At 37.8% G+C, this 288,358-nt stretch overlaps 2 protein-coding genes, 1 non-coding gene and 4 pseudogenes across 5 annotated transcripts; 3 read left to right on the forward strand and 4 right to left on the reverse strand.

The window, feature by feature from the left end:
- Positions 1-22,203: 22,203 nt before the first annotated feature.
- On the reverse strand, positions 22,204-23,437 carry LOC114902556 (annotated as a pseudogene).
- A 19,929-nt stretch (positions 23,438-43,366) lies between these two features.
- Positions 43,367-171,853, forward strand: PDS5A (PDS5 cohesin associated factor A). Of its 3 annotated transcripts, none has more exons than XM_029234868.1 (33): positions 43,367-43,865; positions 44,720-44,900; positions 92,536-92,739; positions 93,850-93,936; positions 94,470-94,567; positions 99,040-99,166; positions 101,737-101,817; positions 103,737-103,877; positions 107,141-107,256; positions 109,422-109,516; positions 110,423-110,568; positions 113,508-113,659; positions 115,024-115,137; positions 117,121-117,202; positions 118,416-118,464; positions 118,696-118,835; positions 126,276-126,391; positions 132,451-132,556; positions 135,363-135,523; positions 138,645-138,768; positions 139,595-139,753; positions 142,210-142,278; positions 143,817-143,953; positions 147,269-147,392; positions 147,714-147,918; positions 148,422-148,536; positions 152,258-152,390; positions 152,950-153,069; positions 155,558-155,620; positions 156,340-156,485; positions 157,744-157,852; positions 161,976-162,252; positions 169,170-171,853. In XM_029234868.1, the coding sequence occupies exons 2-33, from the start codon at positions 44,760-44,762 to the stop codon at positions 169,310-169,312; spliced, it is 4,080 nt and encodes a 1,359-aa protein (XP_029090701.1). In that variant the 5' UTR covers positions 43,367-43,865; positions 44,720-44,759; the 3' UTR covers positions 169,313-171,853. The 3 variants fall into 3 exon arrangements, with proteins under 3 accessions (XP_029090701.1, XP_029090703.1, XP_029090702.1); XM_029234870.1 differs by lacking the exon at positions 43,367-43,865 and adding an exon at positions 45,031-45,065 and having other exon boundaries at positions 44,750-44,900; XM_029234869.1 differs by lacking the exon at positions 43,367-43,865 and having other exon boundaries at positions 44,760-44,900; positions 161,976-162,328.
- Positions 77,367-78,740, reverse strand: LOC114902554 (annotated as a pseudogene).
- Positions 106,222-106,509, reverse strand: LOC114903019 (annotated as a pseudogene).
- A 29,505-nt stretch (positions 171,854-201,358) lies between the features above and the next one.
- Positions 201,359-278,963, reverse strand: UBE2K (ubiquitin conjugating enzyme E2 K). The gene is made up of 7 exons (XM_029234871.1): positions 278,692-278,963; positions 237,730-237,823; positions 233,489-233,547; positions 223,309-223,391; positions 205,253-205,352; positions 201,957-202,085; positions 201,359-201,633 (listed from the first exon to the last, which is right to left on the reverse strand). Exons 1-7 carry the CDS (start codon positions 278,752-278,754, stop codon positions 201,559-201,561), a joined length of 603 nt encoding a protein of 200 aa, XP_029090704.1. The 5' UTR covers positions 278,755-278,963; the 3' UTR covers positions 201,359-201,558.
- Positions 229,940-230,065, forward strand: LOC114903292. Its single transcript, XR_003795683.1, has one exon. It is a non-coding gene; the product is annotated as a U6atac minor spliceosomal RNA (small nuclear RNA).
- LOC114902553 lies at positions 264,710-269,694 on the forward strand (annotated as a pseudogene).
- Positions 278,964-288,358: the final 9,395 nt, after the last annotated feature.

The raw sequence follows: 288,358 nt of genomic DNA on the forward strand, positions 1-288,358 counted from the left end.
TTTCTGATTTTTGGTTTTTTTATTTTCAACAAAGTCTGGATAGTCATGATCAAAGCAAATGCTTGGAAGTCAGCTCCACAATTCCCAGGATTAAGATGGCTGATCGCTGACCTTTCTAACCTCTTCTTTTGAAAATCTCCTCCAGGGAATTCTCTGGCGGTCCAGTGGTTAGGACTCTGCACTTTCACTGCCAAGGGCTCGGGGTTCAATCCCTGGTCGGGGAACTAAGATCCGCACGGTGCAGCACCCCCCAAAAATGTCAGAACGAGAAACAGAAACACAAACCCCATCTTCAATAAAACTAGGAAATATTTGTACCCCCAGACCCCAACATATGAAGACAAAAAGCAGGTGGAGGAATGGTTAGCAGAACTTTCTTGGAGAATACCCTCAAGAAGCAAGACTACCTAGGGAAGGATTGAAGCCTGCAGTACCCTGGAAGGCAGTGGTAGGAATAGGGCATTGAAAGCGATGAGTGGGGTCTGAAAAGACTAAAAAAGCAGTTAGCACTCCAAGCCCCACTCCCATCAGTCAGCCAACCACCCCTCCCCCACTCCCACAGTACTTTATCTGGGGGGAGGCTTCCTGGGGAGCAACAGGCAGGAAGAGGGCAGGAGTGAGGATTTAAGGAAAATGAAAGTCTGCCTACTGAACTGAGGTTCCTCAGTCCCCTTACCTCACCCTGTGCTACAGTGCCAATGGCCAGGCTTATCCTTCCCGGCAGATTACAGGCTCTTTCTCTTGATAAACTAAATTGCTACAGAGAAAATACCTACACATACTGACATTTGGGGGACCACATTCACACCCACACCCACAAGCTGGCTGACTACCTCTTTAATCTAAAAATAAGCCCACAAGCTGACAAGAACTGCCCACTCACACAGAGCTTCCAATCAGCTTTGCAGCGATTCATTTGAAAATCTGAACAAACATTCAAGGATCACCAGATCTTTGAGGAAAGTTTCCAACAGTAAAGACAGAGTTCAAAACAAATAAACTGGAAGGGGAAAAGAAGAACTCAGAGGAAACAGATAATGCAGACGGTAGATTAACATTAAATTAACATTCTCAGGGAGATAAGATTTTATATCCCTGAAATAAGACTGAAATTCTCTCAGGAAGGAAGGAAAGAAAGGGGGAGAGGGAGGGAAATGAAAGGGAGGAGGGAGAAACATTAGAGAACATTAGGTGCTTTTGGACATTAAAAATGAGGGTGGAGTAAAAAAGATAAGAAAATTAGGGCTTCCCTGGTGGAGAGTGGTTGAGAGTCCGCCTGCTGATGCAGGGGATACGGGTTCGTGCCCTGGTCCGGGAAGATCCCACATGCCGCGGAGCGGCTGGGCCCGTGAGCCATGGCCGCTGAGCCTGCGCGTCCGGAGCCTGTGCTCCGCAATGGGAGAGGCCACAACAGTGAGAGGCCCGCGTACCGCAAAAAAAAAAAAAAAAAAAAAAAAAACCACATACAAAAGGTTGGGAGTTAAAATAGTATTAAGTTTCTCAACAACATTGGATGCTAGAAGACAATGGATCATTGTCCTTAAAATTCAGAATTAGAAAACGATATTTAATTTAGATATATTTAGACATGCATAGTATCAAAACGTTTATCTTCTTTTTATCCTTCGTCAGGATGCTATTGGAGGATGCACTTCAGCAAAATAAGAGAGTAAACCAAGAAGGAGTAGGTCATCAGATCCAGGACCCTGGATAGTCCAAGGATGACTACTGTGTGATAGGTCTGGAAAGAAATCAGTACAGATCCAAGCCTGAGGACAGACATCTCTAGGAGGGAGGTCTACATGGGGAGGAAATGGCAATGAAAAAAAGTGTGAAAAATGGGATTCGCAGGCATTTTACAGAAGGAGAATGTGGGAGAAAGTTCTTTGAACCTAGTCAGAGGTTCAAAGAAAACTAAGCAGAGGAAAAAAAAAAAAAGGGTAGGGTGAGGGCGGTTAATGTCATTATTCTACACTTCTAGGCTAAGTAGTAAACAACATAAATACATGCTAGTGGCATTGAAAACTGAAAAATTAAGGAGGAATCCCATATTTTCCTAAATACAGAAAAACTTCTTGGCATAAAGTTATGCTTTATAGTAATCAGTTATAAAATCAAATATTGAAAGCAATCTAAATGTCCAACAAGTAAGGAATGGTTAAATAAATTGTGACATCACTTCATGGAATTTAAATCAATACCATTGCAGTCATTTCTGCACACCAAGGATTCATTTTAGAACCTGCCTTGAGAGCAGCTTGTTAAATTGACAGGAGGACTGAGAAGAGAATGAGAGTTGCTTGCGTGTTACTGTTGTGGGAAACTAAAACTAAATGCCTGCAGAAAGATCAATCAGTCAAGTAAATGCCCAAACAGGCAACCTCAGAGCTCCCACGTTGTTAGTATTCAGTATTGTAGACAGGAAGTAGGAAACGAAAGGTAGATGTTTTGGTAAACCTGTATCTGATGGCTTTGGGAAGGAGGACACAAGGGTTAGTAATAGCATGATCTCAAAGTGGTACCACCTGGAAAGAGACGAGACGGATGGTGGGGGCAATGTCGACCTACCTCAAGAGTGAACTGATTCACTGCGCAATAGAAAACCAGTGGGGAAAGATCTCGGATACAGTCAAGAACAGAGGACTCACATTCCCCTTTTCCTAGGACCAGATCCTCAGCAGATCAAAAAAGCCACCCTTCTACCCCAGCAGCACCAGGCATGAAGTCCTGGCTGTTCCTGAACAGGGCCAGTGAGGCAAGGAGGCAGGGACACTTGGGGAAACCTGCTGGTGACTCCAAGCCCCGGAGGGGCTGCCAGAACTCTGAGCCTTATGCAATAGGGCTGTTAGATGGCTTCAACAGAAGTGCCCTTTAGGGGTTGAAAAACTGATCAACTTTGGCTATACATTACCCACCCCCACCCCTAGCCCCGGAAACAAGACAAACAAAAACACGCTATGAGAGTACAAGAGTCTATATTACATTTTCTTGTCTTAGTTAAGACTATTTTGAAATAGAAACTTCAGCCAAAGAAGCAAATTCACTGTAAGGATACAGGGGAATCTCTTGAACCCATGGGTTTGAAACATAGCCAGGGAAGTAAGAATGGAAAACTATCACAAACAAAATCAAATGTCCTCTTAGTCTCTGGTCTGTCTGTCTGTCTCCTACTCTCTCTCCCTCTTCGTTCCTTTCTCCTTCCCTACCTTTCTCCATCTCTCCCTCTTCCTCCCTGTCTTTCTTCTCTATCCCTTTCCCCCTTCCCCTCAAGGACTCTCCCTCTGTTTTCTCCTTGGGTGGGTCTCATTCTTTTCCCTCTCCGCCTACTGGCAAACCTTGAGAGGTAGTTTTGTCTCCTGTTCAAACTGCTTTTACTTAAGAGAAACGTCTCCTTCCCCACTTCTTACCCCATTTTACTGAATAAAATTCTCTGTGGTTTATAATATCAACTACTTTTGACTACTATTTTGAACTCGCTGGCTCAATTGTCCTTCTCTGGCACCAGTCTGGCAAAAATCCCAGGCCTCGATCAATCCGATGGTTCATACTATCCATATGTGTACCTGTGCTGCTGTGAACACTTGGAGAAAACCATAATGTGCAAATTGGTATGATTGGCACCACAATGAATTCATGGTCTCCAATCTCCACTGGGCTCTTACAACACTGTCCAGGAATTCTTTGACTCCCATATCCTGTTCACACACCCATTCTTCATAGATCTTCCTTACTCTTGTCACATCTCCAATCCTACTGCCTCTCCCTCACTAGTACCAAGTTTCCTCATCTCTTACTGTAGAAAGAAAAGGCAACTGGTAATAATAGTAGAAGATTATTAGAAATAATAATAGAAGAGAACTCTGTTAACTCTTATCAGCGAATCATTCTTTGATCTTTTTTTCCTGTTAACAAGACAGGCATCTCTTCCCTTACCTGAGGCTAATCCCTTTACAGTGTTCCTTCAACATCCTCAGGGATTATCCCTCTCTTACATATTACTTGCAGAAGGCTCACCCTCACTAAGTTACAGTGCATCTATCCAGGGGTTTTTTGTAGTTAACAATGGTTTAATTTTATAAGATTACACACCTGTTCTTATAGATATTTCACATAGAATAAATTGTCCAACAATATGCCCCAATTTTTGTTCAAAAAAATAACTTCACCATACCAACCTTAAAATGAGTATTTACTTTCCGGGAAATAAAATCAGTGAGCATAAGTATCTTTTGCTATACTAGGAGACAGGTTATTTCCACAAATAGGGCTGCAGTGATCATCTTGGTTCATTTCATTTTTTAAAATTTTATTTATTTTAATTTATTTATTTGGCTGCACTGGGCCTTAGTTGCGGCACATGGGATCTTTAGTGGCAGCAATGTGGGATCTAGTTCCCTGACCAGGGATCAAACCTGGGCCCCCTGCACTGGGAGCACGTAGTCTTAGCCACTGTACCACCAGGGAAGTTCCCTGTTCATTTCATTTGATGAAATATCATCTGTGCATATCATTCAATTCTCAACTCATTCCATCAACTAAATTTAATCATTGTTTTTCATTTTCATCTTACTTGAACCCTCAAAAACTTTTGACTTTTTTGACAGCTTTCCAGTGAAACATTCTTTTCTCTTGAATTTCCATTACAACACACACTTCTGATTTTCCTCCTACTTAGATGGTCACTACTTTTCAGTTTTCTTTTGGACCTTCTTCTTCACTCAGCCTTTCAATGTCAGAGTCTTCCAGGCACAGTCATTAGCCTTCTCTTCTTGACACTCTATATATTCTTCAACTACATTATCCATTTCATTCATTTCCATGGTTTCAATATCAATTTTATTTCTTTACACAAGACTTCTGAGTTCCAGATCACTGTCTCTTACTCCCAACTCAACCTCTCCACTCAGACATCACATATTTGGTCATCTCAACACTTAATACTGCCAAAACCATATTCATGATTATCCCTTGCAAACCTAGTCTGCCTCCACTGTCCCTCTCTTGCCCAATAACATCATTCAGCCACTTGTTTATGCCAGAAACTGGGGACTCATTTTGACTTCTTTTCCTTTACCACTTTAATATAATTAATCAGCAAGTCCTATAGATCCTACTTTCTACATAAATCTATATTCACTTCTCATCATCTCTACTGGCACCACTTCGAGCCATCAATCATTTCTTCTTACTCCACCTCCTTCATGAACCACTGCAATACCTTCTTCTTTTTTTAAAAAAATAAATAATTTATTTATTGGCTGCGTTGGGTCTTCATTGCTACACACAGGCTTTCTCTATTTGTCACGAGTGGGGGCTACTCTTCGTTGCAGTGCACGGGCTTCTCACTGCAGTGGCTTCTCGCGTTGCAGAGCACGGGCTCTAGGCGCATGGGCTTCAGTAGTTGTGGCACGTGGGCTCAGTAGTTGTGGCACATGGGCTTAGTTGCTCCGTGGCATGTGGGATCTTCCCAGTCCAGGGCTCAAACCCATGTCCCCTGCATTGGCAGGCAGATTCTTACCCACTGCACCACCAGGGAAGTCCCTGCAATAGCTTCTTAATTTCTCCCTTTTCATTCACTCTTGCTTTACCTCAGTATATTTATACCATCTTCTTATGATATAAATCTAATTTTATATAACTTTTCAAGTTCTCCCATACCTTTGAGGCTTTGCATATGCCACTTTCTGTGTCTGGAATGCTCTCTCCTTTCTCTTTGCATGGCTAACTTCTACTCATTCATCAAGCCTCAATTTAAATATCATTTTCTCTGGAATATCTTCACTAATCATTCTCAAACAAGGCTTATAGTCCTCTTTATTCTTTCTTCATAGACCCTCTCACAGTTATAATCTAAATATTTTATTTGGATAATTATTTGTTTAATATCCATCTCCCCACTATGTGTCTTGCTCACTGTTACATTGCAAACCCTCAGCACAATGCTTGGAGCTTGGAGCATGGTAAATAAATATTTGTAGAAAAAAATATATTTTTAAGTGAATATTTAAGTACTTAAATGAATAAACATTTGAACGAAGCACATCAAGAATCAAAAATATTGGGCTTCCCTGGTGGCACAGTGGTTGAGAGTCCACCTGCCGATGCAGGGGACACGGCTTCATGCCCCGGTCCCGGAAGATCCCACGTGCCGTGGAGCGGCTGGGCCCGTGAGCCATGGCCGCTGAGCCTGCGCGTCCGGAGCCTGTGCTCCGCAACGGGAGAGGCCACAACAGTGAGAGGCCCGCGTACCGCAAAAAAAAAAAAAAAAAAAAAAAAAAGAATCAAAAATATTTATCTCATTAATTCACTCATCACTCTCTGGGACTCATTCTATGTGAACAAAACTAAATAAGGCAAAGCTTTATATATAACCATCTTTATTACAGTCTTATTTATAAAAATATACAGATGATCTGAATATCCAACAAAAGGAAACATAAGCATACTAAAATGAGGTAATTTCTTCTCGAATCTAGCTGATCATCAGACTCCCCTGGAGTCTCTATAAAAATAGAGATTTCTGGGTTTCACTGGACCTACAAAATTAAGCTCTCTTTGAGTGGACACAGGGAAAAAAAATTCCTTAATTTCCTCTGATGATTAGCCAGGTTTTGGAACCACTGGGTTTAATGGGAAGAATAGAAGTAGGGCTAACCTTGTTGCTTATCAGCTCTGAAACCAAAGGCAAGTAAATTTTCAGACTACCCTGAGGCTCAGTTTCCTCATCTGTAAAATACCAATCCCTGGGGTCGGTGAGGAGTAAATAAAATTGGTGTCTGTAAAGTACTTGACAGGTACATTAAGTAATTGCTATTATTGTTAAGGTACATTGGCACTATAGAATATTATACAGCTACTAAAATAAACTCTCTGAAAAAAATTCTTGTTCTCCTATGTATGTCAGTCAAAGTCCTGGAAGAAAGGACCTGGTACACTGAAACTGCGTATTTTGAGGGGATTTAACAAAGGGATTATTTACAAAAGGTTTAGGGAAACCAATAAGGATTATTGCAGAGTTTTGGGTCTGTCAACAGCTGTTACCAATCCTAGGCCAGAAGGGAAGATCTCAGAAAGGGTAGGTAGGAGAGAGACAGCCTCTGATAGGAGATGGAACCTTCCATAAAGGGACACAGCCAACCCACAGCAATCCCTCAAAGAGGAAGGGGAAAATAAATACTCTTATGTGGTATTGGGTTAATCCATACAGAAGAACGCAATAGAACTTATTGATGGAGTCCTTACTGGCCAGCTTCTGGGGACACAAAGCAGAATGGAGAAGGGAGAGAAGTTGATCTGGACTAAAGCAGGATACGAATCATATACACAAGTATTTCAACAGTATAAAAATATCCATAACAATTAGATTTAAGTAAATACATAAACATTTTATTATTGTTTTTTTGGGGGAAGTGGGACTATAGATTAATTTTCCTACTCTTTCTAATTGTTTGAATCTTCTAAACTTTCAACCATAAATAGTAATAGTTAAGATTTATCGAGCACTTATTGTTGTATATAGTATGTGTATTAATACATTTCATCTTTGCCGCAACCCTGTAAGGTAGGTACTATTACTATCTTCATTTTACAGATGAAGAAATTTCAGCTGGAGAGGATAAGTGACTTATCCAAAGTTACAGAGCCACAGGAAGTAAACTATGGAGCCATGATTTAAATATAGACATTCTCCTCTGGGGTCCATGCATTTAAAAGCTCTACTATGTTATTTACATTCATAGTAGATAACAAGAAAGACTTTTAGGACTTCCCTGGTGGCGCAGTGGTTCAGAATCTGCTTGCCAATGCAGGGGACAGGGGTTCAAGCCCTGGTCCTGGAAGATTCCACATGCTGCAGAACAACTAAGCCACAGCTACTGAGCTCGCGTGCCATACTATTGAAGCCTGCACGCCTAGAGCCTGTGCTCCGCAACAAGAGAAGCCACCGCAATGAGAAGCCCGCGCACTGCAAGGAAGAGTAGCCCCCGCTCACCGCAACTAAAGAAAGCCCGCGCGCAGCAGTGAAGACCCAATACAGCCAAAAATAAATAAACAAATAAATTCATTAAAAAAAAACTTTTACAAAGAAAAAAAATGAATAAGCTTGAATTTGTTTTAAAGAAAAACATTTTTACAGTACATTTTCCTGGTATTCAATTAATATTAAATATATATAATATACATAATATTTGTATAATAAACATAGTAATGTAGTAATGTATAAAAATATTTATACCCTTGTTTCCTCCTGGATGAGGCCACCTAGAATAAAGACTACATTTTCCAAATCCCCATGTAACTAGGTGTGGTCATGGCTAAACTCTGGGCAATGAGAAGTCCAGAAGTTAAGTGTGCAGCATCCAGAAAGTGTCTTTGAAGGGAGAGGGTAAGCACTTCTCTCCTTTATTCTTTCTGTTGGCTGGAATGAGGACATAATGACTGGAAGTTAAGCAGCCATCTTGGATGATGAGGCAAAAAACACATCTTAAGTCTGAGTAAGTAGCAAGATAAGAAGAATTTGTGAAGCCTTTACCAGCCTTGGAATACTCATCTCCAGACTTTTTTTACATAAGAGAAAAATGAACTTCTCTTTTCTGTAAGCCATTGTTTATTTGGATTTTCTGTCAGTCACAGCTGAACCTAATCCTAATTAATACTTTTACTTACCTTCCTTTAATCTTCTTTCTGCATATTTGTTTCCATTCTTCCCTGCCATGTGCCAGACACATCTACTTTTCTCTTCCTCTCTGTCACTTTTCCTGTCCTTATTCCAATAAATGTTTATTGAGCAATGCTATCTACTAGATTCAGAAGAACAAAAATGCAGATGATTCTGGCTCTACCACTTAGGCATTCATGGTCTAATTAGGGGCGACTTGTAAGCAGGTGCAATATGGTGCAAAAAATACCATAAGGAGGTATGTACAAAGGACATGGAGAGAACTTTGAGACTCAACTCTTGCGTAAGCTTTCCTGTTTATCCATAAATCTGTATATCTTAAACAAAAATCTTTTATCTTCTTTCTTTGTATCAGCTGTCTTTCTCCTTCTCTAGTATGTTAAATGTTATAGTGGTGACATAACAAGACTGGCATGAGATGGGTATAACTAGGTCCTTGGGCCTGTTCTTTTCCTTTTGGACCCAAAAACCTTAAAAAGGAGGTGGATGTGAAATTGATGTTTGTAGATGTCAAGAGGTCTTAAAATATTGCGGGATGATAGAAAACCTGCAAATGTGAAATGTTAAAATGTGGGTCAATTGGTAGCTTCAGAATCTTCTATTGTTTTTTGTCTGTGACTGCCATGCATACAACATTAGGTACTCAGAGGACTAAAAGATTAAATAGAACACTATCTGTGCTCTCATGGAGTACATGTGCTTAATGGATTACAGTAGAACATAGGGTAAGGACCAAAATAGAATTTAAAAATGCTCCTTGTTTCTCCAGGGCAAGATGAACTAGCTGACTCCTGAGCCATGAACTAACTGGTGAGAGAATTGTAAACTAGAGACATCTTGACTCCTGAGACTACAATTAAGAAATGTCACAGAGGGCTTCCCTGGTGGCGCAGTGATTGAGAGTCCGCCTGCCGATGCAGGGGACACGGGTTCGTGTCCCGGTCCGGGAAGAACCCACATGCCGCGGAGCGGCTGGGCCTGTGAGCCGTGGCCGCTGAGCCTGCGCGTCCGGAGCCTCTGCTCCGCAACGGGAGAGGTCACAACAGCGAGAGGCCCGCGTACCGCAAAAAAAAAAAAAGAAATGTCACAAGATGATGATTAACCCCAGCTTGTTTGTTCTTCCCCTTTAAGAAACCCCTAGGACTTCCCTGGTGGCGCAGTGGTTAAGAATCGGCCAGCCAATGCGGGGAACACAGGTTCGAGCCCTGGTCCAGGAAGATCCCACGTGCCGCAGAGCAACTAAGCCCTTGCGCCACAATGACTGAGTCTGCGCTCTAGAGCCCGCGAGCCACAATTACTGAAGCCCACGTGACACAACTACTGAAGCCCGCACGCCTAGAGCCTGTGCTCCGCAGCAAGAGAAGGCCACGCATTGCAATGAAGAGTAGCCCCCTCTCGATGCAACCATAGGAAACCTCCGCGCAGCAACAAAGACCCAACGCAGCCAAAAATAAATAAATAAATAAATAAATTTATATATATAAAAAAAGAAACCCCTAACTCAGAGACAAGCTGGAGTTTGATCTGAGGCTGTCTCCCACTCCGCTTGCTTGTCGCCCTGCAATAGAACCTTAGTTTGTTGCAAAAAAAGAAAAAAAAAAGTGCTCCTTGAACAGATGACGGCACAATTCATTTTGGTTTTTGAAATTTTTACTTATATATTTATAAAAAATTTGAGTATTTCTTGGTGTGTAGAGATTATAAGAGCATGTGCATCAAAATCCGCTGTGAAGTTTTATTTTATTATGAAATATTACGGACATAAAGTACAAATATACAGAACAACTGTGTACCTCTTACTCAGCTTAAGAAATAAAATATTAAAACCCTCTTGGGACTTCCCTGGTGGTCCAGTGGGTAAGACTCTGTGCTCCCAATGCAGGGGGCCCAGGTTCGATCCCGGGTCAGGGAATTAGATCCCACATGCTGCAACTAAGAGTCTGCATGTCACAACTAAAAGATCCCACATGCCGCAACTAAGACCCAGCACAGCCTAAATAAATAAATAAATATTTAAAAATAAAAAATAAAACCCCCTGAGTGCTCTTCCCTATTCTTAGTCCCTCTCACTCTACGAAAGGCAGCCTCTATTCTGAAATGATTATCATTGCCATGTACATCTTTATATTTTTATAACATGCGTATATGTCTCTAAAGAATAATTGTCATTGCTTTAAGTTGTAAATGATTTATATAAATAAAATCATTTTCTTGTATTTTTCTACAACTTGTTTCTTTGCTTTTTATTACGTTTTTGAGATTTATTCAAGTTGGTTCATGTAGCTATACTTCACCCCACTTACCTGTATTTTTTAAAATCCTAGCATCCCCAAACTAAGTTATAGTGATAGAAATCAGAAGAATGGTTGCCTCTGATAGGCTGGAGCAGATTGGACTGGACACAAGGGAATATGAGGATGATGGAAATGTCTTATATCTTGTTTTGTGTGGTAGTTACTGGGTTTATATAGTTGTCAAATTCACTGAACTGAACACTTTAAGATCTGTGCGTTTCATTGTAAGCAAATTTTATCTCCACAAAAACATTAAAAACAAGCGAGCAAAAACAATTTTAAAAAACCTTTAGTCTTGGGGATTATAATTCAGTAGGTCTGTGGTGGGGACCACCATGTGTATTTTCTTTATAAAGTTCTAGGTATAATTCTGAAGGGGCACCCCCAGTTGTGGACAACTGCCCTAGAATGCCACAAAATTGGGGTAGGAATTAGGAAGAAGAGTCATCTGTCAAAGACCTAGAAACCTCTCATGGTATTTTTCTGTCCTTCCTAAACCCATTATAGTAAAGATGGAGTTGCATATTTTATAAGAGTAGAGATAGCAGTGTTTGACCCTGAATCAAGCACTGATGGCAGCTAGGCCTGACTGCAATAAAGCTAATATGTTTACAACTTAGTAATGGACACCTTAATTGGATTTAATTCTTTCTCACATATTGGTGAAGGCACAACCAGGAGCATATCTCTGTCTTGCACATCTAGGAGGTATGCTTCCCCAAATGACCTAATCTCCCTCCCACCACCTTCTTTATCTTTTACCTTTGTTCTCCTATCTTAAGTTCTTTTCACAGTCAAGTCAAGGAAAGTTCACTTTCAGCGTATGATTTGATTTTTTATTTTTAAATTCTTTAAAAATTTTTTTTAAATTTTGTTTATTTATTTTTGTCTGTGTCGTGTCTTCGCTGCCGTGCGCGGGCTTTCTCTAGTTGCAGTGAGCAGGGGCTACTCTTCGTTGCGGTGTGCGGGCTTCTCATTGTGGTGGCTTCTCTTGTTGCGGATCACGGGCTCTAGGCGCGCAGGCTCAGTAGTTGTGGCTTGCGGGCTCTAGAGCGCTGGCTCAGTAGTTATGGTGCATGGGCTCAGTTGCTCCGCGGCATGTGGGATCCTCCTGGACCAGGGATAAAACCTGTGTCCCCTGCATTGGCAGGCGGATTCTTAACCACTGCGCCACCAGGGAAGCCCACGATTTGATTTTTTTTAAATCTGATTTGTCAATGACATTTTGAGAAGCTGTTTTGTGTAGAGCACCATTTTAAAGATGATGGGTCTGCCTCCAATAAGTTCAGGGAGAGGTACCTGCCTAATGATGCCTATTGGAGGATTTTTTTTTTGAGTATTTTTAACCATATTTCTGATGGATACACACATGCATATTTTTGATGGTTACAAAAGCATGCACATACGTATATGCCACTGTATTTTAAATTTTTTCTTCCAGTTTTATTGAGATATAATTGATGTACAGCATTGTATAAGTTTAAGGTGTACAGCACAATGATTTGACTTACATATTACCACAATTAATTTAGTAAATATCCATCATCTCATACTGATACAAAATTAAAGAAATAGAAGAAAAAAATTTTTTTCCTTCTGATGAGAACCCTTAGGATTTACTCTCTTAACAACTTTCATCTATAATATACAGCAGTGTTAATTATATTTAGCGTGATGTACATTATGTTGTAAGGATTTTTAAAAATTCAACCTAAGGGCTTCCCTGGTGGCACAGTGGTTGAGAGTCCGCCTGCCGATGCAGGGGACACGGGTTCATGCCCCGGTCCGGGAAGATCCCACATGCTGCGGAGCGGCTGGGCCCGTGAGCCATGGCCGCTGAGCCTGCGCGTCCGGAGCCTGTGCTCCGCAACGGGAGAGGCCACAACGGTGAGAGGCCCGCGTACCGCAAAAAAAAAAAAAATTCAACCTAAGTTGGGTGTACTCTCTTCCTGGAGAGGACCCTAGTGTGGCATTCCTTATGTGCATTTCAGCACAGTGTCCTGGCCAGTGGTCTTGTGCCTCCTATCTCCCATGACCTCACTTCATTATTGAAAACCCTTGTCAAATTTCAGCTCTCCCATACTAGGTGAATGTGAAGATTCTCACTTTCCTCAAAAACAGCTGCCAAAGAACAATTGATGAAATTGGAGTCTATTTATATTTCTATTGTAGAAAACAAACTTTTTTTCTCATTAAGAAAGCAATGCATACTTGCATCAATTAGGAGTGTATAACTGCAAACAGCATAACACAAATTTGGTAACTTAATAAAAAAAGAATTTATCAGAACTATATCAGAGTTGTTCATAGAATCAAAGGAAGAACTGAAGACATGGGTATCTGAAAAGATAGCAGCACGGGCAGCCCCCAGAACCTGGAACTAAATGACCAATCCTTTCAAGGGCTGCCTTTCAACAAATATTCACTGAACTCCAGCTACACACCTGGCACCACCCTGGGTCCAGTACAATCAAACACGATGCTTGTCCTTCAGGAGAGGAAAAGGAGGAGAGTCAAGCAAGGCTTTACCAAAGAAGAAACGCTTGAAGCAGGTCTTAAATTAGAGTCTGCTGGGTGGATCAGGGAGAAAATAGCATGGATAAATGTACAAAGATACCAAAAAATGATGAATGTCATATAGGGGAGGGACAGTAGTTAGGTAGACAGGGAAGGATACTGGAGGACTCTATGTCTAGTCCCCAAAACTGAAGGGGAATTCTGTGGGGTATGGAGGTTGGGGGTCAGGAGAAGGGGGAGGAACTCAGTCTTGATTGTACCTGGACAGTAATGACTGATGGAAATGCCTCTATCTGAAGCTTCAATTACACCCAAATCACATAAGAATGTAAATTTAAAGTCAGAGGAAGTTGGCCTGAGACTAGCTGGGTGGTGTAATGCCTCCAAACAGGTCAAAAGACCCAGAAGTCTGATATAAACTTGGTGAACAAGAATCAAAGAATAAAAAAACCTGGACAACAAGAACAAGAATGTTCTGAGTGAACACCAGAGACAGGAGCTTAATGCTCACAGATAGACCATGTGTGAGTGAACCAGCTCCGTTTTAGAGTTAGGGATGTTGCAGACATCATTATGTCATGAAACACTTAGATTTAATCATAGGTGATTAGGAAGAAGAGAGGGGAAATGGAGATGCTCACCATTATTTTGAGTATTTACTAATGCCAGGCATTGTGCTAGGAATTTTGCACACATTATATAATTTAATTTTCAAAATAATCTTATGAGATAGATACTATTATTTATCTCTCTTTTGTAAGGGAGGAAACTAAAAGACAGAATTGCTAAGTAGCTAGCAAGCTACGGAACCAGGGTTTGCTGGTTCTTTCTGACTTACCATGATATGACTTTATTTATTTATTTATTTTAAAAAAATTTTATTTGGTTGTGCTGGTGTTAGTTGCGGCAGGCGGGCCTCCTTAGTTGCAGCACACGAGCTCCTTAGTTGTGGCATGCAAACTCTTAGTTGTAGCATGCAAGTGGGATCTAGTTCCCTGACCAGGGAAGTCCCACCATGATGTGACTTTAATCAGGGAAAGAACATAATCAGTTTGGAAATTTAGAAAGATCTGTCTGGGGGACTTCCCTGGTGGTCCAGTGGGTAAGACTCCACACTTCCAATGCAGGGGACCCAGATTCCATCCCGCATGCATGCCACAACTAAGAAGTTCACATGCCGCAACTAAAAAAAGATCCCTCATGTCACACCTGAGACCCAGCATAGCCTAAATAAATAAATATATTTTTTAAAAAAAGAAAGATCTCTCTGGTGACAGCGCAAAAGGAATTCAAGAGAGTAAGTGTATGGCAGTGGCAAGGAGGTAAGCAGAGCCAGTATGAATGATGAGTGAAGGCAGGGAGACTAATTAGGAGACTGTTGTGATGTTCTGGAAAAGAGATGTTTAGGATCTAAGCCAGGGTGATTGCAGAAGGGATTGAAAAATAGAGTACAAATTAGAAGAAGGAAAAAAATGGGAATAGAGTTATCAGAACTTGGTGACCTCAATCTTAGCTCTGGGGACATGCCATGGAAGGGGGACTAGCTCTGTGCTCAGTTGTGTGTAAGGAACCAAGTGTTGGGAATCAGAGTCTGTGGCGATTTGGGCCAACTCTTATGAGTGAAAGAGACATCTCATTTTGTTGCCAACCCTCATACATACAGAGTCATACAGGAAGTGCACACGGAGGTTGTGGGGAACAGCTATTGAGGTTGTGGGAGGAGAACTAAGGGTGACACGTCCTTGGGCACAGGTCCAGATAAACACTATGCTGAGCCTCCAGTGTCTTCCTGCTTACCCATGGTAGAGGTTACAGAGGTAGTTATGGCAGTGGTAGCAGACCCTTAGCTTCAAGAGTGGGTATTTGAGCTTTAGCCCCGCAGGTTTCATTGGAAATTCAGTGGTCAGGATCCCTCCGTGGCTGACCAAGCAACCCATAAAGAGCAAATGGAACAGGCTCTCTGGTTTCTTTGAGGCCATTGTTCTTAGGCCTGAGTAAACCTCTGGGGATATTGGATGTATCATGAGTAAAGAAACTCTTGGAAGAAAATAAACTGTCTCTTAACCACTAAATGGAAGCTCCAGTATTCAATTAAAATACTGGAAAAAAAATGTGTCCAGTGTAGTGGAGCATCAATAAAAGGTTATATTTTAGGCAGAGACAACAGCATGCACAAAGTTCAGGGTTCAGGGTTCAGGGTTCAGGGTTCAGCACGTACTGATTTGAAACTAATTACACTAATGATATCCTGCTACTTACACAAGCAAGTTGCTCCTCCTCTTCTATTGTTTATCCTAGTCAATGAATGAAGTGTAAAATTGGAGGAGTGACAACAGAAAAAAAATTAAAAACTTAAGAGAGATTATCATTTGAGGTCTTGTAAGACATGTTAAAATGTCTTTGTTCACTGTCATCCATTGATTCTGGAAAATTCTGAGCTCTTTGAATACTCTATTTCATTCTATTCTCTGCTTCTGAACCAGATTTTTTAAAAAAGGATTTTTAAAAAAAATATATTCTAAATACAAGTTCTCTCTTGAATAAATGTTTTCCAAATATTTTCTCTCAGTGTGGCTCGTCTTTCATTTTCTTAACAGTGTTTTTCAAAGAGCAATCTTTTTAATTTTTATTAAGTTCAATTTTATAATTTTTTTTTCTTTTATAGGTTGTGCTTTTTATGTCCTATGTAAGAAATCTTTTCCCAAGCCAACTTTTCTTTTGGAAAAACTTAGGTTTAGGTCTACGCTCCATTTCAAGTTAATTTTTTTTTTTTTTTTATGGTATGAGGTAAGGATGAAGCTTTATTTTTTGCTTATGGATACCCAACAGTTCCAGCACCAGTTGTTGAAAAGACTGTCGTTTTCTATTGAATTACCGTGGAATATTGACCATACACATGTTGGTCTATTCCTGAACTGTTGAATCTGTTCTATTGATCTGTACATCTATCTTTATGGCAATATCACGCTCTCTTGATTACAGTAGCTTTATAGTAAATTTCAAAATCAGGTCTCATGAGTCCTTCCAACTTTGGTTTTCTCTTCCCAGATGGTTTTGGCTATTCTGGATCCTTTGCATTTCTATACAAATTTTAGAACTTGCTTGTCAGTTGCTACAAAAAGTCTGCTGAGATTTTGTTTGGTATAACACTGAATCTATAGATCAATTTAGAGAGAATTAAATCTAAACAATGTTGCTAATTCATAAACACAGTATATCTCTCTATTTACTTAGATAATCTTCAATTTCTTTTAGAACAATTTTATAACTTTCAGTGTACAGATCTTGCACATATTTTGTTAAATGTATCCCTAAGTATTTCATGATTTCTTTATTCTATTCTAAATGATATTAAATTTTTTAAAATTTATTTATTTTATTTTTATTTATTTTTGGCTGCGTTGGGTCTTTGTTGTTGCGCGTGGGCTTTCTCTAGTTGCGATGAGCGGGGGCTACTCTTCGCTGCAGTGCGTGGGCTTCTCATTGCAGTGGCTTCTCTTGTTTCAGAGTACGGGCTCTAGGCGCGGGCTTCAGTAGTTGTGGTGCACAGGCTTAGTTGCTCCGCGGCATGTGGGATCTTCCCAGACCAGGGCTCGAACTCGTGTTCCCTGCATTGGCAGGCGGTTTCTTAACTACTGCGCCACCAGGGAAGCCCGATATCTCAAATTTTAAATTTCCCATTGTTCATTGATAATTAGAAATACAACTGATTTTTGTGTATTGACCTTATATTCTGAGAGCTTATTGAAATCACGTATAGAACTAGTACGTTTTTGTAGATTCCTTAGGATTTTCTGTATAGATGATTATGTCACTCACAGATCACTTTTTATGTTAAATTCTAACTGGGAGTTCCCAGATGGATACTAATACAATAGTGGCATACACTCAAACTCCAAATCTAAGTGAGGTCAAGTCAAGCTAGTAGTTACAAATTCAGAAAGAATACTTCCTTTTTACTTTCCAGATTCCCAGGCCAAGATAGACAAGGTTTCTTGTCCTTTTACTATGCCAGAGGAGTTTTTCTTACTTTACCTGTCACTTAGAGTAGTCTTTGAAAGTCTCGACTTTGTTAATGGGATGAAATTCCAGCTCCTTACCTCATGACATGTCAAATCCTTGTTAAAAACCTAAGCTCTGGGACTCCCCTAGTGGTGCAGTGGTTAAGAATCTGCCTGCCAATGTTGGGGACACGGGTTTGAGCCCTTGTCCGGGAAGATCCCACGTGCCACGGAGCAACTAAGCCCGTGCACCACAACTACTGAACCTGTGCTCCAGAGCCCGTGAGCCACAACTACTGAGCCCACGTGCCACAACTACTGAAGTCCACGTGCCTAGAGCCCTTGCTCTGCAACAAGAGAAGATACCACAATGAGAAGCCCGGACACCACGACGAAGAGTAACCCCTGCTGGCTGCAACGAGAGAAAGCCCTTGCACGGCAAAGAAGACCCAACACAGCCAAAAATAAAAATAAATTACAGTCAAGATGGAGGTGTGGGAACACACGGAGTTAGAGTCTCCCCATAACTAGGGCACCTGCCAGCCGCTGGTGGGGAACTCTTACCCCCAAGGAGACGGGAGGAACCCCTGAGTGAACCGGTAAGATGTAGGGGGACCGAGGTGGGGAGAAGTGGAGGCTAGACAAGATTGGCGCCCCTGAGGCCGGGGAGATCAGAAGAGGCAGGTGGGAGGGACTCTCCAGGGACAGTGGGAGAGGAGTGGAGGGTGATCGCCTGGCCCACTCGGACTGGAGCGCTTGCTGAACTCCCAAGCTGGTTCCCCCCTCCAAAGCCCCATCCAGGCTGAGTGGGTCCTGGGGACATAGGAGGGAGGCCAGTGAGATCAGGAGTGGCAGGCGGGAGGAGCAGGAGAGGAGTGGAGGGCGATTCCCCCGCCCACTCGAGCACAGGGAACCTGCTGAGCTCCCAGGCCAGTCCCCTGCCCTCCAAGGCCCTCCCCCCCCCCCCCCCCGCACACACCCCCACCCCCTGCCTGCATTTTTCCTGGGGGCATAGGAGGAAGGCCTGGAAAATCAGGAGAGGCAGGTGGGAGTGGCTCCCCCAGACCCCAGATCGGAGGAGCGGGAGAGGAGAGGAGGGCGTTTGCCCTGCCCACTAGAACCCAGGAAGCATGCTGGGCTCCCAGATGAGGTCCCCTGCCCTCTGAGACTAGGGGTGGGGGCGTGCCTGGCCCCTTCTGTTCCTTGAGCCTAAGCCCCACCCCACACATCCCCCAGGGCCTTTTCCAGCCCTGTGGGTCCTGAGCATTGACCCCGCCCACCACCTAAAACTCGCCCTTGCTTAGGCCCTGCCCTCCACAGCCAAGGCCTTCCCCCCCTGCTTTTTTTTTTCTTTTCCCTCCTCCTCTTTTTTACTATTGTGGTACTGATGTACTTTCCAGTTGTTGAGTCATCTATATTTTTATTTTTACATTCTTTCTAACATATCTGTTAGTTTCCTAGTCTAATTTTATTTTTTAATTTAATTTAATTTTTTTTTTTGCTGCCCCTCGTGGCTTGTGGGATCTTGATTTGAGAGCCCAGGGTCAGGCAGAAGCTCCTCCAGTTGCAGCTCCGAGTATGAACCATTGGACTAACAGAGAACCTCAGACCCCAGGGAATATTCATCAGAGTGAGGTCTCATAGAGTTCCTCATCTCAACACCAAGACCCGGCTCTACCCAACAGCCTACAAACTCCAGTGTTGGAAGCCTCAGCCCAAACAACCAGTAAAACAGGAGCACAATCCCACTCATCAAAAAAAAATGAGACAGCAAAAAAATATGTCACAGATGAAGGAGCCAGGTAAAAACCTACAAGACCAAATAAATGAAGAGAAAATAGGCAATCTACCTGAAAAAGAATTCAGAGTAATGATAGTAAAGATGATCCAGAATCTCGGAAATAGAATGGAAGCACGGATTGAGAAAATACAAGAAATGTTTAACAAAGATCTAGAAGAACTAAAGAACACACAAACAGAGATGAACAACACAATAACTGAAATGGAAAATACACTAGAAGGAATCAATAACAGAATAACGGAGGCAGAAGAATGAGTAAGTGAGCTGGAAGACAAAATGGTGGAAATAACTGCTGAGGACCAGAACAAAGAAAAAAGAATGAAAAGAATTGAAGAGAATCTCAGAGACCTCTGGAACAACACTAAATACACAAACATTCGAATTATAGGGGTCCCAGAAGAAGAAGAGAGAAAGAAGGGGTTTGAGAAAATATTTGAAGAGATTATAGTGGAAAACTTCCCTAACATGGAAAAGGAAATAGTCACCCAAGTCCAGGAAGCACAGAGAGTCCCATACAAGATAAACCCTAGGAAAAACACACCATGACACATATTAATCAAACTAACAAAAATTAAATTCAAAGAAAAAATATTAAAAGCAACAAGGGAAAAACAAAAAATAACATACAAAGGAATCCCCGTAAGGTTATCAGTGGACTTTTGAGCGGAACCTCTGCAGGCCAGAAGGGAGTGGCAGGATATACTTAAAGTGATGAAAGAGAAAAACCTACAACCAAGATTACTCTACCCAGCAAGGATCTCATTCAGATTCGAAGGAGAAGTCAAAAGCTTTTCAGACAAACAAAAGCTAAGAGAATTCAGCACCACCAAACCAGCTTTATAACAAATGCTAAAGAAACTTCTCTAAGTGAGAAACACAAGAGGAGAAAAAGAGCCACAAAAACAAACCCAAAGCAATTAAGAAAATGGTAATACAAACATACATATCGATAATTACCTTGAATGTAAATGGCTTAAATGCCCTAACCAAAAGACACAGACTGGCTGAATGGATACAAAAACAAGACCCATATATATGCTGTCTACAAGAGACCCACTTCAGACTTAGGGACACATACAGACTGAAAGTGAAGGGATGGAAAAAGATATTCCATGCAAATGGAAATCAAAAGAAAGCTGGAGGGCTTCCCTGGTGGCACAGTGGTTGAGAGTCTGCCTGCCAATGCAGGGGACACGGGTTTGTGCTCCAGACCAGGAAGATCCCACATGCCGCGGAGTCGCTGGGCCCGTGAGCCATGGCCGCTGAGCCTGCGCGTCTGGAGGCTGTGCTCCACAATGGGAGAGGCCACGGCAGTGAGAGGCCCGTGTATCACAAAAAAAAAAAAAAAAAAGCTGGACTAGCAATGCTTGTATCAGATAAAATAGACTTGAAAATAAATACTTATCTCCTTGCAAGAGATAAGGAGGGACACTACATGATGATCAAAGGATCAATCCAAGAAGAAGATATAACAATTATAAATGTTTATGCACCCAACATAGGAGCACCTCAATACATAAGGCAAATGCTAACAACCATGAAATGAGAAATCAACAGTAACACAATAACAGTAGGGGAGAACTTTAACTCCCCACTTACAACAATGGACAGATCATCCAAACAGAAAATAAATAAGGAAACAAAAGCTTTCAATGACACAATAGACCAGATAGAGCTAATTGATATTTATAGAACATTCCACACAAAAGTGGCAGACTACACTTTCTTCTCAAGTGCACATAGAACATTCTCCAGGATAGATCACATTTTGGGTCACAAATCAAGCCTTGGAAAATTTAAGAAAATTGAAATTGTATCAAGCATCTTTTCTGACTTCAGCGCTATGAGATTGGAAATCAGTTCCAGGAAAAAACTGTAAAAAGCACAAATACATGGAGGCTAAACAGTGCGCTACTAAATAACCAAGAGATCACTGAAGAAATCAAAGAAGAAATTAAAAACTACATAGAAACAAATGACAATGAAAACATGACGACCCAAAACCCATGGGATGTAGCAAAAGCAATTCTAAGAGGGAAGTTTATAGCAATTCAATCTCACCTCAAGAAACAAGAAAAATCTCAAATAAACAATCTAACCCTACACTTAAAACAACTAGAGAAAGAAGAACAAAGAAAACACCAAGTCAACAGAAGGAAAGAAATCATAAAGATCAGAGCAGAAATAAATGAAATAGAAACAAAGAAAACAACAGCAAAGATCAATAAAACTAAAAGCTGGGTCTTCGAGAAGATAAACAAAATTGATAAACCCTTAGTCAGACTCATCAAGAAAAAAAGGGAGAGGATACAAATCAATAAAATTAGAAATGAAAAAGGAGAAATCACAACTGACACTGCAGAAATACAAAGGATTATAAGAGACTACTACAAACAACAATATAACAATAAAATGGACAATCACGAAGAAATGGACAAATTCTTGGAAAGGTACAATTTTCCAAGACTGAACAAGGAAGATTTAGAAAATATAAGCAGACCTATCACAAGTAACAAAATTGAAACCATAATTAAAAACCTTCCAACAAACAAGAGTCCAGGACCAGATGGCTTCACAGGTGAGTTCTATCAAACATTTAGAGAAGAGCTAACACCAATCCTCAAACTCTTCCAAAAACTTGCAGAGGGATAAACACTCCCAAATTCATTCTACAAAGCCACTATCACCCTGATGCCAAAACCAGAAAAAGATATCACAAAAAAAAGAAAATTATGGACCAATAACACTGATGAACATAGATGTATATGCAAACATTTACAAATACATTCCTCGTGAGCAGTTATGTTTTGGCGATTAATAGCAAGCAATATGCTTGGATTAGAGGTCCAATTTCCACTCAAATGCAAAGTTTCTTCTCTTCTGGCAACAAAGCCATTTGCAAAGACCTGGAAATCATGAGCTTCCTAGGCGGGAAGAGGTGCTATTCTGGTTCGCCTGAAGATAGCCTTTCAGATTGGCTGGTGTTTTATCATCCCCTTTCAAGACCCAGTGTGTGTTGTTGATGATGGAGTCAGGCCTGCCGTAGTTGGGCGGGTTTGCATAGGAGTCATAGACGAGCTGAGCCAGCATGGGGGCAATCTGAGCCATGTCCCTAAACACATCCCCAGCGATGTGGCCAGTCCACTTGGAGAGAGCTTCCAGGTTCATGGGCTTGATGACCTGGTGTGTGGATCCCTCGATCTTGAACAGGGAGACACCGCCAGGTTTACCGATGAGGTCCTCATGGTGCAGGATAGCGTCGCTCCAGGTGATGCCAAGGAAGTCAAGGATGAGTTTGAGGGAGTGCTGGGGGTGCAGCACCAGCTGCTCGTAGTACACGGGCAGGCACTTGTCCTTGCCCACCTCCATGCACTGGGCGTACATCACCTCAATGGCCTTGTTCCCCTTGTTGAGGCAGTCGCGGTAGCTGCTGAGGTCGAAGCCAGCGACGGTGACCTTGCGGGTGATCATGGAGTGCATGGAGGCCCGGCCGTCCCGCACCATCAGCAGGAACTTGGAGTTGGGGAACAGGCGCGACAGGTAGATGGAGGACTTGAGCGTGAAGGGGTCTTTGTTACAGAGGACGGGCCGGCTCTCCATGCTTGGCGATCACCTCCAAGATGAAGGCCGGCATCCAGCACTCGCCTGTCACACCCACCTCGTCCAGCAGCAGCTTCTCCCGGCCCGACTTGGACCAGGCCTGGGCATGGCCAGCACGCGGGGGATGATGCGGGTCTCCCCGGCAGCGCAGCTCGGGGTGGGCCTCCAGCATCGCACGCGTGAGCATGGTGCCACTTCGGGGCTCGCTCCCCGCGAAGATGAGCGGCATGGCCTTGCCGTAGAGGTACTCCACGTGGTCCGTGCCCACCATCACGAGGTCCTCCTGCTCTGGTCACATGGCCCTCCGGGGGCCCCCTAGCACCGCCCAGCACTCCGGCACCTGCTGCCCCAGCTGGACCACCAGCCCAGGGCCAGGGCAAAGCCAGGTGCCAGCAGTGCCCTCTGCACGGACAGGCGCATGCTGGGCCCAGGGCTGGGGGCGCTTCAGCGACAGGTGGGCGGGAGCCCCAGTGAGCTCACATCTCCCCTGGACATTCTCATCCCTGGGATCTAGCCCTTGTGGCTGCTTGCCAAGACTCTCCACCGGCTGAGCCTGCAAGCGACGTCCCGCGGCAGCTCCGCGCACCCAGCGACTCAGTACTCGCCAGCAGCCCCGGCCCACAAGATCTTTTTCGACCCACCTCTTAGAGTAATGAAAATAAAAACAAAAATAAACAAATGGGACTTAATTACACTTAAAAGCTTTTGTACAGCAAAGGAAACCATAAACAAGACAACCTTCAGAATGTGAGAAAATATTTGCAAATGAAACAACAAAGGATTAATCTCCAAAGTATACAAACAGCTCATGGGGCTGAATATCAAAAAAACAGACAATCCAGTTAAAAAATGGGTGGAAGAACTAAATAGACATTTCACCAAGAAAGACATACAGATGGCCAAGAGGCACATGAAAAGATGCTCAGCATCGCTAATTATTAGAGAAATGCAAATCAAAACCACAATGAGGTATCACCTCAAACCAGTCAGAATGGCCATTATCAGAAAAGCTAGAAACAATAAATGCTGGAAGGGGTGTGGTGAAAAGGAAACCCTCCTACAGTGCTGGTGGGAATGTAAATTGATACAACCACTATGGAGGTTCCTTAAAAACTAAAAATAGAACTACCATTTGACCCAGCAATCCCACAACTAGGCATGTACCCTGAGAAAACCATAATTCAAAAAGAGACATGCACCAAAATGTTCATTGTAGCACTATTTACAATAGCCAGGACATGGAACCAACCTAAATGTCCATCGACAGATGAATGGATAAAGAAGATGTGGCACATATACAATGGAATATTAGCCATAAAAAGAAACAAAATTGAGTTATTTGTAGTGAGGTGGATGGACCTAGAGTCTGTCATACAGAGTGAAGTAAGTCAGAAAGAGAAAAACAAATACCGTATGCTAACACATATATATGGAATCAAAAAAAAAAAAAAAATGGTACTGATGAACCTTGTTGCAGAGCAGGAATAAAGAAGTTGACATAAAGAATGGACTTGATGACATGGGGTGGGAGGGCGAAGCTGGGGCGAAGTGAGAGTAGCATCAACGTATATACACTACCTAATGTAAAATAGTTGGCTGGTGGGAAGCAGCAGCATTAGCACAGGGAGATCGGCTCGGTGCTTCGCGGTGACCTAGAGGGGTGGAATAACGAGGATGGGAGGGAGGCTTAAGAGGGAGGGGATATGGGGACATGGGTATGTATATGGCTGATTCGCTTTGTTGTACAACAGATACTAACACGGTATTTTGAAGCAATTATACTCCAATAAAGATGTATTAAACAAAAAAGTAATTAAAATAGCCTGACCACTGCAAAAAACATAGATTAATTAATTAATTAATTAATTAAAAAACCTAAGCGCCAGGACTTCCCTCGTGGTCCAGTGGCTAAGACTCGGCATTCCCAATGCAGGGGGCCGGGGTTCGATCCCTGTTCAGGGAACTAGATCCTACACGCCACAACTAGAAGATCCTGCGAGCCGCAACTAAGACGTGGTAAGGTCAAATAAATTAAATAAATATTAAAAAAAAAAACCAAAAACCTAAGCCCCATTGTTATCAAGATGGGAAAACCACCTCTAACCTTAGGATAGGGCTGAGAGCTTACTTGCTTTCAGCTCTGGTTTTACCTTTGTTTTTGGTTCCCAACTATCAGTTATCCATTGCTACATAACAAACAACACTAAAACTTAGTGGCTTCATACAGCAATGTTTTACTATATCTCACACTTCCCTGGGTTGAATGTGGGTTCCCCTCTGCTCATTCTGCCTGGGGTCATTGATGAAGCTGCACTCAGCTGGAGGGTCCAAAACGACCCCATTCACATGATTAACAGTCAGTGCCGGCTATTGGCTGATGCACCTCAGTTTTTCTCTACATGGCTAGACCAACTTTTTTACATGGCAGTCTTGGGGCAGCGTTACAAAAGTACAAAGTGGAAAACTGTAAGGTTTCTTAAGACCTAGCCTTGGAAGTCATATAACACATTTTCACTATATTCTATTGGTTAAACGGCATTATATAATACAGAATTTGACCAGTCTTTGTCTCTGGTTCCTGGGATTGAGGCTCTAAATCCTTGGCACTTCCTAAGTACTAAGGATGTCTTTGCTATTCATGACCCCCCTTGGATATCACCTTAGTTTATGCTATGAGATAAAAAGACTCATGTTGGGGCTGGTCACCAGAAAGATCAACTATATGATTAAAAGGTTGGGGCTTTGAGCCAGTGTAATCTCCAGAAAGGGGAGAGGGGCTGGATATTGAGTTTAATCACAAGGCCAGTGATTCAGTCAATCATGCCTATATAATGAAATCCCAGTGAAAACTCTAGACACCAAATCCCAGTTGAGCTTCCTGGTTGGTGAATACCAAGAGGGTGATACACCCTGATTCTACAGGGAGAGGGCGTGGAAGCTCTGTATTCAGAATCCTCCCAGACTTTGTCATATGTGTCTCTTCATTTGGTTGGTTCTGACATGTACCCTTCATAACAAAGTGTTATTGTAAGTATAGTGCTTTCCTGAATTTTATGAGCCATACTAATGAATTATCAAATCTGAGGGGGTTCATGGGAACCCTCCATATTTTTAACTAGTTGGTTGGAAGTGCAGGTGGCTGGAGGACCCCACTTGTGGCTGGCATCTGAAGCCAAGAGCAGTCTTGTTGGAGATCATGACATTTAAGCTGTGGATTCCTACAGTAATGCCAAATAATTAGCATTAGAATTGAATTGTATTGCAGCACACCAGTTGGTGTCAGAATACAAGAGCAATACAGGTGTAAAGGGTGAGGGAATAGACCATCTCTTGAACAAGAAGCAGCAAAGTTGCACTGCAAAGGGAAGTGCATATTGGGACGAGAGGAATTTATGGCCATTAAACATCAGTTCTTTACTTAAAAGAATATTTTATTTTATCCAGCATTTCTAGTTTTTTTTTTTTTGCGGTACGCGGGCCTCTCACTGTTGCGGCCTCTCACGTTGCGGAGCACAGGCTCCGGACGCGCAGGCTCAGCGACCATGGCTCACGGGCCTAGCCGCTCCGTGGCATGTGGGATCTTCCCGGACCGGGGCACGAACCCGTGTCCCCTGCATCGGCAGGCGGACTCTCAACCACTGCGCCACCAGGGAAGCCCTAGATGTTTTATAGGAAGATTTTTCCAGTTATCAGTTCACAATATTACCAAAGAAAGGGGAACTAAGATCCCACATGCCGCTGGGCAACTAAGCTTCACGCCACAACTACTGAGCTCCTGCGCCTCAACTACAGAGCCCACGTGCTCTGGAACCTGCATCACAACTAGAGAAGAGAAAACCGGCACGCCACAACTAAAGAGAAGCCCACACTCCACAACGAGCACTGCAGCAAAAGATCCCATATGCCACAACGAAGACCCGACACAGCCAAATAAATAAATTTTAAACATATATATATATTACCAAAGAAAGAATCTATCTTGGGACTTCCCTGGTGGTCCAGTGGGTAAGACACCATGCTCCCAATACAGGGGGCCCAGGTTCAATCCCTGGTCAGGGAACTAGATCCCACATGCATGCTGCAACTAAGAGTCAGCATGATGCAACTAAGGAGCCCAAGTGCCAAAACTAAGGAGCCAGTGAGCCACAACTAAGACCCAGCATAACCAAATAAATAAATAAAATAAATATTTTAAAAATTATTATATAAAAAAAGAAAGAATCTATCTTTATTAATTACTGTACATGCTTAAGTGTGGTAGTTAGAGGCTAAAAAGGAAAGGCCAAAAGGAAAAATCCTGCCACTAGCACAGAAAGATTCATTTAAGAGAAATCTAGAGAATAGAGAAGATGATGGGCTAGTAAGTACTAGTTAAAAGTATGTGATAAGAATGAATTATCTAGCAGGCTGGAATGGAGTATTGACTTTGAGCTAAAAAAAAGAAAAAATGTGTAAAATAAAGAAGAAATATAGCAGAAACAAAAAGAATGTAAAATATTAAAGGGCCATAGAAATACTCTCTGGAAAGAAAATTCCTGCAAGAAAGATAAGTCTCTACTCAGGGGAAAAAAATGGTTCAAAATACTGTCTTTTTTAACTACAGAAATAAAAATTCACCGAAGACTGATATTCTTCATACTGTCATGTTTGTACAGTGTTGTTCTTCGATTTAAAGTCACAGTCATGGGACTTCCCTGGTGGTCCAGTGGGTAAGACTAGGCACTCCCAATGCAGGGGGCCCGGGTTCAATCCCTGGTTGGGGAACTGGATCCCGCATGCATAGTGCAACTAAGAATCTGCAGGCCACAACTAAAACATCCTGCATGTCGCAACTAAAACATCGCGCATGTTGCAACTAAGACCCGGCACAGTCTAAATAAATAAATATTTTTAAAAATAAATAAAGTTACAGACACATGGTCAGTTAATCTACAACAAAGGAAGCAAGAGGAAAGACAATCTCTTCAATAAGTGGTGCTGGGAAAACTACATGTAAAAGAATGAGATTAGAACATTTCCTCACATCATATACAAAAATAAACCTAAAACGGATTAAAGACCTAAATGTAAAGCCTGAAACCATAAAACTCCTAGAGGAAAGCACAGGCAGAACTCTCTTTGGGAGAAAATATCTTCAAGTGATATAAGCATCAGGGGGTTAATATCCAAAATATATAAACAGCTTATACAACTGAATATCAAAAAAAAAAAATCAAAAAACGTGCAGAAGACCTGAGTAGACATTTTTCAAAGAAGACATACAGATGGCTAACAAGCATATGAGAAGGTGCCCAGCATTGCTAATTACTAGAGAAGTGCAAATCAAAACAACAAGATATCACCTCAAACCTGTCAGAGGGGCTATCATCAAAAAGTCTACAAATAATAAATTTTGGCAAGGATGTGGAGAAAAGGGAACTCTTATACACTGTTGGTGGGAATGTAAATTGATGCAGCCACTATGGAAAACAGTACGGAGGTTCCTCAAAAAACTAAAATAGAACCACCATATGATCCAGCAATTCCACTCCTAGGTATATATATATGGAAAAAAAATGAAAACACTAATTTGAAAAGATATATGTACCCCAATGTTCATAGCAGCACTATTTACAATAGCCAAGATATGGAAGCAACCAAGTGTCCATCAACAGACAAATGGATTAAAAAGATGTGGTTTATATATATAATGGAATATTAACCATAAAGAAGAATGAAATTCTGCCACTTGCAGTAATGTGGAATGACCTAGAGAATATTATTCTTAGTGAAATAAGTCACTCAAAGACAAATACTGTATGATGTCACTTATCTGTGGAATCTAAAAAAATAAAGCAAACAAATGTTCATAGCAAAACAGAAACACACTCAGAGATATAGAAAGCAAACTAGTGGTTGCCAGTGGGGAGAGGGAAGGGGGAAGGCACAAGATAGGGGTATGGGATTGAGAGAAACAAACTACTATGTATAAAATAGATAAGCAACAAGGATATATTGTATAGTACAGGGAATTATAGCCATTATCTTGTAATAACTTTAAATGGAGTATAATCTATAAAAATACTGACTCATTATGCTGTATACCTGAAACTAATATATTGAAAATCAACTATAATTCAATTTAAAAAATAAAGTCACAGATACAGTAACTAACATTGGAATAATCAGACAGTGATGCATATGGCGGTAGCAGCTGACTTTCCGTAGCACACCCAACCCCAGGAGTTGCTTTAAGACTGAGACTGCTTCTGCTGACTATGCAGATACACTAAAAGTACCATGGGGTTATACAGTAAAGCTAGAGTTACAGATCACTGCTATGGGGTCAGTTCTTTGGGGGAAGTAGGAAAGGGATAAGGGGAAATAGGATTAAGACCATTTGGCAGGGCATAAAGAGTCGTTTAGGTAGTTATGGATTCCTCTTTAGACTAGAGGGTGTAGACAAGATCAGCTCCCCACCTTCAAGCACCAGCAAGAACGCTTTCCTACCTGAACATCCTCTATCTCAAAGTATGGTTCACGTATCAGATGTTGGTGATGTGGAACTCAGGCCAGGCTGCTGCTGTGTCCGTGTTGAATTACCTGACCTAGTTCTTTTTATCTGTAGATGCTAGACTCCAAGTGCCTCATGAGGTCAACAAACAGATCAGGTAGGTATTGAACTGTTCTTTGCTTGTTTATTTAAACTTCTGTGCAACACAGAGCATACTCCTGCCTCTGCACTGCAGTGAGGTGGGAAAAACAGTGGACTAAAAATCTCACAACTCTTACACAAGAATGTTCGCAGCAGCTCTATTCATAATGACCAAAACTTGGAAACAACCCAAATGTCCATCAGCAACAAACACCTGCAAATACATGCAACAGCATGGATGAAATATAAGTTAAAGGAGCCTTATACAAATATATAGAGTATACATATATATTCTAAATTTCACTTATATGACATTTTAGAACTGGCAAACTGGTCTTTTGGATTCATTCACCACATTCCCACTGCTTATGATGAGCTAGCTACACTGTCATTCTATTGTTTTCTTCTATTTCAATCAACAAGTACCTTCCCACTTCAGAGCCCTTGTTTCTACTCTTCCCCCAGAGTAGGATATCCTTCACTCCCCCTTTAATCTAGATACTCCTCTGGTTTTCATATACTTTTTCTCCAAGGAAACTTTCCCTAAGATTCAGACTTAGGTTATCTCTAGAGCATTTTGCACTTCTCTTTTATCACAGTATCATAATTATAAATAAATAATTATTGATATGATTACTTGCTGGGGGTCTGCTCCTCCTTAGACTATGAATATCTCAATGTCAGGGACTATTTGTGTCTATTCACTATTCTATTCTCAGCCCCTAGCAACATTCTTGAAAATATAGTAGGCAAATAATAAATATCTGTGGATGAAATAGCTAAAGGAATGAATCTTTCCGTATTTCCATACTCTCATTTTCTAAAACTTTGGTTATCTTTGATCACCTTTTCATATGACAATAGTTTTTTGTTTTTTTTGTGGGTTTTTTTTGCGCTACACGGGCCTCTCACTGCTGTGGCCTCTCCTGCTGCGGAGCACAGGCTCCGGATGCACAGGCTCAGCGGCCATGGCTCACGGGCCCAGCTGCTCCGCGGCATGTGGGATCCTCCCGGACCAGGGCACGAACCCGTGTCCCCTGCATCGGCAGGCGGACTCCCAACCACCGCGCCACCAGGGAAGCCCATGACAATAGTTTTGTTATATTATTTTCTATATAGAGAATGAAACGTAGTTTTTCTTTTCTGTAATCTAGTTACTCAGGTTTTTTTTTTCCTATTGCTAGATTTAAAAAGTATATTTCAGCTCCACAACTTGTTTCAGTAATGTCATATAAATTTTTAGGATCATTGACAAATACGGGAAGCCCCCTACCAGTTTCTTTCATGTATGAGGTGCAAGATTACAAGGCATCTGAAGATCTCTTGTTCAGTGACAAACCTTAAAAACTCTGCATTGTCAACATTCATTGACAGTTTGCAGAGGCAGAGTTCCTGGAAGCCATTTCTACACTCAGACAACTGGCAATAACTTAACTATACATAAAAGTGATTGCAAACCACATAAATATATTTCACTAAATCCAAATTACTTTTTTTTTTGGCCCTGCCACACGACTTGTGGGATCTTAGTTCCCCAACCAGGGTTCGAACCTGGGCTCTCGGCAATGAAAGCTCGGAGATTTAACCACTGGACTGCCAGGGAATTACCCATTGCTAAATCCAAATTAAATGTACCAAATTCAACTCCCCCTCAGTCAGATCCCAAAAGATGCCTAAGGACACTCCAATGTCTCTCAAAATGAGGGAAGTGCTAAAGAAGTGTAGTCACAGGGGATAGAGACAGTAGTCTAAATCTACTGTGGTTAAAACTGCAAATTTTACAAACTCTTATGACTGTGTGGCTCTGCTAAGGTACTTCCCAGGGGGTGCTGAAACTTCAACTTCATTAGCTTCTTGGTAAATCCATCTCTGCCTACCTCTCTCAGTTGTTAATAGCATTAAACAAGATATTGGGTATGAAAGTACTTTTTAAACTATTAAGAACTACACACAGATAAAATGACGATGACAATGGGCTCCCAGCCTCGGTCCAAGCTTTGTCCACTATACTTAAGTCTGGGGATACCTAATAACCTGGTGGGAAGAGCTAAAATAATCCTATTTGCCAGAAAGCAGAAGCAGTTCCTGGTGAGAAAATTTATCCTAAGAGAAAAGCCAGGATTGACATATTTGACTCAGTAAACAAAGCCCATGATGCCTACAGTAAGAGGTGATTATTGTCTAGCCAAGCCCTCTTGTGCACTGTCTCATCCCTTTGTGGGAGTCAGTTGAGGGGTGCATCATGAATAAATACTAAAATACCTATTTCGGGACTTCCCTGGTGGCGCAGTGGTTGGGAATCCGCCTGCCAATGCAGGGGACGTGGGTTCGATCCCTGGTCCAGGAAGATCCCACATGCCGCGGAGCAACTAAGCCCGTGTGCCACAACTACTGAGCCTGCACTCTAGAGCCTGCAGGTCACAACTACTGAGGCCACACACCACAACTATTGAAGCCCCTGCGCCTAGAGCCCGAGCTCCACAACGAAGAGTAGGCTCCACTCGCCGCAACTAGAAAGAAAGCCCATGTGCAACAACGAAGACCCAACACAGCCAAAAATAAATAAATAAATAAATTTAAAAAATATATCTATTTCATTGAAATAACCTTGTAAGTCTTTGGGCCAAGGAAATTTTGTTAGAGAACTTTCCAAAACTCCACTCCAGAACTTCTTAAAACTTCAAAAATCAGAGCAATATCCTCAAATCTTTTTTTTTTTAATTAATTAATTGATTTATTTTTGGCTGTGTTGGGTCTTTGTTTCTGTGCGAGGGCTTTCTCTAGTTGCGGCAAGTGGGGGCCACTCTTCATCGCGGTGCGCGGGCCTCTCACTATCGCGTCCTCTCTTGTTGCAGAGCACAGGCTCCAGATGCGCAGGCTCAGTAATTGTGGCTCACGGGCCCAGTTGCTCCGCGGCATGTGGGCTCTTCCCAGACCAGGGCTCGAACCTGTGTCCCCTGCATTGGCAGGTAGATTCTCAACCACTGCGCCACCAGAGAAGCCCCAGGGAAGTCCCTCAAATCTTAAAACAGTTCAGTTGACTGGATAATAAAATATCCTGGATTCTGCCTATGCAGTTTCATGTTCAAATAGAATAATAAGCTATTTATCTGTATTTTTATATTGTTATGCATCATTAAAGCAATGATACTTTGATAAAAACTTTTTTTTAAAAACGTAGGTATGTAGCACTCTCCCATTTCTCCTAGGTCTTATGTCAAGCCAATCCATTTCAGAGTTGACATGATTGGATAAATCCTGGGAAAGGGAAGAAGAGAGCAGTAGATTCTATATTCTTAAAAGATTATAGTAATATTGGAAAAATCTAATTCTACTTCATTGTTGACCCCAGTTTCTCCTGTATCTGGAATGGTGTCAGAGATAATAGCAGTAAAAGTCTAATACTCTGTCGTGTCCTATAAATTATCTCCTTCTCCTCCTCTACTTATGTATACCACTTGAAAAAATGTACTGGTTCATTTCTAGTGAAACAGCAGAACCATGCCTGGGATAGGGAAGGCAGCAGTGGTACAGCCCAATATTAAACATCCATATTTTTAGCCAGTTAGGGATAGACACATAGTCCAGAATTTTCTGTTTCAGTTGACCAAATATTTATTGAGTGCCTGAGCGTGCCAGGCACTGTTCTAGGCATTTGAGATACACCCTGAATAATATAAGCAAAGATCCCTGCCCTCACATGGTTTGTAATCTAGCAGAATGTACACAATAGTACCTTGCTTCAAGTTAGTGTCAGATATACCCAGATTCACAACAGAGTAAATGTTTGGAAAGGGTTTCTCTACTCTTTACATATCAGCTTCCCCAGCCCTCAGTGGACAGGGGTTCTTCCATCTAAGTCCACAGAGCCACCCTACCTGGCTATCCCCCTCTTTGCCAACAAAGAAAAAACATCCTCCCCTTTGGCCCTACCCTTTCTTTTCTTCTCCTTCCATGACACCTGCACCTTTTCCCCATGATCTTATGTCTTCTTCTCTACCTCTGGCATAGGCTGTGGGCCATTCAGCTCTGTTCCACTTTAGATCAGACCTGGGGTATGTCAAATCCTATCAGTGGAATATATACAATCAGACTTTTCACATTGCAAAGACTGAACTCCCTCATGTGTTAATATTCTGAAGGGGTCTCTGTCTCTTCCACTGCATTCAGTAACATTGCCAAATGCTCCTTCTGTTCCCATGGTATATGCTCTGCCCCAGGAAGGGAAGAGCATACAGGGAGGAAAAGAATGTCTGTCCTGCCGTACTACCAGTGAGAGAATCAGGGATGCAGATCAGGGTACAGAAATGGAGTTTCTTGGAGATAATAGTTTTCTGTTTTATTATATGAAAAAAGATAGATATTGTGTTATAAATTTTGAACTTATTAATATATATTAAATATTATTTATTAAAATGTGAAAATGTATTTGATTTTTTAAGGTTAAAAAAGCCAAAACTCTGAAAATTCCATTTAAATAATTAACTCTGATGCTAATGGAGAGGGTTTTTTTTTTTTACGAATTGGTGGGTGCATTAGGAATTTTGTGTGTGCTTTGGTACTACTTTTAACAAGATAAACCTTTGGTGGCAATTTTTTGAAAGATGTGCTTGGTCTATGACCCCCAAATCTTTCCTTTCTCTGGAAATTGCTGTTGGTGTTCCAGTTCATTAGTGGTGGCTCGTCCAGAGGTATGTTTTAGCCATGACCCTGCCCACCTGGCCCCAATTGATTAGACCAGTTATGGGCACCTGGAGAGACAAACCATAAACAGTAAACATAATAAGTAATAAATTATTTAGTATGCTAGATGATAAATTCTATGGAGAAAAGAAAAACGAATTAAATTTATTGTCCTTAGCATTTGCAATTTGGACTAAGAAATTCCAGTTTAGTCTGGGCTGATCTAAGATGAAGGAGTTGTGAGCTTAGAAGATGGATGGTTCTCTTCTGCATGTCATGTGAACTGAAAAGCAAAGAAACGAGCCTCTTCAAAGAGCAAAGAATGAAGCAGGCGTTCAGAGGGAAGTAGACAGCATCCTGCATGCATGAATATATAGTAATAACATAATAATAACACAAGAAAACTTCAAATTGCCTGTTGAAGTCAGGGACAATATCTTTTCCACCTTGCATCTTCAACATCTAGTATAGAACTTGCAGACAGTATGTGCTAAGTGGATCAAGGTATCAAGACCCAATTTAACAGAGGTTCTTAACTGGCCTCCCCTGTTGTATTCAAAACAAAACAAGACGAAACAAAACAAAAACCTCAATACACACAGAGATGGAACTAACTTCCATGGAAAGTTCTAGCCTCAGTACATGTTTGGCTCAATCAGTCTTTGATTCTACACCTACAATTTTGCAAATTCAAGTGGCTTTCAGATTGACAAACCTGAGGCACTGGGGTATGTTCAAACACCAAAGATTCCCCACTATGTTCACTATCCGGTGCTTCCTAAAGAATGAAAAGAAAACTGATATATTCTAGTAATATTTTCGATTGAGTGGAAAGGAGTTTTCTGATTAAGTTTCAATTTGTCGAAAATTCAATTAACAAGAAACTTCCTATCTCCTGAAAATCATGATAAATCTGTCATGATTAGAAGGTGAAACAGCCCTTGTTAAATTTCCTGCAGGCTCACTGTTTAATTTTCTGTAGTCTCTGGACGAGTCTACGCATAACTGAACTCTGAAGAGTTTTTCCAAAACAGTATTTACTAGGTAGTCCGCATTCCAAATACTATTCAGTTTCTGGAACTACTTGGAAAAATTTGGAAGACAAAAGTTACGTAAATTCTTGGCACATTCCTTGGATAAGTCAGATGGTGCTGACTACCAGTTCTGATGTGGTTACATTTTCAATTAAACCAGAAATTTGAAGTTCAGCTACTTATTCTTACAGTCTGCCACAGTTATTATGGTAATGACATTTGATAGCTATAAATCATAGAAAATATTGCATTTATAAAAATTCTTAGTTAATAAAATGAACATAATGAAAAGAATAATTGATTATTAAACAAGCAAACGTTGACTTTAGTCCATTCACTTTTGTACAATCTCATTTAGTGCATTATATATTCTCATTTCTACACTGCTTTTAAAATTCCAATTTTGGACTTTTCCATATCAGCTGACAAAGGAATACTTTGAGCCAAAGCTTGGTGGAGCTGCCTGCCAAGCAACAGTCCCATTTCTGCAGTTTCTCTTAGTTGTACAATTATTTAAATATTTGCTTGCATATTGTTCTTGTTTCCTAAGAATGTGAGAAAATGGAAAAATGAAAATGTAGATTCTAGAGATAAATTAAGGTTCACAAACTTAATGCAATTGAGAAAAATGTAGAAATCAGGTAAGCTGTCACTCACTGCTTTATAAATGTTCTATAGCTCTTTTTAAAAACAAACAAAAAAAAAAAAAGAAAAAAAAAAAGAGGAAAAAAAAAAAAAAAAAACAAACGAAAAAAATTAGGTCCAAAAATGAGACTGATGAAATTTGTCTCTCAGAAGGTAAAATGCTTTTGCTACTTTACAGCTACTAACTAACCCACTTTAAGACAAATTTTACTTATGGCTGGTGGCAGGTGTGTTAGTTTCCTAGAGCTGTTGTAACAAAGTACCATGAACACAGTGGCTTATAACAACAAAAATTCATTTTCTTACTATTCTAGAAATCAAGGTGTCAGCAGGGTAATACTCTTTCTGAAGGCTCAAGGGAAGAATCCTCCCTTGCCTCTTTCCTTAGTTCTGGTGCTTGCTGGTGATCCTTGGCATTCCTTGGCTTGCAGCTGCCTCACTCCAATCTTTGTCTCTGCCATCCCCTGGCCTTCTTCCCTGCATGTCTTTTTTTCTTTTTTTGGAGTAAAATTGCTTTACAATGTTGTGTTAGTTTCTGCTGTAGAATGAATTGAATCAGCTATATGTATGCCTATATCCCCTCCCTCTTGGACCTCCCTCCCACCCCACCTTCCCATCCCACCTATCTAGGTTGTCACGGAGCACCGGGCCTAGGTCCCTGTGCTATACAACATGTTCCCATTAGCTATGTATTTTACACATGGTAGTGTATTTATGTCAAACCTAGTCTCCCAATTCGTCCCACCCTCCTCTTCCCTCCCATGTCCACGTGTCCGTTCTCTACGTCTACGTCTCTATTCCTATGTCTTTTTTTTTTTCGGCTGTACTGCAGGGCATGTGGGATTTTAGTTCCTGACCAAGGGTCGAACCCTCGGCCCCTGCAGTGGAAGCGTGGCATCTTAACCACTAGACCGCCAGGGGAGTCCCTCTGCATATCTTCTTATAAGAACACCAGCCATTGGACTTAGGATACACCCTAATCCAGTATAACTTCATTTTAACTCATTACATCTGCAAAATTCCTACTTCCAAATAAGGTCATGATTTGAGGTTCCAAGTAGACATTAATTTGGAGGGTACTATTTGATCCAGCCTAGCTAGGTTCATGGATCATGGTTAAGATTTCATGAAGTACAGTTGTTCATTCCAAATCAGGTCATATTTGGTGGTTAAAGTTCAGAAATTTACTCAAATTAGTTCAAGTGAAAGGGATTTTACCATAAGGAAACAATGCTTATGTGGAGCCTAAGAAAAATGGAACAATCAGGACACAAATTAGGGCAGCTCAGTTTTCCTTAGCATACTCACATGCAGAAAGCTGAAGACCTTTACTATTTTACATTGATATAATTCAGCTGAAAGTTCCATCTGTTGCTGAGTTTTAGTTCACAGCGTCTCTCATGATATTTTGTTTGGCTCAGCTCAGCCTGTGGACTGCATTTTCTTGGTTCAGGGGTGTGTGTGTGTGTCTGAGAGAGAGAGAGAGAGAGAGAGAGAGAGAGGAAATATATAGGACTGGGATAGGAACAACTGTCTGAAAAGAGTTTGCAGGAGGGGAGGCAATGATTATCCTAATACATTTCCATAAATGAATCTTTCTGTCTTTACTGTAATGAACAAAAGTATTCATCATAAGTTTACTTTCTTACTTTATTTAATTCATTAATTAATTAATTTATTTTGGCTGCACTTGGTCTTAGTTGTGGCACATGGGAACTTCACTGCATGGTGTGGGATCCTTTGTTGCAGCATGCAGATCTTTAGTTGCGGCATGCAGACTCATAGTTGTGGCATGCGGACTTCTTAGTTGCGGCATGCAGGATCTAGTTCCCCAACCAAGGATCGAACCCTGGGCCCCCTGCACTGGGATCGTGGAGTCTTACCTGCTGCACCACCAGGGAAGTCCACTTTCTTATTTATTTTAATCATATAAAATAGGAGGCTGACATCCCAAGCTTCATAATAAAAATACACTTTAATGTGATTGTTGAAAGTTTAATTACCCTGACAATTCTTTTAGTTTTATAATCATTTATCATCCAAATACTAGCAATTTAAGGAAGGGCTGCAAAGTGGCATTCATATAAAATGTAACTCCAAATAATTTCTCATTTTACTACCACCATTAGAAAAAAATTATCAAGGGGGCAGAATTTCTTTGACATTGGGAGATATAATTTTTAAAAATATTAAAGTATTGGGCTTCCCTGGTGGCGCAGTGGTTGAGAGTCCGCCTGCCGATGCAGGGGACACGGGTTCGTGCCCCGGTCCGGGAAGATCCCACATGCCGCGGAGCGGCTGGGCCCGTGAGCCATGGCCGCTGAGCCTGTGCGTCCGGAGCCTGTGCTCCGCAACGGGAGAGGCCACAACAGTGAGAGGCCCGCCTACCGAAAAAAAAAAAAAAATTAAATCATCATATAAAATTTTTGAGTCTGTCTCTTTTTCTCTTCTAGACCTCAGGTGACCTGAATCGGATTAATCATAATCCTTGGGTTACAACACATCCCTCCTTGTTCCATGGATTGCTCTCATTCATTCATCCATTCATTTGCTTAACATATAATGAACGTACATGAAGCCACCACTACACCCAAAAGTAAAGCTTTAACAAGAAAATATCTGCCTATGTATTCATTCTCCCATATTGTTCCCCTGTGCTCCCTGCTTTCCCTTGTACTCCAGGGGTAACCAACATCCTGATCTTTGCTTTTGAACTTTATAAATAGGTTATCATAGTATGTCACTAAGATATACTCATGTTGTTTACATCTGTAGTTTCTTTCATACTTGAAAATATTTAGCTTTAGTTTGCTGTCCCTGCTCATTAAATAATTCTTAATTTTGATAAAACAATTTTAAGAAAGCTAATATAATTAATGATGCAGGTCAGCCTTCACACTTTAAATTGAAGAGAGAGGGGCTTCCCTGGTGGCGCAGTGGTTGAGAGTCTGCCTGCCGATGCAGGGGACACGGGTTCGTGCCCCGGTCCGGGAAGATCCCACATGCCGCAGAGCGGCTGGGCCCGTGAGCCTGGCCGCTGAGCCTGCGCGTCCGGAGGCTGTGCTCCGCAGCGGGAGGGGCCACAATAGTGAGAGTCCAGTGTACCGCAAAAAAAAAAAAAAAAAAAAATTGAAGAGAGATGTGCATGGAGTCTAAGGTAGTAAACAAGATTCAAATAAAGTCTTTATATTACCATGACAAATAAGTTAATCATTAACATCTTGGTCACACTAGGCTAAAATGATTCAGACTTCATATTTTTAGCCATCAGTCATCAGTGAAACATGTTAAATTCATTTCATTCACTATAGATAGATATGTTATTATCCTATGCCTAAATATACTTAAATTTTAGCTAAGCTGTCAGTGATATCTGGAAAGACACTTAAATAAATTAAAGTACAATTTTTTTAGTTTCACACTAATTATGATGTATTGTTAAAATTTCTCTGTGACCAGAGGTATATAGAAGATTCAAATGTTTAATCTGTGAAATTACTCAGGATAAATTAGCTAGTTACATTTTAAATTGAAAAGCGAATAAAGAATTTCAGATAAATTAAAAACATATTTTTAAAAACTGCTTTAAATATTTTTTCATTTTTATCTGTTTGGTTGTATTTTTACCTTAATTCACTTTCACTATAAACGTCTTTAGTCTCCTATTACCCCAATTCATCCTTTGAAACTACCACTCTGTTCAACATCTGCAGCATTCAGGGTGAACACAGTTTATCCTCTACCCTCATCTTCTGTCAGTCACTCCTACAAACTTTTCACTCCAGAGCTGCACTGTCAAATATAGTAGCCACTAATGGCTGCTTAGATTTTTTTAAATTAAATTAAATTAAAAATTTAGTTCTTTCATTGTAGTAGCCACCTTTCAGGTGTTTTATACTGGTACCTACAGTATTGGACAATGCAAGTGTGGAACATTTCCACTGTTGCAGTGCCCTAGAGTTTGGATCTAGAATTTCTATGTAGGAAGAATTTGTGGTTGGTAGTATGATTGAAATAGGGGGTTAGGGATTTGTCCTGAAGCTGCATTGGATGCCATTTTGTACATAGATTGTATGCTTGTACATTTGTATATGGGAGAGGGGCTCATGGAAATTAAGTGGGGGTAGAATAAGTCTCACAAAGCCAAGCTACTCTTTTATGCAACTATTGTTCTAATCACATCAAAGTCTTTTCCTCAAAAAGAATTTGCACTTAATTACCTCAAGGCCTTTTTTCACCTTGTGGTTATCTCTGTTAACTATTGCTCGCCCCACAAAAACTACTCACCACAACAACTCACCCTCCAATGCCCAGCCTCAAATGCCCCTTCCTCTGGGAAGTTCCCATAGCACCCCTTTCCGAGGCTCCCAGACAATATAATGTAAATCCCTATTATAATATAAATCACACCCTTGCCTTGATTATGCTTCGTTGTATGTCTGTGATTCCTCCATTAGACTCTGATCCTGTCAAGATCAGGGACTTTGCCTTCTTGTTTTCTAAATATTTCCCTAGGGCCTAGTATAATGCCTTACCCACTGCAGGAGCTGAGTAACTGTTAAATTAACTTTTATTGATTTATTATTAATTAATTAATTTATTTTTTTCGCGGTACGCGGGCCTCTCACTGTTGTGGCCTCTCCCGTTGCGGAGCACAGGCTCCGGACGCGCAGGCCCAGCGGCCATGGCTCACGGGCCCACCCGCTCCGCGCATGCAGGATCTTCCCAGACCGGGGCACGAACCCCCGTCCCCTGCGTCGGCAGGCGGACTCCCAACCACTGCGCCACCAGGGAAGCCCTAAATTAACTTTTAAATAGCTTAGATTCTAAAAGACATTCTGACTCTCAATCTGTTCCAAGCACAGTCCTCCCCATCCCAGTTAGTGGTAAGATCATCCTTCTAGTTACACAGGTCAAAAACTTTGGAGCCATCCTTGCTTTCTTGACTCCTCTCTTTTTCTTGTACCATTTTTCATCACTTCCACTGTTATTACCCAGTTCTTATTACCATCTCTCCTTGGGATTTTTGCAGTTGTCTTATACTTGGTTACCCTACTTTTACTTTTGCATCTCTACATTATTTTCAACCCAGCAGCTAGAGTGATTCTTTCATTTTACATATACTAAAAAATTATGTGGGGGCTTCCCTGGTGGTGCAGTGGTTGAGAGTCCACCTTCCGATGCAGGGGACACGGGTTCGTGCCCCGGTCCGGGAAGATCCCACATACCGCAGAGCGGCTGGGCCCGTGAGCCATGGCTGCTGAGTCTGAGTGTCTGGAGCCTGTGCTCCACAACAGGAGAGGCCACAACAGTGAGAGGCCCGCATACCGCAAAAGGAAAAAAAAAAATTATGTGGAGCTTAGTATGTACCAGTTACTATTCTAGGCACTTTACAAATGTTAACTTATTTATCCCTCATAATGACCCTCTGAAATAGAAACTATTATCCTTGTTTTACAGATGAGGAAAATGAGGTACAGAAAGATTAATTTGTCAAAGGTTGCCTAGCGCATAGAACATAAATCATATAATATCACTTCTCTTTTTAAAACACTTCCATCTCAGAGTACATGCCAAAGTCTTTCCAAAGGCCAAAGGCCTAAAAGGTTATATGTGGTCTGCATCTCACCCCTGCTTCTCTACTTTATCTTCTTCCATAGCAATTTATTTATTTTTTTTGTCTATCTCTCCCCAAACAAATTAAGCTCTACCACAACAGGTAGGGATTTTTGTCCACTTCCCCACTACAGATTTTTTTCTCAGTGCCCAAAACAATGCCTTGCATAATAGGCCCTCTTTAAATAATTGTTGCTCAAATGAATGCACCTCTTATCATTTACACTAAGTGAAAACTTTTAAAAAAAGAAAGTAAAAACAAGAATTTCAGAATTCCTGAATTTTAGAATTATATAAATTCAACACTTTTATGTGTTATAATCCTTAGGGCTTACTATCCTATGAGTGTTTATAAAATCAAACAGTATCAAAAAAGTAATAAGTTGTATAAAATTAAAACTTATGGGTATATACAAAACTCCATTTAATTATGGGTAAATTACTTAGAGCAAGAATGAAAACAAAAAGCAGCACTCTTTAGCTATTTAAATGTGACAGATTTTTAAAAATCATATGTGAGAGAAGAGCCTAAAAAGAGTGTAGGTTTTGGTCAATTTCATAGTTTGGATGAAGACAATCTTAAATGGATTCTGCCTGCTACTCTAAATGCCCAAGAACAAAGCTCTGACTTTTGGGCAGAGTTGTAGCAAATCAGCAACTGTGGTGTGTTAGATTCCAAGATGATTGTTCCCTTGTGGAATACCTGAAAAACAATTCAGTGAGGGCAGCACCTATATATTTTTTTTTAGAAAGAATTTTTAATATTTATTTATTTATTTGGTTGTGCTGGGTCTTAGTTGCAGCAGGCAGACTCCTTAGTTGCAGCATGCGAACTCTTAGTTGTGGCATGCATGTGGGATCTAGTTCCCTGACCAAGGATCAAACCCGGGCGCCCTGCATTGGGAGCGTGGAGTCCTATCCATGGCACCACCAGGGAAGTCCCAGCACCTATAATATTTTTAAGATCAAGCAAAGAATGTGGAAAAGACCGATGGATATCCATCAAGAATAATTTAAATAAATAATCGAATATAATTTTAAACTATGGTAGTGGTCAGTTTCAAGAGCTGCCTGCTATTTCACATTATTGTGTTCTTTTTTCAACTTCATTTTCGGAAATTATGTACGTGCTTCTGAGGTTCATCTGCTTCAATTTTCTTTTACATTAAACTGCTCAAACACCACTGCATTGGGCTTTCCTTTGGATGAAAGAAAGTTATTCTTCGGTATACTTAACACTTAAAAAAATGAATTATTCCATATTCACAAGAGCCATCTATCTAATTTGTAAACACGCTTATTTCTGGATTCCAGTCTCATAGATCTTCATTCTCCAGGTTTGGGAGTGGAGCCCAGGATCCTACGTTTCAGACCTTTCTTTAAGAACTACTCGACTCAATGCTATTTTCATATTTTGCTGCTTTCAAAATACTAATTTTAGACATCTAAAGAGGGGAGGGCAAACTCTGGTGGCTGTCAGAAGGAACAAGAATGAGCGGCCCACGTTGTACCATGTTGCAAAACTTTTCCTCAGTTTGTAGATCCTCCGTCCCTGGGGAGGAAATCAGTTCATTTTCACCAAGTAATTCACCGTTTTTCAACCATTTCCGTCCACGTCCCTCAGGATGAACCCCAAAAGTCATGAACTCATCTCCGCGGCATAAGATAAAGCCCTGTTCGTCCCGCTTGCCCTCACAGGGCCGCGGGGACCGGTTCGCTTCCCGCCAGCCGGGCTCCCCCTCCGCTCGCCTTTTGGGTCTAGTCCTCCCGGAGGCGTTCGCCGCGGCAGGTCTTGGCGCCAACCGGGTGGCGGCGCTGTCTGCCCCGCGCGCCACCGCCTCAGGCCCGAGGGAGGCGGAGGCACGGCCTGCGGAGGAAGGGGCGGGAGCGAGGCGCGCGCCCTTCTCTCGCGTGCTCCCGCACCGCTCGCGTGACCGACCGGTGGGTGCGAGAGGCGCCGGCTGCCCGGAGCACGGACTGCCGGGGGCGCGCCGCTGCGAGGGGCGTCCGGGTCCGGGTTGGCGGACCCGGCCGGCGCGAGGTGCCGGCTGGCGGGCCCGGGGTTCCGGGGCGAACACACGAGCACACGCTCCCGGAGGAGCCTTTTCCGAGGCTGCTCTTCCTCGGCCAGACGGAGAGCGGCAGTGTCTCCCCGCCCAGCGCTCACTCGCCCCGCGTCTCCCCCCGCGGCGACTGCTCCTCCTCGGCACCGCCAGCCCCAGCGCCGCTCCGGGGCGGGCGGCGGCGGCGGCGGCGGCGGGACCGGCGGAGCCGCTTTGTGTGCAGCCCGGAGAGGGGCGGCGGCGCAACCACCTGACAGAGGCCCGGGCGCTCGATGCACCTTCCGCCCGCATGAGGAGGAGGTAAAGGCGGCGGCGGCTCGGCTCCCGCCCTCGGCTGGTGGAGGGAGGGGACGGAAGGGGAGACTGGAGCGGGTGGGGGGTGGGGGCGCGGGACCGAGGCCCGGCGGGGCTGCCCGGAGGTGCCGGTAAGGCCTCGGCGGCGCCGAGTGGCCGGGGGCGAGAGAAGCCGCCGGGGAGCCTCAGCCGAAGTTGAAGGAACAAAATGTGAAGTACGGAGCCGCGTCAGCCGCTTCCTGGCTTGGGGTTCGGGGTGGAGGGCGGCTTGTTTTCCCCTCCCGCGGGGGTGGGGAGCGGGACACGGGAGGGGCGGGAGTGTGGCGGGGACGCCTGGGGTTCAGCAGCTCTGCCCGGCAAGGGCGTTCGTCCCCGGGAGAAGCCGCTGCGTGTGGGTCCGGTTGGGTCCCTAGTTTTGCGGCCTAAGCCGAGCCCTATAGGCCTCTCGTCTCCTTTCCCGGAGGGGACCGGCCGGGCGGGGACTCGAGGCTTCTCTCTGACCGAGCGGGGGCTTTAGGGGCTTTGCCGGGCTCTCAAAGCCGCCAAACTTCGGACTTCGGTGTTTGGGGGTGGATTTCATTGTGAAAGGAGGACTGGGAAACTCCTGGCGCTGCCCGGGGCTTCCCGCGGCCGCCGGTGCCAGAGAGCCCAGTGGGCCCGGTGTTGGAGGGGCCCGCGTGGGTGGGCGCGGCGCGGCGGCCGCCAGGATCCAAGCCCCGGGAAGGAGCGGGTGGCGGGGCCGCCGCGAGTCCCCGGCCTCCCGGGAGAAAGGGCCCTTTGCAGATTAGAGATTTTTGAAATGAAAAAAGAGGTTACAAAGTCGTCCCTTTCCCGCTGAACTTTTGTTTTCTGACCGATAGAGGCCGGTAGAGGACTGTGAAAGAAAAGTTGTCCCCCAGGATGGACTTCTCGACCGCGCAGCCGAAGCCTGCCCCTGCCCTCTGTGGCGTTGTGAGTGCCGACGGGAAGATCGCTTACCCTCCGGGGGTAAAGGAGATCACCGACAAGATCACCACCGACGAAATGATCAAACGACTGAAGGTAAGCTCCTCTGGACCGAATGTTCACATTTCAGACGTTTGTGGTAGGAGGTGCTCTCTCCTGCGGTATTACAGCTCTGCTGGGCCTGGCCTTTAATAGTTTCACTGACCAAGGCTTTTTTTTTTTTTAGATATTTTACGTTTTCTCTTTTACCGCCTCTGAAAGGTATTGTTCTATCTTGGCTATATCTTTGAATGGTGATTTCTGTTAGGGGCATAATCATTATGGGAAATTAGAAGGGTGTGTGTGATCTTTTTTAATCTTACTTTTTTTTTTAAGTATAAGAATTCGAGTGTTTTTTTAAGTTTTTTTTTTTTTTCTAGAAATATTTACGAGAATACTATGCAGAGTAACTTGCAGCCTTAAAGGTAGGCAGTAATTTGCTTAGGAAGGTTTTCATCAACTTCTGAGGAGACTGATTTATCAAAGCACAAAAGGCATTTTAAAAATTATCACAATTTTCTAACATCCAGAAGCTTAAATATGTATATAGTATGGTTAAACTTTGACAGAAGATACTGACTTTTCATAATTCAGGCTTGAAGTAAGATGATGATTTATGTCCACATGTTCAGAGGGGTTTGTGTGTGTTTGTTTGTTTAAATATTTATTTATTTGGCTGTGCTGGGTCTTAAGTTGCGGCATGCGGGGATCTAGTTTCCTGACCAGGGGTCAAACCTGCGCCCCTTGAATTGGGAGCACAGAGTCTTAACCCCGACCACCAGGGAAGTCCCCAGAGGGGTTTTAAGAGAGAGTGATTATGGCTCTTTTTATGAGTCAGTGTATTTTTAAGCATGGTGGTCCTAATGTCAAGGTTGTAAGTTTCAGCCTTAGGTAAGTTAATTTTTTGCTTTTTGTTGCATGGACATAGATTGTGTATACAGCCTTACAAAGTAAGTGCTGTTCTTGTTAAGGGATCAGCTTGATGCAGTGTTTCTCAACCAGGACATGTTTGACCCCCAGGAGACATTTGGCAATGCTGAAGATGTTTTGGTTGTCACTATTGGGGCTGGATTGGAACAGGGTAAGACTGAAGACAGGGAGTCCAGCTAGGAAACTGTTAACAGTAGTCTAGGTCAGAGATGTTGAAATCATGAAGTAGGGCTATGATAGTGGGAATAGAGTGATAGGGAACGTTACAAGACATTTCAGTGTTAGAATCAATCAGTGTTGGTGGGAGGTGAGGGAAGAAACGATGTTGACACTTTGCCAGTCTTCACCTTGGGCACTTGGTGAAATGTATTTTAAGGAATAATCTTGCCCCTTTGCTTTTAGAACTTATAGTGCCTAGTAAATGTTTACCATGTTATGAGTGATTAATATTTAAAGTATTCCTGTAGTTTGTTGTTAAAAATCTAATTGGATTCTGTGGTTTGTTGCCCCTTTGGAAGGAATGGGACACAATGCCGTCCGTTAAAATAAACCTTGATATTAAAGACTGTACATAAAGTAGGGTGCTTAATTGATGCTTCTTAAGGTTATATTGTTATTGTTCTTAAGTGTTCTGAGATGCTGAAATATGAATTATGAAATATAAAGCTAAGTTAAAAAATTTATAGGTCCTTTAATTTTTATTTTCATATTAAGAATATCAAAACGTTGAATTCTAGTGATGGATAATCTTGTTAAAAAAAGAAAAGTTATGACCGTATATACATCTTCCATTTGGAAATAGATTAAATATCAGAAATATTGTTAACTAGAAAGTGACACCAAGTCTAGAATGAGCATACGGTTAGAATATTAATTTTTTATGAGTTCTTTTGGAAGTTAAATTTGATACACATATTACAATTTGAATGTCCTATTGCTAGAATTTTGCTTTTCTCAAGAATTATGATTCTGTCTTCCTCCTGCCTTTCTAAGTCGATTTTGACTTTGTACATTTTAGGGATCCATGTTTAAAGTATTACTGTCTTGTTGGAAGTATAGGTTTCAAACAATATATAACTGTATTTTTGATAACTTTGGTGTTATTTATGGGTAAATTTTATAAATTTGGTAGTTTGTTATAACACAGTAACAATGTTCAAATGTTGTATAAATACAAAAGCGCTTAAAGGCAAGTAAAATCTTGGTCAGTGGGGCTTCCCTGGTGGTGCAGTGGTTAAGAATCCGCCTGCCAGTGCAGGGGACATAGGTTCGAGCCCTGGTCCGGGAAGATCCCACATGCCACGGAGCAACTAAGCCTGTGTGCCACAGCTACTAAGCCTGTGTTCTAGAGCCCTTGAGCCACAACTACTGAGCCCACGTGCCACAACTACTGAAGCCCGCACGCCCAGAGCCTGTGCTCCGCAATGAGAAGCCCACACACCGCAATGAAGGGTAGCCCCCGCTCGTCGCAACTAGAGAAAGCCCGCGTGCAGCAACGAAGACCCAACGCAGCCAAAATTAAAAACAAAAACAAACAAACAAACAAAATCTTGGTTAGTGGAATTCAGAGATGTTTGGTCCATTTTCTTCAGTTTTCAAGACTGGAACAAGCATTTTTACAGTGGAACCATAATTTTAGAGTTAGAAGGATTCTAAAAGAAATTCTGGAACTCCCTTTATTTCACAGATAACAAACGTTAGACCCAAAGTGGCCAGGTAACATTTACCAAGGTCAGCCATAGGACAGGTTAGTGGCAGAGCCAGGGCAATAGCATCATGTATCTTCTTATTCTTATAGCTGCTTTCTTCTAAGGAATGTAAACGAAGTTGAACAAAGAAGTTGTGATTTTTATTATGCAGTTGAAAACAGTAAAGTGAAAAGAGAAGGGGATCAATGAGAGTTAACTTGGTCTTTTGCAGGGAGATATGGGACAGCGTTTTGTTTTTTTTTTTAACATTAGAAATTATTGTGATGCTTTGAAGCTTTCTTGAAAATAATTCTTAGAGTATATCTTTGGAAGAACTTAGACATACTTTTGTATTTTAGAAGTTTTAATTTCTGTTTCCAAGGAACTACTTTAAATATTTTTATGTCCAATCACACTGGCCTTCTGTCAGTTCCTTGAACATGCCATGCTCATTTCTGTCTAGACAGATTTAGAATTATGTAGCCCATATACGTACTCTTCCTCTCAGTTCATTAAGGTAAGTCTCTTAGATTCCCTGTTAATATATTCTTTTAATTCCTTCATATCACTTATTACAGATGTGATATTACATTTATGCATATGTTTATTTGGTTTGTCTCCCCAGCTTCTCTGTAAGCTTCATGAATATAGGTATCACATCTATTTGCTTAGTTTTGTATCCTCCCAGTGCTAAGTTTAATACTTGCCACATAGGTTCTCAACATATATTCCTTGAATGAATGAATGAATACTCTGGGTTTTTTTTTTTGGCTGTGTTGTGTCTTCTTTGCTGCTAGGGCTTTCGTGGAGCGGGGACTACTCTTCGAATACTTTGTATTAATACTGGTTTAGAGAAATATTTTTATTTTTGAAGATGAAGGATAATTTGAAAATATTTTGAATTGCAGCTAAGTACTTTATCTGAGATTGCATACTAGAGATGATAACACAGATATTTAGAATTTTAGAACCAGAAGGTAGCTTAGAGGTTATTTCATTTTGTTCTAATTTTCTGGATGAAGAAACTGAGTCTCAGAGGTTGTGACCAACCCTAGTCACATAAAGCTGAAAACCATCATTAACAGTTTTGTTTTTTAGATAAATTACAAATATATATTAATTGGCAGAAATATTAAAATTCATACAAAGGCTGTTTGCAAGGATAGCAGACATTTTAATACCAATGTTATATTAAGCATCAAGATTTCATTAAGGATTCTGAAACTAATGCAAATCATGTCTGATAAGTTTAATAAACAAGATACACCTATAAACAATGTTGTACAAAGTTCCATTAAGTGCTTCTGCCCACAGTTTGTTATACACAGTCTATCTCAGATCATGTATTACAAAGCTGTGTGCTACACACTTTTTTTTTCTTCCTTTTTTGCTATTTTGGAAGTGGGAAGCCCTTGAAAGCTTTCGTTTTTAAAGGGAGGGATTAGGATGAAGTTTGTTACTATATCCATTTCTTATTATCTGCTCTCAGAGTTCAGTGCCCCAGACAGTTCTCTAGCCACAGCTCCATACCCAAACCTGCCATATTCATTCTGTCACAGAATCAAATCAAAATACTTATTACCTTGGTACTAAGAATTAGGAAAAATTAAATAATAGGGTTTTATTGTTCTGAAAATGTCCCCCACTTTTCTCCCACTAGGTGTTACTTCTGTGTTTTCTTTGTATTTTTCTGTAATCTTTCTCTTTCTGTCAGCCATTCTCCCTCTTCCACATGCTCGTGCTTCTACTTTCTATAGTCTGGCCTGTTGGATAGTTCAGTAGGAATTGGGGTATGGTGAGCTTGATTTAGGTAGGACATCTCCCTTTTCCCATCAAACCTAGGTTAGAAGAGGGGAGGAATAGATTAGGGGCAGGAAGGCCATGAATTCTTTAATTTTTCTTCCCCTCAGGTGGACCTCAGAAATACTTGATTTGTTGTAATTATTTTCACTTGCATAAATAACTTTTATTTATCCCTAATTGCCACATAGTATGCTAATTTTGCTCATAATTCAGTATGTAATTCCTAGTCTGAATTTTGTTTATATCTTTAATATTTGTATTAATGCAGAAGATTCTGCTAAGTAATTAAGAAGTTAAATGGAGAGGCAAGATTTCTTAAAATGAAGTCCTAAAATATAGCCAATATACATTTGTGAAGTAATACTTCATGCAGCACAGCTTTTATTTTATTTACTTATCTATCTATTTATTTATTTATTTTTGGCTGTGTTGGGTCTTTGTTGGTGTGTGCAGGCTTTCTCTAGTTGCAGTGAGCGGCGGCTACTCTTCGTTGTGGTGTGCGGGCTTTTCGTTGCAGTGGCTTCTCTTGTTGCGGAGCACAGGCTCTAGGCGCGCAGACTTCAGTAGTTGTGGCACACCGGCTCAGTAGTTGTGGCTTGTGGGCTCTAGAGCGCAGGCTCAGTAGTTATGGGTGCGTGGGCTTAGTTGTTCCACGACATGTGGGATCTTCCCGGACCAGGGCTCGAACCGGTGTCCCCTGTGTTGGCAGGTGGATCCTTAACCACTACACCACCAGGGAAGCCCCTACCATTTTAATCATTTTTAGTTGTGCAGTTGAGTGCCGTAAGTACATTCACATTGTTGTGCAGCCTCATCATCCATCTCCACAACTTTTCATCATCCTTAACTGAACTCTGTACCCATTAAATTATAACTCTATTCTCCCCTTCCCCCAGCCCAGGCAACCACCTTTCTGCTTTCTGTCTCTATGAATTTGACTACTCTAGGAGCCTCATATAAGTGGGATCATACAATATTGCTGCTTTTGTGACTGGCTTATTTCACTTGGCATAATGTCTTCAAGGTTTATCTGTATCGTAGTATGTGTCAGAATTCACGTGTATAACATCTGTTTATCCTTTCATCCATTGATGGACACTAGGGTGACTTACACTTTTTGCCTACTGTTGGTAACTTTTCTTACTATCTCACAGTTTTGTGGATTAGAAATTTGGGCAGGGCTTGGCTTGATTATTCTGCTCCACATTGCATACTGGGCTCACTCACTGGTATTCAGCTGGTGATTAGACTGGTGAAGTATATACACACTGGCTTCTCTCAAACACTTGGTACCTCAGTAGGAACAGCGGAAAGACTGGACTCAGCTGGGCCCTTCTTCTTGTCTATGATGCAGTGTTAAGGCTTCTCCACATGGTCTCTCCAGCAGGGTAGTTGGGTTCAGGGTTCCAAGACACTATGGAGGAAGTTGCCAGTACTTTTAAAGACTTTATTCAGAATTGGCAGTGGCACTTCTACCTTATTCTACGGTTTAAAGTAGTCATACCACAGCTGACATTCAAGGAGAGAAAATTTGACCCTACTTCTCAATGGAAGAAGTAGGAAAGAATTTGTAGCCATCTTTAATCTACCACAGGAGCTCTCATGATAAGTCAAAGTGTACTATGTAGCTATAGTCATACATTTGTAAAACATTTAATCTCAAAAACAACAGTATATATTTGCAGCCAATTTGCTAGATTTGTAAAATTTATTTTAAATACTCTAAGAAAAAAATTGTAGGAACTTTTTTACGTGCTAGTTAGGGAAGAATTATGGGGGAGGTTCATGATTTGATCCTAGAACTTGTTTCTTACATTTTTTGAATTTTTACTAGAAAGTATCACTGGCCAATCATAATGATGATTCCCCCCTTCTCTCTTTTTTAAAAAAAATCCATTTTAACTTCTTATTTTGAGACATTTTATCCCTCTAGAAAAGTTGGAAAAGTTGTACCTTCAACAGTCATCCCTTCATTTAGATTCACCAGTTGTTAACATTTTGTTACTTTTGCTTGCTTTAATGTTTCTCCAAACACACACACACACAGAGGGAGACAGATGTAACATACATTTTTGTTTGAGAGTTACTTGCATCTGTCATGACATTCCACCTCTGAATGCTTCAGCAGTCTTCTTAGACTGGTGATTGTATGTTCTCCTACTTTATAACAATTATCATTATCACACTCAAGGAATTTAACATTGATACAGTGATATCTGTTATGCTATCCGTAATAAAATTCCCTCAGCTGCCCTAAAAATGACTTTTTAAAAGTTGAATTTTTCTTCCTCTATCCAAGTTGCAGTATAGGATCACATGCATTTATTACATCTCTTTTGTCTGTTTTAATCGAGAAAGTCCTCTCATTTTCTGGGGGGGTGTTGTTCATGACATTTTTTGAAGCATTTGTCTTATAAGAGTTCATAATCTGTTTTGTCTTATTTCCTCATACTTAGATTCAAATTGAACCTTTTTTGGCAAGTATACTACACAATTGGTGTTGTGTAGTTCCCTTAGCATCATATCAGGAGACATATAATGTCATTTTGTCCTATTGGCTTTGCTAAGTTTGATCACTTGTGTACAGCCCTCTGCATTGTAAAGGTATTTCCCTCCCTTTGCAATTAATAAGTAATATTTAAGGTAATAAATAGTTTTTAAGAATAATTTGTTTTCCAACAATTCTTACTCAACTGTTTTAGCACCCACTTTGGTGGTTATAAAATGTTGCCTTGATTGATTGATTGATTTGGTTTTTTTGTTTGTTTGTTTTTGGCTGTACGCGGGCCTCTCACTGTTGTGGCCTCTCCCGTTGCGGAGCACAGGCTCCGGATGCGCAGGCTCAGCGGCCATGGCTCATAGGCCCAGCCGCTCCACAACATGTGGGATCTTCCTGGACTGGGGCACGAACCCTTGTCCCCTGCATCGGCAGGCGGACTCTCAACCACTGCGCCACCAGGGAAGCCCTTGATTGATTGATTGATTGATTGATGGCTGTGTTAGGTCTTCGTTGCTGCTCATGGGCTTTCTCTGGTTGTGGCGAGTGGGGGCTAATCTTTGTTGTGGTGAACCGGCTTCTCTTGTTGCAGAGCATGGGCTTCAGTAGTTGCGGCGCACGGGCTTCAGTAGTTGCAGGGCGTGGGCTCAGTAGTTGTGGCTTGCAGGCTCTAGAGTGCAGGCTCAGTAGTTGTGGAGCACGGGTTTAGTTACTCTGCAGCACGTGGGATCTTCCTGGACCAGGGATGGAACCCGTGTCCCCTGCATTGGCAGGCAGATTCTTAACCACTGCGCCACTAGGGAAGTCCCAACAATTGGTTTATGTTTTCCTGTTTGTATTCAATTTTATATGTATATACACATACATACATAACATTCACTCTTGTGGACTGGACTCTTCATTTCTACTGACGAGTATTATCTTTGCTTGATTTTTTTTTTATTGTGGTAGAAAACATAACAAAAACCATCTTAACCATTTTTAAGTGTACACAGTACAATAGTGTTAACTATATGTACATTGTCAATACTACAGATCTCTAGAAAGTTTTCATCTTGTAAAACTGAAACTCTGTACCCACTGAACAACTCCCTTTCCCCCATCCCCCTCAGCCCTTAGTGACCACTTCCTGTTTCTAGGAGTTTAACTACTTTAGATACCTCACATAAATGTGGAATCATATGGTATTTGTCCTTTAGTGACTGGCTTATTTCACTTAGCATGAAGTCCTTAAGGTTTATCCATTTTGTAGCATATGACAGGATTTTCTTCTTTTTTAGGGCTGTGTAGTATTCTAGTGTGTATATCTACCACACTTTCTTTATCCATTAATGGAAGTTTAGGTTGCTTCCACCTTTCAGCTATCGTGAGTAATGCTGCAGTGAACATGGGTGTGCGTATATCTCTTTGAGATCCTGTTTTCAATTCTTTTGGATATAGCTGGGATTGCTGGGTCATATGATAATTCTATTTAAACATTTTTGAGGAACCCCTTCATACTGTTTTCCATAGTAGCTGCTTCATTTTACCTTTCCACCAGTAGTACACAAGGGTTTCAGTTTCTCCACATCAGTGCTTATTTTCTGTGTTTTTGATAGTGGCCGTCCTGACAGGTATGAGGTAATGTCTCGTTGTGGTTTTGATTTGTGTTTCCCTGAGGACTGGTGATGTTGAGCATCTTTTCATGCTTACTGGCCAGTTGTGTATCTTATTTAGAAAAATGTCTATTCAAGTCCTTTGCCCATTTTTTAATCAGGTTATTTGTTTTATTGTTGTTCAGTTGTAGGAGTGTGTGTATTCAGTTTTAGGAATTACATTGTTCGTTCTTTTTATTTAATTCTACATGGTTCAAGAGTCAAAACTATAGAAAAACTTACACTTCTAGAAGTCTTCTTCCCATCTTTATCCTTTCCACTTCATTTCCACCCACCTCCCCTCTGTAGATAATCATTTTCATTAGTTTCTGGTTTATCCTTTCTGTGTTACCGCCATTCTTCTTAAAAGATAAACTACTATATATACTCTATTGTGCTTTGCTTTCTTCACCCAATATGTCTTGGAAATCACACCGTATCTGGAAATGTCTTTAAATTCATTTTCATGGTGTTATAGTATTCTATGTGTAGATGTGCCATAGTTTACTCAACTAGGCTCTCATTGTTGATTTGAGATTGCTTGTAATATTTTCCTATTACAAGTAATGCTGAAGTGAATAACCTTGTTACACATTGCTTTGTATTTGTGGAAGTGTATCTTTAGGGTAAGTTCCTAGGATTGTTGGGCCAAAGGGTACATTTCTGAGTTTTTGTTAGAGGTGGTCATATTCTCCTTCATATGGGTTGTACCATTTTGTACTTCCACCAGCAAGTAAGTTTGAGTGTCCAGCCTCTCAGTAATGTATTGTCAAGTAATGCCTACTTTTAAAGTAGCAAATTGGCAAATTAACTCTTGCCCCAAAAAGCCATTTTATTGCCTCCTGGCAACAAGAGAAGTTCTTTATGAGAATGATTAAATATAAGTGCTCCATTGAGGTTCAAAAGGATAAGAACCCTATTTAGATTTCCTTAGAAACTCAAAAGGAATTGAGTGACTTTTTTAGTATGTTTAAGGAAATGAGGGTGGGTGGGGTAGAGAAGGAGACAGAATTTTAGGAACAAAGATGATGTTGAAATCATCAAGACTCACTTAGGTCTTTATTCAAGATCTTGAGTTAAATAGAAATGAGGTGAAGGCTTATTATTAAAAATCATAAATGAAATAAATAACGGCATTGGCATGTAAAATGCCAGTGCCGTGATTTATTTTCCAATTATCAGAAATCTGTAGATGTCCAAGGGAAAAAGTGCTTTGTGTTCACAGTAGGAGAATAGGCTTAAAGCATTAATGAATTTTGTTCCTATTAGCTTCTATTTTCAGAGTTAATTATTTAAATTAAATACTACTTTGGCTGAGGTTGTTGGCATATAGAATTATGTCCAGTTGAATTCACTGGTCAGAAAGATAAAATGAGTGGAGTTTATACATGATATAAAAGCATAACAAGTTTTTATTTGCTGAAGACAACAAATCGAGACGTTTCTAGGTAACGGTTGTAATAGAAATCTAAACACAAACATAACGAAGGAGTTTAACTAAATTTCTTTCCCTTGCTGTTGGCATTTGGTCTTTTACATTAGTACAGATCTTCCCAACTGATACTGTACACAGTTGTAAGTATGCCTAAATACAGAGTCCCTCAGCCTTTGGAGATTACAAATATTACATCGTTTTTTGTATATTATGTGATATTTTAAAAGTTGGGAACTGCCATAATATATGTGTTGTTTTTCATGTTATATTATAAAATTATTATTAAGATCAAACACTTAAAAATTCCTACCAAATAGGGGCCCTGTGATTAGTGCTGATAAAGCCAGCCCTTAAATAGCATTAGTCCATTAGGGGAACCTGGATTTATACGAGGAATAACACTGGAATGGATTTCCGTTTATATGAAGGATATTTGAGATTATTATATCATAAGTTAAATGTCAGTTATGTGCTAGGATTGTATCTGTTTCTTTGGATAAAGAGCTACTAAGAATTTTGGTGGTCAAGAGAAGTTTCAAGGAAAAGGTGACAGTTGTACTGGGATTTGAAGGCTTAGACTTTGGTAAGCAAATAGGTGGTAAAACATTTCAAACAGATGAATAGCAGGGACAAAGAGACAGAAGCATGCTTGGTGTGTTTGAAGAAAATGAGTAAAATAGTTTTGCTAGAACTAAAGCATCCTAAAAGAGTAGTTGAGAGGAAAAAAGAGGAAGTTACCAATGAAATTGTTAGAATCCTTAAATGACAGAGGAATTTGTATTTAAAAAAAAATAGCTAAAAAAAAAATAGAGCTAAAGAGTGATATGTCTACATTGTGGTTTTGCATGATTAGCAAAGCTAGGTGACCAAGGAGTTTTTGAAGCACATGAATACCACCCTTCTTTGAGGCCAATTTGTGGAGATTTTTTATCCTCACATCCAGACCAGATAGTATCTTTGGTTGAACAGTAATCCACTTCTAATTGATACTGTCTGAATGAATCTGTTGGTTGCTGAGAGTTTAGTCACGTGATACTAGGTGTGAAGGCTGTGGATGAGTAAAATTTTAAGAACAGTTAGTAGAATTTTATGTACTAGATTATAACAATATGAATTGGATTTAAAAAAAGTAAATTTATATATTTATTTATTATTTTTGGCTGCGTTGGGTCTTTGTTGCTGCACGCGGGCTTTTTCTAGTTGCAGTGAGTGGGGGCTACTACTCGTTGTGGTGCGCGGGCTTCTCATTGCGGTGGCTTCTCTTGTTGTGGAGCACAGGCTCTAGGCACATGGGCTTCAGTAGTTGTCGCACATGGGCTTAGTTGCTTTGCGGCATGTGGGATCTTCCCGGACGAGGGATGGAACCTGTGTCCCCTGCATTGGCAGGCGGATTCTTAACCACTTTGCCACCAGGGAAGTGCCAGATTTTTATTATATATATTCAGTGCATGTTTTTCCAAAATTTCCTGGAATTTCTGTGGTAGGAATTCAAGTAAACATTAATTGTAATTTGATGCCAAATTATTTTTTTTTCTAATTTTTATTTATTTTTGGCTGCATTGGGTCTTCATTGCTGCGTGCAGGCTTCAGTAGTTGCAGCATGCAGGTCAGGAGTTGTGGCATGCGGACTCAGGAGTTGTGGCTTGCGGGCTCTAGAGCACAGGTTCAGTAGTTGTGGCGCACAGCCTTAGTTGCTCTGCAGCACGTGGGATCTTCCCAGACCAGGGAAGGAACTGATGTCTGCTGCGTTGGCAGGCGGATTATTAACCACTGTACCACCAGGGAAGTCCCTCAAATTATTTCAATACTTGAAAATTAAGTTCAGTGGCCATGTATTATTTCCTATAATTTCAAATGTTTGTTGAATTGAATAGCCTTCATCTAGCCACTATAAAATTAGTAGAGGTGAATTTCTTATCTGCAAAAAGAAAATCATTGAATAAAAGTGTTTAAGATTTATAAGGACTGAGTCAGTGTATATCAGGAGACTGCTTTGTTTCTGGCAGAAGTTTCAAAATGATTTTCTTCTTGAAGCATATACCTAAATAGCTTTGAAGAACGTGATAAAAAGCATCAGGCAGTAATAAAATGAAAATATTTTTAGATCTCTTGGAAATCATGTTATATAATCTTGTCTACTATATTCAGTTTTCATCCTTTTTAAAAAATTTTTATTTTATTTATTTTTCTCTGCGTTGGGTCTTCATTGCTGTGTGCAGGCTTTCTCTAGTTGCAGTGAGCAGGGACTACTGTTAGTTGCAGTGTGTGGGCTTCTCATTGTGGTGTCTTCTCTTGTTGCGGAGCACAGGCTCTAGGAGTGCAGGCTTCAGTAATTGTGGCACGTGGGCTCAGTAGTTGTGGCACGTGGGCTCAGTAGTTGTGGCACATGGGCTTAGCTGCTCCACGGGATGTGGGATCTTCCCAGACCAGGGATCGAATCCATGTCCCCTGCATTGGCAGGTGGATTCTCAACCACTGTGCCACCATGGAAGTCCCCCAGAAAGCATACTTTTAAGATCTAGTCTTTTGAAACCTATTAAGCTTTGTTTTTTTGGCCCAGTACATGGCCTATCCTGGCAGACATACCATGTATACCTGAAAAGAATGTATGTTTTGCTGTTGTTGAATGTAGTGTTCTATAGGGTCAAGTAATGTTCTTTAAGCCAGGAGATTGAGCTCGTTATTCATCATCAAGTCTTTTCTAATTCTGAAAAGTTTTGGTCTAGTTCTGTTGCTGAGAAAGAGTGATAAAGCCTCAAATTGTGATTGTGGAATTGTCTATTTCTCCCTTTAAATCTGTCAGTTATTCTTTCATTTGTTTTGAAATTCTGTTGTTAGGCACATGTGCATTTAGGATTGTTAGACATTACCAAGAGTTGACCCTTTTAGCATTATGAAATGTTCCTGATTTCTAAATTGCACCTTTTACAGTTTCTGTATGCATTATATGTTTTTATACCCTTTTGTTTTCAACTTATGTGTCTTTATATTTTAAATGCATCTGGCATATGGTTGGGTCATGCTTTAAAAACATTTTTTTTAATATTTAAATATTTAATCTGTTTTGACAATCTTTGCCTTTAAATTGGAGTGTATAACTCACATTTAATATTATTGATGTGGTTGGATGATATATGTGGATGATATATGTCTACCATTTTGTACTTTTCCTTTTTTTTTTTGCAGTACGTGGGCCTCTCACTGTTGTGGCCTCTTCCGTTGCGGAGCACAGGCTCTGGACGTGCAGGCCCAGCGGCCGTGGCTCACGGGCCCAGCCGCTCCGCGGCATGTGGGATCTTCCCAGACCAGGGCATGAACCCGTGTCCCCTGCATCGGCAGGCGGACTCTCAACCACTGTGCCACCAGGGAAGCCCTGTACTTTTCCTTTTGTCTCATCTATTGTTGTTCCCTCTTTTCCTGCCTTTTATCTTTTAAAAAATATATATGTTGATTTATATTTTATTTGGCTGCATCTGGTCTTTTTTTTTTTAATTTTTATTTATTTTTGGCTGTGTTGGGTCTTTGTTGCTGTGTGCGGCTTTCTCTAGTTGCAGGGAGCAGGGGCTATACTCTTGGTTGTGGTGCGCAGGCTTCTCTTGTTGAGGAGCATGGGCTCTAGGCACGCGGGCTCAGTAGCTGTGGCTCTTGGGCTCTAGAGCACAGGCTCAGTAGTTGTGGCACACGGGCTTAGTTGCTCCGCGGCACATGGGATCTTCCCAGACCAGGGATGGAATCCATGTCCCCTGCATTGGCAGGCAGATTCTTAACCACTGTGCCACCAGGGAAGCCCTGTGTCCGGTCTTAATTGTGGCACATGGGATTCTTCTGGTTGTGGCATGCAGAATCTTTTGTTGCGGGATGCAAGATCTTTTAGTTGTGGCATGTGGGATCTAGTTGCCTGACCAGGGGTCAAACCCAGGGCCCCTGCATTGGGAGTGCAGAATCTTAGGCACTGGACCACCGGGGAAGGAGCCCTGCCTTTTATCTTAATTTGCTATTTTTTAGAATTCCATTTTAATTATTTTTGATTTTATAGGTATATCTTTTCACTCTGTGTGTGTGTATCTGTCTGGCTATGTCTGTCTGTCTGGTTGTGTTGTACAGGGATTGCAATACATATCCTTAACTGTTTATAGTCTTAGACTTTTATTTTTCTGCTACTTCATGTAAAATGTAAGAACTTTTCATTAGTATGGGTCCATTTATCACAGCCCCACCCTTTATGCTATACATGCATTATAAACCCCACATTAAACAGTTATATGTATTTTAAATAAATGCAAGGGAAGTAGTCTTTTATATTTATGCACTTATTACCATTTTTTGTGCTTTTTTTCATTTTTTCTCAAATGTTGGATTTTCCACCTGATGAAATATCCCTTCAGCCTGAGAAACTTCCCTTTAGTGTTTCTTTTAGTGAAGATTTGCTGAAATAATTTCACTCAGTTTTCATTTGTCTGAAAATGTTTATTTAACCTTCATTTTTGAAGGATATTACATTTTGGATATAAAATTCTGGGTTGACAGTTTCAGTGCTTTAAAAATGTAATTCCACTGTCTTGTGTTCTCCAGTGCTTCAGATGAGAAGTCAGTGGTAATATGTATTTTTGTTTCTTTGTATGTAATGTGAGATTTTTTTCTGGCTGCTTTTGAAAGGTGTCTCTTTTTCTTTGATGTACAGCAGTTTCATTGTGATGCCCTGAGGTTTGTGTTTCCCAAATACTTGTCCTGCTTTGGAATCACTGAGCTTCCTGGATCTATAAATTTATGTCTTTCACCAAATTTGGGGAATTTTGGGTCATGATATCGTCAAGCTGTTTTTTCTTTTTTTTATTTCCTTCTCCCCCCTTTGTTCCTCTTTCCAGGTTCCACTTACACATATGTTAGATTTTTTTTATATTGCCCTCAGATCACTGGGGCTCTTTTTTTTCTTTTTTTAAAATTAATTAATTAATTTATCTATCTATCTGTTTTATTTATGGCTCCATTGGGTCTTCGTTGCTGCGCGTGGGCTTTCTCTAGTTGCGGTGAGCGGGGGCCACTCTTCGTTGCGGTGCACAGGCTTCTCATTGCGTTGGCTTCTCTTGTTGCGGAGCACGGGCTCTAGGCGCGCGGGCTTCAGTAGTTGTGGCATGTGAACTTAGTAGTTGTGGCTTGCGAGCTCTAGAGCGCAGGCTCAGTAGTTGTGGCACACGGGCTTAGTTGCTCCGCGGCATGTGGGAACTTCCCGGACCAGGGATCGAACCCATGTCCCCTGCACTGGCAGGCGGATTCTTAACCACTGTGCCATCAGGGAAGCCCTCTTTTTCTTTTTTCAGTCATTTCTGTTTGTGTTCTTCAAATTTGGTCATTCCTATTGATTTGTTCTTAAGTTTATAACTCTTCTATTATTTTCAATCACAGATACGGCCTGAAAAATGTAAAATCACAGGGATTTGGGAGATGATCTATATAGCATTAACTGTGTGTGTATTTCCTCTTTTTAAAAATATATAAATTTTTACATATAGTAAAGTTCATAAACCTTAAGTATAACATTTTATTAATTTTTACATACATATATGCATATTGCCATTATCCAGATCAGGATGGCACTGAAGTAGGCTGCCTTATGTTCGCTTCCCCAGAGATAGAGACCCTTCTGATCTTTATCAACTTAGATTAGTCTTGCCATCAAAAAAATGAAATCATGCAGTATGTACTCTTTTATGTCTGACTCTTTTCCTAAACGTTGTGTCTGAGATTCATCCATGTTGTTATGGGTTGTAGTGATTTTCATTGTATGAGTACACCAAAATTTATTTATCCATACTGTTATTGATAGGTATTTGGGTTAGTAGTTTTTTGCTTTTATGAAAAAAACTTCTATGAATAATGTACATGGTTTTTGGTAGTGGTAAGGACTCATTTATCTTGGGTATATACCTGGGATTGGTGGATTTTTTCTGTGAAGGGTCAGTAAAAATTTATTTTGTGGGTCAAGAGAATACTGTATAAATACTTACATAGTAAGAACTTTTATTTTTTTTAACAAAATTCAAAACATAGTGATTCAGTACTTTTTTTTTTTTTTTGTAACACGGGTCTGCTAATGAGAAAAATGGAATTCTTTGGAGGGGAAGGTGTGGAACTAACATTTTACTTAATTGGGGCTCAAAGTTAGTGTTTTCTGTCACCAAAATTGATTTCAAATGTTTACCTATTGAGCTTCCCTGGTGGTGCAGTGGTTGAGAGTCCGCCTGCTGATGCTAGGCGACACGGGTTCTATGCCCCGGTCCAGGAAGATCCCACATGTCGCGGAGCATCATGGCTGCTGAGCCTGCACGTCCGGAGCCTGTGCTCCGCAATGGGAGAGGCCACAACAGTGAGAGGCCCGCGTACAGCAAAAAAAAAAAAAAAAAAATGTTTACCTGTTAATGCTGATCTGTAGTGAAATGTGGTGTATTTCATTTGAAAATGTTTTTTCACACAGAAACTTACAAATATTGATATCAGTTCATGAACATATGATTTTAATTGATTATATTCATTGCTTGGAAGGCATTTATAGAATTATTTTATATTTTTCTCTTGATAATTGCCTTTTAGCATGTCATTACATTGCATATTAATAGCTTCCAGTGGAAGGGTTAGGTGGTAGTTCCTCAACTGCAATTTGAAATGGACTTTGAAATGTGGAAGTTTCCTGTGCATGTGTGTTGAGGTCCTAAAAATCCTGCTAGAATTGCAGTTTGAGCATGGAAATGGAAATCTCAGTTTTTATTATAATTTTTGGCAGCACAGGAAGAAGGCGCTTGACATTTCTTGTGATTCAGTGGATGTTAGTTATTGAAATATGTTAAATTTTCACATGGATGTGCGTAACAGCCCTTTGGTTACAGCTTGAATTCATTGAGAAACAGCCCCACACCAGTAGCCAAACCTACTTTCTGAAGCCGTTCAGTGTTTAAAAATACTAACAACAAATACTATCAATTAAGGGGTGTTGAGTGTGGAAAGAAGCTGAAGACTACTGGAGTGATGTTTGCAGGAATCGCAAGAAAAACAAGAAGGAATTCTCTTTTTCCTACTCCTGCCTTCTAATCACCTTCCTGTCAAAGAAGTCTAGGCAATGCATTTTCCAGAATCCCAGTTTCAACATCAGAGAACAGAGTATAGAGGAGGTGGATTTGGAGTTGAGAGACACTGTGTAAATAATTAGCATACTATTCTGATATGTGAACTTCAGTAGAACAAGAAAACTTGTTTCATGTTTCCATCTAACAAGATACAGCTATCCTTCTTTTAAAAATGAGGATGTTCTCACCTCTTTCCAGATAGTCTCAGTAGTTATGCAATATCCAGTCCCTAGGTGACAAATACCCTATTCTGGGTGATGTTATTGGTTTTTTAGTTAAAACACTATTCCATCTGAATAGTCTAACTCAAGGGTTAACTTAAATTTCATATTTTACACATGTAAAGGAAAATAAAATTGAAATAATTTGGCTGTTAGTCCTAAAAATCTTCACATTCAGTTTGACCCTTCTAAATCTTATTTTTGACTAGATGTTGATGTTTGTGTTTTCCCACACAGTATAATTGTTGTCAGAAGTATTAATGATACCGAATATCTTGAAAAAGTGCCCCATAACTGACAGAGGATTAATCTCCAAAATATACAAGCAGCTCATGCAGCTCAATATCAAAAAAACAAATAACCCAATCCAAAAATGGGTGGAAGACCTAAACAGACATTTCTCCAAAGTAGACATACAGATTGCCAACAAACACATGAAAAGATGCTCAACATCACTAATCATTAGAGAAATGCAAATCAAAACCACAGTGAGATATCACCTCACACTAGTCAGAATGGCCATCGTCAAAAAAATCTAGAAACAGTAAATGCTGGAGAGGGTGTGGAGAAAAGGGAACCCTCCTGCACTGTTGGTGGGAATGTAAATTGGTACAGCCACTGTGGAGATCAGTATGGAGGTTCCTTAAAAAACTAAAAATAGAACTACCATATGACCCAGCAATCCCACTATTGGGCATATACCCTGAGAAAACCATAATTCAAAAAGAGTCATGTACCACAGTGTTCATTGTAGCACTATTTACAATAGCCAGGACTTGGAAGCAATCTAAATGTACATCGACAGATGAATGGATGAAGAAGATATGGCACATATATACAATGGAATATTACTCAGCCATAAAAAGGAATGAAATTGAGTTATTTGTAATGAGGTGGGTGGACCTAGAGTCTGTCATACAGAGTGAAGTAAGTCAGAAAGAGAAAAACAAATACTGTATGCTAATGCACATATACGGAATCTACAAAAACAGTACCGATGAACCCAGTGCCAGGGCAGGAATGAAGATGCAGACATAGAGAACGGACTTGAGGACACAGCGGGGGAAGAGGAAGCTGGGACGAAGTGAGAGAGTAACATTGATATATGTACACTACCAAATGTAAAATGGATGGCTAGTGGGAAGCTGCTGCATAGCACAGGGAGATCAGCTTGATGCTTTGTGATTACCTAGAGGGGTGGGATAAGGAGGGTGAGGGAGGCTCAAGAGGGAGGGGATGTGGGGATATATGTATACTTACAGCTGATTCACTTTGTTGTACAGCAGAAACTAACACACCATTGTAAAGCAGTTATACTCCAATAAAGATATTTTTTTAAAAAGTTCCCCAATGTTGTTTCTGAGATGTTCTTCCAAGTCATTAAACACTTAATGCTGCAGGATTTGGTGCTAGTGCTTTTCTAGATATTGTCAGGCATTGTCAGCCCAGGGTTTTCAAACTGAAGTTTATACAAGCGCCAGCAACAGCACTTCTTACACTTACTTCCAGCTGTGACTTTTTCTAAGATCACTGATTTTTAAGACACATCTGAGTATCAGACATCTTAAAATTTGGGTGTCAGAATTAATAAATATGGTAATTTTAATTTATCATGGACCCATGTATGCCAGACACTAGGCTGGGAACTTCATGTCTGTTATCTCAAAATATAATCTTTTAAGATTGTATTATTATCTTTGTTTTATAGACAAAGAAGGACTTATTTATTTATTCAAGTCACATATCCATTGAGAGGTAGAACAGAACTCACACACATGGTCTGAATAAATCCAGAATTTAATTTGTGTTCTTTTTGTGCTCTAAGGAGGAGATCAGTTTCAGAGATCAGGGTAGAATGAGTGTGTATGCTCATCAGTCCGTAGCATTGTTGTCTCAGTGGACTCAGCCAATAGGAACCACTCTGGATTGGAGATTGACAATCAAAAAATTACCAAAATCTGGGATGGCTGTAGGCGCAATACTATTAGAGTTTGACTGAAATGGCTACACTTGGGTGTAGGCAGACAGGGAGGTAAGTAAGGCAGGAGGGGCCTGTAGAATATGATTGAAGATTTAGAATTCATATTGAAGGCAATGAGTAGATTTAGTGAGAACAAAAAATGAAGGAGTTAGGGGTGGAATGTTCTAAAAGGATTTTTAACCACTGGACCACCAGGGAAGTCCCTAAAAAGGAAACTTTTTAAGAGGTAAAACACTTTGTAATGAGGTTCAAGATGTGACTGAAGTAGGATGAAGATGAAAAACATTGATGAGATAAATTAGTGAGAGATGCTTTCAGTAATTCTGAGACAACAGGTATGAAGTATTTGAGGCAAATTGGGGCATGTAGTCACTCTGTGAATAAGGAAGTATAATGCTGGGATATTAATTGGATCTTTGATCTAGAGTGAATTGTAAATTTAAATTCTTAGTCTGGGAATTCTGAATTGAGAATCTGAAGATTTACGTCTAAATCCTGGATCCTCTTCTTACCAACAATGTAACCTATATAAAATCTTTTCTTTGAAGTTTTTTCCTCTGTTGAGAATGGGTATGTTAAGACTCTCTCCCTCCGTCCCCCATAGTCATAGTTAAGGGTTATAGACTACACACACTACAAGCTAATGTGTTTTTCCCCCCAGGCCTAGGCTTTAGTTTTGTGGTCTTACAATTCCTTGGGACTTTTTCACTTTGTAAAAGGCATGCATTTTGCCTTGCAAAAGATTGTCCTGTCTTTGAACCTTTGCAGTCTCCCTTAGTTTCTCTGGGTGACTCTTTTTTGCCCCTCTATGTTTGCTTAGAACTTACAGGAGGAAGAGAAGTCTATATGCTATAGATGTCAATGCCCAGTGGTTATATAGAAAAAGCCATGGGTAGCTTACTTGGCTTACATTGTCTAGGGCGATTATGTGTCTTCCCTTTCAGTTATTCTCTTTCCTGATGTTGGAAAGTGGCTTGTAAATCACAGCTCTCTCAGTTGAACCTTTTTCATTGCCTTAAAGGGACCTTAACATTTAAAAAATATTTTTTTGGAAAGATGTGAGGCTTTTATCTCTCCAGTTCATTTTTTAAAATAAATTCATTTATTCATTTATTTTGGGCTGCGTTGGGTCTTCATTGCTGTGCGGGGCCTTTCTCTAGTTGCAGTGAGCGGGGACTACTCTTCGTTGAAGTGCACGGGCTTCTCGTTGCGGTGGCTTCTCTTGTTGCGGAGCTCGGGCTCTAGGCCTGCGGGCTTCAGTAGTTGTGGCATGTAGGCTCAGTAGTTGTGGCTCACGGGCTTAGTTGCTCTGCGGCATGTGGGATCTTCCTGGACCAGGGATCGAACCAGTGTCCCCTGCACTGGCAGGTGGATTCTTAACCACTGTGCCATTAGGGAAGTCCTCTCTAGTTCATTTTTATTCATCTGTATTGTCTTGTTTTAAAAACATCCTTATTGAGAGGTAATTCGTATACCATGCAATTCACCGATTTAAAGTGTACAATCCACCTATTTAAAGTGTACAATCATTGGTTTTAGTATATTCACAGATACGTGCAACCTGCAATGTGTGGCTTGCGGGACCTTAATTCCCCAACCAGGGATTGAACCCGCACCCTCAGCAGTGAGAGTGCGGAGTCCTAACCACTGGACCGCCAGGGAATTCCCTGGAGCAGCGGTCCCCAACCGTTTTGGCACCAGGGACCAGTTTTGTGGAAGACGGTTTTTTCCACGGACGGCGAGGGAATTGTTTCGGGATGATTCAAGTGCATTACTTTCATTGTGCACTTTATTTCTATTATTATTACATTTTAATATATAATGAAATAATTATACAACTCCCCATAATGCAGAATCAGTGGGAGGCCTGAGCTTGTTTTCCTGCAACTAGATGGTCACATCTGGGATGATGGGAGACAGTAACACCCGAAGTGTCTTGCTTATGTCCAGTCTACTCTGTAATCTCATTTTGGCTGCTGTCACTGCAGAAAACCCTGCTTCACAAAGATAGGATGTTGTAAATCGAAGCAGGCTTTTCAGTGCTTTTGTGGCAATCTCAGGATATTCCACGACTTTAATCCAGAAGGTATAGAGATTCGAAGTTGTCTCAAACATATTTTTAAGGGCACCGTCATTTGCCATCTCAAGCAGTTGTCCTCTTCTTGCACGGACAAGGTCGATTCACCTGGCTTATTCACAAATGGGTCGCAGATCCATTCCTTTCCAGTTCGGGGGTCTTTTGTGCTTGGGAAGTAATGCTCAAACCTTCTGAAAGCTGAGATAGGTGATGATGATGCACCAGCCGGGAGAAAGAAGGCCCTGGCTCAGTCTCTTTCAAAATCTCTGCTAATGTTTGAAACATGTCAAAAATCCCAATGTTCACTTGTCGCCCCCGTAATTCCAGTTTGGCTTTGAATGCAGCCACTTTATCTGCCTACTTGAACACAGTTGTCATTCTCCCCTGAAGTGACAGAGTTCATTGAGCAGGTTGAATATGTCACACAAGTAAGCAAGTTTTGCGACCCATTCTTTGTCACTGAAACGTGCTGCCACTGGTGACTGTTTTTCTAAAAGAAATCTCTGGAGTGGCTCTCTTAACTCAAAAACTCTGTCCAGTGATCTACCTTTAGAAAGCCATCTCACAGAGCAGCATGAACAGATGTGAGTTAAGGGCATATACTTTAATGTGGTTGATAATTTTAATCACATCCTGTAAAATGTTGTTAAGTTCAGGTGACATTTTTCGGCTAGCCAGCATTTCTCTATGGATGACACAGCATGTAGACTCACATTCAGAAGCGATCTCTATGACCCGAGTAGTAAAACCAGAAAGCCGTCCAGTCATGGCAGCCACTCTGTCCATGCATATACCGACACAAAATGACCAGTTCAGTTTTCCTGATATGTAATCATTCAAAGACTTGAATAGTTCTGCAGCTGTGGTGTTGGTTGGCAACAAAAGTGCACATAACATATCCTCATGCACATCCTCCTGAAAAATATATATCACAAAAACAAGCATTGTTGCCTTGTTGTCAACATCAGTAGACTCAGCTTGGATTGCGTACCATGGTGATTCATTAATCCTCTCTAACAGTGTGCCTCAGTATCCTCTGCTATTTCATCAATTTGTCTAGTTATGGTGCTAGCCGAAAGAGGAACATGTGCCACCTTTGAAACTGCAGCCTCTCCTAAAAGTTCTCGACAAATGTCCTTAGCAGCAGGCAGGATCAACGGTTCACCGATAGTAAAGGGCTTCTTAGCTTTAGCAATGTGGTTAGCCACTAAGAATGATGCTCTCAGTGCAGACACATTTGATGAAGTGTTGGCCTTCAATAATTGCTTCTGTTCTTTGTGTTCACATTTTTTTTTCTTTTGAACAATTCCAAAGGCTTGTCTTTTGATGCAGGGTGCTTGGTCTCCATGTGGCAAAGCAGTTTTGAAGGTTTCATGGCTTCGTTGGGTAGCCAGTCGCCCCATGTTACACAAAGTGGGCTTGGAGAATGTGAATCACCTGTTGCAGTGAACCCATAATTTAAGTAGGACTCTTGGTATTTTCTTTTAAATGCAGCTTTCTTTTTGTTGGCAGTCTTAAAGTCTTCTGTTGTCTCATTATTGGGTCTTTCCCCCTTTTCCAACAAGCTCTCCAGTGGTGTTTGTTTTTTACTCATTTTGGCTAGGGTTAGCTTGTGGGCTTACCAGACTGACTGAGACAAGTGCACAGTGTGGGAAAGAGGCGCGGACGGAAGTGGTAAATAAAATAATGGTGGGCCACGCGCAGACTAAAATAAGTGTCGGATTCTGACTTAAAGCCTGCCACCATATGCAGCTGTACAATTGAAGTACGTCCACTCACTTGCCACTGTAAAGCCTGCCACCAGATGCAGCTTAGCTGTCACTTGCCACTCACTGATAGGATTTTTTTTTAAAGATTTTTTTGATGTGGACCATTTTTGAAGTCTTTTTTATTGCATTTGTTACAGTATTGCTTCTGCTTTATGTTTTGATATTTTTGGCCGTGAGGCTTGTGGGGTCTTAGCTCCCCAACCAGGGATCAAACCCACACCCCCTGCATTGGAAGGTGAAGTCTCATGATGCTAATGATAATCTGTATTTGCAGCCACTCCCCAGCGCTAGCATCACTGCCTCAGCTCCACCTCAGATCATCAGGCATTAGATTCTCATAAGGAGCACACAACCTAGATCCCTCACGTGCGCAGTTCACAGTAGGGTTCGTGCTCCTATGACAATCTAATGCTGCTGCCGATCTGACAGGAGGCAGAGCTCAGGTGGCAATGCGAGCGATGGGGAGCAGCTATAAATACAGATGAAGTTTCAGTCTTTCTCCGCTGCTCACCTCCTGCTGTGTGGCCCAGTTCCTAATGGGGGTTGGGGATCCCTGCCCTAGAGCAATTTTATCTTCTCAAAAAGAAACCACCTGCCCTTTAGCTGTCATTCCCATATGCCCCTCCAGCCCTAAGCAATCACTAAATTGCTTTCTGTCTCTGTACATTTCCCTGATTTGCACATATCATATAATTGGAATTATATAACATGTTGGTCTTTCATGACTGGTTTCTTTAACTTAAGATAATGTTTTCAAGGTTCATCCATTTTGTAGCATCAGTACTTCATTCCTTTTTACAGCCAAATAATATTCCATTGTGTGGATGTATGAAATTTTGTTTATCCATTCATCAGTTGATGGACATTTGGGTTGATTCCACCTTTTGGCTATTAGGAATAATGCTGCTATAAATATTCATGTACAAGTTTTAGTGTAGACATTTTTACTTAATTGTTAGGTCATATGTAACTCATTTGAGGAACTGACAAACTTTTCCAAAGTGCACCATTTTATATTCTCATCAGCAGTGTATGAGGGTTCCAATTTCTTCACATCCTCATCAACACTTATAATTTTCTTATCTGTGTAATTGACTTTTTGATTCTAGCCAACCTAGTGGATGTGTAGTGGTGTTTTATTGTAGTTTTAATTTGCGTTTTCCTGATAACTAGTGATGTCAAGAATCTTTTCATGTGCTTATTAGCCATTTGTGTATCTTTTTTGGAGAAATATCTATTCAGATCTTTCTTCCATTTTAAATTGGGTTATTTGTCTTCTTATTGAATTGTAAGTGTTTCATATATATAAATATTCTGGATATGAGTTCCTTATCAGTTATATGATTTGCAAGAATTTTCTTCTGTTTTGTGGGTTGTCTTTTCACTTTCTTGGTGATGTCCTTTTTTTAAAAAATTAATTAATTAATTCATTTATTTATTTTTGGCTGTGTTCAGTCTTCATTGCTGCGCAGGCATTCTCTAGTTGCTGCGGGCGAGGCCTACTCTTCATTGTGGTGCATGGGCATCTCACTGCAGTGGCTTCACTTTTTGTTGCAGAGCAAGGGTTCTAGGTACACTGGCTTCAGTAGTGTGGCACGCAAGCTCAGTAGTTGTGGCTCACGGGCTCTAGGGTGCAGGCTCAGTAGTTGTGGCACACGGGCTTAGTTGCTCCGTGGCATGTGGGATCTTCCCGGACCAGGGCTCGAACCCCTGCATTGGCAGGCAGATTCCTAACCACTGCGCCACCAGGGAAGCCCGGTGATGTCCTTTGAAGTACAAACGTTTTTTATCTTGATGAAGTCCAATTTATCTATTTTGGTTTTTCTTTTTGTCACACTTTTGGTATCTAAGAAACCATTGCCTAAATTAAGGTCACAAAGATATATGACTTTTCTTCTAAGAGTTTTACAGTGTTCTCTCTTACATTTAGGTCCTTAATCTGTTTTGGTCAAATTGTTCAAAAATTTAAATTGGTCAAAATTTGTTTTGTATATGGTTTGAAGTAAGGGTCCAAGTTAATTCTTTTGCATGTGGATGTCTGGTTGTTCTAGCACCATTTATTGAAAAGGCTATTCTTTCCCCATTGGATGGCTTTGGCACGTTTGTTGAAAATTAGTTGACCATTGCTGTATGCATTTCTTTTTGGACTCTTAATTCTATTCCACTGGTTTGTAAGTCTGTCCTTGTGCCCAGTACCACACTTCCCCCCCCCAAGTTTTATTGAGATATAATTGACATACAGTGTTGTATAAGTTTGAGATGTACCACATGATTTACATATATTGTGAAATGATTACCACGGTAAGTTTAGTTAACATCCATCATCTTGTATAGATTTTTTAAATGTTTCTTTTCCTTGTGATGAGAACTTTGTTTTCCCCAGTCCTGTGGAAGTCCTGCAGTCAAATCCCACTTGCACATTCCCTGGGGATTCCTAGTCCTGTTGCCGGACCCCCAGGCTGGGAAGCCTGACGTGGGGCTCAGAACCTTCACTCTAGTGGGAAAACTTCTGTAGTATAATTATTCTCCAGTTTGTGGGTCGCCCACCCATGGCTTTGGGATTTGATTTATCGTGATTGTGCCCCTCCTACCATCTCATTGCAGTTTCTCCTTTATCTTTGGACGTGGGGTATCTTTTTTGGTGGGTTCCAGTGTCTTCTGTCAATGGTTGTTCAGCAGTTACTTGTGATTTCGGTGCTCTCGCAAGAGGAGGTGAGCACAAGTCCTTCTATTCGGCTGCCTTCCACAGGGGTCTGTGATGAGAACTTTATACACCATATTAATTGCTGTTGCTTTGCAGTAAGTTTTGAAATAAGGAAATGTGAATCCTCCTACTTTGTTCTTTCTCAGGATTAACTATTCTGCATGAACTTTAGAATCAGCATGTCACCTTCTACAAAGAAGTCAGCTTGGATTCTGATGAGGATTGCATTGAATCTATATATCAGTTTGGGGACTGTTGCCATCTTAACAATGCTAAGTCTTCCAGTCCATGAACGTGGGATGTTTCTTCATTTATTTAGATCTTTGACTTCTTTCAACAGTGTTTGTAGTTTTTCAGAGTATAAGTTTTACACTTCTTTTGTTAAATTTGTTCCTAATATAATTTATTCTTTTAATGCTATTGTAAATGGAATTGTTTTCTTAATTTCATTTTCAGATTTTTCACTCCAAGTATTTAGAAATCTAATTGATTTTTGTATATTGATCTTGTATTATGCAACTTTGCTAAACTTATTAGTTCTAATTGGTTTTAATGAATTCCTTAGGAGGAGTTTTTATGTGCAAAATCATGTAATCTGTGAATAGAGATAACTTTACTTCTTTTCTAATAGATGCCTTTTATGTCTTTATCTGTCCAGCTGTCCTGGCTAGAACCTTCAGTATAATGTCAAACAGGAGTGGTGAAATCAGACATCCTTGTCTTGTTCTTAATCTTAAGCATCCAGTTTTCCACCTTGAAGTATGATATTGACTGTGGATTTTTCATGAATGCCCTTTATCTTGCTGAGGAATTTCCCTTCTATTCCTAGTTTCTTGAGTATTTTTATCATCAAAGGGTGTCAGATTTTGTGAAATGCTTTTTTGCATCTATTAAGCATCATGTGATTGTTGTTTTTTATTCTACTGATATAATGTATTACATTAATTGATTTTCAAATGTTAAACCAACACTGCATTCTTGGCATAAATCTCACTTGGTCATAATAGAATTCTTTTTATCTGTTGAAGATTTGGTTTGCTAGTATGCTGTTGAAGATTTTTGCATCCATAGTCATAAGAGATACTGGTCTGTAGTTTTCTTGTGATTTTTTTGTCTAGTTTTGGCATCAGGATAATACTGACTTCATAAAATGAGTTGGAAGTGTTTTACCATCTTTCATTGTTGGGAAGACTTCTGGGAAAATTGGTATTCTTTACATGTTCAGTACAATTCAGCAATAAAGACATCTGGGCCTGGGCTTTTCTTTGTTTCTAGTTTTTGATAATTCAGTCTCTTCCTTTGTTATAGGTTTATTCATATTTTCTTTTTTTTTTTATGTGGTACGCGGGCCTCTCACTGCTGTGGCCTCTCCTGTGGCGGAGCACAGGCTCCGGACGCGCAGGCTCAGCGGCCATGGCTCATGGGCCCAGCCGCTCCATGGCATGCAGGATCCTCCCGGACGGGGGCATGAACCCGTGTCCCCTGCATCAGCAGGCGGACTCTCAACCACTGTGCCACCAGGGAAGCCCTCTATTCTTTTTTAATTGAAGTATAGTTGATTTACAATATTATGTAAGTTTCAGGCATACAACAGTGATTCACAAATTTTAAGGTTCTGTTTCTTAAGTCAGTTTCAGTAGTTTGTGTCTTTCTAGAAATTTATGCACTTCATCTAAGTTATCTAATTTATTGGCATATAATTGTTCATAGAATTTCTTTATAATCCTTTTTGTTTCAGTAAAATCAGTAGTAATAGCCCCTCTTTCATTTCTGAATCTAGTAATTTGAGTCTTCTCTCTTTTTTCTTGGTCAGTCGAGCTAAAAGTTTGTCCATTTTGTTTGTTTTCAAAGAACCAGCTTTTGGTTTTCCCTTTCTCTAGCAGTCATCAAGTTCTTCTGGGCAGAAGTATTTTGGGGCAACTGATAATAGGGAGACTTTGCCCAATTCTGCTTCTCTGCCACTATCTAGTCTTTCCCACTGTACCCCTTTTTATCTTGCCCCTAGGGAGGGAATTTCCCTGTACTTACTATTGCTTATTTTCTGGCTCTCACTGCTTGAACCATAATTAATTCCATCTGTTTTTTACCTATATATATATATATATATATATATATATATATATATATATATACTTTGCTTGAACCTCATTATTCCTTTCTTTCTTTTGTCCAAATCTTAATCCATTTAACCTTAAGGAAAGCCAGCTGCTTTTCGTTGTGGGTTTTTCATTTGTTGTAGATTATATTCCATTATAGCTTATTAAAAGATATTGTATAATTCCCTGTGCTATACAGTTGTTGTTGCTTATATATGTTACGTATAGTAGTTTGTATCTGTTGTTTGTATCTGTATCTGTTAATCCCATACTCCTGATTTCTCCCTCCCCCACCTCTCCTCTGGTAACCACAAGTTTGTTTTCTATGAGTCTGTTGCTGTTTTGTATATAGATTCTTTTTAGATTCCACATATAAGTGATATCATATAGTCTTTGTCTTTCTCTGATTTATTTCACTAAGCATAATATTCTCTAGGTCCATGCATGTTGCTATAAATGACAATATTTCATTCTCTTTTATGGCTGAATAATATTTGTGTGTGTGTGTGTGTGTGCATGTGCGTGACATCTTCTTAAGCCATTTGTCTGTTGATGGGGACTTGGGTTGTTTCTGTGTCCTGGCTATTGTAAAGGGTGCTGCTGTGAACATTGGGGTGCATGTATCTTTTCAATGTTCTGAGTAAAAAGACCTTAAATTATGATTGATCATTTTAAGAATAGGGCAAATGATCCACCTTTATCAAGGAAAGGAAAGTTAGAAAACGGAAAGTTAAATTAATATATTAAAGGCATCTATTAAGCAGCCATGTACCCCCATCTACATTCTCTACCATAGTCTTCACCTAACTACGTTGTGAGAAAAGTAGGCTTTATGAGCTGGCCTGGGAACATAACCACATATAGTAGTTCTAGCACTATAATATAGTGTAGTTTCTATAGTATACTCTTTCTATATGTATATATTTTATTTTTCTCTAGTCATTTTGGATAACCACTCATCATATTATACTATACTATATATAATGTATGGATTAAGAATGGTAAGAGGTAGGTAAGAGTGATTAGCCACACAGCCTGGATTTGAGTTTTTATGCCCTTGAGCAAATTACTTAGCTTAAGTTTCTCATCTGTTAAATGGGTATGTTAATAATGCCTCCCACAAAGAATCATTGTATTATATGGGTTAATAGTACATTTAAGTTACTTGAAATATGCCCAGCACATAGCAAAAATCAGTAAATGTTAGCCATTAGTACTATTACAAATAATTCACCTATTAAAATATGCATTTTGAATTGCAAATTTTCTCTATGAGGATCAAACTGTAGAATAACATTGATTTGTGCCATGTTACCATCACTTGTTTTGTCCTTCTGCCTCACAAGTACTTGGAATTAGAGAACATCTGTGGTTACATTAAACCAAAAGTCAAAACCTCTGAAGCCTCAGTGAAAGTGTCAGACCCTCAGTCTTTAAGGCTAATATTTTAGGACCTTAAGAATTTCCCTTAAAGCTAAAAATAGCTTCCATGATGACTGTCTCTTTTATAGTCAGTGTCCAGGTTATTTTTAGAACCCTAGTATTCAGGGTATTTTTAGAACTCTAGCAGTACCAGCTTATCTTGAAGGTGGAAATAAATGGAGTAAAACATTTCTTGTAATTCAGAAACTTTCAGGAATCTTTGTGAAGTGTAGTTTTGTAGTATATGCTTGTTAAATGGTTTGGGGCTGATAGAATGAGTCTTTAAAATATAATTTGGTTTAGCTCTCAGGAAGAGTACAGTGAAATGTGTAGCATCTAACTTTTCTATACCACACAATTTAGGTATGAAATAATAACCTTGTCTCATTAAAGAATAGTGACCTTGACTAAGTATATGAGTAACAAAACAAATTGTATCTTCAAGTAGGCTCTATTGGTTTATTAGAAAAATAGGTTATTGAGTTTTTTCCATAGAGTAACTCAATTTGTTAAAATTGAAGTAGCTGTATTGATGCTCTGTTGTTTGTTTGTTTTTTGGATTTGACACATAAGAGAGATCATATGGTATTTGTCTTTCTCTGACTTATTTCACTTAGTGTCCTCTAAGTCTATCAGTGTTGTTGCAAGTGGCAAGATTTCATTCTTTTCTAATGGCTGAATAATATTCCATACACACACACACACACACACACATACACACATATGTATGTATACAGAGTCTACAATTTCTTTATCCATTCATCCATCAGTGGACATTAGGTTGTTTCCACATCTTTGCTATTGTAAATAAAGTTGCAATGAACATGAGGTTGCATCTATCTTTTCGAGTTAGTGTTTTTGTTTTCTTTAGATAAATACCCAGAAATGAAATTGCTGGATCATATGATATTTTTAATTTTATCTTAATATTAGCACGTAGTCTTGAAATATATATTGATTGCATAGCTATTGACAAATCAGAATTTTAGGGAGATTTCTGTTCTCAGACTTGATCAACCACTGAAGTCTAGAGCGTGTCAAAAAGTACACTAATAGGTTTCATTCCTTTAGAAAGTATGCATTTATATCTTGCTTTATAAGACAAATGTAGAGCCCTTAGGAGATTACAATCTCCTTGAGGACACATAATTTTCATACTAATAACTGCAGCAAGGAGACACTGTAAGATAATTGCTTTGTAATTGGTACAGTGTTTTCAGTTCAAAGGAGTCAGTGATTGCTTCAGACTAGAGTGAGTCAAGCAGGGCTTCAAGAAGAGGAAGCAGAATTTGGGCCAAAATTTTAAGAGCAGGTAAGATTTTTTTTTTTTTTTTGTGGTACACGGGCCTCTCACTGTTGTGGCCTCTCCCGTTGCGGAGCGCAGGCTCAGCGGCCATGGCTTATGGGCCCAGCCGCTCCGCGGCATGTGGGATCTTCCCGGACCGGGGCACGAACCCACGTCCCCTGCATCGGCAGGTGGACTCTCAACCACTGCGCCACCAGGGAAGCCCTAGAGCAGGTAAGATTTTAATAAGAGTACTGAGGGGTAGAAGCAATTCTATGACATATTCACATATTTTTTCACCAAGTGTTGAACTCTTTCCTATGCAAAGCTGTAAAGATGCTCAGGATGCTTTTTGAAGATAATGAATAAACCTAGTTTGATTGGAGTGGAGAGTGGAAATCAAAATAACATTTTATATTTGCATACTATAAATATATACATTTATATATATAAATATATATACACATACCTACACATAAAGGTAAGATAAAATTATAAATTGATTATGATGTGTTTTTTTTGTTTGTTTGCTTTTGCGGTATGCGGGCCTCTCACAGTTGTGGCCTCTCCCGTTGCGGAGCACGGGCTCCGGACGCGCAGGCCCAGCGGCCATGGCTCACGGGCCTAGCCGCTTCGCGGCATGTGGGATCTTCCTGGACCGGTGCACGAACCTGTGTCCCCTGCATCAGCAGGCGGACTCTCAACCACTGCGCCACCAGGGAAGCCCTGATTATGATGTTTTAAATGCCATAAGGTATTATCAGTGGGAAACCATTGTTTTATTGGAGTAACATTAAAATAGATGTTTTAAGAGTAACTTAGAAGCTCTGGGTTTGATTTTGAGACTTAAAGAGACTAAAATCGGGTGTGATGTAATAAGGGCCTAGAGTATGGAGTATTAGAATATTAATACAGTTTTATCAACTGTATTAGTATGAAGGTAACTTACTTTTGAGAAGAGTAGTCTGGGCACTTAAGAATACTGAAGTTTTCTTAAAAGGAATTTACAATGTAGGTACAATGGAAAGACATTCTATTTTTTTTAATTAATTAATTTAATTTTTTGGTTATGCTGGGTCTTAGTTGCAGCAGGCAGGCTCCTTAGCTGTGGCTCCAGGGCTTCTTAGTTTTGGCTCGCCAGCTCCTTAGTTGCAGCATGTGGGCTCCTTAGTTGCGGTATGTGAACTCTTAGTTGCAGCATGCGTGCAGGATCTAGTTCCCTGACCAGGGATTGAACCCCGGGCCCCCTGCATTGGGAGCGCGGAGTCCCATCCACTGTACCACCAGGGAAGTCCCACGGTATTCTAATTTTTAAGGTCACATTGGAGTTTTTGCTTCAAGTTCTTTTGGAACAGTTAGGATTGAATGGGGGATGGTTTTACTTCTTAATTGCTTATAGGGAACAGAAATAAAATCTAGAGGGTCTGGTTTTTTTAATTAAGTTTGCAGCACTTAATGAGTGCATGAGCTTTACAGGCTGAAATACTTTGCTTTTCAATTACCTGAGAATACCCAAGATGAATGGGCACCAGGTTATTTTCTTAATGTCATAACTGCACCTGTAGAGTAAAAATTAGAGTTATCTAGTTAACTTGAATAACCTCCCCAACCTAAATTGGGTAGTTCCAGGATAAACATCACTTTCGGGATTGCATTTTCCCATCTGTTCTATTATTGATCATATAAACTAGAAAATATCCTAACACTCGCTTTCGCTACTGTATGGGCTCCATACATACTTTAATTCTTCGAATGAATTATATATTAACGTAATTACTTATACATACTACATTAAAAAAAAGATTGGGGTAATATTATCTGTATATTTTATGGATCATCATATGGAGTCAGGCAGAGGTGGCATCAATTTTGTTCATCAAAGCTGCTTGTAGAAAGTGGCAGAGTTTGAGTTGGGCTTCTAGGGTGAGCCAGCTGAAACTTTCTCTTCAAGGCCTGGGTCATTACTGGGGTCAGCCCAGTTCCTGTTTCCATATTTTCTTTATTGGTAAGTGGAGTTCCACCTGGGCTCCTCTCTACATCGACTTTTCTGAGTAGTTTCCGCAGATCTAACTGGCTTTTACCAGGAGTAATGAAGACATTGTAACTCGAGTTGATAACACTTTGAACTTTCGTTTCAGGGAAACGCACTGCAGGTCAGAGACAGTAACTAGTGGATTCTGTGCCTTTGGTGATGGTACAAGCTTCCTCCTTTCATCAAAACTCTGTGTCTTCTTTAATTTCACAGTCAGTAGATCTTTAACTGTTATCTGCATGGGTCCACTTTTTTTTAACGGTCCAGCCTCAAGTGCTTTAGTGAGATCAGATTTTCTGAGCAGCAAAGGTGCTGTCAGTGGTGGAGGCGGAGGCAGAGGCAGGGGTGGAGGAAAAGATGACTGGATGGCTGTGGCAGTGAGGCAGGAAGTACAGCCCCGGAGTCTCCAGGGGTGGTTAGAGCACATGCAGGCACATTTGTAAGTTTACCACGCATGTGACCCATCTGACCACAGCTTGGACAGGAAGAATTTTCTGAGACGGCCTTCAGTGCTTCCTGGAGCTTGCGTAATTCATTTCACAAAATGAGAAACCATTGTTTTAGACTATGAAGTTCTTGGTGGCAGAAACGGGATGGGAAGATGGTGTCTTTCAATACTTCCAAACTCCGGGCCATGCAGTTCTGAAACCAATTTTATGTAGACCATACTCTATTTGTCCAAAGCTTTACTGAATCTTTAAAATTGGGAAATTTGAAGTTCCAGGATGGTCTTAGCCAGCTTCTGCTAAGGGGTGTATCTGTTGAAGGAATAACCACTCTTTCTGGTGACGGTGGCGGAGGGGGAGGTGTAACTAGCTTAGACTGAAAGTGAGAGGCTTCTTTTCTTTTGAAAAATCTTTTCACTTTGGCTTTTAGCTTTATTCTTTGTTGCTTGAACTTGGGCATGGTTTTAGGCTAAGAGTCCGGGGATTCGATGGAGTCCCGGCAGTGGTATCTCCCTCGCCATAAAGAAAAATTCAAAAAATAAAATTAAATTAAAAAATCAAGACATACTATTAATGTGATAATTTTGTCACTTGAACTTTGAGCTTTAGGCCCCAAAGTTGCTCTGATGTGAACACACTTCTAAAATTATCATCGAATATGTATTAGGTAGACTTAAAATTTTTGTAATTGTGTTTTTTGGGTTTTTTTTGGACACACCGCACGGCTTACGGGATGTTAGTTCCCCAACCAGAGATCGAATCCATGCCCCCTCCAGTGAAAGCACGGAGTCCTAACCACTGGACTGCCCGGGAATTCCCTAATTTTTGTAGTTCTAATGGCTTATGCATTAACTATACCCCTGCCTCGCCTGCTTCTCTCAGGTTTCACCTCAAATGTATATTAGATAAAAGGATTTATGTTAAAAATAATTAGGTGAAACCGGAAAGGAGTGCATATTGGCAAATAGCTCAGTGCTCATTCTTTTTTTAATAAATTTATTTTATTTTATTTATTTTTGGCTGCGTTGGGTCTTCGTTGCTGCATGCGGGCTTTCTCTGTTGCAGCGAGTGGGGGCTCTTCTTCGTTGCAGTGTGTGGGCTTCTCTTGTTGCGGAGCACGGGCTCTAGGTGCATGGGCTTCAGTAGTTGTGGCACACGGGCTTAATTGCTCCGTGGCATGTGGGATCCTCCCAGACCAGGGCTCGAACCCGTGTCCCCTGCATTGACAGGTGGTTTCTTAACCACTGTGCTACCAGGGAAGTCCCTCAGTGCTCATTCTAATCTGGCAGTCCATGTATATATTTACAGAGTGAAGCACCATATTAATATAAAACTATAAGGCTTATTTAACTCCAAAACTTACGTGTTTTCATGTGGATTTTATTTTTGTTCTTGAAAGGTTAGTGTACATGTAGAGATTGTCTGAACTAGTCAGTTTATTCATAATTCATCAAATACTGAGCACTGTGTATAAGGCATAGTTTTATAGATTCTTGTACTACGTAAATGAATACATTTTATTGCCTTTGCAAAACTTAAGTCTAGTGCAGGAAAGACAGAGAATAAGCAAGTAAAATATGAGAAAAATGTTGTTAACGTAAAAGCATGTGAGAATTAAAATGGTGTCCTGGAAACTATTAGATTAGTAATCTTGAGACCTGGATTTAACTATCAGTCCTAGACCTGCCATTAACCCACTGTATTTCTTCAATTAACAATCCCCCTCCCTACACCTTCTCTTTTTTTTTTTTTTTAACTAAATCACAAGTCTGTTCAATTTAAATTATTTATTTCTTTATTTTTGGCTGTGTTGGGTGTTCGTTGCTGCGCACAGGCTTTCCCTAGTTGTGGCAAGCGGGGGCTACTCTTCGTTGCCATGCGTGGGCTTCTCATTGCAGTGGCTTCTCTTGTTGCGGAGCACAGGCTCTAGGTGTGCGGGCTTCAGTAGTTTTGGCACGTGGGCTTAGTAGTTGTGGCTCACAGGCTCTGGAGCGCAGGCTCAGTAGTTGTGGCGCACGGGCTTAGTTGCTTCACGGCATGTGGGATCTTCCCAGACTAGGGCTCGAACCCGTGTTCCCTGCATTGGCAGGCGGATTCTTAACCACTGCACCACCAGGGTAATCCCCTTCTCTTATTTTTAAATGGAAAATTTCTGAAGTCTTTACATTATCTAAAATATGATTAGGGAATTCCCTGGCGGTCCTGTGGTTAGGACTCCTCGCTTCCACTGCAGGGGGCATGGGTTTGATCCCTGGACTAGGAACTAAGATCCCACATTCTGCATGCCAGGTGGTGGCCCTGCCCCCCAAAGGTGATAAGATTAGCTCCTTTAAAAGGAATCTAAGATTCTTATGGTACATGTAATTTTTTTTTTAACTTTTCCATTTTTTATTATGGAAAAACTTCAACAAAAACAAAAGTGAAGAAAAGAGAATAATGAACTCCTGAAGCAAATCTCAGATAGCATTTCATTACTATTTCAGAATGTATTCCTAAAAAATAGGGCACTATATTAAAAAAAAAATCATACTATGATTATCATACCTAAAAATTTATTATTAGCTATTATTATAATTAAAGTAGCTATTAACTTTTATTAAATGCATATACATATATTATGGTGGGTCTTGTGTGTGTGTATATATTTATATGTGAACATATAAAAAGTACATAGAGTTTAACAAGTAACTATAAAATGAACATATGAACAAAGAAATAGACTATCAACACCTTCAGAATATCATCAGCACCCCCAAAAGTCTAGTGTGTACCTCCCAGTCATAAACTTTTTCTTTCATAACCACTATATAAATGCAGTCTCTTTGGTTTTCTTATAGTGTCACTGTCTATGTACAAATCTCTAAAAATATAGTTCAGTTTTCTCTAGTTTTAGCTTTGAATTTTATATGGATGGAATCATATAGTATGGTTCCTTGTGTATGCGTCTTTTTCAGTATTATGTTTGCGCTTCATCCATGTTATTGCTTATGTGTTTTTCAATTATTTTTATTGCCGTATACTAAGTACTCTATTGTACTACTTAACCAATCCTCTCTTGCCACTGACTTCTAGTTTTTTGGCTTTTACAAACAACATTGCTATGAATATACTTGTATGCATGTTCTATTGTACATGTACAGGCTGCTTTAGGGCGTAGACATAGACATTGGTGAAATTGTTGGGCCATTGGGTATGCATGTCTTTTACTTGCCGAAAACACCAAAGTGGTTGTAATTAACAATGAATGAGAGTTTTCATTTTCTATGTTGGACTTTTAAAAGTTAATTTTTACCAGTGAGGTTTTAAAGTTCTTTTACTTTACTGTTTTTCCCCCAAGACAGTGCCTTTTTAAAAAAACAGCTGTATTGAGTTATAATTGAAATACAATAGGTTGCACATGTTTGAAGTATATACTATAATATATATCTAGTCTAGTCTTTGTTACCAGTTCTTAGCAGGGAGCTTCAAAAACCCTTGCAACTTCCTGAGTGATAGGAGTATCTTTGTTATGTTAATGAGGTGACTCTTGACCCCCTTCCTGGATAGCTTCAGGAAGGGACTGGTCAGCAAAATGTTGGAGATTTGGAATTTTCAGCCAACTGGGAGGGGTGGGGGGAGGCTAGTGACCTAGCTCAATGAAATGATAATGAATGAATTAATTAATTATTCCCACATAAGGAAGCCCAGTAAACCTTTGGAAACCAGGAGGAGCTTCCTGGTTGATGAACACATTGATGTGCCAGGAGAGTATTGTGTCAGATCCACCAGGAAAGAACATGGAAGTTATTCATCCCTGCCTTCTCTCCCTAAGATCTTGACCTATTCGTCTCTTCTGTTTAGCTGTTCCTGAGTTATGTCCTTTATAATAAACCTGTAATCATAAGTATAATGCTTTCAGTGAGTTCTGTGAGTCATTCTAGCAAATTACTGAACCTGAGGGTATTGTAGGAAGCCCTAAAGTCATAACTGGCCTATCACAAATGCAGGCGGCCCCCAGGACTTGCATGTGTCATCTGAAGTGCGGGGAGTTTTGTGAAGGAATTTTTTGCTCTTTAACTTGCGGGGTCTGTGCTAACTCCAGGTAGTTAGTGTTAGAACTGAATTGAAATGTAGTACATCCAGTTGGTGTCAGAGAGTTGCTGTCAGGGCAAAACAATTTGACAAGTTTTGACGTACATATATAGCCTTGAAACCATCATCACAATCAAGAAAATGAATGGATCTATCTCCCCCATATGTTTCCTTGTGTCCTTTTTTTTTTTTTTTTTGCGGTATGCGGGCCTCTCACTGTTGTGGCCTCTCCCGTTGCAGAGCACAGGCTCCGGACACACAGGCTCAGCGGCTATGGCTCACGGGCCCAGCCGCTCCGCGGCATATGGGATCTTCCCCGACCAGGGCACGAACCCGTGTCCGCTGCATCGGCAGGTGGACTCTCAACCACTGGGCCACCAGGGAAGCCCTCCTTGTGTCCTTTATTAATCTACCCTGCTCCCCATTTGTGTCTGTCTTTTTTGGCTCTGAACACAATGGAATTCCCAATTAAATTGGGAATTATATTCCCAATGGAATACTTCTCAGCACTTAAAAGGAATGAATTACTGATACGTACAACATGAATGGATCTCAGGTGCATTATGTTAAGTGATAGAGCTAGATCCAAAGAGCAATGTACTGTGTAACTCCATTTATGTGATATTCTGGAATCACAGAATATCACAGATCAGGGGTTGCCAGACAGCACAGATCAGGGGTTGCCAAGGGCTAAGGAAGCAGCTGAGGGTTGACTTCACAGGGACACAAAGGAACTTTTTAGGGTGGTGAAGTAGTCTATGCCTTGATTGTAATGTTGGTTACACAACTGTGTATTTGTCAGAATTCGTAGAATGGGACACTAAAAAGTGAATTTTATGTAATTTAACCTCAATAAACCTGTCTTTAAAAAAAAGGTAAAAAGATTGGAAGAATTTGCTAATGCAGATCATAAGTTACAGTGGCAGTATTTCAAGCAAAGTGGACTTTAGAACAAGTGATAGTGCCAAAGATAAGAAAAGATACTTGATGATAATAAAGGGATCACTGCAGTAAGAAAATACAACAGTATATACCTAATAACAGCTTCCACATAGCTGAGAAATTAACAAGTACACATGGAAATTTCAACACTCCTCTTTCAGTAATTGATTAAACAAGTAGACAGAAATCAGTAGGGTTGTAGAAGAGTTAATGTACCAATGCACTTGACCTAATTGACATTCCATTCAATAACAGCAGAAATACACATTCTTTTCAAGTGCACATGAATCATTCACTAAGACAGATAGCCCATGTGGTGGGCCATTAAACAAATTTCAGTACATTTAATATGATTCATATTACATACAGGGGCAATATGATCACAGGGAGTTTAATGAGAAATTAATAAGAAAAGATGTCCAGAAAATACCCCAAATATTTGGAAATTAAACAGTATATTTCTGAGTAATACATGAATAAAAGAAGGAATCACAAGGAAAACTAGAAAATATTTTGAACTTCGTAGCAGTGCTTATTGAGAAATTTATTTTGATAAGCATTTAAATGTTCGTATTAGAAGAGAACAATCTAGAATCAGTGATAGGCTTCTACCCTGAGAACCTAGGAAAAGAACAGCAAATTAAACCTAAAGAAAGTATTGGGTTGGCCAAAAAGTTAGTTTGGTTTTTTCTGTTAAGATGGCTCCAGTAGCGCTTAGTTGTCTTTAACTTCCTTTGAAACAATTTTGTTAGATTGTATTGTGACAGCTGTCATATCAGAGTGCATTAAAAAAAAAAATCTTATCAAAATTGGTGAATTTTTGTGTAGCCATTTTAACATTGAAGATGGAAGAAAAACAACATTTTCAGCATATTATGCTTTATTATTTCAAGCAAGGTAAAAACGCAACTGAAATGCAAAAACAGCTTTGTGCAGTGTATGGAGAAGGTGCTGTGACTGATTGAATGTGTCAGAAGTGGTTTGCAAAGTTTCCTGCTGGAGATTTCTTGCAGGTAGACCAGTTGAAGTTGATAGCGATCAAATGTAGACATTAATTGAGAACAATTAACGTTATACCATGTGGGAGATAGCTGACATACTCAAAGTATCCATGTCAAGCGTTGAAAATCATTTGCATGAGCTTAGTTATGTTAATTGCTTTGGTGTTCAGGTTCCTTGTAAGTTAAGTGGCGGGGGGTGGGGGTGGGGGGGTGGGAACCTTTCGGCCTTATTTTTGCATGCCATTCTCTATTTAAACGTAACGAAAACGTTCTGTTTTTAAAACAAATTGTGACGGGCGATGAAAAGTGGATACTGTACAATAATGTGGAATGGAAGAGATTGTGGGGCAAGCGAAATGAACCACCACAAACCACGTTAAAAGCCGGTCTTCATCCAAAGAAGGTGATGTTGTGTATATGGTGGGATTGGAAGGGAGTCCTCTACTATGAGCTCCTTCCAGAAAACCAAACGATGAATTCCAACAAGTACTGCTCCAAATTAGACCAACTGAAAGCAGCACTTGACGAAAAGCATCTGGAATTAGTCAACAGAAAACGCATAATCTTCCATCAGGATAACACAAGACTGTGTTTCTTTGATGACCAGGCAAAAACTGTTACAGCTTGGCTGGGAAGTTCTGATTCATCTGCCGTATTCACCAGACATTGCACCTTTGGATTTCCATTTATTTTGGTCTTTACAAAATTCTCTTAATGGAAAAAATGTCAATTCCCTGGAAGACTGTAAAAGGCACCTGGAACAGTTCTGTGCTCAAAAAGACTAAAAGTTTTGGGAAGATGGAATTATGAAGTTGCCTGAAAAATGGCAGAAAGTAGTGGAACAAAAGGGCGAATACGTTGTTCAATAAACTTCTTGGTGAAAATGAAAAATGTGTCTTTTATTTTTACTTTTAAAACTGAAGGAACTTTTGGGCCAACCCATTAGAAAGCAGGACATAGTAAAGGTAAGAATGGGAATCAATCAAATAGAAAATGCGCAGACAGTAGACAAAACTAATAATGCCAAATTTGGTTCTTTGAAAAGATAATAAAATTGGCAAAACCGCTGTTAGATCAGGTTTCTCCACCTTGGCTCTGTTGACTTTTACAGCCTGATAATTGTGGGGAGCTGTCCTATCCCTGGTCTCTACCCCTAGATGCCAGTAGAGCCCCTTTTCCCAGTTGTGACAACTAAAAATGTCTCCAGACATTGGCAGATATCCCCTGGAGGTGGGTGGCAAATTCACTCCTCCTTGAGACCACTACATTAGAACAACCAAGATAAAAAAGGGGGGACAAGGGGGGAAAAATAAAAAGTAAAAAAAAAGAAAGAAGACAAAAATTAGCAATATCAGTGAAAAAAGAAACATCAGTTTAGGTTTTATAGTCATTGAAAGGGTAATAAAGGCATATTATAAGCAAGTTAATGCTAGTAAATTCACTATCCTAAATGAAATAGATATATTTCTGGAAAAATGCAAATTACCGAAACTGACTTAAGATGAAATAGAAAACCTGATAGCTTTATACTGATTTTAACTATTATACATTGCAGGTGATAACTGGTCACTTAGCTTTTGGCAGATGTTGTGATTGATTATCACTCCTGCTCAAGGTCAAGAAATATTCACTTAGGAGCTACTGTGTGCTAGGCAAAGGGCTAGGCACTCAGTGTACAGTTTTTGTTTTTGTTTTTTGCCGCTCCACACAGCATGAGGGATCTTAGTTCCCCAACTAGGGATGGAACCTGTGCCCCCTGCAGTGGAAGAGCAAAGTCTTAACCATTGGACCGCCAGGGAAGTCCCACCTTATACTGGTTTTATTTTATTTTTAAAATTTTATTTATTTATTTTTGGCTGCATTGGGTATTCGTTGCTGCACGTGGGCTTTCTCTAGTTGTGGCGAGCAGGGGCTATTCTTCATTGCAGTGTGCCGGCTTCTCATTGTGGTGGCTTCTCTTGTTGCGGAGCACAGGCTCTGGGCGCGCGGGCTTCAGTAGTTGTGGCTCAAGGGCTCTAGAACACAGGCTTAGTAGCTGTGGTGCACAGGCTTAGTTGCTCCAGGGCATGTGGGATCTTCTCGGACCAGGGCTCGAACCTATGTCCCCTGCATTGGCAGACAGATTCTTAACCACTGCACCACCAGGGAAGTCCCTTTATACTGATTTTAGAAACTAGATTTGCAACTAAAAACTTTCCCACAAATAAAGACCCTGATGACTTCATTGATGAATTCTATTAAACCCTTAAGGAAAAAAGCATACTAGTCCGACACAAACTAAGTGAACAGGAAGAGTGAACACTTCCAGCTCACTTCATATGGCCAATATTACCTTGATACCAAAGCAAAACATATTACAAGAAAAGAAATCTGCAGACCAAGAGCCTAAATGAACAACAAAATATTAGCAGGGGAGATCCAGCCAGCCAAACCAAACAAACCAAAAATAGGAAAAATGAAAAACAAAAAAAACCACCGCACACATGCAAAACATAGTGCACCCCCTATGACTACCATGTCAGGTTTATTCCAGGAGTGCAAATTTGGTTTAATATTTGAAAATCAATCAATTTATTTCCACATATTAACACTAGTGTAAATTGGGAAAAACATGTTATCATCCCTACAGATGTGGGAAAAGTATCTGAAAAAAAATCTTCATAAAAACTAACAGCACCTTAGGAATAGAAGGTAAAACTTTCTCAACCTGATAAAAAGGCATCTACAGAAACCCATTAACTTAATACATAATGGTCAAAGACTGAATGCTTTCTAAGATCTCAAAAGAGGCAAAAATGTCTGCTCTCACTTTTGTTCAGTATCGTGGTTTTGCTAGCACAATAAGGAAAAGAAAAGGCATACAAATTAGAGAAGATAAAATTAAACTGTCCTTTTTTGTTAATGATATTGCATTTATAGAAAATCCTGAGAAATGCATAAACAAGCTACTAGAACCAGTAAAGCTGTGTAGCAGTGTGAAAGGCTCAGTATGCAAAAATTGACTGCATATATGTAATAGGAACCAGCAATTGGAAAATGCAAAGTTTTTAAAATTCGCAGTAGCATCCATAAGGTAAATAGTTGGAAGTAACAAAATATACAAGACCAATATACTGAAAACTACATAATAAATGCTGGAAGACATTTTTTTCCACTCAACAAACTTTTATTGAGTATATGTCAAACCAAAGTCTTTGTGCCAAAGGTATAGAAATAAACAGGGTGCAGCCATAGCCCTAGGAGAGACAATAAATAGGAAAGCGGAAAGCACAGTGAGATAAGCATTGTGATGGAAGTGTACAGTGTGTGGCAACATAGAGAGTATCCTTCCAGAAGGATGCAGTGATTGTCCCAATAGTCAGTCTGGAAGAGAAAAACCTAAATCAGTGGAGACATATACCATATTTGTGGATCAGAGAACTCAGTATTATTAAAATGTCAGTTCTCTTACCATTGTTTTCCGTTGCATGTCCTTGGCCACCAATGGGATTTAGTCCCCCATTTTTTTGACTATTTGGGTTTCTTTCAAAAAGTGCTTAGTCTAGCAAGTCATTTGTCCATTTTACAATTGGGTTTTCTCTTCCTTACTGAATTGTAGGAGTTCTTTACATATATTTAGATAAGTTCTTTGTTGGTTATGCGTGTCACAAGTACCTACTTTCATTAAGTGGCATGTCTTTTTGAAAACTTTAGTGATATCTTTGATGAATGCACATTAACTTTAATTTATGGAAAGAATCAATCCATAGCTAGTGCTTTTTGTGTCTTGATTTAAGAAATCCTTCCTGCTCAAGATCATAAATATACTCAATTTTTTTTTTTTTTGCTGCATTGGGTCTTCATTGCTGCGTGCAGGCTTTCTCTAGTTGCGGCGAGCGGGAGCTCCTCTTCCTTGTGGTGCATGGGCTTCTCATTGTGGTGGCTTCTCTTGTTGCAGAGCACGGGCTCTAGGTGCGCGGGCTTCGGTAATTGTGGCACGCAGACTCAGTAGCTTTGGCACACGGGCTTAGCTGTTCTGCGGCATGTGGGATCTTCCTGGACCAGGGCTGGAACCTGTGTCCCCTGCATTGGCAGGCGGATTCTTAACCAATGTGCCACCAGGGAAGTCCCTCTTATTATGAATTTATTTTTGGCTGCGTTGGGTCTTTGCTGCTGTGCACAGGCTTTCTCAAGTTGCGGAGAGTGGGGGCTATTCTTCCTTGTGGTGCACGGGCTTCTCATTGCAGTGGCTTCTCTTGTTGTGGACCGTGGGCTCTAGGGGCGCGGGCTTCAGTAGGTGTGGCACACAGGCTCAGTAGTTGTGGCTCGTGGACTCTACAGCTCAGGCTTAGTAGTTGTAGTGCATGGGCTTAGTTGTTCCGCAGCATGTGGGATCTTCCCGGACCAGGGAATGAACCTGTGACCCCTGCATTGGCAGGTGGATTCTTAACCACTGCGCCACCAGGGAAGTCCCCCTCTTAATTTTTAAAAACTTTCTTAGATGTCCCTTTCAAATTTTGATTTTTATCCCACTGGGAATTAATTTTTTTGGGTAGGTTCTAAAGTGGTCTGTCTTTACCATTACTTTTGGGCGTGGAAAATGTTATTGATATTTTCTGTGGTATGGTTTAGGAGTATGTGCTATAAAAATCCTCATTAACATTTTGAAGGCTCTCTGGATTTTAATGATGTTCAGTTTACTGAATATTTTCTTCATAATCTTTTATAACTAATTAAAGAAAACTAAGTATAAAAGAAATGGCAAAACAGCTTTTCAGAATAATTTGTCTACCTGAAAAGTTGACTGTGCTGACATTTTTCCTTTGAAATATTTCTTACAATTTGTAAATTGTTGATTTGAGGACCACATAGACATGTTTTGCTTGTCCCTCACAATGGTATGAACTTTTTGGAGTTGCTGAAATTCTCAAGTCGGATGATTTCACTTAACGTTTTATTGTGTCCTGATCAACTGAATGATTTTGCAGTACTAGGTCTGCATTCTCACCTGGCAACAATTAGCTGAAACCAGCTCTTGTCTTTGGATGGGGCATGTGCTCTCCATTTCTCCCAAGTGGTTATTTCCATTTCCTTCCTCTTGAGTTGTGACCCCTGCTATAGACCTATGTTTAGACTATATTTACTTAAAAATTCTAAACAAATTTCGAGCAACAGACATAATATACTGATTGTCTAGAACTGATGAGAATGGTAGGGACATATGGATCATATTTTTAAAAATATACATGATATATATTATCAGAGTAGATGTGAAAAAGATATTTCATGAATTTAAAAAAATTTTATTGAAGTATAGTTGATTTACAATGTTGTGTTAATTTCTGCTGTACAGCAAAGTGATTCAGTTATACATATACTTTTTCATATTCTTTTCCATTATGGTTTATCACAGGATATTGAATATAGCTCCCTGTGCTATACAGTAGGACCTTGTTGTTGATCCATTCTATATAAACTAGTTTGCATCTGCTAATCCCAAACTCCCAATCCTCCCCCACGCAAAGCTTCCTAACTTTTATGAGGGGTAGCAGTGGTTTACAAACTTATTTTAGTCTTAGGATATTGTACTGCCCAAATACAGAAGGTCAATATATAAAGCTAATGAAAAGCCAGCTGCTCAGAGGCAAGCAACTGAGAGAACCTGGGCATGTGCCCGTCACACCACTCCTTTTGGCTGTCTTGTTGCCTCTACCAGGGCTACTAGGAACCTCAAAGTTGGAACATGGTTGAAACAGCTGTTCTGGAAAATCTCCCAGGTAGCTCAAGTCATATTGGAAACTTGCACCCCAAACCTTAAAAACAAAAGTTCGTTTTACCTAATCAAATTGCGTCCTTATAATTTTGTAATATTTCAAACATTCATAGGGAATAATAAGACAAACATTTATGTACCTACCACTCACCTTTATCAAATCTTAACATTTTACTTTGTTGCTTTGGTTTTTTTTTTAATTGGAGTAATAGTTGATTTACAATGTTGTGTTAGTTTCTGTTGTATAGCAAAGTGAATCAGTTACACATATTACATATATCCACTCTTTTTTTAGATTCTGTTCCCATATAGGTCATTACAGAGTATTCAGTAGAGTTCCTTGTGCTACACAGTAGGTCCTTACTAGTTATCTATTTTATATATAGTAGTGTGTATATGTCAATCCCAATCTCCCAATTTATCATTCTCCGCCTTTCCCCCCTGGTAACTATAAGATTGTTTTCTACATCTGTGACTCTATTTCTGTTTTGTAGATAAGTTCATTTGTACCATTTTTTTAGATTCCACATATAAGTGATAATCATATGATATTTGTCTTTCTCCATCTGACTTCACTCAGTATGACAGTCTCGGTCCATCTGTGTTGCTGCAGATGGTATTATTTTATTCTTTTTTTGTGACTGAGTATTATTCCATTCTATATATGTACCACATTTCTTTATCCATTCCTCTGTTAATGGCATTTAGGTTGCTTCCATGTCTATTGTAAACAGTGCTGCAGTAAACATTGGGGTGCATGTATCTTTTCAAATTGTGGTTTGCTCCGGGTCATGAATTTTAATGTTCTTTCAAAAAAAAGTTTGCAAGCTTACTATGTGCCAGTCGTGTTCTAGTCATTGAGGATACAACTGTTAACAAAACAGATAAAAATTCTTTTCCTGACAAGAGTTAGGTGAAAGAAACAAATGACTTCTAAAACTGGAAAACATTTTTCTCAGCTATATGTTAATGTTAAAATCAAGTGGAATAAACACAAATATTTCAAAACATGTTAAAAGAAATAAAGCTCTGGATGAAGTAATAGTAGTGTAATAAGAAATAATAATTTTAAAAAGAACATCTGGTCCTTGGGAATTCGCTAGGATTCAAAACCTTCAGAAGGGAATGCACCACACACATTGTCATAAAATATAGACAAGTATAATATGAATGGCTTAACCTGGGAAAAACAACACAGATGTGGATGACTGTAAATCACTATGCCATATGCATTTCTGATTTAAAAGGTTTTAAAGTAGAATTAGAATACTTTATAAATGTGATTTTATTTCCATATTATTAACATCTCTATATCAAACTAGTGATGCACAGGTAAAATCAGAAAATCAGAAAATTTTATATATTAAAATCAGAAAAAGAATAATACATCTTCCCCACCCCTGATTAATATTTAACTTTATTTGTTAAAAATTTTTTTAAAAGACAAGTCTTATTTGGTGAACTTTCATTTCAACTATTAATATATGTATGTTTGTCCCATATCATGTGGTAAATGTGTTCTTTTTTAATTTTGACTTTTTCTTTTGATATAATTTCTGACTTGGAAAAGTTGCAAGAATAGTAGAGAGCTCCTGTATTCTCCAGATGTTGACTGTTTCCACTTTTACTGTTCCCTTCCTCCTTCCCCACCCCCAAGCTCTGTATGAGCACAAAGCCATTTATAACAAAATCACCAAATTCAGTTCTTTAAGATGCCATTCCTAACGTTTGTATTTAGGCTCATAAGGAATAGTGATTTACAGTCATCCTCATCTGTGTTGTTTTTTCCAAGTTAGGTCATTCATACTATACCTGTCTATATTTTAGGACAGTGTATGTTATACATTAAAATTGGATTATAATTAGAAAAACAGTCAGTGGGATTTACTCTCGTAACAGAATTAGGTGGAAAACATCACTTCAGTAGACACAGAAAAAAGTATTTGAAAAAACCCAGCACTTACAATAAAAAGTCTTGTCAAAATAGAAATAGAAGTACACCTTCAATATTTGAGAATGGTGACTGGTTAGGTGAAGTCTGATTTATTTAAAGAAGAATTTTGGTAACATGAGGAAATAATCATGATTGGATAAATGAATAAGGAATGACTATATGGTTATTTGCATCTTTACAGAGAAAACAGACGAGCATAAAATACACAAAAACATAAATAGTGGTTATTTTCTGGGGTTGAGAAATTATGGATTTTTTTCATTATACTTTTTTTGCCTTTTAGAGTGATTCTAAAATGTGCATTTGTTAATTTTGTAACCATAAATAAGAACAGAGGTTATTTTATAATTAAGGCTTTTAATCAGAAGTACAACTACATAAAAATATTTAAACATGGCTTTCTATTGTGAATTGCAAAACCTATTAAAGTGTGAAATGAAATAGTTTTAAGGAGCCTAAATCAAGGCAGCTTTGATGATAAAATGTACAAGAAACATAATTGATGAGGTTGCAAAATAACAAATGATTTGCTTATCCATATGAAGCCATGGACTTTTTACCTGGGGCTAGATATAATAACGAGAGTCTTTAGTTCTTCATAAACCTGGTACAAACGCAGATAATGTATCTATCAGTAATCCAAAAGTTGGCATTTGTTCACGCTTGTAATCTTTACTCGAATTCTTAAATGAAGATGTACAAAAATTGATTGTGAATCCTCTGATGGTAACTGATTGCTAGTCTGTGTTGTAATGGAGATGATTAAATATATATACTCCACTGGTTTCTAAATATCAAGAGTTGATTATATTTTTCTTCTATATATTTTTGCAGATGGTAGTCAAAACTTTTATGGATATGGATCAGGATTCAGAAGATGAAAAACAGCAGTATCTCCCACTAGCCTTGCATCTAGCATCTGAATTTTTTCTCAGGAATCCCAATAAAGATGTGCGTCTCCTTGTAGCATGCTGTTTGGCTGACATCTTTAGAATCTATGCCCCAGAAGCTCCATATACTTCCCATGATAAACTTAAGGTAAATACAATCTTTACAAAATTGGTTTACTTTTATAGTTTAGCTTACTACCCTTAGGAACATAGGTTTCATTTTAATCATCCTGTGAGTGTAAGAAGATTATATCATAAGTTCTAAAACTAATTAATTATTCATTCAGTTAATATTGAGTATCCACAAAAATGATTGGTATTTTTATGTGGCATTAAAAGGTATGGATCAAAACTAGTCCCTGTCTGCTCATATCTAACCATCAGGAATATCCATCTCAAAGCCCAGATGGCTGAATTGAAGGGGGGATGGTGGATGAATGACACTTTTTAAAACAACTATATAACAGAATTTACACATTCAAATGACTGTTTTCCCCTGCAAGTTATATTATATGCAAAACTGTATGATCATCTTGATGGTTCTGCCTTTGTTAGAAATGTTTGAGGAACTTCTCTTTTGAGTTGATCTCTTGAGCTGATTTCGTATTTTGAATACTTTTATACTTTAATCCTTTGGATTGCTTTCTTTTAAATAGTCCTAAAATCAGTTTGTTCCATACTGATACTATTTGGGGTTAAAACTTCTAAAGAAAGCTTATTAAGAAATGGAGCACTATTGTTGTGGAAAGTACAACCCTTGGACCAGTCTATTATTGCTTTTGTTCCACACAACTTTGTAGTCACTCATCAAATTCAAAACTAGGTACTGAAAATTACTATTTAATTTGGGAAATTATAATGGGAGACTCATATCCAGGTACTTAAACTGAAGATAACTGCCGTAATACAAGATGAAGATAGTGAATAAAGTTCTGTACTAGAAGGGTAGCAAGATATAGAACCTATGGTCCTCTCAGAATGAGAAAGCCTAAAGATTTGTGGCAGTAATAATCTTTATTTTTGCTTCTAAAGAATGTAATTTTAGGTGATTTGCTGTTTTCCAGATATTTTAAGTAATGGACTAGGCCAGTCCCAAGTCATTGGCTAAAGGAGAATTTTCTTTTATTGTCTATAATGGAGAATATATATTATAGACTATTAGTGTATTGTGAAAGTGACAAGTATTTGTATCTAAATTAATATGAAAGTGACAAGTATTTGTATCTAAATTAATATGTTTTATCATTTTTTAAAACAGGACATATTTTTGTTTATTACCAGACAATTAAAGGGTTTGGAGGATACAAAGAGCCCGCAGTTTAATAGATACTTTTATTTATTAGAGGTAAACAAATTTTATTTAATAAATATCACATTATTTCATGTTGTAGAAAATTCTTTATAGTAACTTTATAATGTAAAATGAATCTTTTGTTTGTTTTGTTTTATATGAAGCCCACTTAAGAAAATGTCATTTACAATCTTTTTTTTTGCTCCTCATATCCTGAAAAGATAAAGCATATTCCACTGGCAAAGCTGTTATATTATTTGAAACTTTATTTTTATATTTCTGTTTTTATTCTTTTCTAATCCCAAAAGAGATTAAGTTGAATTAATTTTCACTGTGCCCTATATTTTGTACGTATATATGTGTTACTAGCCTCTGACAGTATTTTTCAATTAGAGAAGGTTAATGCCAGCAGATACGTCTTTTTAAAGATCAGAGTACGACTGTTTAAACAATTGTAATTTTATATGTTGGGCCATTATAAGTTTTACTATAGATTTATAATTCTAAAAATTAAATTTTATTAATGAGCTTGCTTTTGTGTAACTTTTATGTATGTGTAAATAATTTTATTTATTTATTTATTTAAGAATTTAGCTTGGGTTAAATCATATAACATCTGCTTTGAATTGGAAGATTGCAATGAAATTTTTATTCAGCTTTTTAGGACTCTCTTCTCAGTGATCAAGTAAGTTATTTTTTAAGCATCTCTGTCTCTTTTTCTTGCTCTGTGTATTAAAGTATCATGTACTGTGCATTTACACTAAGATCTTTTAGTTAAAAGGAAATGTTTTCCTTAGAAGAGTTAACATAAAAAGGAAAATAAATTCTGTTGTCTGAAACCTGCCTTTGTCCTTATATTACCATTTTAAATAATGGTATCAATTGTATAGGTTGACTCCTGTAAAGCAAGCGGTATGAGACCTTATATAATGAAGTACTAACTGATGAGGTGGAAATTTTAAGTATTGTAAGTATCATTAGTGAGTACTGGGAGGCATAATAGCTCAGCGGTTAAGTATACTGACTTTGATATCGTCTCATTTTACAGCTAAAAAAAATCGTAAGCATTGCTCTTTCCGTATAGAAATAGGGGCATTCATGTACAGAGGAGTTTGGTGGCTTGCCAGGGCACAAATTGCTGAACAGGAGAGCCAAAACTGATTTCAATCCAGTGTTTCATTCTGGTGTGTGTGTGTGTGTGTGTGTGTGTGTGTGTGTGTGAGACTGATTTCAATCCAGTGTTTCATTCTGGTGTGTGTGTGTGTGTGTGTGTGTGTGTGAGACTGATTTCAATCCAGTGTTTCATTCTGGTGTGTGTGTGTTCATTCTGGTATGTGTGTGTGTGTGGTGTGTGTGTGTGTAGTAAACCAAGCATTGTTATGAGATGTGTTCTGCAACATTACATTATATGCAAACATAATATATGTCAAATATATTTTAAATTTTCTAGTAGCCACATTAAGAAAGGTAAAAAGAAACAAGTGAAATTTATTTAAATAATATACTTGGGCTTCCCTGGTGGCGCAGTGGTTGAGAGTCCGCCTGCCGATGCAGGGGACACGGGTTCGTGCCCTGGTCCAGGAAGATCCCACATGCCGCGGAGTGGCTGGGCCCGTGAGCCATGGCCGCTGAGCCTGCGCGTCCGGAGCCTGTGCTCCGCAATGGGAGAGGCCACAGCGGTGAGAGGCCCGCGTACCGCAAAAACAAATATATATATATATATAATAATAATAATAATAATAATATACTTTATTTATTTCATGTTATCCAAAAGCATTATTATTTCAACATAAGGCTCTATTCAGACTTTATCTTCAGTAGCCAAATGGCTGTTGGATAACAGCTTCTGTATTGGACAGCACATTTCTAAAGTTTTCTGTAGATTTCTTATGAATACTTTAACATATTTTTCTTTTCCTTAGATAGAATGGTAGGAAGAGAATTAACCAGAAATAAACAGGAAAGGACTGGACCAACCTGGTCTAGTGATAGAAGCTTATAAAAAAACTGCATGAGAAAAAGCTTCCTGTGGCAACTAACTGAAGGCCCTTAAATAAAAGATAAAATGTATAAACTTTACCTTTGTGTTACTTAGCTTTTGCTGCGTAACAAAGTACCCCACAACTTGGTAGTTTAAAACAGATTCCATTTTATTTTGCTCATGATTCTGCTTGTCAGTTCTTTCTCTCTGGGCTGGACTTGCTCCTGTATTTGCAGTCAGTTAGCAGGACATCTGGCAGTTGGCTGAGGTAATAGGACAACTGGGTCACGTGTCACTCTCTTGTCATCCAGCAGGCTAGTTCAGACCTCTTCTTATGCTGACTGGGTTTCAAATGTAGCAAGAAGGGCACACCCCACCACACAAGCACTTTTTAAGACCTCTGCATACTTCATGTTTACTTATATTTCATTGGCCAAGCAAGGTTCATAGGCAAGCCCAGATTGAAAGGTTGGTTAGATAGACTCCATATTTTGTTGGACAGAGCAGCGTTTTAAAGGCTTGTGCATAAGAGATGGGAACAGTTTGTGGCCATTGTTTGCACTCTACCACATATTTGCAGTTTTTTCTTTTAATATTAAAATCACCAACAAAATGAAAAAAAGATGCCTGACTTGTCATTCTGCCCATTTTGTGACCTTGGTTATCCACTTAAGTCCGCTTCCCACTCTGCAGTTACACTTCTTTCCTCTATTACTTTTACGTACAATCCTATCAATATTTTCTTTACTGACTCTGAAGATCTAAGTTTATTGTTGACCTAATTATCTAATTGAAAGAATTCACAGTGAGGTATCAGTAAATAAAGGACTTGCCTTTTGATAGAGGAGTTTATTGATTTGTATTTACTGACACATTTACCATATATCTGGTATTCTTCATTCCTTCGCATATATGCAGATTTCCATCTGGTATTATTTTACTTTACTCTGAAGGACTTCCTTTAACATTTCCTATAGTTCAGAGCTACTGTTGATAGAATTCTTTCAGTTTTTATATGTCTGAAAAAGTCTTTTATTCCACCTTCATTTTTGAAAGTTATTTTCATGGTATGAATTTCATGTTAATAGACTTTTTTTTTTTCTCTTTCAGTACTGTTAAAGATGTTTCCTGCATCTTTTTCTGGCTTGCATTGTTTCTAATGATAAGTTTTGTCATTTTAAATCTTTGTTCCTCTGTAAATAATGTATCTTCTTTTTCTCTACGCACCTAAGATTTTCTCTGTATTACTGGTTTTAAACAGTTTGATTTTGATGTCCCATTGTGGGTGGAGCTCATAGAGGATATGTGGGTTTACCCTTCTGATTACTCTATTAGATGCCCTGTGAGTTATAAGATTTTCCACTGTAGTTGGAACATGCACATTGTTAAGACCTGTGTGAATTCCGGGAATTATTCCCTCCACGCCTTTCAGGTGGTACCTTCCCCAAACTCAAGAAATTTCCTCACCTGCGTGTGCTGATCACTAAGCACCTGAAGACTTGGGGAGGGGGGTACCCTCTGTGAGCTTGCTCTCTGAGTAGCTCTCTCCCCTCTGGTATTCTGCCCTGCAAGCTATAGTCACCCCAGACTCAGGAAAACCATTAGGCTCTGCTAGTATCTTCTCTTCCCACACTGAAGCCTGGAAACTTTACCAAGTAGGAAAAGTAAGCTGGGAAAATTGTTCCCTTCTTTCAGCAGCATGTGTATAATGTCTGATATCTGAAAACTGTTATTTCTTATATTCTGTCCAGTTTTTTAGTTGTTCAAGTAGGAGAGTAAATCTTACCCCTGTTATTGAAGCTTGGGCTGGAACTTGTGGAAATAATTTTTAAGTCTATTTTTCATTTATCTTTCCTTCACTCCTTTCCTATCCTCAAGTGCATATGGATCTGAGAGCTATATACTCTCTTCATTCTTTTGCATCAAGCTGAATATCTGTTCTTCTTCACCCCCTACCACACACACACATCCCACTATATAATTGATCTTTCACAATCTTGGCCTATAGTAAACAAGATATTTAGGAGAGGATATGCAAGAGGGGTATTTCTAAAAGGGGTATTTTTCTGCCTTGTAGAAAACTGTGTCTCTAATGATGGGACAATTTTTCTACCAACTTTATAAATTTTTTCATCTTTGATTTTACAACTAAGTGTCCAACAGGTGTATTATACATTATTTCAAACTAATTTTTTAAAAATTATAGGTAAGAAATACATAAATGAAATAACATTTAGTTTAGTCTTAATTTAAACTTCCCTGTGTCTGTAGTAGTACAACTAAGTTATATTATCTTGATTTGTCTTTGCATATGTATTCTGATAAATGTGAAAATGGATAGGTCAAGTCTTTAGTTAAGATGCAGTCAGAGAGGGAGAAACCTAGATGCTCTACTAATTTATAACAATTTTGTAGCCAATCTTTTTGGGTAAGTTTGTATCAGCAGTAGAGATATTTATTGAGGAGGCCCACATTGACTCTATACTGGCTAAGGAAGCAGGACTGAAACTGATTCTTGGCTTTTTACCTCGTTGATTTTTCATTCGTTTGAAATTCTTTGAGAGATAGCAGGATGACATTTTCAGAACCTTCTAGTTATAAGTTCTGGTAAGCATTTTATATCATACTTTGGGTTTTCAGTATTGTTGAACTAAAAAGCCCAGTGGCAAAGATATAGGAGTGTTGACTTAGGCTTTTTTGTGTGTTTATAGTTCTGCCTTATTTGGAGGAATTATTAAGATCAAAAAGGATAAAAAGGATGAAAAACTGCCTACCTTCATTATCTTGTACATTTTTTTTGTTTCCTTACTTAAAATTTTATCACCTTTTAAAATCCAGGGGCATATAAGCAAAAGATGTCCTTTCTTTGAAGTTGACATTTTTGTTTAGTTGAATTTAACTCACTCTTTGAATTCTAATTGTATAGGGGCTTAATTAAATTTAAAGGTTTTTGTTTTTGTAAAATACTTTACAATGATATCTTAGTAGCTGTTTTAATAATCAACAAAGGGAGAAAGTAAATATAGAGCAGCCAAAGTTTCTTTGCCATTACTGGCATGGTTCCCTCAATCAGGTGAAAATCCTTTTACATTTGAGATAGTTGTTTTAAACTGGGAAGTTTAATTTTCTTTTGTAAGCCTAATTGTTTTTTCTTTTTTCTTCCTCTTTTTTTAAAGCAATAGCCACAATAAGAAGGTACAAATGCACATGCTAGACTTGATGAGTTCTATCATCATGGAAGGTGATGGAGTTACTCAAGAATTATTGGACTCCATTCTTATTAACCTCATTCCTGCACATAAGGTCTGTATAGTATGAAGATATTAAAAGTTAATATTTAATGGTAGTACTACACATATGAAAAATAATTGTTTTTCACCATTTGCAATCCCATGTAGTTATTCCCATTATCATTCTCCAGCCCCAAATAAAATAGAGTAACACATATTGGTCTTATAGCTATTGTTATCTTTAGAAGATATATTGATTAATATATTATGGAAGATTTTCATTCAGTTAAGTGCTGCCTATTCTCTGGAAAACTAAAAATGTTCCAGATTGATTGACCACTCATATCTAATCTAGAAATTACAAGGGATTGGAGTACTGTCTTGGTTAGTTGCTGTTTGTTTGTTTTGGAAAAGAAAATGTATTTATTCCTTTGTAACATAGATGTAGAGTGTAGGAATTTGTATTTCTTCTCAGAACCCATGTCCTACATTTTTCTTAGGCACTTTCAGAAAAAGATTTAGGCAGAAGTGGGAACTATGTGGTTAATGTTAAGGGGAAAAGGATGATTCAGAGCTGTATATTCCTCTCCATTTCCTTTTCTGTTTCTCTCTGCTAGCTCCCCCTAAGAAACTGAAGGACTTAGCTCCCTACCAGCTTCCCCTCTGGGGTGGACTCAGGCCTACCCCACTGTTGATATTTACTCTTCTGCCCTTTTCCTCTGACTGTTCAGTGACCTATTATCAGATGTTAAATGAAGATGTATCTAATGATACTTATTCACAATAAGATGCAGTCAATTATAAATTTTTCTCCTTACTCACTATATATTATTTGCATTTTTTTAATTCAAATGAGTCTGTAATTGGTCAAAATTTTGAGAGTATGGCGTAGGGGGAGTATATGTCAGGCAAAATAAAGGAAAACTTTTTGAGGAAGAGTGTATTTGGTGTTTGTATTCTAGTTAGAGGTTATTTTTAATGAGTAGGAAATATACCTTTTTAGGAAATAGAAAGGTTGCCTTAATTTTTTTCTTCCAGTTTTATCGAGTTATAAGTGACATACAGCACTGTATAAGTTTAAGGTATACAGCATAATGACTTGACTTATATTATGAAATGATTTATTTCATTTAATTTAAACATTATAAAATGTTTAGTGAACATCCATCATCTCATAGATATAAAATTAAAGAAATAGAAAAAACTTTTTTTCTTGTGGATGAAATAAGTCTTAGGATTTACTCTCTTAACAAGTTTCATATATAACATACAGCAGTGTTAATTAGATTTATCATGTTGTACATTTTATCCCTAGTGCTTATTACCTCATAGCTGGAAGTACCTTCTGAATGCCTTCATCCAATTCTGCCCCCCCACCCCCCACCATAACTACAAATCTGATCTCTTTTTTTGTTATTGACCTACATAACACTATGTTAATTCCTGTTACACAATATTTCTATACGTTTCAAAATGCTCACCTAAATCTAGTTACAATATATCAGCATATAAAGATATTACATAGTTATTGACTTATGTTCCTCACTCTGTACATTTCATATCTGTGACTCATTGATTTTTCACGTGGAAGTTTGTATCTTAATCTCCCTCACCTATTTGTTTCCTCCAAGGTTGCCTTAATTTTGAGATAATCTTATCCTCTTGCCAATGGAATAAAAACCTGGAGCAAGTGTCAGGAAGCTACAGTTTGTAGACCAAATCTGACCCACTGCCTATTTATGTAAAAGTTTTATTTGAAAACAGCCATGCTTATTTGTTTTCATTTTGTCCGTGGTTGCTTCCTGCTACAACAGCCAGAGTTGTGTAGTTGCAGTGGTGACGATATGGCTGGCTAATAAAGCCTAAACTATTTACCATCTGGCTCTTTGCATAAAAAGTTTGCTGACTACTAACCTAGAGTATAGGATATCCTTGCCTTTTTTGGGGATAGGTGCGAGATGATGGTCAGTGAATCTCAGGTTGGTCTAAAACTGCAAAGTGTGGAGATGTTAATGGGTACTCTTCAACACAAGAATTCCATTTTCAGTAAGTTTTTAAAAATTAAATATATGTCTTTTCTATAGGCTTCCTCAGACCCTTTAATTTGTTACCATGCATTGGGAATCTTGAGGAGTGAAGACAGTATTTAGTGTTTTAAAAACATAATTGACTGAGAATTTTACCAGAAATACTTACCAGGTCCACTCTTGCTCAGAACAGACGTTGATTAGACGGTGAAATACTGAGGATAGTGGGTTCGAAAGGGGTGTGTGCGTGCGTGCATGCATGTGTGTGTATTTGTTTAGGATGCATGGGTGTGATCGCCAGTTCAAATTGGTTAACAAACAAAACCAAAAAGCCTTAGGTCCATTTTGAGTTTAGTAAAACTAAACTTAATATAGGGTTGGGCTTTTGGCTAATTATCTAATGTATTTTAGTTTTTGATTCATGGTTGTGCTATTTGCAACTTCTGCATTTATGACCACTTGACTAGCAGATATTGGGTAAAACCTTGAATGGAGTTCAGTTATATTTTTTGCTTCATATTTTGTGGACTTGAAGACTTTGGTGTTCTAGTGTTGCTATCTAGATCATAAATTCACTAATTCATTTGTAACTTTGCATATTTTTATTGTGTTTCAGAACTTAAATAAACAGTCCTTTGACCTCGCAAAAGTCCTATTGAAAAGGACAGTCCAGACTATTGAGGCATGCATTGCCAATGTATGTATTTCTGCCTATATATTTTTTCATAATTCTATAGTTCTTAATCCATTGTACTAATTTATTGAAACCTTTCACATAAAGGCTTATTTAGCCTGTAAACAGTTTCATCTTTTTATAAGAAATATATAAAAAACTGATATGTCTAAATGTAACCAAATGCAGCATAACTTTGTAAGCTATAGACATTATTTTTAAATGGCATAAGATGGGAGGATGTTATTTTATGAAAATTTGTTTACAGTTTCTACTCTTTCTTCTACTGCCTTTGTATTTATCTTTTTATCTCCTGGATATGCTGATCTGTTTCACTTTCTCCTTTCATCTTTATCTATGGCTCTCTCTATATTTTCTTCTTCATGTCTTTAGGCCATTCTTCTGAACCTTTTTGGTTTGCCTTCTTAAATAATTGTTATAGAGTAATAAATTTATTTTTTTTACTTTATTGAATAGAAGTTTTTTCATTTTTTTTTGCTCTTTAAAAAATCAATGAAGTAATTTGGAAAAAAAAATTATAATTCTACTACCTTAATGTAGCAATTTCATTATTGAACATTTGCTCAAACTCCTACCTATTTTTTTCATATACTATATAAAACTTTGAATTGTCTTCATTTATATATGTATTTCCATATTTTGATTTTTTTATGATAAGAATGACTATAAATATTCCTTTGAATTCACATATAATTTACCTAATCATTTCTCTCTTGCCTCGCATTTAGATTTTTTCAGTGTTTTCCTTTAGTAACTATCTTTAGTAACTATCTTTAGTAACTATCTTTGTAGCATTTATCTATTGTTTAATTATTTTCTACATATAAAAACCCAAGTGAGAGTCTGTTAATTTAAATGGTATGAATTATTAGTATTATTTATATTACTAAATAAATACTTAAACGTGGTAAAAAAAAAAATGTTTTCTCAAGTAGTACAAAAGGTATACAGTGAAAATTGTCTCTCTTCAAACCCTGAATACCCTATTCTTAATTCTCAGAAATAGGCATCACCAATAGATTTTCATGTATCCTTTCAGAATTTGTGTTCTGTGCTTATTTGTGTGTGCATGTGTACTTTTTAATTTTGTTAAAACTATTTTCCTTACTCTTTTCAAGGTCTGTGTAATAAATATTAATGTTTTCTAACTCTTAATGTGTGTTGCTTTTCAAAAGAAATACATCATTTGATGATACTACCAAAAACATATGCTCAAATCGGTTGCATACAACTGCCTCTGTAGCATTTTTACATTTAATTTTTTTTTCTAAGTTTATGTGTGTTGGCAAGGAGTGGAGGTATCTTTTAATTTGTGCTTTTATATTCTCTTTGTTTCTTTTTCCTAGAATTCTTTTGAATTATCAGCCTTTGTATCATCACATTTTCCTTCTCTTTGTCCTCTTGAGTTACAGTGTTTTTGACTTTCTGGGTATTTAAAAAAAAACAAACAACTCATCCTCCACCTTCAATTATTCTTTATTACTAAACTAATAGAGAGAATCCTCAAGCTTAAATAAAAATCCAAAAGATTGAGACTTTTAAAAATTTTCTGTGCTATAAAAGGAAATTTCTCTATAAAATTCTCTATAATGAATTACATAAACTATCTAAATTGTTTTGTTTTAATGAAAGTTAAGATTCCTAGAATTGTCATCCTAATTTGAAAGAAAGCTAACAACTCAATTACTTTTTATCTCTTTCATGTAACATTCATAATTTGATGATATTTAGAGGTTTATTTCTTCTGTTTTGGTGGACTGTCCTATCATATATATTAGCAATTTAAACATCTGTTCTTTTTCACCACCTTCACTTGTATATGGAATGCCTAATTATATCGTTTTCTTTTAACATGTTTATAAAAAACCTATCTAAGTTTTTAAATGAAACAGATATTTTATTTTTATGTTTATCTCCTGTAGTTTTTCAATCAAGTCCTGGTGCTGGGAAGATCATCAGTAAGTGATTTGTCAGAACATGTATTTGATCTGATTCAGGAACTTTTTGCTATAGATCCTCATTTATTATTATCTGTCATGCCGCAGCTTGAATTCAAACTGAAGGTAGGACTGACTATAATTTCTAAGCCCTTTAACATTTAAGAGAAAAATATATATCATATTGTTTTTCTCTAACTGTAAAAGAATAAAATGTGAGTTCAGTTTACCTTCTTATATTTAGTTAAGGTATGCATTTTTTTAACTTTTTATTTTATATTGGAGTATAGTTGGTTAGCAGTGTTGATAGTTTGTTGATCAAACTATCAACATATAGTTGATAGTTTCAGGTGTACAGCAAAGTGATTCAGTTATGCACTCAGGCTTTCTCTAGTTGCATCGAGCAGGAGCTACTCTTTGTTGTGGTGCGCGGGCTTCTCATTGCGGTGGCTTCTCTTGTTGCAGAGCACAGGCTCTAGGGTGCGCAGGCTTCAGTAGTTGTGGTGCGTGGGCTCAGTAGTTGTGGCTCATGAGGTTCAGAGTAGTTTAGGTACTATCTATATATAATTAGGGTGCCCCCTTTGGAGTCACCAGTGTGTGCTAAGCAGATAGCCTAGGAAGTTTTTATAGCTGTGGCGATTTTCTGTAGTTATATCCCTGAATCATATAGCTACAGCTTTTTATAGTTAAAAGTCCTAGGTTACAGTCCTCTGAGAACAATAAAAATACTTGAGAAAATGCTTCAACATAACAGTTTGTTTGATTTTGCTTTATACTGGGCCACTGCATGCAACTGTATACACTGTCCACTGTGTGGGTCCATAGAGTGCTATTGTCTCTTATGTTTTAAGGGATACTCTGGAGTTGTGCTACTTAGCAGCTTTGCTATAGTCAGAAAATTTGCCACATTTTATATATAAGACTTCATGTTAGGCAGAGATAGACATTTACATTTATTCACCAATTTAAAACATAAAACAGCCATAATTGCTTTATTTTGGTTTTAGAAAATTTTTACAGAGAATTGTTCTGAATCAATTACTTTGTAATTAGAAGCAGTAACAGAGTGGTTACCTTTTTCAACTAAGGTTGAAGAAAAATAAAAACTAGGTGGTCATTTGAATTTCTTTCAGAAAGTCACTGGTAAATTACTAATGCAGAATTTCTCATTTTACCCATTATTTTAATTAACATTTTATATATATATATTTGTATTCAAACAATGTATTAGGTAATATCTTAATGAGATAATTTTCACTTTGGTATAGATTACTAATAACAGCTGTATATCAGAGACACCAAATGATTTTTGCACCAGAAAAAAATTACCAGCACTATCATCATATTCCAACCTCACTCAGAGAACATATTTAAAAATTCAAAAAGGCCGGGGGTGGCTTCCCTGGTGGCGCAGTGGTTGAGAGTCTGCCTGCCAATGCAGGGGACACAGGTTCAAGCCCTCGTCCGGGAAGATCCCACATGCCGCGGAGCAACAGAGCCCGTGTGCCACAACTACCAAGCCTGTGCTCTAGAGCCTGCGAGCCACAACTACTGAAGCCAGTGTGCCTAGAGCCCGTGCTCTGCAACAAGAGAAGCCACCACAACGAGAAGCCCGTGCACCGCAAGGAAGAGTAGCCTCCCCTCTCGGCAACTAGAGAAAGCCCGTGCGCAACGAAGACCCAGTGCAGCCAAAAATTTAAATTAAAAAGAAAAAGAAGGCAGGGGGTGGGAGCGAGTTTTCATTTAATTTTATTTCAGTAGTTAAATTACATAGATGTGAAATGTCACATTTGAAATAATCACTAAGCTACTAAAGTAGTCACCTTCAAGTAAAGTAAAATTTCCAGTTTTTCTAGTGTTTGACATTTAAGGGATAGATTGATTTTTCTTTAAAAAAATAAATCATGTTGGCTACTAAGTTGGACTTACTTACCAAAAGGCAGCACTAATCTGCATTGTAGTCACATTGCTTGCGAAAAACTTTGTGAAAGAAAATCATTTTTGTAGTTATAAGTGTTAAAGCTTGAATTTTCATTTTTATCTTTGTTTAGTAAGTGTGCCTATTTTAACCACAAAACCCCTATCCCTGAGAGTTGAGACATTCTTAAGGAAAAGATGATATCCTGGAGTCATTTTTCTTTTTTCACTTACTGCCTTTTCCCATAAATATTTTTTTTATTGACTTGCTGGTATTGCTTTAGACACGTTATATTTGAACGCTTTACAAATTAGCAACTGCTTTTCATTATTGCTTTTATTTTCCTAGTGAATATGTGACTTTTAAAAAGTTTCATGCACCATATGGTTTCAGAATAACTTAATTTATATTAAGACGTGACATCACTAGTGAAAACTAGAACACTTTTTATAGAGTATATTGATTCAGAATAAGAAAATAGGCCTCTATCAAAAAATAACTTTAAGTTTTGTTTTGTTTTAAGTCAACAACTTTTATTACAACTCACATATTTCATAGAAAAAGGAATGTAGCGTCAGGTCCGGTTGTGTGAAAAATGGTAAAATGCAGGTTTGTCCTGGTTGCTGTCTTGACACCTGGGGCAGGCTCTCCGCGACACCAGGCACAGCAGCTTCACTTGTCCGAGGCCCCTTTGCAGACGCAGCCCTGGGCACACTTGGCGCAGTCCATGGGGCAGCAGGAGCAGCAGCTCTTGCAGGAGGTGCATCTGCAGGCTTCTCAGGTGCAGGAGCCAGTGCAGGTGCAGGAGCCGCCAGTGGGGCAGGAGCACTTGGGGTCCATCTGGAGGAGAAGCGAGGCCCAAGGTCCAAAGCACGGGACGAAGCCGGTTCACTGGTCCGGTGGCGGGCGTCAAGTTTTGATTTTTTGTAGTGTTCAGTTCACCTGACCTTTTAGGTACTCTTAAGATTCATGCTCTTCTATTAAAATGAGTTTTCCTGAATCATGACATTATTCAGTATCATGTGCTCCAGTCAGCAGGGGAACCTTGATTAAAACTTCATGTATCAAAACCTTAATTGATACGGGTTTATGTTGGAGATCAAATTATAGGATTAGGGCAGGAATTATTTGTAGCTCTTCCCTTTATAGAATTTTTTCTAGGACTCTTACGGAATGTTAGAATTGAATGATTATCTTCATGTTTCTACAGCATCTGTACAGATTGCAAACAAGCAGTGAAGTAGGCATAAATTAACAGTTGGAAGTGTATGAAATAAGAGCAAAGAACCTGATGATCTAACATGGAATCAAGTCAACTTCTGCACAGTAAATGAGAGAACATGATATTTTAAAGTTCTTATCATTTTAAGCAGAAATAATGAAATTGTAGCTTCTCAGAAATGTTTCATGTTATTTTTTTGTAATCTGATGAATAAACCTCAGGGTTTATTTATTTTCTTTTTTCCCTTAGAGCAATGATGGAGAAGAGCGATTAGCTGTTGTTCGACTTTTAGCTAAATTGTTTGGTTCTAAAGATTCCGATTTGGCAACACAGAATCGTCCTCTGTGGCAGTGTTTTCTTGGACGGTAAGAGAACATAATTCTGTGGATTCTAACTTTTATATTTTGGAGGCTAGTGAATGTGGTGCACTTGATTAAAACCACACATATCAAAACTTTGATATGTGTTTGTGTCTTTAGTACCTGTGTTGCTGTCTTTATTGGAGAATAAATTGTAAGACAAATTCTTTATGAAGAAAGCTTTGTCTTATTTACCCACATAACAGGTTTTAATCTTTTTTGTGTGTGCTAAAATAATGTCATTAGAATAAATAATTCATATCTGAGAATGTTCAGAGTCTTAAATTTTTTAAATAAGTCATGAGACTGAAGACATCATGGTCCAAAACATGCTAGTGTGTACTATGTGTTTTTTTCTAGAAGTTTTCTAGGTGTTAAACTTCTAGAAAAAAACATAGACAGTACACACTTATTGGTTTTAGTAGTATGCTTTTGGATGTGTCTCCTCAGGCAAGGGAAACAAAAGCAAAAATAAACACATGGGACTACATCAAACGAAAAAGCTTTTGCACAGCAAAGAAAACTATCAACAAAATGAAAAGGCCACCTGCTGAATGGGAGAAGATATTTGCAAATGATACATGTGATAAGGGGTTAATATCTAAAATATACAAAGAACTCATACATAAGTCAACCTGATTTAAAAATGGGCAGAGGATCTGAATACACATTTTTCCATAGAAGACATACAGATGTCAACAGACACATGAAAAGATGCTCAACATCACTAATCATCAGGGAAATGCAAATCAAAACCACAGTGAGATACCACCTCACACCTGTCAGGAAGACTGTTATCAAAAAGACAACAAATAACAAGTGTTGGCAAGAATGTGGAGAAAAGAACTGTGTACTGTTGGTGGCAATGTAAATTGGTACAGCCACTATGTGAAATAGTATGGAGGTTCCTCAAACATTTAAAAATAGAACTATTGGGAATTCTCTGGCAGTCAGTGGTTAGGGTTCATGCTCTCACTGCTAAGGGCCCAGGTTCAATCCCTGGTCAGTGAACTAAAATCCCACAAGCCACACAGTGTGGCCAAAAAAAATAATGATGAAAAATAAAACTATTATATATCTGAAGAAAATAAAAACACTAATCAGAAAAGATACATGCGCTAGCTCTATGTTCATTGTGGCATTATTTATAGTAGCTGAGATATGAAGCAACCCAAGTACCCAGTTAGTAGATGAATGGATAAAGTAGATGTGGTATATACATAAACAAGGGAATTTTACTCATCCATAAAAAAAGAATGAAATTTTGCCATTTGGGATAACATGGACGGATACTCTAGAGAGTATTACGCTAAATGTAATAAGTCAAACAGAGAAAGACAAATACTGTGTGATTTCATTTACATATGGAATTTAAAAAACAAAACAAATGACCAAACATAACAAAACAGAAACAGAGTCATAGATAAGGAGAACAAACAGGTGGTTGCCAGAGGGAAAGAGGGTTGGGAGAGGAGAGAAATGGGTAAGGGAGATTAAGGGGTAAAAAAATCACATTATTCATAATTAATAAATATGTTTTTAAATTGCCCAATAAATTTAAAACTTGACAGTTTCTCAGCTTATCCGTATTATATGCAGTTCTGAATTGACATACTGAGTTTCATATTATTAAGTTCTTACAATATATTAAACCTAAAATAGCAGTTACAGGTTGGTCCCAGCCATATGAAACTTTTTTGCTATGAGGCAATATGGCACATGTATTTTATGTACTTATCTTTGAATTTCTGGGTCTGCCTCATATATGATTTGCTTTCTACCTCACATTCCTCTAGTATTTTCCTCCTATTAACTTCTTTCAAATAGATTTTGTGCATTTTGAATATTTATTTTTTGCTTGTTTTGTAGCATAATTTTAAGCTCCAATTTTTGGTTCTCCAGTGAAGGTAGTTTGGGTTGGGGGGGTGTGTTTATACCGTTTTTGTTTTAGCATGGTGAAAAAATCCTGTTGTAAAAAATATTCTTGTGAAATTATGTATCTTTTTACTTTATATTCTTCCTTCAGTACAAGTTAACTGTCATTTTAATAAACCAACACATCTTATAATCAATAACTTGTTGTTTATGGGTATTTACGTAGCATTGATATACCTTATTTGAAAATAGTTATTTTGCCTTACAATTAATATTAGCAATCTTTTTCTATGTAGATTCAATGACATTCATGTTCCTGTGAGATTAGAAAGTGTGAAATTTGCGAGTCACTGTTTAATGAATCACCCAGATTTAGCAAAGGATCTCACAGGTAAGGTAGCTGGTTTATTGAAGTATGAGAGTAATCACACAAATATATTTTAGTTGTGGCCTTTGACTTTAACTTCGGTTTCTGAATAGGTTTCACTCTGGCACACTTTCAGGTCTCTATCAGTCATGGACTACTAGTAAGGGATTTCATGTTTATACAATAAAATTACATTTGAAATCTTCACATTGTAATCCTTTGGAATTTTCTGGAAATCATAGTTTGAGGAAGTAGACTCTTCCTTATGACTCTGGGTTTGGGCACAAATCATTATATCTGTGTGATAATTAAATACGGTAACATATCTAATAATAGGTGGGAAAATGATTTCTTCTGAAGTAGACTAGAATTTCTCATTCTTCTCTTGAAGTAGAGCATTTAAACCTACTTACTTGGTTGTAACAAATAAATAACTGCTATCAAAATATTGTTTACCAAAAAAGAGGAAATAACTTTGTTTGTATCGTAGTTATTTAGGATTTTTTTTAGAGGCCACAGAATGTTATTTTATGTTGTGTAATGTGAAGATATATACCTATCAGCAAACTTGCTATAAGCATTTTTACTATATTTTAAGTCTTTTAATATGTATCGTTAACTTAAATTCTAAACTGTATTAAATCAGGTGCTGATTTGATTTCAGGTGCCGATTTGGCTTTTCCAGAATAGTTGATATAAAATGTTTTATTAAGATGTGACTTTACAGTAGTAAATAGTGTGGTTTAGTTTATTTTGTTATTATGTAGGGCATTGCCACTTCAAAAATTAAAGAATTTTAATTTATGCCACATTTTACAATCATTGTTCCAGTATGGACATAAACTTAAAAGCATTAGTTTTTTTTTTTGTCATTCTGAACATAATGAATATTATAGCTAACATTTAGCTTAATTTTTTCTCCTATTTCAGAATACTTGAAAGTTAGATCACATGATCCAGAAGAAGCTATTCGTCATGATGTCATTGTTACTATAATAACAGCTGCCAAAAGAGACCTTGCCTTAGTAAATGATCAGCTACTTGGCTTTGTAAGAGAAAGAACACTGGACAAACGGGTAAAATCTGAGGAATTTTATTCTTTTATAATTTACTGTGTTTACGTTGTTAGCAAAATAGAAATTATTTTCTATTTAAAGTTCTTCTGTGTGAAAGTCAAACTAATACAATACCAAATAAAAAGCTAATAATTTGTATGTTTCCTGTGTATCTTTTAATTATCTTTACAAATGAATACATTGGATTCTGTAGCTTTTCAGATCTTAGGCATGGGTTTTTTAGCCTACCTTTACAAAAAGAGCAGCTAAATTAAAGTTTTATTTTACCTTTACACTTACATGATGAGTTTCAGAAGGAAGTTTCAGAAGTGATTGATCACCAGTCTTTTATAGTTAGCATCTTCAAAAGTAACTGTCTTAGAATATCATACTTTCTATGAAAGTGGTGTTTCCATACTGCTGTGCTAAGCTAAGGGCCGAAATGATGTTTAGTTACTATTCTTTTTGTGTAATTTCCTCCATGTGGATGCAGTTAAAAACGTGGGTTGATAAAAGCAGTACTAAGAACAGTAGTAGCAGTTGCTAAGAAAGTGTCAACCATGAGTAAGAGATACACAGGCAAGGCAGGCTGATTAAATGTGTTACTTATTAACATCTTCAACAAAGGTTGCCTTTGCAGTGTGGTATTTTATTTGAAGCATAGTTGAAAATCTGCTACCCTCTTGAAACCAATGTAATTTAGCTATAATTTCAGAGTAGAAAAGCAATATCTTGCTATAGAGATATAGCAAGATGCATTCTTTTTTTTTTAACATCTTTATTGGCGTATAATTGCTTTACATTGTTGTGTTAGTTTCTGCTGTATAACAAAGTGAATCAGCTATATATATACATATATCCCCATATCACCTCCGTCTTGCGTCTCCCCACCATCCTCCCTATCCCACCCCTCTAGGTGGAGACAAAGCACTGAGCTGATCTCTCTGTGCTATGCGGCTGCTTCCCACTAGCTCTCTGTTTTACATTTGGTAGCATATATATGTCCATGCCACTCTCTCACTTCGTCCCAGCTTACTCTTCCCCCTCCCCGTGTCCTCAAGTCCATTCTCTGTGTCTTTATTCCTGTCCTGCCCCTAGGTTCTTCAGAACCCTTTTTGTTTTTTTTTTAGATTCCATATATAATGTGCTAGCATACGGTATTTGTTTTTCTCTTTCTGACTTACTTCACTCTGTAGGACAGACTCTAGGTCCATCCACCTCACTACAAATAACTCAGTTTCGTTTCTTGTTATGGCTAAGTAATATTCCATTGTATATATGTGCCACATCTTCTTTATCCATTCATCTGTCGATAGACACTTAGGAGCAAGATGCATTCTTTAAGTTCTTCTGAAATAGTCGTAGGAGACAGATACATAAAGTAGACACCGTTTAACTTGTTCAACTGTGTCAGTAATTCTAACTCTGAGAGTTTTTTCCCCTTGGCTTTAATTTAAATGAAATGACACTCCCTACTGGTTAGTTGTTAACTACCCCCTCTCCCCCGCCCCCTACTCCCAAACCAGATTTCAGGTATTGCCGTTTGTGTTACTTCCTCCTTTTAGAAACAGTTCACTCCTACTTCTGTCAGTGTTTGTTTATAGTTTCAGGAAGAGTTGAATAAATGATTCTTGCTAACTGAGACTGTATGATATGGTCTAATAATTCAAATAACACCTACTGTACATTTTAGGAACTGGTTTTTGGTGTAATGAATTAAATGACCTTGAGTATAGCCTTTCTGAATTTTGTTTTCTATAAAATGTGGGGACAGGACTTAAATCTTTGATTTCATGGCTTACATTCTTTTGTTTCATGTTAGACATGTCAAAAGACATCTGTTACCTGTTATATGGGAACAGAATTTCATTTCATCTACCAAATAGCATACAAATGAGAAAATTATACTAAAAAATTATAAGAAAGTATTAACTTAAACAAGCCAAAGATGGGACTCCCCTGGTGCCACAGTGGTTGAGAATCTGCCTGCCAATGCAGGGGACATGGGTTCGAGCCCTGGTCTGGGAAGATCCCACATGCCGCGGAGCAGCTAAGCGTGTGCGCCACAACTATTGAGCCTGCGCTCTAGAGCCTGCGAGCCACCACTACTGAGCCCACGCACCACAACCAAGAGTAGCCCCCACTTGCCACAACTAGGGAAAGCCCGCATGCAGCAAGGAAGACCCAATGCAGCCACAAAATAAATAAATATATTTTTAAAAAAATAAGCCAAAGATAAGTATACTCTGATTTGTTATTGAGACAAATAACTTGTGATTATTATTACATCGTACTGTTGTTCTAACTCTAGATTTTTATAGGCTACTTTTCTGTCCACTCTCCTCTCACCACCTTTCTTTCCTCCTCATAAACCATTCCAATCTCTTTAAGTCCCAAAGAATCTTTCACGGACTAGGATGTGACTAGGTAAATAATTTGCCCTTTTAATCTACAGAGTAAGGAAGTTCACTTAAGATGATCACTAAGGTGCTTTCCAACTTTGTAATTCTAAAATCTTGATACTAAATTTTGCTCTTATTATTCTGAGTTAATATCAAAAGGGATGTAACTAGGACAAAACATTCCAGACGATAGGACTTTTGTTTGCAGAGTGAATTAGACGCTTTCTCTTTTATTTTTTAATCACTTCTAAAACTTAGCCAAATTTTTTTTAGACAGAATCTAATGAAATATTTTGTAAGATTTACTATTGCTTGGCTTTGAGGGAAATAAAAAATTGGTAGGTGAATTAGCAGTGTTTGCACTGGATGATTTCTAAATAGGAACATAATCAAAATTGTTGGTTAAGTGATTTGTCTGCCTCTTTTGAAAATTAATATTGTGCTAATCTATGCACACATAAATCTCATTGTGCAACCTAGTGAAGAAATGGTAATTTTTGCAGATTTGTATACTAAAGTTTGGTATCTAGCTTATCCAATAAACTTTATACTTTCTAGTGGCGAGTAAGAAAAGAAGCTATGATGGGTCTGGCTCAGCTTTATAAGAAATACTGTCTTCATGGTGAAGCAGGAAAGGAAGCTGCAGAGAAAGTCAGCTGGATAAAGGACAAACTTTTGCATATATATTATCAGAATAGCATCGATGACAAGTGAGTCTAATATGTTGGTAAAATGGTTGAATATAAAAGTGCTTTTAATTTTTAAATATTTCTGTTTAATTTTTCATAATAATTAGTTTCTCTAAGTTTAGAAACCACTTTCTACGTATTTAGACATACCATGTTTAAATAAGACTCCAGCCAAGACTGTGAGTTAGCATAATAATAGTGAAATATGCATGAGATTTGGACTCAGACCAGAGACCAAATGTTCATTCTGCCCGTTATTAGATCTGTGCCCATGCACAGCTGATTTAACTTCTGTGTACTTGATTTTATCTAAAAAGGAGTAATAATAAGCCTTTCTTACAGAATTGTCTTATGGATTAAATAAAATAATGAATGTAATGCCCCCTAGCTTACTGCCTGGCAGAGTAGCACTATTTAATAACTGTTAGTTATTTTTTCCTTTTTACAACACTGTAAGTACCAATAGAGGTATTACTGTATTTTTAAATTGAAGTATAAGTGACATACAGCATTACATTAAATTTCAAGTGTATGACATTATGATTCTATATTTGTATATATTGCCTAATGATCACCACAATGTCTGTTTAACATCCGTCCCCGTACATGGTTAGGAAATTCTTCTCTTGAGATGAGAACTTACATTGTTTTCATTTTCTGAATGTTACTTACAATTCTCTGTCGGATTATAGTAATGATTTCGGTTTTTGCAAAATACTTTGCAGTGTTTTATTGAGTTAGACTGACTACTTTGACATGATCGATTATGTATTTCATTGACTAATGCAGAGCCCTTAAATTTTCTTATTCCAGTGATGTTGAATAATAATTATAAGCTTAGCAAGAAGGATATTTTAATATTGGTGAGGAATTTAGAATGTGGAAAGGAGACAGATGTGCATAAGAAAAGCTGAATTTTCAGGAAGATGAAGGAAGAGCCCCCTGATTTTACTAAATGTGACAACATGGGAAAGGAGCCAAACTAATCAAAGGAAACTTTTTTTTTTTGAGAATTAATTATTCTTGAGATCATAGCTTTATGTGTAATGTTAAGTAATTTGCTATAGCTCCAGACTGATGAAGAAAACAGGTAGAACAGCCTAGCACCCTGTGCTTAGGAATAATATATAACCCTTTTAGGACAAATGTTTCATACTGATAAAACATAAAGTCACAAATAGCAACAGTAGCTCTAAATTTTAAAATAGCCATACTTGCAAGGAAAAGCATTGATCACATACTGATCTTTTCCATTGTATTTTCACAGATAAGTATCATCATTGGTGTGATATCTTTGCATGAGGTGGATAAAATATGAAATGGCTGTGGCTTCTAACAAATAGAATAATTTTGTTACTTGGGTTTTTTGTTTGTTTGCCTCGTAGACTGTTGGTAGAGAAAATCTTTGCTCAGTATCTTGTCCCCCACAACCTGGAAACAGAAGAGAGAATGAAATGCTTGTATTATTTATATGCTAGTTTGGATCCAAATGCTGTCAAGTAAGTTACTTTTTAAATGATTGGAGTATTTCTTGAAGATTTTATAAAATTACTTCGTCTTATTTAATTAATTGTTGTTGATAGGGTTGTTGCTTCTTCTGGTTGAATCAAGAACCTCAGATAAGTATTTATAGAGAAAATTTTTATTATATAAGTCCAGTTAAGTTAAAAGCAAAAATATTCCTATATGCATAGGCATATTTGGCAACTGAGCCAGTAATATGGTTTCAGGGATTCAAAGAAGTCCCCGTGTCAAAATTATCTTTTGTTCACCTGTTGGCTGGGATCTGAATCATACTACTGGAGCTTTACCATACTAAGCCTAAGAGCTAAGAACTGGTTCTTTGTCAGGAGAGCGTGTCCAGATCACTTCTATGTAGAATAACCATGTGATTGATTGTCCAAACTGAGATATTTTTGAGATTGAAAGGAGGCACTAGTAATAATTTTGTTCAGACAACTGGCATAAACTTTAACTATCCCAGGCTACCTAGGATGTGTGGACATTCCACTTTAATAAAGCTTTTAAAAAACTAAATAACTCCTGTCATTGAGAATTCTGATTTTTCTGAATAAGAACCTCAGCTGTTCCATTTACATATATATATATATATTGCCTTTAATTTCTTATAATTTCAAATTTACAGAAAAGTTGTGAGAATAAAACAAAGCTTTGTGATATCCTCTTTAGGCAGATTCATAATTTTTGACCATTTGCTTTTTATCATTTGCCATTTGCACGTACTTTATATATGTATTTTCTTCTGATCCATTGATAGTGATTTGCAGACATTGGATCCCTTTACCTCTAATACTTCAGTGTGTATTCCCTAAGAACAAGGGTACTCTTTTATATAACCAGAGTGCCTTTATGAAAATCAGGAGATTTAACATTTTAAAATATTGTCTAATCCAGTGTGTATTCAGATTTCTTCAGTCGTCAAATAATGTCCTTTTTGGATGTTTTTTTCCCTTTCTAGGATTACACATTGCATGTTTAATTATCATGTCTCTAGTCTTTTTTAATTTGGAACCATTCCTCAGTCTGTCTTTGTCTTTTATGACTTTGACATTTTCCAGAAGAGTATTGCCTAGGCCAGTTATTTTGTAGAATGTTCTCTCAGTTTGGATTCATCCAGTGTTTCCTCATCATTGGGTCAAGATTATGCATTTTCAGCAGAAAGTCCACAGAGTAATGTATCCTTGGTGCATCCTATTAGGAGACATTAGCCATCATTTTAAAAAAGGATTTGAAAGTGGTTCATAATGTTCACTGTAGGTAGTAAACCCCTGGCCTAAGGTCTTGATCTCTGTTTATATTTCAAAATATTTGACAAAGAGTACTCAGAGATAGACTAACTTCCCAGAGGTCTTTTGGGCACCTGAAATTACAGAGTGGGTTTGTGAGAGAAGAAAATCTGCTTTCGTGGAGAGAAAAGAGTCTAGAATAAAGAAACTCACGTTTAATTTAGCATTTTGAATCCACATCATTTCTAAGAAATTCATTTTTTGAAATAGTCTACACTGCTTCATGCATACCCCCTTAGCCTGGCATAAAAAGGCCTTCATGATCTGATCCTTTTCTATTGTATGTTCCAGCTTCCTTATGCTCCCCCAATCACATTCTGTGCTCCAAGCCTATAAATTTTTTTTCACTTTCCTGTATGTGCCATGGGCTTTGATGACATTTTCTCTCTCTTTGTAGCAGAACATTCTGGCTTCCTCTGCTTAGACTGTCTCAGTTCCTTCAGTTTACCTGGCATGATCCTGTTCATCCTTAGAAACTTCTCAAATATTTTCTCTCATAAGAAGCCTTATATTAAGTAATTTAAACTAAACTCTGTTAATCCTAATAAGTAAATTTTCTGGTGCTTAAAATTTTAGGTAGAGGTAGAAGAATGGTGTAAGAAAAGTAGTAAGGTTGAGTAGTTACCAGTATTGTTTTATTATGTATTTTTTTCATATTTATAACTTTATTTACAGGGCTCTCAATGAAATGTGGAAGTGTCAGAACATGCTTAGAAGTCATGTACGAGAACTATTGGATTTGCACAAGCAGCCTACGGTAGGTTCATGGTGTTTTATTTAAATTCAGTTTTAGTCATTGTTCATTTTTCTGTAGTCATATATAATGACGCAAGCAAAAAGTATTTCATGTGTTTTGTTTTCCACATGTCAGTTAAACAATTTCTGTGGTTATCCAAGCTAAATTTGCATTTCACATGAATATAACAAAATTTTATTTTCCAGCATGAGCAAAGAAATGGTGTTTTCCAGCTTATCAAGTATTTAGACACTAAGAAGTTATAGTTTATCAATTATCAAATCATTAGAATTAAACCTTAATATAAAATTAGAAGTCATAAATGTTTTTTTGCTCTGTGATTTGGTCCTTTATTATAGAGTCAGTATCAAATCAGGTATCAATCCTTTGAATATGCCAAAGTCAAATTAACAAAGAAATACTGCCCAACATTTTCTGGAAGGTGGATAAAAGAAATTTGAATAATTTCTTAATATACTTCTAAACATATTTGCTAGAATAGGTGTTCTTAGCCAGGGAACCATACACAGAGACCCCTCAGTGGCCCAAGCAAGGGTTGTCAAACTTTTTTTTGTAAATGACCAGACAGTAAAAATTTAGGCTTTGCCAGCCATACAGTCTCCATGACTGCTTAACTCTGCCTTTGTGGTGCAGAAACAGTCAGAGGTACAAATGAATGGGTATGACCGTGATCCAACAAAACTTTAACAAAAGCAGGTGGTTCATGGGACCATGCAGATTCAATAATAAAATAATACTCTTGTTGTAATGGAGGAAAGGGCAGTAGGAGGGGAGGTGATATATTAAGTAATGGGCCACAAAATAGCTGATAGAACTCTATTCAGAAAGAAAATTTTTCTGCTCTCCACATTTTTAGTTAATTTTCTTTGGTGTATGGTTTCACAGTAATTTTGATATGATAATTGTTTTCATTATCTTCTCTGTTCAGTCTCCTGGCAAGATAACTTTCCTATGAAAGTTATATACTCTTAAAAATTTTTAAATAACTTCCTGCTGGCATCTCCTTTCATTCTATTTGTGCTAACTTAATAGTTGTGGGTACTTCATAGTTCTTTGTCCTCAACATAGGGTGTAGATATGGTAAGCCATTTTCTAGTGGGTATATTGTGATGGATTTTTTTTTAACTTAAAAAAATGTACAATACTGAGTATAGTTTTCTTACCAAAATTTGGTAGCACATGTGACAGCTTTTGTTTTTGTTTTAAATTTCAGTCTGAGGCTAACTGTTCTGCCATGTTTGGAAAACTGATGACCATAGCAAGTGAGTATGTGTATTCACTCTGTAGATATATAGTAGACATCAAATAATTTACCCAGGGGGACTATCAATTTAATACTAAGTAAGAAAAACTAATCCTTTTCTTAATAATTTTATTTCTAAGAGCCAGATTGACTGATTATCTTTTGATGCCTCAGCAGTATTTTTTAAGACAGCTTGCTTTTAGTTTAGTGGTTTTTCTTTTGTAGTATTGATTCTCTTTGAATTTTATAGAGAATTTGCCTGACCCTGGGAAAGCACAAGATTTTGTGAAGAAATTTAACCAAGTCCTTGGTGATGATGAAAAACTGCGGTCTCAGTTGGAGTTGTTAATCAGTCCAACCTGTTCGTGCAAACAGGCAGATGTTTGTGTGGTTAGTAAATTATACTTTTATATTTGTTCTTCTAGCTTTGCTTATAGCAACTTACATTTCATTAAAGCCTTCTTTACATAGATTATTTTATTTGTGTGAGTTTAACAATACTGTGAGCTCTGAATTACCTAGGAGTATATCTGGTCAATTTAGTTCTCTTTACTTACCACTCGTCAGCCAAATTCCAGGAAAAACACTAGAGAACTAAGCCAGGGAGATTGATCCTAGGAATTGAGCAAGATAAAATGCTTTGTATTTAGTAGACATTCATTAGGTAAATTAAATGCTTTTGTGTGTTGTGTGTGTATTTTCTTCTCCCATGTATTAGTAGGTAAATCAACAATAGTTACATTGGCATATACGCATTTATAGATAAGGTAATTCCTATTTAGGCTTTTGTCTTCATTCTATTCTTAGACTCTTTATTTTATAGAGAAAACCAATTGTTGACAATGTCAGGAAGGAAAAATTCATCCATTCATTTATTTAGCATTTTATGAGACCGTTTCTGTTTAATTTCATCTTTACCATTTACTACCAGTGAGACCTTTAGTAAGTTCAGTATTTTTGAGACTCATTTTTCTCATCTCTACATGTTAACAACCTCACAGGATTATTAAGAGGAGATAGATACAGATATCCTATATAGATATAGATACATGGCCCTAGACTGCCCTTTAGGGTTTAAATAAATTGCATTTCTATAGTATTACACATATATGACAAACACTGTGCTTGCGACCAGGCTTACAGAGATGAATAAGAGAAGGAAAATCATTTCAGTTATTTATGCCTAACTTTGTTCTAGAAAGATAATTATTTAAATATGTGATAAGGGATAAGGACTATAATAGATGTATATACAAAGTCATCTGGGAACGTGGAGTATGTATTTTTTTCAGTCTAGTAGGAATATAGGGTCTCTAAGTGGATCTTAAAAGAGGAGTCGGGTTTCCCTGGTGGCAGAGTGGTTGAGAGTCCGCCTGCCGATGCAGGGACACGGTTCGTGCCCCGGTCCGGGAAGATCCCACGTGCCGCGGAGTGGCTGGGCCCGTGAGCCATGGCCACTGAGCCTGTGCGTCCGGAGCCTGTGCTTCGCTACGGGAGAGGCCACAACAGTGAGACGCCCGCGTACCGCAAAAAAAAAAAAAAAAAAAAGAGGCGTAATCAGGAACAGGTGGGAGGAAGCCAGTTTAGGGAAGGAAGCAGTGGACTCTTCCACTGGGCCTAGGGATGTGCTTGTGCCAGGTGCCCAGAATACCTCGCTCTTTGCACTTCGGAACAGGATGGTTTGCTGAGAACATTTAAAGGTTTCATTTACTTCTTCGGCATTTAGAATTCTAGTTCCAGAATACTGTATTCTGCCGGGCATCTACTAATATAATTGATCATAGAATGAAATACCTTGAAAAAAACGCAGAGAGAATTGGTTTAACCACTTCATTTTACAGGTAAGGATTGAATTTTAAAGAGATAAAGTTTCTCATCCAGTGTTTCACAGCTGGTTATAGTGGCTGTGCTGCAAGTAGAGTCCAGATCTCACAGACCCTCAATAGTGCTCTTTCTATACATTTCATCATTGTTTGTAAGAACCAGTACAGACTGAGTACTGCTCAAGAAATGTGGACCTTGAGAATGAACAATCAAGTGGTATTTTTTGGTCTGAGAAAAATAAGACTTGAGCTTGAGTTTGAGAAATGGTACTAACATGAATTCCTACTATTTGTCAGAACAGAAATATCTAAGAGTTTCCAAATCCAAAATGTATATGTAAAACAGATATTGTAAGGAAAACATCTCAGGATGAATTGATTGTAGGAAGCAGGAAGGTGGAGATGAGGACTGGACTTGCACTGGAAAGAGCATGGTAATGACACCTTTTTGGAGGGGAGGTTATTCTGAGGATATTTAAGAAATGGGCCACCAAATGGCTAAAAGAACTCTGTTGCAGAGGGGAAAATTTCTACTCTTCGTATTTTTTAGTTCATTTTCTTTGGTAAATGGTTTCACAGTAATTTCTCTCTTAGCTTACATTAGCATTGTGTATTCTGAGCACATTATTTAACTTTATCTCTATGTTCTCATGTGTAAAGTAGGATTTGTAATACCCTTTAAATGCTCAGGAAAACAACCACCATTAGAATAGTTTTGCTGTTTCCCAGAACATCTGTATCATTTTGTCCTTCTCCCCAAAGGCTATTGTTATTAGTTATACATATCCTTTAATATCCACATTCCTTTTTTCCTCAGTAACAGAGTTAGTAGGAGTGGAGATCTGATATTTTTTCCCCTTTTGTTTCAATTCCATTCCTAAAAAATTTTAGCAAAAGTACTTTGAGCAAGGAATATGAATAGACACATACCGTAGATTAATGCGAGTATACATGATGGTATAGGGAGAGGGTGAGCAATGGTATTGAAATACGTGCTGTATAGATTTGCTTTCTCTTTGGACTTCAGGTTTTGAGTTTCTGCACCTTGGTTCTAGTGGAGGACCACTTATTTGCCATAGCTTCAGCTCTGCTTGCTATTTTATCCTCTAGCATGTTCCTATGACCATGGTTCCCAAATTTTAAGATTTTCCAGGAATATTGTTAATTCAGCATTTGAGACAGTCCTAGGTTTGAATTTCAGCATTTACTACCAATTTGACCTTTAATAAGTTACTCAGCATTTCTGAGCCTCATATTCTTCACCTATAAATATTATCAACCTCATTGGATTGTTAAACGAATAAGATAAAATTAAAATTTATGTACGGCCTACTAGAGGGCCCCTTGCACTGCCCTATAGGATGTAAATAGATAGTAATTCTTATGATGTTACATACACATGACAAACACTAAGAATTATTAAAATAGGTCTAGAGTGGGGTCCTGAATCTCCATCTTTTAGCAAAGTCTCAAAGTGACTCTGATGAGTAGTTCACAGACTATACTTTAAAGAAAAACCTTCCTTGTGGTATTATTTGGATATGCATTGTGTCTTCAGAAGTCCAAAGTATATTTTGTCCTTTGGTCAAGCCTACACCATTATAATTCATTACATAATTTAGTAAATTGTATTATACATGCTCTCTCACCGAAGTTGCTGTTTAGGTGACAGAGGCAGGGAAATATTTCAATAGAGAATATAGTGTGTTAAATATTCTGATAGAATCATGCGCTTCGTCCCAGGCAGGGGTGGAAATGGGAATAGCTTGTTCTAGAATAAGTCATTCCTGAGTTGAATCTTAAAGGATGAGTAGGAATTAGACCAGTATATGAAGAATGACTGCTTTATTTCTAGTTTGGGTGACTGGATATCAGAGGAGATACTTTAGGGATAGGAGAAGATAATGATGTATATGTAGCCTCCAGCAGTTATATTTAGAAATCTGAGATTCAGGCCTTGTTGGTATGTATTAGCATAGTTATATCTCCTGGAGGAGGTTGAGAAGAAAAAAACAAAAGGAGAGAGAGATGCTAACTTACGCTATTTAGTAACAGTCATAGAATGCTTCCTGTTTTCTTTTAATATAATTTTTGTTTGTCTTTTTGGCCGCGTTGGGTCTTCGTTGAGGTGAGCAGGGGCTGCTCTTCGTTGCAGTGCGTGGGCTTCTCATTGCGGTGGCTTCTCTTGTTGTGGAGCACGGGCTCTAGGTGTGTAGGCTTCAGTAGTTGGAGCACGCGGGCTCAGTAGTCGTGACACACGGGCCCTAGAGTGTGCAGGCTTCAGTAGTTGCGGCACGTGGGCTTGGTAATTGTGGCTCACGGGCTTAGTTGCTTCGTGGCATGTGGGATCTTCCTGGACCAGGGATCGAACCAGTGTCCCCTGTATTGGCAGGTGGATTCTTAACCGCTGTGCCACCAAATCATGCCTATGTAATGAAGCCTCCATAAAACCCCAAAAGGACACAGTTCAGAGAGCTTCTGGTTTAGTGAACATGTAGAGATTTGCAGAGAGTAGCAAGCTCATAGAGGGCATGGAAGCTCTGAGTCCTTTCCTTGTCCTATGCATTTCTTCCATCTGGCTGTTCCTGAGTTATATACTTTTATAATAAACCAGTGATCTAGCAGTAGTAAGAAAATGTTTCTCTGAGTTCTGTGAGCCAGTCTAGCAAATTAATTGAGCCCAAGGAAGGGATGGGGGTTGTGGGAACCTCTGATTTATAGTCATTTGGTTAGAGGTACAGGTAAACCTGGGCTTGCTACTGGCATCTGAAGTGGGAGAGTTGGGCGGGTGGGGGGTAGAGATTGAATTTTAGTATGCCCTGCTTGTGTGCAGAGAATTGCTTGTTGGTGGCGGGGGGGACACCCCCCCCCCCGCCCCTGTTCACCATGTTGGAATTGGGCCCAGGAATCCAAAAGAATAGGTCACTAACATGAAAGTTAAAGCTTTGGAAATTATTTCTTGTGAGAGATGTGTTTTATCTAGTTTACTGATTCCAGCTACAGAAAAATATTGATAATACAAATCCTTTCAGGAATCTTTTTTTTTTTTAACGCAGAAGCCTTTGTTTTTTAATTTATTTGGCTGCACTGCTGGCACATGGGATCTTTGTTGCTGCATGCGGTATCTTCATTGCAGCATGTGGGATCTTTTTTTTATTTTAGTTGTGACATGCGGGATCGCTTAGTTGTGGCATATGGGATCTGGCCAGGGATCGAACCCGGGCTCCCTGCATTGGGAGCACGGAGTCTTAACCACTGGACCACCAGGGAGGTCCGTCAGGAATCATTTTTTATTAGCTAGGAAAGCAGTAAATTATACAAGAGGAAATACCATATATGTGAAAGAATACTTTCTTTTTTAACTTTTTTAATTTTTAAAATTTTTTTAAAAAATTATTTATTTTTGGCTGTGTTGGGTATTCATTGCTGCATGCAGGCTTTCTCTAGTTGTGGCACACGGGGGCTACTCTTCGTTGCGGTGTGTGGGCTTCTCATTGCGGTGGCTTCTCTTTGTTGCGGAGCATGGGCTCTAGGCACGTGGGCTTCAGTAGTTGTGGCACGTGGGCTCAGTAGTTGTGGCACACAGGCTTAGTTGCTCTGCAGCATGTGGGATCTTCCCAGACCAGGGATTGAACCAGTGTCCCCAGCATTGACAGGTAGATTCTTAACCACTGCACCACCAGGGAAGTCCACTTTTTTTTTTTTTTTAAACAAATAGGTATTTCTTATTGTCAAAATGAGAAAGCAGATATGTATGAAAATGAAAGGAGATATATAGATGCAGCATTTTTTAAAGCTTTAAAAATTTTTTTGTAATAACAAATTAGTAAATCATAAACTGCTTGAGAATAGGGGCTATTTCCTTATTTCTTTGATATACCTTAAGAGTGCTTAAGTATTCTAAACAACTTATGTAATTGTAACTAGTAACTGTGTAACTAGTAAATATCAATCTGCAGTGATAGCATAGATTTGATCAGAAATTTCTGAAGCATTGTCAGGAATATAGAAAGAATTAATTTTCTTACTCTTTCTGCTGTCATTTCCTAAAAGGATTACATATGGTTACTTCTCAGAAGTAGTTCTCAACTACTTTTCAGTTGTAAAACATCTTTATCTGATGTTTCTGTTTGTGTATTGGAAGTATGTGTGAGTACCCCTTCTTTTTTCTGGAGTGTGTAAAGAAAACAAGGAAACTGTTTATTTGTTGCTGCTTACTTGCCACATACTAATTTGGCTTGTTGCTTATCCCCAGTATCACTTATGATTATGACATATATTATTTTAAAATAATTGTTATAAGAGACTACCTAAATATTACATACATAAAATATGGTTTGAAGGATTACTTAAATGTAAGATTGTTACATGGGAATACAAAAATGTCAGGTTTTTAAAACTGTGCCTTAATATTATTATTTACATGCATTGGTGTATTTTATATAGTGCTATTACTGTGCTTAAATGTGATTTATTCTTTTTCCTGTTAGCATTTCCTTTATTTTTCTTATGCTTATATATGTATTACTGTAACTCTTTCCTAATGCCTAGTTTTTACATTTTTTAGTACTGACTATATAGTTTGCCTAGCAATTTTCCAGTGGCATATTTGTTGTTAGACAATCACTTGACTTTATCTTATGTTAAAGCAACTAAATTTTATACGAAGTCGGGCAAAATCGCCTCTTTGGGAGACCTGCACAAAATAAGCCTGATTTCAAAAGATAGTAGAGGGGCTTCCCAGGTGGTGCAATGGTTGAGAGTCCGCCTGCCGATGCAGGGGACACAGGTTCGTGCCCTGGTCCGGGAAGATCCCACATGCCGCGGAGCGGCTGGGCCCGTGAGCCATGGCCGCTGAGACTGCACGTCCGGAGCCTGTGCTCCGCAACGGGAGAGGCCACAATAGTGAGAGGCCCGCGTACGGCAAAAAAAAAAAAGATAGAGTATTTAAGTTGATTTTACATGTGTATCTGTGGTTTAGAGCAAAGTATATAAGGCCTAAGCACTCCCTAAAATATTTTTATTTTCTCAAATGCTGAAATTTTGCTTGATTAATTACAGCTTGCAAAATAAATCAAGCATCTCCTAGTGACTAATAAATTTTCTTCAGAATCTCAGTCCTTTGGATTTACACTCTAATAACAAATATGGGTGGTATCTAATTTAATGTGACCTTTATAGTTAATTTGTGTCAAGATGTTACTGAAACTACAATAGAAATTTTTTTCCTTTCTCCTTTATCCCCTTGGACAAATACCCTTAAAAATTTTTTTTACAAAAAATTAATAGAGTGACTATCATTTGTTATTGCTTTATAGTTCAGAAAGCACTTATAATATGCTTTATCTTGTCAGCTAACATTTTACACCTATTCATCAGAGATAGTCAATTAAAAGCCTTGTCATTAAAGTAAATTTCTTACCCCCAGTGCCCAGCACATTGTAAATTTAACCTTGTCTTTGGAGAACTCAGTCTTTACAAACATTAAGTCCTTATATTCTTTAGAAAGTTCCAGCAGTAATATCTTTTCTTTGATGTAATGCCACCATCTTTGAACTCAACTATGTTCTTCCAGAGCTGAAAAACTTTATACACTTACAAGTCTTCCCCTCTTTAAAAAAAAAAAAGCAAATTGTTGACTGAAATAAAAGTATTTTTTCAAACTATGAAATAAACCAATGAAACCCGTGACAGTATAAATTGTTTTAATTTTTTCAAAAGTAGAGCATTAAAAAGATTGTTTACAAGGTATTAATTTTATGGGAGAAATATGAGACAAAGGGCATAAATCATACCTTGTCACCCCCTTTCTTTTCTCTACAATCCAGGTTTTCTAGTGATTGCCTAATGAGTATATCATTTTAGTCAGGCTGTAAAGCAGGAAAAGGGCTTTTTTACACCTGATGGTTTTGAATCTTTAAATGCTTTTGTTGCCTGTGATCATTTTTATTTTGAAAAACATGAAAGAGGATGATACTTACTGTAAAAATTCTTTTCCTTTCTATAGAGAGAAATAGCCCGGAAACTTGCAAATCCTAAGCAGCCAACAAATCCTTTTCTAGAAATGGTCAAATTTCTGTTGGAAAGAATTGCACCTGTGCACATTGATTCAGAAGCCATCAGGTAAGCTAGGAAATATATTCACTGATAAATAGAATATAATCTGAAGCTACAGTGTTGTAAGTTTAAATTCTGGGTCCCCAAGGAGACCTAAAAAGGTTTCCTGTACACCTTTTTAAAGGCAGAAGCATATATCATTGAAGTTGAAAGAAGGACCAAAGTTCATTTTTTGATCTTTGGTTTGCTTCACTATTGATTTTTTTAAGAGTTCTTGTGTTTATTTTTAGCTTGTATGTGCTCATTAAAGAAAACCTGGAACATGAGAAGGAAGAAAATTTTAAATCTATAGGCTATCATCAGCCTTTGAGTTTTCTTAACAGTTTTCATGGCCACATAGTGTTCTTTAGTGTGTATTATATTACTGTTCACTTGAGATATGTGAAAAACAGAATAATAGTTTGAAGGTAGCAAAAGATTGCCATTAGACTAGTCTGCTTTCTAAACACATGTGTATTACTTACCAGTTTTTTGGCCCTACTTTATCTGAGTTTTTAGTTTATTTTTAACTTTAATATGGGTATAACATCTTGTTATATGAATGTGAAAATTAGTGATAATATGCAAAAAGTAAGCAGACTAGCATAATAAACATTGACAGCTATTGTTTTTAATTAACTGTTCCCATAATTTCATGCATTTCACTTGTTTCTAATGATTTTCTGTTGTAAACTTCTGAGAATGCTTTTCTCTTGCACTAACCATTTTTCCAGTAGATTATCTACATATCTTTTTATGTTGGGTAACTAAATAGCATTTATTGATTCTCTTTTCTTTGGATTAGGAGACCTGGTTCTAACTGTTAGTTATTTTATCTTATGTGAATCACTGCTTTGGTTGTATTGAAATTCCAATTGTATTAGTTTGCTGGGGCTGCCATAACAAAAGACCACAGACTGTGTGACTTAAACAACAGAAATTTATTTTCTCATATTCTGGAGGCTAGCAGTCCAAGATTCAAGGTATCAGCGAGTTTGATTTCTTCTGAAGCCTCACTCCATGGGATGCAGAGATAACTCTTTGCTTTCCTCACATGTCTGTCTCCTAACTTCCTCTTCACATAAGGACACCAATCATTTGGGATTATGCCCCACCCATTTGACCTCAGTTACCTTAATTATCTCTTTAAAGGCTCTATTTCCAAGTACAGTCACATCCTGAGGTGTACTGGAGGTTAGGACTTAAACACAATGAATTTGGGGGTACACAATTAAGCTCGTAATGGTGATGTTTGTAGGGGTTTTTTTGTGGAGTTTTCTTGTTTTTTTTTAGCTAAGATCTCCTTATCTTTTTATTTCCTTATTTGCAAGTAAGAAAGCTAAGGTTCTGAGAGAGACCAGGTGGTTTTTTTACAGCTGGGTAATAGCAAAAACCATAACTTAAACTGAGATTTATTATTTTCAGTGTCAGTGTCCTTTGCTCTATACCGTTTGGTTTTAATGGGGTAAATCAAGGAAATGGTAGGCACTCTTTCCTTTGCATATTGATTTTGAAAGAGACATATAATTGGCATCAGGAAGCCTTTGGTATTTGTCTCCATGAGGCCTCACAGAGTTTCATTACTTTACTAAATTATAATAAGCTAGTGTTTGATCTCCAGTCTTAAAACACCAAAAACTCAGTTTTTTCAGTAGTGTCATGATTTTTTGGGCTCAGAAAAACCAACTAACTTATGGTTAGGATGTCTAAGAGACTAATTTTATGCAAAATTCCAATTTATTAATTTTACTGAGAAATATATGTCATATAAGATTCCTTCCATGTAACCAAATTTTCATGGAACATAAATTGCAAACAGAGGGTTTATTTATTCATTAAACATACCTTCAGAGGAGTGATTTTTAAAGTACATCGGGCAATTGGGGAAGGAGAGTTACCTAACCTGAATTGTGTGAAATGTATTTGTTATTAGAAAAGGCTCCTGAAATAGATGGCACATAATATGGGTAGTGAATGATCAGTAGGAATTATAGAGATCAGCCAGGTGAAGATTGCAGGAGAAGAGCAGACCAGGCCACTAGCCCTGTGTCATTGAGCAGGTTATTTAAATTACTCATCTTTAAGATAAGAACAATAATAATTACTAAGTGAAGTTTTTGAGAGGCTTAAATAACATATACGTATGTAGAACACTTAGCATAATGCCTCACACATAGTTAAGTGCTAAATGAATGTTAATAGCTATTCTAGGAAGAGAAATAGCAGACACAAAAGAACAAAGGCAAAAGGAATCAAGAATTATTTAGAAAATTGCATATACTTCAGCCATAATGAAGGATTTGGGAAGGAAGCATTGAGAATAGTAGAAAATCATTCTAAGTATAACTTTTTAAAATATATTTATTTATTTTAGTATATTTCCCCCAGACTTATGTACATACAGATACACATATGCATGCTACAGTTAGTTACTGGTCTGTAGATAGTGGTTGAAAATGAAGTAGTGATTGTAATAATGATTGAAACCTGGGGAGAGGGTAAAATTTAGAAAGAGAAAGGTTGAGGACTGAATCCTGAGGAATATTAACAATTAAAAGGCTGGCAGAAGAAAAGGAATTTATTAAATTAAAAGATGTTTTTTAAGAAGGCATGGTCAAAAGAGGTCAGGGGTCAGATACTGCCCAGAGTAAAATAGTAAATTCAACTATCCACTGAATTTAGAAAATAGAAAACCACTACAATGTCCGGAATAGTTTCTTTGGGTTAGCAAGGACAAATCCAGATTACCATGGATTGAGAAGGACATAGGATAGTCCTTCCACACCACATCATGGTACACAAAGAAAATTACAGTATTTGAGCAGAGAAAACTGCTCAAGTCTAGAGGTGACTGGCCTAGCTGAGTAGGAGCCCACTAGATACCACTTGGCCATCTTGAGGTCTGAGAAAATCAAAGGGATGTCACCCTTCTAAACTGCTATAGGAGATAAATTGGGATTTGGGGACAGCTAGTATAGACAGTTTAGCTATAAAAAGTAAAGGAGAAAAATGAGCTGATGGAAAGAGAGTAAGGTTGAAGAGGGTCTTTTCTTGTTTTTAATGAAGGGATTTTGAATATTTGCATACCTTTAAAAGGTGCTAAAAGGAAAGAAGAGAGGTTGAAGATGGGGTAAGGGGAATAGAACTAGGATAGAGCACCATCCCTAAAGAAATGGAACAGGAAGAAGAAAATCTTCCCCTATGGCATTAAAGGAGGTTAGAAAATAGGATATGGAAAATTACAGTTTTCACTCAAGGCCTCCATTGTTCTCCTTTATGTCAACAGTGAGGTAGTCTGCTCAGTGGAAGGATTTAAAAAATAGACCTGAGTTAGAATGGTAAAGATTTTTAACAGTTGTTACATAGGATAGGAGAGAAATGGACACATGGATAATTTCCCAAGCAGTTTTGAACATGCATTTGGATTGGTGATGATCTTTTGCTTCATCATACTCTGTGAAGTATATGGAGTGTATATTATTTATCTCATTTAGAAATGAAGAAGAATACTTTCACAAGAGGAAGGACTATAGTTCTGGCTTCAAGATTTGGGTCTGTCTCACCCAAATAGCTTTTTGACTCATAAGGGTGATCCCACCCACATTGTAATGAAAACAGAGATTATGCCTGTCTTGGTTTGCACTGTATTTCCAGGATAGACCCTAAGACTTCACACACAGTAGGTAGTCAATAAATAAATGCATGCACGGACTCTATTATGAGTAGTCAGATACATTTGTAAATTTTATCAAACACATTTGTAATCGTGTTAATAAATTCATGCGTTTTATGGGATTTCCTTCTAATAGAAAGCTTAATTCAGAATATTTTTCTCAAATTGGAAATAATTTTTTTTTAATGTATAATGTCAGAGGTAACCATTCTAAAACAAAATAACAGGGTGAGCAAGATTTTAGATGGGACATAAAGAGTACAAACAATGAGAGAAAAGTTAATTATTTTTTTCCTCTCTGCAAGGCATCATTAAGAAAAAGAAAAGTCAAGCCACAGATGGGAAGATAAGACAAACAAACCAATTTTAAAATGGCCAAAAAAATTGAACAGATACTTTATCAAATAAAACATACAAATAGTAAATAAGCACAAGAAAAGACAATCAACATTATTACTCATTGGGGAAACGCAAATTCAAATTAGAGTGAGAAGTACCACTACACACCCACTAGAATGGCTAAAATTAAAGATACTGTCTATACAAAGTATTGGTGAGTATGTAGACTTACCTAACCATGTGTTGGTGATATTTAAAGCAGTTTGTTGTACATTAAATGTACATACGTTACCTTACGACTCAGGAATCCCAATGGGGCAGACATTTGCCTATAAGAAAAGAAAACATCATAAAAGAAAACATACTTCCCATAAAGACCTATGCTTAACTGCTTTTAGCAGCTTTACTTATGTCTTTAATAGAAATACCCAGAAGTCCATCAGTTGGTAATTGGATAAACATAACTGTGGAATATCCATACAACGAAATACTTCTCAGCAACAAAGAGGAACGAACCACTGATTTCTATGCAACAACATGGAGGAGTCTCAAAAGCATTATGTCACATAAAAGTTTTCAGACACAAAATATGTAAAACTTTAGAAAAGGTAAAATTATATTGACAGAAAGCAGATCAGTTATCATTGCCAGGGTAGGAAAAGGGAATTGACCACAGAAGAGGCATAAGGCAGGTTTTTGTGGAGATGGCAATGTTTTATGTATGTATCTCCACAATGATTCACCACTTTACACCCACTAGATGGCTGTGATCAAAAAGATGAGTTGGTGAGGATGTAGAAAAATTGGAACCCTCATGTATTGCTAGTGGGAATGTAAAGTGGTGGAGCTGCTTGTGAAAACAGTTTGACAGTTCCTCCAATACTTAAGCGTAGAGTTACCATATGACCTTGCAATTCCACTCCTAAATATATGCCCATACAAAATCTGTATATAAATGTTTATAGTAATGTTATTCATAATAGCCAAAAAATAGAATGTCCCAAATGGACCATCAACTGATGAATGGATAAATAAAATATCTTATGTGCAGACATTGGAACATTATCCAGAATTAAAATGAAGTACTGATACATACTACAACAAGGATGAACCTGAAGAGCAGTATGCTAAATGAAAGGAGTCACTCACAGAGACCACATATTACATGGGTCCATTTATATGAAATATTTAGAATAGGCAAATGTGTATAGCAACAGAAAGTAGATTAGTAGATGCCTGGGGCTGAAGGAGGTGGAGGTGAATAAGGAGTGACTCCTAATGCGGAAGAGGTTTGTGTTGGGGTAGGGTGAAAGCTAAATTTGTTGAATATTTGCCTGTACTAGGCCATTTGCTGTAATAATTTAATATCCTCAAAGTTTAATATCCTTCTTCAGTTTACTGATGAAGAATTGAAGTTTCAAAAACAAAGGTCATGTTTTGTTTTTACTTAAAATAGTATCATGTTGACCAGGCAATATTCCATTTTGTGGTGGTTAGGTATATTTGAAAACTAATTCAATAATGTTGGACAATTAAATAGTTTTTAATTGATCAATGTTTATGGATATATTTAGCACGATGCTTCTCATGAATTGTTATAAATTTCTTTGTTATAAATCTCTAGGAATGGAATTACCGATTCAGTGTTAATTATAAGTGATTAATGCCTTTGTCCATGTGAGTGTTTGCTATGTTTTTTTGCTTTGAGTGCATTGTCATTTGTCCATTTAGCAACTGCCATCTTTACTGTTTTTCTTAAAATTGCACATGATCTCTATATATGGGTATGAATATTACATTGCTTATACTTATATATTTCCAGTACATGTGTCGTTTAATTTTAGTTTTGTTGTTTTTCAGTAGAATTACTCTTATTATACATGGGTGGGGCAGATAAACTAAAAATAAGCTCTGTTGTTATGTAGAGAGCAAAATTTAAAGTCACAAAATAACTTTTTCTTCCAGAAGATATTTGAATTTGTTGTTTAGGTTCTGTGTATGTCTGCTACAGTGTAATTAGGGTATAGTTACTAATATAGTAGTGTTACTAATTTAGATTTTCTTACTTTAATAGTGCACTGGTAAAACTAATGAATAAATCAATAGAGGGGACAGCAGATGATGAAGAGGAGGGTGTAAGTCCAGATACAGCTATTCGTTCAGGACTTGAACTTCTTAAGGTATTTTTGAAACAGTTTGTCTTTTCTGCAGTCATAATTTGAATCCCCTTAAGGATATGCAAGAGTCAGGCTTTATTTCATTGGAAACTATTCAAAAGATTAAAATTTGTAATAGAAATCATATTTTATAAAAATAACACGTTTTCTACATTATAATAATATAATTATTTTACATTATAAAATAATAATTTTATGGGTTTTGCTGTTCCGTACATCATTTGCGTGCCTGCTATGCTTGTAACAGTATGTGCTAAATAATCTAGTCTTATCTTTCAAATAACCTGCATCTGGGGTAATAGGACTGTTCACAGGAAATTACTATAAGACATCATCTATCTGATTGGGATTTTTTTAAACAATTGGTAAACATAATAGATGCCAAAGAATTAAGAGAATTGAACAATTAGTAAGAGACATGATTTAATCTAGGGGGAGCACAGCATCATCAAAGAGAATAATTCTTGGCATGTTTTAGGGATTGTTGTGAGTGTAGTCTGACTAGATAAAAGTATTGCTTTGGGGAGTAATGGAAGACAAGGTTGGTTCTAGATTGTGGAGTGCCATTGGGGCAGAAAGGTACCATCAAGGGCATTTAACACTCCTTTTTAAAAATGATACAGCACTTGATAGAGCTTTTGTTAGATGGAGTAAAGAGAAGAAATTAAAGGCTAAGAGATATGGGCTTCCCTGGTGGCACAGTGGTTAAGAACACACTTGCCAATGCAGAGGACATGGGTTTGAGCCCTGGTCCGGGAAGATACCACATGCCGTGGAGCAACTAAGCCCATGTGCCACAACTACTGAGCCTGCACTCTAGAGCCCGCGAGCCACAACTATTGAGCCTGTGCGCCACAACTACTGAGCCTGCGGTCTAGAGCCCAAGAGCCACAACTACTGAAGCCTGCGCGCCTAGAGCCCGAGCTCCGCAACAAGAGAAGCCACTGCAGTGAGAAGCCTGTGCACCGCAACGAGGAATAGCCCCCGCTCGCCACAACTAGAGAAAGCCCATGTGCAGCAACAAAGACCCAATGCAGCCAAAAATAAATTTATTAAAAATAATAATAAAAAAATAAATAAAGGCTAAGAGACATTTATATCATTACAACATATGAACTAAAGGAGAAGAAACAAACCAGTGCAATGGACATTAGACAGAAAAGAGAGTGATGGGTTTGTATTGCAATGGTCTTAAATATCTTTTTTTCTTTTTCTTTTTGGCCGTGCTGAGCAGCTTGTGAGATTTTAGTTCCCTGACCAGGGATTGAACTTGGGCCCTCAGCAGTGAGAGCGTGGAGTCCTAACCACTGGACCGCCAGGGAATTCCCTTAAATATCATTTCATGGAAAGAACTGATGTGATTCTTCATGAGAAAGACTTTATATTTTTAGTAATGGAGTAATATGTTTAAATACTTTTTTTTTTTAAATTTTTTTGTTTGTTTGGGGGTTTTTTTGCAGTACGCGGGCCTCTCACTGTTGTGGCCTCTCCCGTTGTGGAGCACAGGCTCCAGACGCGCAGGCTCAGCGGCCATGGCTCACGGGCCCAGCCTCTCTGCAGCATGTGGAATCTTCCCGGACCGGGGCACGAACCCGTGTCCCCTGCATCCGCAGGCGGACTCTCAACCACCGCGCCACCAGGGAAGCCCTGTTTAAATACTTTTAAGAGTAAAGTCATCTTTAAGACAAATGTTTTTAATAGGTTGTTTGATTCAAATTTTCAAATTTAAATCTCCATTTTTCTATGAATAATTAAAACCTTATAACTAAATATTATCACCGTAAACCCTACCAAATGAGACACTTTCTCCACTTTATAACACATTAAAAAAATGCTGGGCTTCCCTGGTGGTGCAGTGGTTGGGAGTCTGCCTGCCAATGCAGGGGACACGGGTTCGAGCCCCGGTCCGGGAAGATCCCACATGCTGCAGAGTGGCTGAGCCCATGCGCCACAACTGCTGGGCCTGCGCTCTAGAGCCCGGGAGGCACAACTGCTGAAGCCTGTGCGCCTGGAGCCTGTGCTCTGCAGCAAGAGAGGCCACCGCAGTGAGAAGTCCGTGCACCTCAGTGAGAAGTCTGTGCACCGCAGTGAAGAGTGGCCCCCGCTCGCTGCAGCTGGGGAAAGCCTGCATACAGCAATGAGGACCCAATGCAGCCAAAAAAAAGAAAAAACAATGCTTATTTAATAAGTTAATGAGGGTTTACATACTCCATTCCCCCCACCTCCTTATTTTTCTACTTTTGGCCCTTACTGCCTGTATTATGCTAACTAAATTGTTTCTACTTCGTGGAAGGTAAACTTTGTAGATACGTATCTAACTTGCTGTAAATTCCTTAAGGATAGCCTGGAACTTACGTCTCAATAAAGGGAATAATTATTTATATGTTTGTAATCGTGATTAAGAGTTCCCAATAATGGCTTCTTTGTTTTTAGTTATGATGAGTGAACTTTTTGTGATGGATTTCATTTAAAATATTTCCTTATAGAGTATCTTTTTGCCAGTGAAATAAAGCTCAGTGTTAGCATTTTGTTCGCATCACAGTATCACTCCACGAAAAGGAGCCACATTTTCCACATTCCCAGTATCAGAATAGACTAAGAGGTGAAGAAGAAAATATAGCAAGGGCTGTATATCAGGAATCATTAGCCACAACTCAACTTCAAGGGAGACTGCAAGATATAATCTTAGTTGTATTGCTAGCATATGCAGCCCATAATTTAAAATTTTATTTGTAGTAGAAAATAGTTCTCTTCTTTTAATGGATTAAAACCATTGTCTGTACTTATAAAGTTATATCTATTCCTCTAGGTTCTGTCTTTCACACATCCTACCTCGTTCCACTCTGCAGAGACATATGAGTCCCTGTTACAGTGCCTCAGAATGGAAGATGACAAGGTAGCAGAAGCTGCTATACAAATTTTTAGAAATACAGGCCACAAAATAGAAACAGACCTACCCCAGATACGATCGTGAGTATGTTTTTTCTCATGGTAAACACAAAAGTTTTCCAAGTTTGGGAGTCATAGGATCATTGTTTCCCTTTTCCTTAGGAAGATAGGAGAGAGGAAAGACAACTTTTATTTAGAAGCTACTTTACTGTATCCTTTGTTTTCATCTTTTCTCGGCCTCACACACCTCCTCTACCATTAGAATATGGGCAGAGGAACAACCTGAAACTTTGTTTAAACAACATGATTTCAAAATATTAATATTAACAATCAAAAGTTAGTATAGAATTTAGGATTAATATATCTTCCTAATTTATCTTTTTCTCTCCAACTCCAAATTCAATAACTACTACCTTCATATCCCACCCAAGAATTGGATAACCAAGTAGTGTGCTTAATAAAATGTTTATTCGTTGCTTAGTTGTTGGCCATGGTGCTTTTGTCTCTTCTTCTAGACTACCTCCCCTCTCCTCGTAAGAATGAAGTATGTTTTGGTATTTTTACTTAGGCATCTTAAAGAGCTTGCCTTAGGATCAAAATTGTGCTGATGTCTTTTGGAGGAAGAACACATTGCTGATAGCTATTATAATCGGATGTTATTATATATATGTAAATAGACTGGGGTAAATCCAAATTAAACCCGTTTTTCCTTACGAGGTAATAATAGGACAAGAGGACTCATGACTCCTAAAAGTTTTTATTGAATTTGTAAGCTAATAGTTTAATTTGAGAAATAACTCAACATTTATTGTACATTCTCTTCATTGTCGGCACTGTACTGGCTAATATAAAAGATTACCACTGTCAGTCCCTGCTCTTAAGGAGTTTTTAGTCTAGAAATGATAATTTTATCTTCGTACATTATAGAAAAAGATCATTGACACAAGATAAAGTTAATTTGTGAGTTTTTCAAGGTGGGAAAACCTATACTTTTTTAAGGTAAAGGATTTATTCTTAAAGGAATTCTATCCCAGAGGAAGCAGTGGAAGAGTTAACTTTGGACACAAGGACTAAAACCTCTTGTTCTTAAGACTAATGGGGAAGGAAGGAGAGAATCACTGAAAAAGCAGAGAAGGACAGCACTGCGGACCTCAGTAACAACACTGGTGGCATCACTGGATTGTAGCACACTAGAAAAACAAGGAGAAAGGTTAAACTTGACCTATGCATCATCCATTCATTAGGCTAAGAAGAATTAATAATATATTTAACAACAATTTGATCGACACTGTATCTTCTTTTGTTACTAACTGGTGTTATTTACAAGAACTGTTCCCCTGATAAATGAGTTTCAAAGAAAGACTTAAACAGTGCTAGTCAAGGAAGCTATTTTGGCATGAAAATCCTTCTCATTATTCTAAACTGCAGGGAGGGAAATGTGTCATATTCATAAATATCAAATTCGACTTAGACTGACCAGCATATGTTCCCGGTTTTTTTTTGAGGTGCATTGCTCTTAATGTCTAGCCTCCCATTATTATAAGAGGACCCTTTGTCACCATTGCATTTGATATCATTGACCTTTATGAAGTAGTCTTATTGCATTAAATATATGACAAGTATCTTTCCTTAAATATTTGTTTTGCTTTACAGATTTTCTTCTGATTTAAAAAACTACTTATAAGATCATTGTAAAAAGCTGAAACTTTAGAAAATATAAAGGAAAAGAAAGAGTCCGTGTTAACATTTTGATATTTTTTTATGAATGTTTTATCTATTTGATGTGTATGCCAATTTTAATGCATTGACTGTAATATGTATTTCCATATTCTATAGAAAGATTGTTGTAAATCTTCAGTGTCAGTGTGGTGGTTAAGTGCATGGATTTGGAACAGAAATGTTTATCTTTTTAAAAAAATTTCCATTTTATTTTATTTTTTAAATTTTGGCTGCGTCGGGTCTTAGTTGTGGCACATGAGCTTTGCTCTAGTTGTGGCACGCGGGCTCCAGAGCGCATGGGCTCTGTAGTTGGCAGCGCACAGGCTCCGTAGTTGCCCCGCTGCACGTGGGATCTTAGTTCCCTGACCAGAAATGTTTATCTTTAAATCTCAATTCCACCATTTCCTATCTCTGTCACCTTAAGAAGCTTACATAAATAATATGTTTGTGCTTTAGTTTTCTCATCTGTTTAATGATCATAATAATAGTCTTTGGGTGATTGTGAGGATTCATTTAAGTAATCCATGTTTTGTTTTGTTTTGTTTTAAAAACACCACTTAGAAGGGTGCTTAGCACAAGTACTCAATAATTGTTAGAAGTTTTTGTTACTTCTCTACCTATGTATTGTCTATATCCTTGCATACTCTCTTTCACTGGTATGTTCATTTCTGTTTTTTAATGTAACTTGGCCTTTTGCTACTTTATTTCCCCCCATGGTTGCTTTAAAATAACTGAACAGGGGACTTTCCTGGTGGTCCAGTGGTTAAGAATCTGCCTTCCAATGCAGGGGACACGGGTTTGATCCCTGGTCAGGGAACTAAGATCCCACATGCCCTGGGGCAACTAAGCCCATGAGCCGCAACTGCTGAGCCCCCTGCACCACAACTAGAGAGCCCACACACTCTGGAGCCCATGCACCACAACTAGAGAGCCCTCGCACTGCAACTGCGCCCATGCATTCTGGAGCCCATGTGCCACAACTAGAGAGAAGCCACAACAAATGATCCTGCATGCTGCAACTAAGACCCAACACAGCCATAAATAAATAAATATTTAAAAAAACAAAAACAGAAAAACACTTGATTCTTAAAAAAAATTTTTTAAATATAACTGAAAGGAATTGTGAAAGGGAAGTGGAAAATTTAGGAATATTTTCTCAGAAAATAAATGTAAAAATATATCATGGGGCAATTTCAGATTATAAATTAAGGGTGGCTTGTTTATTTCTCCATATTCATGAGGTGGCTTTAAAATGAAAATTGTCTTCTATAGTAGCCCTTTTTTTTGAGGCATTGTATTTCTGGGATTATACTTGGGGACAGGGAAGGAGTTTTAGATCTTTTTATAGATCAGGTAATTTAGAAGAGAGGCTTTCTACCAGCATACATCCAGATAGTTACTGCAGATGAAGTAGGAGACAACCAGAAGAACTACTTGTGGTTTATGGGCTTTTTTTTTTTTAACTGATTATTATTTTTTGCAGGACCTTAATTCCCATCTTACATCAGAAAGCAAAGAGAGGTACTCCCCACCAAGCAAAACAGGCCGTTCACTGTATACATGCCATATTCACAAATAAAGAAGTACAGCTTGCACAGATTTTTGAGGTATATATAATTACATAGGATGTGTTGTTGATTTTTATTTTCATGCTCTGTTGTTTGATGAAGATAGAAAGTTGGTTTTTTAGCTATTTAGTCCCACTCTAGAATATAAATTCCATGGGAGCAGGGACTCTTTGTTTTATTCAGCACTTTAGATATTCCCAGCCTTTAGATCAGACTATATAACCAAATAACTGCATATTGAAAGATGTTTGGTGTGTTTTGTGTTACAACATTTTACTTAATTTTAGCTTTATTGGCTCAGTGGTCCATTTAGTTTAAGAAACTATCAGTAGATGACTTTGAACCACCCAGTTTAAAATTCTGGACAATCCTACTTGAAAATTAGTTCTGTTTGCCTTTCCTTATGTATGATCCTTTGCCTGATTCCACTACTGGAAAAGTATTCCTATTATCATAAATTGGATACAATATGAACAGAACCCATGAACTCTTATTTTTTATGATCCATGGTCATTTAAAATGTTCCCACAGGTTAAGAAATTCAACAACATAACAAAACTATTGTACATGACTTGAAAATAATGCTGATTTGACCATGCAGGAATTTTCTTGCTTTTACTTCTACCTTATATGTGGGCTTTACTTTTTTCTTTTATCTTTGTTTACCTTTGAATCTTATTAAATTTCGGTAGGTGAAATAAGAATCAAGTGTCTAATATGATTGAAGTTACTTTTGATCATCTCATTAGAACAGATTTTTTGGGGCATGATAAATTCAGGAGGACTCAGGAACATTTACTGTTTCTGTACAATGTCTAGATATTTATAAAACAAACTAGTAATTTTGACTGTTTTATTTTTATAGCCACTCAGTAGGAGTCTCAATGCTGATGTACCAGAACAACTTATAACTCCATTAGTTTCATTGGGCCACATATCTATGTTAGCACCAGATCAATTTGCTTCCCCAATGAAATCTGTAGTAGCAAATTTTATTGTGAAAGATCTGCTAATGAATGACAGGGTAAGTTTCTCATTTAATTAAATTTAGAATCATAAGACTAAGACTGTTTACATCTTTATTTCTCACAGAAACAACACTTCTGCTTCTCTCTATGTATGATTCTCTTTTACTTTAAAATTATTATATATTTTACCTCCTTATTTACTTACTTAAATTTCCAAATGACATCCTGCTGTGTAGCTATTATTACTAGAACTTAACTTTTTTTTAAGAAAGAAAAAAATGAGAACATGAGATAGATGAATCATGAAGTAAAAAGTATAAGTCAAACACTATGAAGGACAATTAACTAGAGTACTAGAATTTTATCAAATATTGTTTAAAGTATAAGTGGAATTGTATTTGACTAGCTTTTTGAAATATAATTACATTGCACTTTTGGCACTAGATTATGTATTCTATTTTAGTTATTGAAGTGTGTGTGTGTGCGCATGCACACATGCGTGCACACATACTGATTAATTAGCTTTGGGTTGGAGCTTTGGGATGTATAGCTTGAAAAGGCTCCCCAAGTGATTACTGAAACACGTGTCTGATTAAGAATCACCACTTTACCAAACAGATCTAAATTAAAGAGTTATTGAATGAAGACACAAATCAGTCTACCTGCTAGATCATTGTGGATGACTTTCAGTGCAGTACTAACTTATCCAATTTATCTAGTCTTTCTAAATGGTCCAGTAGCCTTTGAACACTCAGTATTGGAACTTAAAAAAAAAATACTTGCCAGCGCACTCCTTACTCTTTTCCCTCCCTCCATTTGGATGTGATAGGGATGCAAGAGCATGGCCAAAGCCTCATTTCCTACTCCATACATCTGTTCTTTGCACTACTGATAGATTTGGCTGGCAACAGATGTGAAATTTGACACTTCTTAGATGATGACTTGATTGTTGATAAATTCTATTTTAATATAGTTCTCTTTTTTTGTGTGTAGTAAAATATAAATAATATAAACTTTGCCATTTTATCCCTTTTTAAGTGTACAGTTCTCTTACATTATATACACCCACATTCTTGTTGTTGGGTGTTTTTTGTTTAAAAAACAAACAGAAGTTTAATAACGTGTACCTCCTGTATACACAGAGGATAACCCAGGAAAGCCAAGCAACTCTCAACAATGGCCCAAGCCACCACCTAAAATATACACCCACATTGTTGTGTAACCATTGCCACTATTTCCAGAACTTTATCATCTCAGAGAGAAACTCTGTATCTATTAACCAGTCACTCCCCATTGCCTTCTCTCCCCCCAGACTCTGGTAACCTCTATTCTATTTTCCTGCTTTATGAATTTGCCTATTCTAGATACCTCTTATCATACAATATTTATCCTTTTGTGTCTGGCTTATTTCTCTTAGCATAACGGTTTCAAGATTCAGCTATGTTGTAGTATGTATCAGAACTTCATTTTATGCCAGAATAGTATTCCATTGTATGTGTAACTTACATTTTGTTTATCTTCTATTGATGGACCCTTGGGTTTTTTCTACCTTTTGACTGTTGTGAATAATGCTGATATGAACATTTGAGTCCCCAAAGTCAAATCTTTGGGGTATATACCTAGGAGTGGAATTGTTGGGTCACATGGTCATTCTATGCTAAACTTTTTGAGGGACTGCCAAACATTTTTCCACAGTGGCTATACCATTTTACATTCCCAGCAGCCATGCTCAAGGCTTCCAGTTTCTTTACATCTTGGCCAACACTTATTCTTTCCTGGTTTTTTTTGATAATAGTCATCTAGTAGGTGCAAAGTAGTATCTTGTGGTTTTGATTTGTTTCCCTAATGACTAATGATGTTGAGATTTTTTTTCATGTGCTTAATGGTGGTTCTTTGGATATTGAGTCTTTTGCCCACTTTTAATTGAATTTGTTGCTGTTGAGTTGTAAAAATTCTTTATATATTCTGAATATAGACCTTTGTCAGGTATTTGCCAAATCCAGGATTATAAAGATTTTCCCCTGTACCTTCTTCTAGGAGTTTTTTAGTCTTAAGTAAAGATCTTTGATCCATTTTTTTGAGTTAATTTTTATATATGATATAAGGTAATAGTCCAGCTTCATTCCTTTGCTTGTTGCTGTATGTAGTTTTTCCAGCACCATTTGTTGAGGAGACTGTTCTTTTCCCAATAAATGGTCTCTTAGCACTTTTGTTAAAAATGAGTAGACCATATATGTGATATATGTGAGGTTTTCTGGGTTTCTGTTTCATTCCATTGGTCTATATGTCTATACTTATGTAGGTACCAGCCACATTGTCTTGATTCTCATAGATTTGTAGTTAAGTTTCAAAATCAGGAAGTTTGAGCCCTCTAACTTTGTTCTTCTTTTCAAGTCCCTACTTGGTGACTTTCTGTGGGTTTCCTAGAGCACTGCACTGTTCAGCATGAAAAACTTAATGAGCAAAATTTACAATTTTTTTCTAAAAGTTAAATTTATTCAATTGTCTATAGTCAACAGGTGAGAAGAATGGGAAATTATGGTCTCCAGATGAAGAGGTTTCCCCTGAAGTACTAGCAAAGGTAAATTTGTGTAGGTCTTAATAACTTTTATGTTGAGATAAAGAACATTTATAGATACCCTTTTTTTTTTAAACCTAACAGTTAATAAGCATTTTAAATGAGGTACTTTATTTTTAAATCAAAAGTTGTGGGCTTCCCTGGTGGTGCAGTGGTTGAGAGTCCGCCTGCCGATGCAGGGGACACGGGTTCGTGCCCCGGTCCGGGAAGATCCCACATGCTGCAGAGCGGCTGGGCCCGTGAGCCATGGCCGCTGAGCCTGTGCGTCCGGAGCCTGTGCTCCTCAACGGAAGAGGCCACAACAGTGAGAGGCCTGCGTACTGCAAAAAAAAAAAAAAAAAAAAGTATGTTTCTCAAATTGTGGTTGTCATTGACTTATTTACATATAGGTGTATGTCAGCATGTTCTTTAGACCTTCCTGCCTTGCTAAGATAATTTCAGTGAGGCTGTTTTACATAGAGATTGTAGAATATTGATGCTCAGAGCACCTCAGGCCTAGCCTCATTACCAATGTCTGTCTACAGGCATAAGAATATTAACTTGGCAAAAACAGATGGCTGTCATCATATTGAAAACTTCTGATAGATGTAAATTATCCCTCAGGAAAGCTAATTTTTAAAGTGGTAGTCTTGGGATTTAAAACAAGACTTCTTCATTATCATCTTACTTGATTGATAATCTATTTCACCTTGTAGCTTCACAGTCCTCATCTATTCCATCAGTTCCTTTTTCCAGGTTGTCAGTAAATATAGTAAATAATATCTACATCCTTTAGCTAGTTCTTGCATGTATTCCATAACAATCTTTTGAGTATAAGCCACCAAGCAATTATGGCTACAAATAATTATGAAATCTCCTAGTTTTTTAATCAAAATAGTTTTTCAGTACTACAAAAAATATTACAGTCTATCTAAATAGTTATTTTTAATCACTGTAATCAGTATAGTTCAGTTATTTTTAAACAATATATTTTTAAATGATTTGAAAAGCAGTTGTTCAGGTGTGAAAAGTCTGAATTCAAGGAGCCAGACCTTCGGCAAGTTATCACAGTAATGTGTCTAAGTTGCCTTATTTATTGGAAATAAGAATACCTCTCTCGGGGATTCCCTGGTGGCGCAGTGGTTGAGAGTCTGCCTGCCGATGCAGGGGACACGGGTTCGTGCCCCGGTCCGGGAAGATCCCACATGCCGCGGAGCAGCTAGGCCCATGAGCCATGGCCACTGAGCCTGCGCGTCTGAAGCCTGTGCTCCGCAACGGGAGAGGCCACAACAGTGAGAGGCCCGCGTACTGGAAAAAAAAAATACCTCTCTCATAGAGTTGTTTGGGAGATTAAATAAAGTAATATATGTGTAACTCTGGGGAAAGTACCTGGCATAGATTAAACAATAAGTATTCTCATTGTTATTATCCTATAGGCTTGTTTAATAAAACATGTCTTCCGGCAGCTAAGTAATCTCACTAATCTAATTAACATAAATTAATCTAACCTTTAAGTGGAATTTTAAGTTGCTTTCTTTTTTTAGCATGTTAATATTTTATAGGTACAGGCAATTAAACTTCTGGTAAGGTGGCTGTTGGGTATGAAAAACAACCAATCTAAATCTGCCAATTCAACTCTTCGGTTATTATCAGCGATGTTGGTTAGTGAGGGTGACCTGACAGAGCAAAAGAAGATCAGGTGAGATTTTTCTTCCTTTCCAGGTTTTTTTAGCTCAAGATGTTGGTAGAGCTTACATAGGAATTATTTACTTAATATTGACTGTTGTAATTACACTATGTGCTTTGTGTTTAAATTTTACATACTTATTTGGGGTTTATATCTGAATAATGATCATGTATTTTTCTTCATCCCTAAAGACACCTTTTTCCAGTAAATTTATTTTTCCAGTAAATTTTTAGTAATAATCACTACAGCATTGTTACAGTTAACTTCAACATTTGAATCAGTTAAACAAATATTTGTTGAATTACTACTCTTTGCAAAACACTACAAAAAGCATTGCAGCAATAACAGATAAAATTCCGTTCCTGCCTTTAAGGAACTTACCCCTAGTATAGTGATTGAACAAGTAGAGTGTCTTGATGCCACGAAGGGAATAAAAATTTCAGTGTAGGTTCAAAGAAGAAAGAGATGCAGCCTCCTAATGGTTTGCAGAAGACTATACAAGGTTCTGCAAATGCCAAAAAAAATTTTGTTTCATTTCTACACCTGTTCACTCTTCAAATCTGTGAGATCACCATTTCTTCTTTCTGTTCCTTTTAAGATGAAAATAAAAGCCAAATTTTTTTATTTACTAGGGTCCAGCTGAAATAACTGAAAAGTTCTACTTGTGATGGATTCTTACTTTAAAATTTTTGTTAGAGGATAGATTTAACTATGTATTTATGCTTTCAGTATTTATTGAGCACTATCATGCCAGGTACTACCAAGCCTTTTAAAGATACAATAATCTCTCCCTCTAAGGAATGTGCATTCTAGTGGAGGAGATAGGAAATGCACAATTACAGTAGAGATGCTGAATGCTCTGATAAACTGAAGAAAACTAAAACTAAATCAAAAATTATTTTTATCATAAAATAAGCCAAGGGTAGCTTTGCATGAACAGATTGAAGAGTGGGGATAATGAGAAGTTTTAAATTTGGGGAAACTATGTACAGTGTACAGCAAAGGCTTAATAATGAGCTCTTACAAATCAATGATAAATAGGATCCCCAATAAAGATGAAGATTATATATTACCAGTTCACCTTTAAAAAAGTGTTTGACATCACTAAATACAATAAGTACAATTTTAATTTAAGTGGAACCTCTTGTCTGTCAAATCAGCAAAAAGTTTTTTAAGCAATCATCACTCCATGGGATCAGGGAAATGGGTTCCTCATAAATCCTGTGAATATAAATGGGCACAGTCTTGGCAGGACAGTTTCGCACTTTGTTTCTAAGTCCTTAAAAATGTTATCCATTGACTTTTTATTTTGACTCTTTATTTTTACACTCATGAAATTATAAAAGAATCATACAAAAATACAAACATGTTCTTTCCAGCATTTTTTATCATCACAGAAGATAGGGGAATGGTTAACTGTGGAACACACATGTTATGAAATATTACGCAGATCTTAATTAGATGTTATGTATCCCATAGTTTAGCTTAGGCTCTGGAATCAGAAACTTATTCAACTCTACCTACGCTCCATTTACTAGCTGTGTGAACTTGTATAAGTCACTTTCCTAAGCCTCAGTTTCCTCATCTTACAGAGTTAAGTACACAAATAGTACCATTGATTTTTTTAAATTCCTGAATCATTTGCCTCTAAAGCCATTTGAGGGTTCCTCATTGTTACCAGTGCTCAGTTTGATGGTCATGTGGTCCAAGAGTGCCATGTTTTCTCCTCCTGTATGCTAAATAATAGTCCCTTGTGGATTCAGGGCAGCTTTCCACATTTCCTAAAGTCTTTGAAATATCAAAGCTATGTTATGTTCCTTACAGCAGTTGAAGTAAGAAGACTATCCTTTCACCACCTCACTGTCACATTTTATCATTTAGTTTATAAAAGTTGACTGGGTGTGGGTGGGAGTGCCTGGACTCCTGGAGTCCCTTGGAAAACTTCCTGTTGCAAAGGAAAGAGACTAGTACCTGAGAGAGACTGGCTCTCACCTCCATATCCTTTCCTTTTAGATATTTGTCTGATGCCTCCCACTTTCTGGTACAGATCACCTCCTAATTCATAGCCCCCTCCATTTCATCAGACATTTGTAGGCTTAAGATTGATTTCTGTTATGTCTGTGTAAATATGTGTATGCATTTAAAAATTGTGGGAAATACAATAGATTTTAAATAAGTGATTTTTAATTTTTCAGGTTTTTTTAATATCAAGTTTTCTATGATGAATGTGAATGCCTCTTAAAATGAGAAATACAGTTCCTAATGTAAATGTTTCTTGCTAGCGTTGCAGTTAGTGCTGTTGTATGCATAAGCAGAGTTGCTTAGCTGTGGTGGAAGATCTAAGCTAGAGTGTAACTAAAAACGAAGGCAAACATAAAAAAAGAATGAAATTTTGCCATTTGCAACAACATGGATGGACCTGGAGAGTATCATGCTTAGTGAAATAAGTCAGACAAAGACAATACCGTATGTTATCACTTATATATAGAACCTAAAAAATTAAAAGAAACTAATGAGGACTTCCCTGGTGGTACAGTGGTTAAGAATCTGCCTGCCAATGCAGGGGACACGGGTTCGAGCCCTAGTCCGGGAAGATTCCCACATGCTGCAAAGCAACTAAGCCCGTGCGCCACAGCTACTGAGCCTGCGCTCTAGAGCCTGTGCTCTACAACAAGAGAAGCCACCGCAATGAGAAGCCCACGCACTGCAACGAAGAGTAGCCCCCGCTCGCCACTAGAGAAAGCCCGCGTCCAGCAACAAAGACCCAACACAGCCAAAAAGTTAATTAATTTGATTGACTGGTTGATTAATTAAAGAAACTAGTGAATATAACAAAGAAGCAGACTCACAGATACAGAGAACAAACTAGTGGTTACTGTTGGGGATGGGGAGGGGCAAGATAGGGGTACAGGCTTAAAAGGTACAAATTACTATGTATAAAATAAGGTACAAGGATATATTGTACAACATGGGGAATATAGCCAAGATTTTATAATAAATATAAATGGAGTATAATCTATAAAAATTTTGAATCACTATGTTGTACACCTGAAATTAATATAATATTATAAATCAGCTATACCTGAATAAAATAAATTTAAAAATTTTAAATGAAGGCAGATAAATTTAATATCAGATAGTCACAATGATTTGAGCCTTCTGCCCTGTGTTGAATTGAAGGACTCAAAGTAAATTTCCCATATTTGTACATTATGTCATTTTAAGCATAAATTATGCTAAAGACCTTAACAGTCAAAAAGGGATCAAAGAGTTTTGTGAATGATAATGGTTATAGGAAATGTTTATTTCTTTTTTGTTTGTTTATAGTAAATCTGATATGTCTCGCTTGCGATTAGCTGCTGGTAGTGCCATAATGAAGCTTGCTCAGGAACCTTGTTACCATGAAATTATAACCCCAGAACAGTTTCAGCTCTGTGCGCTTGTTATTAATGTAAGTAACAATCTTATTTTTGTCATTTACTTGGCCTTCAAAGTTAAATTTATTTACTTTCTATAGATTACAGATCCATTTGCTGTATGGATGTATGCACAAAAGGGACTGCTATTATTACTATTCTAACCAGTTAACTCCCCAAAATTAAGTTATTTACTCCCTCAGTATAATTATCTTTTTTTTTTAAATGAAGACATTAAAAATGCTTAAATTGTTTTTTTGTAAATGCCAATTTTTAAAAACTAAACTAGGTTTTTGTCATGGTTTTAAAAGTACTAATACTTTTATTTAAGTATTTTTGGTTTTGTGCTGCTGTAGGATGAGTGCTATCAAGTAAGGCAGATATTTGCTCAGAAGCTACATAAGGCACTTGTGAAGTTACTCCTCCCATTGGAGTATATGGCGATCTTTGCCTTGTGTGCCAAAGATCCTGTGAAGGAGAGAAGAGCACATGCACGACAGTGTTTACTAAAAAATATCAGTATACGCAGGGAGTACATTAAACAGAACCCCATGGCTACTGGTAAGTAACTTTCAAAGTGCTCAGTGTGCAGATATATCTTGTCAGTGTATCAACTTGTGGAGGGTTTTATTTCATATATTTCTATTATAGTTTATAATAACACTGGGACCTTTATAGAATGCTGTTGTTGTAGCTAAGATGTAAGTAAAATCTAAAATCCTGGTTTCTGAGTCCTATTTATAATGCATAAAACTGTTTGGAGGAACTGCGTTTTTTCTTATGGAATCTGCAGTGTGGCTTGATTTGAACACATTGCTCTGATGTCAGAGAGTAAAGAATTACTTTCCTAACTTTGCCAGGGACTCAATCTTAAATTATCCTTTGTCTTCAGTAGCCTTCAAAATTGAAAAAAGTTATTTCAGTATCATCTAGATGTCATGTTGCCTCTAATTTAGAAATAACTGAGGGAAAAAATGTTAACTGAAGCGGTTAGAACGTAAATTAGGGAGGGATTTTTATAAAGGCTCTTATTACTATTGTTAATAATAATGTTTTCACTTCAGAGAAATTATTATCACTGTTGCCTGAGTATGTAGTTCCGTATATGATTCACCTGCTAGCCCATGATCCAGATTTTACAAGATCACAAGATGTTGATCAACTTCGTGATATTAAAGAGTAAGTCATGTTGATTTTTAATAAGTCTAACAATTATTTTTCCTTTTTAAAAAATGCTAAACTTTTTCCTTTTACTATTTGCATTAGAATAAAAACATCTTTATGGTTTTATTCTTCTATTGTAAATTTTAAGTTTCATCTTACAAACTTGTTCCTATCTAATAAGTTCTATTTGGTTGTTTTGTTTGTTTCCTGTTTGTTTGCAGTTAGCTTTAGCTGATTCTGTGAAATAAGTTGATTTGGTCTTTATGTTATTTTTACCTTTGTATTAAGATGGGCTTCAGTTACTTCAGTTTGATAATTTAGAAAGCCATGTAGTGAAAATTTCTCTCCTTAAAACTATACTTCAACCTCAAAAGATAATTCCTCAAAAATATGCACACACGTACGAGATACTCTGTGGCAGGTCTATGGTAATACAAAATTAGATTTGTTACACCCGTCACAGAGAGATTTGTCTCTAGTGGAAAGACAGGCAGGTAAACAATTGCAAAACACTTGTTTAAGAAGTGTTTTTATGTAAAATAGAACTTTATATATGATGCAGGGTGAGTGAACAAGTATGAAGTAGCCTAGGATTGTCTACAAATGACCTCCAAGAAACTTTAAAGCAAGGTCTGTTTTCCCATTGCTGTGCTTTTGCTTTGCACGTTTAAATTGGTTCCTTCAGCTTGTATTTAAAGTACTATGATTTTTCTATATGTGACATGAAGCCTTATCCCTAATCTTATTTGAGGTTGTAATCAACAGTTTATCTCTGCCTCCTGTAGCTCTTTCAGGAGACATAGGTTCTAGTCTTAGCTATCTGAGTAAAAACTTTACTTCTCTGCTTCAGTTGCCTTATCCATAAAATGCAAGATATGAAATAGATAATCCCTAAAATATCTTCCAATTCTAGTTTCTGTTTACTTAATATATTTTATTTGCAAATTCTTTTTCCTTTTTTTTTTAAATAACTTTTATTTTGGGATTTTCCAGAAAGCACTTTCTTAAAGTGAAAAGGTGATGTATGTATTTGCCTAGAACACAAGGTCTATGTTAAGGAACCTTTTTAGCCCTATTTCAGTTGCAAGGCAGTCATGTGAAAAAGGGATTAGATTTGCGAGAGGCAACAGTGATGTGGGAGAAGTACTGAAGTCGTCAGTTAGGATTGAAATCACTGGCACATACTTTTTGGTTCTATCTAGCATGCAGTACTTTTGAGTATCTTTAAACATTTCATTTTAAGTTACCATGTAATTTGAAGTGTTCACTTTTCTTTTTCTAGTTAAGGTGTACAGTTTCTTAAGGTATACAGTTAGATCATTCATTGAGATGTTGTTTCTTAACAGAGGGTGTTATCGCTGTAAATTTCCCTTTTAGTACTACCAGTGCTGAATCCTATAAGTATGGTATGTTGTGTTTTTGTTTTATTTGTCTTAAGGTATTTTCTAATTTTTCTTGTGATTTCCTTCTTTGACCCATTGGTTGTTTAAGAGTGTGTGGTTTGGGAATTCCCTGGCGTGGTCCAGTGGTTAGGACTCTGCTTTCACTGCCAAGGCCCTGGGTTCAATCACTGGTCAGGGAACTAAGATCTCACAAGCCACACGGCCAAAAAAAAAACATAGGAATGTGTGGTTTAATTTCCATATATGTGTGAGTTTTCCAGTTTTCCCTATTTTCCTTCTTTTATTGACTTAGTTTCATGCCATTCTGGTCAGAAAAGATACTTTTTATTAAGACTTGTTTTATGGCCTACCATACGGTCTGCCCTGGAGACTATACCATGTTCACTTGAGAAAAATGTGTATTCTGCTATTGTTATTTGGAGTGTTCCATATATGTCTGATATCTTATTGGTTTATAGTGTTGTTCAAGTTCTTTATTTTCTTTTTAGTCCCTGTCTGGTTTTTCCATCCATTATTGAAAATAGGGTATTGAAATCTGTTATTGTGGAAACATGTATTTCTTCCTTCAATTCTGTCAATTTTTGCTTCATAGATTTTGGGGCTTTGTTGCTAGGTTCGTATGTGTTTATAATAGTCATATCTTCTTACTGGTTTTACTTTCATCAATATAGTCCTTCTGGGTCTTTTGCAATCCATTTTGTCTAATTCTAAAATAGCCACCAGCTCTCATTTGGTTACTGTTTGAATGAGTATATTTTTTTCATCCTTTTACTTTCAAATAATTTGTGTTTTTATATCTAAAGTGAGTCTCTTGCAGATAAGATATAGATGGATCTTCCCCCCCCCCAATGTACTCTGCTTCTCTGCTTTTTAATTGGGGGATTTAATCTATTTTCATTTAAAGTAATTACTGATAAGGAATACTTCTGCCATATAGCCGTTAGTTTTCTCTGTGTCTTACCTATTTTTTGTTACTTAATTGCTCCATAGCCTCTCGTTTTTGTATTTACAGTTGACCCTTGAACAACACAGGTTTGAACTGTGTAGAGGGTCAGCACCCCTAACTCTTGTGTTGTTCAAGGGTCAGCTGTAGTTGTTTTTTGTAGGGAACCTTTTTGATTCCTTGCTTTTGTGTATATTTTTTAGTTATTTTCTTAATGATTACACTTAACATCTTAACGTTGTAACAGCCTAGTTAGAATAATAGCAACTTAGTTTCATGAGTATAGAGATAGTCTGCTTTTATACAACTTTATTCCACTCCCTTTATATTTTAATTGATAAAATTATATCTTTATACATTGTTTTATTTTACATATATATGATTATTATTTTATGCATTTTCCTTTTAAGTCATATATTTAAAAAGGAGTTACAAATCAGAAGTTCAGTAATGCTGGCTTTATATTACCTATGTGATTACCTTTACCAGTGTTCTTTATTTCTTACAGCTTCAAGTTACTGTCTATTGTTTTTTCGTTTCAGCCCGAAGGGCTGAGTTTAGTATTTCTTGTAAGACAGGTCTACTAAAGACAAAGTACATTAATCTATTTCCCCCTTACAGTAGTCTCTTAAGACATTTACATATACTATAGCCAAAGAAGTATACAGAGATTATCATCAAATGTTTTTTCTCTCCTGTTGATGGAGTAAAACTGTAAGTCCATGGTGGCTGCCTGAGAATCATCATGGGAACTTAATAATAGGCTTTGATCCTAGATTTGTCGATGTAAGCTCCCCAAGTGATTCTAATGTTCATCCTGATTTGGGATTCATTTTTACTTAGAAATTCAGGTGTCACCTTCAGACACTTTATGTATTAAATGAATATAAAGTAACAAGTAGAAAACAGCAAAAATGGTTTGAGATGTGACTATTTAGCTGAATTACTGGTTACTATGCACACCAGCCTCATAGCATGTGAAATTCAGTTATGTCACAGTAGAATTACATACAAATCTTAGATCTTCTACATACCTTGCAAATAGTCAAAATGGCAAGACTGTGCTGTATGCTGGTTCGCTTATCATTGCTGGATATTAATACACGTTATATCATCTAAATGTTTATTAAATACCTATAGAATGAATCTTTGCCTCATGAAACTGTCAGACTTTCTCATATTAAGCTATATGTTCATATTTGTTATTTGTGATATGATTCTATTTGAATTGAATATTATTAACAGGATATTTCTGTTAATCATTAGCGTTTTCTCTGTATTATACTCTTATTATATTCAGACAACAGAACTTCCCAGTAAGCTATTAAATCCCTTAAGCAAAAGCACCTACAATCAGTCTCTTTACTAAATGAATATGTTTGTCATTTAGGTGCCTGTGGTTCATGCTTGAAGTTTTGATGACAAAGAATGAAAATAACAGCCATGCCTTTATGAAAAAGATGGCAGAGAACATCAAGCTAACAAAAGATGCCCAGTCTCCAGATGAATCCAAGACAAATGAAGTAAGATATATATTAGGCCAGTGGGTATTAAGATATTACAGGAAAAAATATTATGACCCTTGTCCCACTCGTTTTTCCTAACTATTACATAATAAAATACAGAACATTTATTAAAAATACATACTTAGTTTTTACTTTATTTCATTAAATTGAATTCTCTTATTTGAAGAACATTTATTACTTTGAAAAAGATATTAAAACTTTTACAGAGCACAGGAATAAGAACTAGTAAAATTTACAACTATGCTGTCTTAAGAACTTTTAGTAAGAGTTACAGACAAGTAGATATTCTTTTTGTATGTTTCCTTTAGTTTGGTTTATTGTTTTTAACACATACTTGGCATTCATGTTAAATTAAGATGAAGGGGTCTTTTTTGTTGTTGTTTACTAGGAGGCTACATAAGAAGAAATGCCAAATACAAATGCAGAATGTTCAAGGAATAAATAATAACCCCATATTATTGTTTTGATTCAATTTTATATATTGGTTAGAATTGGTACTTGTGGTTATTTTTCACTACTGAAAGGTATATGTGATTTTTTTTTTTTTCCTCCCCAGAAACTTTATACAGTGTGTGATGTGGCCCTGTGTGTTATAAATAGTAAAAGTGCTTTATGCAATGCAGATTCACCAAAGGATCCGGTCCTTCCAATGAAATTTTTTACACAACCTGAAAAGGTATTCTTCCCTTCATTTTTCTACCATACTAAACCTATTTAAATTTGTTACCATCAACCCTAGTGGCAAGTATTGGATTGTCTTGACTACAGAGTAAAAAAAAAAAAAAAAAAACCTCTGTGAGTTTATCAAGAAATGGGAGATTGTCTTCCAAAGCCTGAAAAATATCATTCTCACCTTACAGAGTAGAGAATACAAATCAAGCTTGGTGGTGGTGTTCGTATGTGAGCTATTCCTTCTGGATATTTCTAATATGTAAGAGGAATTTTCAAATTTCTTAAATTGTTTTCATCTCATTAAAACACTGTTAGTATTTTTTCAGACAAGAAGTAAACAAAATATTTGGTAGAGTATAAATATATATACATCTATATATGAAATAAAATGTTAGAATGAATGGAGTTGGTCTTGGCAATTGACAGACCTGGATTCGAATCAACCATTTCTAATTTTGAGGGACCTTACACATGGTAACTCTCCGAAGCCTCAGTGTCTTCATCTCTAAAACGCAGATGATGATAATACCTGTGAACAATTACTAATATACCTAGGTTTCTAAGAGTTTGTCACAAAGTAAGCATTTAATAAATGGTATTAATAATAAATAGTACATTTATTCTGCTGTCAGCAAATGAAGTTTTCCATGTAAGTAAATTTTTCAGCTAACTAAAGCTCTTTAAGTTTTTCCAGCTAATTTGGATTAAGAAACTTTTTCAAAAAGAATGCCTTTTATTTATTACCTACTTTAAGGTGGTATTTTAAAGTTTAACTTCCCTGTGCTTTGTTTAAAAAAATATCCTTAATATTTTTAATTGGAAAAAATAAGGCATTTAAAATTTTCAACAAAAATTTTAATCAGACTTTGATTTAGTACTCAGAATTTACTCTGCCTGGTTTTGATAGGAATAATAAGGATTGCAAAGTTACTTCTGTTCTAATTGAATTTACTGGTCTTTATAAACACTCCTGAGTGAGCTCCTGAATTTAAATTTACTTTATTGTTGACCCAGGGCTATCATGACTGGAATAGTACCCAAATAGAATCTTCATACATCATCAAGAATTTAAATTGCTGTTTGTCACTACACCTGATTCTAATTGTTTTTTGTTTTGATATTGAAACTTAGAATGTCTTCTGCCTTCTTAATAATAATTTTGGTTTTTTTCTGTTTTAAATGATCAGCTTTCCTCATTTCCTTTTCTAATATGTTGCTTTTAATATGGTATAAATTCAGACAGGAGAAAACTAGGCATATTAAGATAGCTTAGTGAAGCTATAGTATATCTTCATGTAACATTTATTCTAGCTACATAAAAGCCTTTGTGGGGAAGAAAAGAAAGATAACAGCCTTGCCTAGAACACATGCCAAAAGTGTTATTTCTTTTTATAGGCACATTTAAGCCTTCTGTTCTTTTCTGTGACACTAGTGTGAAGGTAAACTTAATAAAAGAAAAACAATTTTTTAAGTGTGATTACTTACAAATTAATGAACTTCCAGACGGCAGTAAGTCATTTTGCTTCTGTGAGACCATTGTGGTTTACTCGTGTGCTATTCCCAGGGTAATTAACAGATAGAGGCACCATAGGATCAAATTGAACTCTTATACAGATGTAACTTTCAGAAGTATCATCAGTGTCCACATTTGGTTTAATTCATTTATTAACTGGTTAATATCACTGCAGCCACAGAACATTATAATTGACTTAGATTTTGATGGTGTATTTACCTTTATGATTTGGACAGTCTACTTATGGTTCTAGGAAACAAATCATTTTTAATTAAAGTAACAGATTTTTTTTCAGTAAGGATAATTTTCTTGAGATTCTGTGTGGGGTTCTTTTAGTGAATATTAAGTGCCTGATATATGCATAGTACCATTTTGGATGCTTTGGGAGCCCCAAAGAAGTAAATTTTAGGGACTTCCCTGGCAGTCCAGAGCTTAAGACTCCTTGCTTCCACTGCAGGAGGCGTGGCTTCAGTCCCTGGTTGGGGAACTAAGATCCCGTGTGCCACGTGGTGTGGCCAAATAAATTTTTTTAAAAAGTAAATTTTATAATAGAGTGGAGAACATAGTTCATTGAATAAACTGGAGACTGTTTGCCCTGAACCATATGAAAGAATAGAAATGTGTTTTATTTAAAATGTGATTTAAGGGAATTCCCTGGCATTCCAGTGGTTAGGACTCCGTGCTTTCACCGACTATGGCCTGGATTCAATTCCTGGTCAGGGAACTAGGCTCCTGGAAGCCACGTGGCGCTGCCAAAAAAAAATGTGATTTAAGTAATTTATATCTGACATTTGACTAAGTCTTGTGTGTCACTGAGTTAATTTTAAAACTAGACTTATGGTATGGTTCATGAAATATGCTTTGATGGTTTGATATGTTTCTTGGCTCAAATGAAACTGTTATTGTAAAGCAGAATGCCTTGAAGTCTTGTATGGACAATAAAAATATGTTTACTTTTTTTTGTTTGTTTTTTTGATAGGACTTCTGTAATGACAAGAGTTATATTTCAGAAGAGACAAGAGTACTTCTGTTAACAGGAAAGGTATTATGTACTAGATAATTGGGGGATCTTTATCTCATGTGCATATTACTTCTGCTATTCTTAGAAATAACCTTTAAATGTCCTTCAGATTTTATAGTTCCTGATTCTTAGGGATCATGTTGTGGATTACAGCATCTAAAGCATTTGTTCTCTCAGGCTTTTTTTTTTGCCATGAACCACTTTAGAATTACAACCATGTGTTCTCACCAGTACTGATAGGCTTCAAGTTATTTAGAATTCACAAAGCAGATTTCCCTGAAAAATGGTATAATAAATTTAGATGTGTAAGATAAAGATAATTTTAAAGTACTAATAAGTTAGACAGTTTATATTCTATAAAGGTAATATGACAGCTAAAAGAGCAAAGGAAAATTTAATATTTGATAAACAGTGTCTAAACTATTACTATATATACTCAGTAGTTTACCTGTAAGACATTTTATTATGTCTTATTATGTATTTCACTATGTTTTAGGGACACTTTTTGTTTTGATTGAGCAACAGGAATAATTAAATATTGCATAGTTATTTTTAATTAGAGGTAATGCTTTTGATTTGTAATTATGTTTAGATATAGTTTTACAGAATTATCATTTCTAATAAATTTAGGATTTAACTTTCCAAAGCAACAAGTGAAACAGTATCCCTTACATGTGTCTAAATTTGTATGTATTCCTTTCAGTAAGGTATAAAATAACATGCGTATATGTAATTTTTAGCCAAAACCTGCTGGAGTACTAGGTGCGGTAAACAAGCCTTTATCAGCAACGGGAAGGAAACCATATGTTAGAAGCACTGGAGCTGAGACTGGAAGCAATATTAATGTAAATTCAGAGCTGAACCCTTCCACCGGAAATCGATCAAGGCAATTTTTTTCTCCAATTGTTTTTGTTACTATCACTCACTTCTTGGTTCATCTTTCAGTTTCTTTTCTTAAAGCACTATATCACAAAAATGGACTTTAGGAAACATCTTAGTAAAAAACAGTAGTGCTAAATTTTAGTATAATTAATGATGGAAATTGAGAGTGTACTACACATTTTGAAACTGTTTAGCATTCCAAATGTGTAGAAAAGTTAAATGGAAAAACGTAAGAATTAGTAATATACTAAAACTAATTTACATGGAACTGTGTGTCTGTGTTTAAATTTAACACTTAGGAGAACTGAAAATGTAACTCTTTAAATTAATTTATATGCTTTTTAATTTTTAACTCAAAATTAGTATAGCATGAGTAGAGATAACATTGTTAATAACATTTTCCACTTATTAAAGATTCCATGTTTGGGACTTCCCTGGTGGTCTGGTGGCTAAGACTCTGCGCTCCCAATGCAGGGGGCCCAGGTTCGATCCCTTGTCAGGGAACTAGATCCCACATGCCACAACTAAGTTTGCATGCCACAACAAAGATCCTGCATGCCACAACTAAGACCTGACACAGCCAAATAAATATTTTTTTAAAAGATTCCATGTTTAACATGTCAAGTGTTTACTGTCTTAGCTACTGCATAAAAATTTCCATCTGACCCTACTCTTACCAACACTAAATATTGAGGCTTTTAAAGATTTTATTCTAATTCATGAAATTTTAAGCATAAATTCAGTGGTGGTGTTTTAAAGACATTTTTAGCAGTAGAATCCCAAAATACTAAAAAATTAACGTGGAACATCTGTGGTTTACATAGATGGTGGGGGTCAGACACCTCCCCTATGGCCTCTTCTTGCAGCCCCTTCCCTTACAGAGCATTAAGAACACAGACTGGAGAAAACTATACTCTACGCTCATCTGTTGTATTTTTGCTTTGTTTTAGGGTTTTCCACCCCCCAACAGATAGGCTTATAGAATAGTTGTGTTGTTTGTTGCTTGTCAACTACACTTTCTATCTGGTGGTTTTAGGCAGTCATTTCTGTCTTACATTAGTAAGGTAAGATGGAAATCCAAGACTTGATATAGTAGAGCAGTAGTCTGTAACCACACAGAAGATCTGAGTCTTGTTAACGTTACTTCACTTGGCCAGGCTTCTAAATCAGCCTAAGCCTCTTTCCTTATTGGTATAGTGAGAGAGTATACTTCCTATTCATATGGTGAAATAAAGAAGCTTTGGTTTATTTCTCTTCAACAGGGAACAGAGTTCAGAGGCAGCAGAAACTGGAGTTAGTGAAAATGAAGAGAACCCTGTGAGAATTATTTCTGTGACACCTGTAAAGAATATTGACCCAGTAAAGAATAAGGTAAATTTTAAAATTTAACAAGTGGGTTTTTCCCATGGAGATTCTTATTACAATTTTATGATGGGGTAAGAAACCCACAGTCTATACATTAATATATACTACATACTATACCTGTGTGTATACCACCCCCTGCTATACTTACTGGGCTTCCACTCTACAGAAGTGATTCTTTGTCCACTCTCTTCATTTACCAGAGTTTGTGTGGTCACCTTCTCCCACCCTACTTCTCCCAGTACCTTGAAAGAATAGGAACTGAAGTGCTTTGAGATCTTGTTTTCAAAACTTTATTGACTCCCACCAGGGATCAACACTGTTTCTGTTGTTGTTGTTTTAAGTTAAACTTAATGAGCTGACCTTTTAAAATATGTTTGAGTTTTTATTTAACAGCTGCATTCTTTGATGGTGTATCTTTTAACTGTGGCCCCCGATATTCTTAACAATTTTTTGGCAGGACAGAAAGGAGTATAACATTGGTAGGAGGATAACTTGCCTCAGTAAGAATGACCTAATACTATTATTTCTTTTTCTATAGAATCATGTTCTTGACATACTTTTTTTACCCCCCATATATTTATGGTATTATCAAATGTTTTAGGAGTTATCCTCAGGTACATAAAATATGGGACTATACAGTTATTCCACAGCAGCTGAACTTTTCCTATCCAAAATTATCATCTGAATTCAAACTAAATAGGTAAGGATACATTTTTTAGGTCAGTCTCTGACTATCCATACTCTTGCTGTTTGCTATCTGAACTTTAGTATGTCAGTAAACTCAGGTAACAGGGAACCTCTCACTTTCAAAACTCTTAGAATTCAGAAACCAGTAGATTTAGATATTGTGGGATCCTTCTATAGAATTAAACATTGAACATAATCATGCTTAGATGCAGATATGCATATTGCCACAGATTACGTAAACATGCTTATAATACGTATTAAGAGGTGGTACAGGGATGCAAATATTTATCTAGTACAAACATCTATCTATAACCTTTTCAACCTCTGCTGTAGAATTGTATAGAAGATAAATTGGACATTTAAATTCTAATTTCTGAGGGGCCAAAATATTACTTTGATTGATCTGTAATATTATAATGTTCCAAACACTGTTTTAACTTTTTCATACTTCCAAAGAATGTTTAACAGATTCACTGTTGCCTGAAGAGACAGGGGTTGTATTTTGACAAAAGCCTGAGAGCTTCCCAGTCAGATCTCCCAGAAGTTGATATGGTCATTTCTTTCCAGGGTCTGGTTCTCAGTCTTGCAGGCTCAAAACACTATCTTGTTGTACTGAAAGAAGATAAAGATCTAAGAGAGTGTTTCTTGGTAACCAATTTCTCAAAGAGATTGATGCATAAACCAATTTATTAGTTATGTATATAAAAATTATCCAGCAAATTGTATATCCATGTTTACAAATCAGAACATTTTCTCCTATTATTTACTCTGTGAGCAAAATCAAATGGTAATATGAAGAATGAATAAGGGAGGTGGTTAAAAGAAGAAATAACACATTAACATTCTGTGGAGCAGGCCGGCAATACCACCAGTGTTGCCCTTTAGAGTCTTCTGTTTCTTCATGCCTACAGCTGACAGCTGATTTCCTCTTCATTTGGCTTTTGCATGAGTTCTTTATACATATGCACATCATGTTCATAAATGTGTAAATATGATCATGTGCATGACATTTAATAGTCTTTTTTTTCCCCTTTTAAACAGCCTTATCTGTGTGTTCCATTTTTTCTCTACAGTGTTATCATTTTCATGTTTGTATACACATAAATACTTCCTTTCCCTGTTCTTTGTCACTACAATGTTGCATTAAATTTACTGGTGATTTTATTTCTAGGGGCTAATAAGTTCTAGTAGTGGGAATGCCGGTCAAGGAGTAAATATACTAGAGATTTTAGATATTTTCATATTGTTTTCTTCGAAAATTAGAACACTTGACATTTCTACCAGCAGGGTACTTTTTCTCTATATACCCACTAAAAACAGGTTTTATAGTTCTTTTGAATTTTTTTCAGTTTAAAGTATCAAAACTAATGCCCCACTATTGTTTTAATTTATATTTCTCTGATGATCAGTATTTTTGTTGACCGTTTGGATGTACTCTTGTGTGAACTGCCTGTTCATATCTGCCCGTTTTTAAATTATCTTTTTCTTGTTTAACTCAACTTTTTTTTTTTTGGCCATGCCATGCGCCTTGCAGGAAATTCGCCAACCAGGGATTGAACCCAGGCCATGGTAGTGAAAGCCTGGAATCCTAACCACTAGGCCACCAGGGAACTCCCTAACTCAACGTCTGATACTGTAGTAGTTCTACCTTCTTGTTAACATTCTTGCTCCCTTCCAATCTCATCACCAAATATAGCAGCCAGTGTGATCTTTTTAATATAATCTGGATTATGTTTATTCTCTGTTTAAAGTCCATCAATGACTTTTATTACCACTTAGAATAAAATCACATTTCTTACATGTCCCATAAGGCATTCATGATCTGGCCCACGCCTGCTTCTCCTACCTTATAGCAGTCTCACATCACTTCAAGTTCCTTCAATCTTCCAAGCTCTTTCCTTCTTCAGGTACTTCATGCTGCCTCTTCCATCTGTCTAAAATACTTACTTTTCATGTGATAAGTCCTGCTTTGATATTATTTAATTAATATTCCCCAGAAGAACCAGTGAGAAATTGATGCTTCCTCTGTTTGTTTTTCTTCTGAATGCCCTTTTCTTTAATCTCTTAGCACTTAGGGTAATCTGTACTTAAATGTTTGTTTACTCTTTTTTAATTAGTCACCTACTATGCTAATCTGTTTGAGGACAGGAAAAATAACAGTTTTGTTCCCCAATCTATGCCCAGCAGCCACTGCACCTAACAGGCCTTCAGTTGAATGGTTTCTACTTCAAGTTTAACCACACTTAGTTGTTTTTATTGACCCTTCTTATTTTGCCCAGGAATCTCCATCTTTCTCCAGGGTGCCTTTGCATATCTTTTCTCTGATCCATTTTGTATTGTTTTACAGTTTAAATCCTGTGGACCGCCTTACTCTTGTTCCCTTTTGATGATTTTTGTAACACGACTCTCCACATCCCAAGAGGGTGAAAGAAGTAGGAGTCGTCATTCTCATTAGCTCATCATCCTGGAAGGATGGATTTAAGTCTAGCTGCCCATGTTAAAGGCTCTGATACTGTCTCTTAAGATAGGGTTTACTTTAATGTTAATCCTCAACGTGAAACACTGATTTGTGGATTTTCTAACTTAAGATACTACTTTCACGAGTTTTCATTTAAGTAAATTTTCTTGAAACATGAAAGATTTATGTGTTTCCCTGGTCATTGAAAACATTTTTTGGGGAAATGAAAATTAATTAATTAATTGAAAAGATAAAGTCACTTTTTGGGTGAGGATAGTGTTCCTTTGTTTCCCTTGAATCAGTTAAAATTATTATAATTGACTCCTAAATATCATACATATAAAGGTCACTTTCATTCTGAAAACTATTATTCCTCCTAATGTCCATTATGTCTCATATTAAAATGGAATTTTATTACTTTGAACATTTTAGATGACAATATGTAATAAATATGCCAAACAGAGGAAAAAAGAGAATGTTCAGAAAAAAGTAGAAGGTTAATGATTGATAAAGAAGAGACAAAAGTTAGAATGAATGAGTGGAGTGAGATATTAAAGAACTTTGTGTCACAGAACTACAGTTATTATTATAGTCAGATGCATCATAGAGAAAGAAAATAACATTGAATTATGAAAACATCCCCCCCCCTTTTGAAAAGTGATACATTAAGAGCAATACCACAATAAAAAGGACCTTTTCATTTAAAATGGCTGTGAAAGCAAAACTGAGTAGGTTTTCTCTTATATAACTGCCTATGCACTTTAGTAAGCATTTATTGAGTATATTATATATGCCAAGCACTATGGTAGGTACCTCGTTCAGTCCTTAACCTTGAGGAGTTTACATTCTTCATGGGATGTAAGCAGTTAATCAGAAGCCCTGGAATTCCAACTCTTTTAAAATACTTGCAGAATGCTTCTTTCTAGTATAGATCAGTGATATTTAAGGAATTTATGTTCATATAATTGTTTTCTGCTCTTTTAGGAGATTAATTCTGATCAGGCTGCCCAGGGCAACATCAGCAGTGACCGAGGAAAGAAAAGAACAGTAACAGCGGCTGGTGCAGAGAATATCCAACAAAAAACAGATGAGAAAGTAGATGAATCAGGACCACCTGCCCCTTCAAAACCCAGGAGAGGACGTCGACCCAAGTCTGAATCTCAGGGCAATGCAACCAGAAATGATGATATAAATAAACCTCTTAGCAAGGGAAGAAAGAGAGCCGCAGTCAATCAGGAAAGCCCTGGAGGTTTGGAAGCAGGTAATGCCAAAGCACCCAAACTGCAAGACATAGCCAAAAAGGCAGCACCAGCAGAGAGACAAATTGACTTACAAAGGTAACGTACACCGTTCTTTCTGAACTTTGAATTTAGACATCTTGTTTTAATCCTAGTTGCCAGTCACCCCCAAACACCTAGGCATTTGGGAGTGAAAACTGCCCCTGGTTTTCCTGAGTAAGTTATGGTGGCATTTGCTTTTATCTCATGACTTTCAGGACAACAATTTGAAAAAAGATCTCCTTTTTTTCTTTGGTTAATTTTTAATTAGGATATGGTTTTTGATGTTTCTATTTATTAGCAAGGATAACATTGTCTTGGTGTCCCTCACATAGTTGCATGGGGTTTTCTAAATATAAACGGCTACCTTTTTGATACAGAGATCCCAGAGTGGAATAGATAGATGTCATGGCATGCTCTTTAATTCTACTTGTTACAGTAAATTTTAATATAAGTCAGCAACTTACCTCTCCCCAACCCTCCCTCACAGCTACTCATCTTTGATCATGTTTGTGTTGGGATTTCACATTTTCCACACTGTAACAGTGGTGCCCCAACTGGAGATCTAGAAGTTGGCTCCTTACTTGGTCTACAGTTAGAACTTAGCTCTACACTGCTTCTTTTTCCTTATATACCTATATCTAATTCATCTCCCCCCTGAATTAGATTGTAAGATTCTGAGTTCCTTCTAGGAAAGAACCAGCTCTGATCATGTCAGGACACCCTCACCATGCTGCTTCAATATTTTTATAAAGTACAGTGTTGCTAAGGCATACGTGTTTGTAAGTACATTTTTTAAAATTACCATTTTTGAAATTTGGAAGTTTGAGGCTACTGAATTTTCTTACATTTTAAGTGTCTCTGAGTACCTTTTTCAACATCTCATGGCAGCTGATCCAGGCCCAAACCTGACTAAGTAATGGGTGTTTCTTCTACTTAGTCACTTCTACTTTTATGGACTAAAAGTGTAGTAAGGAAAGCCAGTATTGGGGGCAAATTTATTATTTTTCTCCTCAAACCTGGACCTTTGACCTGGAACAACATACTTAACCTCAGCCTCCTTTTCTTCATCATTAAGGCAGTATAATAATACCTTCCTCAAAGGACTCTTCCAAGAATTAAATGGTCATTAAATATAAAGCACTTAACAAAATGCCTTGTCCAGACTAAATGCTCAGTAATAATTTTAACCATTGTTTTGAATTCTAGTTGCTTTACCTCTTAATATATTTTTAGTTATACAAAAGCTGAACAAATTTCGTTGGAGATTGCCAGACTTCTCTTAAGGGTTTCTAGAATTCTAGCCATTCCTCACCCACATAAAATAGTACTGATCATCACACCCAGGCCACCTGACCTTACCTCTCATGTGCTGTCCTTTTGACATCTAACCAAAATATGCAGGCACTTACTTGGACCCTGAAAACGTTTTCAGTAGCAACCAACCTTGTCTCTGAAATTGAGCATTGTAAAACCCATTGCTCTGCTTTTGGTTACACCATTTGCCCCCAAAGCATTAAACAAACCAACAAAAATGGCTTACATGCCAGAGACTGGTCTTGATTAAAAATGGCCTTGGGCCTTTTTAAAACTCTTAAAACATCTTTTTTAAGAGTGAAAAGACACCTTAGAAGTCTTAAGTATGCCATTTAGTAGATCAGTTGGGCAATGTGTTATCCAAAATACAGAATTCTTTGATGGTTTTATATTCTCAGTGAAGTTAGATGGTTAAATTTGGTGTTCATGATAACACTGTACTTCAGTAAAACAGATCAAAGACTTTGCGCACATATTTCAGAAACTTCTGGTTGAATTATTGACTACTAATTCGCGGCTAACAAAACATAGAAGGACATTCTGAAACTTTCTCCCAAGCTTCCTTTTGTCTTTTCCATTCTTTCCTGAATCTAATATACAACTCTGCCCTTAAATTCTAGCATTATGACTTTGGCTTGGAAACCTAACTTACTCCCGAAACTCTGTATTACTCATGATAGCCTCTTGCATAGGAATTGAATGCATTATAGGCACATGAATATTGTTCCTTATACTTCTCATTTGTTCTTCTAACAAATACGGACAGATTAAACTGCCAGCATTGCACTGGATGTTGGCAGTACAAGAGTATCCAAAACGGATAGGTTCTCGCCCTCAAAGAATATATTTCTCCAGCTTGTCAATTCCAGAATAGAGCAGAAAACTTTCACTTTAGGTCTACTGATTGATAAAAGTATAAGAATTATTTTTTTATTACTATGTAAAACAATGAAATTCCGACTTATGCCACAATATGGATGGGCCTTAAGGACATTATGCTAAGTGAAATAAGCCAGACCCCAAAGGGCAAATACTGTATGACTCCACTTCTGTGAGATACGAGAGTAGTCAAATTCATAGAGACAGAATGAGGTAGTTGCCAGGGAGAGCGGGAGGAGAGAATAGGCATTACTATAGGCATTACTATTTAATGGGTACAGAGTTTCAGTTGGAAGATGAAAATATTCTAGAGATGAATGGCAGTGATTTATGTTACATATATTTTATTTCACTTAAAAAATTGCTACATAAGATTAATAATAGCTAACACTAATATAATGCTTATTATGAGCCAGGCTCAATTCTAAGCTCTTTGTTAACCTATTAAATGCTTAAAACATCTCTACATGGGTAAGTACTATCATTATCCCCAGTTTATAAAGAGGAGAGAACCAGGAATAGAGAGTCCATGTAGCTTTTGGTCCCTTTGCTTATATACATAGTGGAGGCAGCATTAAAACCAGGCAGCATCACTCTGGAGTCCACACTATATTGTACTTTAAGGTAAAATTAAGTCTTAATTCTACAGGAACTATACCTGCACACAAAACTAGTTTAACAGAGGATGCTTTGAAAATATTTACTTCCATATTTTAAATAGCTAATGTAGTTAATATGTGTGGTAGTTTCCATGAAATGGAAAATCTTTGCATATAGTTTATTATTTATAATTATTACATAAGAAGCTAGTTTATTTAAAATAATCGTAGGTTAAACCAAACAACTATAGTCATCTTTTTAACCTATTTCAGAGTTCATGCAAACAAAAGCTAAAGTATTTTAGCTTCAGAGAGGGAAAAAACCAAGAGAGATCAGATGTTCTTGAATTCAAGTGGCAACCTAATGCTATAAGAACATTTGAAAGATCGTAGTGAGTATTAGGTAGAATAATGTATGGGGTGTTTGCAATGGTGCTTGGCATATATATTGGTAGAAATAATAGTGATAATAAGGAAAGGTTGTTGAATGTATATTTGCCTTGCCAACAATCATTATGAAGCCAAGTACAACCCTATGTTAGAGATAAGGGGGTTAGACCTAAAAAAATTACTTTCTCAGGCCACCTGGCCAGTGCTACACAGAACAGGGTTTTGAATCCAGGCTGTGTCCCTTATTAATCGCCTTACTGTACTGCTAACAGTGGCAGCTGCGGTTATGTTTCTCCTCTAAACTATGAACGTTCACAACTCTATTATTTTCTTTTTCTCTTAATGTGTAAAAGGAAATGTTTTAAGGTATAGTAACCACCAAGCGATGGAATAGACAGGCACGCTAAAACAAAACTTCCTTGTTTGTGACTCAGCTGTTCTAATTATCCTTCAACTTGAGGAGAAAACGTTGAATGGTCAAAATCCTGAAGGTGCCAGCTTTATTTTTATTTCATGGGAAACTATAGCTTTCACCTTCATACAAGATTCTAAACATATTTTTGATTAACCAAAGGTATTACCTATGATTGATTTGACATCTCACCTGTATTTTCCTGAGACCTGGTGAGGATCAGATACAGGTTAAAGCCACATGATTGAACAATTCTGAATACAGAGCTAATATAACACCTTGAATCATCCTGTTAAGGTTATCATTACACTTTGAACCATCTCATTAGTGAAAGAAGAAATAGGGTTGCCAAAGCTGAGAGCCATCAAGCACTGCATTTCTGAGCTAAGGATGAACCCAGAATGGTAGGAACAGCTCACTTATTGCCCTGGCAACTTGAAGCACAGCCTAGAGTCCTTGCATTGTGGAACCAGATCTGGATCTGGATCACTGCACTAAAGTAGTTTACCTCCCGGATTTTAAGCTTGAATGCAAGCCTTTGAGAAATAAGGCCCAGCACCCTTGTGCTTCTCTGTGGCCCTGCTTTCTAACACTATTTCATCTGTCTTTTCCTTTACCTTGCATTATTCTTCACACATTTTACTTGCTTGCTTTCTCACTCCCCTGATGGTCAGTTCCTGTGCAGGCCACAACTGTCCCTACATTAACATCTGAAAAGAGCCTTTCCTGACATTACGCTCCCTTCTTTACTCCATGTGCTCCTTTGTAGATCTCTCTGATACAAGATGATCTCAAGGCAGTCAGTCTACACTGTATACTAGGACCACCTCCAGAAAACGCCCATTTTTATTACTTGGTATTTATATTCATCATATTGTATGATTTCAACTTTATTATTAAATAATTAATGAAAACCATTTTTGACGCCCTAGTATATTCCAGCCACAGTCTAGATGCTTTATGTTTGTAATCTCACTAATCCTTCAGCCCTGTAAAAGTAGGACCCTTGATAAATGGTAGCCTCTACAGTCATTTAAATACCATAGCAATCACTTATGTGTAACCCCTCTAGAATTCCTCTTACTAGGTCCTCTCACTGACATTAGGTAAATAATAATTTTTAGTATGACTCCTGCTTATATACTTTATTAATTCAAGGATAGATATGTTATTCCACCAAAATACAAAAACTGTACAGAAATTTCCTGGCATAGAATTTACTTAATCTGGGAGTTCATACATTTTAACTTGTAAACTTACCTGTAGGATTTTTAGATCCCTCTGGATTTTTGCAGTAATCTATTCCATCAGATGTTTGTGTGTGTGTGTGCACGCGCGTGCCAATAAATGTTCCTGTTTATATTTTGGGCTGCATTTGGAATTGTTACTTCTTTTCAGAAAATTCCTTGAATTTACCCCGTAAATTTATGAAAATCAGCCATTTGTATACTATAGTCAGGAAATAGTATCTGAACAACTGGACACTTAATGTTGGCTTCCTGAGTTTGGGAATGGAGGATTCATCATCATTTCAGTTATTTACTTGTTTTTCTTTTGTTTTTGAATTACTATTCAAATGGCAAACAATTCCAAATATTTTGCATTGAAAATGTGTTTTTATAGGTCTGCTGATTGTTGAGTATGTTTTATTTATCTTTGAGGCCAAATTCTTCCATGAAAAAGAAAATATCAATTAACACCAGTGGAGACACAGTCCTTAAACTTGGGACTTAAGGGGAAACTGTGAATTTAAGGAAGTTACCTATAGGATAACAGACTATATAGTTTTCCCATCTTTGGATTAATATGTTTTGCTTAGTATGCTTAATATTGGAGTGTTCAAGAATCTTGGATTTCTATTTTTTTTAAGCAAAGGATTTCCCGATTTCCTGTGCTCATTTGTATATTGAGTTTCCTCACATCACATCGGTTTGTATCTTAAAGTATCCCCTAAGTGTGTTTCCTCATGTATTAAACAACCGTGTATTAGTTTAATATGAATATTCTTCAGTAACAAGTGAATTTTTATCAAAATAATATGAAATTTTTCAGAAGCCAAGTGCTCGGAAGTGATGGCGATTCACTTTGGGACATAGAATCAAGTCCAGGAAATTCTTCCAGTGATCTGGATCGTTTAAAAGTCTATGAGAGCAGCCAGGAAGATACTGAGGACTCAGAGCTAGTAAAGGGAAGCTTCCTGAAGGTGCAGCAGGCAGCTTGTAGAGGATTCTTTGATATCATATTATTAAATTTTATCTATTATAACAAATTAATTTAATACTATGTAAGAATCTTAATCACTTATTAGCTTTTTTTGGTTAGCATTGTTATCTTTATTAGAAGGTATATGTTATGTTGGGGTTTGGGAATATAAGTAAACAGCCCCCTTATCTTTCTCTCCCAAGTTTGGAATTGTTAAAAAGGAGATACCATCTTAATACTGATGTGGCTGATTAAAAATGTGGAATGACAGGGAGTTCCCTGGTGGCCTAATGGTTAGTATTCTGGGCTTTCACTGCCCTGGGTCGGGTTCGATCCCTGGTGGGGAACTGAGATCCCACAAGCCACACTCCCCCCCACCCCCCACCCAAATCTGGAATGACATAGGCCAGGTAACTACTAATGCCTTGCCCCTAAATTGAACAACCTCAGGCAGACCAGAACACACCTTTTGGAGGCAAAGGAGAAGAAATCTAGACAAGACCAAATACCAGTATGCTCAGTTTTTCCTTCCCCCACCCCCTCACCCATTAGATGGGTTCTTCCTCCTCCCAGAGAGGAGTAGGTGAGGGGAGAAGAGAAAGAGACCCTATCCCACTACTTCATGCTTCCAGAGGTCATAATTTTCCCTCCCTATTAGGGAAATAGGATCAGTGGGGCATTTCTCTTAACAGAATCAAGCTAAATTTTCCTCCTTTTTTTTAGTACACTAAAGAACAGAACTTATTTTGCTGCTTTTAAATTCATTTGCCAGTTGTCTACTAATTTTTCTACTACATAATTTTGAAAGTATTCATTAAAAATCACAATTACTTCAAATAGCTTTTAGTGTTTTATTGTAGTAATAAACAGATTGGACACTGGGTAGCAATGCTTAATGGTTGAAAATAAAAACTTCTTCATTGGTATTGTGTTTTTATGTAATTTAGGGAAAGATTCCTAAATCAACTAAAGTGTCACATGAACAATGAAAAAATATTTTCAGATTTTAGATAATAACTATAGAAATTAAATAATCTGTGTATGGTTTGTTTTTCTGTTTATATCTTTTCTAACATTGCTTTCTTCTACTCCTATCCCCAAGGTAAAAAGAAAATTCATTTGCAAAGGGAGAAAATGAAGGCCAAACAGAAGCAGGCTCTAGCTTCTGCAAAAACTTGGATTCAGAATGACCCTGAACAGAAAATGAAGTTAACTTCAAAACACACTTTCTGCCTTGAAAACTGAAAAAAGCTATTACTTCCTTTTTTCACTTGACCACAAGTCCTTTGATGGAAATGTACAGCAGAAACTCTTGAGAGAGAGGCTAAAAGCAACTCTGTTCTACCCTCCCCCCAGACTTTTCTTATGAAAAGTCAATAATTAAGCAAATTGCTTAACACTTGGTTCCAGTTCCTGCATATCTGGAGTTTAACAGCATAATACACCATTAATTTCCATGCTGCAGTCTTTATTTTAAAGAAATTAATAGGATGTCCTTACACTGACAGTGAGAATTCATCAATTTTAGAGCCAGGAATTTCCCATGTTACACAAGAAAAAAATAGAAGTCTACTGAATTAATTTTTTAGAAGAAAAGAGATCAGATTAAATATTTCTTTGTTTTTCCTTTTGGAAACTTTTATGTATAATTCTTTCTGCCTGCCTACTTTTCTGCAAAATGAGATGTACAGATTTCAGTTCCCTGCTATGAAAAGTGATGTGGTGGCAATTTTATAAATGTTGCTTTCTGATTTTTATCAGAGTGAGAAAATAATTAAAATTATTATTGATTTCATATCACTTCATATTTTGATTTCCCCTCCATTTTAGTTTAATATAATTTGCAATAAATGTACATATTGTTTTTTGTTTCATAAAGCATATCACTTTAAAGTGGTTTTTACTCCTGTGATTATGTTGGAATATTTGGAATTTTAAAGGAGTAAAGACTGTCCAGCATTTGGTTTTATAATGTCTGTCACCAGATTTTTATTATTGATGTAAAAAAAAAAAGTCAATTTTTTAAAATAGTTGGACTCTGGCAGCTTTGTAAGGAAAGTGAGAGGAGTTTAGGATTGCTATCAGTTTTCAGCATTGTGCTATTGGGAAATAAGTGCTTTGCTTTTTGTCTGCCAGTCCGGGCTCCGTTTTTATGTTTATTATTTTAGAAAACAACTGTTGCATCAATATATTGTTTCTTGGCATTGTTCAGCATAGGTAATGTGTGCACTTTTTGTGTGCACATTCATATTTAAGTTTTTTGCATAAAATAAATGCTTCTAGATGTCATATGGTAGTCTTTTTTAATCTTTTTATATTATGTTTTCTTGTGAAATTTTTTATGTAAAAGGGCTAAAGTCATAAAGAAACAAAGAACATGATTACAGTCAACTCTCCATTATCTATATAAAATAGTGACTGCCTCAGGTTTTAGATTTTGCAGTAATCAATCATAAAATAACGAAGGCATACCATAAGAGCTAATTCAGGAGGAACTTGAGATTGGTCCTTTCTCACGCCCAGAGTTATCACCTGCCCCCATTCTCCACTTTATGCCCTTCCCCCAAGCCCTATCTGAATGTGCTCAGTGTCCTTGCACACACCTATCATGGGTTCAAGGGCATAAACGTTTGTGTGATAACTTGGTCTTGACAGGCTGTAGTCTATGTGAGATGTAAAACAGTGAACGTGAGCTGTGTCAAAAAAAAAAAAGATGATTATGTTAAATGTGAAATTTTCTGGTAGTAAATGTCACTTATGTTCTCATAGGTAATCAAGAGTTGGCTGTATACTGACTGAGTGAAAGATGGGTAATTCTTTTAAATATGCATATACATACACATTTAAGTATTGGATGATGGCTAGGGAACAGTGGATACCAGTGATTGATAGAAAATAATATCTTTGAAAGGGCAGAAAGAGCTCTACTCTTCCTTATTGCCTCTTCATAACTCTTTAGAAGTATAAAAAATTGCCTCCGACATGCTGAAAGAGTACCTATGCATAAGCATCAGAGAGGTCCCTCAAGCAATCAGTGGGCATGTTCTGTTTAGATTTTGAAGCTCTCTTAGAATCAGACAGCTTGATTCTTAAAGGCCACCAATTTGCCACCAATAAAAAGCACACTGGTAGGGCCTTCTGTCTCTCATCTGTCTCCTTTTAACTAATTACCCAGCATCATATCTGTCTAGATTACCTAGTGTGAAGTCATATTTAACATAATGTAGCAGACCATTCCCGTCAGTTATGGCTGCTTAGATTTTTGCAAGAGAGGAGTTAGCTAAAAGGATCTGGTCCACAGACATATGTAAATGGCCCACCCCTGATTTTTTAATATAAGCAAGTATCTGGCACTAAGGGATGGGAGAGTAGGATGATAGACTGAGCTGATGGGGAGGGACTTGAATAAGGGAAACTTGTCATTTTTCCTTTGAAAAAGGAAAAAGTAAAAATCCCTTAGGAATTTGGTATTCACATCTCAGAGAAATACAACACAAAGTGCAGACTTACATTTGAGAATTAATGTTAACCCTTTGTGTCTAGTTTGAAGCTTCTTGTATTTGTCTAAAACTACAAGCCAGAATTTTGTATCTCCTTTGATAAAAAGTGTGTATAATGTAAAGTAGTTTTGCATATTCTTGTGCTGCACATGGGCTGAATTTTTTTAAAAAATTTTTAAAGACTTGAAGAGAACCTTGTAATTTGTGTAAATGACAAGTGTAAAATCCTACCATAAAATGCTAAAAATATGCATTGTTTCAAATAAAACCAAGAAATGCAGCATTATATAGTAGTGTGGAACCCTGAATATTCATGAACCCCCTTGGTATGTCACAAGCTGATAAAATGTCTTTGCATATTTTGTTTAGATTCTGGAGTTTGCACATAAGGGATCAAATGCCACCTTCGAACTTCCTGACTACATACTCTGATCTGGCTTACAGTGACTGAGGGAGAACATAATAATAGATGATAAATTCTTATGGACATTTGGGAAATTTTAGAAATTGTTTAAGAACTTAAAAGTGGCCTTCCATTCATACTATCTATTGATACATCTATCACAAATTCTGTACATGCACATTTAGTTCAAAAACTAGTTCACAGAGAGCAAACAGATTACATATATGTATCTGAATAAGAATGAGAAGAGAAGCTATCATGACTGGTTATGTATTTTACCCTGAATGGGATTATCTTTCCACACTTGGGATACTTTTATTCACATGAGTAACTGTCAATAGAAACCACTGGTGACCAACAAGTCTCCAGCAGTCTGACGAGCTTTGCAGTGTGCCTGAATAATGGCGGCTTTGCCTACAAGAAGTTTAAGGTTTGCTACAAGCCAGCAACAGTGGAAATCAATGGAAATGAGTGTACATAAACACTCAAGCCTGTAAACTAGAGCTCCAGCTTTTCATCCCCATTTAAGAGTAATAACCTTCACTTATTTTATCTTGTGCCTATTTCAAAGTCCAACAGCAACGTACAAAGTACCATTTCTAAGGAACATGGGCCAGGCTGGTTGGTGATCAGGACTTCAAATTTTGGGGTATTTCTCAAATAACGTTTTTTAATCAATGCTGATTATAACTTAAGGCACTTTCCTCCCCTTCCTTCTCTAGTTACTCCTTTCTCTAGCAAAGACCACGCATCCTTTTAAGAAACAGCACTGTATGCGTTCTTCCGGGAGAAGCTTGAAAAACAATCAACTGGAGGTCAGTTATACACAGAAAGAGTGCTGTAGTTCATGGTCCAGATCTGTGGAAGCCAGTAAGAAAGTGTAAGGGTGGGAGGTAACCATTCTGTATAGACTGGGCTCATTGGCAGGGGCTGGCATTAAAACACTAAGATGGGTGCCTTATGACTAGCAATATAAAGCAAATGGCACAACATGGGCATATATGGCTGTTCAGGTGTCCATTGCCTGGACCTCATAGATGCTGTAGAAGCAGAAATTCCTTACCTTTTCTAGAGAAGTGTTAATTTTGAGAACTGTTTTGAGCACGTAGGTCCCTAAAGTGGGCTGAGCAAGCCACCCGCGTCCGGATTAGCTGGACCTGATACAGGAGTCAGTTCTCCAGACTGAGGGCCCCCTGGAAGGAGGTGACCATAAGGGTGGGCTGGAGACAGATTAGAAGATGGCTCTTTCAGCAGCACGAACACCACTTGAGCACTTCCCTTGTACAAAACATTGCTCTATTCACAGACTGGAATACCTGGTCCCAGCCCTCAAACCTTGGTTGTCCACCATCCTGAGTGCACCCCCATCTCGCACAAATTCTGGTGTGTTGATAATTCCTGTGGCTTCTTTGGACAAACTGTAGGGATTTAGTGAGCTTCTCCAAGAATCAAATTTTGATGGGGACCCAGGCAGCAACCCCTAAAAGCACCCATTTTAGTTTTATTCTGAGCCTTTTTGAGAGATCACACTGGTGGCCACCCAACCCCAAAAAAACACCTGAAACCCTTTCCCTCCCAGGAAGGTCTTGACAGTTTTGCCATCCGGTTTCACCTGGCATGTGGCGGACTGTATCCTCCAAGAGAAAGGTCAGCTGCAGAGACAAGAGTAACCTGCCCCTCTGCCACCCACCACAGGTTAAGAGCTGAAAGGCAGAAGGCTGGTACCCTTAAAAACTACCTTACTTGTGACCATTTTACGAGCAGGCTCTTTAAATGCTGTACATAGAATCAGCCCAGGAGTCCAGGGTCTCTGCATTCATTGCCCATTTGGAAGCTCGGCCTGCCCAGGGAAGCTTATAATTATGTGCAGCAGGGCCTGCCTCTTTCTAGAAGTCTATTACATCATTTGCAGTCTCCTAATTCCACCTTTTCATCACAATGGTAACATAAATGGCAATGAAGTGTTTGTTGTCCAAAGACCCGATCTTCAACCGATGCATGATTTCTCTCTTACTGATAATTTTGGCGTTGTGTTTTGAAGGTCACAGCTACCTAAATTTTACAGTTCCTATGGAAGGATGAAGGACATTACAAATATTCCACAATTAAGTAGAAAAAAGAAGAAAGCCACACAGCAACCAAGACAGGAAAAAGAAATAAAAGGTATTCAGGGCTTCCCTGGTGGCGCACTGGTTGAGAGTCTGCCTACCGATGCAGGGGACATGGGTTCGTGCCCCAGTCTGGGAAGATCGCACATGCCGCGGAGCGGCTGGGCCCGTGAGCCATGGCCGCTGGGCCTGCGTGTCCGGAGCCTGTGCTCCGCAACGGGAGAGGCCACAACAGTGAGAGGCCCACATACCGCAGGAAAAAAAAAAAAAAAAAAAGGTATTCAGATTGGTAGGGAAGAGGTAAAATTGTCATTCTATGCAGATGACATACTATATATAGAAAACCCTAAAGACTCCACACAAAAACTACTAGAACTGATCAACGAATTAACAGGATATAAGATTAACATACAGAAATGGGTTGCATTTCTTTACACTAACAATGAAATATCAGAAAGGAAATGTAAACAAACAATCCCTATTAAAATCATGTCAAAAAAAAAAAAAAGCTTCAGGATAAACCTCACCAAGGAGGTGAAAGACTTATATGCTGAAAACTAGAAAACACTAATAAAGGAAACTGAAGATGATTCAAAGAAGTGGAAAGATATCCCATGCTCCTGGAGTGGAAGAATTAATGTTGTTAAAATGGCCATACCACCCAAAGCAATCTACAGATTTAATGGGATTCCTATCAAATTACCTGTGATATTTTTCATAGAACTGGAAAAAATAACCCTAAATTTTATATAGAACCATAAAAGACCCATAATTGCCAAAGCAATCCTGAGGGAAAACAACAAAGCAGGAGGCATAATCCTCCCAGACTTTAGACAATACTACAAAGCTACAGTAATCAAAACAGTGGTACTGGGCTTCCCTGGTGGCGCAGTGGTTGAGAGTCCGCCTGCCGATGCAGGGGACGCGGGTTCGTGCACCGGTCTGGGAGGAACCCATGTGCTGCGGAGCGGCTGGGCCCGTGAGCCATGGCCACTGAGCCTGCACGTCCGGAGCCTGTGCTCCGCAATGGGGGAGGCCACAACGGTAAGAGGCCCGCGTACCGCAAAAAAAAAAACAAAAACAGACATATGGATCAATGGAACAGAACAGAGAGCCCAGAAATAAATCCACACACCTGTGGTCAATTAATCTTCGACAAAGGAGGCAAGAATATACAATGGAGGAAAGACAGTCTCTTCAGCAAGTGGTATTGGGAAGGTTGGACAGCTGCATGCAAATCAATGAAGTTATAACACACCCTCACACCATACACAAAAATAAACTCAAAATGGCTTAAAGATTTAAATATAAGACATGACACCATAAAACTCCTACAAGAGAACATAGGCAAAACATTCTCTGACATAAATCATACCAATGGTTTCTTAAGTCAATCTCCCAAGGCAATAGAAATAAAAGCAGAAATAAATAAATGGGACCTCATCAAACGTATAACCTTTTGCACAGCAAAGGAAACCATGAACAAAATGAAAAGACAACCTACGGACTCGGAGAAAATATTTGCAAATGATGCGACCGACAAGGGCTTAATTCCCAAAACATACAAACAGCTCAATAACAAAAAAACAACCCAATCAAAAAATGGCAGAAGACCTAGACATTTTTCCAAAGAAGACATACAAATGGCCAACAGGCACATGAAAAGATGCTCAACGTCACTAATTATTAGAGAAATGCAAATCAAAACTACAATGAGGTATCACCTCACACCAGTCAGAATGGCCATCATTAAAAAGTCTACAAATAATAAATGCTGGAAAGTGTGTGGAGAAAAGGGAACCCTTCTACACTGTTGGTGGGAATGTAAATTAGTGCAGGCACTATGGAAAACAGTGTGGTGGTTCCTTAAGAAACTAAAAATAGAGTTACCATATGATCCAGCAATCCCACTCCTGGGCATGTATCAGGAAAAACTCTAATTCAAAAAGATACATGCACCCCTATGTTCATAGCAGCACTATTTACAATAGCCAAGACATGGAAACAACCTAAATGTCCATCGACGGATGGATAAAGAAGATGTGGTACACAAACACAGACACAGACACATACACACACAACGGAATATTACTCAGCCATAAAAAAGAACGAAATAATGCCATTCGCAGCAACATGGATGGACCTAGAGATTATCATACTATTCAAAGTAAGTCATAAAGAGAAAGACAGGGCTTCCCTGGTGGCGCAGTGGTTGAGAGTCCGCCTGCCAATGCCGGGGACAGAGGCTCGTGCCCCGGTCCAGGAAGATCGAACATGCCGCGGAGCGGCTGGGCCCGTGAGCCATGGCCACTGAGCCTGCGCGTCCGGAGCCTGTGCTCCGCAACGGGAGAGGCCACAACAATGAGAGGCCCACGTACCTCAAAAAAAAAAAAAAAAAAAAAAAAAAAGAAGACAAATACTGTATGATATAACTTATATGTGGAATCTAAAATACGACACAAATGACATATGTGTGAAACAGAAACAGACCCACAAATATAGAGACTTGTGGTTGCCAAGGGGAGGGCAAGGGAGGGATTGGGAGTCTGGGATTAGCAGATGCAAACTATTATATATAGAACGGATAAACAAAGGTCCTACTATATAACAGGGAAATGTATTCAACATCCTGTGATAAAGCATAATGGAAAAGAAAACGAAAAAGAATATATGTATGTATGTATAACTGAATCACTTTGCTGTACAGCTAAAATTAACAGAACATTGTAAATCAACTATACTTCAATAAAATTTTAAAAAAGAAGAAAGCCATTGTGCAAACCCATGGCCTTCACTGCCATTTGGCTTTGGGGAGAACAGAGTTGCGAAAGTGCGAAGGAGCAGATTAGAAAGCTTTCTGGCTGTGTTCACTTTCATTTTAATATCCCTGCTTATAATTAATATTTTTTAACAGTAATAGTCGAGCAGAGAAACCCAGAAAGGGCTGGTGGCATTGCAACAATAGATTTTCTTCCCCTTAGAACAGCTGAATCATGAGAGCACAAATCTATCAGATGCAAAGAAACTTTTGCTCTGTAAATTCAGGCCGGAACCCTTGAAGGCTTGGGTTGAGTACCTCACAGTGTCAATCAAGTGGCAGGAACCAAGTGATGACGGAAATCTGCCTTAAAATAATTGCAAAGTCCAGCACGTGTGGGAGGCCTTACCAGCTCTCCCAGATACTCAGAAGGGCAAGTGCCTCAGAGAAGCCCAGGTGGGGAAGGGGCCTCACACTGTAGGATGCGAGCCTGGCACACAGGCCTTGGTTCACGTTGGAACAGGATGATTAGGTGGAGAAGACCAGAATATTTTCCTACTTAGGAATTCAAATTAAAAGTTGCTTCCTTGGACTTCATAAAGTTCAGCACCACTGAGATGCTTTTTATTTTCCTTACTCCACAGAGCACTTTCCTTTCATGGGGCAAGATTCAGTCAGTCTCCTTGGAAATTGGCCGCTTAGTACCTTTCCCCGTAACCGTCAGGTCAGAGTGTGCTGGTCCTTCATTGCCTAGTCTGTCCTGGCTCTGTTTTAGCTATAAAGAAAGTGAGACACAGAAGAGGCTGTTTGTTTTGTCTAAGCTCTAGTCCCCCATCCCACACCCAAAGCTAATACTTAATAAATTACTAACTTATCAAAAGCTTGGATCTTTACATACACTGGCACATTTAATACAATAATCTCATAACTACTATGTTCATCTCCATTACACATGCCATTGAAGCTCAGAGATGTGTTTAAAACAATAAGCCCAAGACTCAGCAAGAACGTGGAAATTTAAACCCAGATAGTCTGACTGCACAACTCTGCTTCCTGCTTAAACTTTTCCACCAGGTTTCTGAGAGGCCCACAACCTCTCTGGAATCTGATGGTGAGTGAAATACAAAAGTAGAAAGAGAAGGATAATGAATACAAGATGGTGGGGAGCAGCTGGGATGATAGCACCTATTGTTTTCTGTTGCCTCCACGTACGCATTCAGCAGACAGTGTCCTAAGGAAATAAAGGTAAAATTGAACAAGAATCATTCAATTGGTGGATGCATGAACAAAATGTGATCTATCCACATATATCAAATTTATAAATAGAATACTACTTAGCAATAAAAAGGAAGGATATACTGATCATGCTACAACACAGATGAAGCTCAGAAACATTCTGCTAAGTGAAAGAGGCCAGACACAAAGAAGCATACATTGTATGCTTCCTTTTATATGAACTATCCAGAGAAGGCAAATCTGTAGAGACAGAAAGTAGATTAGTGACTGCCTGGGGCTAGGGTTGAGAGCAACAATTAACTGTAAATTGGCTCATGGGACCTTAGTGGAGTAATGAAAATGTTCTAAAGCTGTATCATAGTGATGGTTACACAGCTCAGTAAATTTATTGAAAATTATTGAATTATACATTTTAAGGGGGGGTGTATTTTATATGTAAGTTGTACCTTAAAGTTTAAGATAAATGAGACATCTTCTCAAAAAAATGTTTAACTATACAAAACAAAGCAGCATCTACTTAAGTATCACATTGTTAAACCCACATTATGTCAAAAGCACCATTATTAACAATAATTGAGTTTACAGGCACACCACCTTCCCATCAGTGAGCTCCATTTCTCAGAGGGTTACTTGCTGGGGTTACTCCTGCTCTCAGTTAGGAGGGTCTGGAAACAGTTTTTTCCATGGGACTGGCCTTATTAACCAAAGACTATTAAACATAGTCTTTTATTTACACAAAAGACTGTGTGTAAACCAGAGGCCAGCATGTTCACAATGACTGATTATTTCCTTCTCTCTGCTTGGGAAGTCTCTGTGGGAAGCTGTGTTGAATGAGGTCTGGGAAGTGTAGACTCTACAGGAAGAGTTGGCTGGGTCATCTTCACGATCAGCCTCTATTAGCTGCAACTGCCTGCAGAACCTACCTCTGCTCTGATGTACCTGGCACTGAGATCTTGGAAATCTCATAGGCCCTTTCACAACTCAGGTTTCTCACCTGTCAAATAATAACTGCTTCATAGTCATGAGGGTAATATACGGAGAAAACCTCACAGAATGCCTGGCCATAGGAATGCTCACATGCTCACAGCTGTTGTCACCATTCAAGCAGACTGGCAGCCCCAGCTACGGCCAGAACATCCTCAGGCAGCGATCGATACTTCGTTCTTGCTTGCTGCATCTGTTTTCCAGGTTCTGGGCCAACCACTCCACTTCTGTTAATCAATCTTTCTTGAACCAGGGAGAAAGTTTCCACTTCCTCACATTTCCATACCGTTCAGCCCCAAAGAGGCCACATTTACAAGTAAAACCTCATCATTTTTCAGACAGCATACTGAATGCCCTTTTTGGGTTTGGGGAACCCCCACCCCACAACTGACACCCCACGAGGCAGAGCCCATTTCCCTCCGTAGAAGCTGAAAACACCAACACTTACTTTCCTAGCCTCCCTTGCACCAAGGGCTCACACATATGACCTGGATGCTATCAACCAAACACCTATAACCTGCTTTTGAGATGTGGACTGTGGCACTACAGGATGGGGACCACTCCACCCTAGAAATGGGGGGCAGCAGTATCCAACGTCCAGAATTGGTGGTATCAGTGCTATAGGCTGGCTGGGGTGCCTCAGGCATTGGCAGTGGAGGCTGTATCTTCACAGGACCAGTTCTATGATATTATTTTTGGCATTGCTTCTGGCAATGCTAGTGTCCTTATAAGATGAGAAACCAGAAAACTTGTACACTCTCTCTCCACCTGCACTAACTGAGGAAAGGCCACGTGAGGACAGAGCAAGAAGGTGGCGATCTACAATCCAGGAAGAGGCCTCACCAGAAACTGGGTCAGCAGGCAGGAAAACATTTAAGGGGTGGGGCTTCCTCAATGATCCTGACCCCCTCTCAGCAGTAGGAGGCTCTAATGGCCTGGCTCCAAGGTAGTTTTCTTCCTCTTCCCCACGGGACAGGGATTTTTTTCTTTTTCTTTTTCCAGCCTCATTTGATCTTCACCTGTACTCTGTGGTGAAAGGTTGCTCTCCTTCTCAAGCAGATACTGCTTTTTTTTTTACCTGGCAGAGATGAGTTCAGGCAGGGCTTGGTTTCTTTCCCATAGCAGCAACTGCTCACCTCCCCCAGGCCTGAACTACCAAGAAAGTCTTATCTCTGGTCTCCACCGGTACCAAGTGTTCCTTGTGAGTGCCGATGGAGGACCGTGTAGAAGCGCCTACACGTAGGCATAACACTCCCCTTGTGTCTCAGGCACCTTTCTTTAGATTTCAGGCCATTGGGTTACTTCAGTTCTCTGATGGGTTGAAGAAAAGTTATGACTTTGTGGATTATCTGCCTGTTCTTGTTAGGGTGGGAACTACCCTCTTCACAGTTTTCTACATTCTAGGCAGAAGGCAGAAGCCTGAAGCCCCTAGATTTAAAATAATCAAATAAAGAAACTGAACTTCAAATATTGCAATTTGCCATTCTACATGACAACTTGGAGTTTTTGTTTGAATTTTTTTTCTATTGAAGTCACTACAATCAACCCTGAAAAGCAAAAACACTGACAGTATTGCCATTTCTGGAATATACTGTGATATGGGACTTTATGAATTTCTGACACACTATCCTTATGTTTAAGACTTTTCCTATAATTTGTTACAAGTTGCTTCATTCAATACTTTTCAAATTTAAAACAAAAAGTGTTCTTCATTCATCTATGAGTAAGGATAAATGACATATCTGGGTATAATCTTTTTTGAACATTAACACAGAAAGATCAATTTTGACAATATTAATAAATTTGGAGAAGATTCAAAAAATAAAGATTGCAATATTCATTGTACATCAGGCTAATATGTAGGTCCTTCCTTTTTCTCAAAAAATATATTAATGTAAATTAAAACTATGAATCTATTACTTTTCCTCTTTTTACTCTAAAATTTTAAATGATTATACATATATGAAATTCAATAAAAGAAAATTTTCACTGTTTTATTATTATTTCAATGATTACTGGAAATAATTTTGTAGAATAAAGGGTGTTAAAAAATGATGCACTGGAGCTTCCCTGGTGGCGCAGTGGTTGAGAGTCCACCTGCCGATGCAGGGGACGCGGGTTCGTGCCCTGGTCTGGGAGGATCCCACATGCCGCGGAGCGGCTGGGCCCGTGAGCCGTGGCCACTGAGCCTGCGCGTCCGGAGCCTGTGCTCCACAACGGGAGAGGCCACAACAATGAGAGGCCCATGTACCGCAAAAAAAAAAAATGATGCACTACAGGTGTTGAATAGGCTGGGTACATCACTGACAGAGAAATGTTATAGTAACTGGAATGACTGATCTATATTATTGAATAGGTAAATGAGTTACTGTTCCACAATTGTGGCAGGGGGCGGGTATGGGAGGAATCCAGGGAGAATAATATCTAATGAAAAAACTCAATCTGTCAAAGTGCTAGTGAAATGCAAAGTGAATTTGGAATAGATATAGGAAAATCATAATGGTAATATCTGTCAACTACTGCCTCATGACCAGCTGCAGATCTAAAGATTGCAGCAATGAACTATATAGTCTCTTGCTATATGGTTTATATAACATATTTACATATTTTAGAAATTTATATAAAATTTTAAATATTATATATTTATATATTTTAATTTTCCACTTTTTTCTTCTACACTATTTTATATACAAGATGTTTTGCAGTTAACTTTTCAATTTAGTCCACAGGTTACGTAATATCTAGACAGGATCAGAGTAAGAAGAGAAATGATGTTGCCCAGAGATCCAAACTGCGGAACCAGACACAGCACCGATGGTATTTTGGTTTGGGCCCACTGAGAGGAATAAGCACTTTGGGATGTCTTTGCTCTTGACTCTCTATTCTCCTCTCCTTGACCCTAATACAATTATTTTACCATTAATTTATTCTACTTGCTTTTAAAACTTGCCTCAAATCTTTTTTGATCCTTGTCAAGGTATAAATGAAAGGAAGCATGGGAAAGAGGTAGAGTAGAAACAGACCTTTAAAAGAAATATATGGTATAGGGCCCTTATAAACAGAGCTGTTATACACTCAATTCATTTTCCCTTTTTTTCCAAATCATTTCTTAGAATAGCGCTTCACCTGACTTTCATAGAGGCCTAGAATCTGATCACTAAGGCCTAGAATTACCCAAGTCCTGTGGGGCTTTTGAGTTGAGACATCTTACATTTCTGTTTGGCTATTTAGATGTCTTTTATTTCCAAAATTTTGCCCACAAACACAAACTCCCTGAATATTTTTGGCATGGCTTATAAACAGCACCTTTGGTACCATTTTCACAGATCAAAATGGTTCATAATAATAAGAATTCCTATCGGAAGACATTATTGAACACCAGTACTCTGCCAGTCTCTGTGCTAGGGTTACAGGTAAAAAAGACATGACTCAAACGATTAAGGAGGAAAAGACTGAGATGAAAAAAAACTGTGCTAATACAGTGTGATGTGTGCTATAATAAAAGTTTACACAAAGAAGTATAAGCGTTCTGAAAAAATTTACTGTGTCTGAATGAGAGGGAGTTCAGAGAGATGTAAGAGGGAAAGTTTCAGAAAAGTGACATTTAGTTAAAAAGGGACTTAATCAGCAGGGAGACAGGATATTTCAGACTGGGTTGGAAGGTATAAAGAACATGGATTTGGAGGTAGTCTTAATTCCAGCTACATGATTTATTAATAATGTATATATGAACCTTAGGCAAGTCACATCTCAACTTGAGTTTCTCACCAGTAAAAATGAGAGGGATTGCCTAAAAGATCTCTATGACTCTCCCTACTTCCTACAGGGTATATTTACAGCAATCTACACTCCAGACAATAATTCCTTCAAAACAGTAATAAAACATTTTACAGCATTTTATATCCAATGTATTTCTTTTTTTTTTTTTTTTTTGCGGTACGCAGGCCTCTCACTGTTGTGGCTTCTCCCGTTGCGGAGCACAGGCTCCAGACACGCAGGCTCAGCGGCCACGGCTCACGGGCCCAGCCGCTCCGCAGCATGTGGGATCTTTCCAGACCGGGGCACGAACCCGTGTCCCCTGCATCGGCAAGCGGACTCTCAACCACTGCGCTACCAGGGAAGCCCCCCAATGTATTTCTTGATTATAGAATCCACACATGTTCTGTAGACCACTCTTCCCACAAAAAAGATAGTATTTTCCATCTCCCCAACATTTTCAATTTCTCTCTCCCTACTGGCATTTCTCCTTTTGTCACAAAGAAGTATCTGCGCACAAGTTTATCATATCTTCGAAGAAAAGCAAACCTTCACCTGACTCTACTTGGTAATTATTTTAAACAGCCAAACTTCTGAAGTTTTAGCTCACCACTGTAACTTCTAGACTAGCTGTTAATCCTATCATATGATCAAAACTGCTCAGAGATGGCAAGAAAACAACAAAATGTCGAAAATATTGTCCGTATGAAATGACCAGCTCAAATCTGCTCCATCTTTCTGATGCCTTTAATGTTGCTGATGGTGCCTCCTTAGTTCCGTTTCCTCTGCTCCTCTTGATATTTATTTCTTCAGTACACACATAAGTCAATTCATTTGACATTCACTGAGTGCCTATTTTATGTCATGAGAGTAACAATATCGTGTTTAAGGAGTTTACAATAAAAAAAAAAAAGGAGTTTACAGGGAGTTCCCTTGCAGTCCTGTGGTTAGGACTCAGCGCTTTCACTGCTGTGGCCCTGGGTTCAATCCCTGATCGGGGAAATAAGATTCCACAAGCCGTGCAGCTTGGCCAAAAAAAAAAAAAAAAAAAGAGTTTACAATCAATTGGGTCAACAACTAACAAGGATGTAAGGTAGGATGTACATAAGTACTAGAACGCTTACGGAGTCCTATGGGAGATGTGAGGTGGCATTTGGGGTGGACTTGATGGATAAGATTTCAATTTATAGAAAAGGAAGAGAATCGTATCCAAAAGAAGAAACAGTAATTTTAAATGCACAGAGGCAGAAAGTACAATGTGTACTTAGAGAAACATTACTATAGGGTGGGAATGGAAGTTCTTTTAATATAAACATATTTTTATGAAAAGAATAAATAAATGGTAGTTAAAGAAACAAAAGGCTTATAGTGAAAATAACAGTCTTTTGCCCAGCCTTTTTCAGTCTCTGGTCTTACTCTTTAGAGATAAGCTTTCTCGGCCATTTCTTTGGATATTTGCCATCATATTTTAAAATAATGTACTTTGAATACTATTTCTTAGTTTATAAATTCTGGATATATCTACAATCTGCTCTGAGATGAAAATCTGACATTCTAAGAGCCATCCCCCTCATCTTGCAATTCAGATTTATCACTATATTTGGTTAAATTGATTATCAGTGTTTACTGCCTTGCAAATATTGCTCATAAAGTACCAAGTTGTGTAGTTTAATTGCTATATAGCAGCCCATACTGGAGTTCAAACCCTGAATAAGGCAGTTCTTAGCAGTGTTAACTGTAAGGAAGTTATTTTATCTTTCTGCCATTTCCTCATGTGTAAAATGAGCACAGGATCTACAAAGTTGTTTTAAAGTCAGATTAGGGACTTACCTGGTGGCACAGTGGTTAAGAATCAGCCTGCCAAAGCAGGGAACACGGGTTCAATCCCTTGTCTGGGAAGATCCCACATGCCACAGAGCAACTAAGCCCGTGCGCTGCAACTACAGAGCCTGTGCTCTAGAGCCCGAGAGCCACAACTACTGAAGCCGCGCACACAGAGCCCGTGCTCCACAACGAGAGAAGCCACCACAATGAAGAGTAGCCCCCCTGCTCGCAGCAACTAGAGAAAGCCCGCGCGCAGCAACAAAGACCCAGTGCAGCCCAAAATAAATAAATAATTTTTTTTAAAAAAATACCTCTTTAAAAAAATAAATAAATAAAATAAAATCAGATTAGAGTTAATACATGTAAAAGTACATAGAACAATTACTGGTACTTAGTATATAGCCAAAAAATATTAGCTATTCCTATTACTGTGGGTTTTGTACTCGAGTTTACACTTGTCTTCCTCTTGTGCATTTCTAGTTGCTTCATCCATGTGGGACATGAACTGTGCAATATCAGGGGCTCCACTCACATAGAAAGAATAAATGAGGTTATGCAATAAGGCAATCTGTCTCTATATCTAATATTTTATCAAGTCTTTTTTTCTAAGAGTCAAGAAGTCCTCTCAAAGCCCTCTGTCCTGCTCTAATAAAGGGTTTCTTTTTGTGCTGTCATCATGGGTCTTTCCTGTATTACTCTTCTGGATTAGCTCCACTGTTTCTTTGACCCCAAGTATCTTTATTTTTGATATACTCCAATTTGCTACAGCCTATCTACAAGCAACTTCTTAAGATGGTGTGTATAAGTAAAATTTCTGAATCTTTGAATGTTAAAAAAAAAAAGTTTAGGGCTTCCCTAGTGGCACAGTGGTTGAGAGTTCGCCTGCCGATGCAGGGGACACAGGTTCGTGCCCCGGTCGAGGAAGATCCCACATGCCGCGGAGCGGCTGGGCCCGTGAGCCATGGCCGCTGAGCCTGCGTGTCCGGAGTCTGTGCTCCGCAACGGGAGAGGCCACAACAGTGAGAGGCCCGCGTACCACAAAAAAAAAAAAAAAAGAAAAAAAACCTATCAGTGAGTGGCAAGTGACAATTAAGCTGTATCTTACGGAGTAGACTGGACATAAGCAAAACACATCGGGTGTCACTGTCTCCCATCACCCCCAGATGGGACCATCTAGTTGCAGGAAAACAAGCTCAGGGCTCCCACTGATTCTGCATTATGGGGAGTTGTATATATGAGCATGTTAATGCCATTAACAAGCATGTTACAATGTAATAATAATAGAAATACAGCACACGATAAATGCAATGTGCTTGAATCATCCTGAAACCACCCCCCAACCCCCTGTGGAAAAACTGTCTTCAATGAAACCAGTCCCTGGTGCCAAAAAGGTTGGGGACCGCTGCTGTATTACATTTCTATTCATTCATTCATTCAACAAGTGCTTACTGATGACTGGCCTACTATATTCTTCTATGTCCCAGGCAATGTTCCGCTAACTGGAGATAAAGTAGTAAGATAATCCCAATCCTCATGTTGAACAAAATTGAAAAGTGGGTTAATAGTAAGTGCCATAAAGTACCATAAAGAAAAATTAAGCAGGCAGGAGGAGACATGAATGGAAGTAAAAGCTGTTTTAGTTAGGATGGTCAGAGAAGGCCTGACATTAGAACAGCAACATAAATGAAATGATTAAGCAAGACATGTGAGTATCTGGGGAAAAAGCATTCCAAGCAGAGAGAACAGGCTATACAAAAGACCTGAGGTTGCAAGAAGCCTGCTGTGTTTGTCAAGTACCAAGAGGCTAGTACATCTAGTATAGAATGCTCAAGGGAAAGAAAGGGATAAGGTTGGAGGAGCAGTCAGGAGCAGAGGAAGTGGTAATGTCACATAGAATCATATTATGAACATGGTAAGGAACATGGATTTTATTCTAAATTAAGCCATTCTGAGCAGGTAAGTACTACTTTAAAATAACAATCTGGCTGCTGTGTAGTAGATGGACTGTAGGAGTTCAAGAGTGGAAGTAGGGACACCTACAAGTTTAATAGTCAAAGCAAATGTGATAGTGGCTTGGTTAGGAAAGTAGCAGACAGCAGTAAGTGGAAATCAGAGCCAGAATATATTTAAAGGTTGAGCTAATAAGAGTTGCTAATGAACATGGGCCATTAGGCAGAGAAAGGAATGAAGGATGATTTGGGAGGTTTTTGCTTGAGCAACTGGATAAATGATGTACCATTCAACCACCTAAGGAAAGATGAAGGAAGCGGCAGATCTGGGTTGTAATGGAGAGGGAAGAGGGTTGTTTTTTTCTCTTTTTTTTGGCCACACCACACAGCTTGCGGGACCTTAAGTTCCCTGACCAGGGATAGAACCCAGGCCCCTGCAGTGGAAGTGTGGAGTCCTAACCACTGGGCAACCAGGGAATTCCCAGGATTCTGTTTTTAAACCTAAGTTTGAAATGTCCCACATAACGGTTAAAAGCACGCAGGTGAGTTGCACGCATGAGTTCAATTCCTAGACTGGATGGGGTAAGAGCCTATAAAGGCTTCCTTTTTCTCTTTAAGATGGAGACATACAGTAAGTCTGCTACATATGAATGAGTTCTGTTCCAAGAGCACGTTGATAAGTCCAATTTGTTCCTAAGTCCAACAAAGTTAGACGAGGTACCCAACTAACACAATCAGCTATATAGTACTGTACTGTAACAGGTTTAAAAATACTTTCCACACAAATAATACATAAAAAAACAGACACAAAAACTAAGAAAACATTTTTAATATTACAGTACACTACCTTGAAAAGTACCGTAGTTACCAGCTACATCACTGCTGCTTTTATGCTTGCTTCCAGACATCCTGGGCTTGAAATAAAGATACTGTGCTACTGTACTCTATACAGTAAAGTACACAAAAACACAACCACTTGCAGAGGATGCACACACGTGACAAAGTATGCCAGACACGTGAACTAACTTATAAGCCTGGACATGTGAATGCATGTTCACATCTTTGAAAATTCGCAACTTGAAGGTTTGTATGTCGGGGACTTGCTGTAATACCCAGTTTGTATGTTAAAGTAAAAAAAGAGAAATTAACAATGCAGGAGAAAGATGGGAGTAAAGTCCTTAAATAGATAAGAAGGAAGAGAGTATATAACACCAGATGCAGGTAGGAAGATAAATTTGATAATGAAAAGATTTAGTACTCCTTGCTCTATCTCTCAATATAAAAAAATTAGTTCATTAGTTGTCAGGAATTAGAAGCTGTTGGAGATTTGAGGCAAGTAAGCTGTGCAACAGTCACCTCAGAGAGTGGAAGACTGAAATGATCAGAGAGATATAAGATTTTAGCTAGGTGCTAAAGGCCCACTTCAGAAAAGTGGTTATCAGTTCACAGTAACAGCACAACTGTTTTTCTCCAGGTAAAAAACAGCTATGCAGGTATATATAGGAGCTGACTATGCAGAGATGAAATATTGCAAGGAAAAGTCAGGAAGCAAACGATAAGGGGATGATTATAGTGATGGCCCATGGAATCTAAACTGGGTGAAGAAGAAGGTGAATACCAGTGAGTGTATCTGTCTCATCTTTAGGAATGTGGGGTATGGGATTAATGACAGTTACTCAACGGACTTCCCAGGCCATCCAGTGGTTAAGACTCCTCGCTTCCACTGCTGGGGGCGCAGGTTCAATCCCTGGTGGGGGAACTAGGATCTCACATGTGCGTGGCACAGCCAAAAAATAAAAAAAAGTTACTGAAGATTTTAAATCAACCATATAAGTTATCACTTTAGATGGAAATGGTCAAAACACACCAATTAAAAGACATGAGATTGTCAGAGTGGATTAAAAAGCAAGATCCAACTATATATATGCTAGTGATAAGAAATCTACTTTAAAGACACAGATATATTAAAAGTAAAAGGATGGAGAAAGATGTATCATGCAAACACTACCTGCTGGAGTGTTTATATTAATTTCAGATAAAGTAGACTTCAAAACTAGGAACTGGGGCTTCCCTGGTGGCACAGTGGTTGAGAGTCCACCTGCCAATGCAGGGGACACGGGTTTGTGCCCCGGTCCGGGAAGATCCCACATGCCGCAGAGCGGCTGGGTCCGTGAGCCATGGCCGCTGAGCCTGCGCGTCCAGAGCCTATGCTCCGCAACGGGAGAGGCCACAACAGTGAGGGGCCCGCATACCGAAAAAAAAAAAACAACTAGGAATTGTATCAGAGATAAAGAGGGACCCTGGAAAATAACAGATGTCAATTCCTCAAGACAGAACAACACTAAATGTGTATGCATTTAAAACAAGTGAACTTCAAAACACACAAGGCAAAAATAAATGACATGAAAAGAAAAATACATAAATCCATCAACATAGTTGGAGACTTCAAAACTCCTCTCAGTAATTGATAGTACAAGTAGGCAGGAAATTAATAAGGACATAGATGACCTGAGCAACACTTTCAACTACCTTGATTAACTGACATTCAGACTATTCCACTCAACCATGTCAGATTATACTTCTTTCCAAGTACCCATGTAACACTCACCAAAACAGACCATATGTTCCATGCCATAGAGCAAATCTTAATAAACTTAAAATAATAAAAATCTGAAAAAACATATTATTGGATCCTAATAAAATTAAATTAGAAATAAATAACAGAAATATCTGGGAAACCACCAAATATCTGGAATTAAACAATATACTATCATCTAAGTAGCCCTTGGATCAAAGAGGAAGTCTCAAAAGAATTTAAAAAATAATTTAATCTGAAAAAAATGAAAATATAACAGTAAAATCTGTGAGATGTATCTAAAGCAGTGCTTTATATTTTTTCTAATATAAGCATTAAGCGCTTATATTAGAAAAAAAAGAAAGCTCTAAAATCAGGAACTTAAGATTCTACGTTAAGAAAAAAGAGCAGGGACTTCCCTGGTGGCGCAGTGGTTAAGAATCCACCTGACAAAGCAGGGGACACAGGCACCCTGGTTCAGGAAGATCCCACAAGCCAAGAAGCAACTAAGCCCGTGTGCCCCAACTACTGAGCCTGCACTCTAGAGTCCGCGAACCACAGCTACTTAGCCCACGAGCTGCAACTACTGAAGCCCACGCGCCTAGAGCCCGTGCTCTGCAATGAGAAGCCTGTGCACTGCAACGAAGAGTAGCCCCCAATCGCCTCAACTACAGAAAGCCCGTGCGCAACAATGAAGACCCAATGCAGCCAAAGAAAACCCCAAGAAACAAACAAAAAAAGAAAATGGAAGAGGAGAAAACCCTCTCAACTCATTTTATGAGGCCACCATTAGCAAACACCAAAGGTAACAAGAAAACTAAAAACCAATATCCCTTATGATCACAGGTGCAAAAATTCTCAACAAAATATTAGCAAACTGAATCCAGCATCATATAAAAAGGATAATACGTCATGACCAAGTGGGGTTCATTCCAAGAATGCAAAGCTGGTGCAACATTTGAAAATTAATCACCATTTAAACAGACTAATTAAGAAAAGCCTCATGATTATCTCAATAAATGTAGAAAAAGCATGACAAAATTCAACATCCATTAAGCTTATAAATAGAAGGCAATTTCCCTAACTTAATAAAGAACATCTATAAAAAACCTATAGCTAACATAATTATTAGGACAGGTTGAAAATGAAGTAAAACTGCCTCTATTCACAGATTACATGATTGTCAACATAAAAACGTATAGCTACCAACTGAGGAGACTCTGGGGGAAACACTGGGCTCAGGGAGTAGTCAAGCTTCAATTTTATTTATGACAATTCTAAAAATTAGGGCACGGTGGAAGGAGGTGGAGAAATGGTCAGTTAGTAAGACTCAGTCAAATTAGGAATTAGTTTCTTACAGTTAAAACTCTATGTTTTAGGTCAAATAACCTTTGAGTCTTGAACTGGATGAATTAGATAAGCCAGATAAAAAGCACGATGTGATTAGTCTTGAAAAGCTCTAGAAGTTGTATAGTTAGTTACGATTATAGCTTCCTTCTTGGGATGGGTTCCTTAGGCAGTTTGTGGTGATAAAGTGTGTGACAGATCATGGAGGTCTTATAAGGAATGCTTTGGGTCTCCCTTAAATCCTGTCAGGACAGAAATAAATTTGAAAGAGAATCAATTTTTTTAAGTTTATTTATTTATGGCTGCGTTGGGTCATTTTTGCTGTGCACGGGCTTTCTCTAGTTGCAGTGAGCGGTGGCTACTTTTCGTTGCAGTGCATGGGCTTCTCACTGCTGTGGCTTCTCTTGTTGCAGAGCATGGGCTCCAGGCATGCGGGCTTCAGTAGTTGTAGCACGTGGGCTCAGTAGTTGTAGCTTGCGGGCTCTAGAGCGCAGGCTCAGTAGTTCTGGTGCACAGGCTTAGTTGCTCCACGGTATGTGGGATCTTCCCCAGCCAGCACTTGGACCGGTGTCCCCTGCGTCTGCAGGCAGATTCTTAACCACTGTGCCACCAGGGAAGTCCGAGAATCAATTTTTTATCTTCATTTTTTTTTTTTTTTTTTGCGGTACACGAGCCTCTCAATGTTGTGGCCTCTCCCGTTGCGGAGCACAGGCTCCAGATGCGCAGGCTCAGCGGCTATGGCTCACGGGCCCAGCCACTCCGCGGCATGTGGGATCTTCCCAGACCAGGGCACGAACCCGTGTCCCCTGCATCTGCAGACGGACTCTCAACCACTGTGCCACCAGGAAAGCCCCATCCATAACCATTTAAAATTTTTTAAAGTTCTTATTTCCTAAAGATCCTTTTTTCTTGTTAGTGTTGTATGGGTGCAAAGAATTCAATGTCAATTAAGAATAACTAGACTTTTAACTACTCTTCTGTTCCCTACATTGTTTCCTCCATTTTTTTTTTCATCTTGGTTTCATGTTGAACGCATTTCTCAAATTTTTTATCTTAGTTTTTTGCATATGGTTAAGGGTGAGGCACTGAAAGACTGATTAAGAGTACTGTGACTATTGTTTATTGGCTACCATCAGATCATCTATCAGTTCCTTTCTTTCATTTTATTAATCTTAACCCAAACTATTTCATCTTTCTAGTCCTCTATGTACTGAAATGGCTGCTCAACGTTGCTGCACAGCTGGCATTATGGATTTCTCTTCATTTATCCCAGAAATAACAAGCTCTGGTTTGTATCTCATCTTTCTTTTGCATGGCTTACTCCTCCATTTTGGTGGAGTAGGTCATTCGAGTACTTACCAAGAAAGGGACAATGAGAAGACAAAAAAATTCTTTGACGCTTGGAATATATGAAAGTATCTTTATTCTACACTGGTACCTCTGCTGGGAATAGAACTCTTAGAAATAATTTTCACTCAAAACTTAGAGGTCATTGCTTCCCATAGCACTACTGAGAAACTTGATACCATTCTTATTCCCACTTCATTTTAGGGGCCCACTCTCCATATTCCAATCCCGTTTTTTAGACTTTCTCATTTCTCCTAATGTCCTGAAACAAAATATGCCTTATTATGGGTCTTTTCCCATTCACTGCATTCATTGTGCTGAGTGCTTTCAAAGTGAAGAGTGTCAAGTATCCTTGATTATTTTCTTGATCCTCGGCTTTATTCCATTTCCTTTAAGAAACTCCTAATAGATGTTGGACAATCTGTAGTGGACCTCTTTAAAAAAATCCATACTTTTGGATTTTTTAATCTTTCTTATACTCCTTAAACTTCAAATGTTTTAACTAATTTTTAATTTGAGTTATATTTAATTTATAAAATCTATTCTTTAAAGCATTCTGTACCTTCTTCATAGATACATAGATTTCTTACCTTTGAAAACATTCATTTTCAGGTTTTCTTCTTTCTGTTATCAATCCTGTTTTGGTCTCGGTTATTAGTGCTGGATCAATCTTCAAAAATCTAGTGATTTTTGAGTTTGTTCATACTTTGAAACTCACTTGGTGGGGACTCAACTTTCTCACTGGAAAATCTTCAAATGTCCGAATCCCTTTTGAGGTATTTTTCTAGGACCACTGAGTTTCTACAGAAAAGGATCCTCCCTCCTTTTCCCTTGAAACTTAATTGTCACCATTCTAGAAACTAGGAATATGCCATCCAAGTACACAGAATTTTATCTTATCTTCATTTTCAATCTATGACTGGTATCTCTCAGTCTGAAGACTTGTTTCAAATTCATAAGACAGAAATTCTCATTCCATGGTAAGAGGACAGTAGTAAACTATCTACCTACCTAACTGGGTAGAAAGGAATAGACTTTCAATCAACCCTACTTCCAGCTCAAAAGCTCACCCTTACATTCAGCAGTGTCTTTTTTCTCCCATTTCTAGGTTATTCTGAGTCTTAAGAAGTAAATCAGCTTGCTTCTAAATAAGCATTCCTTCCATAGTCAAATTTTTAGGTTTGAACTTCCTCTACTATGCCAAATCAGTTTCTACTCTTCAGTCTGCTTTCCATCTTCCATTCTGTGGCGCTACAGATTTATACCTTTAGAAATGTCATTTCAGTGGAGTTTTAGGAGGCAGCTAGTATTAAAACATTAGTGGTACCCATTACATTAAGTCCAGGCAGCATAATTTCTAATAGAGAAAAACAGGAAACCATCCACACATCTAATAGGGTAATTGATAGGTAAAATATGGTAGCCCTACTCAAAGACCTATTTATAACTATTTAAAATATTCATGTAAAGAATTTTTAATTTTTTCTTTGTTTATTTAATTTTGGCTGCGCTGTGTGGCTTGCAGGATCTTAGTTCCCTGACCAGGGACTCAACTCAGGCCCCAGCAGTGAAAGCACCGAGTCCTAACCAACCACTGGACTGCCAAGGAATTCCCAAGAGTTTTTAAAGAACTGTGCTTATCAGTTTTAAAAAGTCAAATATTGACAATTATATACTATTAATTGTGTAAAAACAGCACAGCAAGGAGAGAATACTCCAAAATACTTAAGTAAACTCTAGGATGTAGAGTTAAAAGTTTTTTGAGTCTAAGGTTCCTGAAATTAGCACATTTTTACCACTAAAACTTTTAAAAATAAAAGTAAAGCAAGAGATATAGTGGATAGAAAACCCAAGTTCTCAGTCTGACAATGTCTTGTTATCTCTGGGCAAGTCAGGGCCTCATTTTTTTGTATCTGTAATTTGGAAGGGCTGTAGGATTTTCAGAACAAATTTAGAAGGCCAGGCCCAAATTGTGAGAGTTAAGAAAAGATGCAGACTATTCAGAAGGCAGCATTTTGTAAATGTGATAAGTAGAGTAGGAAAAGGAAATAAAAGCATGAATAGTTTAATGAAAGGAGATATGGAGGAAAGAATGGCTAGATAGTGCCAAAAAAAAACACAACTAAGACCTGTAGAAAGTAATAAACAGTATAAGGAGGTATCCTTGAGAAGAGAAGAAGTTTACTCAAAGGCCCAGTGAAGAGAATATCAATCTACTGAATCGAGTTGAAAGGGTTGGGGCTAGAATGTAGGACTGGCAACTTGAACAAATTAAAAGGATTACCATTTAGGGCCAAGGTCTTTGACTACACTCCCTACATGCATGTCTTCCCACCCAGGCACTCTTTTCCCCTCCTACCCTCCCTTCCAAGGGAGGGAGGGTGTGATCAAGGTTCACAACCTTGATCTTTCATCTTGCCTTTCTTTCTTCCTATCATAATCTCTCCCTCTCTCTTCATCTTTTAATTACTACCCCAATCTAGGTATCACAGTCTCCTTCTTTCAGTTTACTTTTGAATCTTACCTCTACCTCAGTTCCAACAGAATTTGTTTCAGTGAGTAAATGCTCCTTACCTGTACATGCACTGCAGCCAAAGTCACACTACTTTCTCAATGCTTTTGTGTATGCAACAGCCCTCCCTCAACCTAAATTCCATTACTAAGTGAAGATAAAGGTTAGGGATAAAAATAGGGAGTGAAGAGATACTAGGTATAACTGATGGAAGAGAAGTGTAATTAACTTACTGTTACAAAGCCTAGAGTTACTTAAAGAGGAATAAGCATATTGCTTAATGACCTGGAGACAACTCAAAAACAAAACTCAGAGATATTCAGAAGCTACTGTCTCTATGGATTAGTAGTAGAGGTAGGAAGAGGATCACAGATTTTCCACTGTGGACTCTTCGCCACTACTAATTTTTAAAACTACACATTTATGGGACTTCCCTGGTGGCACAGTGGTTAAGAAACCGCCTGCCAAAGCAGGGGACACGGGTTTGAGCCCGGGTCTGGAAGGATCCCACATGCCGTGGGGCAACTAAGCGCATGTACCACAATTACTGAGCCTGCGCTCTAGAGCCAGAGCGCCACAACTACTGAAGCCCACGTGCCTAGAGCCCATGCTCCGCAACAAGAGAAGCCCACGCACCGCAACAAAGAGCAACCCCCACTGGCCGCAACTAAAGAAAGCCCGCGTGCAGCAAAGAAGACCCAATGTAACCAAAAATAAATAAATAAATTTTAAAAATACACATTTATTATTTGGAAAAATAATTTTTTTAATGAAGAAAATCAACCATGCTAATAATCACCTCAGCAGACTATTATCCTGAATTTGTTTCCTTATTAAAATTTTGCCTTTGTTTTACCTCCAGGTCATGACATCTTAACTAACCAAAGATGAACTACCTCTTCTCCTCATGTACACAGAAGTATGACATTATGCAATTAAGAACTAAAGTATCTGTAATGGAATACAATGATATTTAGGGCCAATTAGATTTTGCAGTTTAAAAGATCTTTTTCTATGGGTTGCATAAACCAAGAACAATGCTATTTATTCTATTCTTCCAAATATCAGAAAAAAAGTGTGTCTGGTGCATGTAAAGCAACTTCAGTAGAAGTCATGAAACCCTACAGCTGAACTTAGTTCATCAAAACATTCTATTCAATTCATACCATGAGGAGTGGTTTGGATATACTTCCCTTGGAATGAAGACCTCACTCTCACCTGAACTGGTTTTCCTTTTCATGCTTGCAAAGGATCCCTCCACATTTCCTATTTTTAAGGAAAACAAGAATAGCATTTTAGGTCTCAAAAAGCTACCAGGTTTAGTAGGCACATATAAATAACAATATTAAGGGATTGTCCCCCCAAATAACCTGTGACTCTAGGTATCCAACTTATTTTAATTGATCTGTTTTAAAAAAGGAGACTGGAAGGTCTCCTTTTCCTTAAAATTCTGTAATTCTATGAATATGGTTAGGAGATACCACTGGAACGTCATTAATCCTGTTCCTCAGTACTACTTAGGACAGGAGGACATTCATCTATCAATATAATACAAATAATAATGAATGTATATAGCAAAGGAATATATATTTTTCACATACTAAAGATGAAGAGCTGAGGAATACAGTAACTAGAGAAATGAATGTTAGCTGTGTAGGAGATAAAAGTCACTATTTGTTGCTCTTAAATAAAAATTAGGTATATTCTGTACATGTAGCTAAGCTTTTACACTGTAAGGGAGAAACAGAGTACTAGGTATATTAACTAAGTATGAAACACTCTGAGTTTCTGAAATTTTGCCCCGTTTTATAGTGTTTGCCTTATCTGTGTATCTTGAAAAAAGCCTCTACAAGTATCAAGTATTGTAAACTGAATATTTAAAACAGATTGCCCTTCTTGACTTTGGTCAACATCCTATTAAAAAGTAATTTATGATAAAAGATTAAGTAGATTTATAAAGTTGTGCTTTAATATACTTTTACTGAAATTCAATGAGGGGAAATGAACATTACAATATGAATACTTGAGTAGATAGTATATTACTGTAGGAGATACTCCTAAAAACTTTAGAGAATTCATGTTAATTCTTTGATGAATGAAACAAAACACATACCAAGTGTTTACTATCATTTCAATTTGACCATCCTGTGCTAAGGATTAGCATGAGGGCTCTCTCGAATTCCATTTGTTATCCTTGATTTTTAATATGTAAGGATATAGCTTGCTCCATGAAAAGAGCCCTTCATACTGGTATTCCAATGAGAAGCAATTCCATCTCCAGGCTATAGTAATTCATAAGCCTGCTGAAAGCTGGTAATAAATGCCCTAGAGACACAAAGTTAACAATCAGTTTGCCATATGAAATAATACAAACCCTAACCAACATAGCCTCTTCTAATTATCAGTATCAATAGTGGCAGAAGTTATCCAGTATAACCCAGAACTTGCTGAAACAATTCAGAGTCCTTGCCACTGTATAGGCACCCTTTCCAGAAAGATTTGTGTGCTTACATGAAAATAAATATTACTTTCAGTATCAACTACCTCTGTATTACTCTAAATTTTGGATTAGATTCTAGCCAAATAGTGTTATATTTTCAAATAGTTTTAATTAGAATTTCAACCTATTTTAAAATTCAAAGCACTAATATAATTTATTGCATTTATCAACATATACTCATTACTGTAAAACTTGCCTAGTAGAAATATCTACCTGGTTGTTTTTCTTGTTTAAAGCAATGTGGAGGCTTAACTACCTGTCTATTGATGAGCACCTAGAAAGAAGATATAAACCATTTTCAGGGGAAAACATGCATGCATTTATTTTTAAGAATTCCCAGTAAGGGGGAAAAAAAATTCAACATCTTTAAAAATGTGTTTATTTTTTAAAAAATCAGTTGTGTACAAAAGTGTTTCGTAGTTTTTAATTCTCAAGACAAATACCCAACCCTCCACCCCCAGCCCACCCTGCTTCAATAGTCTTTCTGGTAACCCACCCAATTTTCCCCTTACAGGAAGTTAACGGCTCAGAATAGATCCTCCTATAGAATTTATCATCACTAACAGATCGTTTAGAATAGAGATCTAGAGATGCTAACAAGCAAGATTCTTTCTCAGTGAAGTTAATGAAAATCCCTATAATGGCAGTAGACTTCCAGCAGACACCACAACAAAGCACCATCAATTGCTGAAAGCTAAAAAATAGATATTATTTTCAATAGTATTTCATTTTCTATTGGAAAAGTCTTTAAATTACATTAAATAAGTCTCTTTCCCCCCAAAGAAATAGTCTAGCTTTTATTATGATGCCTGTAAAAAGTAGGTAACAGCAAGCACACAAGGATCATTAAACAGCACAGTGCAAATGATATGAATCCACTCATCCCCTAGGACCAAACCGATAAACTGTGCCACACCTGATTATATACAGCAGCATTGAATATATACATATATATGTATATATTCAATGCTTGGTTGAAATAACCAAGCAAAAGGTGACACATTCACAACTTACATTTAGGTGATGATCACAGGTTTATGAGGGTAGATCAGTCCAACAGAGCAGTAACAGAACAAATGGGACAAGTGAGATACTGACATTCCCCTACCCTTATGCCACAAGATTTTTGATCCATATTGCAACAGTGCAAACAGAACGTGTGACATAATATGCAGACACGGCAGAAAAGTCACACTTGAAGAAAGGCTATTTATCAGTAAATACTTCAAGTTACCTTCTTCCCCAAGTGACAGCAAATAGCTGATGTTAAGCATTTATTTTTAACTGGTACTAAAAGAATGGAAATGCAAATTTTTAAAATCAATGGTTTGTACCCTGGAATTGAAATTTCTTGAACTAGAAAAAGTGATTAAATACAACATCATTTTGTAAAACTCCATGAAATCAAGTTAACTGTAAACAGCTTCCTTTTCCTATCCAAACATTGTTTCCATCTAGGTACAAGAGTATACCTGGCTCCAACTCTTCCAAGTCCAAATCCATCTTTAAAACACCAAAAAAAAAAAAAAAAAAGTTTTTGTTTCCTGTGCTAACAAGGATCGTGGAACATTATTATACCCCTATTGTAGAGTTTTAAAAGCTCAAATCAGGCATACACTTAGAGCCAAGAACTGCTTTTCACATTGATAAACTTACAAAGCAGCAGTAATACGATATGCTGCATTCTGTAGTACATAAATAAGCAATATCCATTTTATCTGCCAATTTTTTCTTATACTTTAAAATTATTTTGCATAGTTTTAAGCACCACCAGCAATCACAAATGTGAAATACTTCCAAAAAAAAGAAAAATTATGTCTTTCATTCCATAGATAACTGTCCTCAAAAGCAAAATCGTCAGAATACAAACACACATATATATACTTGAACGTGTTATGTGTTTAAGTAAATCATAGTCACAATTCCAAACATTTGGGGGAGCCAACACAGAGCATATGATTTAGTACCAGTTTCTCAAATATTTATATATCTTACCGTATACTTATTTGGGTCACAAATTGCTACTCATTCATTTAGTCATCTGTACTGAAATACTACATAACTAATTATTTGTTCTTTTAAAGGTCAGGCACATACTCAGGAAACAGACCTGATTACAGTAAAAGCCTATAGGAGTATCAGTGACTTGTAGCAAATGTGTCTGCCCTAAATGGGATAAACTATATTTTTTATCATAATTTTTGAGGCCTTCACAACTGACAAATCACAAATGATTGAGAATTATAAAAATAATTTCCATCAGGGTACCTCTTCCCTAGACCCGCACTTTTAATGTTCTTTTTCCGAACATATATAAGACCACAGAAAAGAGCAACTGCCTTTATTTCTATGTTTGGGAAATAAATCTACCTGTAGGAAAATAGGAAAAAAACAAAAACAAACAAACAAAACAACAGAAGGCGACAGTAGGAAATGTACCAGAAAAAGAGATTATCACATTAAATGTAAATGAGGTAAATTTTAGAAATGAAAAATTCATTATGAAGAACCTCTCATACAAAATATTGTACTTTTCAATTTCCTGGGCATTGGGGATGTTGAACTGTAGTTACATGAGTAAACCCTAAGGGGCTAATGTGCATAAAAGTCATAGGCAAGGTATAGCTGCCTCCAAGAGCAAAGTATATAATGCTTGACCCTTAGTAAATTCTCAGTTCTTTCTCTCTCATTTGTCAAACCACAGGACAATTAAATATACCCTGATAAAATAGGCAAATAGTAAACTGGGTAGAGGTGTCTGATATTTAAAATAATCCAAATATTACTAATATTACCAAGCCACCCGCCACTAAAAAAAAAAATTAATTCTAACCAACAATGGAACAAAACTGTCCACATTTTCACACAATTCCAACCTTACTTCAAAAATATAAAGAAAAGTACATGGTTTTAGCTATTTAAAATAAATAAAGAAAAATCTTGTTTCCTTTGGCATCTTTAGAAAGTAACTAAACTACAACAAAAGGAAGTGATTGTATAAAGAAATTTATACTTAAGTAAACATATAGGGGAAAAAAACAGCAACTTGTGTTTAGTATGCAATAAAATCAACTACAAGAGTTTACTATTGATTAGGAAAGCCTTACAAGTTGTTGGAAGAACCTCCACATCTTAACATTACAATATATTTAATAATGGTTCTTTTATTGCTTCTAAGATTATTGAGAAGTCAAATGAAATTATGCTGAATTTATGGTTCAAAACTATTTTCCAAACACTTAACCATTATAATTTAGGATAAGTAACACTTGAAGAAAGCAAACCTTTTATAATATGACTTTCAGTATACAGCCTTACTTTAATTCACTCTGATTCCATTACATTTTTGTTATTTTTGCATTGGTCCTGAATATGTAATAATAACTGTGTTTCTATGTATAGAACAGCCTACACAAATCCATTTCACCCTTCATAAAATGGTCACATTAGTGTTTGAGCTTGCAAAACTAATAATTTTCAAACTTTTGAACTTAGAATGAAATGTAAGTTTAATACGTATAGAAAGTCTGACTATGTACAAGAGAAGGTAAAGTTTTCAATTCTCATATTATCAGAAACATCATAAAGAAAGCTAGATTTATAACACACTTCTATTCCTATGTGCATCTGAAGTATGTACAGTAAAACACCAACACAGCTTTCATGTGTCAATTGGGGGAAATGCACACAAGAGTGCCTTTAAAGGATCTGATAAAGCAACCTCTTATAAAGCCAAAATTAGGCTTAAAAAACTGCTAACAGTTGATTTCACCCTTGCAAGTTGTCAAAGAAAAAATTCATCAGTTTAAAAATAGAAAGATGTTAAATTCACTGAAAAATTAAGCTGGGTTCTTTCATTAAATCTGGGAATACTGCAACATCAAGTTTTTACTGTTTTTGCAAGAGAAACGAAACTGGCAGCTCCGTTTTTACATTATTACTTATATATGAAAGTTCTAAGAGTGAAGAATTGTGACAAAACATTCCAAATGGACAACCTAAAAATGGAGCAAGGGATACTGTCCCTCAGCACATTTCCCCACCAAAGAGAGAAATTTACTATTAGAATATTAGCTGTGTGTGGTAAGAGGGGAAAAACAGATATGGTGTCCCAGTCTGCTGACAAGGACAAAAAGGCTCTGAATAGGTCACCATCTTCAATTCTGAATAATCTCATATTTAAGAATTCTCAAATGCTTAAAATGGTGGTCTTTTCAGCTACCCATCCTAAGAAGTCAAGTACAAGCATGCAAGTAAATTCACAGGCACAGAGGATCCATGTTAAAAACAGTTAAGGTAGCTGTGATGCAACACCAACGATTTGAATGGCCCTGACACACTCAAAATATTATCTTAATTATTCAACAAAATCCTGAAGCAAACTCTTGCTAGTCTTGGTACACTGCTAAACACTAAAGTAGCATGTTTTTTCCATGGTTTTAGCTTAGCTCAAAGAATTTTTACACTATTAAGTAAGAAAAAAATTAAAGTATTTCCCCTTTTTAAATTTACAGAGACGTTTAATTAGCTTTATTTACAGAGCAGAGATTTTTTTCAGTCTCCAATGGTGCCTAGATAACATCATTAGGCAAGAATGCCAGTTTAAAAGAAATCTACGCAGAATCCTAAAAATAACAGATGTTGATGCTCCTCAAGAAGGGGCAAGCTTGACTATATCAGCAGCTCTATGTCTCAGTTACTCAGAAGCAATTCTGTTGCAGTCTCTACATCCCAAGATTTTGAAGACAAGGCCACTATTACTGCATTCTGTAGAAAAGAAAAGGGGACAAAATAAATAAATAAATAAAATCTCAAGGAAATATTTTTAAAATACTGCATCACCCACTGTCTTTATATTAAGAAACCACACCTTGTTTTTTCATTTTTAAGTTACCTTGCACTTCATAAAAAGAAGCTTCTAAAACCAATGACTGGAATCAGCCAAAAAAAAAAAAATCACTGGTTTTAATAACAAAGTTTGCTTATCAAAATTAGATTTAGGGTATTTTTTTGAGCCACTTTTGTCAGCCAAGGATTTGCAGCAATAATTTAATGAATAAGTAAAAATCAACATGCCTTTATGTACTTACCCTATCAAAGCCCATAGCACATAGGTTTTCTATTTTTTTGGTGTATTCTGGACTAGAAACTGGTGCTCCAGCATACACATGTGCCCAAAGTCGAGCTGTCTGTTTGAACATTTCGGGATTTTGTTTGTACTATATGGGGGAAAAAAATTGATTGGCATGACAATGCAGTTATAATATTCAATATAGTTAACTCATGTCCTAATTGCCTAAAAACCTGATTTTTCTAAGTAAAATGTAAATAAATGTAGATTCAATTTTTAAAATGTGACTGATTCACTTTCCACTGCAAACACACTATGTCACTCAAGAAAAGACTGTTTAACCTGAAGCTGTGATTCACAAGTTGCACTGAGGAAAGAAAAACAAAAGTAACGTTTATCAACTTTAATCCCCAATTTCAACAAAGTAGCAGAAAACTAATACTAAATGGAGTTACTAGAGTTGTCTCTAAACACTGTGCAGTGGCAAACATTACAGAGATAAACAGAATTACTAGCTTCTAAAATTATGTGCACATTAATAAATGTAACCAACTTCTGTATCAATCATAGCTCAGGCTAGAATACAACTTGACTTTGCTGTTTTGCTAGAGCTGTATTAGTGTACAGGGATTTAAGAAAACCCCATATGCAAAGTCCTAACTTACAGCACATGTTTTGAGATGATTATGAACTCACCATAGAGTACTTTTCAAAAGGTAAGATTTTCCATATGCATTGGAAAGAAGTAAATTTATTCTCAAATATTCTGGGACTACCATTAATTAATAAAGCCAAGTATAAATTTAAAATATTAAATTCACTTTAATATTTCTTAAGATGTTTTATACACATTAAATATTTCTATACATTAAAATGATAAATCTAGTTTCTACCATTATTAAAAGGAAATAAGTCAAACTACTGAACAGAGTTAGAAGAAAACTGAGTCCAACCTCAACCTTTGAGGCTCAGAACTCAACAGGAAATCAAAGCTGGAACTCAAGCCATGTTTCTGACTATCGAAAATGAACCAATAGCACATATATAACACGTTAAACCATAATTCTAAGCACTCTAAGGCAAATAATAGTAGAACACATTAACAAGGATATATACAACATAAGGAGTGACGAACTTTTCAAAGGAAAGGAAGAAGTTTCTAAGAGGAAATGTTTTCTTAGGCAGAGAGAAAATGGCAGACTGGGTGAAATGACATGTAGGAACGACACCATCTTGAACAGCGTGAGTTTGAAGAACAGTAAGAATTTAGGAGATGAAACTGGGTTTATAGACAGTTCAAATCATGGAGGAACTCTTCAAACTAAACAATTTGGACTTATCAAGTAGGTGATAGTAAAGCTACTAATAGGTTTTTAACAGTATAGTGAAATAAGATTTACACTTTATAAAGCTAACTGCTATCAGTGTAGAATATGAGGGAAAGAAGAGGCTGAGGTAAGGAGCTCCATCAGAGCAGTAAAATGAGAAATTTTTAAACATGTGAATTAAGTAATCAGAGAAGTATTACGACAGAGAGATACTGGGATACGAGAGAGAGACATAGAGAAGTACTCCAAGCCTGTGACTGGGATATATAAATAAGCTGATTATATTACAGAACGATGAACAGGTTCACAGGTTTAAGATTCTGCATTCAGTTTTGGGAATGCTGTACTAAGGTACCCATGGAATATTCATATAGAGCTCTCCACTTGCAAACAGGCTCTTGGGCTCAGGACAGAGGTCAAGCCTGAATATCGTTATCAACATACAGGTGGTAATATCAGCATGGATATGATCATCCAAGTGAGCGTATAAAATGGAAAGTGAAAGAAACAGTGTAAGAACTGAGAAAGTATATTTAAAAGGGAGGAGAGGTAATTCCTTGGTGGTCCAGTAATTAGGACTCCACACTTCCACTGAAGGAGGCATGGGTTCAATCCCTGGTTGGGGAACTAAGATCCCGCAAGCCATGCAGTGTGGACAAGAAAAAAACCCAAAAACGCAGGGCGGCAGAGTGGAGAAAGAAGAGAAACAACTGTAGGAAGTAGGAGGGAACAACCACAACTACAAAGATAGGAAAAGAGAATAGTATCTCAGAAGTCAAGAGAAGAAAAAATTTCTGGGTTAAAAAACAAAAATAACAGGGCTTCCCTGGTGGTGCAGTGGTTTAGAGTCTGCCTGCCGATGCAGAGCACATGGGTTCATGCCCCGGTCCGGGAAGATCCCACATGCCACGGAGCGGCTGGGCCCGTGAGCCATGGCTGCTGAGCCTGCGCGACCGGAGCCTGTGCTCCGCAATGGGAGAGGCCACAACAGTGAGAGGCCCGCATACCGCAAAAAAATAAAAAAAACACACAAGGCTCAATAAATCCTACTGGTTTAGAGCAGGGGTCCCCAACCCCCAGGCTGCGGACCAGTACCGATCCTCGGCCTGTTAGGAACCGGTCCACGCAGCAGGAGGTGAGCAGCGAGCGAGCAAAGCTGCACCTGCCGCTCCCCATCGCTCGCATCACCGCCTGAACCATCTCCACCCCACCCCCCACCCTCCACCACCAGTCCGAAGAAAAATTGTCTTCAACGAAACCAGTCCCTGGTTACAAAATGGTTGGGAACCACTGGTTTAGAGTATGGGTTGGCAAACTTTCTTAAAGGACCAGAAAATAATTATTCAGGCTTTCAGACAATACTGTCTCTGTCATAATTATTCAATTCTGCCACTTGTAGCTGTAAACAAATGAGGGTGGCTATGTTCCAATAAAACATTATTTACATAAACAGTCAGTCTGGCAGTAATTTGCTAACCTCTGCCTTGGAAATCAAAGATCACAACTGAAAAATATTTATTCCATTTGGCAATTACAAGGTTTTTGATAACCTTCACCATGCAACTACTCAGTGCCACAGTTGGAGCTGATTAACATTATCATGAGGGAAGGATCATCACTGAATTAAGAGACAGATAAATGGATACACACATGATAAAGCACATAAAGTAAAATGTTAATCATAGAATCAAGATGGTAGGTAGATATGTGGGTATTCACTGTGTAATTCTTTCAACATTGTGTTTTTGAAAACTTCATAATATGTTAGGAAAAAAGCATCTACCATATAAACAAACTACTGTGTTAAAAAAAATCACAAAATTAGGTTTTCACTATTACATCTGATACAATAATCTCACAGCAAGAAAATAAACCATTTCCAAATTTACTTTCAATAGACGTATGCTTCTGTTCTGACCACTGCAAACCACTAAAGTAAACACTCATAGCTAAGTACAAGAAAGTCGTTCAAAAGCAGCTACCTTACCTGATTTGCTACTACTGCATCTTGTGGATCATCTGGTTCTGCAGCTGCCAGTAGTGCTTGCAATGACAATAATACCGTGCGGAGAGTCATTGCTGCTGCCCTGAAATTCAAAATAGGAAGATATCCCAGTTAAGAACACTTTGCATGACAAACCAAAATAGAGGTTTTCTGAATAAAACATGGAAACTACTGAAGCTAAAAATAATCTAGATTTTTATCTTAATCATATAATTAAGTCTTAGAAATTTGTAATTATATACCTGCCTACCTTTTTTTTTTTTTTTTTTACAACAAATGAGTCATTCTATTTCTTAAGACACCTCAAATTGCCCTTAATTGGCTTAGTTTTTTTCGTATTGCCCGTGTTGTTGACGTATCCTTCTGGTCAGCTTTATCTACTGACTTACTTTCTATCCATTTCTATAGACACAAACTAAAAATAAAGTGATAAAGTAACATGTGAAACTTCCTTTCTGTGCAATTCTAAAAACAAGATACCATCAAGCAAATATCCTTTATTTTCAAGAAAGCATAAAATTACTTGGAGGGCATTATGCTAAGTGATATGTCAGATAAAGAAAGACAAATACTATGTATGATAGCACTTAAATATGAAATCTAAAAAATAAAACTAGAGAATACAACAAAAAAGAAGCAGACTCACAGACAAAGACAACAAACTAGTGGTGAGCAGTGGGGAGAAAGAAGGAGGGAGAGGCAATATAGGGATGGGCTGTAAGAGGCACAAGTTATCAACTATAAAATAAGCTACAAGGATATACTGTACAACATGGGGAATACAGCCAATACTTTATAATAATAATAAATATATATTATTTTATAAGTATAAATATAACCTTTAAAAATTGTGTATCACTATATTGTACACCTGTAACTTATAATACTGTATACCTGTAATTAACATAAAATTGTACACCTGTAACTTATATAATATTGTACAGCACCTATACTTCAATAAAAAATGAAAGAAAATTTAAAAATCATTCTATAACATTCTGAAAAGGGAAAATTTTTTGCTTCATATACATAATATTCATGCCTCTAAATGTGTTTATAAAGCAAATATTTATCTAGAAAATGGTATCTACCTAACCAAAAAGGACTCTTAGCATTTCTGTTAAAAAATTACTTGACCACTTAATATACAAATATTTCTGAATACAATAGTGAAATAGCATAGTAGTGAACTATTTTAAAAGTTGAAGATTATTTTTTAAGATGATCATATGGTTTTTATTCTTCAATTTGTTAATATGGTGTATCACATTGATTGATTTGCATATATTGAAGAATCCTTGCATCCCTGGGATAAATCCCACTTGATCATGGTGTATGATCCTTTTAATGTGTTGTTGGATTCTGTTTGCTAGTATTTTGTTGAGGATTTTTGCATCTATGTTCATCAGTGATATTGGTCTGTAATTTTCTTTTTTTGTAGTATCTTTGTCTGGTTTTGGTATCAGGGTGATGGTGGCCTCATAGAATGAGTTTGGGTGTGTTCCTTCCTCCGCAATGTTTTGGAAGGTTTGAGAAGGATGGGTGTTGGCTCTGCTCTAAATGTTTGATAGAATTCACCTATGAAGCCATCTGGTCATGGACTTCTGTTGGAAGATTTTTTTTTTTTTTTTTTTTTTTTTTTGCGGTACGCGGACCTCTCACTGCTGTGGCCTCTCCCATTGCCGAGCACAGGCTCCAGACACGCAGGCTCAGTGGCCATGGCTCACAGGCCCAGCAACTCCGCAGCATGTGGGATCGTGCCCAGACCGGGGCACGAACCCGTGTCCCCAGCATTTGCAGGTGGACTCTCAACCACTGCTCCACTAGGGAAGCCCTGCTGGAAGATTTTTAATCACAATTTCATTACTTGTGATTGTTCTGTTCATATTTTCTATTTCTTCCTGGTTCAGTCTTGGAAGATGATATCTTTCTAAGAATTTGTCCATTTCTTCCAGGTTGTCCATTTTCTTGGCATAGAGTTGCTTGTAGTAGTCTCTTAGGATGCTTTGTATTTCTGCGGTGTCTGTTGTAACTTCTCCTTTTTCATTTCTAATTTTATTGAGTCCTCTCCCTCTTTTTCTTGATGAGTCTGGCTAAAGGTTCAGCAATTTTGTTTATCTTCTCAAAGAACCAGCTTTTAGTTTTATTGATCTTTGCTAATGTTTTCTTTGTTTCTATATCATTAATTTCTGCTCTGATCTTTACGATTTCTTTCCTTCTGCTAACTTTGGGTTTTGTTTGTTCTTCTTTCTCTAGTTCCTTTAGATGTAAGGTTAGATTGTTTGAGATTTTTCTTGTCCCTTGAGGTAGGCTTGTACTGCTATAAACTTCCCTCTAAGAACTGCTTTTGCTGCATCCCATAGGTTTTGTATCGTTGTGTTTTCGTTGTAATTTGTCTCCAGGTATTTTTTGATTTCCTCTTTGATGTCTTCACTGATCTCTCCATGTGTTTGTGTTTTTTACACTTTTTTCCCCTATAAATGATTTCTAATCTCATAGCATTGTCGTCAGAAAAGATGCTTGATATGATTTCAATTTTCTTAAATTTACTGAGGCTTGATTTGTGACTCAAGATGTGATCTATCCTGGAGAATGTTCCGTGTGCACTTGAGAAGAAAGTACACTCTGCTGCTTTTGGATGGAATGTCCTATAAATATCAATTAAATCTATCTGGTCTATTGTGTCATTTAACTGATATAAATATCAATTAAATCTATCTGCTTCTATTGTGTTTCCTTATTAATTTTCTGTTTCGATGATTTCTCCATTGGTGAAAGTGAGGTGTTAAATTCCCCCACTATTACTGCGCTACTGTTGATTTCCTCTTTTATAGCTGTTAGCAGTTGCCTTATGTACTGAAGTGCTCCTATTTTGGGTGCATATATGTTTACAATTGTTAAATATTCTTCTTGAATTGATCCCTTCATCATTATGTAGTGCCCTTCCTTGTCTCTTATAACCTTCTTTACTTTAAAGTCTATTTTACCTGATATGAGTATTGCTACTCCAGCTTTCTTTTGATTTCCATTTGCATGGAATATCTTTTTCCATTCCCTTACTTTCAGTCTGTATGTGTCCTTAGGTCTGAAGTGGGTCTCTTATAGACAGCATATATTTGGGTCTTGTTTTTGTATTCATTCAGCAAGCCTGTGTCTTTTGGTTGGAGCATTTAATCCATTCACGTTTAAGCTAATTATCGATATGTATGTTCTTATTACCATTTTGTTGATTGTTATGTGTTTTTTTTGTTTTTCTTTGCAGTACGTGGGCCTCTCACTTTTGTGGCCTCTCCCGTTGTGGAACACAGGCTCCGGGTGCGCAGGCCTAGCGGCCACGGCTCATAGACCTAGCCACTCCGCGGCATGTGGGATCTTCCCGGACCGGGTCACGAACCCGTGTCCCCTGCATCAGCAGGCGGACTCTCAACCATTGCGCCACCAGGGAAGACCATGGGTTTGTTTTTGTAGGTCCTTTTCTACTCGCGTTTCCCACTTAGAGAAGTTCCTTTAGCATTTGTTGCAGAGCTGCTTTAGTGGTGCTGAATTCTCTTAGCTTTTGCTTGTCTGTAAAGCTTCTGATTTCTCTGTCCAATATGAATGAGATACTTGCTGGGTAGAGTAACCTTGGTTGTAGATTCTTCCCTTTCATCACTTTAAATATATCATGGCACTCCCTTCTGGCTTGTAGAGTTTCTACTGAGAAATCAGCTGTTAACCTTATGGGAGTTCCCTTGTATGTTATTTGCCGGTTTTCCCTTGTTGCTTTTAATAATTTTTCTTTGCCTTTAATTTTTGTCAATTTGATTACTATGTGTCTTGGTGTGTTTCTCCTTGGGTTTATCCTGCCTGGGACTCTGCGTTTCCTGGATTGGGTGGCTATTTCCTTTCCCATGTTAGGGAAGTTTTCGACCGTAATCTCTTCAAATACTTTCTCGGATCCTTTCTCTCTCTTTTCTCCTCTGGGACCCGTATGATGAGAATGCTGTTGTGTTTAATGTTGTCCCAGAGGTCTCTTAGGCTGTCTTCATTTCTTTCCATTCTTTTTTCTTTATTCTGTTCCACAGCAGTGAATTCCACTATTCTGTCTTCCAGGTCACTTATCTGTTCTTCTGCCTGTTATTCTGCTATTGATTCCTTCTAATGTAGTTTTCATTTCAGTTACTGTATTGTTCATTTCTGTTTGTTCTTTAATTCTTCTAGGTCTTTGTTAAACATTTCTTGCATCTTCTCGATCTTTGCCTCCATTCTTTATGAGGTCCTGGATCATCTTCACTCTCATTACTCTGAATTCTTTTTCTGGAATTGCCTATCTCCACTTCATTTAGTTGTTTTTCTGGGGTTTTATCTTGTTCCTTCATCTGGTACAAAGTCCTCTGCCTTTTCATTTTGTTATCTTTTTGTGAATGTGGTTTCCTTCCACAGGCTGCAGAATTGTAGTTCTTCTTGCTTCTGCTAAATGTTGAAGATTACTAAAGAACATGCCCATTTTCACCACACAAATTAGGTAATTCTAAACCAGTCTTTTTGAACTGGATTCCTCATTTTAACCACAGAACAGAGAAAATTACTAAGTATTTTCTCAATTTCCCCAAGGATAGTATATAAATAGTACCATCCTGGATGCTTAGGAAAAAACTTAATTTATTATCAACAACAAATGTCTTAAGGAATGCGCTTTCTTCAACCGGTAGCAGCAACATCACTTGGGAACTTCTACAAAATGAAAATTCTTAGCCCTGTCTCAGACCTACTGAATCAGAAACTCTGGGGTGGCTTAACAGATACTCCAAGTGATTCTGACGCAAACTAATTTTTGAGAAATACTACTTCAGTGCATTACAGCTTAAAGCGAATTGAGAAAGGCTGTTCTAAACCAATATAATTAAACCAGTATCACAAACATGTCTATATTTTATCTACTAGAGAAAAATTACAATACAAATGGTTCTTAATCTAAAATGCTATCAGAATTGTCATTTATATTAAATTCCAGAAAATGCAAACTAATCTATAGTGACAGCGGATCAGTGGTTGCTGGGGAATGGGGGAGCAGGAAGGGTGGGAAGGAGCACTCACAAAGGGACACTCACTAGGAAACTTTTGTATATGTTGGTTATGTTCGCTATCTTGATTTGTGATAGCTTCATGGAGGTATCTGTGCATTTATCAAATTGTGCATTTTTAATGTGTGCAGTTTAAGATAAATCACACCTCAAAAAGCATTTTTTAAAGTTGTGTTTAAAAAAACAAAGCTATCAGAATAAAAAATTTTATTGATCAACTCATCCTTTTAGAGAAGCTACAGAAATAGGAAAAACTTTGGTTATGATGTTTTAAAATTAGGTGAAATGCTAAACTAGCATTGAAAAGAAAAGAAAATTTTAAAAACTTTTTAAACCACTACATAGTTACATGAAATGGAAAATTTTTTTTTTTTTGGCTGCACTGCACAGCACATGGGATCTTAGTTCCCCAACCAGGGATCAAACCTGCGCCCCCTGGATTGGAAACATGGAGTCTTAACCACTGGACTGCCAAGGCAGTCCTGTGTAATGGAAATTTGTAATTCTGAAACAGGGCTGGGAAAATAGAAATTATTTTTCTAGACTAAATTTCTAAATTTCCTAAGAGTGTGCACAACTTACTTTCAACCAGAAGTTTTAAAATCTTTAGAATGGACAATATTCTTTTAAGACAGTAATCAAAGCATAAAATTCCAAATTTAGTCCTTAAATGTTAATTCTTGTTCTACCATTCATTATCACTATTAACAAGATGAAATCTTTCTTAATTACTTACTTACTCTAACTTCATTTTGTATTTGGGTAATTGTACAGAGAATGTTTAAAGGCACATGCACATCAAGAGCTGCCCAGATATATCAACTTGAAGCTGACTTAAACCACTCAAAAAAGGACAAAAGTACAAAATATCACAGAAATAGGATATACAAAGCCGGCTACTCTAATATCCCAGTGGAATTAAGCATCCTGATTTAGAAATCTTTTTTTTTTTTGGCCACACCACGCAGCAGGCAGGACCTTAGTTCCCCAACCACGGATCGAACCCGTGCCCCCTGCATTGGGACCACTGGGCCACAAGGGAAGTTCCACAATTTAGAAATCTATAAAAATACTTTAAACAAAATATTAAGTTATATAATGTTTAACTGATCCCACATGATGCGTGGCACGGCCAAGAGAATAAATAAAATTATTTCAAGGAAATGTATCTGAATATGGAAGAAAAATCTTCAAAGAGTATTTAATTGTATATACTAAAACAACTATTAAACTCAATAATTTTAATTTACAATAAAAACAAATATGTTTACAACTCAACAAGGCAATAAACATTATTCTTTACAACTTAATGAGCTCTACTATTTACAATAGCCAGAACATGGAAGCAACCTAAGTGTCCATCGACAGATGAATGGATAAAGAATATGTGGCACATATATACAATGGAATATTACTCAGCCATAAAAAGAAATGAAATGGAGTTATCTGTAGTGAGGTGGGTGGACCTAGAGTCTGTCATACAGAGTGAAGTAAGTCAGAAAGAGAAAAACAAATACTGTATGCTATCATATATATATGGAATCTAAAAAACAAAACAAAAACAAAAACGGTTCTAAAGAACCTAGGGGCAGGACAGGCATAAAAACGCAGACGTAGAGAATGGACTTGATGACACTGGGAGGGGGAAGTGTAAGCTGGGACAAAGTGAGAGAGTGGGATGGACATATATAAACTACCAAATGTAAAATAGATAGCTAGGGCCCTGAACCAAGATGGCGGAATAGAAGGACGTGCTCTCCCTCTTGTGAGAACACCAGAACCACAACTAGCTGCTTGACAATCATCGACAGGAAGACACGGGAACTCACCATAAAAGATACCCCACATCTAAAGACAAAGGAAAAGCCACAAAGAGACGGTAGGAGGGGCGCAAGCACAGTAAAATCAAATCCCATAACTGCTGGGTGGGTGACTCACAGACTGGAGAACACTTATACCACAGAAGTCCACCCACTGGAGTGAAGGTTCTGAGCCCCACGTCAGGCTTCCAAACCTGGGGTTCTGGCAACAGGAGGAGGAATTCCTAGAGAATCAGACTTTGAAGGCTAGTGGGATTTGATTGCAGGACTTCGACAGGACCAGGGGAAACGGAGACTCCATGCTTGGAGGGCACACACAAAGTGCTGTGTGCATCGGGACCCAGGGTAAGGAGCAGTGATCCCAGGGGATACTGAACCAGACCTACCTGCTAGTGCTGAAGAGTCTCCTACAGAGGCCGGGGCGGGGGTGGGTGGGTGGAGGGTGGTGGCTGTGGTTCAACGAGAGGACAAGGACACTGGCAGCATAAGTTCTGGGAAGCACTCCTTGGCCTGAGCCCTCCCAGAGTCCACCATTAGCCCCACCAAAGAGCCCGGGTAGGTTCCAGTGTTGGGTTGCCTCAGACCAAACACCAACAGGGAAGGAACCCAGCCCCACCCATCAGCAGTCAAGCAGATTAAACTTTTACTGAGCTCTGCCCACCAGAGCAACAGTCAGCTCTACCAACCAACAGTCCCTCCCATCAGGAAACTTGCACAAGCCTCTTAGATAGCCTCATCCACCAGAGGGCAGACAGCAGAAGCATGAAGAACTACAATCCTGCAGCCTGTGGAACAAAAACCACATTCACAGAAAGACAAGATGAAAAGGCAGACGGCTATGTACCAGATGAAGGAACAAGATAAAAACCCAGAAAAACAACTAAATGAAGGGGAGATAGGCAACCTTCCAGAAAGAGAATTCAGAATAATGATAGTGAAGATCATACAGGACACCAGAAAAAGAATGGAGGCAAAGATCGAGAAGATGCAAGAAATGTTTAACAAAGACCTAGAAGAATTAAAGAACAAACAAACAGAGATGAACAATAAAATAACTGAAATGAAAACTACATTAGAAGGAATCAATAGCAGAATAACAGGCAGAAGAACGGATAAGTGACCTGGAAAACAGAATGATGGAATTCACTGCTGTGGAACAGAATAAAGAAAAAAGAATGAAAAGAAATGAAGACAGCCTAAGAGATCTCAGGGACAACATTAAACACAACAACATTTGCATTATAGGGGTCCCAGAAGGAGAAAAGAGAGAGAAAGGACCAGAGAAAACATCTGAAGAGATTATAGTCGAAAACTTCCCTAACACAGGAAAGCAAATAGCCAGCCAAGTCCAGGAAGCACAGAGAGTCCCATACAGGATAAACCAAAGGAGAAACACGCCAAGACACATATTAAGCAAACTGGCAAAAATTAAAGACAAAGAAAAATTATTGAAAGCAGCAAGGGAAAAACGACAAATAACATACAAGGGAACTCCCATAAGGTTAAGAGCTGATTTCTCAGCAGAAACTCTACAAGTCAGAAGGGAGTGGCATGATATACTTAAAGTGATGAAAGGGAAGAACTGACAACCAAGATTACTCTACCCAGCAAGGATGTCATTCAGATTCGATGGAGAAATCACAAAAGCTTTACAGACAAGCAAAAGCTAAGAGAATTCAGCACTACCAAACCAGCTCTACAACAAATGCTAAAGGAACCTCTCTAAGTGGGAAACACAAAAGAAAAGGACCTACAAAAACGAACCCAAAACAATTAAGAAAATGGTCATAGGAACATGCATATCGATGATTACCTTAAACGTGAATGGATTAAATGCTCCAACCAAAAGACACAGGCTTCCTGAATGGATACAAAAACAAGACCAATATATACGCTGTCTACAAGAGACCCACTTCAGACCTAGGGACACATTCAGACTTAAACTGAGGGGATGGAAAAAGATAGTCCATGCAAATGGAAATCAAAAGAAAGCTGGAGTAGCAATACTCATATCAGATAAAATAGACTTTAAAATAAAGAATGTTACAAGACACAAGGAAGGACACTACATAATGATCAAGGGATCAATCCAAGAAGATATAATGATTATATATAGACCCAACATAGGAGCACCTCGATACATAAAGCAACTGCTAACAGCTACAAAAGAGGAAATCAACAGTAACACAATAATAGTGGGGGACTTTAACACCTCACTTACACCAATGGACACATCATCCAAACAGAAAATTAATACGGAAACAAAAGCTTTAAATGACACAACAGACCAGATAGATTTAATCGATATTTATAGGACATGCCATCCAAGAACAGCAGATTACACTTTCTTCTCAAGTGCGCACAGAACACTCTCCAGAATAGATCACATCTTGGGTCACAAATCAAATTTCAGTAAATTTAAAAAACTGAAATCATATCAACCATCTTTTCGGACCACAGTGCTATGAGAGTAGAAATGAATTACAGGGAAAAAACCATAAAAAAAACACAAACACATGCTAAACAATACGTTACTACATAACCAAGAGATCACTGAAGACATCAAAAGAGGAAATCAAAAATACCTAGAGACAAGTGACAATGAAAACACGACGATCCAAAACCTATGGGATTCAGCAAAAGCAGTTCTAAGAGGGAAGTTTATTGCTATACAAGCCTACCTCAAGAGACAAGAAAAATCTCAAATAAACCATCTAAACTTACACCTAAAGGAACTAGAGAAAGAAGAACAAACAAAACCCAAAGTTAGCAGAAGGAAAGAAATCATAAAGATCAGAGCAGAAATAAATGAAATAGAAACAAAGAAAATAATAGCAAAGATTAATAAAACTAAAACCTGGCTCTTTGAGAAGATAAACAAAATTGACAAACCATTAGCCAGACTCATCAAGAGGAAGAGGGCTCAAATCAATAAGATTAGAAATGAAAAAGGAGAAGTTACAACAGACACCGCAGAAATACAAAGCATCCTAAGAGACTACTACAAGCAACTCTATGCCAAGAAAATGGACAACCTGGAAGAAATGGACAAATTCTTAGAAAGGTATCATCTTCCAAGACTGAACCAGGAAGAAATAGAAAATATGAACAGAACAATCACAAGTAATGAAATTGAAACTGTGATTAAAAATCTTCCAACAAACAAAAGTCCAGGGCTAGATGGATTCACACATGAATTCTATCAAACATTTAGAGAAGAGCCAACACCCATCCTTCTCAAACTCTTCCAAAACATTGCGGAGGAAGGAACACTCCCAAACTCACTCTACGAGGCCACCATCACCCTGATACCAAAACCAGACAAAGATACTACAAAAAAAGAAAATTACAGAGCAATAGCACTGATGAATACTGATGCAAAAATCCTCAACAAAATACTAGCAAACAGAATCCAACAACACATTAAAAGGATCATAAACCATGATCAAGTGGGATTTATCCCAGGGATGCAAGCATTCTTCAATATATGCAAATCAATCAATGTGATACACCATATTAACAAATTGAAGGAGAAAAACCATATGATCATCTCAATAGATGCACAAAAAGCTTTTGACAAAATTCAACACCCATTTATGATTTAAAAAAACTCTCCAGAAAGTGGGCATAGAGGGAACCTACCTCAACATAATAAAGGCCATATACAATAAACCCACAGCAAACATCATTCTCCTTGGTGAAAAACTGAAAGCATTTCCTCTAAGATCAGGAATAAGACAAGGATGTCCACTCTCACCACTATTATTCAACATAGTTTTGGAAGTCCTAGCTGTGGCAATCAGAGAAGAAAAAGAAATACAAATTGGAAAAGAAGAAGTAAAACTGTCACTGTTTGCAGATGACATGATACTATACATAGAGAATCCTAAAGATGCCACCAGAAAACTACTACAGCTAATCAATGAATCTGGTAAAGTTGCAGGATACAAAATTAATGCACAGAAATCTCTTACATTCCTATACACTAATGATGAAAAATCTGAAAGAGAAATTAAGGAAACACTCCCATTTACCACTGCAGCAAAAAGAATAAAATACCTAGCAATAAACCTACCTAGGGAGACAAAAGACCTGTACGCAGAAAACTATAAGACACTGATGAAAGAAATTAAAGATGATACCAACAGATGGAGAGATATACCATGTTCTTGGATTGGAAGAATCAATATTGTGAAAATGACTATACCACCCAAAGCAATCTACAGATTCAATGCAATCCCTATTAAATTACCAATGGCATTTTTTACGGAACTAGAACAAAAATCTTAAAATCTGTATGGAGGCACAAAAGACCCCGAATAGCCAAAGCAGTCGAGGGAAAAAAACGGAGCGGTAGGAATCAGACTCCCTGATTTCAGACTATACTACAAAGCTATAGTAATCAAGACAGTATGGTACTGGCACAAAAACAGCAACAAAGATCAATGCAACAAGATAGAAAGCCAAGAGATAAACCCACACACCTATGGTCAACTAATCTATGACAAAGGAGGCCAGGATATACAATGGAGAAAAGACAGTCTCTTCAATAAGTGGTGCTGGGAAAACTGGACAGCTACATGTAAAACAATGAAATTAGAACACTCCCTCACACCATACACAAAAATAAACTCAAAATGGATTCAAGACCTAAATGTAAGACCGGGCACTATCAAATTCTTAGAGAAAAACATAGGAAGAACACTCTTTGACATAAATCACAGTAAGATCCTTTCTGATCCACCTCCTAGAATAATGGAAATAAAAACAAAAAAAAAGAAATGGGACCTAATGAAACTTCAAAGCTTTTGCACAGCAAAGGAAACCATAAACAAGACCAAAAGACAACCCTCAGAATGGGAGAAAATATTTGCAAACAAATCAACGGACAAAGGATTAATCTCCAAAACATATAAACAGCTCACGCACCTCAATATTAAAAAAAAAAAAACCCAATCCAAAAATGGGCAGAAGACCTAAACAGACATTTCTCCAAAGAAGACATACAGATGGCCAAGAAGCACATGAAAAGCTGCTCAATATCACTAATTATTAGAGAAATGCCAATCAAAACTACAATGAGGTATCACCTCACACCAGTCTGAATGGGCATCATCAGAAAATCTACAAACAAATGCTGGAGACGGTGTAGAGAAAAGGGAACCCTCTTGCACTGTTGGTGGGAATGTAAATTGATACAGCCACTATGGAGAACAGTATGGAGGTTCCTTAAAAAACTAAAAATAACATTACCATATGATCCAGCAATCCCACTACTGGGCATATACCCTAGGACAACCATAATTCAAAAAGACGCATGCCCCCCAGCGTTCATTGCAGCACTATTTACAATAGCCAGGTCATGGAAGCAACCTAAATGCCCATCGACAGACAAATGAATAAGGAAGATGTGGTACATATATACAATGGAATATTAGTCATAAAAAGGAACGAAATTGGGTCATTTGTTGAGACATGGGTGGATCTAGAGACTGTTATACAGAGTGAAGTCAGAAAGAGAAAAACAAATATCGTATATTAACGCATGTATGTGGAACCTAGAAAAACAGTACAGATGAACCGGTTTGCAGGGCAGAAGTTGAGACACAGATGTAGAGAACAATCGTATGGACACCAAGGGGGGAAAGCTGTTGGGGGGTGGGGATGGTGGTGTGATGAATTGGGCAATTGGTATTGACATGTATACACTGATATGTATAAAATTGATGACTAAGAAGAACCTGCTGTATAGAAAAATAAAATTAAATTAAAAAATTTAAAAAAAAGAAAAGCATTGGCACAAGGAGAGAAAATAATATTCTTCTTCAACAGTAAAAAAAAATTTAAAAAGAAAAAGGAGGAAGCTCCCAATTTCTCCTAACATTATCATTTTTTCTTAATTTGCCAAAAATGTTGGATACATGTATATCTATAACTGATTCAGTTTGCTGTACACTTGAAACACAACATTGTAAATCAACTATACCCCAAGAAATTAAAAAATAAATAAATTAATTAAATTAAATAGATAGCTAGTGCAAAGCAGCCACATAGCACAGGGAAATCAGCTCAGTGCTTTGTGACCACCTAGAGGGGTGGGCTAGGGAGGGTGGGACGGAGACGCAAGAGGGAGGAGATATGGGGATATATGTATATGTACAGCTACTTCACTCTGTTATAAAGCAGAAACTAACACACCACTGTGTAAAGAAATTATACTCCAATAAAGATGCTAAAATAAATAAAGCTACTATGATAGGAAAAACAAACAACTTAATGAGCTCTCAGAAGAGTGAAGGTGGACCTTTGCCATGGCTTATATATAAAAATTAACTCAACACAGGGAACTATACTCAATATCTTATAATAACTTTTAATGGAAAAGAATCAGAAAAAGAATATATACACATATATGTATAACTGAATCACTTTGCTGTGCACTTGAAACTAACACCACATTGTAAATTAACTATTCTTCAATGTTTAAAAATATCAGAAAAAAAATTAACTCAAAATGGATGAAAGACCTAAACGTAAGACTAATTTTTTGCAGGGGGGCTGCACCGCATGGCTTGTGGGATCTTATTTCCCCAACCAGGGCCCCGGCAGTGAAGGCACTGAGTTCTAACCACTGGACCTCTAGGGAATTCCCAAGGCTAAACTTATTATAAAACTCTTAGTAGAAAACATAGGGTGAAAGGTCCACGACACAGCAGTTGGCCATGATTTCTTGGATATCAAAGGACAGGCAAAAGCACAGGCAACAAAAGAGAAAAATAGAGAAACTGGTCTATAACTACATCAAAATTAAAAACTCCTGTGCAAAGAAAAAGAAATGTTTTTTTAAATCTTCCTAGGCAGAGAATACAGTCAATAGAGTGAAAGTCAATAGAGGAAAAGAATAGAATACAGTCACAGAATGGGGAGAAAATATTTACAAATCATAGATCTGACAAGGGAGTTAATACCTGAAATATATAAAGAACTCCTTCAACAACAAAAAACAAACCTGACCAAGAAAGGACTTAAACAAGCATTTCTCCAAAGATGATATACCAGTAGCCGATAAGCACATGAAAAGATGCTTAACATCACTAATCATCAGGAAAATGTAAATGAAACAATGAGATACCACCTCACATCCATTAGGACAGCTACTGTCAAAAAAACAGAAAATAACGGTGGCAAGGATGTGGAGTAATTGGAATCCTGTGCACTGTTGGCGGGAATGCAAAGGGACAGTTTATTCTCAAAACTGAAGGAAAAATCTAGAGCTGTAACTTTAGATTCAATTCGTAACAATCTCAATCAGCAAAGTTTTAAGTCTTCTGTATGCTTGAAAACTTTCATAATAAATGCAAGGGAGGTATTCATAAACCATTAAGAATTAATTAGCTAAAAAGAAACCTAATTGAAAAGGTTTTAAAAGCTGAACACAAGACCAATGGCAAACAATGACAATGCTTTCATAATTAGCTGTAATAAAATTAACATTAAAACAAAACTTATTCTTTTGACCGTAAACACTATAGAAACTATAACATCTTTGATGGTATAAAGAAATGTGTACATTTTTTGACTGTTCTACATAAATTTTAAAATCTAAACTTGGTAATGTGAAAAAATATACAAACAAAAATACAACTTTCTACTCCATTTATTTTGCTTTTCACAAACTGATTAAATTCATACTACATTAATATTTTTAGCATTTAATGTGTAAAATTAGCATAAATCTATTAAAAACAAATCCTAAAAGGCAAACAGAAGTATGAAATTTCAAAATGTGTTAGCTAATTTTAATTAATCAGTGGATACAAATAAGTGAGTATTTTATAAATCTATCTTCAGTAAATTAATTTTGCTCAGATCTCAAAAATCAATAAGCACAGTTAATATGGCTAATATTCATTCATATGGATAGGTGGGGCCTTTAATATGTAGAGTAAGCACCGAATTGTGTGTATTGACTAACTTGTCTGTTAAGGATCTTCCAGAAAATCATTAATAAATAATCTATGTTCATTCGAAACACTGAATGCTACTTAAAAATAACGGCAGCTTTTTTGTTATATTTTTTTGTTAAGGTATAATAAGAGTAACATGCTTGACAGCTAGATGAATTTTTATATATGTATACACCCGTGGTAACCACCAGCTAGATCAAAATACATAGTACTTCCAGCACTCAGAAAGCCTCACTCTTGCCCCTGTTATTCACGACCCTACCTACCCACCACTGTCCTAGTTTCTATCACCCAAAATTAGCTTTGACTCATGTTGAATTTCATAAAATGAAATCATACAGTATGTACTCCTTTGTGTCTGGTTGTTGCCACTCAACATGTCTATGAGAATCATCCATGTTGTTTGTGTCAACATGCCTTTTTTTTTTTTAAACTGCTATGTAGTGTTCCACTGCATGATTATAGCATCATATATCCATTCTCTTGTTTACAGACATTTGGGCGACTTGCAGTTTGAATAAATCTGCTATGAATATTCTTGTACAAGTCTTTTGGTGGACATATGCACTCATTTCTCTTGGATTTCTCTTGGATATATACCTAGGAGTAGAACTGCTGTGCCAATAGTGAACGTGTATACTTATTTAGCTTTGGCAGATACTGCTGGTTGAGTGGCTGAACCACATTCTTACCAGCAATGCATGAGAACCATTTACAAGTGTGTAGTGGTACCTAATTGTGATTTGAATTTGCATTTCCCTGATAACTAATGGTGCTGAGCGCAGCTTATCAACCATACAGATATTCTCTTAATGCCCGTTCGTGTCTTTTGGAAGAGCAGTATCAATTAGTGCAATTTTTATGTGTTGTCATTTTCTTCCCCAGGTAAACAGGCACCTTTAGTCATAAGAGGTGTCGCAGAAAAACATAATATGGTTTCCACACAGGGTAAGTTACAAAGTTAAGAAATAACCCATACTAACATAAGTTGTTAAATATTAAAGGTAAATCACCATCCACGTGTATTAATAAAGACCAAGGTTAACAAACTGTTTTCTAAGATAACTGTTCCAAATTAGCCTAAACATTGACATTTAGATATCCACTGAATGTCAATTTACTTCAATAAGGGGGGGGGGGGCCTGACAAACCCATGGATATCCAATCTCACCTATTTTATCTGATGTCTCTGATATCTTTTAGTATTTCAATAATATAGATATGAAAAGACTAAATTCAGCTATTTGACCTGCCTTAGGAAATGGGAATAGCTGATAAAAAGTGTTCTGATACACAATTTCAAGTTCTCTATATACACCATAATCTTTCAACTATTTATAGGAAGATAATCAGAAGTGGTAGTACTGCTGGTTTAACTCTGAGCAAAAAGAGAAGACAGTGGAAAATTTTAGTGTGGAGTTTTGTTTTCAAAGGGGTGGAGGTTTCATTCTGTCTGCTGAGAATAGCCTGAGTAAAGTCAGAAGCAGAAGGACAGGCTACTGTAACCGTCCAGGCAAGAGGCAATGCAACTTTGGACTAAGGTAGTAGTAATGAACTGCTGCTAAAATGTTGGCAGTTTCAACAACAGGATTTGCAGATTTCTCTGGTATAAAGGTACCAGAGAAAGAGGAAACAAGAATCATGATGAAGTTTTGGCCTTAGCAACTGCAAGGATGTAGCTGCCAAAACTAACATGGGGAAGAAGTAAATTTTGGGCTGGGGAAATAGTTCAGTTTCCAACATGTTTAAGTTTGAGATGTCCATTACATATTCAAGTATAGATGTTAAACAGGCAGCAGGACATGAGTCTAGAGTTCAGAAAATGTGAGTTGCAAGTATATAAACGGTGAAGTTATGAAATCAGATGAGCTCACCAAGGAAATGAGTATAGATGGAAAAAAGCAGACTTAGCCCTGAGGTATTCTCATGTACAAAGCTCCAGGAGATGAGGGAGGAACTAGTTGAGAAGTCTAGGAGTGGGAAAAGGAAGGGGAGAACAGAAGAACTGATGTCCTAGAAACCAAGTGAAAAAAAGGACAATGTCTCTAATACTGCAAATTTTCATTAATATCACTGAACAACAGAGCTATAAGGGGCCTTCGAGATGACTTTATAGATAAAAACATGGAGGCACAGAAATTCAATAAATTATGAAAAGTCACAAATCAAAAGAATGACAGAAGATAAAGTTAGGTCTAGTCCACAATGTTCAATGTTTAACAGTATGCAATACAGATCAAGAAACTGGATCCCAAGAGATGATCTACTGAGGGAGAGGCTTTACTCAGGTGTGCTATTAGAATGGAAAAACAAAACAAAACCAGCAACTCTTGTCTGTTTATCCAATTACTAAATATACCAAGTGACCCATATGCTAAATGCTGTCATCCTGTTTCAGCTTATTCAGGTTCATTTCTTTCCCTTTCTTAACAAATCAAACACGTAACTTATTGTCTTCTTCTACCCCAATGTCTTTTTATATCTCGTCTTGGTTGTTCAATCCATACTGTTAGAATATGCCAGGCTCTAATCTAAGAGAAATACATAAAACAACTCATTTACTCTTCTCAACAGCCCTATGAAATAGGTATTAACCCCCAATTTTTTCCAATAAGGAAACGAAGGCAAAAGACCGGGTAATTTACTCAAGACCACAAAAATGAGTAAATTGCAGAGCCACGATTTTAACCTAGTGGTTAAACACTATACTGCCAAGATAAAATCATACAAAACTCTGTACAAATGACGATACCACCTACAAAGGTACTTCTTAGAATCTTAGAACCTTAATCGCACTCAATTAATACGTTTTAACGTTTTTGTTGTCTACGTTCCATCCAAGTCAGAGCTGATTACTACAATACTTAAATTATTTTAGTCTTTCACAAATATCTTTCTGAGATAGCAAAAAATCAAATTTACCAAAACGACAAATAAAATCCAAGATTTTTCAAGATGGAAAGCTAGCATCTGACATTACCTAATAAATCACTATTTAAATATAGATTCCAATTTCAACTGTAACATATTTTCTCTTATGTACTTAAGAGACTTCATCTAGTTTTAAAATTATTGCCAAATAAAAGTATAATATATGCTTATGTTTTGAGGCAAGTACACATTTAACACTCTAAACAGTCTTAGAATTCATATGAGAGAGGGTTGAAGGTGAATTCAAAATCTCTTACCATTGATCTTTCAGGATATCCAAACAAATAGCCCCTGTGACGGAACTAATATTAGGATGCCATATTTTCGTGATAAACCGGACCTAGAATATAAAGCACATTTGAGTTTTAAAGTACAGAAGTAAAACATATATAGTTTAAGTAGAACTATAAGAAAATGAAATCCTCGAGCTAAAAAAAATGCTCATACTTACATCATTTTGCATAAGTGAAGGGAAGGGTGTAGGAGACAAAGCATTCAGTGAGCCAAATGCTATCAATGACATACATTCTTTTTAAACCTTTTAATAAATGCTCAAAGAAACCCAACAATTAACTAGGTGTTTATAAATTACCTAGCATAGTGTTAGAGGCTATGAGAAATTTAACATGGACTAAGATCCATTCAGGTAGATAAAGTAGTACAGAAAATCAAAATATAGATAGTAAATGGCAATTTTTCTAGAGTGAAGGGTGTAGAATAGGTTTGAAGGAAAAAGTAAGCAAAATCAGTACATGGAAACAGAAGTAGAAAGTGACTATAAGACTACTCCTGATTTTTTTGTAGCACTTTTTTTCTTAAATACTTTAAAAAAATTTTTGACAAATATTTAAAGGCCTACTATTCTTTGCCAGGCACTGAGGCTCAGAGTTTAAGAAATTTACCCAATATCAAGTAAGTAGTTTGCAACAGAAGATACAAACTCACACAATCTAATTTCAGATTCTGAGTGTACTTATTTAAGCATGAAAGAATAAGAAATCAACGGTGTGAAAATGCTAACTCTATCACATCACCTTGAAATGAAATCTACTTCATCAGCTCTTACTTATGAGCTTTTGGAGGAGGAAGAGGAGGAGGAGGAGGGGGGGGGAGAGGAAGGAGGAGGAGGGGGAGGGGGAGGAGGAGGAGGGGGAGGGGGGGGGGAGGAGGAGGGGGAGGAGGAGGAGGGGGAGGAGGAGGATGATGATGATGATTATACCTGACACATATATATGATAGTCATCTAGGTCAAAATTCTTTAACATTTAACAGATTAATTACTATGAACCAAGCTATGTTCTAGTACCTTGCAAAAATTAACTCATCAATATATGCTCTGTGATGAATTGGGAGACTGGGATTGACATTATACACTAATATGTATAAAATGGATAACTATTAAGAACCGACTGTATAAAAAAATAAAATTCAAAAAATATATATGCTCCAAATGTAAGCTATTTATGAAAAGAAGCTAAAAGAATTATCATGCTTCCACTTCTCTCCCTGTGACTTGTCTATACTATCTGTTCTTAATTCCTCACATATTCACTCACTAACTTACAAGCCATCTGAAAAAGCACTTCCATTCACCAATGACTTCAAAACACTTAAAACTAATGGAGACTTTCCACTCCTTGATCCTTTTAAATTCTTAAAATAACCTTACTGCTTTCAATGATATCTACTTCTTTCCATCCACAGAACACCATGTCTTTAAAGGAGACTATCATTCTTCACCTGGGTTACTGAACAGGTGACTTTACTTTATGACTTTACTGCCTTCAGTTTTCTTCCCTCCAATCCATTCTCCACACTGAAACCAGAGAGCCCTTTAAAACAAACCTGATTCATGTCACTATTCTACTTAAGGCCCTTTAACGACTTCTCATTCCGTTTATGTAAGCCCACACCGTTAAACTGATTCTAGCCTCGCTCTCAAATCTCACATCTACCCTACATTCAATACAAGTGCTCAACAAGTCATATTTTTTAAAAAAAATTTTTTTTTTGGACTCAGGGTCTTCATACATTTCTTCTTTCAATAACACACCTTGATATCCTCTTCTCCTGGCTAACTCCTACTTATCATTTAAGTTTCAGCTTCCATAATCACTTCTTCCTGACCTGTCCCATAGCACCCTGTACTTTCTCCTGTGTCACAGTACTTGATCACACTTCTATCATCTCTTTCTTATTTGCCTGGTCTTCTCTAAAACGCATGGTGTCTATCCTGCTTAGTAGAGCATTCCAAGCATCTAAAGTGCCTCACACTGAATGAATGTGCAATAATATTTATTATATATATATATTTTTGGTTTGTTTGTTTTAATATTTTGGTGATGCCAAATAGCATGTGGCATCTTAGTTCCCCGACCAGGGACTGAACCGTGCCCCCTGCACTGGAAATGCAGAGTCTTAACCACTGGACCACCAGGGAAGTCCCGAGGAAAACAGAATTTTAAATTACTACTGAAGATGTCAGAAGGTTTACAATTTAGGCAGATGATCTAAGGATGTGTGAATTGTTCTTGCTTTTTAAAGAAGAATCTTCAATACATGATTCTCTGAAGACTCTACATGAAAAACAAACATGCTTATATGCAGGACCAAGGAAATTATTAAACTATTTCTTTGTACTACAATCTACAGTTAGAAATAAATAACTTTGAATTTGCAGATAATCTAATAAAGAAATTAATTTTCAAGAGGCCACTCCATTATCTACCAGTACAGACGTAAGTAGCTGTTCTATAAGTAGTTCTTTGTCTGGTTTTACACTCTTTTATCTATTCCTCTCTTTGTCATTCTTTATCATCAACTATCTCCTTTCTTAGATTTTTCACTTCTTTCTCAACTCTTAATATTACCAATGGTAATCACATATACCCCATCATTCTACGCTCAATTCATATCCATTGTATTCATCACATTCTCCCAGAGTACCTATAGTACCGACCTATAGCAACAAAAATGTACAAAGAACTTGGAAGGGATGAAGTATAAAAGTAACAATACAAAGACATTTATTATGACCTACTTGAGTCATACTTGACTCAAATATGGGATGGTTTACAGTACTAAAATACTTATATGAATAACAATTCAAGTTTCCTTATTTTCACAAATGAAACTAATACTAGCACGTCTGGGTAACTTGACAACACTCATTAGCTTTGAGGAGCACTCAAAGAATTTAGAAACAAAAATCTTAACACTATGTACACAGTGTTACTAGACTGAAATAAAGGAAGGGGACGATTCTTAGGGGACGATTCTTAGTTATTTATATTGGTACACCATCATCAGTAATATTATCTCCTCCCACAGGATGCAACCTGTATTTATGCACTCTTTAGTTCAACAAATATTTTACCTTCCACCTCATGGTAGATGTGAGCTCTATTTCCATCAGGAATTTCCAGTTTCAAGCTTGGAACTCAAGGAAGTTACAATATTAAACCTGCTTTAACTAACTTATTGTACAAAATAAAATGCTATTTTATTTTAAATATGCATGTGCAGAAGGGAAGACTCATTGAAGGCTATTAGCATTGGTATTTATACTCAATTTCATATATAAAAGTACTTATAACACAAAGGAAAAAGAGGAAAATTCACAACCTAATCTCAAATAGTAAGTTCGACAAATCACTGAGCTAGAGTATTCCTAATTTAATGGGGTTTTCATTCGTAGAATATTATTACAACTTACTTTAAAAATAAAGTATGCGGCCAACAAACACATGAAAGAATGCTCAACATCATTAATCATTAGAGAAATGCAAATCAAAACTACAATGAGATATCATCTCACACCAGTCAGAATGGCCATCATCAAAAAATCTAGAAACAATAAATGCTGGAGAGGGTGTGGAGAAAAGGGAACACTCTTGCACTGCTGGTGGGAATGTGAATTGGTTCAGCCACTATGGAGAACAGTATGGAGGTTCCTTAAAAAACTACAAATAGAACTACCATATGACCCAGCAATCCCACTACTGGGCATATACCCTGAGAAAACCAAAATTCAAAAAGAGTCATGTACCAAAATGTTCATTGCAGCTCTATTTACAATAGCCCAGAGATGGAAACAACCTAAGTGCCCATCATCGGATGAATGGATGAAGAAGATGTGGCACATATATACAATGGAATATTACTCAGCCATAAAAAGAAACGAAATTGAGCTATTTGTAATGAGGTGGATAGACCTAGAGTCTGTCATACAGAGTGAAGTAAGTCAGAAAGAAAATGACAAATACCGTATGCTAACACATATATATGGAATTTAAGAAAAAAAAATGTCATGAAGAACCTAGGGGTAAGACAGGAATAAAGATGCAGACCTACTGGAGAACGGACTTGAGGATATGGGGAGGGGGAAGGGTGAGCTGTGACAGGACGAGGGAGAGTCATGGACATATACACACTAACAAACGTAGTAAGGTAGATAGCTAGTGGGAAGCAGCCGCATGGCACAGGGATATTGGCTCGGTGCTTTGTGACAGCCTGGAGGGGTGGGATAGGGAGGGTGGGAGGGAGGGAGACGCAAGAGGGAAGACATATGGGAACATATGTATATGTAAAACTGATTCACTTTGTTATAAAGCAGAAACTAACACACCATTGTAAAGCAATTATACCCCAATAAAGATGTTAAAAAAAAATAAATAAAGTATGCGGGCTTCCCTGGTGGTGCAGTGGTTAAGAATCTGCCTGCCAATGCAGGGGACATGGGTTCGAGCCCTGGTCCGGGAAGATCCCACATGCCGTGGAGCAACTAAGCCTGTGCACCACAACTACTGAGCCTGCGCTCTAGAGCCCGCGAGCCACAACTACTGAGCCCATGTGCCTAGAGTCCATGCTCTGCAACAAGAGAAGCCACCACAATGAGAAACCCGTGCACCACAATGAAGAGTAGCCCCTACTCGCCACAACTAGAGAAAGCCCACGTGCAGCAACGAAGACCCAATGAAGCCAAAAATAAATAAATAAAATAAAATAAATTTTATAAATAAAGTATGCATTGAATCAAACTTCTTCTATCCTATACTCAGCTGATTCAAAGATACATCTTCTCTGTTCAGAAGTAAACCTTCTGCTCTTCAGGTCAACAGTTTATTGCAGAGTAATAAAAAATACTCTGTAACCATGTTAAGATAAAGCAATGTAAGTTTTCAACTGGGTGCAATTTTAGCTGCACAGTAGTGAGAACATGACAGTTAACTTCAATACTTTTACCTCAGAAGGCTTAAAATTAAACCTGAGGCTACATATTAAACATATGTGAACATAATTATGCAAGAAATTTACACAAATATTCCCCACTCTTTCCATCATTATCTACCAAACAGTCAAAATTCAAATCTAATATAGTAAATATCTAGAACATATTTATCAACATTAATTAGCATCTACTCCAAAAGCTTACGGCCATAAATGGGAGGAGTACCATATTTAAAAGAATACTAAATTCCAAGTATAACTAACTGGTAGAAGCCAGAGGGAGACAAATGTGGGTTGACTGAAGGAAGACCTTTCTAAATCTTGAAGTTACTTCAACATGGTATGGCTGGAATTAAGACAGTAGTGGCCTGAAAAGCAACATGAACTAGTAGCAAAAACATCAGACAGACCTCAGTTCTTATGTTTTTAGTCCATTTTTCTTGCTTTTCTGAAAAAGGTGGGAGGAGGAAGTGTTAATAAAATAGTGATTTCAAAGATTAAATGAAATAATGTATCAAGTGCCTAAGACAGAACCAGAACTATGCAATCACTTTTGATTTACATTTATAGACTACAGAGGGAAATAAACACTTTTATTGAAACAATAATTTGCCCCCATTTAAAGTGCACAACTTCATGGTGGTTAGTACATTCACAGTTGTGCAACCATCACCAAAATCTAATTTTTGACCATTTCAACACCTCAAAAAGAAACTACAGGGACTTCCCCGGGGGTCCAGTGGTTAAGACTCCACACTCCCAATGCAGGGAGCCCAGGTTTGACCCCCGTCAGGGAACTAGATCCTGCAAGCCGCAACTAAGACCCGGCGCAGCAAAATAATTATTTATTTATTTATTTAAAAAACAACAACAACTGGGCTTCCCTGGTGGCGCAGTGGTTAAGAATCCACCTGCCAATGCAGGGGGCACGGGTTTGAGCCCTGGTCCGGGAAGATCCCACATGTCGTGGAGCAACTAAGCCTGTGCACCACAGCTACTGAGCCCGTGTGCTAGAACTACTGAAGCCCACACACCTAGAGCCCGTGCTCCACAACAAAAGAAGCCACCGCAATGAGAAGCCCGCGCACCACAATGAAGAGTAGCCCCCGCTCACTGCAACTACAGAAAGCCTGCTCACAGCAATGAAGATCCAACACAGCGAAAAAATGAATAAATAAAATAAATTAAAAATTAAAATAAACGAATTGTATTTCTATAAACTGTAAATAAACAATTTGAAAATGAATTAATTAAAAAAAAAAAAGAAACTACGTAACCAACAGCAGTCACTCCCCATTCCTCCACACTCCTCCAGCCCTAGGCAACCAGCAGTCTACTTTTTTTCCACTGTGATTTGCCTCTTCTAATGTTCATATAAATGAAATCATACAATGTGTGGCTTTTTGTGCCTGGCTTTTTCATTTAGCGTGATGTTTTGAAAGTTCATCTATTTTGTAGCACATATCAGCACTTTTATCACTTTTATAACCAAATGTGGTATGGATATACCACATTTAATTTTTCCATTGAGTTGATGGACATTTAGAGCACTTCCATTTTTTGGCAGTTATGAATAGTGCTGGTATGAACATTTGTGTGCAAGTTGTGTGGACATGTTTTCGTTTCTATTGAGTAGATATCTAGAAGTAGAACTGCTATGTGTTGTATGAAAGGAGAGAAGGTTAGCACTGCCCTCGACAAGGATGGAAGAAGCTCTCGGGCGTGACAACATGCATATGGTTAAGGCACTGACACCTACTTTGTGGCATCTAACCATTTTTTTTTTCAATAAAAAATAAATTTAAAAAAGAAATAAGTGTTGTAGAAGTAGAACTGCTAGGTCATAAGGTAACTCTACGTTTACCATTTTGACCAAAATATTTTTCAAAGCCAGCTCCAACACTTTACATTCCTACCAGTAATGTATGAGAATTTCAAATTAAAGAGGAAATTTAAGCATCAATGCTACTGTATTTTACAACGTTGCAGAGGGAAGCCAAAAGACTACTTCAAGAAGGGCCTCTTAGGGTGGTAGTCACTGGTTAATGCTAGCTAATATTTACAGCATGCTTAGTCTGTGCAGGCACTGTTCTAAGTATTGTATTTCACTGAATCTCAGGTACCATCAATTATTCAATACACCGTTATTTTATGTACCTTGAGAAAGAAAAAAACTCTGCCAATTAAGTTATAACATCTCATCCACTAAAAGATATATCCTGATTTCAGAGATGTTAAAAATATGAAAAAATATTTCATAGAATTATTGAAATATTGTTTTTTAAATGGACTACTCTTTTAATCTTAATAATCCTTTCAAAGGATTTTACAAATGAGGAAACACACAGTGGTTAGATAGCTTGCCTAAAATCAAGAAGCCAGTTAAATGCCAGAAGTAAGATTTGAACTGTGGTTGATTATTTTTGTTCTTGGTAGAGTCATATTGACCGTTTCAGAGATTTTGCCCTTACTCCTTCCTCATTAGAAACAAGAAGTAGAGCACAGTGGGCCTTATAGGATCTAGTTTCTATTTAACCTCTAAGCCTCAGTTCCCTCATTCATTAAGACTGTTATGAAGACTTTCAGGAAAGGCATATAAAATTCCTAGCACAAAACAAGTGACAACTGCTACTATCATTATTTAATAGTAAAAATATAGTGGTTGAGAGCAGTCTCTCTTGAGATCTTTTCTTTCTTCCCTCATTTCCATTAAAATTTTTTTAGGCTTTGAGGTCATCCTTATCTCGAAACATTTTAAAATCCTCTTTTCTTAAATTTACAGTATTCTATAATTAAAGTAACCTCAAGTGACTACTACTCATTCTAATGATAACACTGACAACCAAGATTACCTAGTGGAGGGTAACTAGGGTAAGGATGAAAATTAAGTCACAAATGTAAGATGAAAGCTTAATAGTGGTCATCTCCAAGTGGTCATACTGGAAAAGAAAAAATGTTCTTTTAATTCTTCACTCTTCAAATTTCTACAATAGGGGCTTCCCTAGTGGTGCAGTGGTTAAGAATCCGCCTGCCAATGCAGGGGACACAGGTTCAAGCCCTGGTCCGGGAAGATCCCACATGCCGCGGAGCACCTAAGCCCATGCACCACAACTACTGAGGCTGCGCTCTGGGGCCCACGAGCCACAACTACTGAAGCCCGTGCACCCAGAGCCCATGCTCCGCAACAAGAGAAGCCACCACAGTGGGAAGCCCATGCGCCACAATGAAGGGTAACCCTGCTTGCCACAAGTAGAGAAAGCCCACGCGCAGCAACAAAGACCCAACACAGCCAAAAATAAAATAAATAAATTTATTAAAAAAAAAAATTTCTACAACAAACACAAACTACTTTTATAAAAGGCAAAAAAAAAAAAAAAAAAATCAACCAGGCTTAAAAGGTAGAAACAACCAAAATGTCCATCGATGGTTAAAGGGATAAACAAAATGTGGTGGGTATGTACAAGGGAATACTATTAAGCCTTAAAAAGGAATGGCATTCTGCCACAACTTATAATATGGATGAACCTTAAAGATATTATACTAAGTGAAATGAGCCAGGTACAGAAGGACAAAAGTCATATGGTTCCACTTAAATGAGGTACCTAGGGTAGGAAAAATTCATAGAGAAAAAATATAACAGTGGTTACCAGCATGGAATACCAGGGAGTTATTGTTTAGTAGGGGAGATGAAAATGTTCTGGAAATGGATGGTGGTGATACACGGAAAACAATGTGAATGTGCTTAAGTGCCACTAGACTGCACACTTAAAAATGGTTAAAATAGTAAATTTTATGTTATGTATACTTTACCACAATTTAAAAACATCAACCAGGCTTATCAGAAAATAGATATACATAAACAACAGAATAACAGGCACCTCAAACTGGTAGGTGACTCAACTTCACCCTGGAACTTCCACTGCTGTGTCTATTCTTAAATGGGGGACAACCAGTAGGCTGAATGAATGAATTCTGGAACATTTTCTGAGTGACTACTATCATATGCTCAAGGGACACTATACTTTCAGGAGCCATAGAAAATACAAAGGTGTATTAAGCCATGGTCTTTGACCTCAGGAGCACAAAAGCTAGTGAAAGATACATATCCCCAAATAATACAATACATTAACTGGTACTGTAATTGTGGTGGTACTATATAAATTATATAAAATGCTATTGGGAGTAGAGGGAGAAACATTTTGACAGGCACAGCGTAATGGAGAAAGTGATACTTTACCTAGACCTCAAAAGAAAAGTAGAATTTTAAATGATAGGGACAATGGTTCAAATGAAAATGACAGGGAAGTGTGAAAGAATAAGCATTAACCTACAAACAGCAAATAATCTAGGCTGGAGAAAAAGAGACTCATATTGTGGGTGAGGGCAGCAGAAGATTAGGATGGAAAAAAAGACTAAGGTCAGGTTACAGGAGCTTTTAAATGCCCAGCTAAGGAGTTCAGACTATTAACAAGGAAAGAAAAGAAACATGATCAAAACTGCACTGTAGGAAGATTTATAGAACAGCAGTGCAAAGAATGAATCGTATGGCAAAGATGAAAGGGTGATCAAATAATAGGCAAAACAGGCGCAGTAATAAAGCTGAATGCCTAAACTAAAATGGTGATGATAGCAAAAGTAAAGACATAAAGGAAGCAATTCAGTCAAAAAGTAAGTTTAGGTTAGTTCCCCTTGTTATACACAATCCTAGATTATTCTGTTTCCTCTTTTAACATTCATCACAGTTGCAATGATTTGTTCATTTTTTCCCCCCACTAGAACATGAGCTCCATGAAAGCAAGGACAGCAGTGTAAGTCTTACTTATTGCTATATTGGCACAAAGTACTCAAATAATTGTTGAATAAAGTCAGAGTACTCTCTTCCCTAAAAAATATACTTCTCTGAAGCAAATAAGGACTTGTATAAGGATTCTCTAAATTTGGGAACACTATAAGTTTTTCCAGACCCAGAATTTAAGCCGTTGTCAGATACACATCCTATTCCTGTCTAAAGTTATTACTAGCTGCCTCTGAGTAAGCTTACTTTTCATTCTAATTCCAGAAGCAAACCATCTGTCATTACCTGACATCTTGTCCATGCTAAATTTACACAGTAAACAACTAAAACATTTGTAATTTTAATAAACACTAAAGTATATATTAATTAAACGAGCCAAGAAAAGTTCAGGCACAAAAATAGGCTTACAATACCTTAGGGGGATTAAATGGATATGTTTCTGGTATTTTAATCTCTAGTTGATATCTTCCTCCTAAAAAATGGGGAAAACAGAAAGTTAACAGTGCTGCTCACCTCAAATATGTAAAGCCAAATATAGTGATAGAACTTTTCAAAACATATACTATTTTATAGTCAATTACAACAGATTCATTTTAAAGCTGAAACCCAAAAAGTAAATAAACAAAAGCACTAGTTTTTAATTTAAAGGTTATTTAAAGCATACAGAATACCCATTTTAAACAACTGATATTAGTTTATCAGTGAATAATTGGAGAGATGGATGAATACATTAAATCCACAGACGATCCAATGCCAAAGACTTCACTGGAACAATTACGTAGCACAGGTTCCATCTCCTTTTGTTTCCTTTAGTCCACACTGATAAGAGTTGCTAAATAACAGGAAAAAATGGAAAGAAAAAAGGAAAAGAAGAAAAAAAGAAAGAAGATAGGGAAGTATAAAGGCATAGGTGGTACACATAAAAAGGATACACAGATTACGCCAAAAACTGAAAAATCTACTTCTAGCTGGTTCTCTCAAATGCAACAATGTCCCAAAGTTTTAATCTGGGACATTAAATTAAATGCCAACACTTCTTGTTAAAATTTAAAAAACAAAATTCAATAGTAAGACAAGAGTCAGGAATAAAGACAAAAACCTAGTCTCTTCCTGTAAATGGGTATACAAAGAGACTGTTCTAACCAGTAACATATAAACAGTAGGCAACATTCCATTTTAGTCTGAAGTTATCTTGAGCAACTAGCAGCTAAATAAGTTTTTTTTTTTAAGCTTATCTAGCTTCCCATAACTAGGATATTAAAGGGGGAGGATAACTGCTTCTCAGGAAACTCTGAAGGGGGAATCTTGCACTGGATGGCAGACTGGATTTGAATCCTAACTCTACGGAACCTTCCAATTCTAAGATTTTATGATCCATTACCAAAGAATATTTATCATTCCAAAATACAGCAAATAAAACTGAGCTAGCGAAATATTTATATATGAAACTATGCCTGGGATTTGCTTCAAAATAATCAAGGGATGAATTACATCAAAGACTGGCCAAGAAATGACAGTTATTAAAGCTGGCTGATGAGTGCCTGGAGGTTTTTGCCTTCTGTATATATCTGAAATTTTCCATAATAAAAAGTAATAAAACAAAAACAGTAATTGTGCTCTAGGAACGCTACTGACTTCAAAATTCCGTACACTCAATTCTCAGTATATCCTGCCACTTCCTTCATTGTTAGAACAGATGAATGTGGATCTAAGAAAAAAACAAAAGAGCAATTCACTTGGTACCACTTTCTTCAAGCCCTTTTGGTGCCAATTCTTCTTTTCTTGCTTATTCCTTTTAATAGAATCCCATACTGACTAATGCACAAGCTGAACTAGATGCCTGAAGCACATAGAATACAGCAGCAGTGAAATATAAAGGAAAGAAGTCAAAAAAAAAAGAAACAAAAAAAGACAGGTAAGAGAAGAGTACCTCAAGAAATTTTTGTGTATACAGAGATAACTGTTTATATTCAGAGCTATAAATGCTAGCTTCAAATATAGGTATAATAAATTTAGCCTGAGTAATGTGTACATTCTTCTTTTTCATTCCTATGAATCTTACTTTTTTCATTAAATTCCAAATTACTGTCTCTATAACCTTTCATATAAAGTTTTTCCTTCTTGAATGTCCAAAACAATCTCTTAGGAGCAGTGTGAGAGCCCTGAAATACTATATAAATAATGCTGGACCCTAGAGTCCCCCAAATCCTATTTCTACTCCATATGCTATTGGTATGCTCTGTCTTGCATTATTTGACAACTTCAATATATAATCAATACAGCATTAACCACAGCATTATTTGATATATATCAGAGTAACACAACTAAGGGAGCTTTATGATAACTACATTATTATTATCATAACAGTTTTCACTATAAAACATTTACTTCTTGAAGAACAGCTTTTACTACTACACATTTATAATCTTTAAATGTGGAAGGGATGAATTTTTCAAAAAATACCAAGAATGATTCCATAAATTTAAAACAACTCTTAGGTACAAAGCCTCAAGAACTAAATTGTTCCTCTGCCACTGAGCCGTTAAGGCAAAAGAAGAAAACATGTACAATATGGTCATTTTAACTCAATCTGATTACTTTTAACACTACATAAAATAGCTACCTGATTTCTTAATGATGTTATTAACAATTTAACATTCCACACGTAAACTTTTGCCCTGGCTATTGAGATAAAACAACAACAACAACAAAAACCCTCAAAAAAAAAATCCCTCAAAATTTAGCAAGAGTCCTGAGATAAATATTAGCAAAATATTTTACCCCTGTTCGTATTTCAAAAAAAGTATCTAAGTTTATGCCCTCGAATGTGCTTTTCTTAAACAAAATGAACAACTTCAATAGTTTTATGATAAAAAGAATACAATTTAAGTTTATCTACTTCAAATATATACCCAAGAAGCATATTAAAACTAATCTTATCAAACATTAATGTCTCATTTAGTGGCAGCAGCAGACATAAGCACTTAAAAATGACCAAACTTGTTTCTAACTAATGAATATGGTATAGTTATAATTTAATCATCCTACAAATAAGTATTGTCCAATTTTTTAAAAATTCATGTACCTTTATTAAGCGTTGCTAAGAAGGTAATAAACATTCTGCCTAGTTCAGGAGATCTCTTGTTTATAAATATCAATTTACTGGAAGAGCTCCATGGTGATAATGCTACTGCCCTAATATCTTTCAAAAATACATCTAAACAACCTAAAAAGTAATTCAAGAATATTTATAATGTATGCCTTCAAGAAGAAGCTTGTATATCATTACAAACAATATCTGCTATTAAGGACGAACTTGATTTTTATAAGATAACTAAAGATCTCTTCTCCATCTAACAACTGTCAAAAGGACTAAATGAATAGCATCCATGAAAGCATCCAGATGAGGCCTGGCATACAGGAGGCACTCATAAAACAATATACAAAATTAAATAAGTCTAGAAATGGCTCATATGAACTATAAAACAGAAAATAAAATTTTGTCATTTAAGATTTGGTAGAATGTGCTAAAGACATTCTAGGGTCTTTAAAACTTTGAATGAAAAGAGAAACACAGTCTAGAACGTTGAATTTTTCTGAAAAATTTTGGGTAACTGTTCATTACAGAATTGTAGAACCACTACATTCAAAGGAGACATAACTACCACTTCCAATATTCAATCAATCCTGATTTATTCAAGAGCAGAAAGTGATTAGAAACACAGGCTTTGGAGTCAATGGCTATTAGGACTCAAATCCCAGCTGTGCTGCTTAGATGTCTTAGCCAAGTTACTTAACTTTCCTGAGCTTAAGTTTCTTCATCTATGAAACAGTGATAACCGTACTTACCTCATAAGATTTGTTATAAGGAGTGAATGAGGAAGTACACGTAAACCTCCAACAAGTAAGAACTCAATAAGTGCTACTACTACAAATTCCGTGACATGATTTCCATTAAACAAATATTTGAATGCTTATTATATGCAAGAATCTTGGTTATGCTATATAATCCAAATTTACAGTAACACTCACTACTGAAGATCTGCCTAATGAGGAAATAAAAAGCTATAAAGCTTCTTTCTGTATCTTACCACCCAATTCCATGGTCTAAAGTAGCTATAGACTTAGTTTGTAAACACAGAGTTCAGCAAAACTGTCTCCTTTCTATATGTCTTGAAACGATCACTCAAAGATTTCCTGAATAAAGAAAATTAAATATGTGGAATACAGCCTGTATGAAGACATATGAGTAAATTACATGCTAAATGACAAACAGGGGAGAGAAGCTTTTCTTTAAAAATTAACATAAGTCAGAAATTTAAGGCAAGGTTTGTTTACAGATACCATATGAAGGGTAACTGAGAGTCCATATAAGTTAAAGTCTTAACATGCTAGATGTTTTATACTGTTAGATTCTAACATAATATAACCTGTAACTTGGCTCTTTGGAAAAAGAAAAAAATTAGCTAAAATTCAGTAAGAAAAATCAGTCTAGATAAGTATCTAAATTTATTATTTAAAAACTGCTGTATATATCCTTAAGCCAAATGAAGTTACCTTTCACGTAGTTTATAAATGCTTGAGATTATTCTGATTTAATGTTTCGGACAAGTTCTAATATGCACAATATTTTGATACAGAAAAAAGTACTTGCCTTCATATGGTGTGTCTGGAGGTCCTGCTATTTCTCCTCTTAATTCTGTAAAATTCTCATCTACAAGATCTACTTTAATTTGATTTTTGCTCGTCTTAAAAATAAACAGAAAATAAATGTTAGTTATATCAGCAAGAAAAAGGCCTATTTTTATTAAAGTATTACCTATAAAAAATTTTGAAACACGCTCTTTCATAAGCTTATCTGCTCTAGTAAAAATAATAGTCTGCTTTTCTAGAACGTAATTAGCCAATCTGAATATTTAAAACAAAAATACTAACAAATTTTAACTGCAATGTTTTTAATGACATAACACCACTTTGAACAACAGTACAATGTCTGGCTGACTTTACAGGAATGTTTTGAGAAAACTAGCAGACACCTTTATTTTATATTTGCTGAGTTCATGTGTGTTAGGTCCAAAGTGATAATTCTATTCATCTGTAGATGAACTCTGCAATTCGATACCCCCGGGCTACATGGGTTCTAGCCCAAACAGAAAATTCAAGATCATTAAAAACTATTTAGGCTATAAGCTCTCACTTAAATTTCTAGATGTTTAGGTTAACTGAAATACTACACCATCAACCAGGATGATGAAAGCTCTAAGTGTCTAATTAATATCGCTTTCCACAATAATTCCTAAAGCCTAAATGCCTCAATAGAATCTTCTAATGCCTTCCTCAAACTGTTTTTCTGCTTAGTTTACTTCAATGGCAATTACTTACTTCTCAAAACAGATTTTTATATTTATCTACAGCTACTTATTTTGTACTTTACACTTCTCAAAGTACTGTCATATCAATATTATCACTTCAATCTCTCAATAATCTTTAACAATTCATTCTCATAGTAAACAGTGACCATGATTCAGGAAACCTTCCAGTGGGATTCACTTTAACACTCCCAAGTACCTGCCTGCAAATGGGCTCTCTGCTTACATTATGTAACCTACCCCAGTATCTTACTGGTCTATTCACCAAACACAATGATCCTCCCCTTTTCTCAATTTTTTAAAACATAAATCCTTAATATACAAAGCTCTCCTTTCATTTTTTGGTTAGGATTTTTATATTTATCTACATCTACTTATTTTGTACTTTACACTTTATACCTAAGTGACACATGTACTCTTATGAAAGAAAGCCCGACAAGATTTCAAAAGTAAATTTTTGCTTTTGAACCCACCTTCTTAAACTTGCTTACTGGATGAAACAGCGTAGGAATTATTGTTTTAAGGTCCCTGACTTCCTCCCCTCACCCCCAGGAGAAGATACCATCATTTTCACTTTCTCTGTACTAAACAGTTTAGTACCGAATGTTAAGTACAGAAAAAATACATAATTTAAAACTCAAATTTTAAAGATTTAATGACTCCTAATTTATCTTATCTTTTAATAAGAACATAGGATTAAAAAACTTACTTTATGCATTTTAACTAGTACTGGTTTATTTCATAACATTTTTCTACATTTGGGATTAAAGTATTTCATATTTTTCTGAAGATAATTTTACCCCCAAATTAAATTTAATTATAAATATGCATAATGGGGAACTTCTTCCTGTGCCCTAAAAAAATCATTATTATCCTTGGTATTTTCAGAAGAGGATGAAATGTACAATTTTAGTAATGGCAAAATACTTTTTCCAGTAAGCACAGGAATTGATAATGTTAAAATGAAAATCATAGGCACCGGACGTTCGTTCACCGACCAATTTAAGAAGCCAAAAGTGTAACTTACAGACATCTATTTTTCTCCCCTACGATTTCTAAGGGAAACAAGAGTAACCGAATCTTGCAAATCGTGAATGCTTTCAAAGTTCTCAATAAGGTTCCCACAATATCCCCTTCCCCAAAAGAAGTAAATAATCCTAAAATGGCAGGATACTAAAGGACACTTACTACACTGAAGTTTGGGGAAGGGTAGAAAGAAGTAACAAATTAGAAAAGCTGCCTTCTAGATTGTCCCCAACTGTTTGTTTAGTAAAATGCTAAGTAAACAAATATTAATAAACAAATATTACCTCTGTCCTCATTCCCCCAAAATTGTAATTCAGAGAAAAGTGAGTCTTTTTTTCACTCTAGGGAAAGAACACTATTCGTGTATGAAAAATTTACTAAACAACTCAAGAAAATACAATCACCATAATGAATCCCATTATAAAGTATTCTATGTTCTAGAGTAGGGTTTTTATCCACAGATAACCAAAGATAAAAAGAAAATGGAAAGTTAAAGACAGATTTTTCACAGCTTAATTTTTCTATCACGCAACAATTATCATTTATTACATCCATACTTTAATTCAAACATCCAGTATTTCCACAATCCAAAACTCCAACCCCACTGCCCACACAAAATAACTTAAAATCCCACTTTAAGACTCAAGAACTGTAAGGGGAAAAAATGGAAAACAGCAAAATGACAGACAGTATTTTAAAAAATCATGGCCTTGGAAGTCAGACAGATGTGAGGTGATTCCCAGTTCTGCCACTTATTTGTGATGTTAATTCAGGTAAGTCACCATCTAACTCTCAATTTTATTATTGTAAAATGAGAATACACCTCAGAATTAAATGAGAATCTCCTGGATAGAAGGAGCATAGTTACCCTTCTCCTAACACTATTAATTACAAAAACCTTTGATTTCAAAGCCCTATTTTATAAAATTTATTTCACAGGTCTGTTTCCAAACTAAGAATGGAAACTGTAATTTCTAAAAATAAATAAAATAATGTGTTTTCGATTTTAATGACTGCAACAACCAGGGAGGCTGAGGCTTTTGGATGAAACCTTGAATTGTTTCATCACTATACTATTTTTTCTAAGAACAGTTGGAAAGTTGCTTTACTATACTTTCTTCTCCCAACTTATCTGAACACACAGTGGGACCTCTGGTAGTCTTGATTTTTCTTACGTTTCCTTGTGGCTCCAATGCATTTCCAACACATAAAAGGAAAAGAGATGAACAAAAGCTACAGCTCCTAGTAAACAATTTTTTATTGAATATTTTATTAAGATATAACATGCATAAAGTATGCCAAACAGTACATAACGCTGAAGTTAATTTGGAAGTGGTAGATAAACGAACATTACTGCTAATAAGCAACTGTGCAAAATTTAAAGTAATTCTAGTAGATTCTCAAGGCCAAGTCTCTTGATGAACTGACATCATCATCATCACAAAATTCTTTCAAATAATTCCTGGGATCTACTACATGCCAGAAAGCAATCTCAACTGTCAGTGAAACAACTAAGTGACAAAACTAAGTCCCTGCCCACTTGGAGCTTACATTCTCCTGGGAAAAACTAAAAATTGATAGATTTTATTGAGAAAGCACTAAGTATAAGCTACTGTTGTTTAACCTGTTTAAAACGTACTACCTATGTGACCTTGAGCAAGTTAACTAACCACTCCATACCTCAGTTTCATCCTCAGTCAATTGGGAATTAATAGTACCTACCACACACAGTTCATGGGGGAATTTAATGAACACAATATTAATGCCTACCAAATAGTAAATGCTGAATGTATAGTAGCCATTTAACACTTCAATATGTTGACTTTTGATAATGATGTTGGAGCAGAAAACTTCTACATAAAGCAAATATTATACTTTAAAGGAATAATTTATCACTTTAGCCTCTCTTCTTTTATTCTGGAAAAAGTTTTCTAAAATATAATTTAAATCCAAATTTCAGATAGGCAAATATAATTCTAAATGACCCCTAAAGTTATAGATAATTCTCATATGCTATTAAAAAAACTATTCATTTGTTTCCTAGTCAAAGCACTACTACCAAAATTCAGGAACACTGCTCATTATTATCATGTAAATAAATGTGAAATTCAATTCTTCCTCATTTGTTGGAAATGAGGCTTAACACTTGCCATTACTTTCTCATAATTTAACATAAATGACTTATGTTTCCCCTACTATTCTAGGGCTCAAGGAGAAACATTTCCACCTCCTAAGCAGTTAAAAACCTGAAACTTGGGACATTCACATTTCCAAAGCAGGGCTGACATGGAAACTAAGAGACTAGAAGAAAAATGGGAAACTGAGGCCATGGGGACACATTTGTGGTCCTTACTAAAAACCACATTCTAGACTAGTGCTATCCAATAGAAATATACCATAAGCCACAAATGTACTTTATTTTTTTCCAGTTATTCATAAGTGATTGTATTTTTTTAATTGAAATATAGTTGATTTACAATGTTGTGTTAGCTTCTGGTATACAGCAAAGTGATTCAGTTATACTTATATATGCTTTTTTTTTTAATGGTAATTATATGACCATTTCTCTTTTTTTTTTTTTTGAATTTATTTATTTATTTTTGCTATGTTGGGTCTTTGTTTCTGTGCGAGGGCTTTCTCTAGTTGTGGCAAGCGGGGGCCACTCTTCATCTCGGTGCGCGGGCCTCTCACTATCGCGGCCTCTCCTGTTGCGGAGCACAGGCTCCAGACGCGCAGGCTCAGTAGTTGTGGCTCACGGGCCTAGCTGCTCCGCGGCATGTGGGATCCTCCCAGACCAGGGCTCGAATCCGTGTCCCATGCATTAGCAGGCAGATTCTCAACCGCTGCGCCACCAGGGAAGCCCATATATATGCTTTTTTAAAAAAATATTTATTTAGTTATTTGGCTGCGTCGGGTCTTAGTTGCAGCACTCTGGATCTTTAGTTCAGCATGTGTGATCTAGCTCCCTAACCAGGGATCAAACCCAGGGCCCCTGCATTGGGAGTGTAGAGTCTTAGCCACTGGACCACCATAGAAGCCCCCATATATATTCTTTTTCATATTCTGGTCCATTATGGTTTATTACAGGATATTTAATATAGTTTCCTGTGCTAAACAGTATGACGTTGTTATCTATTTTATATATAGCAGTTTGTATCTGCTAATCCCAAATTCCCAATTTATCCCTTCCACACCCCCTTCCCCTTTAGTAACCATAAGTTTGTTTTCTATGTAAGTCTGTTTCTATTTTGTAAATAAGTTCATTTGCATCTTTTTTGGGGGGGCGGGGGGCATGCAACTTGCGGGATCTTAGTTCCCCAACCAGGGCTTGAACACGGGCCACCTCAGTGAAGGCACTGAGTCCTAACCACTGGACCTCCAGGGAATTCCCCATTTGTATCATTTCTTTAGGTTCCACATATAAGTGATATGATATTTGTCTTTCTCTGACTTACTTCACTTAGTATAATCTCTAGGTCCATCCATGTTGCTGCAAATGGAATTATTTCATTCTTTATATGGTGGACTAGTATTCCATCGTGTGTGTATATGTATGTGTATATACACATCTTTTTTATCCATTCATCTGTTGATGAACATTAAGGTTGCTCCCATGTCTTGGCTATTGTAAATAGTGCTGCTATGAACACTGGGGTGCATGTATCTTTCTGTATTATAGTTTTATCTGGATATACGCCCAGGAGTGGGATTGCTGGATCGTATGGCAACTCTAGTTTTTTAAGGAACCTCCATACTATTTTCCATAGTAGCTGCACCAATTTACAGTCCCACCAATAACATGGGAGGGTTCCCTTTTCTCCACACCCTCTCCAGCATTTAAAATTTGTAGATTTTTTAATGATGGCCATTCTGACTGGTATGAAGTGATACTTCATTGTAGTTTTGATGTGCACTTCTCTAATAATTAATGACGTTGGGCATTGTTTCATGTGCCCACTGGTCATCTGTATGTTTTCTTTAGAGAAATGTCTATTTAGGTTTCCTGTCCATTTTTTGATTGGGTTGTTTGAGCTGTATGAGCCGTTTGTATATTTTGGAAATTAAGCCCTTGTTGGTCACAACATTTGCAAATATCTTCTCCCAGTCCACAGGCTGTCTTTTTGTTTTGTTCATGGTTTCCTTTGCTATGCAAAAGCTTTTAAGTTTGGTTAGGTCCCATTTGTTTATTTTTGCTTTTAATTCTATTGCCTTGGGAGACTGACCTAGGAAAACACTGGTACAATTTATGCCAGAGAACGTTTTGCCTATGTTTTCTTCTAGGAGTTTTATGGTGTCATGTCTTATATTTTAAGTCTTTAAGCCATTTTGAGTTTATTTTTGTGTATGGTGTGAGGGAGTGTTTTACAAATGTATTTTTAAATTTTTCTAGTAATCACATTAAAAAGAGTAAAAGGAAACAGGAGAAATTAATTTTAATATTTACCTCCAATATATTAAAAATTATTTTAATATGTAATTAAAATTTCTGAGATACTTCACATTTTATAATACTAAGTCTTCAAGATTCAGTGTCTAACTTACAATTACAGCACCTTTCAATTTGGAATGGCCACACTTCAAGTGTTCTAAAGCCACATGTGATAGGCAGATCCACAGAAACAGAAAGTAAAATATCGGTTTCTCAGGGAGGAGGGGAAAATAGGAAGGATCTGTTAATCAGGGATTCTTTTGGGGGTGACAAGAATGTTCTGGAATTATATACTTGTAATAACTGCACAACCTTGTTATACTAAAAACCACTGACTAATACACTTTTTAAAAGAGTAATTTTTTTTAAACTTGAAGGAAAAGAAAAAAATCACACATAGCTAGTGGGTACAGTACTGGACAGTGTAGCTCCAAAGAACCAGGAAATAATAGCCTCTCCAATTACAGAAACAGTGTGCCATTAAAATCTTACTTTCTGGACTTTTGTCATCACACTTCACACAATCTAGAATACAGAATAATTACAGTTCTGAACCTACTAATTCCATGAATATTTATTAAGTACCCACCATTTGCAAGGCAAATAGGTACTGGTGGTAAAATCATCAACCAGAAATGTTCTCTAACCTACCTTATCCCCATAGAGTTTTCATTCTAAGGTATTAAACAACAAATTATATAATTTTTAAATGAAGGATAGGATATCATGAGTCATGATTAAGAAGAGGATTCCCTCAGGAAATCACCTTTAAACGATTTAACTTAGGCAATGACAGCATTTCAGGCAGAAAGTTCATCCTGTGCAAAGTAGAGGCGAGGAAGGACTTGGCATGTTTAGAAATTGAAAAGCCACCAATGTGACTAGAATACACAGAATAAAAGAGCAGAAATGAGGGAGGGAAAGTAGGCAGGAGCCAGATTACGCAGGGCCATGAAGAACAATAAGAAAAAAAAGTTGAGACAAGACAAACAGATTTGGGTCTTTTAAAACATCCTGGCTGCAGTGGGAGGGAAATGCCTGGAGGGAGATTAAAGCAGATACAGAGAAGAAGGTTAGGAATCCAGTGACAGTGATTAGAAAGTACACTGAGATGAAGAGAAGCAGATGAATTAAGACCAGCAGGAGATAAAATTTATAGAACTTAGTTATTATATACTAAAACTGTATGATCTTAAGGAAGGAACAAGGATCACTCTTACGGTTTTGATTTTCCACTGGGTGGATGGTAAAACAATAACTAAGATAAGGAAACGGGAAACTGAGGGGTCAGAGTTTGGGGAAGAGGGAAAATCAAAAATTCAGCTTTGGACATGTTGAAAAAAGATATTTATGAAAATCCAAAAGGCCAAGTAGACAGTTGAAAACTCAGGTCTAGAGTTCAGGAGTGAGCTTGGCTGAAGATACGGTGAACAAGAGGAAAATCCAGGATACTCTGTTATCACTGGCACCAAAGAAAGAAAAATGTTTCAAAGAGAAGAGCAGTTAGGGCTTCCCTGGTGGTGCAGTGGTTAAGAATCCGCCTGCCAGTGCAGGGGACACGGGATCGAGCCCTGATCCGGGAAGATCCCACCTGCCACAGAGCAACTAAGCCCATGCGCCACAACTACTGAGCCTGCACTCTAGAGCCCACAAGCCACAACTACTGAGCCCACACACCACAACTACTGAAGCCCGCGCACCACAACTACTGAGCCCGCACACCACAACTACTGAAGCCTGCGCGCCTAGAGCCATTGCTCCGCAACAAGAGAAGCCACCGCAATGAGAAGCCTGCGCATCGCGACAAAGAGCAGCCCCTGCTTGCCACAACTTGAGAAAGCCCGCACGCAGCAACAAAGACCCAACGCAGCCAAAAGTAAATAATTTATAAAAAAAAAGCAGAGTAGTTATTGTTGCTGAGAGATTAATAACTAATACACCATATAAGCTGTATCCTAACTGACTTATATGTAATAATTCATTTAACCCTCACAACTTTATGTGTTTACCAATAAGGAAACTAAGACACACAGAGATCACACACAGCTAATAATCAGAAAAGCCTGGTTCTAAAGATGATGCAGGAGCCAAGGCATATACATTCTATTTCACCGACTCTTAAGATACCATCAATTATAGGATGCCCCAGTGTCTGCCCAGTAAGAAATACATACCACCATTTACACTATGACACAATATTTACCATTTAGAATTTTTATTTTACACTTAACTCAAAGAGACTTTAGACTTTACATATATTACTATTAAGACTGCACAAAGAAAAAATAAGCAAAAATTATCTTCTTCACAGTGAAAGCCCTGAATGTGCACACACACAAACTTCCGAAAACACATACAAGAAATCGGCAATGGTGGATCTCTGAGGGTAAGAAAACGAAGAATTATAGATCTGAGGTAAATGGGAGACCATGGTGCTGTTTGAAAATTATTTTAAACACATACACATGTAACTTTTGCTCTGAATGAAACACTTTAAAAAGGCTGAGCAGCAGGGAGGTCTTTGCAAAGTGAAAAGATAAAAACACCCACTATTAACTGGATAGTCATGAATGGTGAGGAAATGGAGAGCATGATTAGAGAGAACTCCTCCAAATGTTGGCTATAAAGGGGGAAGTGAGAAACAAAGCAGTAGTTTGGATGAAGAAAGAGGGCAGAAGGTGGGGTTTCTTTATAACATAGCCATTAAACAGTATGTTTAAATGCTCATGACACAGCTATGGTAGAGTTAGACGTTAAAAGGATGGCAGATAATGTAATGAAGAAGATGGAATGGGGTAGAATGGGTGAAATCCGAAATGAGAAGAATAAATGACTGTCCAAACTGAAAATCAACTACTCTTCTTAGATCCATCAGAGACTTGAAGTCACAGGGTCAACCACAGCCCCCATAACTGGAGAGACAAACGGGCAGAAAAAGAGAATCAAACCAGAACAAAAGCTCACAAGCATCTCTGCTTGAACCACTACCAGAGTATGAAAACCTAAATTGTAATCGACATTGCTGGAGGCACAGTGGGGATAAATTTGAGAGTGAAAAACTCCCAGGGGGTCCTACCACTTTTGTGAATTTTTACCTCCAGGATTCCTACAAGGTTTTCACAGTGAAGATCAGAGAAAAATCCCCTCATGCTTCTGGCAAGGGAAGGGAGAAAGTAGCCATTTCTCTTATTTAGAAATAAGCCCAGAGTATTTGATTCTTCTTAACAAAGCCTGCCCGCAAGCGAAACTATTTCACCAGAGCATAACATCAATTGGGGTTTTAACAGATCTAACCAACCTGAGAGAGGGGCAATACCCTCCAGCCCCCTCTAGCCTGACACCTATAGCTACTGCAAATCGTAAACACAGCCTAAACCCTAGCTAGATAAACATAAAAGGTAACACTAAAGACCTACTTGTATAGTTCCTTTTCTAGTACATTATGCCTGGCTTTCAAGAAAAAAATTACAAGGCATACTAAAAGACAAAAAACACAGTTTAAAGAGGCAGAGTAAGCATCAGAACCAGACTCAGATATGGCAGAAATGTTGGAATTAGACTGGAAACTTAAAACTATGACTAATATGCTAAGTGCTGTAACAGAAAGAGTTGACAACATCCAAAACACATGGGTAATGTAAGCAGAGAGATGGACTCTCTAAGAAAGAATCAGAAGGAAATGCTAGAAATCAAAAAGATTGTAACAGAAAAAAAAATGCTTTTGATGGACTCATTAGTACATAAATGTGGAGAAAGAATCAGTGAGCTAGAAGTGTCAATAGAAACTTCCAAAACTGAAATGCAAAGGAAAAACACATGAAAAAGACAACAGAATATCCAAAAGGTGTAACATATGAGTAATGGGAATACCAGAAGGAGAAGAAAACAAGAAATATTTGAAGTAATAACTAAGAATTTCCCTAAATTAATGACAGATACCAAATCACAGATCCAGGAAGCTCAGAGTTCAAACCAAAATCTATACCTAAGCATACCATATTCAAACTGAAGAAAATCAGAAGAAAGAAAACATCTTGAAAGAAGCCAGAGGAAAAAAAACACCTTGCCTATACAGGAGCAATGATAAGAGTTACATTAGACTTCTCTTCGGATTCATGAAAGCTAGAGGAGAATAGAGTGATACATTTAAAATGTTTTAAAAAAAAAGCCCCACCAACCTAGATTTCTATATCCAATGGAATTATCCCTCAGAAATCAACAATAAAGACTTTTCAGATAAACAAAAATTAAGGGAATCTATTGCCAGCAGACCTGCCTTGCAAGAAATGTTAAAAGAAATTCTTCAGAAAGCAGGATAATGATATCGATCAGACACTTTGAATGTATTTAAAGAAAGCAACAGCATTAGGAAAGGAATAAATGAAGATGAAATAAAATATGCACTACCCATGAAGTAATGTAGTGTTATCTGGAAGAGCATTTTTTTTGGGGGGCTGTGCTACACAGCTTGCAAGATCTTAGTTCCCCAACCAGGGATCAAACCCAGGCCCCCCGTCAGTGGAAGTGCAGAGTCCTAACCACTGGACCACCAGGGAATTCCTAGAAGAGCACTTTTAAGTAAGTGTGTATAGTAATTCAAGGGTAAAGTTTTTTTTTTTTTTAAAGCACAACTGCTACACTAAGAGAAGAAAAAAACTAAAACTAGAATCATATAAAATGATCAATTAAAAACAAGATAAGGCAGAAAAGAGTGAAAGACAAAAAAAGAACAAGGGCAATAAACAGAAAACCATTTAAAAATATGGTAGGCATTAATCCAGCTATCAGTTATGATCTTACATGTCAATGGTCTAAATAATTAAAATATACTGTTGAAGTAGATAAAAAACGGATTCAACTTCATGTTGTCTATAAAAAATCACTTTAAATACAACACCAAAACACAGGCAACAAAAGTAAAAATAAAACAGACTACATCAAAATGAAAAACTTCTGTGTATCAAAGCATACAATCAACAGAGTGAAAAGGTAACCTATGGAATAGGAGAAAATATTTGCAAATCATATAAATGACAAGTGGTTAATATCCAAAATATATAGAGCTCTTAAACTCAACAACAAAAAACAAACAACCTAATTTAAAAATGGCAAAGTGGGACTTCCCTGGTGGTCCACTGGTTAAGAATCTGTCTTGCAATTCAGGGGACGCCAGTTCGATCCCTGGTCAAGGAACTAAGATCCCACATGCTACAGGGCAACTAAGCCCACATGCCACAACTAGACAGCCTGCATGCCGCAACTACATAGCCTATGCGCACTGGAGCCCACGTGCCACAACTAGAGAAAAGCTGCAACTAAGACCACAACAAAGAGCCTGTGCACCCCAACTAAGACCCGACGCAGCCAATAAATAAATAAATAATGAATGAATGAATATTTTAAAAAATAATAGGGAAACCATTAAAAAAATTTTTAATGGCTAAGTACTTGAATAGACATTTCTCCACAAGATATACAAATGGCCATCAAGTGCATAAAAAGATGCTCAATTCACTATGCAACTATCATTAGGAAAATGCAAATCGAAACCACAATGAGATACCACCTCGCATCCACTAAGATGGCCACTATCAAAAACACTGGAAATAACAAGTGTTGGCAAGGATGTGAAGAAACTGGAACTCTGTGCACTACTGGTGGGAATATAAAATGGTGTGGCCACAATGGAAAACAGTATAATTCATCAAAAAATTGAAAACACACACACGCACACACACACAGAAAAAAAAGATAAAAAGGAAAACAGAATTACCATGTGATCCAGCAATTCCACTTCTGGGTACATACTCAAAAGAACTGCAGCAGGGTCTCAAATAAGATAATCTGCACACTCATGTTCGTGATGGCATTATTCAAAAAAGCCAAAAGGTGGAAGAACCCAAGTGCCTACTGGCAGATGAATAAATAAACAAAATGTAGTGTACACAATGGATTATTCAGCCTTAAAAAGGAAGGAAATCTGACACGTTACAACATGGATGCACCTTGAGGACATTATGCTAAGTGAAATAAGTCAGTCACAAAAAGATACTTTATGATTCTACTTACAGAGTCAGAAAGTAAAATGGTAGTTACCAGGAGCTGGGGGTAGAGGGAAAAGGGAGTTACTGTTCACTGGGTATAGACTTTCAGTTTTGCAAGATGAATACACTCTGGAGAGTGGATTCACGGCAACGTGAATGGTTAAGATGGTGACAATTCTGTGTATTTTACATCACAATTTTGAAAAAAAAGTAAAGGGACGGAGAAAAATATACTAATCCAAAGAAAGTTGTAGTGGGGATTTCCCTGGTGGTCCAGTGGTAAAGAATCTGCCTTCCAATGCAGGGGATGTGGTTCGATCCCTGGTCAGGGAACTAAGATGCCACACGCCATGGGGCAACTAAGCCTGCGCGCTGCAAGTACTGAGCCCACGCTTTCTGGAGCCCACTCACCACAACTAGAGAGAAGCCCGTGTGCCACAATGAAGAGCCCATGAGCTGCAACGTTTGATCCCACATGCCGCAACAAAGATCCCGTGTGCCACAACTAAGACCCAATGCAGCCAAATAAATAAATAGATAAATAAATAAGTTTTTTTAAAAAAAAAGAAAATTGTAGTCATTTTAATTTCAGACAAAGCAGATTTCACAGCAAGGAAAATTACCAGGAATAAAGAGGGACATCACATAATGATAAACAGGTCAATTATCCAAGAAGACATTAAAAATACTTAAACTGGGGACTTCCCTGAGGACTTTAATGGGGAACTAAGATCCCGCAAGCCGCTCGGCATGGCCAAAAACACAAAACAAAAACAACAAAAAACTTAAACTGTATGAGCATAACAGAGTTTCAAAATACGTAAGGCAAAAGCAATAGAACTACAAAGAGAGTTAGATGAGTCCAGTATTACAGCCAAAGACTACAACACTCCTCTGCCAGTATTTGACAGATCCACAGGCAGAAAGACAGTAAGGACACAGCTGAACTAATTAGCACCAACAATCAAACTGGATCTAATTGATAACCATAGACTATTTCATCCAACAGCAAGATACACATTCTTCTCAAGGTCACACAGAATATTTACCAGGTAAACCATATTTGGGGCCACAAAACACACCTTACAAATTCAGAAGAACAGAAATCATACAAAGCATGCTTTCAGACCACAATGGAGTTAAACTAGAAATCAATGACAGAAAGATAGCAGGAAAACCTCAAAATACTAAACAACACAGTTCTAAATAACACATGAGTGAAATAAGACATATTAAGAGAAATTGTTTAACATTTCCAACTTTGAAAACAAAAGTACAACTTAACAGAATTTGTGGGATTTCATGAAGTATAGTGCTTAGAGCAAAATTCACACTAAATGCATGTATTAGAAAAGAAGAAAAAACCAATAATCTAAGATTCTACCTTACAGAACTAGAAAAAGAAAAATTAAATACAAAGGAAGCAAAAGAAAAATTAATTTAAAGATTAGAGCAGAGGGACTTCCCTGGGGCACAGGTTCGATCCCTGGTTGGGGAACTAAGATCCCGCATGCCATGCCGCACAGTGCGGCCTAAAAAAATAAAAATAAAAATTAGAGCAGAAATCAATGAAATTGAAAACACAAAGGAAAATCAACCAAACCAAAAGCTGGTCCTTTGAAACAATCAAGTAAATTGATGGGCCTCTAGATAGGTTAACAACAACAACAAAAAAGAGACAAGACACAAATTACTAAATATCAGAAATGAAAGAGGCCATCTCTACTAATCCCACAGACAAAGGAATAAAAGAGTACTGCGAATGATTATGCTCACAAATTTGATAACCTAGATGTAGTGGACTGATTCTCTGAAAGACACACTCTGTCAAAACAAAAACAAATAGATACTCTGAATAAGGACTAATATTTATTAAGGAAGTTGAATAATTAATAACTTTCCAAAACAAAAAGCACCAGCCCTAGATGGTGTCAAAGATGAATTCTACCAAACATTTATGGAAGAAATTCCCTACAATCTCTTTCACAGAATAGTTGCAAAATACTTCCTAATTCATTCTGTGAGGCCAGCATTACCCTAATACTAAAAGGAGACAAACACAGATGAAAGGAAAACTACAGACCAATATCTCTCATGAACAGGGATGCAAAAATCGTCAACGAAATATTAGCAAACTGATTCCAATAACATATAAAAATAATTACACACCACAATCAACTGGGATTTTTTTTTAACATCTTTATTGGAGTATAATTGCTTTACAATGTTGTGTTAGTTTCTGCTGTATAACAAAGTGAATCAGCTATATGTATACATATATCCCCACCAAGTGGGATTTAATCCCAGGTATATACAAGGCTGGTTCAACATTCAAAAATAAAATTAGTGTAATCCAACCAATCAACAGGCTAAAAAACAAAAACCACATGATCATATCAAAAGGTGCAGGAAAACCATGTGATGAAATCTAACACTCATTCACAATAAAAACTCTCCGTAAGTCAGGAATAGAGTGAAACTCTCTCAACTTGGTAAAGAATATCTGCAAAAAAGCTACAATGAACATCATACTAATTGGTGAGAAACTCAACACTTTCCCAGTAAGATCGGGTATAATGTGAGGATATCCCCTCTTGCCACTCCTTTTCAACATCATACTTGAAGTTCAAGCCAATGTAATAAAACAAGAAAAGGAAATAAAAGGTGTACTATTGGGAAGGAAAAAATAAAACTGTCTTTGTTTGAAATAATCATCTCTGTAGAAAATCTGAAAGAACAGAGTAATTCCTAGAACAAGTAAGTGATGATACGAAGGTTGCAGGATACATGGTTAACATACAAAAGTCAACTGCCGTCCTACATACCAGGAGTAAACAAGCAGAATTTGAAATTAAAAACATAATACCGGGGCTTCCCTGGTGGCGCAGTGGTTGAGAGTCCGCCTGCCAATGCAGGGGACACGGGTTCGTGCCCCCGTCCAGGAAGATCCCGCATGCTGCGGAGCAGCTGGGCCCATGAGCCATGGTCGCTGAGCCTGTGCATCCAGAGCCTGTGCTCCACAACGGGAGAGGGCCACAACAGTGAGAGGCCCGCATACCTCAAAAATAATAATAATAATAAAAAAACCATAATACCACTTACATTAACATCAGAAATTAAAAAAAGAAAAAAGAAAAAAATACTTAGGTATAAATCTAACAAAGTATGTGCAAAAACTATATGAGGAAAACTACAAAACCCTGATGAATGATATCAAAGAAGAACCAAAAAAATAAAGGACACTACCCAATTTCAATACTTACTATAAAGTTACAGACCTCAAGACAATGTAATATTGGCCAAAGATTTAACAAATAAGTCAATGCAATAGAATAGACAGCCCAGAAAGAGACCCACATAAATACAGTCAACTGATCTTTAAAAAAAAAAGCAAAGGCAATACAATGGAATAAAGACAGTCTTTTCAACAAAAGTGCTGAAACAATAAGATATACACATGCAGGAAATTCCCTGGTGGCCTAATGGTGAGGATTTCAGCTTTTGCTGCCATGGCCTGGGTTCAATCGCTGGTGTGAGAACTGAGATCCCGCAAAAAACAACAACAACAACAAAAAACCACATCCTAGGCACAGACCTTACACCATTCACAAAAATTAACTCAAAATGGATCACAAACATAAATATAATATATAAAAGTATAAAGCATGGGTATGACTATGATTTTTTAAGATACAACACCAAAGGAACAATTCATGAAAGAAATAACTGATAAGTAGGACTTCATTAAAATAAAAAACTGTTCTGCAAAAGACAATGTCAAGAGAGCGAAGACAAGCCACAGACTGAGAGACTATACCTGCAAAAGAAATATCCGATAAAGGACTGTTATCCAAAATACACAAAAAACTCTTAAACTTCAACAATAAGATAACAACCTAATTTAAAAATGGGCCAAAGCGGGCTTCCCTGGTGGCGCAGTGGTTGAGAGTCCGCCTGCCGATGCAGGGGACACGGGTTCGTGCCCCGGTCTGGGAGGATCCCACATGCTGTGGAGCGGCTGGGCGCGTGAGCCATGGCCGCTGAGCCTGCGCGTCCAGAGCCTGTGCTCCGCAATGGGAGAGGCCACAACAGTGAGAGGCCTGCGTACCACAAAATAAAAATAAAAAAATAAAAATAAATTTATGCATTCTACAACTATTATCAAAAAGACAATAAATAACAAGTGTTGGTAAGGACGTGGGAAAAGGGAACCTTTGTGCACTGTTGGTGGGAATATAAATTGGCCGCAGCCACTATGGAAAACAGTATGGAGGTTCCTCAAAAGATTGGAAAAAAAAAAAAAATGGATCAAAGGGACTTCCCTGGTGGTGCAGTGGTTAAGAATCCACCTACCAATGCAGGGGACATGGGTTCGAGCCCTGGTCCGGGAAGATCCCACATTCCACGGAGCAACTAAGCCCATGCGCCACAACTACTGAGCCTGCACTCTAGAGCCCTCAAGCCACAACTACTGAAACCCACACACCTAGAGCCCATGCTCCACAACAAGAGAAGCCACCACAATGAGAAGCCCGTGCACCTGAACGAAAAGTAGCCCCTGCTCACCGCAACTAGAAAAAAGCCTGCGCGCAGCAACAAAGCCCCAACACAGCCAAAATAAATAAATAATTTTTTTTTTTTTTTAAAAGCCCAAAGACCCAAACAGACACCTCACCAAGGAAGACACACAGATGGCAAATAAGCATATGAAAAGACACCCCAGTCGAGTCATGGGGAAATGCAAATTAAAGTGAGATACCGCTACACTCCTATGAGAATGGCACAAATCCAGCACACTGACAAGAGCAAATGCTGACAAGGTTGTGGAGCAACAGGCACTCTCATTCATTACTAGTGGGAATAGAAAATTATACAGCCACTGTGGAAGACAGTTTGGCAGTTTCTTAAAAAACTAAACATACTCTTACCATATGATCCAGCAATCACACTCCTTGGTAATTACCAAAGGGATGTGAAAAGTTATGTCCACACAAAAACCTGCACACAGATGTTTATAGCAGCTTTATTCATGATTGCCAAAACGTGGAAGCCAACAAGATGTCGTTTAACGGGAGAATGGATAAACAAGCTGTTACATCCAATGAAATATTATACAGCAATAAAAATAATTATCAAGCCATGAAGAGATATGGAGAAAACTTAAATACACATTATTAAGTGAAACAAGCAAATCTGAAAAGGCTATATATTACACAATCCCAACTCTATAACGTTCTGGAAAAGCAAAACTATGGAGACAGTTAAAAAATCAGTGGTTGTCAGTGTTTTGAGAGAGGGAAGGATGAACAGGCAGAGCACAGAAGATTGTTAGGGCAGTGAAAATACTCTGTACAATACTATAATGATAAATACGTGTCATTACACATTTGTCCAAACTCACAGAATAAACAACACCAAGAGTGAACCCTAAGGTAAACTATGGACTTTGGGCGATTATGACATATCAATGTAGATTCAACCACTGTAAAAGATATATATGTTGGTGGGGGATGTTGATAATGGGGAAGGCTATGCATGTGTGGGGGCAGGAGGTATACGGGAAATCTCTGTACGTTCCTCTCAATTTTGCTGTGAACGTGACAGCTATTTTTCTTTTCTAAGTCTTCAAGTTAAAATAATGAGTACTAAACATTCAAGTGTTCACGATATGTAAAGAAAAAAATAGAACAGAAAGTATTTATTCTATGATTACCAACTACACAAATGTGCAGAATAAAAACTAAAAAGATTGTAAAAATGAAAAACAGCCTTTGCATGTTTCTGAGACAACTGGAGAAATCTGAATATGGACTTTATTACATGATATCGACACGTTTTGGTTAATCTGTTGGATGTAATAATGGTACTTCTGTGTAAGAATATATTTTTAAAGATATTAATACATGCTGAGAATATCAAAGACATTTATATGTGAAGCTATAGAGACAAGATAACCTAGATATGCTTTAAAATTCCCGAATAAAGAAAAGGCAAGATGAAAATTATCCTTGGGCCACTAAAGTATTTCCTAGACCTGGAGGATCCAAAAATATTTGTCAATTACCATATCCACAACAGAGGCTTAAAATAAAAAGTTTGAGAGACAAAAATATTAGAATATTAACTGTTAAATAATAATATATCTAAATAACTAGAAATTTAATTAGTTCATGGAAATGAAAGGCATTCTGTCAAAGTTGAAAGTTGTTTAAGTTTATGCAAATAAAAATGAAGATAAACATAAAATGGAAGCACAAAGTTACGAATTCCAACAATAAATTTACACGTTGTTGAACTCTTCAAATGTGTCACTATATATATTAAAATCAAAATCCAGGGCTTCCCTGGTGGCACAGTGGTTGAGAGTCCGCCTGCCGATGCAGGGGACACGGGTTAGTGCCCCGGTCTGGGAGGATCCCACGTGCCGCGGAGCGGCTGGGCCCGTGAGCCATGGCCACTGAGCCTGCGCGACCGGAGCCTGTGCTCCGCAACGGGAGAGGCCACAACAGTGAGAGGCCGGCGTACCGCAAAAAAAAACAAAAACAAAAATACTCAAGTAATTTGTTCAGAAATATCATAATAAAACACTACAAAATAAAAATTTATTTTAAATTTTTATTAATCAGTTAATGGCATTCTCTTGTCAAAATCTAAGGGACTATATAAAACTCTCTTACCAACTAATCAGGTGTCAGAAGGCTGTTCTTAGATCTCTTTGTTCAAAAGTCTTGTGATACTGCACAAGCTTTCCTTTACAACATCTATCATCACACAGAGCTAAAATAACTTTTAGTGTGTCTGTACTCTTGTTTGTATTTATGAAAGTTCATAAACTTGTAGACGAAAAATACTGTTTGCAGTATCCGTAAACAAAGGATGTTGCAGCCATCTAGCATTCAGCCACTGCACCCAGTCCTGACAGTGTACCCTGAGGGGATTCAGGATGGAAAAAAGCAGGATACATACAGGCCCTAAATAGTTAAGGTGCATATCAAAGGAACGATTTCAATGAGTCCAAACTCTAGCATCTTCCCATACATAGAAAAGTGTTAAATTCATTACCCTGAGATGTCTGGTTTTCTTTAATTAATGGTAATCTTTTGATGTTCCGACTACCTGGTTTTTGTTGCAAAACTCCTGTAAGTCCTGGCTCCTCCCTTACCTCTTTGGACCAGTTCCTCAGAGCAATCTGAGAGGCTATCTTCCAGGCTTAAGTCCTTGGAAAACCCGCCAAACAAAATGTAATTCTCAACTTCTAGGTTGTGTATTTTTTTTCAGTCGACAAACTAGAAGTTCCTATGTTTTCTGAATATGTAGATGCATAGAAAAAATTGTTAAAGGTTCCTTCTGAAAGACAGGATTAGGATTGAGGGAAGGAAGGAAGGAAAGGGTGGATGGGTAACAAAAACTTTTACTCTGTATATTTCTGTAATTGAAAAATTTTAACAATGAGACTCTGTACCCTTAAATAATTTAAAACAACTTTTCTTTTAACCTTCCAAACTCCTATGTCACCTAAGAAAATTTAAGAAGGAATTTTAAAGGGTTCAAACTACTGACAGCAAAAAGGAAAAAAAAACTAAACAACTGAACCAAACAAAAAGGAAGAAAAACAATGGAACCAGTGACTCAATGAAATAAAATAAAATAAAACCAAAAAGTCGTGGGCTCAACTGATAAAATACAGAATAAGTAAACTAAAGGCAGGAAAGAGAAAGGAAACTAAAAAACGAGATAAACCAGGACTTCCCTTGTAGTCCAGTGGTAAAGAATCCACCTTCCAATGCAGGGGACGTGGGTTTGATCCCTGGTTGGGGAACCAAGATCCCACATGCCGTGGAGAAACTAAGCCCACGTATCACAACTACTGCGCCTGCACACCCTGGAGCCTGTGCACCACAACTAGAGAGAAGCCCAAGTGCCATAACGAATGCCACAATGAAGACCGGATGCAGCCAAAAAAAAGGTAGAAATAAATAAATAAATAAATTTAAAACCTTTAAAAAATGAGATAAACCATATCCTGTGTTACTACACATTAAAAACAGATCATAAGTGAAATGTAATATATTAAATAAGAGATTTTTTTTTTTGATGTGGACCATTTTTAAAGTCTTTATTGCATTTGTTATAATACTGCTTCTGTTTTATGTTTTGGTTTTTTGGCCATAAGGCATGTGGGATCTTACCTCCCCCGACCAGGGATTGAACCCGCAACCCCCTGCATTGGAATGTGAAGTCTTAACCACTGGACCACCAGGGAAGTCCCAAGAGATTTTTTTTAAATACCGAAACTGACAAAAATTTAGCAACCACTCTCTAAAAAGCCACCTGGTTCTCAAACATTCCACTTTACAAAAAATGATCCCACGCTGTTCCAAAACAATGAAAGGGACAGAATGATTACAAACACATTTTATAGGACAAACAATGGCTTTGATTCCCCCAAACTCAGCCAGCACAATTCTGAACAAACACAGGTTAGTCTCACTAAAAAGATACACAATTCTCAACAAAATCTTGGTTAACATACCATAACAAATTTAAGTACTATTCACTATGACCAAGAGGGGTTTATTCCAAGAATTCAAGAATACAATTCCATGAAAAATTTTATCAAAAAGGTATTTGGAAATGCCTTAATTTGACAAATACAGATGTTAAAGTAACAAAGGATATATATCTAAAACTGAGGCAAAACTGTTTTCCTTAAAAAAAGGGATAAGAATATTTGCCATCACTGCTGCTACTTACAGTAATCCTTCCATCTAAACACAAACTCTTTTATAAAATCAAACATAGACAAATTTATTTTGCATAAACGTTTTTTTTTTTTTTTTTTTTTTTTTTTTTGCGGTACGCGGGCCTCTCACTGTTGCAGCCTCTCCCGTTGTGGAGCACAGGCTCCGGACGTGCAGGCCCAGCGGCCATGGATCACGGGCCCAGCCGCTCCGCGGCACGCAGGATCCTCCCGGACCGGGGCACTAACCCGTGTCCCCTGCATCGGCAGGCGGACTCTCAACCACTGCGCCACCAGGGAAGCCCCCATAAACGTATTTTAACCACAATAATTTCAAACAGAAACCAATCTCAAATTACTTTCACAGCTATGACTTGAAGTCCCCTGCCTCCAGAACTGTGAGAAAATGAATTTCTGTTTATGCCACCCAGTCTATGGTAATTTGCTGTGGCAGCATGGGCTAAGACATCCACACACTGATTAAAAAAAGAGAAAAGGGGACTTCTCTGGTGGCGAAGTGGTTAAGAATCTGCCTGCCAGTGCAGGGGACATGGGTTCAATCCCTGGTCCGGGAAGATCCCACATGCCGCAGAGCAGTTACATCCGTGCGCCACAACTACTGAGCCTGCACTCTAGAGCCCACAACTACTGAAGCCCACGTGCTGCAACTACTGAAGCCCTTGTGCTGCAACTACTGAAGCCCGCACGCCTAGAGCCCGTGCTCCGCAACAAGAGAAGCCACCGCAATGAGAAGCGCCGCTCGCCACAACGAGAGAAAGCCCACATGCAGCAACGAAGACCCAATGCAGCCAAAAATAATAAATTAAAAAATTTTAAAAAAAGAGAAAGAGGAAAATCATTTGTTGCCATAGGAGGTGACTATTAAACCAAATCTATACTCTGATAATAAGCAATTTTCATCCCAGTTAACGATGGAAAGCTCTTCTTTCTAGAAGAATTCTAGCTAGGTAAATATAAAGTTGACAATTAGGAAAATCAATGGATGATGATCCTTTTCAGGTGAAAGGATACTAAAGAGTAAGATATTTGCAAAGGACCAAAGCATTAACTTCAGTTTACTTGCGAACTGCAAAAGGAATAAAACGTACCTTCACAAAGAGATCTTGTGGCTCTCACCTTAATCAAGTGATTACACAATTGACCTGACATCACGAACAGTGAGAAAACCTGATATTACACATATATTAACATAATTCAATATGAAGTACCGACATTACACTTGGAGTCCTGCCAAAACTGTTTAACCTGATAATCCAGTCAAACCTTTATACCTGAACTCCCAGTTTATAAGAAATACAAGTTAAAGCATCACCATGAGGAAATCTCCAGGATTAAAAATGGAGGTGTGTGCAGGAGAACCATCATAAATTTTAAAAGACTAAAAACTACATTCAGGGAATCCCCTGGCTAAGGCTCAGCGCTTTCACTGCCATTACCAGGGTTCAATCCCTGGTTGAGGAACCAAATCCCGCAAGCCAAAAAAAACCCCCCAAACAAACAAACAAAAAAACTACATTCATATGCAATGTGTAAACCTTAAGTAGATCCTTCAAAACAAAAATCCAAAAAACTATAAGACATTTTTTTAAGTAACTAGGGAGATATGGGAAAATTTGAATATTAGATACTAAGGAATTAACAATTTTCTTACGTAGAATAATGATACTGTGGTTATGTAAAAGAATGCTATTTAGAGGAGATGCATGCTCAGCTTTTGGTAGTGAATTATCTTCATAACAGCAGCATTAACAATTGTTGAATCTAGGCAGTGATGACAGAAGCATACGTTCTTTCAACTCTTCCACTTGAAAATTTTCTTAATAAAAAGCTAAACGAATTATTTGTTTTATTTTTTCTGCCACTTACTTGCCCATAGAATGTCTAGTTCATAGAACTTGCTCAAGTTCACTGGATAAACTAGGGCTTGGTCAAATGTTTATCTAAATAAACAATGTTTTTCAAAAAAAAAACAAGTTAAATAAACAGATTAAAATGGAACAGTTAATTTTTCTATCTGACTTTTAAAAAAAGGTTGTATTAATGGTGAGAATATGATGAAATGGGCTGCCTCATACAGTGCCAGTGCTAGAGCAATTTACAACCAACTTTCTAGAACACACCTTGGTCATAAGTTCAGATACTGTGACCTAGTAATTTTCTTCCAGTAATCTATCTTAGGGAAATAAACTCAGATTAAAAAGTATTATGGGGGCTTCCCTGGTGGCGCAGTGGTTGAGAGTCCGCCTGCCGATGCAGGGGACACAGGTTCGTGCCCTGGTCCGGGAAGATCCCACATGCTGCGGAGCGGCTGGGCCTGTGAGCCATGGCCGCTGAGCCTGTGCGTCCGGAGCCTGTGCTCCGCAACGGGAGAGGCCACAACATTAAGAGGCTCACGTACCGCAAAAAAAAAAAAAAGTATTATGGGACGTCCCTGGTGGCGCAGCGGGTTAAGAATCCACCTGCCAATGCAGAGGACACAGGTTCAATCCCTGGTCTGGGAAGATCTCACATGCCGCGGAGCAACTAAGCCTGTGTGCCACAACTACTGGGCCTGCGCTCTAGAGCCCGCGAACCACAACTACTGAACCCCGTGGGCCTAGAGCCGGTGCTCCACAACAAGAGAAGCCACCGCAATGAGAAGCCCGCGCACCGCAATGAAGAGTAGCCCTCGCTCGCCGCAACTAGAGAAAGCCCGTGCACAGCAACGAAGACCCAATGCAGCCAAAAATAAATAAATTTATTTTTAAAAAAAGTATTATGTAAAGATATGCCTTTCAGCAGGAAAGGCTATAACAAGAAAAAATAGAAACAACTTATAAATATTCGACAAAAGAATGGTTTAGTCAGGCACTACTAAATATTAATATATAAATACTATTTAATTCTAATACTCAAGTTAAACACTAAATATTTAAAAAGAATATTTAATGTCCTGAAGAAAACACAAGATATATTAAGAGGAAAAAGATATAAAACAGTATACATACAAAGATCTTGATTTGATTAAAAGGATGTTTATATCAACAGCTATCTGTGGTTGATGAGAGAGACTGTTGCCTAATTTGTCATCTTTGTACATTTCTTCTCAATTCTCATAGAAGAGCAAGGAAACAGGATTAAGAATACCTGTGTTCCCGACAAATACTAACAGACTGTAAGCTCTTATCCCCATAATCATACTCTTGATTTTGTCGTTACCTAAACCTGCACCTTCTCCGAAATCCACTTCAAGTTTCTCAGATTCCCAACCTCCGTGGATCAAATAAATTCACTTTGGTACTCCAAACCCAGCTATTAGCTGGCTTCATCAAAACAGAACCACTCTCCCTGACTCTCCCTCATTATCAGTCACCTTTAAGGTCCTCACTTCCTCCTTAGCCAGTTTAGATTCCTTGGGCATTCATTATAATCACTCCCTTGCAAATACTCTTGACAACCTTGATACCTTTCTTCCTGCAGTGTACTCATATGGCAAAGCCCTAATGCTAATTAAACTCATTCTCCAATGAACTAAAAAACAAATTTTTTTTAACTTCCTGTGTCTGCCCCAAGCAGCACTGCTGGGGGAGGGAGCAGGGAACAACCACCATTCAGTGGTCTGATGTTCAAGTGAAAACCACAAATCCCAAATAGAAACTTAACATTGCCCTAAGTGTCTCTGCTCCTATTAAAGATTAATCCTTCCACTTATGTTAGGAATACCACCCCCTGTTCTTCTCAAGGACTTTGCACCTTCAGTTACTCCTCTCTCTAGCATAATCAATTTCTCCCATCCATCAACATACAAACATACTCTAATATCTACTAGAAATTTTTTTTTAAAGATCTCTGAAGCCATGGTCTTCTCCAGCTCCCCCTCTTCTCTCCTTCACTGTAAAAGCAAAACTCCTTTAAAAAGTTGACCATAGTTGCCTGTTCCTCATCTCATTCCTCTTAACAATCCACCCCAATAACACATGCACACCATTCCAATGAAAATATTCCAGTCAAGGTCACAATGATCACACTGCAAATTCAACGGTCATTTCTCCCATTTAAGCAGCATGACAAAGTTGACCACCTTCTTCTTGGAACTCTGTCTTCTCTTGGCTTCAATGACACCATGCTCTCCTTTGTTGGTTCTCGTCAATTCAACTTCAACATGTGCTATGGAACCAGGACAAAAACCAGATTTTGTCCTAGACCCCTCCTTTTCTAACCAAATTCTCCTAGAGTTAAGTTACCCAGTCTAAGCATCAAATTATACCATCTATGTATCTATGATGCCAAATCTCTCTTCAGATCTAACCTCCAGACTCATATAACGAACTGCTTAAATTCTTATCCTCCCCACCTCCAGTGTGCTCTTCCCACTCCTCAACTCAGAAATTAGCACCACCATCCATCTAGTTGCAAAAACAAAAATCTAGGTGTTTTTCCAGCTTCTTCATTATTTCTCTACACCATCAGCAAGCTCTGGTGACTCCACTCTTAAAACATAACCCAAACACTTCCCTTAAGCCTCCTCTATTCCACCCTAACCCCAAGCTACAATCACCTCTTGCCTAGCCTACCTAGAAAGGCTTCCTGAGTTCATTCCTGCCTCCTATCCCCAACCCCACACAGGAAGTGCCTAACAAATTTCCTTCTCCTTCCTTACTAACAAAACCCTCATTTTAATTGGGGAGCAATGTGCTCAGCTAATAAACATTTCCTAGCCTACCTTAAACCAAGAAGTGATTATGACACTGTGGTGAATAAAAAAATAAAAAGAGAGGTCACTGAATGGAACCTCAGATATCTCTTTTAAAGGGAGTGAACTCAGCTGGCGGTGCCTGGTGCCTTTCCCTTTTTACAATTCAGATAGGCTGCCTGGTCCTGATAGCCATTCTGAGAGTTTAGGGACAAGGGTCAAACTCCTAAGAATAGTAACCTGAAAGTTAGAAGTAGACTATTAACACTATAAAGCCCCTAACCAAGCAACTTTGGGATACTTCCCCTCCAGACTTTTCCTATTTATTTCGATCACTACTACTGTTTCTTTTGTTACATCCAACAAAACTCAACCTTTAAGTAGTAAACGTTTCCTCATTATCTTCAGGGTCAATTCATTCCCCACAGCAGCCAAAGTGATCTTTTAAAAACACGAATTCTGTCGTTTGCTTTAAAACCTCAAATGGCTTGTGTGTGATCTGGCTCACACCTACATCTCCAACTTCATCTTGCACCATTCTCCTCCCTTACCCACAATACTCCAGCCACAACAACCTCCTTTTGGTTGCTTACACATAGCAAATTCATTCCCACTTTAGAGCTTTTACACTAACAGTTTCCTCTGATCTGGACTGTTCTTCCCCAGTGACGTGCTTTTATCATTCAGATCTCAATTTAAGTTTATAATTCTAGGATAAGCCTTTTCTGAACACCCAATCAAAAACAACCAATTAATTTCATCTGGACAATATTATTATACAGCTCTGCACTGCATTTATTACTTATTTGTCTGTCTTCCCTTATCCCACTCATTACTATATCCCTAACACATATCATGGTGCCTACCATAAAGAGAGCCCTCAAATATCTGTTATAGAGCTCTTGGTACTGATAATACAAAGATGGATGAGCCATGATGCCTACTCTTGAGAAGCTTGGAATCTAATAGGGAAAAACAACTTCAAATGATTAAAAATTACAGATTTCGGTTTAAAGTCCCATGGGAATTGTATTCAATGCTCCCCCACCCCAAAAAACTCTAAATATGTATATATATGTACATACATAGATAAAATGAAAGGAAAACCAAAATTAAGATGCATCTCTGTATATGTGAAATATTTCATAGACAAACATTTTTTAAAGAAAAGAATTATCTCTGGGAGTGAGATAATTTTTACTTTATAATATAGTTCCCTGTATTTTTCAAAGTTTAATAAGTTTCTTACTTTTATATTCACAGAATTTTGACTATTTATTTAAAAAAGAAAAGCAATTAAATGGTTTACATTCTTGACTATATAATTATTAGCTTTCTATGTGCATGTAAGAGTTGATCATCCTAATATATGACTAAGTTAATTCCAATTTATCCTCCCAAGTATTAGTTTAAGGGTTATTCCCAAGGAACTCTTTCCCTGAGTTTAGGTTACCTCACCCTCACAGTTCTCCTTACTTAAACTCAACAAACATAACTAGCTGTTCAATGTCTCACCATCTTACTGGACCATAATTTACTCCATAACAGCATGGACCATGTCTAGCTTATTAACAAACATAGGTGGCATTCAATAAATATTTGTTGAATAAATGAAGAAAAATGTAGAGCTAACTAAAGAGTTTAAACTAAACCATAGGATACAGATGATGTCATATATAATACTAAATAGATGCCCCCTGAGATCTTCAAAGGGGAAAACTGCAAAAAAATTCTCTTCCCACCATCTTATTTCCCCACTTTTGGGCTTGGACAGTATACCATCCCAATTCAGGACCTGACTACATTATCAACAGAAACCCAACTTCACTGGTGGCCACCTTTATCAACATATTCAATTCTTCTTAGTACCAGAAGCAGGATGAAAGGTATTACTTTCATAGTGCTTGGGGATTAGCTCCTTGGAGCTTAAGAAATACTGAACCTCATTCAGGAAAACAAATGCCTCCTGCTCACCAGGCAATGTGCTAAGCAATGGAGGATGGAAAAATCAGTAAGACAGGTCTACGTCCTCAATGACACACATTCACAGTTCCATCAGACAGATGGAGATAAAGCACGTAAGTAAACACCTAAGGATATAATCAAAGTATGACCAAGCCAAGAGACGTTAAAAAAAGTCTGACATATATAACCTTCTAAAATCTCATCTAGCAATACACACTAAATTCTTGCACATTTGTACCAGCAAGAAACTGGAAATAACCAAATATCCAATGCACAGATGCATAAACTGCAGTATATTCTATACATATATTTTAAAAATAAAGGAACTAGTACAGAATGATATAAGAAAAATGAAGCACAAAGTGTTTTATATCACTGCTGAAAAGCAATAGTATCAGACAACCCACAATTAAGTACACCAATCCCAAATAGGATGGTTCACATGAAACAAAGAAACCTAAAAGTAAAGCACCCCACAGTCACTTGAGAGAAATGGCTACATATGCTAGTTAGCCCTGCATTTGTAATCGCTAGAAAAATCCATAATCACACAAAGACTAAAAATAATGAACAGAGTAACACAGACCTGTCCTAAACCTAGGCAAAGAGCACTTTCAGCAATAGCTCCAAAAGATTAGACACCTATCAAAGATTTGGGCGGGTGTGAGGGGGGGTGTGTGTGGCATACTTTAAATGTTACTAAGCCTGTTACATTTCAGGCACCATACTGGATGCTGAAGAGAAAAAGATGAATAAGAATCCTCAAGGAGCCCAATGATCTAGCAGGAGCAAAAAGACATATATACAATTACCAAAAATATAATAACTGCTCTAAAAAAAAACCCCAACAAAGTGATACTGGAGAAAAAAGGTAAACTGTGGGTTCAAGAAAAGCTTATCAGGGACTCCCTGATGGTGCAGTGCCAATGCAGGGAACACGGGTTTGAGCCCTGGTCCGGGAAGACCCCACATGCTACGGAGCAACTAAGCCCGTGCAACACAACTACTGAGCCTGCGCTCTAGAGCCCATGAGCCACAACTACTGAAGCCCTCGCACCTAGAGCCCGTGCTCCGCAACAAGAGAAACCAACGCAATGAGAAGCCCGCGCACCGCAATGAAGAATAGCCCCCGCTCGCCACAACTAGAGAAAGCCCACGCGCCACAACTAGAGAAAGCCCACGTGCAGCAACAAAGACCCACTGCAGCCAAAAACAAATAAATAAATTTTAAAAAAGGAAAAAAAGAAAAGCTTATCAGAAATGGCATTTTAGGAGAAGTTTTTCAAAAGGCAAAGAAAGGAGGTTAAGGACTTATTCCAAGCAGACAGAACAACTCAATATAGCTAAAGGCTGGAGGGAGAGTGAGGGTCTGAGGTATGTTCAGGCATACAACTTAAGTTGAGACTTCACAGGAAATAAGGAAAGGTAGGCTAGAACAACAGTAAAAAGGTTTTGACTTCATGCAATAGGGCGTAGACAATGTAAAGAAAAATGACAAAATAACGTTTTAAAAATTAAATCCAGGGAGGCAGGGCTGGGCCGCGGTGCGGGGCCACCGTCCTCTGCGCTCCTGGGCGTTCCTCCGCGCTGTATGCCCCACAGGAGGAAGTCACAGGAAAACAATCTGACATTAGGTGAGAATCCAAGTCAAAACTGGGTGAAACTGAAGAGAAGTTGGACGTTCCCACTGGCTCCTTAAGTACCTATGGATTATGGCAGGAAAAGTGAAATGGATCACTGATATCAAGAAGTCATTGCTGGGCTTCCGTGGTGGCGCAGTGGTTGAGAGTCCGCCTGCCGATGCAGGGGACACGGGTTTGTGCCCCAGTCCGGGAAGATCCCACATGCCGCGGAGCGGCTGGGCCCGTGAGCCATGGCTGCTGAGCCTGCGCGTCCGGAGCCTGTGCTCTGCAACGGGAGAGGCCACAACAGTGAGAGGCCCACGTACCGCAAAAAAAAAAAAAAAAAGAAGTCATTGCTGATAAATAACTCTGAAAAGAGAGGATGGGTCCAAGTGACAGAAAACGAGGACTGGAATTTTTACTGGAAGAGCAAGCAAACCATCCACAATGTTTTTAGTGTCAAAACTGGCTACCGGCTCTCAGATGATCGAATAGTCAACCATTTCCCGAACCACTATGAACTGATGCAGAAGGATCTGATGGTGAAAAACATCAAGAGATACTGGAAAGAGCTGGAGAAGAAAGGAAGTCCTTTAGCAGAGAAGGATGAAAGTGGGAAACACCTCTACCTGGACTTCGTCCCCATCACCTACATGCTGCCCGCCGACTACAACCTGTTCGTGGAGTTCAGGAAAAGCCCTTCCAGCACCTGGATCATGAAACCTTGTGGCAAAGCTCAGGGAAAGGGCATCTTTCTGATCAACAAGCTCTCACAAATCAAAAAGTGGTCCTGGGACAGCAAAACATCTGCGTTCATGACTCAGTCTACCAAGGAAGCCTACGTGATCTCTCTGTACATTAACAACCCGTTACTAATCAGCGGCAGGAAGTTTGACCTGCGCTTGTATATTCTGGTGTCTACGTACCCCCCACTGCGCTACTACATGCATAAACTTGGATTTTGCTGCTTTTGCACAGTAAAATACACCCCGAGTACCAGTGAGCTGGATAACGTGTTTGTTCATCTCACCAACGTTGCCATTCAGAAACAAGGGGAGGACTACAACCACATCCACGGGGGCACGTGGACCGTGAACAACCTGCGGCTCTACCTGGAGAGCATCTGAGGCAAGGAGGTGACCAGCAAGCTGTTCAACGAGATCCACTGTATCTTCATGCAGTCCCTGAAGGCCGTGGCACCCATGATGAACAACGACAAACACTGCTTTAAGTGCTACGGCTACAACATCATCATCGACGACACGCTGAAGCCCTGGCTGATCAAGGTGAATGCTCCCCATCCCTCACTTCCAGCACTGCCAACGACCAAATCCTTAAGTATAACCTGATTAATGACACCCTCAACATCACGGTCCCTAACGTTGAAATTCCAGACTGTAAATGAAACAAGTCACCCCCAAAGGAAGTCCTTGGCAATTATGAAATTCTGTATGACGAGGAGCTGGCACAAGGCGACAAGGCTGACCAAGGGCTGAGAAGTCCACCGGGCCAGTCGCTGGGGCCCAGAGGGGGCCGATCGAGAAACTCCAGGACAACCGTCCTCACAACCTGGAAGTGACCTCTAGTGAGATCAAGACTCCAGCCTGGACTTGTCACTGCACCCACCCTTGCTGAAGACCTATTTTGGAAATTTCCTTTTTCTAGAGCTTTTTTCCTTTCCTAAACCCTGTAATAAAGGCACTTCTTTGGAAGGTTAAAAAAAAAAATATTAAATCCAGTGGCATGGCACCAGTTGAATTAGAAGTTGGGACAGACCAAAGGCAGAGAACTAAATGTAAATAAGCAAACTATTTTAATATAAATAGTCCATCTGAGAAATGAAAACCTGACCTAAGATGATTAACAAAAAACGCAAAAGTGGAAACAAAGATTCAGGAGATAAATGGATGATGGAGGACGACGAGATCAGTAACTTACAAAGGACAGTAAGAGAAGTTGAAGAAAAGCCAGAAAAGTCGTATCAGAGTAACCGAAAGGGGAAAGCTCTAAGATGGAATTGGAAACGTGGAAGAAAGAGGTACAAAATGGACAACTGCTGAAAAGTTACTTTTTGTTTCACAATTTAGTAGACATTGGTAATGCCTGAAAAAGTAGTTTCAATATGATATGATAGAGATAGAAGACACCTGAGTACAGAAGTTAAGGAATGAATTAACTTTTAAGAACCAAATACAGGAGAATATCTTTATGATAACCAGAGTAGGAAAAGATTCCTTAAACAAAATACAAAAACCACACCATATAGGAAAAGACAGACAAATTTGGCTACTTTAAAAGTAAACTCAGTAAGATCAAAGATACAATAAAGTTAAGTGAAATAAGCCAGCAGAACAAATAATGTATAATAATCAAATTCATAAGAGAAAGAAAATAGAATGGTAACTGCCAGGGGTTGAGCACTGAGAAGTAAGGAGTTAGTGTTTAATGGGTACAGAGTTTCAATTTTACAAAAAGCAAAGTCTTGGAGATGGATGGTGGTATTGGTTGTACAACAATGTGAATACACTTAATGCCACTGAAATTGTGCACTTAAATATATACAGGATGAGGGACTTCCCTTGTGATCCTGCAGTTAAGACTCGTCGCTCCCAATGCAGGGGGCCCAGGTTTGATCCCTGGTCAGGGAACTAGAGCCTGAATGCTGCAACTAAAAGATCCTGCATGCGACAACGAAGATGCCACGTGCCAGAACTAAGACCCCAGTGCAGCAAAATAAATAAATAAATATTTTTTAAAAATACAATGAAAAGTTTTATGGGGCTTCCCTGGTGGCGCAGTGGTTGGGAGTCCGCCTGCCGATGCGACGGACACGGGTTCATGCCCCGGTCCAGGAAGATCCCACGTGCCGCAAAGCAGCTGGGCCCGTGAGCCATGGCCGCTGAGCCTGCGCGTCCGGAGCCTGTGCTCCGCGATGGGAGAGGCCACAACAGTGAGAGGCCCGTGTACCGCAAAAAAAAAAAAGAGAGAAAAGAAAAGTTTTATGATGTTATTTACCACAATTTTTTTAAAAAGAGCATTAAAAAAAGATAAGACAGAAATTAAGCCACATAACAGAAGTAGACAAAATTATACAGATAAAGAATTCTTACAAATTAATAAGAAAAATACAAACCACACAAATTCTTAAAAATGGGTAAGGAGGGCTTCCCTGATGGCACAGTGGTTGAGAGTCCGCCTGCCGATGCAGGGGACACGGGTTTGTGCCCCGGTCTGGGAAGATCCCACATGCCGCAGAGCGGCTGGGCCCATGAGCCATGGCCGCTGAGCCTGCGCGTCCGGAGCCTGTGCTCCGCAATGGGAGAGGCCACAACAGTGAGAGGCCCGCGTACCGCAAAAAAAAAAAAAAAAGGGTAAGGAATGCAAACACTAATTTTACAAAAGAAAGCCTTACAGCCAATAAAAACATGCTTAATATCTCTACTGACAAGGGAAATGAAAATTAAAATAAGCTATCATTTCATATCCATCAGACTGACAAAAATCTAAATCTTCCAAATGTCAGGTCCCTAGAATTCTTATTTACTTCTAGAGCAAGTGTAAATTGATACAATCATTGGGAGAACAATGATGCAATATCGAGTCATGTAGAAGATGCAAATACACTCAGATCCTGAAAGTCTACTTCCTATAAAACCCTTATGTGCCCAAGAAAACAACTATAATAATGTGCAATGCATCCTTTTTTATAATCTCTAAAAGTTGGAACTATGCGCCATCAATAACAGAATGAATTTTTAAAACTGTGACATGAAATACTCTACATAGTAGACCCTTGAACAACAAGGGGGGTTAGGGATACCGACCCCCTGCTCAGACAAAAATCCAAGTATAACTTATAGTTGGCCCTCCATATACCCAGTTCCTCCACATCTTCACATTCAATCAACAGTGGATTGTGTAGTACTGCAGTATTTACTATGGAAAAAAATCCGCATATAAATAGATTCATGCAGTTCAAACCCATGTTGGTCAAGGGTCAACCGTAGTTTAAAACTGAAGAACTAAAAAAAAATAAATTAAAAAAAATTTTTTTAAATAAAATTGAAGAACTAGAGCATATGCATCGTCACAGATAAATCTCAAAAAACAACGCTGAGAAGAAAAGTTGCAGGAGGTGTAGAATATTATAAACCATCTATGAAAAAAGATTTTTTTTAAGTTTAAAATACTAAAAAGTGATTTTACACTCAAAAATACTGTGTTTATCAATAGTAAAAACAAAAATATGAATGGGGGGATATACTCAACCCCAGCATAGTGGTTACTTAAAGAAGGAAAGAGAACAGAATGAGCTTTGTCTGTATGTTTTGTTTTATTTCTTGGGGAGGTGGAGGAAAGGCTAAACCCAGTATGAGTTAAGATCTATTAAATCTGGACCATGGATATAAAGGTGTTCATATATTATTTCTTAACTTCTAAATCTAAAATATAATTTTTTTAAACATCTTTAAAGATAATGGATAGGAAGCAAGCAGCAGATATGATTATACTCTATTCTTTCCACCATAACCAATAAACAGAGTCAGAGACCTGGTTTTAAACCCCTGTTCCACCAAGTTACTCGACACTGAGGAAACTTACTTAATTTCTTCAGAGCTGCAACTTTCTAATCCATAAAACAAGAATAACACCCATCTCATAAGACTGTGATGTATATAAAATATCGGATAGTAGACATTCAACTACAGGTAGCTACTGTTTTAAATTTGCAGTAAAGGCACTTCCCTCGTGGTCCAGTGGGTAAGGCTCCATGCTCCCAGTGCAGGGGGCCCGGGGTTCAATCCCTGGCCGGGAAACTAGATCCCGCATGCATGCCACAACTAACTAGTCCACATGCCGCAACTAAAGATGACGTGCCACAACTAAGACCCGGAGCAGCCAAAATAAATAAATAAATGTTAAATTTGCAGTAAAAGTAAAGAACTAAGGGAGGGAAAGGACAAGGGTTTTGAATGGAATGAACTTGTCTCACCTTTTCAGAATTACATAAGAGAACATACGACAGATGTCACATGGATGTGACCACGACTTTCTAGTTTCCAAGACCCAACTTTAAAATAGGGATTTTACAAAGGAACTCAAGATTACACACCAGAGGATTAGCATATGGATTCCATGGTCCAGTTAAAGGAGACCAGAGCCATGTCAAGAAGTCCAAAATAATCCCATTACTCCATATTATATGAAAGGCTCCCAAATAATTTACTTCTTTTTCACTCAGAAAGGTCATTTTAACACAAACTTCTCTCCAATTTATAACTGTCTCCTAAAGAAAGACTAACCAACATCTTCAGAACAAAGCCCACATATATTCTTTTGTATTCCCCTTGGCCACCAGCCCCCACAGGTTATTTGCACACAAAGAAACAATATCAGAAGTACTAAAGTCCCTCATCATGTTATTAAGCCTTTTCTGGAGGCAAATTCCCGTAGAGCTATCACTAAACCATTGAAGGAAACCTTTATAGTCCAAGGACAACAATAAGCAGAGTATGAAAGTACAGTTAATTTTGACATCTTAGCAGCTATCCATTTACTGAATGTTCCAAGCACTGCTCTAAGCACTGTAAAGCCTCTCTTGATCTCCCTATTTACAGATAAGAAAGCTGAAACAGTCAGTGCTGTAGGTATTAAGCAGAAAAGCCAGGACTGAACGCAAATCTAATTCCAAAGCCCACACTCTTAATCACTAAGCTAAACTCACTACACCATGCTTGGGGAAGTAAGTATCTCTGCCTCCTGGCAGACTTTTCTCACAGTAAGAGAGAAAAGCAAAATATATTTAAATACAATACTCAATACTGAACTGTCACCCACTGTTGTACTTAGTTTTATTAGCATTCAGCTTTTATATTGTTTATGAAAAGTATAGTCCCATAAAGCAACCATATATAATGGTTGGAGTAAACTGGTATGCCAAAAGCTTGGGTGAAGTTCACCATTAACCAGATCTGAGTCACTGAGCAACAATCAATCTCTCTAGGCCTCAGTTTCCTGATCTTATAGATGAAGTTTTTGGCCTAGATCTAAGGTCTCTTTCAACTTTAACATTCAACACATTTTCTAAGACACTGTTAATACATGCTTTGAACAAAGACTTTGAAAGTCATCTTTTGAAAACCTTTAAAATGAAATCATATAGTATATGCTCTTATGTCTATCCTTTTACTCAAATATACTCAAAGCAAAAAACAAAAAAACATACTCAGGGCTTCCCTGGTGGCGCAGTGGTTGAGAATCCGCCTGCCGATGCAGGGGACACGGGTTCGTGCCCCGGTCCGGGAAGATCCCACATGCCACGGAGCGGCTGGGCCCATGAGCCATGGCCGCTGAGACCGCGCGTCCGGAGCCTGTGCTCCGCAACGGGAGAGGCCACAACAGTGAGAGGCCCGTGTACCGCAAAACAAAAACAAAAAAAAAACATACTCAAAGTTAGTCTGTGCTATTAAAAACCAAGAAAATGACTGGAAAGGGGTAGGGTGTGGGGATTCTGATGGTGCTGGTAATAATAATATTCTGTTTGTTTTGGGTGCTGGTCACACTTTATTGTATGTACTTTGTATATCACCATTTATTATTTTGATATGAAAAAGGTGTTTTTTTCTCCAAAGAAAACTTATGTGTTCTAACTCCACAACTATGTTTGTGTATATCAGAGCTGTGCAACCTTTTTGTTATAAATATATAAATGTGGTGCTTTGTGACCACCTAGAGGGGTGGGATAGGGAGGGTGGGAGGGAGACACAAGACGGAGGAGATATGGGGTATATGTATATATATAGCTGATTCACTTTGTTATAAAGCAGAAACTAACATGCCACTGTAAAGCAACTATACTCCAATAAAGATGTTAAAATAAATATATAAATATATATATTTATATATACACACATATATATAAAAATGTGTTTCTTGTCTAATTTTGTCCATAACCCTGCTCCCTAGTTCCAGTTCAGGCATCTACAGAAGAGATCATTTACTTGTAAATTACAGTATTCCTGTAATTCCTTTATGACTGTCTCCTGAAATTCGAAGTCAGTCTTAACTTTCCTTTGGAACCTAGCTCAAGAACCTCCCTACATACACATACCCTCAGAACTGCCATAGCATTGATTTTTTGCATCTAACATTTTTATCTTCCTCCAACCAGGTTAAGTCTTTTAGGGCTGTTGTCAATATGCTCAATAACTGCTCACATATTTACTGAGAAATAAGAATATATATTCTTTACAAAGGGGTGACCTGCAAAGGGATCCGAAATGCATCTAACTCTGTGCCTGACAGACAGAGATCAAAGCCTTTATAATAACCAAAAAAAAAAAAAAAAGAGAGAGAAGAGAAATGCACCCCAAAGAGTATTACTTGGACAGGCTTTTTGTTTTTTTACCTCAAATCTATAACACTTTCCTTGCTCAACCTACACCCAGAACCTCTTAAGGCACACTATCTAAATAAGTTAAACTGAACTATAATTTACATAACTGTAAAAACATACCACTTTTCTATTAGTAAAAAATTGTTCAAATTCTGGTAACATTACTTTATAGCAGGAAATTTCAGCTTTTTCCTTACATCAAAAAGGAAAAAGTTTAAAAGAAAATGATGATAATTAATTGATAAGGGTCAAAGTCTTAAAACAAAAACAGAACATTCAAACCTAGTAGAGCCATGCAATATAATTTTTTGTACCTTTACTTCCCATTCATTCATCTTTTAGAGAAATTATACTACACATCCTACCTAGTTAACAGTCTTAAATGTTCTTCTAAAGAGTTTTGTCTACAGCAGTGGTTCTCAGCATTTGGCAAAGTCTGGAGACGTTTTTAGTTGATATGATTGGCAGGGAGAGGGTAGGGAGGTGGAGGGAGGATTGCCTGTGCTATTGGCATCTAGTGCTATTAGTCAGGGATAGTGCTAAACATCCTACAATGCACAGGAGAACCACCCACAACAAAGAATTCATTATCTGCCCCACATAGTGCCAAGGTTGCATGGTCTATAGAAATCAAGAGACTTTCTTCTAAAGATTTGCAACTAGTTCTACACAGAATAATCAAATATATAAAATTTAAAATAAAAGATACAAAAATCCATTTAAATACTTAAGGAAAACGTATACAATAGTAGTTTTCATGAAACCAATTTGTTAATGCCATAGATTTAAATATTCCCTATGAGAATCCTAGAAAATCCTAGCTAGCAAAGTGCAGCTACAATATGAAAAAAACTACAGGTACCATACAGCACAAGAACAAGCAAGAGTATGTGCACTGATTTAAGGGCATTTTACTTCACTGAACATCAAATTTAAAAATATTTTCCATATTGAAATGCAAGTAAACCTTTAATTACAGGTAACACTTATTTTAATGTTTAAACTAACAAATTAGGTTGTGTTTAAATCCTTTAATCAGTAATACAAACCAGGTTCAATTATTTTTAAATACTTAAAAGTATGCCTACCTTTGGCAAGTCATGACAGCATGGTACAATATAAACACAAGCAGACTTAGATCTACATCTCAAAGCTATACATTTGCGGACAAATAATTTAAATTCTCTGAATCTCAATTTTCTCAACTAAGAAATAAGAAATCTAATTCAAAGACCTGTTCTTGAGAATTAGCAATAATGTATATAAACAAATGGAACTGAGAGCTCCTCTACAAATGGTGGTTAACTGTTAATACCAATAATAATTGATAGTAAATAATAATACAACCTATGAATACAGATTACAGTTTTATTCTATCCTCATAAGCAACAACTCATTTATGTAATTCAACTAAAAAAATAACCATAAAATGTACTTTAAATCAATTTTCCATGTCTAGCAACTTTGAAACATTACTTAAAATTCACACTCAGATTTAAATAAACCTGACACATAAAGGACAGACTTCCAAACACAGTTTCAGGAAAAAAGGCCTACATGGTTTATTTTGAGTAAATAAAGTATTAGCATGACTCAAAATTCAAAAGGGATCTTTTGATGCCTGTTGCCCAAGACACCCAATGACAGAGAAGCAATCAATGTTACCAATTTCTCATTAATCCTTTCACCTATACAGACAAATACACCTATTCTCCCACTTCTGATACAAATGGTGGCCTCCTCCCACTATTCTGCACTGTGCTTTTCACATTTATCTTGGAGGCTATATTTTAACTAACAACACACTCCAACAGTGGCCACTTACAACTTCTTATGGCCAGAATTCAGCAAATGTCAGCTATCTTTACTAAGGCACTTAAAAGGGGGAAAAAAATCCTTAAAATAAATCAGGAGTCTTAGTAAACACAAGCATATGAAATAAACTTTGGTAAAATGGAGATTTACATGAGGAAATACTTGATTAATTGACCAGCCACTCAAATACTGCATTTACCTACATAAAAAGGAAACGCGTGGACTGTACTACAAGTTCTTCAATGAGTTGAAAATAATCAACATAATCCACTTATAGAACTGGACCTAGTAAAATATCAATTAAATAAAATACTGGCGAAAATAAAGATACTTACTGGTTATATATTCCAATATCTGACCCTTTCCTAAATGTTCTTTTCACTTACTTTCTGGAATAAGTTTCATTCCAGATTTATAAAGGTACTGTCCTTAAAAAAATAAATTTTCCTGTTTGTATTTTCTGTTTTCTTCCTCTGAAACACTATGTCACTTGAAGCAAGGCTTCATCATCCCTTACTCAATATAGAGCTGTATTATTTTAACAATATGTATTACTATAGCAATACAAGATTTCTTTTAAGAACCAATTTAAGTACTAAGAATATCATGGTGAAAAGTCAACTCGCATAATGCAGAGACTATATGAATTATGAGAGCAGTAACTTACCCCTTTTAATTAATAGAAAATAACGCATTAAAGTCTTATATTAAGTGTCAGGCTTGTACAACCGTATCATAGAAGAAATGTTTTAGGCTACTGGCAACAATATTAGCTGCAAACTTTCATTAGGAAGATATATGTCAACTGTCCTGGAATATATTTTCTTATTAGAGAAAAACTTAGAATCACTGTTTCACTGTATATCAGTACAGGCATTTACGACTCTTTTTCTGCACTGTACCACAAAAATACAAAGTCATCCTTCCATTCAGAGTTTTGGCACTTGAACAAATACAGAGGTCAGAGTACATACACATGCTCTGTAAAACCAATCATTACTTATATACTATTACATTCAGTAAATCTGCTAGGATTTGGCATTTTTAAATAATTTTAAAGAATTTTCTCCATGTCTAACTGGAAAAATACATAATCACTTTAGACTCAAAGTTCAACTGCTATCAGACTTATGTTAATAACTCATCACATACTTAGAATGCTGAATTTCACAAATCATTAAGATCATTAAAGTACCAATGTAAGAGTAAAGTACAAATGGCAATAATACATCCAATAATGATATGTGACATCTTGAAAATAACCAGTCAGTATTTTTAATCTCTCTTTGTTGAATCCAAGGAGGAAAACAACCTAGCATTCTTCTTGATTTGGGTATGAAAAAAAAAACTGTACTGATTCGTTCATAATTTTGAGTCAAATTACTAAAACACTTTAAATATCTTACATTAATAAGTGCGGCTAATACAAGAGTATCTAAAATTTCCAAAGGACTCAAGAGCAGGTTAAGACAAAATTTTTTTTAATCATTTCAGATATAAATATGTTGGGATTAACCTACTTACTTAAAAAGGAAATATAACAATGTATTAATCTGCTGAAACCTCATGTTTTTTAATAGGGATGTTCTTCAAAAGTAAGAATCAAGTTAACTATGAGGGACATCATAGTGAAGTTTCATGGCACAACACAACACTGTCACAGAGGCACTGTCTTGGGACACTCTGTAACTTGTAGACAGTATTTTGAAATAAGCTTCTCGTACACTCCAGTATTTTATCCTAATCCTAGCTAAAAATATTTAAATGCCTTTAATACACCAAACAACTTGCCTTTACCCAGTCAAAAAGCTTTAGATGTCAATCGAAAAGAGGCCTAGATGTCGGGGTAAGTAGAAATGAGATAACGGTCTAATATGGAATTAATTTCCTATCTCAGGTGAAAATTCCCTTACCCCCCCCCACTCAAAGAAGACAGCACCCCATTATGCCTTCTCTTCTCTCCCAATACCGAACTGAGAGGGAGTAACTCTGAACGTCCTTCTTTCATCAATACCTAAGGACTCGCATCGCTCCTTCCTTAAGGAAAGGACCGTGGCGGCCAGACCATTTATAACCCAGAATACCCTTAAAAAGAGTGGGCCTTTGGGCAGCGCGGCTCTCCGGATCCAGTTACCACCTTTCCCCTTCCCCCAACCCACTTCCCGGGCTTTCTCAGGCTCGGCCTGCTCCCTCCCCACCCTACAGCCACACTTCCAGCTGTTGCCACTGCCTTGGGGCTCTCTCTAGAGCTCACACCCCGCCGATAAGCGCCCCTCCTCCATCCGCCCCCCTAGCCGTATTCCTCCCCAAACCACCCGCCCGCGAGACCGTCCATCCCAGGGCCCTGGGAGGGGAGGGGAAAACGGCGGAAGGAGGGGGAGACTGCTGCTTCCCCACAAGCAGAAGGGTGGCAGCAAAGCAGGCCACCCGGGGGTTACCAGGGATATTGGGGTCGCCACTGGAAGGGCCCTCCCGCCCTGGGCTGAGGTGGGGGACGTCCGGGAGTTCATTTCTGACCTCCTCGCTCTTCAGCACCTCCTTGAACTCCCGCTTGATTCGCTGCACCGCGATGTTGGCCATGTCTCCGCCCGCAGCTGATTCGTACCCGCCTCCTCCGCCACCGTTACGACCACCGCCACCGCCGCCACCTCTTCCTCCACCGCCTCCTCCCTCTGCGAGTCACACCGGTGCACACGAACGCGGCCAACGCCACCCCTGCCGCCGCGCTCTCCTGAGCGTGGAATCACCTCCGCGCCCGGCCACCAAAATGGCGCCGGGTCCGCGCATGCGCACGACGCTGACCCGGCCGGGCGGCGCAGCCGCTGCCGTCGTAGCCCCTTACGCCACAGTCGCGAACCCGCGCCGCGCTGCGCCGCGCCTCGCGTCTCAGCCCGAGCTGCGGCCGCGTGGCTCCGCCCTGCCGGCGTTTGGGGCCAGGAGGGTGCGGCTTCTGCGCCGGCTGGCGCTACCCAGGCCTCCCCGGTCTTCTCCGGCGTCTCCTCCTCTGTACGAACCAATGTGATATGGTCGAGGCTTCCAGAATTTAGCCTCTAACCGAAGGTTCGAATCCAACCTGACCGGTTCACGCGGCCCCACTCGGCTCAGAGCGCCGCCCTGACTCAGCCAGACCCAGAACCCACGGGATTAATGTAGTCGTGTGTGTCTAGTGTCTGAAAACACTGTCCCGGAACTCAGTCCGGCCCATTTTCTATTGGTAAAGAAAATCTACTGCGGTTCGTTTTTGTTCTGAAGCCATTATAATACTGTTACTACAATCAGCCCAGGATCTTTCCAGGTATAACAAATCATTAAATTAAGTATGGTCATTGTTGGGTCTCAGTTGTATCTAAGACCGCTTACTCCACGGAGATGCCTGAGAGTTCAGAAGCCGGATGTTGATCTTTGACCTACTTAGATAATTGATGCCAAGCCGTGGAACTAAAACCATAGTTTTTAAACTTGAATGTACATCAGAATCCCTGGAGAGCTTGTTTAAAAAAAAAAAAAAAAAGATTGCTGGAGTGTAGTGTGGGCCTAATAATTTGCATTTTTAACAAGTTCCCAGGTGCTTCTGCTCCTGCTGCTGGTTCAGGGACCACACTATGAGAACCACTGAACTAAGCCCTGTAAAAATAGTTTATAAAGTGAACAATGGAGAAATAATTGTTTCTTGGGGACGAAGGGCAGCTTCTGTAAGCCTAGGGTCTACAACAGTGTCTGGAGCGAGTAGGCAGTCAATAAATATTGAATGAATAAATGAGTAAAGATAAGAGTAAAATGTTTTAAGTGGAAAGTAAATTTGAAAGTGGTTGCTAGGGCTTCCAGTAACTAATATGGTTTTGATGCTGAGGGATGCTTTGAATAGAGAACATTTTGTAATAAGTAATAACGTTTATTTAGAAGTTTATATTTCTTGCATTTCTTTCACCTAACCAATCAGTAAAGTGTCCTATTAGAAGAATATCATAAATACACCGTCTTAGCAAAAATTACCAAAATTGTGGCAGTAGAAAAGAAAATAGCCACTGGGGGTGAATCATTCAGTGGAGGCACATGGCAAAAAAGAATTTATTGAACTCCTGCCGCGGGAACCAAGAGAGGATTTTAAATTCCAGCTCTCCTCCATACCAGCTCTCTCGGCCAAACTTGGTTTCCTCTTCTGCAAAATAAGGAAGCTGGATGAGATGATCTCTTTCAAGTTTTTAGAGTTTAGAAATCTAAAACATCTCGAAACATTCCCGTAAATGGACTAATTAACTGTAAAACCCGTCCAGCAGAGCCCCCTAGTGGTCCTAACAGGAACCGACTATACATGTGGGTCATGGCCCAATAAATTATTGGTATAATGTATAAATCATGCAATGCTATGTGAATTTGTGCTAGTACATTAAAAATAGTAATTTCGAAGTGTGCAAAAATTTTTTGAATACTTTACATTTATCACCTTCATTCAGTCCCCAATATTAATCTTGGAACTTCAAAGAAATTTACAACACTCAAATCACTGGGAGACTAATTAGAAGGGTATGCTAATTTCTTTGGGGAAGAGAGGTTTGGTAATTTTTAAATGCACCTAACCATTGGTCCTGAAATTCCACTTTCAGTCCATTTTTACAGTCCTTCCAGAGAATGAGGCAACTGCATATAAACTGACCTGAGACGATCCTCAAAATACATTCTAAGGGAAAAAGAGCATTATGCTAAAAGCAATGTGGTATCCTGGATTGGACCCTAGAACCAAAAGGACATAATTAGTGAAATCTGAATAAATTCTGTAATTTAGTTAGTAGTATTGTAGCAGTTAATTTCCTAGTTTTGACATGGTACTATGATTATGTAAGATGCTAACAGTAGTAGAAGTGAGTAGAGTATACAAGATTCTCTAAAACTTTCTGTAAATACTAAATTATTCCAAAAGAAAAATTTTATTTAAAAAAGCCACTATTCAGTCCAGATTGTGTGTAGTATACCACGAAGTATGTGATGGAAGAAAGGAATATGCTTGTGAATCCATAAAATATCACTGGAAAAATACATCAGAAACTGACAGCATCATTGTAAAACAACTATACCCCAATGAAAATAAATAAATAAATAAATAAATATGTACAGAACATTAAAAAGAAAAAAAGAGAAACTGACAGCAGTGGTTATCTCTGCGAAAACAGCTTAAGTTCCTTGGGGAAGGCAAAGTGGGAGACTTTTCATCATGTATCCCATTGTAAATTTTACCTGTTCAAAACTAATTTTTAAAAAATGAGTTTCCAGTAATGCAGATTATAAGCTCTTCACTATTATGATCTAGTTCTGATTGCTTACTTCATTACATAATTAATTAAACAAATAATTATTGAATGCCTACTATGTGCCAGGCATAATCTAAGCCCTGGAGGCATACTAGTGAACAAAACCAAAAAACCCCTTGAATCGTAAAAGGATTTGCATTCTAGCAAGGATAAGGAAAAATTCATCTCAAAGTATAGTCTGAAGGCACCTGGGGGGCCCCTGAGATGTCTTCAGGAGTCAATGTGCAATGCCCAAACTATTATCATAATAAAACTAAGATATTATTTGCCTTTTTACTGTGTTGACATATGCACTGATGATGTAGAAGCAGTAGTATGCAAAAAATTACTGGTAATAATTTTACTAATGCTATACACTCACTGTTTGAAAATGCCAGTTTCACTTTAGAATGTCTTCAGTGAAGCAATAGAATTTTTAAAATTTATTTATTTTATTTTTATTTATTTTTGACTGCGTTGGGTCTTCATTGCTGTGCGCGTGCTTTCTCTAGTTGTGGCGAGCGGGGACTACCCTTCATTGCGGTGCATGGGCTTCTCATTGCAGTGGCTTCTCGGAGCACGGGCTCTAGGCACGCGGCCTTCATTAGTTGTGGCGCATAGGCTCAGGCTCTAGAGCGCAGGCTCAGTAGTCTTGGCGCACTGGCATAGTTGCTCCGCCGCATGTGGGATCTTCCCAGTCCAGGGCTCGAACCCGTGTCCCCTGCATTGGCAGGCGGATTCTTAACCACTGCACCACCAGGGATGCCCCAGAAATTATTTTATTAAACTTCAACTTTAAAGTACATGTCAATATTCTATATGATACATGGGAAAGGTACATAAAGGACTTCTGCATACCAAAGTTCATGGTAAAGCACTTGTGCAAATGGTTGCATTGCAAGCTGAACTTAGCCACTTTTTTCATGGAACACCATTTTTACTTAAAATAATGATTGAGACAAACTATGTTTATTAAGAGTTGGGTATTTGGCAGGCATTTTATCAAAAATGAACAAGGTAAGCCCATCATGTCAAGGAAAACAACTGGCAGAATTTGTTGAAATGATAAAATTCAAGCTTTCAACTGAAAATTAGAGGTTTTTTTTTAACCCATAAGAAAACTTCTTAATATGCGTCTTATTTTTTAACAAATTATATACAGGAAGTTCTACACATATAATGTATGTACATTATAAACCACACAGATATTTTTTAAATGATACAAAGGCAAATAGGTTCTAATATTTTCTTTTCCTAACTCCTAAGGCATTAGAAAATTAGAGTTTTAGAAAACATATCTGCCACTGTGACTTGGCAGCTTCCCAATATGCTTAAAGACCTTTCTGATTAAATTGGGTGATATTAATAAATGTGGTTGCTAGAAATTATGCAATGAAATATGTCAACATTTGGAAGATCTGCATAAGTTAGTGAGGCAATAGTTTCCAAATGACCAATGCATGATGTCACAAAATCATGCATGGGTAAAACATCCATTCAAGGATCAAGACAGACCAATGGATTTTAATGTAACAGAATACAAAAAGTTCATTCATAACATTTCAGATTCCATATTGCACCTAACCTTTGAGAAACTACCATTTGCCTAGATTTAGTTATCTGAAAAAAGTTATTAAAATATTCTTTCCCTTTCCAACTACGTATCTGCGTGAGGCTGGATTTTCTTCATGTACTTCAACCAAAACAACATATGCAACATATTGAATGCAAAGACATACATGAAAATCCAGCTGTGTTCTATTAAGCCAGGCATTAAAGAGATTTTGTTTGGGAAATATAGTTATTTTTCACTGAAGTTATACTATTTATATAAGCATGTATGGATTTTATTATAGTTATTAATAAATGTTTCAATAACTTCTCAGTTTTAATTTGTAACACAATGTTGTTTAACCCACATAAACAAATGCTTTTTGGAATCCTCAATATTTTTGAAGAGTGTAAAGGAGAACATCTGAGTATACTGTGCTGCTTAAGCATGAGATTTAGATCGAAAAAGTTTCCCAATTTCAGAATATATAATATATGTAAACATTATTTATGTGAACGTTGTGAAATTGGCTTTAGATGGATGGAGGAAAGTTCACCTGGTAACTCTTCTGATGTCTCTAACAGAACAATGTGTTTTGATGTGTTGAAGCACATAAAAAGAAACGTGACAAGGGATAATTGTGCTTTGCTGACCCCTGATAATACTCGCCTACATTGGAACTGTTCAAGTCTTCCTTTTTGTAGCTTCTGATAGTTACTATTACTGCTCTACAGATTCAAATTTCCTGTTCTAAATGCAGAGCAATATTTTTTTTTTCCTACAGCCCTTTCCTGACCTTGTGTTTTGCCAGCTTTTTGAGACTTTTTTCCTCCGTCTCTTACCAATGCCTATTCTATCCAAGTCTGTCATTTAACTCTCTTTTTGAAACACTCAGTCATAACTCTAAGGTCATTTTGCATTTTTTCTCCTCTTTCACTGAGTCCTTATGGTTCCCATCTTGTTAGCTCCTCTCCTTGTTACCCACCCCAGCTGGGGTGAGGAGCTCTAGCAGCAAGAGTAGAAAGCAGCATTTAGATCTGCAGTCAAACTGCATACTGATTGTAATGCACACTGTATTATCCCAAATATAGAGAATAGATCAGAAACCCCACCATTGTGGCTTTCAGAATATCTGCAGCATGGAGTAGAAAGCTTGTTTCAGTAGCACAGAATATGCTTCCTTGCCTTAAATTACTTATTGTTCCTGTCAGGCACAGAAGTTCGTTAGGTGGGAGATTTTTTAGGAAAGGACCTCATAATTCCACTCTGTCCAAGGAATATGGAGCTACAACTGGGACATGGCTATAGGACCTTCACACTCCACAGTCAATACACCAGCCACCTTTCTGGTAGACTGCCCTCTGCTGATCATCCCATTTGTTTTTGCTGAGTTCATGAATTCCTTTCTGTCCTCTAAACCAGAGGCCTCTCTTTTAGAGCCTAGAATCACTGGAGCCCCAATGCAAAACTCCCAATCCTCCAGAAGCTACTCTTCAAAATCCTCTTCCTCTGGTTGTCTCAAAGGCCACGAACTAGTCAACATGGGACTTCCTGCTAATTAAAATCCACAACTAGCTTCTACCTACTCAGCCCCTCAATTATGTCAATTATTTTTTTTAAATATTTGTTTATTTTGTTGCACTAGGTCTTAGTTGCGGCACTCTGGTTCCTCGTTGCCACATGCGGGATCTGGTTCCCTGACCAGGGATCAAACCCGGACGCCCTGCATTGAGAGCATGGAGTCTTAACCACTGGACCACCAGGGAAGTCCCACTTATGTCAATCATTTATCTTTCATTTAGAATACAGATTTTCACAAATCATATAAGCCTCATCAAATTGGCCAGATATTCTTTGTTTGCTCCTCCAAATCCACTCTCCAATGTTTTCTACTTTGTGTGCCTGGATGCTGGAAGTATGGGCTACCAAGTAGCTGTTACATGTAGAACGCTTTCTTACCACCTGGATTCCAGTTGAGCCTGGCCAGTGGAATGCTCTGGCAGGAGATGAAGCCAAGGGTTAACAATGCTACCTTTCCCTACCAAAGCCCGCTGTTCTGATAGCTCTTTCCTTCAACTGCAGCTATAGCTACTGCTATAGCTCTTTCAAGATCTCAGTAATCATGCTCCCCATGATCCCCAAGCCTGGAGGTGCCAAGAGCTCCCTGCTGTTGTTAGCCTTTGCCAGCTTCCTTTAACTTTTGTAAACAGTCTCTTTTTTTTTTTTTTTTTTTTTTTGCGGTACACGGGCCTCTCACTGTTGTGTCCTCTCCCGTTGCGGAGCACAGTCTCCGGACGCGCAGGCTCAGCGGCCATGGCTCCCGGGCCCAGCTGCTATGAGGCATGTGGGATCTTCCCAGACCGGGGCACGAACCCGTGTCCCCTGCATCGGCAGGCGGACTCTCAACCACTGCGCCACCAGGGAAGCCCCATGTAAACAGTCTCTTAACAAACTCTTCTCAATATTCACCGGCTTCCAGCCAGGATCCTGTCTGATACACCAAGGTAAAACCATAAGTTCTTACTCTCCTGGATGTTGTTATTATTGAGAAAAATTGCCTGTTGATCTCTCCTGCTCTACAGCCTCTACATCAGGATTACTTAGAGGAGCTCAGAGTTACAGCTTTCTCCACTAAGGTGAAACTCTGAAGGGCCAACTGAGGTATTACCCTAAGAACAATAGATAAATATCTTTCCCTTTATTGGTGCTCCCTGTAGTGGCGATTCACACCGACTTCCACCTCTTTATAGCTGGGCATTTCAACTGTACGCTCCTAGGGAGTGACTCCTTTCCAGGGTGAACAATCCAGCTTTACCCCTTTCCCTAGAGGCTTAGGGAACCATATGCAAAAGAATTCCCCCATACCCTCTGAAGTTAGCAAGCACCATGACTTAGACACTCTCGGGAGACCCTACAGTAACATAATGAACATCATAATTGAAAGCAGCAGGAGACATATTTATCATATAAATATCTCAGCAAAAGCACTGTGCTCAGAATTTTTTTTAATTTTAAATTTTATTTTATTTATTATTTTATACAGCAGGTTCTTATTAGTCATCAATTTTACACACATCAGTGTATACATGTCAATCCCAATTGCCCAATTCATCACACCACCATCCCCACCCCCCAACAGCTTTCCCCCCTTGGTGTCCATACGTTTATTCTCTACATCTGTGTCTCAACTTCTGCCCTGCAAACCGGTTCATCTGTACTGTTTTTCTAGGTTCCACATACATGCGTTAATATACGATATTTGTTTTTCTCTTTCTGACTTACTTCACTCTGTATGACAGTCTCTAGATCCACCCATGTCTCAACAAATGACCCAATCTCGTTCCTTTTTATGACTGAGTAATATTCCATTGTATATATGTACCACATCTTCCTTATTCATTCGTCTGTCGATGGGCATTTAGGTTGCTTCCATGACCTGCCTATTGCAAACAGTGCTGCACTGAACACTGGGGTGCATGCGTCGTTTTGAATTATGGTTGTCCTAGGGTATATGCCCACTAGTGGGATTGCTGGATCATATGGTAATTCTATTTTTAGTTTTTTAAGGAACCTCCATACTGTTCTCCATAGTGGCTGTATCAATTTACATTTCCACGAACAGTACAAGAGGGTTCCCTTTTCTCCACACCCTCTCCAGCATTTGTTGTTTGTAAATTTTCTGATGATGCCCATTCTAACTGGTGCGAGGTGATACCTCATTGTAGTTTTGATTTGCATTTCTCTAATAATTAGTGATGTTGAGCGGCTTTTCATGTGCTTCTTGGCCATCTGTAGGTCTTCTTTGGAGAAATGTCTATTTAGGTCTTCTGCCCATTTTTGCATTGGGTTGTTTATTTCTTTAATATTGAGGTGCACAAGCTGTTCATATATTTTGGAGATTAATCCTTTGTCCGTTGAATCGTTTGCAAATATTTTCCCCCATTCTGAGGGTTGTCTTTTGGTCTTGTTTATGGTTTCCTTTGCTGTGCAAAAGCTTTGAAGTTTCATTAGGTCCCATTTGTTTATTTCTGTTTTTATTTCCATTACTCTAGGAGGTGGATCAGAAAGGATCTTACTGTGATTTATGTCAAAGAGTGTTCTTCCTTTGTTTTCCTCTAAGAGTTTTATAGTGTCCGGTCTTACATTGAGGTCTTGAATCCATTTTTAGTTTATTTTTGTGTATGGTGTTAGGGAGTGTTCTAATTTCATTCTTTCACATGTCGCTGTCCAGTTTTCCCAGCACCACTTATTGAAGAGACTGTCTTTTCCCCATTGTATATCCTTGCCTCCTTTGTCATAGATTAGTTGACCATAGGTGCATGGGTTTATCTCTGGGTTTTCTATCTTGTTCCATTGATCTTTGTTGCTGTTTTTGTGCCAGTACCATATTGTCTTGATTACTATACCTTTGTAGTATAGTCTGAAGTCAGGTAGTCTGATTCCTCCCGCTCCATTTTTTTCCCTCAAGACTTCTTGGGCTATTCGGGGTATTTTTTGTCTCCATACAAATTTTAAGATTTTTTGTTCTAGTTCTGTAAAAAATGCCATTGGTAATTTGATAGGGATTGCATTGAACCTGTAGATTGCTTTGGGTAGTATAGTCATTTTCATAATATTAATCCTTCCAATCCAAGAACATGGTATATCTCTCCATCTGTTGGTATCATCTTTAATTTCTTTCATCAGTGTCTTATAGTTTTCTGCATACAGGTCTTTTGTCTCCCTAGGTAGGTTTATTGCTAGGTATTTTATTCTTTTTGTTGCAGTGGTAAATGGGAGTGTTTCCTTAATTTCTCTTTCAGATATTTCATCATTAGTGTATAGGAATGCAAGTGATTTCTGTGCATTAATTTTGTATCCTGCAACTTTACCAGATTCATTGATTAGCTCTAGTAGTTTTCTGGTGGCATCTTTAGGATTCTCTATGTATAGTATCATGTCATCTGCAAACAGCGACAGTTTTACTTCTTCTTTTCCAATTTGTATTCCTTTTATTTCTTTTTCTTCTCTGATTGCTGTGGCTAGGACTTCCAAAACTATGTTGAATAATAGTGGTGTGAGTGGACCTCCTTGTCTCATTCCTGAGCTTAGAGGAAATGCTTTCACTTTTTCACCATTGAGAATGATGTTGCTGTGGGTTTGTCATATATGGCCTTTATTATGTTGAGGTAGGTTCCCTCTATGCCCACTTTCTGGAGAGTTTTTTTTAATCATAAATGGGTGTTGAATTTTGTCAAAAGCTTTTTCTGCATCTATTGAGATGATCATATGGCATTTCTTCTTCAGTTTGTTAATATGGTGTATCACATTGATTGATTTGTGTATATTGAAGAATCCTTGCATCCCT

Source organism: Monodon monoceros, unplaced genomic scaffold (genome assembly GCF_005190385.1).
Source record: "Monodon monoceros isolate NGI ecotype Baffin Bay Population unplaced genomic scaffold, NGI_Narwhal_1 Super_Scaffold_20, whole genome shotgun sequence".
NCBI lineage: Eukaryota > Metazoa > Chordata > Mammalia > Artiodactyla > Monodontidae > Monodon > Monodon monoceros.

Excerpts from the sequence above, each read along its gene's own strand:
- UBE2K (XM_029234871.1), bottom strand. The coding sequence starts at position 278,754 with ATGGCCAACATCGCGGTGCAGCGAATCAAGCGGGAGTTCAAGGAGGTG. Across the intron at positions 237,824-278,691 it reads AGGTGCTGAAGAGCGAGGAG|ACGAGCAAAAATCAAATTAA; the intron begins GTCAGAAATGAA and ends TTTATTTTTAAG. Across the intron at positions 223,392-233,488 it reads ATCCATTTAATCCCCCTAAG|GTCCGGTTTATCACGAAAAT; the intron begins GTATTGTAAGCC and ends TTTATATTCTAG.
- PDS5A (XM_029234868.1), top strand. The coding sequence starts at position 44,760 with ATGGACTTCTCGACCGCGCAGCCGAAGCCTGCCCCTGCCCTCTGTGGC. Across the intron at positions 147,919-148,421 it reads ACAGAACCCCATGGCTACTG|AGAAATTATTATCACTGTTG; the intron begins GTAAGTAACTTT and ends TTTTCACTTCAG. Across the intron at positions 148,537-152,257 it reads CAACTTCGTGATATTAAAGA|GTGCCTGTGGTTCATGCTTG; the intron begins GTAAGTCATGTT and ends TTTGTCATTTAG.